Below are 288358 nucleotides of genomic sequence, written 5' to 3' on the forward strand. Positions count from 1 at the left end.
AAAGTAAAGGATAAGCATGCTACAATCCACAGCCCCCGAGAGGCTAGGTAACAAGGAGGGTCCAAAGAGGGAGGCATAGATTTCCCTAGGAAGGGGAAATAGAAGAGATCTCCTGGGTAAACTGGGGGCAGGGTGGAGTGTTGGGGGATGGGAACATGAGGGATCTGGTTGGGCAGGTGGGGGTGGGGCGGAGGGGGAGAGTAATGAAAGAGATGTCTTGATAGAGGGGGCTATTTGGAGGTTAGGGAGAAACCTGGTGCCAGGGAAACTCCCAGGAATCCACAAGGATGATCCTAGCAGTAGTGGGGAAGGTGCCTGAACTGGCCTTCTCCTGTAATCACGTTGGTAACTACCCTAATTGTCATCATAGAACCTTCATCTAGTAACTGATGGAAGCAGATGCAGAGATCCACAGCCAAGCATTGGGCCAAGCTCTGGGAGTCCAGCTGAAGAGAGGGAGGAGGGGCCATATAAGCAAGGGGGAGGGGTCAAGATCATGACAGGGAAACCCACAGAGACAGATGACCTGAGCTCGTGGGAGCTCACAGACTCTGGATCAAGAGCTAGGGAGCCCTGCATGGGACCAACTTAGGCCCTCTGCATGTGTGTCATAGTTGTGTCGCTTGGCCTGTTTGTTGGGGCTCCTAGCAGTGGTATCAGGACCTGCCCCTGGCACTTGAGCTGGCTTTTGGGAACCTGTTCTCTGTGCTGGGTTGCCTTTCTCAGCCTTGATGCAGGCAGAGGAGCTTGGTCCTGCCTCAACTTGATGTGCCATGCTTTATTGACCCCCATGGGAGGTCTTCCCCTTTCTTTTTTTTTATTTTTTTTATTTTTATTTTTTTTTGGGTTTTTCGAGACAGGGTTTCTCTGTGTAGTTTTGCGCCTTTTCTGGAACTCACTTGGTAGTCCAGGCTGGCCTCGAACTCACAGAGATCCACCTGGTTCTGCCTCCCGAGTGCTGGGATTAAAGGCGTGCGCCACCACCGCCCGGCGGTCTTCCCCTTTCTGAACAGAGATGGAGGAGGAGTGGATGGTGGGGATAGATGGGAGGTGAGTGGGGGAGGGAACAAGAGGAGAGGAGAGAAGGAAAACTGTAGTCGGTACGTAAAATAAATGAAGAAAAAAATGACTGACCTCCCAGGCAACTGCTACAAAAGATTCCCATCCCTTCCTAGGGAGTTGGACATGAAGCCACAGTGGACTTAATAAACTTTCTGCTTCTGTCTTTTTGGTAAAGTCATTTACAGCCAGTATGTTGCCAGCCCATCACCATTCCAAGACAGGCAGGAGCCTATCCAGACTTTGTGTAGGAAGAAGCAGGATTGGGGCAGATCATGAGGTTGAGAGCGGAGGTCAGGAGCCGTAGGGAACAGTCAAGGGTGCACGGAGACGTCAGCTGTGCAGGGCTGGGGAGGTGGCATGTCTAACTGCAGCCTGTGACAAACCAAAGATCAAGAGCTGTGGAGACCGGGTACAGAGTAACCCCAAACCCAAGATCCGCTCCCCGGGCTCCTCAGAGATGGGATGCATCAGTCCAGGCAGAAAGCAACTATCTGTGCAAAGTGAGGAATTCCAGGAAGAGTAATGCAGACACTGTTCATGAAGATCTGAGCAGGGCTCTGGGCCGCCAGGAGCTGGGGTCCAACTGGCGGTGGCACCTGGAGAGCATGGCTGTCAGAAAGGCTGAACTTAAATTAGATGACCTCAGTGGAGGGGCAGAGGCAGTCAATACCAATCCCGTGTCCCCTGGCCCTCAGGAGCTCCAGGAGCCTTTGAGCCACGCTGAACTAGCACCACGGGCACTGGAGCCCAGGGGAAGAGTCTGGTAGATCTGCCTCAGACACAGCAAAGAGCAACTGTCACGCATGACAGACTCTGGTTGCCCTGCTAGGTCACTTCCCTGCACGTCTGCCTAAGAGCATCTTAAAATACACCCTTGTGTTCTTGCAAAGCCATGGCCTCATTCTGAAAGTTGGGCCACTCTTCCCAACTGTTCCTGGCTGTGGAGACTGAAGTTAAGTTCTCTTCCTCCACAAAGCCTTCCTGGAGCACTCTCCAGGAGCACTCTGGAGCACTCTCATGCTCTGCATGGTCAGTCTGCTGCATGGTGGCCCCGGAGCAGCACCTTGAGGCTTGACCAGAGCTGTATTCGGGCACAGTGCAGTACCTGCCTAGCAGAGATCCTGGATGGGCCTTTTCACATATTCCTAGCCGCATGCCTCAACACAAAGTTCAGTGTGGTACATGTCGGGCACCTGAGGGTGATGACTCTTCAGCAAATTTGCAACCACCTTCCCAGCCCTAAGGTGGAAAGACGGCTTCTAGCCCTCCTGGCACTAAAGCCACAGAAACACAATTTGGCACACACACACACACACACACACACACACACACACACACACAAAGCTCCTCGTGGAATGCACCCTTGCTTCATCACCCAGGTGACTTGCCATTGGGCTCCTGGACTGCAGTATTTCTGACCTTGGGACCTGCAATTCTGACAAAACAAATTAACTGCTAAGCATCTCTAACTACCATCGGGCTTCCCCCAGCAGAGGGGCAGTGATCAGATGAGACCTCAATTCCAAGCGCGGTTGTAATCAGAGGTAGGACCCATCTGTGCCCTGCTGCCTGAGGCACGGCAAGGCTGTGCTTAACCAGCTCACACCCGGGAAATAGCGTTTGTGAGGATTGTAAACAATATTGGATTTGCATTTTGCACGATTTTTTGAGTTTCCTCTGGAAACAACTGACAATGTGTGTTATCCTACCCCGAACACATTCTGTGTGCCATCAGAGGTTCATGAGGCGGGGAACCACACTCCCATCTGAGGGCACTGTGGGGCAGTACAGTGGACATGGCTCTCTGGGCTCCCGCTGTAGCCAGACCAGGCCACGTGGAGGCTGGGGGCCCATTGGTGGTCAGCTATAAATAGATGACTTTCTAAGCTACATACAGGTGTTGAGTACAGATGTTTCCCCATACACAGGGGTTCATACTTCAGAGCTCTGGAGGAGACTATGTCTCCTTTGCATGTTTATCAAACTTATGCAGGGTAGGCAGTTTCAAAGGTCAAGTGGCTGTGTGAGACAGCACTGGAGAGATAGCGCAGCTTGGACCTCGCCTCCAGTCCCGGTACTCGCTCTCAGAGGCAACACAGAAATGTTCCAACCGAGTTCCTTCCGTTATTGAGCCCACCTTTCTGAACAGATAGATGTGTACTGCTATGTTGTGGCATTTTGAGGTCAGGTGTTCTCCACCGACTTCCTCATTTAAGTGGAGTGTAGTTAGTGTAGTAGCAGCCGGACCGGGGCACACTGACACACTCCCTGAGGCAGCTTGCTGCCGCTTTACCCTCCCCGTGTCTAGCATCCACTTGATGATGGTGTGGCCTTAGTGTGCTAGAGTGCACTGGCCCTCTTGACCGTGCTCAGACATCCTGAAGTTAATGAAAGGCCCGCCCTGCCATTTGTTCTGTTTTCTGCACCCGTCCGGAATTCACAACTGGCTTCTCTGGAGAACACTGGACTGGATGAACTGGGACATCACTGGGTCTTCTGTGTCCTGGACTCCATGCTCCCTTCTTGGTTTATTCCTCTCTTGAAGTGCAAAGAGATCTCCAGGAATTTTAAAAAAGAAAAGAAAAAAGACAACAAAACAAAACAGGGTGTGGAACCTTGCGGGCTTCAGGGATTGACCTGACTGGGGTGGTGAGGAAAAGAATAAAGGACAAACACATGGATTCACAGAAAAGCTAAGATCAGGTGGACTGGGCTTTCTGATGGAGAAGCCATAGCCCCCCCTGAAGCTCAGCATGTTTATTAGACACAGTTGAACAGGGAGGTGGGGTTGCTGCATCCAGATAAATGAGGAATTGGGGTTATTATACAGCTCAACAAGGAGGTAGGCTTAGCTAAGACCAGTAGAGCATCTGTAGGGAAGCAATTTTCAGACTGTAGACATGGGCCAGAGTGGAGAAAGCTAGGATTGACATTTGCTGTACACTCTATCTACATCTGCACTGAACCAGTGGAATGCTTTGCTATCCATGAGTCTCACCCAGGGAAGACTTGGCCAATCTCATGACTGGGGCTTTGGGTCCTTTACATAGCTGTGCTCAGGTCAACCATATACATTCACCCAGGCCTCCACTTGCTCCCTGCAGCAGGGAACTGGAGAGATGGCTCAGAAGTCAACAGCACTTGGTGTTCTTGCAAAGGACCCAGTGTTCACATGGCCGCTCACAGCTGCGTGTCACTCTAGTTTCAGAGGACTGCAAGTACTCTTCCAGCTTCTTGCATGTCAGGCATGCAAGTGGTACACAGACATTCATGCAGGCAAAACCCATAGACACAATAATTTTAAAGAACGCTTTGCAAGTATTTCACGAGACCTTGCAAATTATAAGTATCTGTATCCTACACTCACACCCCACCTAGTGCCTCAGTCCTTTGTGGCTGCTATAGAGAACCAACACATCCCCACAGTAACCCACATAGGGATCCAACCCATCAATCTCAGTCACCAGCCTAGGAAGCTGACGCCTCTTCCTCAGTCCATCATCCCTGGTCAGCAGCTGGGGAAGCCATCCTTTTGTCTAAGACAGATTTATGGCAAATCTGACTTCCATCTCTAGCAATCAGCTCAGAGATCTTGAGTATCTTTCATTAGAACAATTCATCCCAAACCAGAAGTATTTGATTAATAACTGCCTGCTTTGCTAAATTTGGCCCTACCTCTGCTCAGGACCAACTAGAGAAAGTCTAACATGCCCCATTCTCAATCCTTGTCTGTCTGCATCTAGCTTCCCAGGTCTGAATTTGTGTCAGGGCTCTGTGAAGTCTCCTTTTTCCCATGCCAAGGCTTCTCTACCCTATTCTTGCCTCAGTGTTTCAGCCAAACTCAGAGATGCTGGCCCACTCCCTTGCATGGCAGTCAGACCTCTGCTCTCTCCCTTACTTGGTTGCAGGTCTTTGGGGTTGGAATTTGTAGTTGGACTTTCCTTTTTGGGCTGCCAGCTCACAAAAATTGACACAGAGATGTATTACTAATTATGAAAGCCTGGCCTTAGCTTAGGCTTGTTTCTAACTAGCTTTTATAACTTAAATTAACCCATATATATACATATGTATATATATATATATATATATACATACATATATTTTATTTGTTTGGTTGGTTTTTTTGTTTGTTTGTTTGTTTGTTTTTCGAGACAGAGTTTCTCTGTGTAGCTTTGGAGCCTGTACTGGATCTCACTCTGTAGACCAGGTTGGCCTCGAACTTACAGAGATTCACCTGCCTCTGCCTCCTGAGTGCTGGGATTAAAGGTGTGTGCCACCACCGCCCAGCAACCTATATCTTTTAATCTACATTTTTATGTGGCTCAGTTACCTTTATTCTGTATTGTCATCCTGCTGCCTCTCCATCTGGCTGGCGACTCTGCCTTTCTTCTTCCCAGAGCTCTCTCTGTCCAGAAGTCCCTGCTATTCCTCCTGCCTAGCTATTGACCATTTAGCTTTTTATTAAACCAATCACAGTAACACATCTTCACATGGTGTAAAGAAATATTCCACAGCATTCCCCCTTTTTTAAATAAAAAGGAAAAGTTTTAACTCTCACATAGTAAAACTATATACAGTAAGAAAAATTATCAGGTATTGTCTAAATAGAAATGAAAGGTATCAACTCTAACAAATGAAACTATGTACAATAAGAACAATCATCAAGCAAGAATCACATTCATAATGTCCAGTCCATCTGCATTTGGCATATTTCTATACTATCTTATTTTGTCTTTTTTTTTTTTCAGAGCTGAGGACCGAACCCAGGGCCCTGTGTTTGCTAGGCAAGTGCTCTACCACTGAGCTAAATCCCCAACCCCATATACTATCCTGATGAATTAAAAGTTTTGTACCTAATTTCCTTTCTATCATGACTAAGAGAAACTGTAACTATAACTATCTAGTCTTCAACTCCATCATAGACCCAAGAAGGATATAATGTTACCTAAGTAAACAGCAAGTGCAGAGCAAGCAACTTCCAAAACTATGAAATTACAGAGATATCTGGCTGCCTGGACAGTCACCCCAGGGTTCCTCTGTAATGTTGGGGCATCCATCTTCAGCCTATGAGCATAGAATATCTGACAGACTTTTCTGTGAAGCAGGAAAATTTGAAGGACTGTCCTACCTTGTCTTGGCAAAGTTTGGCAGTAGCTTTTTTTTGTGTGTGTTCTGCTTGTCCAATTTGGACAGCATACTGTCAGCAGTCAAGGCAAGGGCAGTCTCTTTGCCTAGTAGCTAGCTTTTGTCACAGAGAAAGCAAACTCCATATGGAGGTTCTTCAAGGCCCATCATCCTTTTTTGAAGTAAATTGGTACTGCCAGGAGCAGACTGTCTCACTGTCATGAAAAGCTCTATGATATTAAAATATTAAAATGCCATAGGTCTGTAAGTGTTTGAAGACCATCTATCTATTTAAAATACACCTCTGATTTGTAGCATGAATTTTAACTGGTCTTATCAATAAAATCAAACCTGAGGCCAGTTATTGGGGTGAATGCTGGAAGATCAGAGAAGCAGAACAAGCCACAGCTACCTCACCTCGCCGGATCCTCAGCTGATCCTGTTTCCTCAGACTGGAAGCCTCTAAGTCCTCATCCATAATGAATCTCAGATGAACTGCTGCTAGAAGCCTGAAAGCTTAACCAGCCAAATGCTTCTAGTTCCTGGTCTTCATGCCTTATATACCTTTCTGCTATCTGCCATCACTCCCTGGGATTAAAGGCTCACTTTCTGGGATTAAAGGTGTGAGTCACCATGCCTGGCTATTTTCAGTGTGGCCTTGAACTCACAGAGATCCAGACAAATTTCTGCCTCTGGAATGCTAGGATTAAAGGTGTGAGTGCCACCATTTTCTAGCCTCTGCATCTAGTGGCTGTTCCGTTCTCTGACCCCAGATAAATTTATTAGGGTGCACAATATTTTGGGGAACACAATACCACCACACTGATTGGCTTTGAAAATATACCTAACATAATTATAACTTTGATTGTTATAGATGACTAACTACTAACTTGTATTTCTTTACTGTCCTAAATAGATTTCAAGGACTAGAACTTTACATTACATTTTTAAATAAAATTTTTTTTTTTTCCGGTTTTTCGAGGCAGGGTTTCTCTGTGTAGTTTTGCGCCTTTCCTGGAACTCACTTGGTAGCCCAGGCTGGCCTCGAACTCACAGAGATTCGCCTGGCTCTGCCTCCCGAGTGCTGGGATTAAAGGCGTGCGCCACCACCGCCCGGCTAAATAAAATTTTAAAAGAAACAGAAACATATATACAGTATAACAAAAATAACATTAAATTTATATCAGTATACAAAAATCCATACCAATGTAAAATACTGACACTAGTGGTTGTTTAAAAGTAGACTCAACAATTTACCCTTTAATCCCATCATTTCCATACTACATCTCCCTTTTTCTCTCCAGAATGAGATCCTTGAATCTAATCTCCTTTGTTTAGCTTTCTCCCTGACCATGACCAGTAACAATTTGTAACCAACCCCCCTAAGTAATGACAAACATCTATTGAATGGCCAAAAACCACCCACTCCACCTCTTGGGAATGTGAATGTCATGTTCTCTAGACTGCTTCCTGTTGTCTGGGGGTAATGACATCTTTGGGGACCCTGAGAAAATTGGGATAATGGTCAAGTCCTGGAAAAACTAGCCATAGCATTTGCTGTCCAGTCTCTGTGCAATGGGAAAGCACAAGGCTTAGCTGTAGTCCTGACTAGAATAGTCTGTGAGACTGGACCATCTTAGCCAGCAGCCTTGAAACTGTTCTAAATGCAGAACTCTGAGAAAATTGCAACAGAGGCACTCTGAGATGCTGGATCACCTGAGCCCCCTGTTTTCAGGTGTCTGGTCACCCTGTTCTGAAAACACATAAACTTTCAAAGGTAACATACATGTCTGCATTAACACAGGTATGGACTGTGCATTGTACACAAGCCAGTCAAAGATGATTTTTTTTATGTTTGAGCAGGTGAAATATATGTCATATGTCTTGTAGTTTTTCTAGGTTTATTTTTTTAATTTTTTACTTAGGATTTTCAAGGGGTCTTCCCCAATCAAATCTGATCTCAATCAACCTTGAACAAATCTACAGACTTTTGTTTTCTATGGAAATAAAAGCATAAACTCTTTCCCAAAGCAATATATTTTCTGACTTACATTTTAAAGTTAAGGCACTCATAAAGTGTCTAGGCTGGTTAAATTCATCAGTCTCTTCCACAATCCAGTGTCTCTCAGCAGCTGTCATTCTCTGTTCATTAGTGTTCAAAAAATTCAGAATCAACAAGACACCATATAGGATCCAGATTCTCTGTGTAATTTCCATCTTTATATGGCTTATCTTTCTTATATTATTTTATTCTCTCTTTAAAGTCTTTATTTTATTATTTACAAACTACTTAATTTTTTCTGTGACTGTCTATATCTAATTTTCTTTTCTTTCTTAAGCCTATGCACATTTTTTAAAACACTGTAACCTGTTTAGAGGTTTTTTTTTCTGTCTGAATCTGTCTTTACTGAGCATCTGCAGCATTTTATGATTGCATGAGACAAATCTTAACTGCTATGTCAGCTGCCACATGGCTCAGCTTAGTGCATGGTGCTGGTGGCTGGCTCCAACCAGCAGGCTCCAGCCGGTATCCGTGTCTCTGACACCACTAAGTCTACCCAAGAGACTGTGATCAACAGGAAGACATGTTTGACTCCATGTTCCAACTCTTTTTTAAAGCTTTTTCAGGCCTTATGTGGATACATGTTGCCCCATGTTGGGTGCCATGTGGAATCAGACTTTCCTTTTTGGGCCTCTAGTTCACAAAAAAATGACACAGAGACATATTATTAATTATGAAAATGTGGCCTTAGCTTAGGCTGGTTTCTAACTAGCTCTTATGACTTAAATTAACCCGTATCTTTTAATCTATGTTCTTTTATGTGGCTCGGTTACCTTTACTCTGTTTTGCCCATTCTGCTACCTCTCCATCTGGCTGGCAACTCTGCCTTTCTTCTTTCCAGAGTTCTCTCTGTCTAGAAGTTCCTTCTATACCTCCTGCCTAGCTATTGACCATTTAGCTTTTTATTAAATCAATCACAGCAACACATCTTCACATAGTGTAAAGGAATGTTCTACATCAGGAGTCATGCTGCTCAGAAAAAACCATGGATGGGCTCTCCAAATACAGCATGACTGCTATTTGTCAGTTCAACATCTGCACTGGTGCATCTAGGTCTAGCCAACATCTGTGACCATATTCTTCTCAACATTCATCCTGGGCTAAGAACCATGTCCCGCCTCATACCTGGCCTGCGTGAGGGTTTGTCCTATCTTGGTCTCCCTGCATGCACAGAGTCCCAGTTCTCTTGCATTGGCAATGGAATCCCAGCCCTTTCTGGGATTTAACTAAATATGTGTATCTAAAATGAAGAGTCGACCTGGGAGCCTGCAGGTTCCTAAACCAAGGGAAGCAGGTAAGCTAAATGCAGAACTTCCCTTCTCCATTCCTCCAAATCCAGCCCCTCAGTATCATCCCCAGCTCTGTAGCAGACCACCTGCTGCAACCTCTCACCCCCTCACCCTCATCTCCAGGTTCACACAGATCTTCCCCTCCAAACTTGCTTCCCCCCACTCATTGCTTTATTGTAGCCCCCACCTCTAAAAGGTATTCCCTGGGAACACACAGGCCACTCCAGCCAAGGAAGCAGGCAGCCTAACTGTGGATATTTACTGCTCCCTTCTCTCCTCCAAATCCAATCTCCCAATCTTATCCCCATCTCTATAGCAGGCTCACCCCCATTCTGTAGCATACCACCTGCTGAGGCCTCTTCCTCCTCCTCTCTGCCCCCATTTCCAGTGGACCACACAGATCTCCTCCAACCTTCCTCCCCACTCATCCTGTTATCCCAGCTCCCAACACCAGCAGGCATTCCCTGGGACCTGCCAGCTCAGCCTGCCACAGAAGCAAGGAGGCCAGTGAGCAGGTAGACAAGCTTCAGATCTTCACTCTCCCTCCTCTCCTCCAATCCAGGTCTCCAGTCTCATGTCCAGCTCTGTAACAGTCACCTGTTGTGGCCTCTCCTCACTCTCTGCCCTCATCCTCAGTGGACTAAGCAGGTCCTAGTGGAACATCATGTTTTCCTCCCTCCTGTGGATCCCCTTACCCCCTCCCAGTCCATCTCCATTCCTAAGTGTCAGTTCCCAATACCTAGGAACTCATCTTGCCCATAATCCACAGTAGTCATTCCTATCGAGATCCTAATTTCCTACCAGGCAACACAGAGTCACCACCACACTTTCCTAAGAACCAGAGAGGGCAACAGAAAACGAGGAACAAAACACCCATCCTGCAATGACAAGACCAGATATCAACACCTAAAATTATAATCTTCCCAAACCCAGATGCCTAGATGCCAGCATAAAAACACAATCAATAACAGCCAAGACAATATGTCTCCACAAAAGCCCAGCAACCCTACCACAGCAGGCCCTGAGTATTGCAACAAAGCAGAAGTCAAGACAAAGACCTGAAAATGCCTTTATGATAAAAGTCCTTAAAGAGGAAATCAATAAATCCCTTAAAGAAATCTATGAAACCACAAACAAACATGGAGTAAAAATGAGTAAAACAGTTCAAGATCTGAAAGCAGAAATAGAAACAATAAAGAACACCCAAACTGAGGGAAATCTGGAAATGAAAAATATAGAACAGGAACCTCAGAGGCAAGCCTCAGCAGCAGAGTACAAGAGATGGAAGAAAGAATCTCAGGCACTGAAGACATAATAGAAGAAATGGATACCTCTGTCAATGGAAATGTTAAATCTAAAAAATCCTGGCATAAAACATCCAGAAAATCTGGGATACTATGAAAAGACCAAATCTAAGAATAGTAGGAATAGAGGAAGGAGAAGAAATCCAGATCAAAGGCACAGAAAATGTCCTCAACAAAATCATAGAAAAAAAAATTCCCTAACCTAAAGAATGAGACACCTATCAAGGCACAAGAAGCATGCAGAACACCAAATAGATTGAGCCAAAATGAAATTCCTCTGAGTATATAATAATCAAAACACTTAACCTACCGAACAAAGAGAGAATATCAAAAGCTGCAAGAGTTTAAAAAGCCCAAATAACATGAAGGCAATTCTACTAGAATAACACCTGACTGCTCAGTGGAGACTATGAAAGCCAGAAAGGCTGGGACAGACGTTCTCCAGACTCTAAGAGAACAGAGATGCCAGGACAAAATACTATATCCAGAAAAACTTTTGTGTGTGTGTGTGTGTGTGTGTGTGTGTGTGTGTGTGTGTGTGTGTGTTTCAAGACAGGGTTTCTCTGTGTAGTTTTGGTGTCTGTTTTGACTCTCACTCTGTAGACTAGGCTGGTCTTAAACTCACAGAGATCCACCTGGTTCTGCCTCCCAAATGATTAAAGGCGTGCGCCGCTGCTGCTGCTGCTGCTGCTGCTGCTGCTGCTGCTGCCGCCGCCGCCGCCGCCGCCGCCGCCGCCGCCGCCGCCGCCGCCGCCTCCGCCGCCACTGCCGCCACCACCACCCAGCTTAGAAAAACTTTTAATAGACAGAGAAAATAAGACATTCCATGATAAAACCAAATTCAAGCAGTATCTACAAATCCAGCCCTACAGAAGGTGATAGAAAGAAAATTCCAAACTAAAAAGGTTAACTACACCCATGAGGACACAGGGAATAAAGAATCTCAGAGCAGCAAAATCAAAAGAAGGGAAGTATATACACCACCAACATCAACAACAACAGGAATCAACAAACACTGCCCATTGATAACTCTCAACATCAATAATCTCATTTCCCCCAATAAAAAGACAGACTAATAGAATGGATGTGAAAACAGGTTCCATCCTTCTGCTGCATCCAAGAAACACGTTAACACCAAGGATCAGCATCGCCTCAGGGCAAAAGGACGGAAAAAGATATTCCAAGCAAATGGATGTAAGAAGCAAGCTGGTGTTGCCACTTTAATGTCTGGAAAAATAGACTTCAAATCAAAACTAATCAGATGAGACAGGGAAGGAATCTATGTACTCATTCAAGAAAAACTTCACCAAGAGTGTATTGCAGTGCTTAACATCTATGCACCAAACACAAGGGCACCCAAGTTCATAAAAGAAACACTACTGCAGCTTAAATCACACATTGACCCTTACATACTGATAGTGCGAGACTTCAATACCCCACTCTCACCAATACACAGGTCATTCAGACAAACGAAACAGAGAAATGCTGGAGCTAACAGATGTTATAAACCAAATGGACCTAATGGATATTTACAGAACATTTCACTCGAACATAAAAGAATATACCTTCTTCGCAGCACCTCATGGAACTTTCTCCAAAACCGATCACATACTAGGAGACAAAACAAATCTCAACAGATACAATAAAATTTAAATAACATCCTGCATCCTATCTGACCACCATGGATTAAAGATACTAACAACAACAGAAAGATTACAAACTCATAGAAACTGAACAACTCAATATCAAATGAAAAATAGGTCAAGGCCAAAATTAAGAAATAAATTAAAGACTTTCTAGAATTGAATGAAAATGAATATACAACATACCCCAACTTACAGGACACATTGAAAGTTCATAGCACTAAGTGCCTACAAAAAAAATTGGAGAGAGTTCATACTAATAACTTAACAGCACACCTGAAAGCTCTAGAACATAAAGAAAAAAATAACATCCAAAAGGAGTAGACAGCAAGAATAATCAAACTCAGGGCTGAAATCACTTAAAATAGAAACAAACAAACAAAACAAAGAATCAACAAAACAAAGTTGTTTCTTTGAGAAAATCAATAAGATTGACAAATCCTTATCCAAACTAACTAAAAGGTGAAGAGAGAATACCAAATTAAGAAAATGAGAAATGAAAAAGGAGACACCAAGAAAATCGAGAGAATCGTAAGGATATACTTTAAAAACCTATATACAACTGAATTGGAAAATCTAAAAGAAATGGATAGTTTTCTTGATATGTACTATTTACCAAAGTTAAATCAAGCTCAGATAAGCAATTTAAACATACCTATTACCCTAGAAGCTGTCATTAGAAATCTCCCAACCAAAAAATGCCCAGGGCCAGATTGTTTTTAATGCAGAATTCTGCCTGACTTTCAAAGAAGAATCAATGCCAATACTTCTCAAATTATTCCACAAAACAGAAACAGAAGGAATATTGCCCAATTCATTTCATAAGGCCACTGTTCCCCTGATACCCAACCCACATAAAGATTCAACAAAGAAAGAGAATTATAGACAAATTTCCCTTATGAACATAGATGCAAAAATACTAAATAAAATACTTGCAAACTGAATCAAAGAACACATCAAAAAGATCATCCACCATGATCAGGTAGGCTTCTTCCCAGAGATGCAGGAATGGCTCAACATACATAAATCAATAAATATAATGCACCATATAAAAAAACTGAAAGAAAAAACTCACATGATTATCTCATTAGACAAAGTTCAACACCCCTTCGTGATAAAGGGCCTGGAGAGGTTAGGGATACAAGGGATATACCTCAATGTAATAAAGGCAATTTATAGCAAGCCCAAATATAACAGCAATTTAAATGGGGAGAAACTAAAAGCAATTCTACTAAAATCAAGAAGATAAGGTTGCCCACTCTCTCCATACCTACTCAATATAGTACTTAAAGTCTTAGCTGAGCAATAAGACAACTGAAGGAGATCAAGGAGATACAAATTGGAAAGGAAGTTAAAGTATCTTTATTTGTAGATGATATGATTGTATACCTAAGTGACCCTAAAAATTCCACCATGGAATGCCCAAAGCTGATAAATACTTTCAGCAAAGTAACTGGATACTGTAAGAGAGTGTTACAACTCTAGAGGGAAAGGCATCCTAACTGCTCGGGGAATCAGGCGATACCTTGAGCTGCTAGAACAGCTATGGCAGCTAGAGCTGCAATGGAACAGCTCAGCCCTGGAGGGGAAAGTATCCTGACTCTTTGCGGAGTCAGGCTACACCTTGAGTTGTGGTGAGGTGGGGAATGGTCTCCCCGCAGGACATAGCAATCCTGCTCCTCTCCTGGAGAGCCACTACAACTAAGCTTTGCTCAGCCCCTGCTTAAGGGGCTTCCCAGCAAAGCTGTGTTTCTTCTCAGGCCCAAGATGTTGCTTCTTTTGTGTCAAAAATGTAAAAACTCCTCCAGCTCCTGTGAAAAATTTTTACTTTTTCTGCTGCGCCTTTGCTCAGTCCCCTAAGGGACATCTCAGCAAGGTTCTTCTGTTTAGCTCCCCCTTGCTCAGCCCTCTAAGGGGTGTCTCAGCAAGGTTCTTCTGTTTAGCTCCCCCTTGCTCAGCCCTCTAAGGGATGTCTCAGCAAGGTTCTTCTGTTTAGCTCCCCCTTGCTCAGCCCTCTAAGGGATGTCTCAGCAAGGTTCTTCTGTTCTGCTCTGCCTTGCTCAGCGCTGTTCCCCTCCCCGGAAAGGGAATGTCTCTGCATCGTTTTTTCTGCTCAGTCCTCTAAGGGATGTCTTAGCAAGGTTCTTCTTCTCTGCACCAGCGAATGAAGACCTTCACACCCAAAACTCTTTAGAGAAAGAGATTTATTTGGGAAGGAGGAGTCCAGGAGAGTGGCTGCCTCTGCCGGGTGGGAAAGAACAGCTGACAATTGAACAGGCAGGTGGTTTATATAGGATTTCTTAGGGGTGGAGTTTCTCCAGGGAGAAGATTTTCTGTCCAGGGATTGGTTAGTTTTTCTGCTCAGGGATTGGTTAGTTTTGTTGGTCAGGGGCAGAGATGACTGTGATTTCAGAGTCAAACTGTGTTTCTTTCACTGGCCTTTCTTAGCTTTTTGGCTCTAATTCTAAGGCCAAGTTATATTTCTTTCACTGGCTCTGATTCTAGGGACAAATTGTGTTTCTTTAGTTCTGGTTTCAGAGTCAGGGCATGTTTCTTTGGTTCTTGGTTCAGGATAGGGTGTTTCTTTCTCTGGCTCAAGTCCCAGAGCTAGGCTGTGTTTCTTTCACTGAGTCTGGGCTCCAGAGTCAGGGTGGGTTCTTTCGGCTGGCCTTTTTCCCCCTACAGATACAAAATTAACTCACAAAAATTAGTAGCTTTTCATCATAGAAATGACAAATGGACTGAGAAAGAAATCAGGGAAACAACACCTTTTACAATAGCCTCAAATAATATAAATTATCTTAGGATCACTCTAACCAAACAAGTGAAAGACTTGAATGATTAAAAACCTTAAGACATTAAAGAAAGAAACTGAAGAAGATATCAGAAGATGGAAAGATCTCCTATGCTCATGGATTGGCAGGATTAAAAATATAGTAAAATTGGCCATCCTACTAAAAGCAAATCTACAGATTCAATGAAATTGCCATCAAAATTTCAACACAATTCTTCACAGATCTCGAAAGGACAACTTTCAACTTCATATAGAAACACACACACACACACACACTGATTGCTAAAATAATCCTGAATAATAAATAATCTGCTGGAGGTATCACCATCCCTGATTTCAAATTGTATTATAGAGCTATAGTAATAAAAAAGCATTTTATTGTCACAAAAATAGACATGTTGATCAATGGAATTGAACTGAAAACCCAGACATAAATCCACACACCTATTGACGCATGATCTTTGATAAAGAAGCCAAAAATACACACTGGAAAAAAAGACAGCATCTTCAATAAACGGTGCTGGTCACACTGGATGGCTGTATGTAGAAAAATGCAAATAGATCCATATCTATCATCCTGCATAAAACTCAACTCTAAATGGATCAAAGACCTTAATATAAGGCCAGATACACTGAATCTGCTAGAAAAGAAAGTGGGCAATAGTCTTAAACTCATTGGCACAGGAAAAAATTCCTAAACAGAACACTGCTGTTAGCACAAACACTAAGATCAACAACTAATAAAAGGCATCTCATGAAACTGAAAAGTTTTTGTACAGCAAAGGACATATCATTCAGACAACACGGCAGCCTACAGAAAGGGGAAAAAAATTTACCAACTACACGTCTGATAGAGAGCTGATGTCCAAAGTAAATATAAAGAACTCAAGAAACTAGATGTCAAGAAATCAAATGACCCCATTAAAAAGGGGGTACAGAAATAAACAGAATTCTCAAAAGAGGAAACACAAATGGCTGAGAAACACTTAAAGAAACATTCAACATCTGTCCTCATCAGGGAAATGCAAATCAAAACTATTTTGAGATTTTATTTACACTCATAAGAATGGCTAAGATCAATAACACAAGTGACAGCTCATGCTGATGAGGATGTGGAGCAAGAACACACCTCCATTGCTGGTGAGAGTAAAAACTTGTACAGCTGCCACAGAAATGAGTGTAGTGATCTTCAGGAAGACAGAAATAGATCTACCTCAAGATCCAGCTCTACCACTCTTGGACACATACCCAAAGGATGCTTCAACCTACCACAAAAATACTTGTTCAATCATGTTCCTTGCTGCCCTATTCATAATAGCTAGAAATTAGAAACAATCTAGATGTCCCTCAACAGAAGAATGGGTAAATAAAATGTGGTACATTTACACAATAGAGTACTTTTCAGCTGTTAGAAGATGAAATTTGCTGGGTGGTAGTGGTGCACACCTTTAATCCCAGCACTTAGGAGGCAGAGGCAAGAGGATCTCTGCGAGTTTGAGGCCAACCTGGGCTACAAAGCGAGTTCCAGGACAGCCAGGACTGTTACACAGAGAATCTATCTTGAAAAACAAAAACAAATGAAATTCACAAGCAAATGGATGGAACCAGAAAAAAAAAAATCATCCTGAGTGAGGTAATCCAGACCCAGAAAGAGAAATATTTATTTGCTTATATGTGAATATTAGCTGTTAAGTCAATAATAACCAAGCTACAATCTGTAGAACCACAGAGCTTAGGCAGAAAATAAGGAACAGGGGTGGGGCACATAGATCTGCATGGGAAAGGTAAATAGAATAGATACTTATGGTTGGATGGTGTTGTGGTGGGGGACTGAAATCAGAGGATCAAGTGAAGAGGGAATATGGGGGGAGACAGCTAAAATTAAAAGGCATTTGAGGGGCATTATGAAAACCTAACACAGCAGAAACTTCCTAAAATGTGTACATATTTGAAGGCTATCTCAATGAAATCACCAAATAATGCAGGAAACAGAGTCCCAACGGGCAGTCTTTTGTCACCAAATGAAGCTTCCAGTACCAGGATTGAATTGCATCTAATTGAGTTGTTAGCCAAAGGGCTCCCATGGGAATCCCCAAAGAACCCAGACTGTTGCCAAGACTGTAGGCTGCTCTCCCCAAACTGACAGCAAGGCCCCATTGCTGAAGACAACACCTATATAATTCATCAAACATGGAGATGTTGAGCTGGTGTCCAAGCAGAGCCTTCACCCCTATGTTCTAGCACCTTGGGTACAGGAAGGTATTCTGCATGCTACCAAAAGAGAAACCTACATACCGAGTCAGTCACAAACCCTTTGATCTACAATGGTGGTACAAAGTTTGTGGGAGTAACCAACCAGCATCTGATTTGACGTAAGGCCCACTCCATGAGACTGGAACCCATTCCCAACACTGCTTGAGTGACCAAGAACCAGAGACTAGCTAGCCCAGGGACCTAGGGTAGAACCAAATATACTGTTCTAAAGACAAAACAAAAAAGTAGCAATAAAATGACTCCTAATGGCATTCTGCTGTACTCATAGATCAGTGCACAGTTCAGAGAAGCTTTCTCTTGTAGCAGATGGGAAAAAAAATACAGAAACCCACAGCCAGACATTATGTAGAGTGAGAGACCTTGGAACACTCAGCCCTAAATGGGATATCTCCATCAGACCCTCTCCTCAGGGCTCAGGGAGCCCTGTGGATGAAGAAGTGGAGTGTCCTTTGCCTATATTTTATGGCTTCAAGTTTAGTGTTTTTATGGAATTCCTGAGTGTGTAAATAAGCAGGTCTCTTTCTTAGTCTCTCTCTTGGGCTCTTTTCCCTCTGTTTTGTCCAATTCTGATGTATTAGTTCTTAACTATATTTTATTATTATCCCTAAGAAGCCTGTTTGTTCCCTAATGAAAGAGAGAAAGGGGGTGGATCCTGATGGGAGGGGAGGTGGAGAGGAGTGGGAGGAGTAGGGGGAGGGGAAACCTAATCAGGATATATTATATGAGAAAAAGGTATTTTTTCAATAAAAGGAAAAATGTAAACAAACAAATAAATAAATAAAATGAAGGATCACTTCCCTTTCCATCTCCAGTGGAGAAATTGTCTGGTTCCCAGGTGAGGCTCTGATATCTACAGAGTTTTTGTGATACAGTTGGGTGTCTCCATGTGGGAGTATGCGATTTAACTTATCAAAGATGCTGTTGATGAGTATTTTCTCCATGACCCATACAATGACAAGGGAAAGCATTATTGATTCTGTTACATGCTGACTTGAAACGTGACACATCATTCTAAGGATAAAATTTTGCTGGATTTAAAATAGATTCCACTGTAAGTTTTAGACATTTATTATTTTGTATGTCTATCTGTATATATGTGGTGGGTATATTTATGCCATGGCATGTGTGTAGAGGTCAGAAGAGAATTTAGAGTAATCCATTCTCTCCTTCCACCATGTGGGTTTCAAGTTCAAACTGAGGTTGTCATCCATTGAACTATCCCACCACCTCCCAAGAGAAGGTTTTAGAGAAATGTGGTTTGAAGTCCTGAGGTTAAACTCCTAAAAAGCAATTGTTGAGAAGCCGAAGCCAGGGCACTCTAGCCTGAAGGCTGTGCATACCCTTCCTTTATCCTATCATGAAAAGAGCAGCCGAAAACATGTTTGCAAAATGCTTTGTAAAGGGTACCATCCCTGCTCCTCAGGCAGCACTGGAGTTCTGTAGCCCACAGAAGCCCCAACCTCTGTATTCCCACAGGAGGGCAGCCAGGGAGGGCAAGCAGCAAACTTTAAAAATAGCCACTCATTCACATCAGGAGCCCGGCAGAGAGCATTCCCCATCCTTCAAAGTGCTGATCACATCATGGGACATGCCCTCCTAAGTCCAGCTAACCTTCAGCAGGAAGTCTCTTTAAGGCAAATCAAATCCCTGATGTCAGCTTAAAAAGGAAACCAAAGATGATTAGGTGATGGTCCAGCTCGATGATTCAGTCAGTAGAGGCGCTTGCCACCAAGCCTGACTACCTGAGTTGTTAAATCCCCAGAACCTACATAGTGGGAAGAGAGAATCACTCTTACAGTTGTCCTCTGACTGCTGAGGCACAAGCAGCTACATCCATATAATGCACGTGCATGCACGCGCATGCAAAACACTAATACATATAACAAAAATAGACAAACAAAGGTGCTAGTTGAAAGAGGAGATGCTGAAAGCAGACTGTCCACTCTGAGGGTTCCACTTGCAGCCTCCCCTACTTTTATTGCTTCAGTGTTTGTGGCCCCAGAACCCCCACATTGACTTCCCTCCCTTCAAGGTTTGCTGTGAGGAGCTGATGTGTTCAGAAGATGATTAGTCATGACAAAAGGGCTTCCAGAGAGTTGACTTTTCCCAGCCACATGTGAGAACACGGCTAGCAGTAGCATCTCCGAAGCAGGAAGTGTCCCTTGCCAGATCCCACCATGCTGATCTCGTGCTCCCATCCTCTAGAATTGAGTGGATGGAGGTCTGTGGCTTTCTCACAGCAGCAGCAAAGACCCCACTGCTTCCCCCTCCCCTCTCCGTGGTCCTGAGGAATTGTGGGATATTTGATCACATTGTGACGCCCTGGTTTTGCCTTAGTCACAGTTCCTAAAAGATCAAGGGAACTACTTGGGCTGCTAAAGGCGACAGTGTGGAGTTATGCCTCCATCCCCTCACTGCTGACAGTCTCACTGTTCCCTGGCTACTCACAATCTGAGTGATGCTCCTAGATTGTTGGGAGGCTGGGGACCCCAGGAGCAACCTGTGCTTGGTTGGGTCCTAGGAGGAAGGGCACATTAAAACAGTAGTTACTAGTTGGATCTGATGGTACACACTGTCATCCTGGCCCTTGGGCAGCTGGAGAAGAAGGACAAGTTCAAGTTCAAGTTCAAGTTCAGCCTGGGCAACATACTGAGACTCTGTTTTGAAACAAAACAAAAAGTCTTGATTACTAAAAGACAGAGAAAGAAAATCCAGTCAAAACCTCAGGCTTAAGATTTGCAAAGAGTTTTCTTTGAGACCTCTGTGCTTGCAAACTGAGGCCTGTAAAGAAAGCCTTGGCGCGGCTCTTCTCACGGGATTCCCACACCCTGTACTACCACCAAACCCACAGCTCTTTTATGTGTTCAAAAGCGCGATATCGGACTTTAAAGATAGTCTGTTGCCTGCAGAGAAAAGGAATTCTTTTGCAGCATCGTTTCACAGCTCTGTTCTTTGCTCCAAGCAGATCGATAAGCTAAGGGGTGTTTAGGGAAACAGGCGCAGCTCATTCTATGAGCAGGAGCTTCTGAAAGCAGCGAGGTGCAAAGCTGGTTAGAATTGTCCCAACGTTCTTTTGCATCCAAACACAAGTACAGGTTCATTTACTCCATGTCCTGGTTTGCTTCCAATTGCTGTGATAAAACACAAACTAAGAACAGCTTGGGGAAGGAAAGTGTTATTTGGCTTACATGTCTCAATCACAGTCCATCACTGAGGGAAGTCAGGGAAAGGACTTGAGGCAGGAACTGAAGCAGAGGCCACGGAGGAGCGCTGCTTACTGGCTTGCTCCCCATGGCTTGCTCAGCCTGCCTTCTTACACAACCCAGGACCCCTTGCCCAGGGTTGGCACCACCCACAGTGAACTGGTCCCTTTCATGTTAATCATTAATCAGGAAAATTAAAGGTGTTTTCTCATTTGAGGTCCCTCTTCCCAGATGACTCTAACTTGTGTCAAGTTGACATAAAACTAACCAGGATAGCTTAGATCCCTGAAATGATGCCTCTGTGGTTGGCGTGGCTTTCTGATTCTTTACTCCAGGAGATGGGGCATAGTCTTTGTGCTGACCAAAGCAGATGAGATGCCTGAGATCACTCATCTGTCATGTATAGCCCTTGACTGCCAACCTGTCTTCTCTTCCAGGTCACCGTATGTTTTAGGTTTCCTTCTCTGTCCCTACATGGACCACATACAGTTGTAGAATTAGGGCCCATGTGGAATCACACGGGGAGGCAGAGGCTTTGAGTATGTGCAGTGTGTCTTTGCTGGGCCTCAGTGCACAGCTCAGGTTAACTTGGGGGTGGGGGTGGGGCGGGGGGCAGGGTCTTGTGAGAATGACTCCTCCTGTACTGGAAACTCCTAAACATCGCAAGTGAGATCACACAGCGAATGCCAAGCTCCTGCTGAGTCTGTGGTTCCAAAGCTCACTGTAGTATTTGTTTGTTTATTTATTTATTTATTTATTTATTTATGGTTGCAATGGAATTGTTGTAGGAATTCTTGCCATCCATCTCCTCCTTATAAGAGTCCAAACATACCAGAGTATCATTCACCGAAGTCCAACTTGGGGACCAATCTGTTTATTGGGCTGGTTTACAGAACATGGGTAAGGGGTGACTTACAGGAGTGTGGGTAAATCTTAGCGGCTGCCCCACCAGAAAGTCTCACCAGCATTGAAGACTACTTCCTCACAGCTGCATGGAAAGCACCCCACCCCCACCCCGGTGTCTCAGTCCACCTTCCAGCCTCTGTGTACTCTAGCACCTCCTGGGACCAGAAGGCCACATGCAATTAGGGCAGAATTACATGTAAAAGGCAGAGAGGTCCAGCTGGGATCTCAGCTGAGGGTCCAGTGATCCTTCCCCACCTCCTATGAGGGACCATAAGCAAGTTCAAGTTCTTGGGGCCCTTGCACAAGTCACTAGGCTGTCCCAGTGACTATGGTGGCTGTTATGGTCAGAGAACGGTGCTATATGGCAGGGACCCAGAACCTTGTCAAGCTGGGCAGGTGTCTTGTGCTGAGCTATTTTCTGTGAATGGAAGTTTCTGGAGAGAACTGCACTTCACACTGAACCGTCTGCAAAACAGATCCAAACTTCAATGCTGTGGAGAAGCTGAGATGTTGCAGGTCCAGAGCCTATTTACAACCCATCTTGGGCTATCGTTAGCCCCTTCATAGGCATTCCTCGCCCACCTCTGAGTCTGACTTAACATATCTGGGACTCACAAGTGAAAGGTTTTGGGATGTACCAACAGATACAACAGCTTGCGTAAACCAAAGGGTCTCCTCTACTAGCACCTGAGTCCTACAGTGGTGCTGCTGTTAGTCTGCTTTGCATTATTCTGCCCACCTGATGTTCCCACTGATACATCTGAGGATTGCCTTTTTTTCTGTCACCATAAAAAATACTTCATGAAACTGTTACCATGTTGGAACATGGAATTTGGGGTATCCTGAATCTGTGTTCCCAGGCCGCGGTCACGTATACTGAATTCCAGAATGAACTAGCTCTTCCCACTTGAGGTGAGTGGTGGTCTTGCCCTGACATTTTCCTTTTCAACACTCACTTGATGGATTGAGAACTTCTGTTGAGAACGGCAGTCTTCGATTCACCGTCAGGTTGGGATCGCAGCTGTCCAAACAGATGTGTCGTTCTCCGCTGCAAACCATGGGCTGGCTTGCTCTGCCAGGCGTATTGCATAAAGTGGCCCAAGTGGATTCGCCCTGCTCTGACAGGTCAGCTCTCGGGCCCTTCCAGCATGAAACCATTGGGAAATACTATTCTGACCCAGAGAGAAAACCGAGGAATGGACACGTCCTACCAGAACTGAGAGGTGAGTAGCTGAGAGCTGGTCTCAGGCAGAAACTAACATGCCTCCTCTGGCTTGGCTTTCCCCCTGTTTAAGCCAAGCAAAATCTGCACGTAAGAATCAAAGAGGACACAGGATAGGTGAGGTTTTGCATTTCAAACTAGTTTTAAAATACTGGGAATGCACCGGAGAAATGGATGATGTGAGTTATGGAAATCCTGTCAGCCAGGCTCTTTTAAATGAAGAAAAAGCTGAGGATATACACAAGAAATAAAAAGCACTCCAAAAAATCCTTGAGAGGTGATCAATCAAATTTTTTGTTGTTGTTAAAACAAAATTGATTTTCTTCGTATGAGGTTGGGGCACATGTGCTCCAAGGTGAGCATTTGGAGGTCAGAACACCTTGTATGAGTTGGTTCTCTACTTCCACCACATGGGTTCTGGGGCTTGGCAGGAAACAAGTGCCTTAACCTGATGAATTGTCTTAATGGTCCTTCCATAAATTTTAATTTTAAATTATCCCCTTATAAGATTGGGTTTTGAAAATCTTATATTGGGGGGGGGGGTGCTGATGAGACGTTCAGCTGGTAAAAGCTCTGGCCGCCCATGCCAGACGACCTGAGTTTGATTTCTGAACTCATGGTAGAAGGTGAGAACTGACTTCTGAAATTTGTCCTTTGGAGCATTTATTGAACTGTTAATCCAAAGAGCAGGTTGTATGTAATTTATGTTTAAAAAAATATAAAACAGGTGGGGTGTGGTGACAGATGCCTATAATCACATCACTTGGGAGGTTGAGGCAAGTGGATCATACACTGAAGGATGTCTCAAGCTACAAGGTTTGTCACAAACAAGGCAGTTATGATGAAACAGGCTCATCCCCAAACACAATTTCATTTCCGCCCATATTCCCAAACTGGTTCTTTCTCCAGGGCTGCTCACATGCAATGCCAATAATTGCCAGCAGGTGGCGCCATGAAGGCTCAAGCAGGCCAGTAAGTAGATAAGGAAGCCAAGAAAGTGGTGTTCCTGCTCTTACCATGATACATACAGTAAGGACACCTACGAAAGGCAAGCTACGTTCTCCTTATTTCTTTCTATTTAAATATATTTGACATTCCATCTTCGATTAACATGTTTGTATCTGAGACATTTCTTTGTACACCGCCACACTGCCTCAGCACAGGGTATCAATCACAGGCTAAGAAGATCCTATAGACGCATTATGTATGTCTTAATTGTCTTGGGAGCTTGGCAGGATAATTGAAGAATTCAAAGGTCAAAAAAAAATCTACTTTGTCTTTCTTATTTTTCGAAAAACGGGAGTCCAGCAACACAAAGATTGATAGGAATACATTTTCCTTGTCTCTTCTACATGTTGTAATACGCAGTAGAGATGTCAAGCTGACATGACTTCGTTATGTCTTCTGTCTGATGGAAAACATGCCTTAGTATGCCTACTAATAGAGATGCTAACTTATAAAGAAAAACAATGACTGGAGAAGCTATGAGAGAGACAAAAAGTCAACACTGGAGAAAGCATTTCTCCCGAATGGTAAAAGCCAATCCCAAGATGCCATGCCACACTGAAATAATCATCCATCTGAGTGCCTGCCTGCAAAGGGTCATGTGAGAGAAGACCAATGGGACACTTTCTCTAGAGGAGAAAAGTGTCTAGAAGCTGAGTTCCTAGAGCATCAATACTGTTCATCACCGTGGATTCATTATCCCTTTTTTTGAATCTAACTTTAGGAACGCAAGTGTAAAATCTAGAGACACAGGGACAGTTGTTTACCACTGGCAGTGGTATGTAGCCCAGGTTGGCCAAACCTCATTCCTCTGCTTCCTGAGCGCTAGGATTACATGTGTGAATCAGTAAGCTCAGCTAACCCAACTGTAACATAGTTCTTTTAAGACAGGGTCTCACTGTGTAGACCCCCCCCTCTCTCACACACACACCCCAGAAGACATCCAGGATTGTACATTTGGTAAGTCAGATAAAGCCTCTGCCTTTCCTTGGAGGTATGCATCTGAGAGCACACAGGCAAGTTGTCTCCAGGTCTGAGTGCAGGAGGTTTCCATGCTGTTCTCCTACTTATCTGGGTTAACTACTTCTAGGCATTGCATATGTTTGTTTTAGTAAGAAAAACCATCTGGGAACTTCATTTAAGCCTGGTTTACATAGTCAGTTCCAGGCCAGGGCCACATAGTGAGACCCTGTCTTAAAAGAAAAGAAACATGTTCAGCTGGGCTTGGTGCTTACACCTGTAACCCCAGCACTTGGGAGGCAGATGAAGGAGGGGACCAGTAGTTTGGCCAACCTGGGCTACATAGTGAGTTCTAGGTTAGTCTGAGTTATAACATGAAAGCCAATCTCAAAAAATTTTACTGAGGGGCTGGAGAAATGACTCAGGTTAAGAGTACTATCTGTTCTTCCAAAGGACCTGGCTTCTATTGCCAGCATCCACATGGCAGCTCACAGCCGTCTGTCACTCCAGTTCCAGGAGATCCTGACACTTTCTCTGGCCTACAGGGGCACCAGATACTCATGCAGTACATAGACAAATACATTAAAAAAAATTACTGAGTGTTTGATGCATGTGTGGTAATATATTGTGTACCCTAATAACACTTGCCTGAGGATCAGAGGACAGAGTCAGTCACTAGATTAGACATAGAAGCCAGACAGTGGTGGCACACACCCTTAATCCTATCACTTGGGAGGCAGAGATCCATCTGGATCTCTGTGAGTTCAAGGCCACACTGGAAACAGAGCCAGGCAGTGGTGGCACACACCTTTAATCCCAGTACTGGGAAGCACACACGACTTTAAGCCCAGGAAATGACGGCAGAGTGAAGAAAGGTATATAAGGCATGAGGAAACAGGAACTAAAGCAGTTCAGCTGAGACCCTTTTGGGTGAGGACTCAGAGGCTTTCAATCTGAGGATTTGTGGAAACAGGATTGGCTGAGGAGTTGGCGAGGTGAGGTTGACTGTGGCTTGTTCTGCTTCTCTGATCTTTCAGCTTTCACCCTGATATCTGGTTCCAGGTTTTTTATTATAATACCAATTAGATTTTGTGCTACTCATGTGCTCATTGATTTTTGCCAACTTGACACAAACTTAAACATATCTGAGAAGAGGAAATCTTAATCGAGGAAATGCTTCCATGAGACTGGACTGTAGGCAAGTCTGGAGGGCATTTTCCTGATTGATGATTTATGTAGAAGGACCCAGCTCACTGGGTGGTGCCATCCCTGGGTAGATGATCCTTGATGGTACAAGTGATCTGAGAAAGTCTTGGGAACAATTGAGTAAACAGCACTTCTCCATGGTCTCTGCTTCAGTTCCTGCTTCCAGGTTCCTGCCTTGAGTTCCTGACTTCCCTCAGTGACAGAGCGAGTGTAACCTGAGAGTTGTAAACTGAAAACCCTTTTCCTCCCCTAGTTGCTTTTGGCCATGGTGTTTTATCGCAGCAATACAAACCCTACAAAAGACAACTGTTGTGGGGTAATCGTTTTGTACACTGTGAAGATGTGTCTTGGCCAAGACACCTTCTGATTTATTTAATAAAGAGCTAAATGTGTTAGCTGATGAGTGATGCCATTCTGTACGCTGTGAACACATGTTGCTCTGATTGGTTGATAAATAAAGCTGTTTGGCCAATGGTGAGGCGGAATAAGGTTAGGCAGGACATTTTAGTGAGAGAGAGAGAGAAAGGAGAAAACAGAACAGAGGAGATGTTGCCAGTGCCACCAAGAGAAGCAAGATGTAAAGTACTGGTAAGCCACGAGCCACATGGCAAAATATAGATTTATAGAAATGGATTAATTTAAGTTATAAAAGCTGGCTAGCAAGAAGCCTACCATGGGCATAGTTTAAAAATAATATAAGCCTCTTTGTGTTTACTTGGGTCTGAACAGCTGCAACACTGAGGGGCTGTGGACCAGGCAGGACACAGGAAAACTTTTAGCTACAGTTAGCATTCAGGCATTTACACTGGCCTGCTGTTGGGGGCCTAGCAGGACATAGCAGCAGCAGCAGCCAGGACACATCATTAGCTACAGCCACTCCCAGTTTGCATGCACTACATCTCCTTATAAAAGGCAAGCCCCTCGTGTGTGTGTGTGTGTGTGTGTGTGTGTGTGTGTGTCTGTCTGTCTGTCTGTGTCTGTCTATCTCTCTCTCCCCACTCCCGCTGCTCTTACCCCCAGAGGCTGGTCTTTGTGCCTCTGTACCTCCCCCCAATAAATCTCCCACATGAGCTCTGCTGCATGGTGTGACTTTCTGGTGCCCCTTGGCTCCAACCCGCCAAGGTCACTTTCCATTGCTAAACTAAACAACAAAATGGCCAATAGCTAGACAGGAGAGAACAGGCAGGACTTCTGAGGAGAGAGAGGAACTGGGGATGAATTTAAGCTCATGAGAGATGCCAGCAAGACACGGAGTAAATTGGACATACAAAATGGAAGAGAGGTAAAAAGCCATGTGACAGAACGTAGATTAGTAGAAGCAGGTTCTTTAAGTTATAAGAGCTGTTGGGAACAAGCCTAAGCTAAAGGCCAAGTTTTCATAATTAATGATACATTTCCGTGTCATTATTTAGGGGCTTGTGGTCCCACGAAAAAGTACTACTACACACAACCATGCAGCTATAATAAGAGACTAAATGTATAAAAGGAAGATAAGCATTTTATATACAGTATGAGCAAAATTAAATAAAGTGATACATGTACTGGCTAGTTTTGTGTGTCAACTTGACACATGCTAGAATCGTCAGAGAGGAAGGAGCCTCAGTTGAGGAAATGCCTCCATGAGATCCAGTGGTAAGGCATTTTCTCAATTAGTGATCAATGGGGGGAGGGCCCAGCCCATTGTGAGTGTTGCCATCCCTGGGCTGGTGGTCCTGGGTTTTATAAGAAGGCAGGCTGAGTAAAGCAGGGGAAGCAAGATAGTAAGCAGCTCCCCTCCATGGCCTCTGCATCAGCTCCTGCCTCCAAATTCCAGCCCTGCTTGAATTCCTGTCCTGGCTTCCTCCAGTGATGGACTATGATCTGGAAGCCAAATAAACCATTTCCCCCCCCCCCAACTTTCTTTTTGGTCATGGTGTTTCATCACAGCAATAGAAACCATAACTAAGACAACACACATTAATAAAGGAGATGTCTAGGTGACAGGTAACTGAATCTCTGGGCAGTGGCTTCTGTGGTTTGAATTATTCCCTCCTAAATTTAGGTGTTCAAAAGGAATGGACAATGTGGAAGAATTAAGAGGCATGCCTTAATAGAGATTAGGTCTCAAGGGCTCCTCCCTTTGTGAATGGCCCTGTTCTTCTCCCCATGATGTGAGGACAGAATATTCCCTCCCTCCCAGGGATGTAGCCACACAGTACCACTTGGAAGTGTGGTCCTCATCAGACCCTGAACCTACTGGTGCCTTTATCTTGGGCTTTGAGCTTCCAGTGCTATAAGAAATAAACTTCTGCTCTTTATAAATTAGCCAATCAATGGTACTTGGTTACAGTAGCACAAAGGGACCAAGATAAAGGTTAGCTTTATTCTTCTCACTATTTTGTATTTTCTACAATGAGCCTGTGTTACCTTCAGTATCAGAAAACAATATTTTCACTGAAAAAAAAAATGAACTAGGACTCTTGTTATAATCAAAATGAACTCAAAGTGGATTAGAGACTTAGATGTAAAAACTAAATTATAAAATTTATAGAAGAAATCTTTGCCTTGCATTAACCAAAGATTATTTAGCAGACCAAAATTACAAGTCAAGGAGGAAAACTGGTAGACACACTTCATCTTAACTACAGACTTATTCTCTCTTTGAAAGATGGTTACAAATTTGAAGAGAAGCTGGGCATGGTGGTGCATGCCTTTAATCCCAGAATTCCAGAGGCAGAGGCAGGTGGATCTCTGAGCTTGAGACTAGCCTGGTCTATAGAGCAAGTTCCATAACAGCCAGAGCTACACTGAGATATCCTGTCTTGAAAAAAGTGAATACATGCGTGTGCGTATGTGTAAATGCGCACACGCACGGATGCATGCACACAATGAAGAGATATTTCTGTTGTGGAATATTTAAAACTAGGCAAAGATGTGCTAAATTTGTTTATGCTGTATTTGTTTAGTTATGTAAAGATGTGTTGCTGTTTCACCTTGCCTGCCTAAGGCACCTGATTGGTCTAATAAAAAGCTGAACAGCCAATAGCTAGGCAGTACACGGATAGGCAGGGCTGGTGGGGTGGGCAGAAAGAGTAAGTAGGAAAAGAAGAGAGAATGAGGGAGAAAGCGAGGGAAACACCTGGGGCCAGTCAGCCAGGCAGCCACCAGCCAGCCAGGCACAGAGGAAATGGAAAAGTAAGACATACACAATGAAAGAAAGGTAAAAAGCCCCGAGGCAAAACTTACATGAAGAGAAACAGGTTAAGTTACAAGAGCTAGCAAGGAACGAGCCTCAGCTAAGGCGGAGCATTCATAACTAATAATAGGTCTCCGTGTTATGATTTTGGGGCTGGTGGTCCGAGAAAGCCTACTACACATGTCATCAACTGGAGAAAGTATTTTCAAAACACAAGCCTGTGTCCATCATGGGCAAAGGGTTAGAACAGGTGTTGCCAACAAAGGTATGTAGAAAGCAGAGCAGAGCAAAAACCCAGTGTCCTTAATTGTCACTAGGAAAAGTCAAGTTAAAGCCACAGTGCAACACCAACCACATCTGTTTCAATGGCCAAAATCAGTTGTTTTGACAGACCAAACTGAAGGTTCTAAGTGCTGATAAGGACTGGGGCACTAGTGTCTCCCATGAGCTGCTAGTGCCCATGGGGGATATGGACTCACTTTGAAAACCAGCAGGCAGTTCCTTGTGGGTAAACCCAGGTTTCTCACGTTACCCAAAAATGTCACTTCTAAGTGTCTGCTTATCTGCTTGAGAGAAACAAAAACATGACTGTCTGAGACTATTTGTCTTTCTTCCCCCTCCTTCCCTCCTTTCTTCCCTCCCTCCCTCTCTCCCTCCCCTCTCTCTCTCTCTCTCTCTCTCTCTCTCTCTCTCTCTCTCTCTCTCTCTCTCTCTCTCTCTCTCTTCCCCCTCCTCTGCTTCATTTTTTAAAAAGACAGGGTCTCACACTGTATCCCACACTGGCCTTGAATTCACTATGTAGCTCAGGCTGGCTCACACTCAAGCCAATCCTGTTCTAGCCTGCTGAGTGCTGGGACGACAGGCATGGGCTTCCATGCCTTTTGTATACCACTTTCTTATCTCCCAAAGGGAGAAACAGACCCAGCCAGCTGGTGAGCAGATAAGGAGAGCAGGGTTCATGGCTGCAAAGGATCACTGCTTGGCAAGAAGGGGAGAATACAGACACACCCCAGTGGAGAAGTCCCAGATACACTAGGCTGAGGAAGAGTGCACTGGACAAGATCACTTGTAAGACATTCTAGAAAAGGCAACCAAAATGCACACAGTGGGCCAGAAGGGGTGACCACTGAGGAACAGGAAGGTATAAACCGCAGCTATTGGTACATCCTAGCTGAGGTGGGTTGTACCACTTACACTTTAACAGGACTTAGACCCAAACTTAAGCAATGCTGGGTTCCTCTTTCATTGAGTTTCACAGTGGTTGTAAAGATGACGGGATTCTGGAGCTGGGGTGTGGACTGACTGTTCACCAATACGGCTATTCTGGATGCCACTGCACTACACACTTAGAAAGGGTCAACGGATGCATTTCATGCTGTGTGTCCCACCTCAAGGACACAACTCCTTGACTGCTATTCTGGGATTTACGAGTGCAGAGCAGTTGCTGGTAAAGCTGGTTTGTCTGACACACCATGTGTACCCTCCCAGCCTGACTCACTTTCTTGTCAGTCATCAGGAGGCCTAGGAGGGAAGCCCTGCTTCATGCCCTTGGCCTGACTCATCCCTTACTATTTCTGCTGTTGCTGTAAAAGGAGGCACCTAGTCATAGCTGTAGAAGTTGTGTCTTCTTGTCGGAGACACTGACCTAAGGGACTGTGGACACAGTGATGGGATTAAATGACACAAAACAGAGATTTTTCATTAGCCAAATCTATGACACTTTGAACATAATAAACCATGAGAAGAAGAAAAGTTAGAACCCGTAGAACTGAAAAAAGAAGCCATGGTTCCATGCTGACAAAAAGCAATTACTGAAGACATGAATTAATAGACAAGAGAAAAACCCCTCCCAGCAGCATCGTTAGCCATAAACACAGGATCACGGGCCTAGGCAGCACTGTTTGATGCTTGTTATAGGAACTATCGATTCAGACAGGAATCACTAGTGTTAATAAACCTCTTCAGGACATTCATGTGGTCTCAGTGACTCTCCACAAGATGTGTGTTACATACAGAGTGAGAACTTCCAGTTGAGAAACAGGCCAATGTCACCTCACCACGGAATCTAAGCCACTGTCCCTATGAGTGTGCCCCTCCCCCCACTGGTGATCAGTGAGGACGCAGCTCAGCCTGTGGTGTCCCTACCAGCCTAAACCTGGACCAAGCCAGATACACTGAGGAACACCCTGCCAAGTCCTTTGTCAGTATTCTCTGAAGGAGTCGGGGACGTCAACAACAGAGCTGGATGGAAGATGTCTCAGCTTAAATGAGATGCGGGAAGTTGACTTTTTATTTTTGGTCTTTAACGGCTGAGCCATCTCTCCAGCCCAGGAACTTGACTTTAAATGCAGCCTGTGACCTTGGGCCAGAAAAGCACGTGGATTTTTGCACATTGGTATGTTGGGTTCTAGTCTGCCACTTTCATTTCTGTGAACATATCACAGTCTGTTTCTCCCTCCTCCTCCTCTCCCCTCTTCCCTCCTGCTTTCCCTCCCTTCTTCCCTCTCCTCCCCCTCCTGTTTTTGTTCCTTCTCCTCTTCCTCCCTCCTCTTTCTCTCCCCTTCCCTCTCTTCTTTCTCCTTCTAATTTGGTTTTGTATGTGCTTTTGTTTGGAAATTTTGTTGATTTTGCTCCTGTGCTGCAAAAATAACTAGTTCGTATCTAACACATGTGCACGCCTCTCCAGGTGATGTGGTTGTATGGAGGGTCCTCGTTTGATGTTGCCAAGCCTCTCTCCACAATGGCTCCTCTACAGTGTTGCCAGCACCATGAACACCCTCACTGGCGCTGGTTGAATGTCTCCACTCTGGCCAGTGTGAAATGTGATTAATTTGACCTCTTCTGGAGTATGAGCTTCAGCAGCTTCTCATATTGCTGCTAGCCACTGAGTTTCTTCGTTTGTAATCTGTGTCTTCCTCTGCCTACTTTCCTGTTGGCCTATTTGTATGTTTTTAGTGAGAGATTTGTAATGTGCGGGGCACAAATTATTTGTTGAGTGAGCTGCAAATATCTTTTCTTGGTGCGTGGCTTGTATTTTCACATTTAAAAATATATGTATATGTGTAGGTCTTTGTGTGCCTGTGAGTACAGGTGTCCAAAGAAGCCCGAGGTGTCAGATCCCTGAGGAGCTGGAGTTACAGACAGTTGTGAGCCACCCAGCATGGGTGCTGGGGATAAAACCATGTCCCCTGTGAGAACAGCACATGTTCTTGGCTGTGGGCCATCTCTCCAGCCTCATGTCTTCACACTTTAAATGTCTACAGGGACAGAGAAATTTCTGTGTGTGCTTGTGTAGACATGTATGGGTACATGTGGAGGCCAGAGGACAACTTCCAGAATGTCCAGTATCATTCCTTGGGAGCTATCCACATTGTGTTTTGAGACAGGGTCTCTCTCTGAGATCTGGGACTCACTAAGTAAGCTAGGCCAGCTGGCCAGCAAGTCCCAGTATCTGTCTTCTTTCTCTTCGCTGCTGGGATTACACGAACATGCCACAAACCCAGTCTTTCTACATTAGCTCCCCACACTTGCAAGGCAAGCTCTTTAATGAGTGAACTATCTCCCCAGCCCTCTCCCCACTTTTAATTTTAACCCATTAGGGTTTGTTTTGAGAGAGTATCGTGTATATCAGGCTGGCCTCAAACTCACTATGTAGCTAAGGGTATCCTTGAACTGCTGCTCTTCTCATCTTAAGGTTGAGTGTTAGGTTCCAGTTGTGAACCAGGATGCCCGTTTTATGCAGCCCTGAGGGTAGAACCCAGGGCTTCACTCACGTGTGTTCATGCACTCTACAAAGCACCACATCCCCAGGCCAGATTCAACTTCAAATCAACTCAATCATTCCACCATTCTCTCTGCCTTTGTTCTGGCTTTATCTATCTGTCTGTCTATCTATCTATCTATCTATCTATCTATCTATCTATCTATCTATCTATCTATTTACTTACTTACTTACTTACTTACTTACTTACTTACTTACTTACTTACTTATTTTTCTTGCTGGGCATGGTGGCGTGGCACACACTTTTAATTCCAGCACTTGGGAGACAGAGGCTGGCAGATCTCTGTGACTTTGAAACTGGCCTGGTCTACATAGTGAGTTCCAGAACAGCCAGGGCTACAGAGAGACCCCATCTCAAAAAGCCAAAATAAATAAAATTTAAAAAACGTTTCCTTCCTTCCTTCTTTGAAATAGGGTCTCCCTTGTGTCACTGGTTACATGGAATTTGCTATGTCGATCAAGCTGGCCCCAAGCTTCCAGCTACCCTTCTGTCTTAACCTCCCAAGTGCTGTGATTACAGGCATGTGCCGTCACACTAAGCTTTTCATATCTTGATTTTTATTCAATATTTATTTTACATTTATTTATTTTGCATGTGATGGGGTGCACAGGCAAGGATAACTTGCAGGTATGGTTATCTTCTTCCACCATGGAGGTCCAGGACATAAAACTTAGGTCACCAGTTTCAGCAGCAAGTGCCTTTACAAGCTGAGCCATTTCCTCAACCTCCTCATCTTGATTTAGAATAGTCCTTCCCTATCCACTGAGCTGATATAATTCTACTAATAGGCAGCTGTTTATTTATTGATATTTCCCCCTATGTTCCAAAGATCAGGAGCATGTTACCTTTTATTAACAAAGTCTGCTAATTGTCTAAAATGTTGTCACTGGCATCTCTTTCTATGCCTCACTTGTAAAATAAACTTTATCATAGGCATTTATACCGAGGAAGAGCATAAGACATAGAAGGGTCATTAGCCTGCCATTTCATCTACCCACTGGTTGTCAGAAAATGAGGGAACTACTGGATATATTATCTTCAAAGATAGTGGATAGATCTTCAAATTACAACAGAGTTAAAAATTGACAAAGCAAAAAACCAGCCAGACGTGGTAGTGCATGCCTGTAATCTAACAACCGAGCGAGAGAATCAGGAGTTCAAGGTCATCCTCAACTACATGGTTTGGGGCCAGCCTGAGTTACATAAGATCCTGTCTCAAAAAACAAAACAAGTCGGGTGGTGGTGATGCACGCCTTCAATCCTAGCACTCAGGAAGCAGAGGCAGGTGGATCTCTGTGAGTTCGAGGCCAGCCTGTCTACAAAGCGAGTTCCAGGACAGGCTCCAAAGCTACACAGAGAAACTCTGTCTCGAAAAACCAACAAAACAACAACAACAAGAAACAAAACAAGCACTGACACAGGCCATGTGCCCTTTGAGCCTGGCTCAGTGTGTGCACACAGCCCCACTTCTTCAGTCCCCCTGCTGTCCACAGTTCTTGCTGCTGTGTTTGTGCTGCCCATCTCTCCAACCGCTCTCAAACTCCTTCTAGGCAGAGATAACTCCAGCTGCTGTTAACCATGCTGTGGAGAATGCTATAACCGGCAGCTGGCAAGTGGGATGCAAACAAGAGTTGGCAAATGATTTTTGCACAGGGTTGTTTAGACTTCATGCCATGGGCAAATATTTATCCATAGCTCAGAAGCCAGAAGTCTGCCGTCCTTCCTTTTCTGCTGGTGGAAATCCCACTGTTTGGCTTGTACTTTAGGAAACTGAATTTGAGGTTGCAAGATGTCTCTGGCCCCAGATCTCATTTCTGGCTGCTGCTTCTCTTCCTTTGAGCCCCGGTGGTGTTCTGAGGGAAGGGCACAGCTACTGGCAGTGCTCAGGCATTGCCTTCCCAACTCCAGGCTGTGAGAAGATGGACTCCCACCACAGCTGTGGAGGCGAGGGTTCTGTGAAGGGTCCTCACTGGATCCATGCCACCTTTGAAGACACTGGAGAGGTGAAGACAGGATTCTACCCAGGCTTCAGCTGCCAGAATTCTGCCCATTCTTCAACTAGGCTTTTTGGCTCAAGGCACAGCCTCCCAGCTGTCCCTGCCGGTCACAAATTGGGTGGGGAGTTAAGGAGATAGCAATTACCCCAGAGAAGGGGATGATCTCCCTTCACAGAGAGAATGATAACTACGGGATAGATAGAATATTTTCTTTAACTTTGCCAAATACAAATAGACTAGATAGTACAACTCTAATTCCTGCTTGATAACAGTTCTATTATAGGTAATTTTACTATGTTAAAGTTAAAACCTTCCTTTTTGATTAGACACGAAAGGGGAAGTGCTGTGGGATGTCTTTCTGTATGCTGTGAATATGTGTTGCTCTGATTGGTTCATAAATAAAGCTGCATTGGCCCATGGCAAGGCAGCTTAGAGGCAGGTGGGAAATCTAAGCAGATATATGGAGAGAAGAAAGGAGAGGGGAGGGAGATGCCAGCCGCCACCAAAGGAGCAGCAAGATGCCAGCAGACCGGCAATGCCACAGCCATGTGGCAACTTAGAGATTATAAGAATAGGTTGTAATCTTGTAGAAATGGGTAAGTTATAAGAGCTAACTAGCAAGAAGCCTGACATAGGCCATACAAAAAGCCTCTGAATGATTATTTTATAAGTGCCTCAGGACCACAGGGCTGGGCGGGACCAGAGAAACCTTCCGGCTACAGATAACATGGTCACCACATAGAATGATACACAGTCACCACACAGGATACGGATCCTGGTCTAGATAGCTTATGGGGCCTTGGCCAAACCCTTTATCCTCTATGATGTCAATTTACTTTTAAGCTACCAGGTTACAAAAATCCCATTATTTCATAACAAATGGGGGTCATGTATTTCTTCCATTCTTAAAACCTTTGCCAGTATATTCATCTGTCCTAAACTTTAGAAGCTACCAGAACTCTACACACACTCATTGTGTAGCTATGTATGATTACACCTTAGGAAATTTCAGTCACTTTCTCTAGACTTGTTGAATGACCCCTGTGAGGTCATTTAGTGATTCCAGGATTCTTGAGTATAAAGGGTCCTCTCTCTACTGTTGTTCTTGATCCAAAGATCTAGGGTTTCAGGTGCTCATAGTCACCAAAGATGTAACTGGGTCAGGACTCTAGTTCATTGACTTACACCGATGAATATTAAAGTTGAACTCTTACGGGACTAAACAAAGTGAAATACAAGCTTTACTAAGGTATATTAAGGAACAGTGAGGAATTAAGGAAAAATGAAACTCTGGAAAGTGAGAGGAGTTCCTAAGAGAGAGAAAAGCCACTGAGCTTCCCTGTTTAGGGGTTTTTATAGAACCATTAGCAAGAGGTGGACTAAAGCTGAGGTAATCTTTATTCAGTTTGATTGGTTCTCTGGGCTCTCATGGGCCAAACCAATGGAGAGCACACACCCTCTATGCATGACCTCCTGGACTAACCAGAAATGATTATCATGCTCTGTTCCGACACTACCAACCCAGTTAAGGGTGGTGGAAGCACTCCTCTAGCCTTATCTGACTTGTGCTTTGTTAGCTATTGACTTTGCTACCTAAGACCTGGCAGGTGTCTTAAGTCCTTTTTTCTTACAGCTACAAGAAGTAGTTATAGTCATTCTTTGTCAACTTCATGTCTGTAGGATGGTCTGGTCTCTTACCTGAGTAGGTGGAGACCTCTTGTTAGAAGCCAGTCTTACTTAGAATTTAATTAGTTACAGTTAGCTGCATTAGAAACAGGGATATATAAAAGAGCAACGGTGCCTAGTTCCCTAAGTGTGCATGTGTTGCCTGAGTGTGGTGGTTTGAATGAAAATGGCCTCCATAGGCTCATAGGGAGAGGCATTATTAAGAGATGTGGCCTTGTTGGAAGTATGTCACTGGGGGTGGGTTTTGGGGTTTCAAATGCTCAAGCCATGTCAAATGTCTCTCTCTCTTCCTGCTGTCTGCAGATCCAGATGTAGAAACTCTCAGTTACCTCTCCAGCACCATGTCTCCCTGCATGCTGCCATGCTTCCTGCCACGATGATAATGGATTAAACTTCTGAACTATAAGCCAGCCCCAACTAAATGTTTTCCTTTATGAGTTGCTGTGGTCAGGGTGTCTCTTCACAGCAATAGAACTCTAACTAAGACACTGAGGGTAAGGAGTATCTCACGGAAGCTAGCCAGCCATTCCCTGAGCATTGGCCTTGTCCCTTAAGAGTTTTCGACAGCCTGTCATGAGGTCCACTTGGCTATCTTGTAACCATCTTCAAGCTTCTCTGCTTTTCCTGTCTAGTGCTCCTGGCCTCACCATTTTAATCCTAAGTTCCTTTTTAATCTTGTTGTCTGTTCTCACTGTAATGTGTGAGCAATTTGTGGTTTTCACCATGGCCTCTGTTCTCTGACTGCCTAATGTCAACTGTCTCCTACCTCATCAGCATCATAAAATGCACCTAAGGAAAGCTCAGGGATGTCATGGGAGGTGACTTCATTAACAAAAGTGCAGACTAATTTTTTTCTCTTGAGACAGGGTCTTAATACACCATGCCTGGCTCAATCTAACTTTTTAGTTGGAGTAATCAATGGCCAGGCTTATGTATCTAGCCAGTATCGGAGATGATCAAGTTATAGCTATTAAAAGATGGTGCCAGTTTTTGAGTGGAGCATATCGATTTTTTTTTAATCATTAGCTTCTTTCAGTAAGAATGTTTCAAAACATGACCTTGCGGTTCACCAAGGACCCAGTTATTTTGGTATCAGCCCAGATCTTCAGGCAGATGCGAGGCTGGGACTCCCGTGTGGAGAGAGTCAATCTTTTTTTCTTCTATGGGTTGGTCTGCTGCACAGCTGCAGGCCTAGGCTGTCTCAGGGTCAGAAGAGACATTTCATTTGCTTTTACACAATCCCTAACGTTAGTGTTAATGCCATTCAGTAATTTTATACTGCTTTCCACAATATGAAAAAATATCAGCACTAGCTGGGCAGTGGTGGCAGTATGTGCTTTTAATCCCCGCACTTGGGAGGCAGAGGCAGGTAGATCTGAGTTTGAGGGCAGTCGGGCCTATAGAGCAAGTTCCAGGACAGTCAGGGCTATGCAGAGAACACTTGTTTCAAAAAAAAACAAAAAAACAAAACAAAACCCAAAAACAAACAAACAAAACAAATCAGATCTAAGAGCAGAGGGTGAACTAGTGTCATTGTCCCCAGCACCTCTATGGAACTTTGTCTCCTGGATCTCCCATGTGAGTAACAACAGAGGAATAGTAAAGGCTTGGGGGGTGGGTAGCCAGGCTGTGCACAGTGCCCACAATATACCATATCCAGATTAGTGCTCTGTTCTTTCATGCTAGAAAAAAAAATCTTACCAGAGTAGTGCCAAATAACGTGTCACATGGTAAGTCATCACTGACAGAGAAACTCGTTCCTGTTTCACAAACAAATACCATTTGATTAGTGTTCTTGTCTTGGTTGTACTTTATCTCCTGTCATCTGGATGGGACTCTGGTGAGGTATGCTGTTTGTGTGCTAGAAGAACTGGAATCGGGGTCTGGAGAGGTGGTGCAGTGGTGAAGAGTACTTGCTGCTTTTGCAGAGGGCCCAGGTTCAGTTCCCAGCACCAACATGGTGGCTCACAACTCTCTATGACTCCGTTCCAGGGGATTCAACATTATCTTCAGGTCATTTTGGGAACTGGTCAACTGTGGTGTACAGATATACATGTAGGTAATAAGCTTATACCCACAATAGAAATAAATATCTCTTTTTAAAAAAGAACTAGAATTGTCATTTCTCTGTAATTAATGTACCCATTCTCATACTCTGCTTACAATTAGATGCATTGCTGTGTCAGGAGCTATGAAGCTCATGGCCTTGGGCTTGTATTAGCTTCCACAGTGGACTGAACTTAGCAGGTGGTTCAGAAGTGAGTCTGTCATTTCTGTGAGGATTTCAGTTTCCATTTCTAAATGCATTATTTAACTGACATGTTTTAGAAATCATCCAATTCATATGGAGTATTTCAGTCTTATCAGTACACATTAGGATGATGTGGTTTTAATGGCTTTATAATGACTTGTTCTTAAAGTGAGAGGACAAAACCAAGCTAAGAAAAAAGCAGCATAATAAGAGAATTCATTATGATTGAAAGTAATAACTGAGAAGTAAAAAGGAAGATAGATGGTGTATTAGGTAGGGTTTTCTACAGAACCAATTAAGTGTGTGTGTGTGTGTGTGTGTGTGTGTGTGTGTGCGCATGCATGTGATCCTCTTTTCTATCTCCTTAGAGACATGTGCCACCACGCTCAGGTGAAGGGATTTTATTAGATCAATTTACACAATGGGCTGGGTACTCCGACAATGACTGTATTCTGGAGTGTCTGAGAGCCTAGTAGCTTCTTGCACAAAGTTGGATTCTTCGGCAGTCTCAGTTCATCTCTGAAGGCCTGGATGCTCCCTGAGAACGTCTGGCACTCAGTCCACAGTGGGAGGCTGAATGAGCTGGAGCATCATGTCAGCAGCAGCGACAGGCATGCTTTTTGAGGAAGAAGCCAGACTCCTGAAATACTACAGAGACCACAGAGGTATCCTAGTGAGAACTTACTCAGGTTCTGAGAATCTGAGCTTGCTTTACCCAGCAGGGCTGCATAAGGGGATGATTTGACCATGGGCCTGGTCACCAGGTGTTTGGAAGGGTCTACACTTGGCTGTGTGGTATGCTTTGATATAGTAAGGGGGAGGTCTTTTGCCCCAACCCTGGGCATTGTCATAAAAAGCCCTTTTGAACAAACAGAAAAGGCCATTGGGTATTGACCCAGATCCTCCTGATGCTACCCAGGTCCTCCTGAAACTATCCTATGTTTCTGTCTTTCTCTTCTTTGCTATCTTTCTATCTAATATTTTCTTATCCCTCTGTCCTCCTCAAAGGAACCCTTGAAAAAGTAAGAGCTAGTTTCCCACAAAATACTGCTTTTCCTCATTATATATGCACTGTCCTCTGGACAGTGTTACCCACTTTGAGGGCAGTTCTCTCTCCCTCAGTTAATACTCTCTGATCTGCCCCCAAGGAATGCCTCCTAGGTAATTCCAAATCCTGTCAAGTTGTGCCAGCAAGATGGCTCGGTAGATAAAAAGGCTTTGCTGTCCAAGCCTGGCAACCTCTCTTCTGTCTCCTAGAACCCACAGTGGAAGGAAAGAATTGACTCCCCTAATTGTCCTTCTTCTGGCTTCCATATTTGTCCCACCAATAATAATAAATACTACTACTACTACTACTACATTAACCATTGAGGATGAATGAACATGAGATTCTTTGCAATGACTGCCTTTGGGAGGATTGCACATCTGGTGCTTTATGTATACAAGAACACAATTGTGGAAATACTTGTGAGGGTTTCTCAGGCCACTTTTTTTTTTGGTTTTTCGAGACAGGGTTTATCTGTGCAGCTTTGCGCCTTTTCCTGGAACTCACTTGGTAGCCCAGGCTGGCCTCGAACTTACAGAGATCCGCCTGGCTCTGCCTCCCAAGTGCTGGGATTAAAGGCTGTGCCACCACCGCCCGGCCCCTCAGGCCACTTTTAGGAACAGGGATCATGTTAGGGTTTCCCACGACCCCTTGGGTTTGATAATTCCCTGGAATAACTCCTAGAACTCAAGAGAACACTATACTTATGATTGGAGTTTAATTACAGCAGGAAAAACAACAACAAAAAAGTTAGGCTAGCCACGGCAGAGATCTAGGTAGCCACAAGCTACCCAGACACAAAGCCTCTGCTTTCTCTGAGGAAGCTTCATTGTCCTTCCTTGACGCACACAATCAAAGGGCTTTGTGAGCACTGCATCTGCTTTGTGATCTGCTCTCTTTCATTCATCCCTGCTTTGGGCTTTGTCATCTCCTTCTGCTTTTCCATGGTAATTCAGTTGTGCTGGTTATACACAGGTATGCACCAATATCCTCCATTTATGTGGTTCTGGGGCTTAATGCGTATTTAGGCAAGCAATCTATCTACCAACTGAATTACATCTCTAGCCCCTAATTACTATTGTTGTTGTTGTTAGTGACATAGTCTTCCTGTGTAGCCTTAGCCGGCTTGCTGCTCATGGTCATTCTCCTGCCTCAGACTTTCTAATGCTGGAATTATAGGCTTGTGCCACCACAACTGGCTTTGAAAGTGGGTTCCAAATAACAACTTGATAGCAATCTTTTTATTAGAAGGCAATTTACATTATGACTGTTAATAACCTGTTAATAGCTAGTTTCTATCATTTTAGTATTAATCCAGTTTCTTTCTTTTCATAGTGTTTCCCTTCCATTGATTTCTACTTTTGGTGGTTGTCACTTTTTTGTTGTTTAATTTTCCTCCCTCCCCCACTTCGATGAGAAAAATTCGAAGTGTGTTCAGCATAACTCTTGTTTATTACAATTAATTGTGCATATGAAAGAAAAGGTGAAAGTGTTTATGCTGAATTCATCCTTATGAGCAACATAAGGTCTTTAGTAGAATTACTCTGTCACAGCCTCCTACCTTCCACTTGCTGTTTACTTGGTACTTTATACTTAGCCGTTCCACAAATGGGACAAAAACAAAACTCCACACTAGCTGTAACCTGTTTTTGTGCGTGAATACCACGCACATTTGCGTCCCTTGGCATTCATGCTATCAGGTCTTGTACTGGGGCCACTTTCCTCCTTCGGAAGTACCTTCCTTTGGAGCCTCTTCTTCCGGGCTTGTGGCTGGAACACTAGTTTTGTTCCTCGGAGTGTGTCTTTATTGTTCCCTCATGACTGAAGACTGCACTGGGTGTTTGCAGTTCTCATCAAGAGCTCTAAAGATCCTCCTTCTGTTCTGGTTTCTATTTTTGTTACTACTAAAAGGTCTTTTCTTAGCTTGCCTTCACTGGGTAGATTTCAGTAGTTCTTCCTACTGAAAATTTGTTATACTTAAATCTGTTGAGGAACAATTCATATAGAATGAGATGTGCATTTATGTGTATGTGATCAGGGTTTCACCATGTAGCTCAGGCTAGCCTTGAACTTGAAATACTCCTGCCATAGGCTCCTAAGTGTGAGGTTACAGTCATGCACCACTACATCTGGCTGAACATTTCCATTATAATTATGATTGGAAGAGCTTGATAGTTATATATGTACTTGTGACTGATGACACCTCCCCCTTTATTCCTTTACATCGACCTTCCTCACTTGCAACCCTAGCAACCAGAGATCTGCTTCCTGTTTGTGGTGATATTTTGTTTGTGATCTAACAAATAAAGCTTGCCTGAAGATCAGAGTAGGGAGCTAAGCCACTAGTTAGCAGTAGTAGCACACACTTTTAATCCCAGGACTTGAGAGGCAGAGGCAGATGGATCTCTGTGAGTTCAAGACCACCCTCAGCTACACAAGACTGATCCAGTCTAAAAGAGAAAAAGAGTCAGACAGTGATGGCACACTCCTTTAATCCCAGCACTTGGGATCTCATGCCTTTGCTCCCAGTTCTTGGGAGGTACACACTCCTTTAATCCCAGCACTAGGGAGGTTGAGATGGAAAGTGATATGGCTGGGCAGAGAAAAGGAATATAAGGCGGGAGACAGGAGCTCAGGCCCTTTTTCAGCTGAGGAGTTGGTGGGGTGAGAGGTGGCTGTAGCTTGTTCCTTTGTCTCTCTAATCTTTCAGCATTTGCCAGATATCTGGCTCTGGGTTTTTATTAAGACCAATGCTACACCTGTCACCAGGGGATAACTTAAATAAATGGACGTGTGGTATGTACTCTTGATATTTGGCTGCCTCTGTTGTAACTGTGAGCTCCGCCTATGCTGTGTGCATTGGTTGTTTCGTCTGCTGATTGCTAAGTGATGCTCCATTATGCATACATATCACTGTTTGTTGATGCACTGATACTGGATAGAAGCCATTGCACATGGCAGTGTTGGAATTGTCAAAAACTATTTCTTGTGCATCTTTTTATTTCTCTTGTTCAAAGAATTGGTAAATCACGAGTTTAGTCCTCTCATCACCTTATTGGAAATGTAACCTAGTGTCACATACATGCCAAGCAACTGTTTTACAACTGAGCTGTGTATCTCTAAGCAAGTCTGTTTTTACTTTAGAAAAATGCTAAACTCTTTCACAAAGTAGCCATACCACTTTAAAATCCTGCTAGCAATGCATGAGTTACAGTTGGCTACACTCAAAAAGCTTATTTTGTCTTCCTAGTGTTATATATACATCCTTGTGGATGCATATTAGAATTTAAATGTGATATTAATTGGTCTTCTTTGAGGTGTCTATATTTTTTTTTTCTTTCTCTGTGTAGACCAGGCTGGCCTTAAATTTAGAGTTCCCTCTGCCTTGATTCCTAAGTGCTGGAATAAAAGGTGTCCACCATCACGCCCTGCTGTTTATCTTTTGTCCATCTGAAAGAGTGCATTGTTTGTAACATTCTTTCTTCTTGTAAAATATTTTAAGCCGGGCAGTGGTGGCGCATATTTTTAATCCCAGCACTTGGGAGGCAGAGCCAGGCGGATCTCTGTGAGTTTGAGGCCAGCCTGGTCTACAGATCCAGGACAGGTACCAAAGTTACACAGAGAAACCCTGTCTCGAAACCCCTCCCCCCCCAAAAAAAAATTTTGAAAGTGTGTGTGTGTGTGTGTGTGTGTGTGTGTGTGTGTGTGTGTGTGTGTATCTCTGTGTGGGTATGTGCATGAGTACAGATGCCTGCAGAGGCCAAAAGAGGGTGTCAAAATATCCTGAAACTGGAGTTAGGGGCAGCTGTAGGCCACCAACATGGGTGCTGGTAACCAAACTTGGGTCCTTTGCAAGAGCGGTCAGTATCTGCTCAAAACCATTTAGCCTTCTCTCCAGCTCCCAGCTTCATTTCTTGCCTTCATTCCTGTGCTTCGTAGCAGGTTCTTAGTTATGTGTGTGTGTCACACATATTTCTTCCTTTGTTTGGCTTGCTTTTTCTTTAGTTCATGGTGCTCTTTTCAGAGTGGAAGTTGAAGTTTTTAGGAAACCTACTTTTCAATTTTATTCTGTAGTTTACTTTCTATTCCATTAAAAAACTTTGTCAAACCAAATGCCATGAATATTTGTTTTCTCCTAGAACAGTGGTTCTCAACCTTCCTAATGCTGCAACCCTTTAATATAATTCTTCATGTTTTGGTGACTCCCAACCATAAAATTATTTTTGTTGCTACTTCATAACTGTAATTTTGCTATTAGAATCATGACATAATTATCTGTGTTTTCTGATGGTCTTAGGCAACCCCTGTGAAAAGGCTGTTTGAATTTTCAAAGAGGTCCCGACCCACAGGCTGAGAAACCCTTCTAGAATATTATCACCTCAGTTTTCATGCACAGGTATATAATACATAGGTTGTTGATTCCTGCGTGGGGGTATAGTCAGGGATGAGGTGGGGCTTTTCAGGATGGCTATGCAGTCATTTCAGACCATCTGCTAGATGAGACTAAACTATATTTCTGTTGATACTGAGGATTGAACCCAGGTTCTTACATGTGCTGATTAAGTGATCTACTGCTGAGCTATGTCCCCAACCTTTACCCAGTTGCACAGGCTTTGAGACATGCACAGTCATGTATGGGATGCCACAGAGCTATATCGGATAGGCAATCATCCTCACTCCCCGTGTGCCAGTTCTTTATAATCTGCTCCTCATCACCTCACCACCTGACAACCACTAACTGGCTTCCTATTTCTACAATTTTACCTTTTCCAGAACATATATGAACTATGAAGTGCTCAGCCTTCTGAACGTATAGCAAAATCCATCCACATTGCTGTGTGAATCAACAGCTCACTAATTATTCGTGAGTTGTAGTCTATTGCATGACCATACCAATTTATCCAGTCACCTACTGGATGATGATTATTATTTCTGATACAGATAAGCATGCTACAAGTACTCACATGCAAGTTATAAACACTCACAGGCTTTTCTGTGAACACAAGTCTTTAGTTCACCTGAGTAAATACCTAGGAGAGGTATTGCTGGATTGTATAATAAGTGTACTTCAAAATATTATGTTGTGTGCTCTGTGCATGAAGGACAGAGAATAAGCTGTGGAAGTCAGTTCTTTCTTTCTTTTTACTATATGGGTTATGGAAATTAAACTCAGGTTGTCAGGTTCAGTGCATTTACCTGCTGGGCCATCTCACTGGTCAGATAAATATACTTTTATTTTTTAAAGAAACTGCTAGGTTTTCCCAAAAAACTTCACGTATTTTGCATGTTCATTAGCAACTTTAAGGATGGTTTATTTTGGGTTCAGGTTTCAGGAGGTACAGTCCAACCTGGTGGAGGGGCATCATGGCCAGAGTGGTTTAGTGGAAGCTTGCTGCATAGCTTACTCATACCTTGGCTGATTAGAAAGTAGAGATTGGTCTGAATGGGGGTGGGCTATAACCTTCAAAGGCCTTCCCCTAGTGTCCTACTTCTGCCAGCCAGGCTTCAACTTTAAAGGTTTCACAGCCTTGAAATAGCACCTTCAGAGCAGAGGGGATCAAGTGTTCAGACACATGGAGTGATGGGGGCACATTTCAGATGCACAGGTGGTTCCCAATTCCTCTAGTGGTACCCTATCTGTGACATGTGCTGTGGTCCATTGGTAGTTATTTCCATTGTCCACTCTTTACCTGGTTTTTTGTTTTGTTTTTGTTTTTTTGTTTTTTCGAGACAGGGTTTCTCTGTGTAGCTTTGCACCTTTCCTGGAACTCGCTTTGTAGACCAGGCTGGCCTCAAATTCACAGAGCTCCACCTGCCTCTGCTTCCTGAGTGCTGGGATTAAAGGCGTGCGCCACCACCGGCTGGCCTTTACCTGGGTTTTGGCTTCTCTCCCTGCTGCATTCTTAACAGAATCAGCCTCTCATGACTCCCACCTGAATCAACCAGGTACTTGCACTGGACTTTTAATTGTCTTTCTATTTTCTTGAGGTAGGGTTTAACTGTGAATTCCTGGCTGGCCTGGAACTTGCTATATAGACCAGGCTGGCCATTCACTTGAAGCAATCAGCAATCCTTCTGTCTTTGCCTCTCAAGTGCTGGTGTTATAGGTATGTGTCACCCTGCCCACATGCACAGTCTTTGAGACTTGTTTAAAAATGGTTTCTGAGCCAGACAGCGGTGGCGCACGCCTTTAATCCCAGCACTCAGGAGGCAGAGGCAGATTGTTCTCTTTGAGTTCAAGGCCAGCCTGGTCTAGAGAGTGAGATCCAAGACAGGCACCAAAACTATACAGAGAAAACCTGTCTTGAAAAACAAAGAAAAAAAAAATCGTTTCTTTCTCCTTTTCGGTGTTATGGATGAAGCCATGGCCTCATACATTCCAGATCAGTACTTTATCACTGAGTCACACCCCCTAGCTCTTTAACACGGTAGGAGAGGGGAGAAGGGCAGTCTACTGATAATGATCAGACCTCTATGTTAGGCAGGCAGCCCCTGAATCTTGGGGTGTGGTGGGCTTTCTAGTACTCCTACTTCAGCCACTGTGCTCGACAAGCATGTGCTTCTGTTTGTCTTTTCTCTGTGCTCTTCCCACAGTGGAACTGGTTTTCCTCGCTGCCCTATGGCTTGATTTTTTTTTTTTTTATTCTTGTCACACATCTGCTTTTATTGAAAACAGCAGGTGGGAAACTTGTAGCAATGGTAAAAATTTAATTTACAAAAGCAGGGACTTGGTGAAGCTGCCTGGTGGGAACCCTTGGGGACTCATACGTAGATGCCAACCCAGAGCAGGAGGAAGAGGACTCTGAAGCCCGTGAAGAGTGAGGCCACCAAGGAGATGAGGAGCTCTTTCTAAGTATCACGTGTGTACTTGGTAGAGGTGACCCTGTAAACCAAGAATCAGGAGGGGAAGAACATGCCGATGGCAAGAAGTACCACAGCCAGGTGTGGGAAGACAGCCCGGTTGACTGGGCTGGTGTACCTACTCATGGCCTCGAGCTCCATTTTGCTCCATACACAATAAACCACTGACTGGTCCACCACCAGAAGATGTGGCTTCGCTTTTTGTTGCTCTTCTCCATGAAGATTCAGAAGCTTTTCATAAGGATAAAAAGGGAGATGTGTGTGGGTGGAATTTCTTAAGTGGCCACCGTGCCCTTCTTCAGCCATCACAGTGATGGGCAGTCTCAGGATTCTCCCTACCTTTCATGAGTACATGATATAGTTCATGGAGAAGCCTGCAAGGGAGGCAGTAATTCTACTCTATGGCTAGTCCACACATGGCATTTACAAGTTCATTAACTATTTTGGTTGACTGTTATTTCCAGTTTATATGGAATTGGCTATGTCTGTCACAGGCAAGAGAATACCCTCAACAAAGTCTTAACCCTTTACAGGTGTTTGTCTACCTCAGACTTTCAGTTACTTGGTTGCTTTGAAAGCTTGATTTTCTTGGATCAAGGGAACTGCACTTTTTCCGAATTGTAAACTTGGGAGTGATGCTCTTCTGAGCTCTGTACATCTCTGAGATAGAACTAGGAATTTCTGATCTTTTATTCCTATCCACTAAGTACTTTATTTCAAGCATAGCTCTAGAAATTTTACTTCATATCATCTGTTTATTTCCTTATTTGGACCTTATTTCCCTCTTATTCCTTGAAGATACTTATAATTGTTTGAAATTCTTTGTAATTCCATTGATTATCTTTCTTCTAGAATTGATCATATATGCTGCTTCTCTTTTTAATAAAAGTTTTAATTTTTTTCTTATGTGTATATATGTGTAATGTTTTTTTAACTAAGTCTCTATTGTTCTATTTTTTCGATAAAGACTCAGGAGCCAGATGCTAGGGTGAAAACCTGCTGGCTCAGAGAGGCAGAGAAAACACCCAGCTGCTTTCTCCTTTGCCATTGTTCCAGAAAGAGATTTTTCCTACATCATCTCAAGCCAAAACTCCTCCAACCAGATGTCCCACCCTTCTATTTCCTCTGCATCTATCAGTCTTCCTAACTCCCTCTTTCTATGGTTTTTTTCCTGTCAACTGGTTGCTTGCTCTGCCTCTTGACCTATGGTTGACTTTATTTAATCCTGTTTACAATATTCAAGAATAAAGCTTTTGCATTAAAGGTGTGTGCTAGGGCTGAGCCACACCACAGCTAGGAACAGGTTTCTCCTGTAAATAATGCAATCTCGGGGTCCACAGTGTGATCAAATATCTTGCAACATGTGTGTGGGCACACACAAGTGTACAGGTACATTTGGGAGTCCAGGAAAGGGTGTCAGATCCCCTGGAGCTGGAGTTATAGGTGGTTGTGAGCTGCCTGACAGGGGTACTAGGAACTGAACACTGGTCCTCTGCAAATGCAGTATATGCCTTTAACCACTGAGCCATCTCTCTAGCTCCATGTTTGGCTTCTTCACTAATCATTTTGGGTTAAATGCATGACTTTGTGAATTTTGAGTAGATACCCATCCCCACCCCTGTGTATATTATGCAAAAGCATTCTTCTTACATATCAATCACAACAATCAAAACCAGGAAATTAACTGTCATATTCCACCTCTCTAATCTTGAGGCCTTCCTATTTTCACGAGTTGTCCCACTAATGCACCTCACTCTGGGAGACCCATTTCAGAGTCATGAGCTGCACTTGGTTGTCATGACTTTTTTTTTTTTTTTTTTTTTTTTTTTTTTTTTTTGGTTTTTCGAGACAGGGTTTCTCTGTGTAGCTTTGCGCCTTTCCTGGAACTCACTGGGTAGCCCAGGCTGGCCTCGAACTCACAGAGATCCGCCTGGCTCTGCCTCCCGAGTGCTGGGATTAAAGGCGTGCGCTACCACCGCCCGGTTGTCATGACTTCTTTATCCTGCAACTCCACCTCAGTTTTTCCCTGACCTTCATAAATTTGATGCTTTTGAAGATTACAAACCTGCATAGAAGAACATCTTTCAGTAGGACCTTGTCGTGGTTTCTCAACAACTGACTCAGGTAGACATCATTAATGAGATTGCCATGAAAGACATACTGTTCTCCTACTGCATTCTGTAGGTACACATCATTTTTATTCATTCATGATTGAAGTGTTTAATCAATTCAGGTGGAGTTTTCTGAGTTTTTCCCAACAGAAATTATTCTTTTAGAGTATAGGATTGAAAAGCCAAGATTTGAGTGCTAGGTGTTGCTGTGTTCTTGGGCTGGTCTCCTGTAGGCTCTCACGGTAGACTTCTGAAGTAGATTCCCATGGAGGAAGGGAGGGAGGGGGAGAGAGAAAGAGAGAGAGAGAGAGAGAGAGAGAGAGAGAGAGAGAGAGAGAGAGAGACTGACTTACATAGCCATCTTCCACGAAGGCACGATGTCTCAAAGTCCACTTAGGTACTCACTGAGGGTAGGAAGCCTTCTTGGCTTAGAAGCTTCCGACATATCCAAGCCAGCATATCTCATAACAGCTCTTGTTATGGGGGCTATTGTTAAACCCTCACATTTAGGTAGTATCTTCAAGTAGGAGAGCATGCAGGAATGGCTTCCCGCTAGGTGTTTGAGGATTGTTCAGTGCTCTGAGGCCAGAAGCATTGTACTACTCAGGGATCACTTTCACAAGCAATGCAGTTTGGAATCCTAATTGACACCGAACCTCAACAGGTTTCTAGAGAGTTGGCCGGGAGTGGTATGATGTGGTGATGAGGAAAAGGGAGTTTAAATCTGTACACAGTAAGTGATCAAATCTCTAAATACTGAATGCTCATATTTTAATGTTTTTCTATTGAATGTTTGAGTAAAAAAAAAGTTTAGAGCTTCTTGTCCTGGAGAATTTCAGTTTTAGGTGTTTCATAATTGAGATACATGTCCTTTTTCATATGTAATATGGCTATAAAGTATTATGAGGTAATTTTATCATTGTGAATCTTTTTAAAATGTTTTTCTCAAGATCACCACTGCAATCATCTTGAAAAATCTCTGAGTTGGGCATTCCATCTTCCACAGTGCAATTAGTGAAAGGTAACAAGAGGTTCAAGCAGTTTAGATAAGAATTTATTAATGTGCCAGGCTTACTTTTATTGGGCAATGACTTCATGAGTTAAATGAAAGTGGCTTTTTAAAAAAAAAAAAAAAGAAATTGTTTTTTTTCCTGTTTCTTAAATGCACATTATTTATTCATTACTTATAATCAGAAATGTTTATCTTCTCCAACATTTTATGAAGAAAAATTTCAATGAAACAAAAGTTGAAGTTTATAGGAGACATTCTTTCAGCCCCCATGACTTCCCGTGAACGTCGACGAATACTTGCCCCTCTGTCTGGAATGCTCACTGAGCAGTGACCAGCCTCCATCCTGGCCTCTCCAGGAGCCCACCTGCGCTGCCCCTTAGCCTTCCCAGCTCACTTCTGCCCTGAAACCTCCCTCCTAAGGCGTCAGGCCTGGACGCTTCTTGGGATGCTCAGGAGTCTGTGAGGCTATGGTTCCTAGTCCCGCCTCATCCCAGCGCCCAGGACCACTGCAACACACCTCCGCTCCTTTCGCTGGACTCCACAGGTTTACCGTCTCATCCAGCTGGCGCCAAGGCGCGTGCGCGTGCGCGTGCGCGGCGTTCCCGCGCACCATCCCTGGTCGCGCGGAAGCCAGACTGGGCCGTTACCACCGCGGGCCGCGCTTCAGCTCCTCCACCTGCGACGGCGGCGAGGCCGTCGTAAAGCGCAGCCGTGCCGACTGCTGCAAGGCGACTTATGACAGCCTCCGGTTTGACTTACGGCGGGCGGCCGGCCACATTCCTCCCGTTTGGATCCTCGGCCTTCTCGCCCGGCGGAAGCCGTGTCTGTGCGCCGGTCCCCTCAGCGCGCGCCGCCGGGCACGGTCGGGCTCCGGGGACTTCGGGCGCCCGCCTGCCGCCGGCCAGCTCTTCCGCCCCCCTTCCTCCCGGCGTGCACTGCGGCGCGGCCATGTTGCCGTAGTGTTGTTTTCTTCCTGCGGAGGCGAGAGGCCGCTGCGGACCGCGACGCGCGGGCCTCGCCTCTGCTCGCTCGCGGGCTCCGGCCCTCGCCGCTCCCCCGCCTCCCCGGCCCGCACCAGCGCCGTCGGCCGCCAGAGGCTCGGGGGACGGCTGAAGGCCGGGCCCGGGGACCACCATGGCGGCCGCTCTGGGCGCGGGCGGAGGAGCAGGCGCTGGAGGTACGTGGGCCGCGGTTGGCGCCGTGGGCCGGGCAGCCTTTGTGTAGGGCCTTCGTGTCGCCCCGCCACAGCCGGAGCCGTCCGTCCTGGGCCTGCCTGTGCCGACCAGGCCCGGAGCGCGGAGCGTTAGGCTCGTGGCGGCGGCGGCGCGAGGTCTGCGGCGAGCCCGTGGCGGGGTCGGGGGTCGGGCGGCCCTGGCGATTTCTGGCCCCCCTGGAAGATTCTCCCTGGGTAGCGGCGAGTCGCCCAGTCAGAATGCAAGAGAAATTTCGCGGCGTATTAGAGTGCTTTAAATAAACCCATTATCGTCCGAGGAAAACCTGTGAGTGGCCGTATGCTTGCAAGGATGAAGATAGATAGGGTACAAAGGTTTAGTGACGGAACCAGTTTCTAGGGTGTTTGTTTCACCATTGTAAACGGTATGGAAAGACTAACCAGTTTTAAATAAAACCACATTTTGTTGAATGAGAGTGTTTTTGAAAAAAATGTGAAGCAGTACTTTAAAATGACGTTTCAGGACTTGGATAAAAGGAGACCCTTGGTAAAGTGTGGACAACAAAAGCCTTTGCCACCAGCTTGCTATAGACACTTGAACTTAGACACTGCATCTTCCAGAGGCGGTTTTGTGATGCTTCCAGATGGGCGGGCATATTAAAACAACCCTGCTTAGGGATTCTGGCCCAAATATCAAAGTATTTGTATGATAAACGCAAAAATAAAACGGCAGAGGCTACATGCCAGAATGTCGTTTCTGGAGAGGATGTGGTATGGTCTATGTCATTGCCAGTTTACATAGATGATTTTTTTTTAAACATATGAATCTGAGGCTTTCTAGTTAAATGTTTAAAATACATTTTATCTGCCTTGAATAGAGAAGGTAAAAATTAAAGTTTATATGTGAGTCCCAATGTTATGGAAACCCTTAGATCAAAGCTGTCTTAAGTGAAAGATGAAGATATTATTTTAATTTTCCATTTGTTTTTCACTAGTGTGCATTGAGGCCTTCTAGAGTCTTTGTGGCATATGAAGACATGACATTGATGGCTTAGGGACTGTGTGCTTGTGTGTTCTTTTAAGTTTCTCGTTAAATTTTAAAATAGTAAATGCTTGTAAATAACCACATAAACAAGATTTGGAAGCTATGTATTAATTTTTAGGTCCGAAAGTTTGAGGGTTGTAGTTTTAGAGGGCTAGATAGGTTTTCTGGAAGTTTGGAATTTTTCTTTCATTTTATTACCCTGCCAGCGTTCACATTTCTTAGACTCAAGCCCAACAGTTCTGTATGAATTGGTCCCTGGTACTCACCATCCCTGCACCCCTACCTAGAACTGCCTGCGCTCCTCACTCCCATTTGTGCTGCACTCTTCCTGTCCTCTCTTGTAGGGCTGTCTCCTGATTCAGCAGGTTCAGGAGGCCTCACCAGAGAAATCATTGGCTTATATGTGTTTCCCTTCTGTGCTTCCCTTTCCATCTAGTGGCACTCCTGTTTTCCCTTGAACGTTTATCTGTTACCCTTAATATGTAATTTTTTGCCTTTTTTTTATGCCCTTTGAGTAACTTGTAAGACCTGTGAGAACAAGCATGTCTGCCTGCATTACCATGCACCCCAAGTTCCTGGTCCATAGCATGTGTTCAACAAATATTTGACAAATGAATTAGAGATTGAAATGTTTCCTTAGTAAATCTGGACAAAAAAATACTGTGTCTTATTTTTGTCCACTAGATCCGTATGTTTGCTGTATAACCAACAAAACCATTACATTGGAAATATTTACATTGTAGGTAATACCTTCTTTGTATCTAGGTTACTTACTTGGTCCTCAGTTTAGCATATTACCTAGCACAGTGGCTTTCAGACTTTATAGTTACAGCTCACATTCACATTGACATCATGATAAAGTACTTGCACAGATTTCATGGCTAGTTCTAGTGGGGACTATGTGCGAAGCTTTCAGATTTCTGTTTCATTACATTAAAAGGGTGTTGTGTATCTGGTATGAGCTTGTAATACCAGCATTTGGGAAATGGAGGTGGAAGGGTTGTGAGTTTGAGGCCACCCTGGGTTGGATAGTGAGCACCTGTCTTTACTCCCTCCCTCAACAAAACGTGATTGTGGCCTAATCTAACTTGGTTATTGAACTAAATCCATTAAATATCCCAGAATTGTCAGTTTAAAATCATCTCATGTATTGTAAGTGGTTAATGTTTTCAAGGGTCAGGTGGTGGGATGGTGATGATGGTGGTATTTCAGTGTCTAGAATGGAGCCAGAAACTAATAGAATCTCTAGGTGGCCAAAATAGATAATTACAGAAGTACAGTTATGTCAGTGTGAAACTTGGTGCTTATAGGAATGCAGCATGCCTTTAACTTTAGATGGCAGTTCTGTAAAGATATTTGCTGTTGCAAGTAAGGGTGGGAGAAGCATGAGGGTCTTGATGGTTAAGAGAATATTGGACATTGGTGATTAGCATAAATGTAGAAGTAGGCCTTTAAGGACATATTGTAGAGCAAATAATAAATTTCAAGATTTAGTGCTTGCTTTGTAGTATAAAATACAAAGTCAAAATGAAAAGTCGGAACATAAATTTTAACAAAAATCCTCCAAGCTGATTTGTACATTAAGACTTAACAGTTCATAAAACAGTTCATGAACTGGGTTAGGATGAGTGCCTTGTCTCATAATTTAACAGTATTCTTTAAATACACTGATTTTTATAGGTGAGGAAAATAAAATGTACTTGTAAAATTTTGTTTCTTGGGTAGATCTTACTGAAGAAAAAGATTGAATCAAGAATTTTCAGATATACCTAATACAATAAGCCCAGCATCAACATTTATCCACATTTTGATGTTCCTTGACTCACACAACTTACTTTTATTGTTTTTTGAGGCAGTGTTTCTTGGTGTAGTCCTGGCTGTCCTAGAACTCATTATGTAGAGCAAGCTGACCTTGAACTCAGAGAGAGTCTGTCTACCTCTGTTTTTAAGTTGTGGGATTAAAGGGGTATACCACTACACACAGCCAGTTTATGACTTACATATGTCCCAATATCAAATATGACTCAAAATTGAATTTAATGGGTTATCAAGATGGTTCATTGGGCAAAGGCACTTGATGCCAACTCTGACACCATGAGTTCCATCCCTGGAACTCAACTGGTGGAAGGAGAGAACTGACTCCAAGTTGTTCTGTGATCTCATGTGAGTGGTGACATGTACCCACAATAAATAGGTAAACTTAAAAAATGAATTTAAGCATTTAACCTCTGAAACAGCCTAGCTAACTGTAAATGTGCTTAGAAAGCAGTATTGACAGTGCATGTTGTTAGTCTGAGAGGCACTGAGAATTCATAGTTCCTGATCATGTTCCCTTTGGGTAGGAAGTCTGGAATACATTAATTTCTGTGTGCTGATTGTTAGGTGGTGTGTGACAGCTTAATGCTCAACATTTTTTAAACCTTTTTAAAAGATTTTTATTTTATGTGTATGGATGTTTTGCCTACATTGGTGAGGAGTCTAGAAGGCCCAGGGTATCAGACTCCCTAGAACTGGAGTTATGGACAGATTTATGTGAGCCACCATGCAAGTCATGGGAACCGAACCAGGGTCTTCTGGAAGAGCAGCCTTTTACTGCTGAGCAATCTCTAGCTCCTCCTTTAAAATTTTAGTTTCATCAAAAAGAAATTGGGGAGTGGAGAAGACTTTGAGATAGTGTATTGTGTAGTTTTGGCTAGCCTCTTGAATTCAGAGGTCTGCCTGCCTCTGTCTTCTAGTGCTGGGATTAAAGGCATGTGTGTCACCATGCCTAGTTATTTTTAAGATTGATTTTTTTTTTTTTTTTTTTTTGGTTTTTTGAGACAGGGTTTCTCTGTGTAGCTTTGCGCCTTTCCTGGAACTCGCTTTGGAGACCAGGCTGGCCTCGAACTCACAGAGATCCGCCTGCCTCTGCCTCCCGAGTGCTGGGATTAAAGGCGTGTGCCACCACTGCCCGGCAAGATTGATTTTTTAATTATGTGTGAGTGTGTGTGTGTGTGTGTGTGTGTGTGTGTGTATATATATACACACATATGCGTACATGTAACTGAAGGTGCCTGTGAAGGCCAGAGGTGTTTGATGCCCCTGGAACGAGAGTGGTTGCAGGCTGCCCAGTGTGGGTGCTGAGAATCAAACTCCAGTCCTCTGCAAGAGCAATAAAGTCTTAACTGCTGAAGCCGTTTCTTCAACCTCTCCAGCCTCATTAATTTTTGAAGGATAGTTTATCAGATACAGAATTTTTGGCTTAGTCTTTCTTTTTCTTTCTGCATGTTAAGTATTTTATTTTACTGAATTCTGGACTCTTGATTAGAAATAGAATTAAGGCTGGGCGGTGGTGGCGCACGCCTTTAATCCCAGCACTCGGGAGGCAGAGGCAGGCGGATCTCTGTGAGTTCGAGGCCAGCCTGGGCTACAGAGTGAGTTCCAGGAAAAAGGCACAAAGCTACATAGAGAAACCCTGTCTCGAAAAACCAAAAAAAAAAAAAAAAAAAAGAAATAGAATTAAATATAACCAAGGTCCCTTTGTATGTGAGAGGTCACTTGGGGATTTCTAAACCTTCTTTGGCTTTGGTTTTGAGAGCGTTTGGTCTTATATGTATACCATTGTTGGTATGGATCTCTTGAGTTCGTCCTGCTGGAGTTAATGGAGTTCCTAGGGTCTGTAGGCTCATCTAATTTGGAAATTTGGGGCCATTTCTTCCGCCTTGCTTGCTTTATCTTCTCAGTCACTCTTCAGTGCATGTTCTGATACTCTGGATGGTGTTGTTAGCTTCCCTAAGTCTTTGTTCATTTTTTTTTTTTAAATATTTTTTCCTTTAGCTACTTAGAGTGTATAATGTCAGTACTTTTTTTTTTTTTTTTAAATAACTCAGTTTGGGGACTGAAAACAGGTCATTTTGAATGTTATAATGAATTAATTTGGGAAATTTTATGATGTATCTACTCCCCTGGCTGCTTATTACTTGTGATTTGTCTGTTTTTTAAAATAACTTTTCCAAACTGATTTCACAGAGACTGATGTTTTTGTGTAGTTAGTTATGTCTCCACCTGTCATCTTAGTGCTCAACCAATGAACTGACATATTTTCTTACATTTCTGGAACCAAATAATAAAAAGCACACCCTGCTTTTGAAAATTGGCAGTAGCTGAAATACTTCAGTGTTCATTAGGCCATCTGTAACTCTGCCTTACTCTACCTCCTGCTTACCAGAGCCCCATCAGCAGCCAGAGATGTAACTCTTCTAAGAGTGTATCTAGACCTGGACATACAGAAGGTGCTCTTGATTCCCAATTATACATCAGTGCTCTTCAAAATCTTTTCCTCACCCACAGCCTCCTCTTTTCCAGGCTTTTTGGTAGGTGTATTGTTTCCTCTGTCTACAGTTGGTCACAGTTGCTTTGGACCACTCTGCCTGGATTGCTACTTTAGCTCTGAGCTCCAAGAGGGTAAAATAAAGGCAGCCTCTCAGTTTACCTCAGAGATCCAAGGGCAGGTCTCAGTGCATAGTCAGGTGCTTTGAGGGTGTGGACAGCAGCACTGTTAGTCTCAGGAAGCCCTTGGAACATTGCGTGCATACCCTGTTGCTGCTGGGCTGGGGAATGGGTTTGCGGTTCTGGTAAGGGAGTTCACAGCACTGCATGCTGCAGTTTAGTAGCTATTTTCTTTTTGAAGCTCCAAGTTTTTGCAAGGTTTTGTTTTGTTTTGTTTTTAAGATTCCAAGGTTCAAGGAAAATTAATTCTGGCAGTTGGTGGGTTTTGGCAATTTAATGTTGCCTCAGTGGCCAGACAGGTTCTGTTCCACTGTCTCTAGCAAGTGAAAAGAATTTGACAGTGACAGTAAGGGTGTTTGTCACTCCCCATGTGTGTTATGTATGTGTTCATGTGAGTGTGTACACCTGTGTGTGTGTGTGTGTGTGTGTGTGTGTGTGTGGAGGACAGTGGTTTATGTATCACTTCACCACCTTTTTTGGGAAATGATCTCACTGAACATGGAACTCATCCATTTGATTGAGCTAGGCTGGCTGGCCAGTGAACTCAAGGGATTTGCCCTTCTCTGTCCCCTCCCATCCCCTAGCACTGGGGTTACAGATTCAAAACCTTCTGGTCCAGTTTTATGTGGGTGTTGGGGATCTGAACAAAGTCTTTATGCTTGTGTGGCAGACACTTCATCAACTAAGACATCTTCCCAGTCCTTGAGTATAGTTTTTCATATATGGAAATACCTCGTTTACATGACCACCTTGGAAGGTAATCCTGTGAATATGTAAGTTACTTTAAAGGGTGCTTTCTGGATTGTGTGATTACAGATCAGCTCTGGCCTTGTAACCGGACTGCTGTCCTGGATAGTAGTGCTTTATTCCAGTAAATGTTTGCTTACCTGAATGGGCTGTTGCTAAATTTAAATAAACATGTATCACTGCTACTTATCCCATGGCCAAAGTTTGCTGACTCATAGATTGACAGTTACTAGACCCCGGCCTTAAGGTAACCCAAGGGTCTGGAAGATGATTTGATGAGAAAAGTAAGTAAAAGTTGTTTGTGCTCATTGTAGGCGCCATTTATCATGTGCTAGAAACCTGCATCACCCAGCAAGAGGCCTTTAGGTTTGCTTGTTAGAATGAGCTAGCTAGTGCGGGATTTCGACTTAGAGCATTGAAGCAGGGATGTCCCTTTTGTTTTATTGGGCGCTCCCTGTTCTTGTAACATCTGGACTAAGGCAAATTGTCTTCCCTTATTTGTGTTGTTCATGACTGGTATAAACTGGCATACAAACTGGAATTTTAAAAATAATTTATCTCTAACCTGAAGACATGGAAGATGAGTGGAGAAAATATAAGAACAGAAACAGGTTTCGGGCCACTTAGTTTGCTTCTAAAGATTTTGAGCCAGAACTATTCCACTGAATACAATGCCTTCAAGGTGTCCATGTTATAGCACACGACAGAGTTGCTCCCACCCTCCATTGTGTACATGTATACATGTGTGTGGAGGCTAGAGGTCGATATTGATGCCTTAGTCACTCCTCACTTTGTTTGTTTGTTTGTTTGTTTGGGACAGAGCCTCTCACCGAACTCGGAGCTCTTTGATTGGCTAGATTGGCTGACTATCAAGCTCTAGGCATCTAACAGGATGGACGCTGCTGGGTCTAGCTTTTTATATTGGAAGCTGGGGATTCAAAATCAGGTCCTCATGCTTGCATGGCAAGTACGTTAGCCACTGAGCCATCTCTGCAGTTGCAGAATTTCCCTCCTTTTAAACAATTATACGATCCTCTGTTGTGTGTATAAAACACGTTTTCTCTGACTGTACTTGAATTTCCACCTTTTGTTTACTATAGAGACACTGTTGTGAGCACTGATACACAAACAACTTCAAGTTCTGTATTGTTTGTTTCAGGTGTATAAGAATGGGTTGTCTGGTTTTGGAGCCCACTCTAATAAAAATGACTTTATCTGAATGAATTATATTTGCAAATTCTTTGCTATTTCTAAATAAGGGCACATTCTGAGGTTCTAGTAGTCAAGATTTTTGATGGGCACTAATTGTAGTATGATGAAAGGAAGTCTTGGGCTTTGTTTATGGTTCCTATGCACAGAGTTCTTAAAACTCTTGGAGTTTATTATCTTTTTATGATAATGAAATGAGTGGAGAGGGGTTTCCATAGCTGTGGGAATGGAGGCTGGTTATTTGAAAAACCAACCATGTGTGTTTAAGGAGTCAGAACTTTCAACTTCAACTTCTAACCTCCCAGGAATGCAATCACAGTCATGCACTTATGGTGGACACATCGGTGAGCTGAGAGGGTGGCATACATATCCTGGCTCTTCACTAGCTCCTCATTCAATTGTCTTTGTAAAATTCAAAAATAGTTTGACTTGTAGATTGTACTGATTTAAACTGATGTCACTCTGTAACATCAGTACTTCCTTTTAATTCTGACAACCCCAGAGTTAGGGCTCCATCCCACACACAGTACTGTTCCTGCTGAACATGGTGAATGAGGTCCAGGCTACGCACTGTTATGCTTGGGCATACTCAGGTTCTACAGTTTAGTGGAATAGTGCACAGGGAAAAAAAGAGCTCTATCTGGCTTGTTTTCATTTGCTGTATTGTGCCTTTAGGGGAGTAGATGCTGTAGGTTCTGATGGTGTCCAGTTTGTCAGATCTTCCATTGGTTTTGGTTTTGCTGTTACATGAAAGAATGTTTGCCTAGCCCAGGAATAAAGACTTTCTTTTTGTGCTTTTGTGGAGTATTGATTCAGATTCACTTTATTTCATTTTTATCATGGCCATGCAATGTTGGTGAATTTTCCCTTCCCTTGTATTGAGGTATTTAAAGATAACTCTGTTGGGTCACTGAGTGGGTAGGGATTTCAGTACACACATTAAAAAAGGGGTAGAATAATCTTTGCAGAAATGGTTTGGAAGTCATTTAATGGATACAGCCTTCATGAGTAATAGCAGCAACCATGGCCATGGGAGAGATTAATTGTTACTCTGTTGCAGTATTTAAGATACATAGTTTTAAATGAAAAAAATCAGTTTGTACAAAGAACCCAGGAAAGTATGACCTATTTCCAGGAGGAAAAGAAATAGAAACCACCCACTAGAAGGCCCAGAAACACTTTGAAGTAACTGTCTTAAACACTCAAATTGCTTTAAGAAATCCTAGGCCACAAAAGAAGAAACCAAAACAAATGAACAAGCATCCACTGAAAGAATTCTAGAGAACAGTGTGCTCAGAAATGGGACAGAGCGATAAAGATAAATTACAAAGAGGAAGCAAGGGACAGTTCTAGAGCTAAAAAGTACAATCTCTGAATAATCTCTGGGCAGTTCAGTAGGAGATTGAACAAATGTAGAGGTCTGTGAGAGTATCCATTTAATAGAGAAGGGGGAAAAGCCTGTAGGATCTGTGGGATACCATGAAGTGTATGTACTGAAACACGTGCACATCCAGGAAGAGAGCTCAGGGAATGGCAGACAAAGGACAAGCACCCCCCTGATTCAGGTGAAAGGCATAAATCTGCATATTTAAATAGCACAAGTGAGTAGCCTGATGGAAACAGATTTACAGTGAGGAGACTGGAAGGTCCCTACTCTGGATACCATACTCTTCCAGTTCTGGTGGTACTTGTCTAGAAGCCTCACTGTTTGGCCTTACATGGTCCTTTCTCCTGTGTATGTCTTATGTCCAAATCTCCTTTTCCTCACAAGGACACCAGCCATTGATTTAGTGTCCTCTTAATGTCCAGTATTACCTCAACTTGAAATCATTTCCATCTTATTTCAAAAAAACGGTAACGGAGTTATTTTCACATATTGTTTTGTAGCCCATAATTCAATTACTGTGGATCTGCTAGCCACAGAGATCTTGTTTGTGGTTTTTTGTGCATACTATTTTCATCTCTGTATAGGATAGTTTTCCAGGATTAAAGGCACTCCGAGTTCTGTTATCCTAATGCAACCCCAGCTCCTTGTTCTGATGATGAGCCACATTGTGGTTACCTTGTAGTGATGAGGCCTCCTCTGCTTTCCAGATTTTCTCTTTGCCTTTGGGTACATTTTAATTGGTATGTGTGTCTCTTTTTATTGTGTTGTAAATTAGTTGTACTTTTCTAGATATGAAGGCCAATTTTAAAAAATTGGGGGGAAGTTTTTAGTTATGTCTTCAGGTATTTTTCCTGCTCCTTTGTACCCTCTTTCTGTTATTTCTTTTGTGTTTATATTCATGGGATAGTGATGGTCCAAATTTTCTGCAGTAGTCGTTTTGATGTTACTTTCTATTTTGCCAGCTTGAATCTGCTTTTATGACCCCTGTAAATGAATATTGTTTATTTGTTTGAGACAGAGTCTCACACTGTAACCCTGGCTGTCCTAGAACTTACTTCATATCTTTGGCTGGCCTCAAACTTTGGCAATTGACCTGCCCCTCCACCTTTCTGTGGCTTCTGGGGATTGAACTTTGATCTTCAGGCCCAATGACACGCACCTTTATCCCTGCTGAGCCATCTTTCCTGTCCTCCTGTTAGTTTTAATTTCAAGATTTATTTGGTTTTGTACTGGTTTGCTTCTTTATCTGTCCTTTGCTGTGGCATTGCTACCTTACTTTTTGATTCTTCTGGTTTCATTTAGTTCTTTGAACATAAATAATCTGTGATGGCTACTTAAATGTTTTTATGAACTTCTCACAAGTAGTTTCTGCTGCCTGCTTCCTCCCATCCCATGTATGAAGGATTATACCTGTTTCTTTGTCTGCTGTGTCATAAGACTTTTCCTGGGAAGAGGGAAAATTTATTCTCTCTCTCTCTCTCTCTCTCTCTCTCTCTCTCTCTCTCTCCCTCTCCCTCTCCCTCTCCCTCTCCCCCTCTCTCCCTCTCTCCTTCTCTCCCTCTCTCCCTCTCTCCCTCTCTCCCTCCCTCTCTTTCTCTCTCTCTCTCTCTCTCTCTCTCTCTCTCTCTCTCTCTCTCTCTCTCTCTGTCTGTCTCTCGCCTACTCACCCCAGATAAACTCACAACAGACCAAAGTCCAGCTTGGCGAACCATTGAGTTCTATGGGGGTTACTTAACAGGAATATGGGTAAGAGGTTTCTTACAGGAGCAGAAATAATTCAAAGACAGCTGCATCACTAAAACCCACCCCAGCCTGGGTGACAGCCCTCAAAAGCTGAGAACCTGGAGCTCACTACACAGTTTGCAGGCAGCTCAATATGTTGTAAAGTGTCTTCCAAGTGTCTCAGTTGACCCAAATCTTTTCAGGGTAACTGGTCTGGTCTGATTTCAAGATTTGCAGTTTGACTTGTCTGAATGACTCTCAGCAGTCTTTATTGTTTACTCTTGGAGGGGGGGGGGGTTAGTGAATCTGGTCAGTTTTAGGGACTTTCTGAAGCTATTTTGAGTTGTATACCTTTGACTTAAGAATTTTCCCCGCAGGATGGACTATTTCAATCTCAAGGAAACTTCTACCCACTCCCTTTTCCCCCTGGAAATGGGCATTTGAGATGCCAAGAACACCTTGGAGTGGCTGTGGGTGCTGGCTTGCCTACTCCTTCTCCCTGGGTTTCTCACTGTTCTTTGCTTGTTGGTTCCTTTGCTGACTGCTTGTCACCTACAAGTTGGGAAGCTTCTGTTTCCCTCTTCAGCAGGGACATCTGGGTTGAGTGTCCCACTTGGTGTGGGAGAAGGGTTCCTTCTCCACTGATATCCCCCTATAGCTGAGCATCAGTAGCAGGTAGGTTGGTGGTGGGATGAAAGATACCAGAGGTTCTAGCCCTCATTGAGGAAGCAAGGAGCTCTGTGATTTTGAAGGAACAGGAGGACCCTTGCTGCCACAGCTTTGAACAGACATGTAGTCAATTTCTGTAATATGTGTCTTTCATTTGGTACTTGTCCTTAGAATCATCTCAGAGACTTTACATAGTCATTTTTTAAAAACAGGTTTTATTTGTTTTGGTTTTTTCAAGACAATGTCTCACTATGTAGCCTTGGCTGTCCTGGAACTCACACTGTGTAGACCGGGCTGACCTCACAGAGATCCACCTGCCTCTGCCTCCCAAATGCTGGGATTAAAAGTGTGCACCACTACACTAAAAACAGTTTTTATCAGGTTCTCTCAGGAGTCTAATCTGGGTAAGGGTTGATATTATTGATGGTTTTGTTAGAACCTTAGTGGTTAATTTTCCAGTCTGAGCTAGAGAGATGCCCTAGGCAATAGGAATTTGTGTCACCCAAGTGTTCTGGGCCCCTTTCTTTGCAACAACTGCTGCCTCTTTCTTTGCAATTGCTGCCGCGCCCCCCCCCCCCCCCCGTATGTCTCACATGAAAACTTTAATTTCAGTTCTTACTGTTTCCTAACATTAAAAATAACCATCAAGTGCCTTTCCTATTATAAAAATACAAATTTAAACTTCCAGCAAATTTGTGAGGTAAATAATAGATTGATTTTTTTTTTAAATAAAATAAAAATAAGGGCTCTGTTTCTGATGTTCTGAGCTATCTTAGTGGTCTCTTGCCATGTTGAGATGTGAGCGGTGCTTGGAGTGTAAATGCACTTAGGACTTCATATGAAGCAAAACACTCACTGCTGACTTCTGTTCTGATTCCTGGGCCTTAGTGGTCAAACTTTGGATATACCAAGTTAATACAGTTAAAATTTTGTCCCTTAAGGTTTGACAGTTTTTACTTTTTATAAAATGTGGCCAATAAATAGAAAACTTTTACATAGCTTGCATTCTATTTCTGTTATTTAGAAAAGTGTGAAAGCTGAAAAATTAATATTATAGGAGTCTCTAATTTTTAAAAAATCACTTAGCCCCTTTTGTGCAGTAAAAAGTTATAATTTAAAAAATGCTGCTTTCACTGAATTTTCATACCTAGTATTCAATAAATTTTTGGATTGCTTTTATTTTATTAAATAAAATATTTTACTAATGCTTCAGGATGGTTTAAGATTTCTGATTGCTATATAGGGAACTTTGTATCTGGAGGGTGAAGCTGGACTCTTAAGGAAGCTGGTATCCTAGTTGATTAATTGCCTTTTGTCTGCCTTGATTTAACAAAACTGACTTGAGTGGACTCTTCTTCACAGATGATGATTTTGACCAGTTTGACAAGCCTGGTGCAGAACGGTCCTGGAGGAGAAGAGCTGCCGATGAGGACTGGGACAGGTGTGTGCACACTTGGGCTTCCCTAGGGTGTCAGTGTGATGTCTGCGATCATCTGATGGATACAGAGATCTTTACCAAAGATAGTGTGCTGGCCCTTTGGTGCCCTGTCCTACATCAGCCTCCCTGCTGGGCTGATGGGAGGTCTCTTCAGGCCTCACCAGGGCCCAGTCCAAGCTTGTGTTGTAGGTAGCTATGCGGAGCATGAACTTGCTTTCTCTCTGTTTATAGAACAACACAACCATTTGGATGACACGGTACCTTTTGCTGTGTATCCTGCCCTGTAGTTGTTGAGATTTGAAATTTTTGCAATTTTAATATGTATTGATTTTTAACTTCATTTCCCTAACTAGTAATGTAGGTGAACATAACTGCTTAATAGTCCACACTTGCACACACATTGGAAAACAGTTGGTGATGGCTGATGTCAGCTCAGTGTGCCTCTGGGGGGATCTCTACTTTTAGAGGAGGAGTGCTGGAGGTGTACAGGCTGGCTGTGTTAGGTGCTGAGGCAAGTGAACAAGAAATATGCTATGATTATGTACTGATTTTGTTTAAGAACAAGTGCCTATAGAAGTTTACAGAATGGTTTACAGTAGAATCTTGGATGATCAACATAAGGTTGACTATCCTTTCCTGACTCATTCAGTGTATCAGTCAGGATTCTAGAGAAAGGACTGTTAGGGTGTGGAAGAAATGTATCTTATTTGTGTGGGTGGATGGGAGAGGTATGTATGTATGTATTGTATGGTTCTGACAGAGTTAAGTTTTTAACAGGGTATAGTTGCCTGAAATTGATTATACCAATTGATATTTAACTTATTCAGACTTTTAGGCACATGTGAATGTATAGTATAGCACATTGAACCCAATGTACTGTCACCCAACTTGAGTGATGATCAGTTTTTATCTGTACAGTCTGCAAACCCCTGAAATCAGACGTCATTTCACCTGGAAGCATTTGAGACTATTTCTTAAAATACAATGCTTACACATACAGCCACATTGAGTCCAAGAGAAATCCCTGACTATTTATACAGTTCTAGCTAGTGTTCATTTTTGCTCTTTTACCTCTTAGGTTTGCATTTGTGCCTGTGTCAGTGTGTTCTCATACAGTGCAGGTACATGACTGCTTTTCTATGGTTTGAAATTATATCCAGATAAAGGTCCTTCCCGTTGGTGTTTTCTATTACTACAGTGAAGTGCTTGGACAGTCAACATAGGAAGTTGTGTTTTTTTTAGCTCATAGTTTTAGAGGCTCCAGTTCATGATGGAGTGGCCCATTAGCTTTGGGCCTCTGATGAGGAAGCACATCATGTTAGAGGCACATCCAGGTAAAACCACTCGTATCATGAGCCAAGATTGTACTCATGTCCCACTATCCCCTGTGAACTTTCCTGGGACCTCTCACTAGGCCCTGTCTCCTCAGAGTCTCATTACTTTCACCAGCACCACCCTGGAAGAGACCATGTTTTTAACTGAATCATGACATTTGGAGGCCATTTATCAAAACTGAAGCCTTGAGTTCTTTTTGAGAGGAACAAAACGATATATTTTCTAGGATTTCTGCTTGACTGCTTAGTTTTAGATAGTCTAACCCCTTGTGTTTTATGTAAATGAATATAGGTGTAGAGGTTGTTCACATTGAAGTCTTAGCATAGGGAGTAAAGGTATGTGGAAGTCTCTTGTATCTATCCTGTACCTCCACTTCTGGAGAACTTAAAGTAGTCACAGAGGTTTGTTTCCTGTAATGTGTCTATTAACTAGGAAGTCTTCCAAGGCACAGATTAGACAGGAAATTTTCCAAATTTGCCCATTTCCAAAGTAATTACCTGCAGCAACTTCCGCTCCTGAGCATTGTTTTAGAATAATTTTAAGTCATAGACTCTTAGGTCAGTTGTGTTTAATCTGCCATAGTTATTCTCTTAGTGGTGGTCAGATTGTCCTAATAGTCCCTCAGTTGGAATTTATCCTGGTTGGCTCCTAAGTCTGTCTGATGTTAGGATTTGTAGTTTTGGGCACCTACCTTCCTTCCTTCCTTCCTTCCTTCCTTCCTTCCTTCCTTCCTTCCTTCCTTCCTTCCTTCCTTCCTTCCTGCTATGCTGATGTGAGGCAGCCTGGTTTTATTACTCTCCTCAGTATGGGTAGCAGTTGTCTTTGTTTGTGAACCAGCTTCTGTTCCCACATGGTCTTCAGTAAGATGTTTGCACATTCAAGATTCAGTGTTATGCATGTTTTTGATATTGTTTAAGCATAAAATACCTTCTGCCTGCTTGCATAATGGAGAAGTTTAAAAGTTTGGAAGAGTGATTGTTATGAAAACCTGCTCTGGTGTTGTATCAGTGGAGATTTGCAAGAGAATACCATGATGCTGGCTCAGCACCTGAAAAAATTTAAGTTCAAGCAAGACAGAAGCATATTGAGAAGGTCTTAACTGAAAATCATTTAATGAATGCTTATTTAGGGAGCAGGCTTAAAGAATGAGGAGGATACCCAGAACATAGTAGTTCCTACCCAGGCCCCATAGGAAGGCAGGTCTGGGGAGCCAGGAAAGTTGTAGTGGTGGTGGTGGTGGTGGTGCTATCCTTATACTGCCTTAGATTGGTGGTGATGGGGGGAGGGCTGATTTCTATCCTCCTGCTTGGTAATATTTCCCTAGGTGCTTTCCATTAGTTTGATTGAAGCCAGAGGTGGGACAGCTCTTGTGAACCGTTCCTGGAGGACATAGTCCAGAATGGGTTGAAAGGGTCTAGAGTGGACAGGAGCCAGAAGGGCAGGAGACTGGGCTTTCAAGCAATGGCCATGCTGTCATACATAGACCAGTAACTGACAACTAAACTCATGGTCATTAAGAATTGGTTTCCTATTTTTAAATGCTTTTGCTTATTAGCAAAAGTTGCATATTCTTTGTGTTTTTTTTGGGGGGGTAATTTTGAACACCTCTCTAATTACTATCCCAGTTAGTGTTTCCTGGGAACGTGGTATCACCTTCTATTTTCCTTTACTTAAGGCTGTGGCATGGAGGTATGCTTATTTTCAAAGAGGTACTAGCATATTTTTGGTCATGTAGAATCAGGTTCTTAAATAGGGCATTGGCTAGCAGCCTATTTTCCTGCCTTCATAGGAGGAGTGTAACAGAAAATCAAATGCCAGATGTTACTGGCTTTAAAATATTGGAAGGAACTGTGAAGAAGTCAGAAAGGTGGGTTTTTGTTTGTTTCTTTGTTTTTGAGACAGTGTTTCTCTGTGTAGTTCTGGCTGCCCTGGAACTCTCTTTGTAGACCAGGCTGGTCTTGAACTCACAGAGATCTACCTGCCTCTGCTTCCTGAGTGCCGGGATTAAAACTGTGTGCCACCACTGCCAGAAAGGTGGTTTTTAAAGTCCTTGCCTTGCATCTCTTTCTTTTGTGTGACCTTTGGCAGGTTATTTAAGATCTTGTCCATATTTCTATTTGTGAAGTGAGGGTATAAGATTAACTACAGGGTAACTTACAGTAACCAGAGCCTACCATGTGAACTGAATGATTTGCCAGGTTTCTAGTTCTGAAAGGCCTTTTATGGGAGTGTGCTTTTCTCTTAAAACTCCATCTCTGCATTCTTAGAGCTCCTAGTATTGTGTTCAGCAATGTGCTAAAATAATTAGTGCTGGTGTTAATCTCAAAACCTATAGACTTTGTTAACCAGAGCCCAATCTAGTGGTAGCCATTTTCACTTATCAAAAATAATGTTTTGATGTGTTTTCTCTGCCTTGGGGGCCAAAATGTTACATACTATTACAATATGTACTGGGGCTAAGAATGGAGAAACAGACTGCTTTGGGAACAAAGGGAACAAAATGGGAATGGAGAGAAGAGGGAATACCTTATATACATGAATGGAAATGGCCTTACATAACCCTGAATAATAAAAAAGATTTAAAAAATGCAGTAGAAGGTATTTCAAGCTTCTTGATGTGTTATAGATTCCCTCTGGAGCCTGGAGAAAACCTGCTCCTAGTCACTTCAGCACAAAAACATGCTGGGAGACCTGGCAGGTGACCACTGTGATTTCCACGCCACATTCCTTAGTTACTGCATATAATTTTATAGCATAATTTTAAATTTCATTCTGTAAAAGATTTTTTTAAAAATTTATGTTCGTGTGTGTGTGTGTGTGTGTGTGTATGTGTGTGTGCATGTGCACCATGTGAGTGTAGTGCCCTTGGAGGCCAGAAGGGAGTGTTTGATCTCCTAGAGCTGGAATTGAAGGTGATTGTGAGTTGCCTGATATGGGTGCAGGGAACTGAACTCTGCAAAAGCAGGAAGTGCTCTTAACTGATGAGCTACTGCTTCACTCAATTATTTTAAATTCTTTTGGTTTCTGCTACTTTAACGAGTATCAGATGATTTCTTATGGGTTTTTTTCTTCTGATTAATGATATTGAGCAATTACATCCTAAGTTTTTAAAGATAGGAGAAAGCTTAGGTGTTCCTTTGTATATATTTCATATTTTGCTGATTTTTAATCAGGTGCAAAGGGATTAAAGTACTCTACTGTGTTGCTAAGCTTCAGCTTAAATCTAATAAGCTACCTTCTGTATTGAGCCTGACTTTAGCTGACAAAGACTTGTCCATGTGACCTTGAAAATATCTTTATTCTTCATGTAGAGGAAGGAAAATGTAGTATAGCTACCTGAAAGTTCCCACACCCTGGAACCCCTACTGGATTTCTGAGTGACTTCTCATTTTCTATTCTAATAGGAGTGACACTTTGCATTTCTCTTTCCCCAGTGAACTGGAAGATGACTTGCTTGGAGAAGATTTACTGTCTGGCAAAAAGGTAAGAAATAAGGTCACTTAGAAGAATTATTTAATTGTACCTAAAACACTTGCACATAGGATGAAGTGATAGAAAGCTGAGCATAGACCAGAAGTTTGTAAATGGAGTGATTGTTACATTGCTCTAGTGCCTCCCAGATGCTCAGCATGTGTTTAGTCCTGTAGTTACTCCTCCAGCTCAGCAGAATGGCTGCTCATTAGTAGATGCTGTCGAAATTATTGTGACGAGCAAGCATTTTAGTTCCTACTGTGTCTAGTGTACTCTAGCAGGTATCAGAATTGGGATAACAGTCGCATAAAACATGTGCTTAAAGGAATATAACATTTATAGTTTTGATACTTTACATTGTAATTCTAGAATGCACTTCCCGGGAATATTCACTGATAACTTAAACGTAAATTTGCCAATTTATACTATATACTATATAATAGATCTGCATATAAATACGGCTAGACATTCTCATAGAAACTTTTCTGGACCTTTTTGGTTAAATACTTTGAAGCATTATCTTTAATATGTGTGTATCTGCCTAAAATACACATCTAATCTGTTTCATAAATCATGTGAAAAGTAGAAATGTGAAGCAAGAGATGAAAGTGAGAATTTTATTTTCCTTTTTTGTGTGAGTGCTTGCATGTTTGGGTATGCTTGTCTGTGAATGTCTGTGTGGAGATCAGAGGTTGACATTCTGCGTCTCTCGCAGTCACTCTTCTCCTTAGTTATTGAAGCAAGGTCTCTTGCTGAACCCGAAGCTAGCTGATCCAGCTAGTCTAGCTAGTCAGCTTGCCCCATCTGCGAGCCCTTGGATTACAGTTGACCATTGTGCCCACTCAGTTTTTGCTTGTGTGCTGGGAATCTGAACTATAGCCCTTACACTTGATTGGCAAGTGCTTTATTCACCAAGGCACCTCCCCAGATCCTCTAAAGTGAATTAACATTGTTTGGTTCACTAAATAGTTTAGAAACATTTTCTGTTTTCACTTAGTATTAACATAATTATTTTAAAATGGTATTTGTGAGTGTATACAAGTGTTTGTAAGAAAGAGATTATGCATATACATGTATGTACTTCTGTATGTTCATGTGTGCATGTAGAGGCCAAAGGTTGCTGCTGTTTATCTTGTTCAATTGTTTGCCACCTTGTTTTTTGAGACAGGTTTCCTCACTGAACCTGGAGCTTACCATTTTGGCTAGATTGGCTGGCTAGTCAGGGAGCCCACGGGGATCTTCTGTCTTGACCTCTCTAGTGGTAGAATTCTAGGTTCATGCTGCTGCTACTACACCCGACCTTCACATGGTGCTGGGAATTAAACTCAGGTCTTTATGCCTGTGTGGAAAGCACTTCATTAAGCTTTCTCCTGAGGGCACCCAGGCAGGGGGATCGGGATCTGTCCCTGGTCTATGGATAGGCTTCTGGAACCCGGTGCCTGTGGTGTGACACCTTGCACAGCCTTGGTGCAGTGGAAAGGGGCTTGGACCTGCCTAGGCTCAGTGTGCTGGGCTTTGCTGACTCCCCATGGGAGACCTCGATTTGGGGGATGTGGGGATGTGGGGTGGCTTGGGAAAGAGGGCTGGGGGGTGGGAGGAGGGTAGAGGGGGGTGTCTGTGGATAGCATGTGGAGTGAGTAGAAAATTTCTTAATAAAGAAAAAAAAAGCTTTCTCCCGAGGTCCTCAACATAATTCTTTATACTTCATTTTCAAGTCTTAAAATTATTAGGGCAGTATAGGTCAAGAACTATACTGGAGCTCATTACACTTGGAGTTAAGACTATTTCAGAAAGTATAGTAGACTTGGGCTGTGGGTCTATCCCCGTCCTGCTCTCTGGCTATCTGTTAAATCTTAGGCCTCATCAACATTTTCTCTAGTAACTGAATGTAACTTAAGGTTCTTCCTGCTTCTATTGATCATTAGCCTGTGTCCCCCCTGGTTTTGGGCTGATGCAATCTTCCCCATTTTAACACATGAATCCTGGGCAATAGTTAAGCAGTGTCTTAAGTCATAGCAACTTTAAAAACACCAACAAATGTTCTTTTAAATTTTTTTTGAGATTTTATAGATGAGTACTATATATACAGTATTCCCACTTCACCCTTTTCCCCCTTCCAGCTTCTCTGGTATCTCCCTCACTGAGATCCTTTCTTTAGTTATTATTGATAAATACAAACACACATATGTACGATCTGCTGAGTCCATATAGCTTATATGTATATGTGTTTAAAGCTGACCACTTGGGATTAGATAACCTGTCAGGAGAGCTTGTCCTGTGATTCTTTCTCTAGCAGCCATTGCACTTGTTTGTTTTTCTAGGATGGGGCCTTGTGAGAGTTCCCCCATCCATGTTGGAATGTCAGCTGGTTATCATTGTACGGTTCTTATTTAGATGACCATATTGTTCATGAGTGCATCTCCCTGACATGTATAGAAGACACTGTCTGATTGGTAATGTCCTGGTCCTCTGGCTCTTACAGTCTTTTTACTTTCTTCCTAGATGTTCCCTGAGCCTTCAGTCTAGGGGGATCATTTGGGGATGGGTAATCCACTGTCAGTTGTTTTCTGAATTTTGACCAGTTGTAGGTTTTTGTATTGGTCTTTGTCAGCTGCTAAAAGAATCATTCTTAATGAGGGGTCAGAGCTACATTTACTTGTGAATATCAGGATAGGTTTTTAGAATGAAGTTGGGAATTCCACTGTGTGCTGGCTGGTCTTGTGTCAACTTGACATAAGCTAGTTATCTGAAAGGAGGGAAACTCAGTTGAGACTATGCCTCCATAAGATCCAGTTGTAAGACATTTTCTTAATTAGTGATTGATGGGGGATGGCCCAGCCCATTGTGGGTGTATCCCTGGGCTGGTGGTCCTGGGTTCTATAAGAAAGCAGACTAGCAAGCCATGGGGAGCAAACTAGTAAGCAGCTTGCCTCCATGGCCTCTGCATCTGCTACTGCCTCCAGGTTCCTGCCCTGTGTGAGTTCCTGTGATTCCCTTTGATGATGGACTATGATGTGAAAGTGTAAACCAAATTAAACCCTTTCCTCTCCAACTTGCTTTTTGGTCATGATGTTTTCATTACATCAATAGAAGCCCTAACTAAGACACACTGGTTTAGGAAAGTGGAAGTAGTAGGTCCTCCTCTAGGGTCCATGACCTCTCCAGGTACAGATTAGTTGTCTAGTTGTACAGTTTTCATGCTCGAGTTTCCTCCTATTGAGTAGGCCTTAAGTCTAATTAGGTAGTTGTTGGTTACCCGTGAGGTATAAGTGCTACTATTGTACCCTTGGGTATATTTTGCCATGCTGGTCATTGTTGTAATTTGTAGGTTTTACAGCTGGGTAGAATTTTTAACTACTTTTCTCCATTGACAGTTTATATGGCACCTATAGATACCGGGAGAGCTATTCCTCAGAGAGGGGGCTTCCTGGTCAGTCCTATCTTGATTCTTTCAAGTTTTCTCTTGGAAGTATATGATGTTTTCAGCAATAGGGTCTTACCTTTAAGTCTCTTTGGATTTCCCTGCCCAACAGATCGAAGGGAGGTTTCCCATGATTGACACACTGTTAGATAGTTCATGGTTCTTGGAGGAGCATTATCACCCCTAGTGGAGTAATTTCATTCCAATTATGTATATATGCATATGCATACTTGCTATATATGTATGTTTTTTTGCTTTTATTGTTTTTTGAGACAGAGTCTCTCTATATAGCCCTGACTGTCTTGGAACTCACTATGTAGATCAGGCTGGCTTCTAACTCAAAGAGCCTGTCTCTGCTCCCACCACACCCAGCAATATATGTGTGTTTTTAGGTAAGCATAAAATAATGTGTTTCTCTTTGGCTTTTTCAGTCATCTCTCTCTTTCCTTCCTCTTTAGTATCATCCTCTTTTCCCCTTCCTCGATAAAGTCATCTCCCCATTTCCATTTTCCCCTTCATAGGACCTGTGCTGTACTATCCCTCTCTCTAGCACTCTTCCCTCACCTGACCCTATTACTTTGCTGGTTTCTGTGATTACTCCAGGTTGTTTGCTCATGTTAAACTCTTCAGTGGAAACTCGAGTGCATGAGGAAGAAGAGAGAATGGTATATCATTCTGATGGGGCTTTTTCCAGTGTCATCAGTGTTTAGTTAGAGGTGGTCTTGCTTCAACATTACTCTCTTACTCCTTCCTGAGTTATTTTGAAGGGTACTTCAGATATGCTGTTTTAATGCATAAATCTTAATGTGCTTTAGGGATCTTCTTTGGAAGTCAGTCAGGGGGTAGTTCTGGTCTCAGGGTGTGGGCATTTCAAGATTTTTTTATATTGCCAAATTGCTGCCTAGAAATGTTTGATTAGCTTTTGTTCCTAATAACAGTATGTGGCTTGGTATGTCTCACCTTCCTTTCCCACAGGTCTGATGCTGCTTTTAAAAAAGAATCTTTGTCAGTGTGACTGATCTTAATGATTGCTGGTGGTTTAATTCATAATTATTTGATTTCTAGTAAGATTTAGCAAGTTTATTGCTCTTGTCTGTGACTGCACTGGGTGCTAGCACTCTGCTTTCCACTGGAACAGGTGGAAAGAGGTATGTATGTTTTTGTAGTGGCATGTAGGCCCTCATGACAGTGCAGACCATCTAGGGCTGAGTTTTAATTGTGTTGAAAAGGCAAGGTTGCAAACTAAGGAAGACAATGGCTGAGGTGGAGCTGGGTCGCTAGTTTGTAAGTCCTTTCATTTGTTTTACTCTGGCATCACCTCATGTCTGGACAGATATTCTGATACACCAAGGAGTCTCTGTCTTAAGTACCAATGTCGGAAGAATGGTAGAAGACCTTTTTGTCTCCATCTTTAAACCCCTGGTACCCTGTGGAAAGTTCTTATTCTTAGGCGTTTTGGAGGGAACTTTTTTCTGTCTTCTTGGGAAGATGAGGCAAAGGATATCACAAGCACTCACTGCCATTCTGTATACCTTGCTTGGAACCTACAAGCTTTGTTTGAGTAGAGTTCTCCCAACCTTTCTGCTTGCCTGAAAAATGGTTCACACCAGTTCAGTGGGATGTGCTGAAACCCATCTCTGGCTTCTCTGCTTTAGTCTAGTTTCCCTTTGAGGAGTAAAGCTTTTCCAGAGGAGTGGGTGTTGGTTCACTGCCTCCACTGCTTTTGCGTAGTAGGCTCACAATTGATAGAAAGACTCAATCCTGAGAACTGAGGTTTGACGACCACTGGGACCTACCCCAACATATATTTTATTTAATTTTTTTGTTGTTTGTTTGTTTGATAAATTACTACTGGGATGATTTTAGAACCGGTAGTTGGGAGTTTAAACACACAAGTGCATGCATACCCACAGAATCCCCTTGAAGTTTAAATACATGTGCACCTTCGTGCACGTGCACACACGCGTGTACAGAAGTGGCCCCTGAAGTTTAAACATACAGTACACACAATGCATGCACACACATGTTTCACACACGGTAAAGTAGCCCTCCTTGAAGTTCATTGAATTACCAATTTTTAAGCATTTCCTGAGGTTTTATTTGCTGAATTAGAGAGTAAGCTTAGGCTTGTCCATAGCAGGCATGGCTACTGGGTAGTATCTGCTTCACTGTCAGAACTGGCCCTTTTGGATAGCTGGTTGTATCACTAACAGCAAATTTATTTTGGGTCTGTGAATTGCTGTGCTTTGTTCTCATACAGATCCATCCTGCTGTGTTGGAAGCATGGCTTTAGGTAGCTTACTTGATTTCAGAGATAGATGAGGTCTCATGAGCTAATAAATTTTCCTAGAATTATTTTTGACTATCAGCAGTTCTGTAATAAAAGATACACAGTGAAGTTTAACCTATTCTGCAAGCTGTAGATGTCAGACTGATTATTCATTTAAGGAGTAGAAAATCAAGTCAGTTTTTCTTTCAGAGAGAGAGAGAGAGAGAGAGAGAGAGTGAAAGAGAGAGATTGAGAGATTGACTACCCTTTGGAAGGGTATGCCCCATTTGGACTTCAGAATGCCTTTAGCAGAAGAGGAACATTGAACCACTCCTCAGTCTTTACTATTGAGACATGTTTAGCCAAACCTAGAATTTAGAACTCTAGCAAGTCACTCTGCTGCCTTTGTGTACTAGTTAGGTGGTGACAGCACTGAAAGAGCTGGGCTGTTGTTTGTGTTTTCCTGTCATCTGTATGGGGAAGCCAAAGGTATTTCCCTAATTGGTCTAATTTCCGATCTAGTGACCTTACAAACAGCTTGTACTGGATTTGTATCTCTTGCATTTTTTTTTTTTAAAAACTTCAGATTTTTGTTTCTGTCACTGTTCGTCCTTTTAAGGCCATTCTTCTTTGAGTATTTTGGTGGAGAAATTGTTTAACAGATACCCTTCCAAGGATGTTTTACCTAATTCTTTTATCCTAGAATTAGAAGTAAGTTTGACCATTATACTTGTTGCTTGATACTTACTTGTCTGTGGCATTTAAAAATTTCTCAGGGGTTAGCCAGTAGGCTGTCCATGGGCTCACTGGATTCTCTGTGGCAATGCCAGACTGAGCAAACCTGAATGACAAGAGGTCAAGTAGCAAGAGGGTTAGAAACAACCCTCTCAGGGTAACCTTGTGCTTGGTAACAAGTCTTTTTATGGGAGTGACACACATTAATTCGATTTCTTGTTTTAATTAGAATCAGTCGGATTTGTCAGATGAAGAACTGAATGATGATCTTCTACAGAGTGATAATGAAGATGAAGAAAATTTCAGGTACTCAATATTAAATCATTAAAACTAGGCCATAGCTGGGCAGTGGTGGCACACGCCTTTAATCCCAGCACTCTCGAGGCAGAGCCAGGGGGGATCTCTGTGAGTTCGAGGCCAGCCTGGTCTACAAAGTGAGTTCCAGGAAAGGCGCAAAGCTACACAGAGAAACCCTGTCTTGAAAAACAAAAACAAAAACAAAAAAACTGGGCCATATTTAAATCAAATGGGAACTATTTATATACTTTGTAATTATAATGAGTAATTGAATAATGTGGTATTGGATTTCTAACATACATTACATTCTGAGTGAGATATTGGTATATTCTGATATGGAAGCCATATAGAGTGTTCCTATAAATAGATCAGTGGCTTAAACTTATGTTATTCAGAGCAGTTTGTGAAGGCTTAGTGTTTTGTCTGCTTGGAGTTAGTGGTCTCTGACATGATGCAGGTGACTGCAGTTTGATGTTGCTCTCCTTGTTTTCCTTTCAGACAGTTTTTATTGATGCCACTCTGGAGAGGTACTTTGGAGATACTCAGAAAAATTTCCAGTTTTAGGAAGAACCATGGGGAAAATACCCACATATCTCTGGGTTATAAATATGATTACAAATACATCATATAAAGGCCATAGATTTGAAACTTGTTTTCCCACATAGTTTGTGGCTAAAAGTAGAGTTTTAAATTATTTTACCAGTGAGATTCTCTTCTTTGATATAATGAATTGTATTTTGATCTTTTGAATAAAGTTGGCCTTGAAATACATCTTTGGAGGTTGGCCAGATGCTTGAAGTCTATGGTGTGCTCAGTTTTGCTGTTTAGGCTACTTGATTGAAGTCTATGGTGTGCTCAGTTTTGCTGTATAGGCTGCTTGCTGTGAGCACAGATTTATTCTGTGGTCTTTGATTTAAACTTTTTTTTTTAATTAAAAAATTTTATATATAATATTTTGCCGGAATGCATGTCTGTGTGCCACTTGTGTGTCCTCTGAGGTCAGAAGGGGCCATCAGATCCTCTGAAACTGGAGGTACAGATGGTTGTGAGCGACATGAGGGTGCTGGAAATAGAACCTGGGTCCTCTGGAAGAACAAGCCAGTGTTCTTAACAGCTGAGCCATATCTCCAGCCCCTGTATTTGAACTCTTACCTTGAAATGTTTGCCCTTTAGGACTTAGTGATATAATAGGTATAATAGGGGTTTTGTGACGTTAAGGCCTTTTGCTGTCTTATGAAGAATTTGCCAGTTTGTTTGGTTTAGTTTTTGAGATGGATTGTATTGTAGTGTAGACTGTTCTGTAACTCATGCCAATCCTCTTTCCTGAGCACCTGAGTGCTGGGATTATAGACATGAGCCACCACAGCTAGTGATGTATCAATTATTTTTTGTTAATGTATTTGTGATTAGCATACATTTATTTGAACATTGAGATGTACTTTGACACAGATTTTTGTTTTGATTTTCTTAGAGAAGAGCTTACAATTTGCATCATACGTTTTAAAAAAGAAACTACATTGTTCTCAACATTCTAATTGTGGGGGCTAGAGAAATGGCTCAGCAGTTAAGAGCACTTATTGATCCTGCAGAGGACTCTTGATTTATTTATTTTCCAGCACCTATATCAGGCTACCTACAATCATCTGTAATTCCAGTCCAGGGGATCCTATGTTCTCTTCTGGCCTGTGGGCACCAGGCTACATGTAATGCACATACTACATGCAGGCAATCAAAATTTAAATAAGTCTTAAAAACAATCCTAACTATGATTTTCTGATTGAGTAGTACTCTTGCTTTCTGTAAACAGTCATACTATCCAGGTTTCGTCTGTTTCATTGTATAAAAGTAGGTGCTGGACATGGTGGCACACGCCTTTAATACCAGCACTCCAATGGCAGAGGCAGGCAGATCTCTGAGTTTGAGGCCAACCTGATCTACAGAGTGAGTTCCTGGATAGCCAGGGCTACACAAGGAAACCCTGTCTCAAAAAATAGAAAACAAAACAAACAAAATAGTAGATGAAGATTTAAAGTGTTTAGGTTCAAGTCTTGGATGTTTGACAGCTAGACCAGCTACTTCATTGGGCTGACTTCATTCTTTTGGTCAGATAACAGAGCTGACAAGTGGAGATACTGTCTGCATTGTGGGTCAGTGGCCTTGGGCCATTTGGAATCTATTGCAGCTATATTTTCATGGATTGTTAAGAGTGTACTCACCCAGTGGGATGACTTGTAACCAGTGGTTACAACTCAATTATGTAATGATGCAGCTTTGTGCTTCCTCTCAGTATATCTTTTGTTTTTTCTTCTAGTTCTCAGGGTGTCACCATCAGTCTGAATACCACTTCTGGCATAGTTACATCATTTGAGCTGTCTGACAATACCAACGACCAATCTGGGGAACAGGAATCTGAATATGAACAAGGAGAAGATGAGCTAGCCTACCACAAACCCGAGGAACAAGAACTGTATACTCAAGAGTACCCAGAGGAAGGACAGTATGAAAGCCATGATGCAGAGTTGACAGAAGACCAAATAGAATATGGGGATGAGCCAGAGGAGGAGCAGCTGTACAATGATGAAGTGCTAGACATCGAAATCAATGAACCTTTAGATGAATTTACAGTGAGTCTTTCTCTTTTGAATGGCCAAAGATAACATGGCTTCCTGCGCATAGGTTTCTAGACTGATTTGAAGTCTGTTTACCTCCCATGGGAAGGGGAGAAATTAGACCTTATTATCACTGTCTGCCAGTTTCTTTATCAGAGCTATGACAAAGTTTGTGTTGACAGCTTGTTTGGCCAGAGTTAATGCTCCTTTGTCATTCTGGAAGGCTGCAAAGAATCGTGACCTTGAGGATTGCACCCTAAGGAAGAAAACAGCTTTGTGTGGTGGAGGCACACTGTCAATGTTAGAAGTACTTAATGCAGAGCTTTTATCCAGGCTTTAGACAAGATCTGATAAAGTCCTTCTAAGGTGAAAAGATTATTGACCTGCTAAAGACATCTTTAAGGTGCTAATATTCCACAGTGATTGATGTCCTGTTTTCATTCATCCCTTTCTTACTGAGAACTGTCTAAACCTGAATAAAGAGGTTGAGGTTAGTTTAGAAAATGTCACACATAATTTGTTATCTATAATCAGCAAGCTAAGATGGTGGTGGTCTTTATTTCAGAAAGATGGCTTTGGTAGGTAGTGTTTATTTTTATTAAACACCAGGAAAGAAAGAGGTATTGGTGTAAGATTGGTCATCTGTCATAATGTATCAGAAGAGGTTTGTGTTTTATAAAAAGCACCTAATGACATTTATGCTGGAAAGACGTTATTGCTGCATTGTGTAATGCCTAAGGGTTTCATTTCATTGGGGTCCCATGAAAGCAGAGTGGAGGTGAGGCTGCTGAGATGGGCTGGAGGTGTGTAGCATCAGGACTTGTAGAACCTTGTTGGTAGGAGTAGCAGTCTCACTTGTGTCATCGTTAGTGTGTGCCTGCATTTGAGGACAGCAGCCAACAGTTGATAAATCTTGGTCACTTATGCGTGAAGCAGCATGCTTCACAAGGGGTTGGTGATAAAGAGCCTGAAAATATTTAGTTCAGTCATGACTGTGCTTTGATGTCTCAGGAGGTAGAGACTTATTCTTCAGAAAATATGTGTAGTTTGTGGTCAGTAGAGTCATGAAACAGCATTATGAAGCCTGCTGTCTGTGGTCCTATAATGATGTATTTTAGTAATCAGCCCTTTAGTAGATGGGCAGTGTCTTCTGATCAGGGTGTGCTTGCTTGTGAGACACTATAATTTAAAAAGTTTGTTGATTTAACCCAAGGTCTTTGAAAATGTGCCTGTTTTCTTGTAGTATTTGACTGTTAGTATTAATTTGTAACATTAGCTGTTTACTTCTTGGATCCTTTACTCTTTAAATAATCAGCACATCTTTACTAATGGATAGCCATATTAATATTGTTGAACCATAAAAAGCATGGAAAGTGTGTGCAGGGTGAGTTTCCTCAGCCACTTACTTGGTTCTTGTGGTCTTGTGAAGAGAGAACTTACAATCAGTGAGAAATTTTCCTCTTAAATATTTTGTTGTCCAACTTAGGGCTGCATAAAGTCCCAGGAGTAATACAAAATCCATTTAAATAATTCAGCATCCTGTGGTCCAAGATTAAGGTACTGAAAAGAATAAAATATTTCAATTGAAACATTTATAGAACTCTTTTACATTAAAATGAAATTTTTTCAGAATTAAAAAAAACTCAAAAACTTTGAAATTTTATTTAGAAATTCTGAGTGTGCTAGTGTTTCACAGCTGAATGTTCTGTGAACAGTGGCTGCCTACCTTACTATTTGGTGTTAGAGCCACAGCTATCCTTTTCTTTCTTCATGGATACCACAGTGGTAGTGTCTGAAGTGACTGCCCTGGGTGGGAAAAGAGCAGAGTTAAGCTGTGGAATGCTTTGCTCTTGTCCAGCAGCCAGGCCTTGTCTCAGACTACTGTTCCTGATGTGCATATTGTCATTATACTAGTAAACACATGAATAGGTGGTGTCCCATGTACCCTGGGGGTGTGTAGTTAGTTTATTGAGTGATTTAAACTGGTTCCTTGTCCTAGTCCGAATTTGTTAACCTGCTCTCTAAAGCCAGACTTAACTCTGAAATGTGGATTCACAAGCATAGGCTTTCTTTTGAGAGCCCACCTATAAAAACATACATTTGGTGCATAACTGGCCATAGAATCTTTAAGACCACAGAGTTTGTAACCAGAAGGGTTTCTGTTACCTGTGAAGAAAGGGAGATCAGAGGAAGTGTTGAGAGACTGGTCAGCAGAGCTCTGGAGGTCTGTTCTATTGTGTTAAGTGAATTTTGCAAGCATCATTGTTGATGAGCATGATTTCATTTTATAATCTACTCTGGTAGCCCCAAGAACTGTATTGCTCAGTAGCCAACAGAATAGTGTTTGTTGATGACATTGGAGTGTATTCACTGTGAAGTTAGCACCAAATGAGATTTTTTGTAAAGCATTGTTTTGTAAAATTGAGTTCAAATTTACCATTTGTGTAGAGAGTAGCAGACTATTCCATTGTGTTATTGTTATTCCATTGGCTATGTTAATTAGCATCTCTACTTCTTTTTGATGGGATGCTAATGATTTTTGGGCAAAGTGGAATGCAGTGTTAGGATCATCTTTAGAAACAGGTGGGTCAGCTCTCCCTACCTCATTACTTGTTAGTAATGCCAGCAGCAGTCTTTCTTTGCCAGTGTGGTGATCTCCAGTCGCCTTGCCTGCTACCTTGTCTAAGCCTAGAAGAGACAAGCTTGCCTACTGATAAGCCCTTTCCATGTATGGAAAAACTTGGAATCATCCTTTCACCCAAGAGAAAGAAAGGCCTGATGAAGAATCCACTGTATGTAGTGTAGTGTCTGAAAAGCACTTTGCTGTATTAAATTGTCCACTCCTGTTGTCTCTGTTGGCCCTAGGATGTTGTGGGGCATGAAAGTCCAGCTTCTGCTGCTTCCAAGCTCCTCAGTGAGGACACAAGCCTGGCTTTTGAAAGGCCTTTTTCCTTTGGGTGTGGATGTAAAGGCTGCTCACCAGGGGCTTGGTTCTGCAGCTGAGCCATTGTCACTCTCCTCATTTCTGGACCACCATGTACGCTTGATTTGTCTGACCATGCAGAGGAAGCTCCTATGCTGTGTGCTCAGTCAGGGCATCACCACAGTAGAATGTGTTACAATAACTCCGCATGAATCGTACATGAAAAGTGGTTGAAAACACCCAAAAGCTTTGTGAGAAAAATGTTTCTTCTCTTTAATGGCCGTTAGGATGAAGAATACTTGCAGGCTTATGGTGGGCAACAAGGGCTGCAAGTGCGGGAAGACTGTGAGGCTGAAGATGACTTAGATGAGATTACTGATTCCCAGGTTGCTTCTGAGACCCACGAGGTACTTGTTCAACTTCTACAGTTTACTGAGTTTCTTTCCTTCAAGATTTAAAATGAGCACTTTTTTATTTTTTTAAAGTATTAGTGAAAAGTTGATGAGTCTGTGAACTGGGCATTATGGTAGAAACCCAAGCCTGTGCCTAGAGAAGTGAGATGTGGTGCCTGGTGCCTGTATGTGCCCTGGATCAGTAATGCTTGTCTTTTTTAAATGTTTCTTTTTATTATTGCATGTTTATGGGGTGTGTGTATGTGTGTGTGTGTGTGTGTGTGTGTGTGTGTGTGTGTGTGTGTGTGTGTATTTGTCTACGAGTGTCTCTGCATGCCACACTCATTGTCAGTCACGGCAGCCTGTAGAGTCTCTTCTCTCCTACCGTTTTGTGGGTTCTGAATGGTCAAACTCAATTCACCAGGCTTGTGTAAGTGCTTCGCCTGCTGAATATAGCAGCTGGCCCCGAGTGGTAGTATTGAAAGTGATTTTTAGAGCTGACTTTCAAGAAAGTGTGATTTCAGTGCCTTGAAATCAGTGCTGTAATTATCTTAATTAGTTAATATTAGCTAATTTGGACCATTATTCAAGAAACACTGCAAGGTTTTCTGTTTTAGGTTCTGTCTTAGGTGTTGGAGAAACAGTGATGACCTTGGTTTCGGCCTCCAAGGGACTTGCAGTCTAACATAGGAGGAAGTTGCTAAAAACTACCGTTAAACACAGCAGAAAGTGACAGCTCCCATATTGGGGAGGGTCCATGTCTAAGGCTATATGGAAGAAATGACCTCTGAAGTCCTCTTGAAAGAACAGTGGGCCTCTGCTAATGCTCTCACTGAGAACTTGTAGGCACTGTGGCTAGGTCTATAATAGGCAATAAAATCTTCTTAGCCCTGGGAACTTTCTTAAAACTTAACATTTTTTTCCTCCAATAGTTTCCTTAATGTTCTTTGTTGCCTGCCAGAGAAGAGTTACACAAAAGCCAGTATTTCCTGGCTTAAGCCATTTTATTACATTGGGTGTTAATATCAGGACTTTAGAACTAGACTACATTTTTTTTTCTGGGTGTAAAACAGAAGCCTTTCCCTTAAGCTGAATTTGGACTTTTTCTTTTGTACTTTGTGTCTCACTCTCACTCTGAAAAATAAATGAAAACTTAGCGGAAAAAAAAAAATAGTATAAGAGACTTATTCACCCTGATTGTGCAGTTGTAGAAGAAGGTGTCTAATCCAAGGATCATGGCAAAGTTGAAGGAGACCCAGGACAGGAAGCCTGGTTGCCCATAGCTTTCAGTATCATTCTGCCCAGGACACTGCTCACCCAACTTGCTCGAGCCTGCAAGGATGCTTGAGATAGAAATCAAGAAGACCTGAAAGCAGGGAGTAGAGCGGCTGGAAGGTTACCAAGGAAGTCTTTGGGTGGTCAAAGATTGGAAAGGAAAAATTTGGTGCATATGTCACATATCCTCATGGGATAAACAGATGAGCTATAAATAGCACATGAAAATATATTCAATAAGGTAAAGATTAAACCTATTTTAATACTGGCAAAACCTGAGCTCATTGGAAGATGTAGTCTTACTTTGTTGGGGAGTATGTACTAGAAATGTTACAAAACCACTTCTCTGGGTTCTGCATATTCTGTGAGCACATAACTACTTGTTCTTTGTTGTAGAATTTCTGTCCAGGTGTGCTTGTGTACCCAGTGACCTTGTTGAAAGAAAGGGTCTGCTTCAGGGCAGGTCTGTTTAGATTAGAACAGAGGTCCCACAGGTAAGGATCCATCCTTAAGCACAGATCCCTCTGGACATGATCACAGGGCCCTGGGTGAGTGGGGCCTCAGGGAATTACTGCTACTGGGGAGGTGACTCATGACTCAGCCCACTTCCACCACGTCCTGGTCTTCTCACATCTTCCATGAGTCTGTGTCAGACCACTTTGCTAGCTTTTAACACCCTCACTGTCCTTTACAGGCTCAACAACCCTGAAGCATGTTATTTTTTGATTCAATACTTCTACTTTAATGAGTTTATTTAAAGGGAAACTCTAAGATGGATTCAAAGCCCTAGTGCTTGTGTGTGTTGGCAGTGTAAACATTCCATTAAGTCACCGTAGTGGCCCCATAGGAAAGGAACCCATGTCTTCCTTTTGCTGTCCAGCATAGGAAGTTATGTCTAATTAAGTGAAAAGTGCTAGGTGATGTGTTTTGCTCTCAGCTCCTCCATGCTCTGTATCTAAATTGTTTGTAAATCTAAAAACAAACAGTCAAAAGTCTAAAGTAGCCATAGTGATTGCTTTTAGACTGTAGGGTTGTTTAGTCATGACTAGAGTTTTATGTTAATCCCAGTATTGGAGTGTTATAGACAAGTGGATCCTGGGAGTTCACCAACCAGATAGTCTAGCAGAAATAGTGATTTTTGGATTTGGTGAAAGACCCTGTCTAAGCCTGCACACAGTGTAATAGTTTATATTCAGTGAATCAGTCATTTAGATATCAAATGATTAAATTTTTATTCATGCATAACCCAACTTACCATCTTGTCAGCAGCTGTGGAGTGCAAGCCAGAGACACAGCTCTGCACAGCCACCTACAGCAGCCTGATTTCTTTTCAGAGACCTCCAGTCAGGTGAAGCTGGGCTTCTTGACTTTACCACAAGAAAGAATTTCAGGATAAGCCAGTATAAAGCAGAGTTGGAGATCATTGAGAGACAGATTGCACAGTTAAAAGAAAGACTCCCAGGGAAAAGATTAAGAACCCCTCCCAGCATTAGTCACACTGTATTATATGTCTTTATAGGAGCCACATACCCTTACATTGGTGGGTTCTTCAGGGTTTCAAGTGATGAAGTCATAGGAATTGCTGATTGAGTTAGAATGTTTTCATTGTAAACTAAAATTAATAGTGGTTTTTTATGAGATCTTCATAAAATATCTGGGAAAGGAATAGGACAAACTCAGGGCCTTCAGAGTGATTTATGTTATTTTAACATTCCTTTTTGAAAATAGCTCTATATAAAAGGAATATTATGATTCTGTTGGCAGCCTTCACAGTAAATCTTGGTAATTATGCTAGAATCCTTGATTTGCCACTAGTGAGATATTTCTCCCAAACTCCAGAATGGGGCTCTTTTCCTGTCTCAGTGTTTCCATAATTTCCCCTGCCTTCTGTCCTACCTTTACTGTCGTTGATGAGGAACAATCCCATTACTCTCCAAAAAAGTCAAATTCAACTTAAGGGAAAGTCTCTTGTTTTACATCCAGTACTCACAGAAAAAAGATTGGAGTAGTCTTTTAAAGCCCTGGTACTAACACCCAATTAGACACCTTCTACAACTGCACCATTGGGGTGAAGAGTCTCTTACACTAACTTATTTTCCTCTAAGTTTTCATTTATTTCATAGAGTGAGAGTGAGACACAAAGGATAAAAAGTCACATTCAGCTTAGAGGAAAGGCTCCTGCTTTACACCCAGCACTCACAAAGGTAAGATTGGAGTAGTCTTTTAAAGGCCTGATATTAGCACCCAATGCAGACAAATGGCTTAAGCCAGGAAACACTGGCTTTTCCCTTAAAGTCCTGGCTTTACAGAGGCTAACACTATTGTTTCTCCCACCCTACTTGATTGGACTATACTAGAAGTTCATCTTCGTGACTAGCTGCTCCCCCTTTGTTGGTTTTTGTGGTGTTGGAGATTGAAAGTAGAATCTCAAGTGTGTTACACAAGTTTGAGCTACTACACCCATAATCTTATGTTCACTTATTTTTGCTTAACGTAATTTTGAATTAATTCAAGTACTTACATGTAGCAATAGTTATTCTGTTTATTGATACACCTTATTGTTTTTTTTTTTCTCTTGTTAAATATTGGGTTGTTTCTAGTGTTTGTTGTTGTTGTTGTGTTATGGATGAATGTTCAACATTTTGTGGATATACAGTTTTGTTTTGTTGTTAGATATTGGTAGAATTACTGAACTAGAATAGCATGGTGCTGATTTATTCATTCATGCATTTATTTATTTTTTATTTTAAGGTAATTACCAAATGTTTTTCCAAAAGTGATTACCATTTTATACCCTTCATCTAGTTGAGAGTCTTCATTGTTCCCCCTTGTTTGGTATCAGTTTTTTTATTCAGCCCTTCAATTGCTGTATCATTGTGGGTTTTGTTTGCATTTCTTTGATGGGTAGGATACTGAGTACTGTTCATATATTCTTTTGGACTTTATACAGCCCATGGGTTTGGTTTTAGCTGCCTTTTCTTTAAAGTGAGTTGTCTTGTTCATATAAGCTATAGAATGTATAAGGTCTTCATTGAGATTATTGTTTATACATTTGTACTCTACATAGTATAGTTGGTGTGTATGTTCTTAGTTTCTGTAATTGAGAGAGGTTGCTGGATAAGTGTTTATATAGTCTAGATATCAACTCCATTGGTAGATACATGGTTTGTGAAAAATTTTTCTGAACCTCTGAATTATATCTTCATTTTCTTATATTTAAGTTTTTTAAATGAGATCAGGCGTGTTCAGGGTGTAAACAAATTTAAATTTTTAATAATGTCTTTATTATATCTTCCCAGCTCCCAAATTTAATTTTTTTTAAGTAGAACATAATTTGAATGAAGACCAAGTAGTTTTGTGACCTAAGAAAATTTTGACTACCCCACGATTGTAAAATTAGCTCCCTCTTTCCTTGTGGAAGCTTTGTGTCATATTAGCTCATGTTAGTTTAGAGTTAGAGGCTGCCTTGTCTAATAGCATCTGAGATATGAGAGTAATCCATTGTTTTTAAATAAAAATGTTTTTCCAGCTGTTCCACTGGTTTGCTGTGAAGGCTTTCCTGCCCATCAAATCAATGTAGTTTTTGTGTTGTCAGCTGACTTTTTTTTGACCCTCAGGCTCTTCTCCATTAATTTGTTTTTATAAAGTCCGTATGTTAGCACTACAGCAGTTGGAATAATGGAACATGAAACCAGGTAGTGTAAACCCACCAAGTTTATTCTTTTCTAAGATTCTTTTGTGTAATGGATTTGTTGATGTCTACTAGAAGTCTGGCTAGGGTTTTAATAGAGATGACCATGTATCTCTAGATCAAAATAGACAAGTTTATTATTTTAAGTTTTAAAGGTTTTATTTTTATATAGCTTTGCGCACACACACACATACACACACACACGTGTGTGTATGTGTGTGTGTATGTGTGTGTATGTGTGTGTGTGTTAGGTACACAAGAGTGTGTATGTGTTTAGTTATGTACACAAGAGTGTGTGTGTGTGTTATGTACATGAGAGTGTGTGTGTGTTTAGTTATATATACGAGTGTGTGTGTGTGTGTGTGTGTGTGTGTGTGTGTGTGTTTGGTTATGTACAGGAGTGCAGGTGCCCATGCATACCAGAAGAGGTGTATGATCTGCCAGTGCTGGAATTACTGGTGGCTGTAAATCACCTGATTTGAGTGCTGCAAACTCGGTTTAGATCCTTTGATAGAACAGTCTGTACTTTTAACCACTGAGTCATTTCTCCAGCACCCAGGGTAACATTTTTAAAAATTATCTGTTAATGAAAGCATTTTCCTTCTTTCTCTGTAATCAGAATCCTTTTATTTCCTTTGCCTTATTGACTTCCAGCAAGTGTACAGCAGAAGACTAGCTCCAGAGCAGACTTTCTTGCCTTACTTGTAGTGCTAGGAGCAAGGCACTAAGTGCTAGCTAAAGTTTTGCTTTCAGATTGAAGATGTTCTTTTTGATTCTAGTTTGCTGGTGGTGATTTTCTAATGAATACCAAATTTTACTAACCCTTCTTTGTATCTATTGTAATTTTATGGTTGTTAGAACTGCTGCAGTAAAGTTTTTGCTTTGGTGGACATGATTGCTTCTCTGTGGCCATATGTGGTCTGTGGATCCAAGAGTTGGCTTCTCTGGGAGCTTGTGAGGAATGTGGACTCTCAGGTGCCACTCTAGACCTCCCGGGTCAGAATCTGCTTCTGAACAGGATTTCCAGTCACTGGTGTAGATGTTAACACAGAGCAGTCCTGCCTGTGCATGTAGAGATATAGTAGGGACATTGTGGCATTGGTACCTTGAGGGCTCATCATAGATACCACTCACTCTATTTTCAGGTTTGTATACAATGATACAGGAAAGGTAATGTTACACTAACAAGAATGTGAAATTCTAGGGCTGCAGAATTCTCCAGCATGCTGAACCTCACAGCACTGAAAAGCCATAGTCATTAGACTGAAAGTGAACTGTTAATCTCCATGTTCGGCATTTGGATTCCTGGAGCTGTGCTCTGTTTGTACTACTTGTTATAGATTCTGACTTACAATTAGCTTTGCACATTGAAGATGTTTAAGAAGGAAATTCACAGTGATTGTCTGTGGGTTTAGCTTCTTGTGTATTTTCTAACAGTGTGTCTTTGTTTCTTTTAAGAATAAAGAATCGTTCATGATAATGGAGAGGCAAGCTGCATTTTTTTATTACACTGGTAGAAAGTGTTTAAATGAACCCTATACTCAGTGCATGCCAGTCTTCATCTGCCAGTGTGCTACTGAGACTGACCTAAGAGGGCCATAGGAGCTCAAAAGGAAGAATTGTATGAAAAAATGTGTGTTAGTTTGGGTTGGCGCTAGAGGGAATTTTGTAAGGGACTCTGCTAAAATAAAACTTGGTTTTATTTGGTATGAAGAAGTGGCAGAAGAAATGGTTTGTCTTTTACTGGCCTCAGCACTAAGTATGTGGTAAGTTATCGGTAGACAACAAGAGTGAAGTAAATAGGAAGGGGAGGGATAGTGATGAAGAAGTGTTGTGAAGACTAGAATAGTAGCAAGCAGCCACAAACCTCAGAACTGACAGGGACAGCTGACAGAGGTCAAAGTGTGTGGTTAGGGACTGTGAACTCTTTAGCTTACAGGGTTGAAGTAACCATTGTAGCTACCAGATGGATTCTGCACTGTTAACTCTAGTGTTACCTCAGTGGTGTGGATTTACAGATGGTAGCTTACATTGTAGTCATATACAAATTAAGTTGTGTGGGAACTTTGTTGTTGTGTTCTGGATTAGATGTAAGGCAGCAGGGATGTTAGCTGATGTCTGTGTTCTAGCAAGTGTGAGTACCAGCGGTGTGGAGGTCCTCATATGTTAACTACAGGCAAGAATTTGAGGGTTTCTTTTTAATATTTGAAGTTTTCCTCCACTAGAGTTGGCTTCATGGTTCCTATGGCCTTTTCCTAGGATCTAGACGTCTCCTCACATTTTAAGTGACTATAGACTGACCTCTCCCTGTTTGTCTCTGTCTGCTTGTAGGGAGGGATGGAAACCCTGGAACTTCAGAAAGACATGAAAGAAGAATCAGATGAAGAAGATGACGATGACGAAGAATCAGGAAGATTACGTTTCAAAACTGAAAGGAAAGAAGGAACAATTATTAGGCTCTCAGATGTAACTAGAGAGAGAAGGAACATTCCAGAAACTTTGGGTAATTTTTATTTTTGGCCTGTGGGTAAATTTTTTTTTTACCTGTTTCCCCAGTCTTCATTTCGTCTTCAGATCTTTCCAGATCTTACTATGATTGACTGTTGGTGAGGATGTGTGATATATGGGAGGCTGGTGCTCACCTGTGCTGTGCTCATCATTCTGCCAAACAGCCAATTCTGGGTTACAAGTGTTTGAGTGAAATATTTAAAAGTATTTTATTTTTTTAGTAGTTTTCTTTGCGAGTATATGGCCTAAAGCTATTCTCTTTGATGCCCTATGTTTCTCACTATACTGAGGTGGTGGCATGGGGATGCTTGGCAAGGATACTGGCTCTTCTCTACTAGACTGCCCCTTGGGAAGCATTAAATCTGGGCCAAACTGGTTTTATTTTACATCTTTGTAGTCATCCTTTTGGGTTCTCTGTCTGTTCCTAAGTGTTCAGTGACTAGCTTATAGAGCTCATTAACTGGATGTCGAGAGTCTACTGTTGAAGACCTTCCTCAGACTGTTGCTGGGTGACAGCAGTGACCCTACCCCTGTCTACAGTTTATGTCCCTTTCCACTGATTATTGGGTTTAATTGGAGTGTCACAATCATCCCAGGGGCTGGGAGTATTGCTTAATGGTAGAGGCATTTGTGTAGAACAACCCTGGGGCTTTTGAAAATAATGTTGGGGCCACTCCCAGCCATTCTGAGTCTTTAGACCCAGACAGCTCCCAGGAAGATTGTATTTTCAGTGTGCTGCTTGGGCTTTAGAAGAACAGGACCACCAGGGTATGGCTTTCTGAGAAGGAAGGCAAGGCTCACTCGACATCAGGGTCTATCTGCTTTTCTATTTGGGTCAAGATAAAAATCAAGATCAAGGCCTCATCATTACCTTGGTGATTGTGTGTGTGTGTGTGTTTGTGTGTGTGTGTGGTGGTACTCAGTTTGGCAGCCACATTCTTAGCCCCTTTATTTTTAAACACCATTATTTGTGGTTTGTATTAGTTATTTTCTATTTCTGTGACACAATGCCATGGCCAAAACAACTTAGAAAAAAGTGTTGTTGAGCTTTTCGTTCTAGAGGCTTTGAGTCCATGATGGGAAAGCAAAGATATGGTGACAGGTATAGCTGAGAGCTCAAGTCTTGATCCACAGATAGGAGGCAGAGAGAGCAACATAGACACAGTGTGAGTCATCTGAAACCTCTAGTCATGCCCCCAGTGCACACCTTTCCAACAAGGCCGTATCTCCTAATCAGTTCCACTAACTTGGACCAAGCATTCAAATATATGATCCTATGTACCTTGTCATTCAAAGCTTGGGACCTAGAACCCTGGCTAGGAACAGTGAGGGAATGAAGAAAAGATAGACACACATACAGTGGAGCTGGAATCAGGTGAGGTTCTCTAACATTATCTTGAGCTACTTCCAGCTACTTAGAACCTCAGGTTTTTCATTATGTACAGCACAGGGGAAGGGGCTAGCTAATCGTGGTAGGAAGTCTGTATAGGGAAGCAATCTCAGGCTATAAACATCCGGGAGGAGGAAGCTGATAGTCTTTGCCCATGTAGATCAGTTGTTCATACTTGGACTCTGACTCCAATGAAAGCTTTGTTATTCCTCTAGAGCCTAGCCCACATGGGTGTAATAATTTTTGCCAATTTCCCTTGGGTCAGTGAGTCCTCAAAATGGTTGTGTACATCTCAAAATACATTTCTCTCAGGACTTTACTCACTTGGGGCTTCTCCACTTCTCTACCCCTCACCCCTGCTCCCTAATCTATAAGGGCCATTTTCATTCAAACCACAACATAGTTGTTTTTACTATTAAACAGGAGCAAGCAGCATGCAGCATGTATATTTCAGGGGCACATACAAATTCTCTGGGTGAACACTAAGTTGCCCTTATCCACTAATTCAAATTCAGCTCATTGTTGTTGTTAATAATTATTTTATCTCCCTCTGAGGATGTGAGGATGGTTGTTTTTGAACGTTCCACTTGTCTGTATTCGTACTTTTCATTTGGTACATCCTTTTTTCAGAATCTTTGCCTTCTTCCCTTCTTTTCTGAGTCATTTATACTTTCCTTTATTCCGAAAGCTGTCAAGTCTGCTTTCTTTTCAAGGTACCTGACAGCTGTAATCAGTGTCTCCAGAGACAAAAGGAGTGTTGTTTTGTTGTAGACGAGTTGCGTCCCTCTAACTGGAGAAGGGAGAGGGCTTGGAACCCTTAGAAACAGTACTTACTGTAAGGGTAAACAATTTGATTATTTACTGTTCTTCTAAAAAGGACTAAGAGTATTTTTGTAGAATATGGTAATTTGGCTAGGTAATTGGACAAAGGAAAATGTTAAAAGTTTTGTCTCCCTGAGCAGTGGTGGCTCACGCCTTTAATTCCAGCACTTCAGAGGCAGAGACAGGTAGATCTCTGAGTTTGAGGCCAGCCTGGTCTACAGAGTGAGTTCCAGGATAGCCAGGGCTAACACAGTGAGAACCTGTCTCAAAAAATAAAACACCACCCCCAAGGTCTTTTCTTTCTATTTAGAGTTCTAATTTAAGGAAGCTTAATGTTTGCAAAGTTTACCAGTAACTTCAAAGTTAGGGTCATTCTCAGTATGTAAAGGATGTCACCACCCATCAGAAGACTGATTTCATGAGAGAAGGAGCTTTCTGCTAGGGCCACACCTTCCCAGACAGAGTGGGTGTATAAAAGGCTTGGTGAGAAAGAGGGAGGTGCCATAGCCTCTGAGAGCTGGAAGTTTACATGAGTGTCACTATTAGCTTGTGTCCCCAGTCCCAAGATGGAGTTTATTGGATTATAAAGCAGTTTGCTTGCTTTTATACTGAGATAAAAGTGTTTCTAATAGAGTCCCTGTGGTTTTTGGACAGTTTTTTTTTTTTTTTTTTTTTTTTTGGTCATTTTGTTTACAAATAAAAACTTTTAAAAATTAGATTTATTTATTTTATTTTGTGTGTTTTCAGTGTTTGCCTGAATGTATGTATGTATGTGTATCATGTGTATGTGTTAGTGCCTGTGGAGCTTAGAAAAGGGAACAGGATCCCTTGGAACTGGAATTAAGGGTGATTATGAGTGGCCATGTGGGTGCTGAGAATTGAACCCAGGTCCTCTTGAAGAGCAGCCAGTGCTCTTAACTCCTGAGCCGTCTTTCCAGCCCACAACTCACAGCTTACTACCTTAGTGATAGATAGCCTTAATTAATGTTGAGAATCCTTTGTTCTTTAAAGAATAATCAAATGCTGCTGTGGTACCTCCCGTTCCTGACTCTGAAAGCATGTGTGTGAAGTGATGAGTTCTTTTTGAAAGCATCTGTGTGTGAAGTGATGAGTTCTTTTTGAGATCTAGAAGAGTTTGATTGCTTTCAAACACATAGTGTTGCCTTGTGTGAAGAGCACTAGTTCACACACATGACCCTCTCCACTGTTAAAGAGCTAAATCTCAGTTGTTAATTGGGGCATTCATATCAGTCTGGGTTAAAATTGGGGGTTATAATTTGGGGCTTTCATTTAAGTTAGTCTTACTTAATTAGTTAGCCTTTTTCTCAGTCAGGATTCTTCTACAAGTTAGCCTTACAGACAACTAGTTAAGTGATGGTTTTCTCTATTTTCCCAAGGATGACACACAACTGTGAATTCAGAACAAAATCATTCTGTGCAGATGATGTCACTGGCGTAGGTAGTAATGCTCTGGTAGAGGCCAGTAGAGCAAGATTGCTAGACCATGTGCGTAAAGGGTTGCTTCATTGTGTATGAAAAGGCCAGAGTGTGCTTTACACATGGACACTCTGACCATTTGTTTCTAGGTTGAGCCTGGAAGTGAAGAGCAGTGGCTTCTCTTGCTCTAGGAAGCAGACTTGGACTTGGGTGGTCTTTGAAAGCAGAATGGGCTATGAAGGAAAGTGCTTTTTATTTTCTGAAGCTAAGATTTTTGTTCACTCTCTGAATTTTTGTTCAGTCTCACTGGCACATGTATCATATTAAGTTACTTTTTATTGCTTTGACTCAACTGCCCAGCAATTATTACATCTTGTTTTGTTGAAGTAGCTACTTGCATAGAAGACCAAAGACCTATGGGAAGAACCTTTCACCTAGTGACAATGGACAGTTGTTAATGCCAGTTGTCACATACTCACCTGTTTATACTATGATCCTTGTTTTTGTTTTTAAATTTTTTTTAGGTTCAGTTAACCTTTTGTGGTTTGGCATTTTTATTTTTGCCAAACTGTATTCCATAAGTATGTATTTATTTCTAACTACTCTATAATTATTTGGAAGCAAATATGTTGTTACTAGTTAAGAAGGAATAAGGTAGTATAATTATAGTTGCTTTATGATATATCTCTTTACTTTAGGATCTGGACATAGTTCAGAAAACACTTATGGGGAAATTAACATTTCAGTTGAAGTTACAAATGTAATTTCTATCCTGTCATATTTTGGTGACCTTTTGTGACAGCTTGTCTCAATTGGAGGAGAGCATTTTTTCTTGCTGATTAAAGATGTCATTTGAAACCATTTTATTACTGAGGATAGTAAAATTAATCTTGACACTCAGAACCACTAGAAAAATAATTGCTGATTCACTGCATAAAATGTGTGTGTGAAGCAATCATGTAGTCAAGATTAAAATAAAAATCTGTGCTGGTTAAAAGGAGATTATTACGTTTTCTTTCCAGTGGGTCCATATTCATTTGAAGGAGAGGGGATACCATATCAACATTTTCAAGAAAATGAATCATAGCTTACAGATGATTAGTCTGAGGTAGCAAAGTAGATTCTGGTGATACTTAAAATCTAGCCCCAGTGGAGAAGAAAGGCTTCCAGTAGTGTTTAGTGATGTTTTAACAAAATACACGTTTACTAATAAAAGATGTATTACCACATTTAGACACTACTGTAAAAGAAAGGGAACCTATTTGGATGAAAGGGCTCTTTCCCCTTAGGGGCTTAAATAATGTGCCCATGTTCATTGTACCCTAAAGCATGGGAGAGATAAGTGGCTATGTGAAGTTCCTGCAGTGTTTAAAGTAGCCAACTTTTCTTTGCATGGTTTTTCCTTTCTTTTGACAAGGTGTCTGTATTTGGCTTCGTGGACACACAATGTCTTTATAGCATGGCATGTATACTAATGAATGTAAAAGTTTCAAGTGAAATGCAATTAATGAGTGTTCCATTCTTTAGGAATTATCCTTAATAATTTTACTTGAGAAGGAGGTCAGTAGTGGCTTTGATTTACACCAGAACACTTAGGGTATTTCTTTTTGATTCTGTGCCACTGTTAATTAGTGGCATTTTCTTTTCTTTTTTGTTTCTTTTTTTTTTTTTTTTTTTTTGTTTTTTGTTTTTGTTTTTGTAGACAGAGTTTCTCTGTGTAGTCTTGGCTGTCCTGGAACTCACTCTGTAGACCAGGCTGTCCTCGAACTCATGTAGATCTTTCTGCCTCCGCCTCCCAAGTGCTGTGACTAAAGAATGGTATGTGCTACCATGCCAGGGTAGTGACATTTTCTTACTGGCCTAATTGGATCCTAGCAGCAGAGGAGGAGAGTTTCCAACTCTAATGGTCTGTAAGCATTGATTGCTTTTTAGATTCACTTGGCACACTCTGGGAAAGTGAAAGCATTTCAGGTTGATAGATGATACTTGTATAAAGAGATTGCTACTTGGTTCTTACTGTCCTCTGTCCACAGATGTATGTAGTAGGGACTGTATTTAATACCTGTACCTCTTTTTATGTAGAGCTTTCGGCAGAAGCCAAAGCTGCATTGCTTGAATTTGAAGAAAGAGAACGACAGCATAAGCAGGGACGCTATGGTTCCCGGCGGGGAGGAAGGCGAGGAGGCTCTCTGATGTGCCGTGGAATGGGAGACCAGAGACGAGAGAACAGTGAGAGGGGAAGGATGAAGGAGCACAGGCCCGCCCTGCTTCCTACACAGCCTCCTGTCGTGGTGAGTGTGGTGTTTCATTGCTGTACCTAACGGTTTTGGGAGTCATGTAGTTCACACTTACCTTTTCTGAAATGACACTGAAGCAGTAGAAGCAATGGCTGGAGTTTCTTTGGTCTGTGGTACAATTTCATTTGTAGTCTGAGAATTGGGTCCTTGCATTATTGGGTAGTTAAAAAATCCACCTCAGCTTCCATTGAACAGCTGGTGGCTTGTGTGGCTACAAACGAGCCCTGCTTTTCTCTCCTACCTACATCAATGAAGCCCTCTCAAGTGCACTACTTTTGATATGCTGATGTTAATACAGATGAAGTTTAGGCCATAGTTGATTATTTTATATAGTATTTTTCTATAGGTTTTCCCTTCAATATCAGTTTTTCTTAATTATTATATCTTATAAAGCTGTTCATGACTTGAGACTGAATTATGTGGATAAGCCTGGGTAAGTTTCTCCGGGATGTCTTGGAAGCAGAGATAGGAGTCATGCTGTTTATTGTCCTATTGTCAGCTAGAGGTAAACTTCATGGCTTTCTCCTTTGGAAGTCAGTGTTAAGAAACATAATGCAAGATGTGTCCCTAGTGTATACCACATACTCCTCTAAGGTTTGCAGCCTACACTTGGCCTTTGTTAACAATGTTTCAGGTAGCATCCATTGTTGAGATGATGAAGTAGAAAGGGTGATTGTTGGTCTTGTGTATGAATCTAGTTTTAATGTACCCCAAGGAAAGAAGAAAATGATAGCATATGAAAGTTTGGTGACATCAGTGCATAGCTCTTTTACACACAACTGGATGGTTCTCCATCAGGGTAAACAAGTTATGCCCCAGCTTGGTTTTGCATGATTGTGAGTGCCACAGAACTCCTTTATTTATTTACAGGTGGGGAAGGTGAATGCAGAGAGGGTTGGGGATACCATTAACAGCCAGTCAGAAAGCAGAGGTAACCATCCTGACAGAGTAGCTGTGCCCTTGGATCCTGGTGTGACTGACCACCTGGTGGATTGCATTGCCACCAAATAGCTGGTAGACTGACTGACCAGCAGCCATGCATTTAAATCGGGCTCACAGCATCCAGCAGAAACCAACTGAGGCAGTTGAGACAGTTAACCTGGTGTTTCCGATTTAGTTTTTTCCTCATTGATGAGCTTCCTATGGCTAAAATTCCTGTTTGTCTTTCACACTGTAGGTATTTTAGGCATTTTTGTATCATGGGATAACAATAATAAGATGCGTTAGAAATGGTTTACCTGATAGCTATTCTCAATGACATGATGTTTTTATACTCTTGGGCATTTTGTTATTCTCTTCCTTCCTTGTCAGAAAGTTAGGGGGCACTCCATCCCGAGACAAACATGCTAAAGTCTGAAGTGGGGAGGGGAAACCCCCCAGTTTCAGTGCTAGCCTCTTTCAGTGAGCTCAGACAACACATGACAATTTCCCAATTTTGTATATTACATACTTGAGTGCATAAAGGCAATGAGCAGAAGGGCATGCCCTGGATTCTGGGAATAGGGAAGTTTAGATTTATTGGTTCTTGAATCTTTGGAAATGTCTTTTCTGAGGAAAGCCAGCCAGCCAATGCCATATACAATTTAACTTTATAATCTTCTTGTTCCTCCCAATCTCTCATTGTCCTTCATCAGCCTGGATGTTTCTTGTATTTGCCTTTTGCTGTGACCTGTCTGCCAAGCCTGTGTTCATCTCTTTCATCTCCCATGATGAGCAGTCACTTTCCTAGAGAAGGCCGATATCATTGGGGGTTCCTCGCCATGCATGCTGTATCTTTCACTTGGAATGCAGAGGCCCTCTGTAATTGGGCAGACTAATTAGACAGCTGAATTATGAGTGTTTTGACTACTAATCGGCAATATAGCTGATTTGATTTCTGGATAAAAGCAAAACTTGTGGAATCAGATCGTCTGAATCCAACTCACTTTCTGGCATTGTCAGGAGTAGGCCTGCTGCTTCCGGTACAGCCTTCCAATGGGGACTTGAGATAAGGGCTGCAGTGGGTTGCAGGGCCGCTTTGGGTTGTGTTTTCATTTATTTGTTTTTGTTATTTTTGGTCCCTGTCCTCTTACCTTCTCTTTTTATATTCTGTACCTCTCCTTCTTCTTGACCAAACAGGAAGTCCTTTCTCCTGGTTTTCTCCATTCATGGTTTGTTTTTCTCTTCTGTTGATGCATCCCTTTTCTGCATTGGAGGCTTGGCCCAGATACCACTTTCTCAAAGCAACTTCTTAGAACAGCTCTCTGTAGCCCTGACCCTTTCTTAATGGCAGACTTCTAGTGTTTTCTCCTGTCTCCTCGAGGAGAGGCAGGGTTAGCTGTGCGTAGAAGCTGTGGGTAGCTTTGCTTGTTAATGGGCAGTTTTGTTTCTTGGGCTGAACTTCATTTTTCAGAATTCATGCTTTGTGGTTTGGGCTGTCATTTTTTTCTCCTTGCCATGGACTGGTTGGGTTGTGTGCCATCTTGTGAGTCTGTGGCACAGCTTATTTATCCTGTGTACAAAATTTATGTACAAGTTGTGACTATAAGCTTACATCTAATAAGTTAAATGGTATAAGCTTGGTAGCACATCAACATTACTTTAATTTTCTTCTAAATGTTGATTTGTTAATTTTTCTCTTTTGGTGATTTTCAGGCTCATTCTCCAAGATTAATCCCTCCTCCACAGCCGCAGCCTCCTCCACCACCGCCACCACCTCAGCAGCAGCCAATCAGAAGTCTTTTCCAGCAGCAGCAGCTGCAGCCTCTACTCCCCTTACAGCACCCACATCACCCCTCCCCACCTCAGGGAGTGCACATGCCCCCCCAGATTGAGACTCCAAGAATGATGCTGACTCCTCCCCCAGTGACTCCTCAGCAGCCTAAGAACATCCACATCAATCCACACTTCAAGGGGACTGTGGTGACCCCTGTTCAAGGTGCGTGTTCTTACCTGGTATGTGTTGAAGGATTCTGGTGCAGATTCACAAAGCTACCACAGTAGTAGCTAGATTCACCTTCAGTTCTGTGAGGATTCACAGACACAATTTAGCTTGGCTTATAAGTTCCTTTCTTCAAAGTATCTCTCTCTTACTTGGTGATTGAACAGAAAATACTGTGCCATTGTCACACAGTATTTTTTCACATTGTCAGTGTGAGGCACAACTGGAGGTGTTAAAATGTCTGAGTGCTTACTTTATATGTCTCATGGCAAGAGTGTTGGAAGTGATGAGATTCTTATGTGTATGTCTCTTTAGTTTATGTTACCTGGCAAGGAAGGGCCAGCCTCTCTTTCATTTGTTAACTGTGTTGCTGTGACAGAAGAGGTCCTGGAGCCGGGAGCTGCCCTGAGCACCTTCTTTGAAACACTTGATCATCCTGTGTTTGTCCCACTTGCCTCAGGCAGCTTGGCTCTTTTGGAAAGCAGAGCAGACAAGAGTTCTGTTTGTGCTCTTGCTCCTTCATAGGCAGAGGCAGTCCATCAGCACAGAGGATTGGGAAATGGAGCTTGTGTGGCAGGCTAGGTCCAGATGAAGAGTAGAGCAGAGTTCCCAGAGGGAGTGGATACAGCTGTCTGGGGGCTCACTGAGCAGGTTAGTTCTGAGGGTGTTGAGAAAGAGAAGGAGTGGCTCATCCGGGAAGATGGTCACAAGTCTTGGAGAGAGATACAGCTAGGGGGCTATTGATAGTGAGCCCAAGTCTTGGCTTGGAAGTGATTAAGAGATGACCAACACTTTGTGGGGTGACAAAAGGAGGGAAGTGACATAGGATCCTGCTTGTCCTGGCCACTGTAAGGACTCAGTTTTTTACTGGGAGGAGTGCCTGGGTTATAGGATATTAAGATGGAGCAAAAAAGAATTTTGGTTCTCATGTAGCCTAAACTGGCCATTTGATAGTAGAATGCATTTTTGTGTGCTTCTGTTTATTCATCGTTTTAATGCACTTTTTTTCTTTGCTAATGACTTCTTACTACTTAGTTGATCCTTATACTATGGAAATGATTTTAGACCAAAAAAACTTGTAGTGATTCTGTTGCCCAAGTTAAAAATAGGCCACTGTAGAGACAATTGTAAACAACACCACATTTGGCTCAGAAGCCACCAGTGACTACAAAGTATAGTGGTGATCAAGAAAGGGCAAGGCATCAGACCTCAGAAGTTACAGTGACGACAGAGCAATTGTTGAAGTGCAGAAGCTTAGAGTTCATTGTGGCTGCTCAACAGTCATTTAGCATTTGACTCAATTGGAACGGTGAAAAGGCTCGATAGGTGGGTGCCTCATGAGCTGACTGAAAATCAAAAAAGCATCACTTTGTCTCAACTCTATTCAACAGCAACAAACTTTTTTTTTTTTTTTTTTGGTTTTTGGAGACAGGGTTTCTCTGTGTAGCTTTGCGCCTTTCCTGAAACTCACTCTGTAGCCCAGGCTGGCCTCAAACTTAGAGATCTGTCCGCCTCTGCCTCCCGAGTGCTGGGATTAAAGGCATGCACTACCACTGCCCAGCAACAAACTGTTTCTTGATTAGAGTATGATGTGGTGAAATGACAGCTCGTGAAGACCAGCTCAGTGGTTGGACCAGGAAGGCAGCAAAGGTTATAATCACTGTTTGCTGTCTGTCTGTGTCCATCTGCTCCATTACAGTTTCGGAGCCTCAGTGAAGCCATTTCCCCTGAGACATGTGCCAGCAAATAATGAGATACACTGAAAATGCAGTGCCTACAGTGTATCTCCAGTGGGAAAGGCCCACTTATTACCATAATGATTTTATTTTATACTGCACAGCCAGTGGTTCCAAAGTTGAATACAGTAACCTATGAAGTTTTGAGTCCTCTGCCATGTTCTCCTGACTTCACCCCAACATGAGTTCAAGCATCTCAATGACTTTTTGCAGGGAAATTTTTCTATAATCTGCAAGATGCAGAAAGTGTTTCTGAAAGTTTTTGAATCCTGAAGCATGGATAGAGACATGCAAAAGTGTGTTGATTATGATAGTCCCCATTTCGATGAATAAGGATGTGTGTGAGCCTATTTATGATTACTTAAAATTCATGGTCAAGATCTACGGGACCTTTGGTTCAATATGGTCAAGGATCATCTTGCTGCTGTGTCTGGGGGAAGGCTGTGGGATATGCTGGAGATGATGTAGGTAGATTGGATGAATAGGGGAGAGAGGCTGGGTGTCTGGAGACTAGTCAGCAATTGAGCAAGTTCAAATGATCTGGGCTAATGGTTCAAGTTGGGCATTGCTGGTGTATAGAGGGTCTTGAACAGTGGTTCTCAACCTGTGGGTCCAGACCCCTTTGAGGGTGTCAAACAGCCCTTTCACAGGGGTTGCCTAAGACCAGATATTTACATTAAGATTCGTAACAGTAGCAAAATTATAGTTATGAAGTAGCAACAAAAACAATTTTATGGTTGGGGGGTCACCACAGCACAAGGAGCTGTGTTATAGGATCACATTAGGAAAGTCTAGAGCATTAGCAGAGGTATAGGTGTAGAGAGAGAAGACCTGGGGTACTGGAGTTGTGAATGGGAGCAAGAGAATTTGGTAGAGCTGCTAGGGGCAGATTGGGGAGCTGAGGAAGCACTGCTGGGTAGGCTGTTGATTGCCATGGGCTGAGGGAAGACCTCAGTTCTGTTAGTGGCTTGTGAAATGAAAGTGGTAGGAAGGAGCCTGACTAAACTGTGCTCAGAAGGGGAGGTCCTGATGTGTGGACAAGCTTTCTTCCCATAGTGTTCTCTGAAGTTAAGTTGTTGTTGGGGAAGGGGAAGCAGGCTTGAGAAAGGTTAAAGTAGGGAGAGTCACATCCCACACTTAGAGGGAAGAGCTAGCTGCACAGGGAGGAACATCATTGATCTAGGTGCGAGGGAACTTTATCCTGCAGGACCCTGTGTGCCAGGGCCAGGGATGGGGAACTTAGAGGCATGGGGCCAGGGACAGCAGTGTGAGTGCAGAAGGTGGCCCTGCATGTATGGGGGTAAGAAGCAGAATCTTGGATAAGTTCTTGTGATGGCCAAAGTTTTCTTAGTGAACACGTTAGGGGTAGAATATGTGGGAAAGTGAGGAGAGAAGTCTTGAAGCCATGTTCTGGGAACAGAACAGGGATAAGACCCAAATTTGGAAGAAATGACTAGAGGTGAGAGTTGGCACAATGTTGTGAGTAACTGGCTACGCATGCCTCTTATTCTGGGTGTAGCATGGACAGACCTGTGTTCAGAGTAGTGGATAAGCCAGGCCTGAAACTGATGGGTTCTGTGGAGAGAAAACACCAGAGGAGGAGATAATTATTGAAATTGGTCCTGGAGGGAGAGTGATGATGGAGTGCTGAGTGCTACATGGAAAGGAAGGTGCCTTCTTGCAGAAGTGGCAATGGGATTGGGACAGTAAGTTATGAAGATGGTGGCAATGACTTGGTAACTGATTTTACAAAGTAGAGAAGGAGCTTTAGGTGGCCTGAGGTTTCGGTCTGTGTTTGGGACAATAGTAGGATTGGGAAGGAGCCTACCTGTCAGGAAGAATGGGAGGAATCCTTGTAAGTTTGGGGCTCCTGAGAAAGGAACAGTGTTAGTGATTCTTTATGGTGAGCTCAGGAGGTAGAGAAATTTCACAAGTTGAGAGAGAAAGCGCAGGGTCCCTTGCCACACCTGGTCAGTTGCTAGCTTATTCTGGGCATTCTCCATCTTTGCCTTCCAGTGCTGCCATTGCAGCTGGGTTTTCATACCCATGTGACATTCTGCAGGTTCTAGGGGACTAAACTCTAGTTCCCACACTTTCACCTCTGAGACATCCCTCCAGTCCTAACGTAAGTCTTCTCCGTTTCCCTAAATTGAATTTCTCAATAGTTGTCCTATACCAGCCACAGTTAATTAGGTATTTCATTGTAAATTTCAATGACAAACTGGCGGCTGGTAAGATACGTAATTTTCTTCAGCCTAACAGAAATAAGATAGTATTGGAAAATAATAAAGCTGTAAAGAGGTCCTTCAGTGTTCTCTAGGCCAAATGGTGTCACTTGCTAGAAGTCATCAGACTGGGAAAGTACTAAATGCAGATCCTGCATCCAGGAGCTTGAGTGACTCAGTAAATGTTGAGTCCATTTGAAGCTCCTTAAGGTCACCATGAATCCAGGAGCTTTGCTGCTACTCTCTCCTTGCCTTTCATGCACCTGATGCTGGAGAGAAGAAAACCTTATTCTTGCTGGGCACATATGAGGTCCTAGCAGTATTTGATCATTTAGTACTTTGTAAATAAGCTTAAATTGAAGCCCTATTGGCAGAGGCTGAGTGCCTGTACATGCAAAGTACAGATTAAACTAGCACTTTTGAGTCTTAACAGCTAAGTACACTTAAAAGTCTTTTTAAAGTGTATGCCTTTAATCCAGCACTTGGGAGGTAGAGGTAGGCGGATCTCTGAGTTTGGGGCCAGCCTGGTCTATATAGTTTTAGGACAGCCAGAGCTACATAGTAATACCCCGTTTCAAGACAAAACAATAAAAAAGATTATGTCTATCCATTCATCCATCCATCCATCCATCCATCCATCATCCATGCAGAGTCTCAGTATGTAGCCTTGGTTGGCCTGGAACTAACTATGTAGACTAGGCTAGCCTCAAATTCACAGAGATCTGCTTGCCTCTACTTTATGGGTGCTAGAGTTAAAGGCATTTATCTCTATGCCTAGATAAATTTATTTTTAGTTATATATGTATCTATGTAGGGGTGTGTGCATGTGTATGTAGGTTCCCATGGAGGCCAAAAGGTGTTTGATCCCTTGAGCTGGAATTATAGGTGGTTGTGAGCTGTTCAACATGGGGCTATGAATTTGAGTCCTCTGTAAGAACAGAATGTACTCTTAACCACTGAATTATCTCTACATTCCCCCTGAAAATCTTTTCATAATTAGCATATAAACAATTTAAAGAGTAATTGTATAAATATGTTTGCATGGTGCTGGAACTCAGAGCTAGGTTCTAGGTAAATGCTTTTCCACTGAGATAGAGTCCCCAGCCCTACACATCTTTTTTAGATTAGTGTCTTTTCTTTCTGAGGGTGAAAGACTACTCCACTCACTGTAATATAATTAAATGAGTTTGATGGAAGCTTAAGTTGTTCTCCAGATGTCCATCTTTACAATTGTAATAAATTGAAAATGTCTTCTGTTAGATAGATATACAGGATGCTAAGAGTCTACATAAATAGTAAATACCAAATTTTCAGGTTCAAGGTTTAACTAGACTGGTGGGAACATCCAAAGTTTTAAGTTTCCTTCTGCTCCATGTGATGCATTCAAGGGGTTGGGTCTTGATCCTACTGCTCTCTGGATTGGGCTGGAACACACCTGCTCCCATGCTCTGCTCTGCCACTGTGAGCTCTGTATATCATTTATTTCTTGAAGAAAGAGGGCTGAGACTTTGTCAATGTTGCCAGTTCCTCAGAGGTCATGTTAACAAACCCATTCATTAGAATCAGCTCTCATCATGGACTATGTTGGAATTGTTTAGTTCCTATAAATGGTTGGTTTGGTAGAGGAGCTAGGTGTTTTATATTTGGTACTTGATTTAAAAATATTGTCCATCTGTTGTTAAATGTGCTATTCTTTTCTTTACCTTCATTATAATCTTCTGAGATGAGAATACTTTTTTTTTCCCTCCCCCCCACCCCCCACCTCCTCGAATATAGCTTGTTCTTTCCCTTTAGATGCCTGGTTGCTTTGTGTCTTCTTACAGGGAGTCTTATGTTGGAATAGACTCAGAGGGGTTTGGACTTCTGCTAGTTTGACATTCTGTGAGAGAAAGTTTCAGTTACGTTTGCTTTTGATCAAATAGTGAGATGGTCCACACGATCAGTTAACATTGAGCCTGTAAAGTGTGATGTTAATTATACTAACCATGATACCATTTAATGTATGGGATTCATTTTGTAACATACAGAAAATAAAAGTTTAGTGACTCATTATTTTAAAGTGATTGGATTGTTTCTTCAGGTACATTTTTTTTGTGTCTATATTTCTCATATCCCAGAGTCCTCTTAAAGTTGTGCTGTATTAAAACTTTGAAGCTGAGGCTTCTGTAACAAGCACTGTTGGACAGGCTGATTCCCCTCGGCTCATTTCTTGGATTGCAGATGGCTTCCCCATGTTCTCACATGGTCTCTCTGTGAGCATGTGTTTGCATTTCTCCTTTTCTCCAGGATGCTGGTTAGGTTGGATTAGTGCTCACCATTGGGACATCTTTAAAGACCTCTCCAAATGCATCACATTTAAGGTGCTCCATATGGGAGTTTTCCTGGGTGCATCTAGCACCATGTTTGACTGCAAGCTCCCACAACACAACAGTGATGTGTTTTTCCAAATCCAGGTCAGTGAGATCAATATATAATGTGTGGCACATTTCAAAGGGGGCAGCACATGCTTTAGCCCTAAGGGCTTAGCCCTCACTTCTTTGCTACCATGAGATAGCCTCTTAAAACAAATGGACTTCTTGATACAGTAGACTGGTGAGAATTTGACCTCTTTGAAAACAAAACCAGCCTACAAGTGTCAGCACAGTAGTTTGCTTCCTTGTCATTCTCTGTAAGGCTACATGAGCATCATTCCACCCTTCCTCTTCCTGCTTCTTTTTCTTCCTCTTTTTCTCTCTCTCCCTCTTGTGATTCTATAGGATTCACATTTCAATTTGTGTGCAACTGGGCAGGGTCAAACTATGTAATCTAGACTGGTCTTAAGCTCACTGTGTAGCCTAGACTGGCCTCAAACTTGCAACAGTCTTCCTTCTTCAGACTTCCTGAACGGTGGGGTTAGAAGTGTACCCTATCATGTCACATCCCAAACTGAAACTAGGTCTTTTTTATTTCAAAAGAAAATTACCTTCTTTTGTTGTAAAAATATTTTAATTCTAAATAATAATTCTCTGTTAGAACTTAAGCTTCATATTGTACAGTTTTATTCTGGGGCCAAAAATACCTTCCCCTCTCCTTTTATAAGATTCTTAAAAGTACCAAGTGTGTATAGGTAAAGTCTAAACTTAATGTTACTGTGTGCCCAGTATATGTACTGTATGCTTTGTGTGAGACCTCATGTGTTGTCTTCTTCCCAGGCGGTCTGATGCCAAGTGATTGTAATGCAAGGTGTTTTCTTACAGTGCCCTTGCTGCCAGTTCCGAGCCAGCCGAGGCCTGCTGTGGGACCCCAGAGATTCCCAGTGAGTAGCAGCTGTTCTTCTTTTGGGCAGGAGGAAGCACATGTTGACTGAGAGAGATTGGTACTGCACTTGCCTGGCCAGATACAGAGTGGGCATTAGTAAATGTTGACTGCAGTCTCTGTGGTGAAAAAAATGTTTATTAAAACCTTAAGGTTAGTGGATATTTGAGCAAAAATAATTTTAACTATAAAATAGCTGAATCAAGACCATCAGCAGAATTTCTCTCATCTTAAAGAATATGAATTCTGATTTTGTCATGGTTGTGTTGAGGTAACATTTTACAGACATGTGACATCTGTGAGTCTGGATGTCAAATTCCAGTCAATAAGAATGAAGTGCTTGGTTATTAAAGAGCTGCGAGTATTCCTGAGCAACCCTAAAGGGGGGTCAAAAGCTCCTTTTAAGCAGAAGTAAGGGAATTCCAGGGAGGAGGGATTAATCTGGTGCTGATTGGTGGATGAAAGATTAGTCTGGGAGCTGATTGGTGGGAGGCTGTAGTGGTTAGGGGCCCATTGGTGGTGGTGGTGGGGGTCTAGTGTCTAGGGGCTTGTTGATGAGAGGGTAGGGACAGCTATCTTTAGCTAGCAGAAGTCTGGGGGCATCTGAGCCAGTAGAAGGGGCTTTGGGGTACCTGCTGAGCCAAGAAGAGGCTGGGGTGGGGCACCTGTTGATTGGTTGCCCCTAAGTTGTGGTTTTCCTGAGAATTAATTTCTCAGTTCCAGCCGGTTCTAGTGAACCGAAGCTAAGGCCTGGTTCAGGGCTGCCAGGGGAGCCTGTTATGGCTCTGGTTTGGCCCTCCGGTCCTCTCATTTATCTGATGTTAGAAGGAAAAAAAAAAAAAACTAATGATGTTTTAAGGATATTATTACTAGAGGAAATGAAAGCTTAGCACCTGGAGATCAGAGGACAACTTGAAGAAAAATTGGTTCTCTCCTACCATGTGGGTTCCAGGAATGGAACTCAGGTTGCAAGGCTTGGTAAGGCCAGCGTCTTCACTCTCTACCTTAGTTACTGTTCTACTGCTGTGAAGAGACACCATGACCAAGGAAACTCTTACAAAAGAAAACATAATTAGGGGCTTGCCCACAGTTTTAGAGGGTAAGTCCCTGATCATCATGATGGGAAACATACAGGCATGGCACTGGAGCTGGAGCTGAGAGCTTTACATCCTGATGAGAGAGAGACAGACAGACAGAGACTTGGCCTGGCCTAGGGTGGGCTTCTGAAACCTCAAAGCCCACCCAAAAGACATGCTTCCACCAACAAGGCTACACCTCCTAGTCCTTTTCATACAGTTCCACTCATTGGTCACTAGGCATTCAAATATATGAGCCTATGGGGTCAATTCTCATATAAACCATCACATCCTCTGAACCTTCTCCCTGGCCCCTTAATTAATTAATTAGTTAATTAAATAGTATTAACCATTCACTCTTTTTAAATTTATTTATATTTTTTATTGGCAATTTGCCTGTGTGTATGTCTGTGTGAGGGTGTTGGATCCTGGAGTTAAAGACAGTTGTGAGCTGCCATGTGGGTGCTGGGAATTGAATCCAGGTCCTCTAGAAAAACAGTCAGTGTGCCATCCCTGAGCCGTCTCTCCAACACTACCACCCCAAATTTATTTCTTAAAGTCTAAAGACTACTCTGAAGATGGCATTAATATTCCTGAACCTTCCATTGGAGAAGCTTTTTCAGAGCACAAAGCTATATTCTGTTTACAAGTGGCAGCCTGTGCTGGGAAGTAGTTGGGCTAGATGTTGGCTGTGTGTATAACTGAACAAACCCTGCAGGTCTTTGTTGGCCACTGTCTAATAATGTTGCTTTATGTGACACGTCCTAGCTTCTAAATAAAAAAGCTAAGTCATGGTGAGCTCACTGAAAATATGCAGGGCTTCTTCTACTCCTGTAGTCTTTCAGAGAAATCAATGTGGGGCTTGTTTTTTCCAGTACAGTAGAGATGTTGGTTTTTTTTTTTTTTTTTTTTTTTTTATCCTTCAGAATATGTTTGGGAGATAAACTCAAGGCTGTCTTTTGATATTTATTTAAGCTGGGACTTTAAAACAACAACCACAAAAGGCCTTTTTTTCTACTACTATTTTAAGCATGGCTGCCATGAATATAAACTTGATATTATAAATGTTTAATAAGGATCTGTTTTATGGCAGTTCACAACTACTACACGGACCAAGCAGAATTAAATGATGCCCAAGTTGGGTCTTTACTTAATACCTGAGTATAATGATAAAAGCAGCAAAAACAATATTGTGGTCTAATTAAGCCTTTGACCATTTATCTCTGCTGGTCATATGCACTGCAGACCCTATCTCAGCCCTTCTCAACAGTTGAGAGAGTTATTTATTACACAGACTTTTGCTTTATAAATTGACCCATAATCCCTACACAGTGGCATATACCTGTAATCCTAGCACTTGGGAGGCTGAGGCAAGAAGATCCTGAGGTAGATGCCAGCCTGGGCTGGATAGCAAGACCTTGCCTCAGAAAAAGGGAGGAGTGGGGTCTGGAGATAACAGTTTAGTGGTAGAATGCTTGACAAGCATGTTCAAAGTTCTGACTTCCATCTTTAGCATCAAGTCACACACACATGCACACAAAGACTATACACAGAAATGAAGTATTTAGTTAAGAAACCCAACTTGAGATTTTCTAGGTATAGTGGATTCATTGTATTTCTTTGGTGCATAAAATTAGATTTGAATCTGAAAGTCTTTGTACCAGTTTAAATAGAATTGGAAATTGAGCAAAGTGAAGTTTGTTTTGTTCATCTTGTGGAGCTCCTTTAAATATGCATTCTCATCACCCTGAGCATAGTACTGACAAATTTTGGACTTCCAAGTTACTGGATATCCTCCACTGCCAATGTAATAAGCCAGTCAAGGCAAATTAATAAATCCGGGTTTAATCCGAGCAGAGCAAAGCGTCTCCCAGATGGCTCTTAGGAAGGCAGGGGAGAGCGCACAGCAGTTATGGTGGCCAGGTCTTAAGTAGCCTGTAGGTGTGGTCTTGAGCAGCCCCAAGGAGGGGCTGACATTTGGGTGGGCTTTCTGAGGGGAGGGGCCACTGCTTGGTGTGGGGGGGGAGGGTCTGAAATGGGAGGAGTGAGACTGGAACATGGAATCACTCCCCCCCCCCCCCCCCCGAGCTCCCCAGCATCCCAACTTTTGGGGTATATATGGACGCCGTTTGGGTTTTCACCGAAACAGATACTATTCTGGGCAGTGCTGCACACGCAGTACACAGCAGGTTCTCCTGTTAGTAGAAGTTGTGTGACGAAATTTCCTGGGGAGATGCAGTATATCCATCTACTCACCCCAAATAGGAATTCCACAACAGACGAAGGTACAGATACCACTATAAAGTCCAGCTTTGGTGAACCAATGAATTTATTGGGGTTACTTACAGAATATGGGTGAGGGGTTACTTACAGGAGCAGAAATGACTCAAAGCTGCATGACCAAAGCCTACCTCATCATGGGTGTCAGCTCACAAAAATCTGGGAACCTGGAGCTCACTGCATAGCCTGCAGGCAGCTCAACAGATTGGAGAGTGCCTTTTCCAGGTGCCTCAGTTAGTCTAAACCTCTTCTAGGCAGCTCTGCTGCTATATGCTTCTTCCAGGTAGCTGTTCTGGTCCAGAGTCATCTTTGAAGCTTTTCTCCTCTGAGTCTTTCTTGTAGCTCAGCTCCTTGTGAGGGGGATTCTCAGTGTTTATTGTTTACTCTGGCAGGGAGGGGCCTACTGAATCTGGTCAGTTTCAGGGATTTCCTGAAGCTATTTTGAGTTGTTTCCTTTGGCTTAAGGAGCTTCCTGCAGGATGGAATGTTTCAACTTGAGGAAGCTGTTGCATAATATTTGAGTTGAGAGTTTACTGCTACTTGTGAAAGTGAGTAGTGTAGAGAAGAAAGAATGTTTAAATTTTTATATTTCTTGCTTTGTAAACTTCAAGGATACACTGAACTTGTATCAGAGGATTCCGCTTTGCCTCCCTGACTGGGAAGCAGACGGGGCAGACATGGCTAAGGATGGCCCTGGCTCCAGGTCTGGAAAGGGCCATGGTGCATTTGCCCACTCAGTATGAGCAGGTTTTCTCTTCCGGACCAGAGGTAACTTAAAAGTCCATTTTATTGGCTATTTTATGAAAACTTCAGAAATAATTAAGAACTAATATGTTGTAGGATATTTGATCACACTGTGAACCCCTAGATTTCGTTATTTACTGGAAAAACCTGTTTCTAGTTGTGTGGCTCGGCTCTAGCACACACTTTTAATCCAAGAGTGTTTTTAACAGGGTTAAATAAAGTCAACCACAGGTCAAGAGGCAGGGCAAGCAACCAGTTGACAGGAAGTGAACATAAAATTATTATTAAGAAAAAACCATGGAAAGGAGGACAGATGGAGAGGCACACAGGAAGTAGAAGGGAGGGACATTGGATTTGAGGAGATTTGTTTGAGATGGTAGGAGAAGAGAGGCTTTTGGGACAAGGGCAGAGGAGGAAAATCAGTTGGGTGCTTTCTCGTCCTCTCTAAGCTAGCAGACTTTCATCCCACAGCATCTGGCTCCAGTTCTTATTGGTAAAATCAAATGATTGAGCTTTTGGTAAAAACAACACTAGTATGTGAAAAATTCTCTTAGTAACAGTTTCCTCTAGATTTGTTGGTGTGATAAAGTTTTTGTTGTATTTTGAGTGGTGCTGGGACTTGAGCCCAGAGTCCTCCCAGCCTTGCCTCCATTACATCAAATACAGAGACTGCTAGTCACCCTAACAGCAAACAGTTTGCCATGTGATGACTTAGCATTATTTTAGATATTGACTCTTAATGTATTGTAGACTGTTGGTGTAAGACTGACAATGACTATTAGATAATTGAATATCACCTTTTAGAACAGAGACTTAAATATCAAGGTGAGAAAATGCTCTAAGAAGGGCTTGTGTTAAGTACTCGGTTTTTGAAGAAACTGCTGTAGAGGCACCTGGATCATGGTCTTTGTGTCATGTTAGTCTTCTCACATGGATGTGTTTCTAACCCTTTCCACCCATGTGCAGTATTCCTTAGTACTTTGTGATTTAAACTTCAGGCTAAAAATTAAGTCTATGCAATGGATTTCCTTTTTTAATTTAATGAAATAGCTCTTTTATATTTTCAGACCAGACTAATGAATTTCTTGCAAATATAAATTATATCTCAGTTGGTACTGATCAGAGAATGGCTATGTTTCCCCTTTATCTTGAGTCACTGTTAGTCTTCTGAATGGAAAGTACACCTGTTATTTAAGTAATAGATGCCCACAGGAGCTAATAGAAAAACAAGCAGCATCCAAGGCCAGGGTCATAGGGTCTCCTTTCTGGCCCCTTGACTATTAGTAACCAACACTGCACTCACTGCTCACTGTGTGGACCAGAGCTTGCCAATGCCAGTTCACAGCACATTTATGTCTTGTTTTTACAAGAGGAAGAGCTAGTTTACCTTATAGACGGGTCTTGTCTGTTTCTGTTTGAGTTCTTCTTTCAACTTAAGTGTTCCTGTTTTCATGTTGAAAATCTTTTTGGTTTCATTGCACAGAGACAGTCCCTACTTTGTGTGCCATTTCTGTGGCTGGTTGTGAATCTTTTTCTTCAAGTATATTTTTTAGTTGTTTGTTCAAGAAAAGACATTGCTTACTCACAGCAATGCTAAAATGTCACTTGTTGCAATAAACTTACTTTGAAGTTTTGTCAAGATAGTTTCCATTTCAGTCCCATTGATGTTTTATATATAAAATTTCGATTTAAAGTAGTTATTCTCAACTTGTGGCTCACAAGTCCTGGGGGGTGTCAAATGAGCCTTTCACAGGGGTCGTCTAAGACTATCAGAAAATACAGATATTTACATTGTGATTCATAACAGTAACAAAACTACAGTTATGAGGTAGCAACAAGATAATTTTATGGTTGGGGGTCACCACATCATTAGGAAGGTTGAGAACCACTGATTTAAAGCTTCTGACATAGGGTAATAAAGCTGTTTCAGTCTTTTGATTTCACATCGTTGTATTAGGCTGATGATGTTTCTGATGACCAACAGCATATGGGTAGACTGTGGAAATGTTTTTCTTCAATTTTTTTTGCCTACAATATATTTAGATAGTCTTTCCCTTCCCCTAGATCCTCCCCACTTCCCTACCCACTCAACTTCATGTTCTCTCTCTCAGACCACACACACACACATCCCTACCCACTCAACTTCATGTTCTCTCTCTCAGACCACACACACACACACACACACACACACACACACACACATACACACACACACCAATAAAACCAGATGACAAATAAAAACCCAGTAAGACAAAACCAAAAACCCAGTAAAACACCCCCCCAAGAAAAGCACAGCAACCCCCCCCCCCTTTACAAACCCATAGAGTCTCCTAGGCATGAGGTCTGACCTGGAGTGTGGTTGATATACCCAGTTACACTTCATTGGAGAAAATTGATTTTTCCCTTTCCCAGCAGGTATCAATTGCAAATAGCTTCTTGGTTAGGGGTGAGACTTTGTGTCCACTTTCCTTTCTCTATACTGGTATGGAATGATTTCTTGTTTTTTGTTTAAATTAAGGATGAAAATGTGTGTACTTTTAAGTTGGAATTAGTCTTTAGCAGTGGCTGTATTGTTTGGCTTGACCTGGTGAATGAGCCTGATGATGTGCAGCAGGGCTCTGGGCATGCTGTGGTTCGTGGTATCAGGTGCTGATTGGGGCTTGCTGGCTGGGTCCTGAGTACTATTTCATGCAAATCATGTCTGAGGGACTGCTGCAGCAAATCCCATTTCTTTTCTGATTATAGCCTCACTGATGAGAATCAAGACTCTGCTCTCCAGGAAGGAAAGTCTTGCTTTTGAGTGCTTACAGTTTTTACAACATGGCTGCAATGCCTTATAATTATTACCACTTAAGATAGGGAAGGGATGATGGACATTTCCTCTTATCAGATCTTTGAGTAGTAGCAGGAGAATATGGTAGGAGATCCTTACAGCTGTCAGATATTGTCAGGCTTGCAAGCAGAGAATGCAGTTTAAAATGCAGGTGACATAATACCCAGCATCCTCCACTTGCTTCTGGGTTTCTGATTAATCATGATTACCATACATTATCATACCATCAAATTTAATCATATCAATGAATGCCCATCTGCAGCAGTAACAGGAACAGCTAAACACAGTGGAAACAGCCATTAAAGGAAGAGGTGGTTTATCAGATTCAGTAACCCATTAACTTGACTCTGCTATGTCAGCATGCCTTATGCACAGGACTGGAGGTGGGACTGGGTTAAAGGCCACACTAATAACCCAAAGTCTAGGAAATAGCCATTGAAATTGTTTCATATTGATTTTTTGTGCAGTAATCAGAATCATTGCACTATTCTGTAAAAACTATATTATAAAATAAGCTGTTTGTCTGCTTTCTGGGTAAGAGTATTAAATTGGCAACAGCATATCATCCTGAGATGTGCAGTGCCATGTAAATAGATTTGTATCTTTTTTACATTCGGGGTGTGTGTGTGTGTGTGTGTGTGTGTGCGTGCGCGCGCGCGCTTCTGTGTGTACATCCATATGTACCTTGGCATTCTTTTTTTTTTTTGGTTTTTTCGAGACAGGGTTTCTCTGTGTAGCTTTGCGCCTTTCCTGGGGCTCACTTGGTAGCCCAGGCTGGCCTCGAACTCACAGAGATCCGCCTGGCTCTGCCTCCCGAGTGCTGGGATTAAAGGCGTGCGCCACCACCGCCCGGCGTACCTTGGCATTCTTAAGGAGGTCAGAGGACAGCATTTGAGAGTTGATTCTCTCCTACCATGTGGATTCTCAGGTATTCAGGCTTGGCAGCAAGAGCCTTTACACAGCTTTCTTGTCCCTAGACCTAACTCATGGGTACAATTTTCCCATCTACAATATAGTAATGCAGCCACCAGTGTCACAGTTTATTCATGCAGCCACCGATGCTGGACAGTGATAAAGTTAAAACCATGGAATTGCTCTCTACACTACAAAAATCTCCGTGTTTTGTTTTGTTTTTGATTGTGGTGTGCTCTACAGAGAATACAACACACCAGTTATTTTTCTTTTATATTTATTAGGTTTTTGAGAGAGAGCATATGCACACATACCTAGGTTATTAGCGATTATTCCTCAGGATCACTTTATTTATTTTGCAGGATTAATCACTGGGACCTGGGGTTTGTGGTTTTTTTATGCTAGGTTGGCTGTCCATTGAGCCATTGGATCTATTCCTGTATTCACTTCCCCAGGACTAGGATTACACATGTGCTGCCATACCTGGTTTTTTACCTGGGTGCCCATCAAACTCTGGTTCTCATCCTTGCCTAGCAGGCACTTTCCAACCGACCCATCTCCTCAGTCCTTACCATTTATTTTCTCAGGAGTTTTTAAGAACCTCATAAATCAGTTTAGATACATTTTTTTAAAAGAAATTATCAGTGTGAGGGGTGGGGCTCAAGTGCCACAACGTGTGTAGAGGTCAGAAGAAAAGATGATTTTCTCTTATCATCTGGAGGTGGAACTTTTCCCCCTGAGCCATCCTGCCAATCCTAGGTACATTTTAAAGATAAACTTTGAAAGATGTCCTAGACACATTGAAATGCATTTCTTCCCAATGGTTAGACTGTTTTTTTCCCCCCAGTTAAAATAGTATTTTTGTTATAATGGTCTGTGAGCTCTTCATCATGGTGATAGTAAAGGACAGTGCCTGCCATCACACAAGGTCTGTGTTGTCCCTGCCGGCCCTTAATGTCTGTTTGAGGCATAAGGCACTTGAGCTTCACTGGCATTGTTGAATCTCTAGTAACTTGTCCTTGCTTGTTACTATGTAGTATTCCAGTACTGCAGTTTGTTTATTCACTACAGTATTGCTGGATGCGTGCGCTCATCTTTAGGTTGTCAGGGGGTCATGTGGAAAATGTGTTCACAGGTGGGAATTTACAGGCTATTTATTTTTCCTTCATATAACTAGAACATGGCTTTGGGGTTTGTCGTTGTTGTTTGTTTTTTGTTGTTGTCGTTTTTTGAAACAGGGTTTCTTTCTTAGCCTGGCTGCCCTGGAACAGAGTGTCCTCACTACAGACTGTCCTAAACCAATTCTACAAGATTGTCTGCAGACTGTATTGTCCTTGGTATGCTCATAGAGGATTTGCTAGAGGGGCCTGTTGGTGGGCATGGTTGTGGCGGGCGTGTGTGCAGGAGTAGTACACTGCTTCATTCTGTGACAGAATGCAGGATTTTTTCCCCCCAAAGGTGGTATTTTAGATAGGTTTTTAGCTTACAGTCACTGTTCTAGTTACTTGAACCAAAAGTGCCTTGTATAAATTCACTCAGTGTTCCTGAACATAAAACTAATACTTCCTTCTTTGGAATAGTCAACTTGAATCTATAAATATAAAAATACCTTCTAGGAAAATCAATATATTTAGACAAGGCACAACCTTAAAGAAAAAAAAAAAGCTATGGAGAATGCTCGGATAAGAGGATTAACACATTGTGATAGAAGGCTGTAATTTTAATTATGTCAGAGGTCACTGGTGGTCTTTATTCTTTGCTTTTAACCTATTTAATCAGAATTAACTGAGAGGTGTTCTTAAGTGTCAATTGGTTTCTTATACAGTTCTTTGCATTTTAAGTGAGATTAATAAATGAAAACATGTTACACTGGAAGGTTGTAATTTGTTGAAAGATTCATGAAATTTCAATGACATTGTTAAAGTATTTAATTAGTCTTATTAAAACATACCAACTGACCCTTTTAGAGAAGCTGATAAGTGGCATAATAGCGATTGAAGCCTTTTTATTCTTGCCTTTATACGATTAAGTTTTTGCTAAGCAATTTATGCAAAGTTTCCATCTATTCTTTTTGTAACTGAAGTTATCAGTTCTTTCTGAATAGGATTAATATAGATAATGTCATGTAATTAACAAGAGATGCAAAAAAAGTGAAAGCACAATCTGTATAGGAATTATGAGAGGATGATAATCTCTTATCTTGGATTTTTAAAGGGATATAAAGAAAAGCAAAACAGCAGTTTGAACGGATTAAATTAGTCTTTCTTTCCAATGGTAGAAGCACTTTAGCACTGAAAGTTCCATGACATCACAGTTGTAAAAGAATTCCGAATTTGGTTGCAGGAACTAGTAATTTGCCAGCCTTTATACCCCTGCAGTGGTAGGAGTCACTGCAGGAATGACATGATGAGTCAGAACTCAGAACTGTGTCTTCTGTGGCTTAAGCATTGAGCTGAGGTCGATGGGAAGAATCTCAAGTGTGGGTCTTGTTCTGAGCTGCCATTCATCTATAGTAGAACTCTAACCCTGAGTTTTTTCATCCTTTTAAGGAGTAGTGGCTTCTTTCCTTGGATTGTCTGTATGCTAGGTGCAATATTGTACCTGACTTGTGTGGCTCAGGGTGTGAGCAAGGGTCATACAGCAGAACTCAGTTAGTAATTTTTTTTTTTCAATTAATAATTCTAAGGGGTAAGAAAGGGAGAAAAAGTTTGGGTTAATGGCAGCACTATGATGTTTTGGGGACCCATATTACTTTTCTGCTCTGAATATGTGTGCATGCGTTCCAGACTAAGGCTCGGTAGATGGTGCGGTGCATACCAGGTGAAGCACCCCAGGATTAAAGGAAATAAATAGCATTGTTGCCGTGTCCTTCTGGGATCTTGGGCTGGAGTGATGGCAATGGGGGCTGAATCTGAGGGTAACAGCAACACAGCCTGGCTGGGCAGAGGGAAACAGGAAAGAAAGGCTATGAATCAAGGCTGAGTCTTGAGCCCCAACCTGTTACTTAGTTCAGGATCCTGACTCCTAGCTGTAACCAGCATGTGTGGGTCAGAGTTCTCTCTCTTTCTGTTAGGTAGGTCTCAGAAAAGCTGTGACAGTGAGTCTGGGTGCTGTTTGAGACATCTGCAGATGTGGTTTGGATATCTAGAGGGCTTCAGAGTGCTCATCTCAGGACTACACATTGGAGTGGACTGATCTCACTTGTGGAAGTATAACATGTGCTTACCGTGTGGTTTGTCCAGCTCCATGTATATTGACTCTGCCTCTGATCCTGATGTGGCCTCTGCATTTGCAGGCATCTGGGGAAAGAATGTTGATAATTCATGGGAAGTTTAAGCTTTGTAGGTTAGATTTCACTCATTGTGTATGTTCTCTGGCCACATGGCCTTCAGGGAAGGCTGCATGCCAGAGCCTTGCTGGTTCTCAAAAGATGACAGACACTTGGGGAACTCTAGCAGCCAGCTGTCTTTAGAGGAGTGAGACTCAGATTTGTGTAAAGCAAATGGCACTGGAATGCATTGGTATTTTATTAGCACTCATGTTCTTGCAGTAACAACAGGATACTTTTCTTTTTTTTCTATTAACTGCCATCTACAGACAAAAATTGTTGTCTAGCACTTGGACTAATTCAGGAAATTACTTATATAAATACTGTAATGGATGGGTAATTCTGCCATGGAGCAGACTCCTTCCTTCTATCTTCTTATTCTTTGATAAATTTCTGTCTTAGGGTATTTCTAGTTTATTGATCTGCTTTTGTGTTTGGATCTAACCCTGAAAAATGCTTGTTAATACTTATGTGGCGAATGATTAGGGCTGGACTTTGTATATCTTATAGGTGTTTAAGTCTCAATTCAATCTATAACAGAGCAAGGGAGGCTGGCAGGAGTCTTGGAAGTAGACACCAGACTGTTTAGATAGCTCTGACTCTTCAAAGAAAAAATGTTGCCTCTAAGACAATAACTGGGGAGACAGATTCCATGCTCATCTTAGAGAATCTTAGTGTACTATTCTTAATAGTCTTTTGTCTTTAAACCTGTGGTCATCTGCTCTTGGCAGCAGCTGGGAAGTGGCTGGGGAGAAGGGCACAGTCAAGGGAACTGCCAGTCGGCACTGGGTTCTTCTACTCTATACCCTGGAGCAAGTGCTGCAGTCAGTTTTGATTGTGAACATCCAATCTCAGCTGGGTAGTTATAGGTTCATCTTGAAGCCAGAATACTTAAGCTTTACTCTGAGTCTTAAGAAGCTCTTATGTTCTGCTGAACCAGAGAACTATCATGTGAGAATCTGGAGACTTTGCTGCGTACCCCACACATTGTAATGCTTGTGAATATGCATTTAAGCAGCATATGGGTACCTAGAAAAGAAAACTTAACAGTGTTAAATTAACTTTCCAGAGGGGCAAGATTTGAGATTCCAGTATATTTTCAGTTTAATATAAAAAGACATCTTTAGAAGTTACAAAGATTTAGAAGATTCTTTTGTGGACTCTTGATAGTGCTTAGAGATACCTGGGACCAAGAGCATAGCTCAGTTGGCAAAATTCTTGCCATGCAAGGATAAAGACCTGAGTTCAATACCAAGCACACATCACAAAGCTGGATATGGTAGTTTATGTTTGTAATCCCAACTTTGGTGAAGCTGAGTCAAGAGGATCCCTGGAACTTGCTGAGCAACCAGCCTGGCCTGCTTGGTGAGAGACTTGTCTCAGAGAATAGGTGGACACTACCTGAAGAGGGGAACGAGAGCTGGAGTTGGACTCCAGCCACCACATGCACCTTCTCACACATGCATGGTCACTGAGAAGCAATGTACCTAGTTTGTCATAGCTTGAAGTTCTTATTGGAAACAGTATGTTTGTCTCCTTGGAGTCCTGACTCTGACCACTAGTTGGGACAAGGATATGGGTTAAGGAGAGAGCAATGCCCTGGTCTCTTCATGACAGCAGAACTCAGGATACCTTCACTCCTGGCAATGTGGGAGCCAGTCTGCTCTTCCAGTTATATTGGCCTTACCTATAAGATAACCTCTCCTTGGGTGACTCAAAATTAACTGTTTGGTGAAGAGAGGGGAAGGAAGAGGGTTATGAAAAGCCCTTGCTGCCCTATGACTTATCCTGTCGAGCCTAGACTCAGTGCATGTGTGACTGCAGATTCCAAATGGAAGCATCACAATTTCTATTCTGTGAATCTAGTAACAGAAACAGACAGGAATGCTGGGCTTAATTATGCTCAGTTGTAAAGTCTGTATGAAGAAATCAGAATGAAGGGGACCTGGAGCTTGCTTGTCTTCCTGAGATCTGAACAGAAAGGGCAACTGCAGAGGGTTTATGTCTTACACTTCCTGATACTGCAGGAGGTATGTCTAGAAAGCCAGGTGTACCCTGCAGCAAGTCACTCTGGTTCTGGAAGGAGATGGTTGAGGCTGAGTGGGGTGGGGAGAGCAGCAGGGCATTGGTGGCAGCTGCAGCATGTGATGATGAATGGTAAATTAGGCTTGCTGCACTCTTCATTGAAAGTTGTAAGTTGATAAAAGTTTTCATGCTGAGTGTTGCTGCTTTCCAGCTATCAGTACAAGTATTGTGTGTTATTAAGTGGTAAATTCTCCCTTCTTTGGTTCTTCCTGCGTCTGCTTTTTGTCAACTTGTTAACATAGCTAAACATTTATGCTTTTGGTGTTTGTTGTAATTTAGTATACTGTTTGTTTTTATTAAAAATATGACTAAATGCTGTAATAGAGTGAAAACTTGGATTATCTTAAATAGGCTGCTGCTAAAAATTAGCACACATGTTGCTGATGACTGTAGATGATACTTGGATGTGGTGAGGCTGCTCAGACTGTTGCAGACATAGGAGCAGCTGTGTTGTAGATCAGAACCAGAAGATGATCAGATGGAAAGTGACCAGGGTAGTGGGAGGAGGAGCTGACTAGGGATAGGAGAAAGACTACCCAGTGATGATGGACCTGTTAAAATTAAATACACACTTGGTGATTCTAATCTGCTATAACGAGCTTTCCTATTGCAGTCCTCAGTAGGCTGGGAAGTGGGAATGTGGGCCATCTGTGGTCTGCACCAGGGGGAGTCTCTGAAACAAGTCAAAGAGCAGAGTTAGTCAGGGACTGTCTGGATTGAGGAGGGATGGTAGAAAGTTCCGTTTCTACCAGAGAAGCTGTTCCCAGGGGGGATTTTATATTTTTGTCTAAAACAAAAACATGAAAGTTTCTAGAAAATTAGATGCAGTGTAGAAGTTTATATACAGTGTGGCATAGTTCCCAGAGTTCATAGTGGCCATGCACGATACAGGCACTGATGTTCTAAGGGGAAAGTTGATTGTTGTTTGAAATCTCCAATTCAGCAATCTTTGTAGGGTTTTTCATGGCTGGGCTTAAACTCCATTCTGCCTTTTCAATTTTTCCTGACTATGATGACCTGTGGGAGCTCCCACTGAGTTTTTTAAGTGAAATCTTTTGGTGTGGTTTAGTGACTATGATATGGTTTAAAATGACCAAGACAGGGGTATGGCTTTGACTTTAGGCAATGATTTGACACCATTTTTTCCAGGCTGTAATTGATGAGGTAATATGATTGACGATGCCTTGTTTGGGCAGTAATAATGGCACTGTCTTTGAACTAGAGCAACTTTGGCCCTCTGCAGATGATTATGAAATAGATGATAATGAAGTGTGGATTCTGACTAGTTCTTGTTGGATTCACATGGTAGTTATTAAAATTTTGTGAGACTCACTGTAAGGTAGTGAGTGTGATCCTTCATTCAGACCCATTTTCTCAGCTCCCCCAACCTCAAGACTAACCATATAATCAAAGACAATCAACAGTGGATTCACGTAACCTCTTGTAAGCATGCCCAGTGCCTGATGTTGGAGTTGGGGCTACACCTTATCCACACATACTGAGTTGTATCTCCTAAGCTGTTACACGAGATGGCCCACTGTTTCTGATTGTCCGTTTCAGACTGCCCCTGAGGTGGCAGTTCTACACAACTTTTGAGGACAATTGGAAGGGGTCAGGATTGCTAGTTTGCTTGGTGTACTGGCTAGTTTTATGTCAGCTTGGCATAAGCTGGAATCATTTTGGAAGAGTCAGCCCTAACTGAGAAAATAGTCCTACCAGACTGGCCTGTGGATAAGCCTCCAGGTCATTTTCTTCATTGATGATTGATGTGAAAGGGCCCAGCACATTGTGGGGTGGTGCTACTCTGGTGATGATCCTGGATGGTATACGAAAACAGGCTGAGATGAAATGAGCCCATTCCTCCCTGAAGTTTCTTTTGGTCATGTTGTTTTATCACAGCAATACAAACCTTACGACACTTCTGTTAGAAGCCACATGATCAGTTAGACTTATTCATATACCAGAGGTATGTAAATTGGTTCCCATTCATTCATTCATTCATTCCTTCTCCCTCCCTTTTCTTTCCCCCTTCCTTTTTCTTCTCTACCCCCTGTCAGATGCTACATAAACATGATTGCTAGTTTATCATCCAGGGAGTTTTGAAGATCACTTAGAAATGTATTTGGATATACTTATAGATGTTGAGTCTGTCTGAAATGGTTAGGTCCAGAGTATTTCAGGTTTCAGAGTTGTCTAGTTTGGGGTATGCATACCCTGGATTTTACCCATTGAGTACCCTTAAGCCAAAATTTGAAATCTGCAGTATGAAACTTTGAGTGAATGACTTAGAGAGTTACTGATTTTTCACACTATGGATGCTCAAGTTGTATATGCCAGAATGTGCTGACATGTGAGACCAAAGCTAGAGTGCTCATACTACGCTTTTACACATAAAGAACATGAGGTACAGTGCACATGATATGTGCCATTGACTTCATGGCAGAATAAGCATGTCCATTAAAACTCCTCTTGCAGGTTTATTAAGTATAAGCATGGTAACCTGTTTTGATAGAAAAAGGTTTTCTGCATGTTATCAAAGTGAAGATGTTAAAGACTCCTCTCGAAGCATCAGAGTAGTGATGTCTCTAGCTAGTATCTTGCGTGCTTGTTCAGTCAGGGAGAAAGCCTTTCTGAGGATGGGCAGATGTGCTACATGTTCTCAGGATCCTCCTTGTTGGCTGTGCTTTGAGGGGAAGGGATCTTACTTGATGTGTTTTAAGGTAGCAAGAAGCAGTGCTCTTTAGACTTCAATATGGTAAAGGTTGCCTCAGTATCACTTGAAGTAGCAAGTAACAGCTAAAAGAATGTAAGCTTTAGGATTTCTGTTTTGTCTGTTTGAATAAATCATAATGCTTTGTTTTTAGAAAGATGTAATATTTGCATTTCAAACCTCATTTTATTGCCATTTTTAGCTAACAGGTAAATGGGAGCATTTCTTTGGCAGTTTTGTTCTGTTTTTTTTCAAGGCAGGGTTTCTCTGTGTAGCTCGCTCTGTCCTGTAACTCACACTGTAGACCAGGCTGCTTCAAACTCTCAGAGATCCACCTGCCTCTGCCTCTGCCTCCCAAGTGCTGGGATTAAAGGTGTGCGCCGCCACTGCCCAGCTGGCAGTATTCTTATTGTGCTCCTAGGTTTGTGTTCCCTCTGTCTCTCTGTCCGTCCGTCCGTCCGCCTCTCTCTCTCTCTCTCTCTTTCTCTCTCTCTCTCTCTCTCTCTCTCTCTCTCTCTCTCTCTCTCTCTCTCTCTCTCTTATACACACTCACTCTGTGTCTGGATGTGTTTGTGTAGGTGTGTGGTTGAACATGTAGAGGCCAGAGATTGTTGCTGGATGTCTTCCTCAGTCAGTTTTCCACCTTATTTTCTGAGTTTGTCACTAAATCTGGAGCCATTTTAGCTAGGCTGACTCGTCATTGAGCCCTAGGAATCCTCCAGCTGCTTTTCCCCAGTGCCGGGCTACGAGGTCTGTGCTGCCACATCCTGTGTTTATATGAATGCAGAGGATCAGAACTCAGATCTTGTTGCTTATACAAGTACCATTGAGACATCTCCCCAGCCCTAAAGTAGACTTTTATATTTGTTTATTGTTTCTGTGTGCTTGTGTGTATGGGTGCATGTGTAGAGAGAGGTCAGAGGACAGTTTGCAGTTTTTTCTCCATGATGTGGGTTCTAGTAATCAAACTCAGGTCACCAGATTTGGTGTGAGGCACTTTTCATTCACTGTGTTATCTTGCTGGCCCCGGAACAGACTTTTAAAGGCAACAGAAAAAGTATTTCTGATGTTATAAAATGGGGTCACATTTAGGGAGAATAGCTAAAATTAGTATTTAAACAATAAATAAGGCATTAGAGTTTTGTGTTTATGAGGAAGAAGATTCCATTTTTCTAAATTTTATTTTTAATTATATATCCCTGTGTTGGAATGTACATGGGAGTGCTGTGCTGGCATGGGTCAGAAGAGGATTTTGGATCTGCTGGAGCTGGAGTTACAAGAGGTTATGAGCTGCCTTCAATGGTGCTAACCAAATTCAAGTCCTCTGTGAAAACAGCAAGCATTCTTAATTGCTGTACCATCTCTCTAGCCCTAGAAGCTCCATTTTTAAGAGTTGAGAAATACTGGGATAGTTCCCATGGATGAGGTGATACTAAAAGAAAAGAATTTGAATTGGTGGCCTCTTCTCTTTTGAGTAGCAGTTTCTTTCTCAGTGAGCACACTAAGGGACAATGAAATGAAGCTTTTTTCCTTTACCTTTTTCAGCTCTACTAGTAAAATATAGTTACTGAGAAATGCTTGAATGTTGCTTAGTTTGTTTTTTTTTGTGGTGCTGGATATTGAACCTGGGACCTCACATTGGTTGGCAGAGGAACACTCCACCACTGAGCTGTCACCTATCCCAAATTTAAGAAAGTCAGCTGCATATTATTTCTTTTTTGGTAGTTTGATTTCTTTATTTTTTTTAAACATTTTATTTTCTTTATTTTATGAGCTTTGGTGTTTTACCTGCATGTATGTACTTGTGAGAGTATCAGGTCCCCTGAAACTGAGGTTACAGACAGCTGTGAGCCGCCATGTGGGTGCTGGGGACTGAACCCTGGTCCTCTGGAAGATCAGCCAGTGTTCTTAACCACAGAACCATCTCTATAGCTCCATAATTTAATTTCTTAAAAAGTCGCATTTTTCTGTTATCTCAGAGTATGCTAATTTTTGTTAAGGTACAAATTGAAATTTTTCTTCTTCTTTTGAAGTAAATTTGCTTCATGGCTTTAGCCTAGGGTTATATTGAGTAAATAACAAAGAATAGCATCTTTGACAAACAATTGCAATGAATGTCCAAAATAGACGTTTAGTTTTTTGGATTCCTGGAAATGAGGGTCAACAGTTGTGTTGTTTCGTAGTTTTTAGTAAACCTCGAGGCAATGTTGTGGCTCTCTGTAACATATTTTCTTTTTGGCCACCAACCAGCTCCCAAATCAAGACAGAGACATTTTATTAGTTATGAAATGCTTGCCCTTATGTTATGTTTGTCCCACTAGTTCTTCTAACTTAACCTGTTTCTCTTCATTTATGTTTGCCTCAGGGCTTTTTAACTTCCTTTCTCTCTCTCTTTCTGTCTGTCTGTTTCTGTCTCTGTCTCTGTTCTACTTTCCTGCTTCTTGTATCTGGCTGGCTGGTGTCTTCTGCTCTCTCTTTCTCCCTTGTTCTCCCCCCTCCCCTTCTCTTGCCTAGATTTCTCCTCCTACATATTCTCTCTTCCCGCCAGCCCTGCCTGTCCCTCTCCTGCCTAGCTGTTGGCTGTTGAGCTTTTTATTAGACCAATCAGGTGCCTTAGGAGGGAAGGTGAAACAAATGTAACACACCTTTACACAGTTAAAGTAATATTCCAGGACAGCTTTCTAGTAATGTTAAAATCCTGAATTAATTCTTGATGTTGTAGTTTGATTTTTGACTGTTTCTTGACTGTTTTATTATGGCAAAATCAGTTTTTATGTAACGTCATTTAAATTTGCACATAGGTATTTGTCTTCATTTATGTGCATACATAGAGAGATAACAGAAAGAAGTAGGCTGACCATAAGAAATGAGTTACGATATTGTTAAGCTTGGGATTATGTGTATATTCTGAAAACTGCATAGTATTTTTTTCATCTTGTTTTTCATTGTTCTTTAGGGCCCTCCAGAATTTCCACAGCATACACCTGGACCTGTTCCCAACAGTTTTAACCAGCCACCTCGACTTCCTCTCCAGGACCAGTGGAGAGCCCCACCACCACCTCAGGAACGAGACCCTTTCTTCTTGGGAGGTACATGAAGGGGTGTGATGGGCACAAGAAGTGACAGAAGCTGCATTGAATGGTGGACCTGTGTGGTTACTGCTGAAACAGAATTTACTGCCCACTAGGAGATGTGTCATAATAATTCTACCCATCATTTCAGTGGCTAAAATTAGACAATAGTTGGATCTGAAATGTGACATTCTGGTACAAAGAAGGAAATGTTTATAGAAAATGACCCATAAAACCATTCCAAGATAGCTAAAATTTAGGATTCTTTATAAAATACAATCCTAACATTTGGAAATAGTGAGGTGGCTCTTTAAAAGGCTTGTCTGCAAAGTGTGCTGTCTTTCTATCTTGAAGGTAATGTTGTGTTACTATTCAGTTTCAGGTGAACCAAGGTTCCCCAGTCATCTTTTCTTGGAACAGCGAAGTCCTCCACCGCCTCCTCCTCCCACACTCCTGAACAGCAGCCATCCTGTCCCTACTCAGAGTCCCTTACCATTCACTCAGCCTGGACCAGCATTTAATCAGCAAGGACAGCAGCCGGTGTTCCCTAGAGAGAGGCCTGTAAGACCAGCCCTGCAGCCCCCAGGCCCAGTGGGGATCCTGCACTTTAGCCAGCCAGGGTCAGCAACTGCCAGGCCTTTCATTCCTCCTAGACAGCCTTTCCTACCCAGCCCAGGACAGCCGTTCCTGCCTTCACATGCACAGCCTAACCTTCAGGTATGCACATGAACCAGCCTTGAGGGAAACTTATCTGTGTGGTGCTGATCCTTTGTGTTTTGTGAAAGGGAAGCTTCAGCTTTTAATTGTTTCTGCTAACTTATGGTTATGTGAAGGGTATGAGTAGTAGTCTTAATATACTGATTGTTACAGCCAGCTTTCTTGATAGTATTGTTTATTTCCTAAACACTAGGGAATATGAAAAAAGTGGTTCTCATTTTCCTGGAGCTGAACTTTGTCACTTTTGGAATTTTAAAGGGTAACTTTAACACTAGAGTACTGCACCTAACACTAAAGTAAGTCCTGATGGTGTATTTGCTTGTCTTGTGTAGTGCAGTCCGCCACATCATGTTCCTGCTAGGGAGGGGAAAGGCCTTGGTGGGGAGAAACACTACAGCTTCTCACTCTGTATGTGACAGGCTTGTGCGCCCTCTGCTGGAGGTATTTACTGGCCAGTACAAGTATTTGTGACATTTTTTCCTACCTGGTATATTTTCTTCGTTTTTTAACTTTACTATCAAGTATCAAGGTACATAGCAATCCAGCAAAGTGCAGTGTCATTCCTTAATCCCAGCATTTGGGAGATGTTGTCTACCGGAAAGGGGCGGGGAGAGAGAGAGTTGGTAATAGTACACTTTGACTCAACTGTTTAGATACATAGGGAATATAAGAATGCATACCTAGGGGCTGGAGAGATGGCTCAGTCGTAAAGAGCACTTGCTATTTTTCCAGAGGATGGGATTCAGTCCTCAGCACCCACATGGTGGCTCACAACCATCTGTAACTCCAGTCCCAGGAGATCCAAAGTCTTCCTTTGGCCATGGTGGGCACCAGACATGCCCATGGTACATAGACATTCATTCACCTGAAATATCCATACACATAATCAATTACTAAATAGCATATCTAGGCTTGCAAACATAACTTAGCAGGTAATAGCTCTTGCTACCATGCCTGAGTACCTTAGTTTGACCCCTGGAACTCGCATGATAGAAGGTAAGAACTGACTCTAGTAAGTTGTCCTCTGACTGCCAGTGTGTATTGTGGCACATGTTTGTATTGGTACACATGTACTCACATATACACACAGCCAGTCGAGCAGTAAGCAAATGAAATAAAAATTTTAAGAGTATGTATTTAAGTTAAAAAGAGAAGATAACTATTTTCAGTGTTCAAAAAGGGATATTTTGAAATTTTTCTAAAAATAGAAATACTTTCCCCTCTGTTGTATAAATATTAGAATATAGGTGAGTTTAAAGAAATTAAATAATTCTGTTACCAAGCAGCAGTTGCCATAACCATGTAGTTGTATCTTTTTAGTAGGATAGCAGTCCTTGTCTACGTACTTCTTTCCTCAGGTAATATAGTCCCTATGGTCTTTCTAGTCTAGTGGACTGTCTTCACTGTACCATCTGAGCATGCTGTAGGAGGTTACCTACTATGATGGTGCATAGTTTTAGGCATACAAAGGTAGTGCCACCAGCCAATTGCTGCATTTATGATTCTATTCTCCACATGAAGCTGCTTCTCAATGCTGGGGATTTTTAAGGAAACCGTTGGGATGAAATCTGCCTAGCACATCTGTTTGTAAGCTATTGTTTCTCTTTCTTTTGGAATGGAAGGGACCCTTGCATCCTCCGTTGCCGCCACCTCATCAACCACAGCCCCAGCCTCAGCAGCCCCAGCAGCAGCCCCAGCATCACCAGCACCAGCCACCCCTTCAGCCTCCCCTCCAGCCTCCACACCAGCCTCCCCCACAGCATCAGCCGCCCCCTCAGCATCAGCCACAGCAGCACCAGCATCACCACCACCTTTCCGCTCCTCCCCCTCCTCTGATGCCCATGTCTCAGCCACAGTTCAGGCCGCATGTGCAGACTGCTCAGCCTCAGCCCAACAGCAGTCGGATGCAGTGCACCCCACGTCAGGGGCTACGACATGTGAGTACCACATGTGGCTTAACTTACAATTCCTGAGGTAAATCATTTTCCAGCTGTTTTTTTTTTTATTTTAATAAATACGCAATATAGTTTCCAAAGTAAAACTATAATTGGTTTTTAAATCACTTTGGAAAACATTTTGAACTATAGATATTAACTTATCCTTTTTTGAGCCTTAAAGGCTATGCTGATATTTACTTCCTTCATGTATTTGGGGTTTCTGTAGTGATTAGACAGTACTGTTGGTTGATGGTCATTCCACCAGTGCACGCAGCTTAGCCTTTGATCCAGGATATCTGCCTCTGGGTTCTGAACAAGAGCTTACCGTCAGTTGTGGAAGTTAACTTGCATTTGTTTGTGGTGGGCCATTTGACATACTGTCAGCAGATGTGGGTCTTGTCATGGATTGAAAGGAACTGGGAGGTGATAGGTCGCTGTGAGAGTAAAATGTAGCTGCCATCGCCTTTTCCTCTATTAGTAACTGACATTACTTTCTCTTTCAGGACAAAACATAATATTGCTAACAGTTCCTGTCTATAAGTCTTCTTTTTAGTCCTATACTTTTATTCTCATTGTTTGAGCAGGTCATTGGGCTGCTTTGAACCTGTCTTCCTTACCCTGCCTCTTTATATCTTAATATGACTTGGATGAAAGCATTAAGGGGATTTCTAGGTAGAGGAGAGGCATGTGTGACTAGGCTTCCTTGTTAGGGTAATGGCAGCAACTCAGTCCTTCCTGATTCAGCCACCTCTATCTCTTGATGTATGGGTTCTTTCCCAGCCATGTCTAGGGAAAAGTAACTGAGACTCTTCTTGTCCAGAAAGCTTTTCATAAGATTGAAACATGGTATTAGGGTCTCCTGTTCATTTTAAACTTAGATGAAGTAGAAACAGTGTGCAATTGATACATTTGAGTCCTTGTTTTGTTGTTGTTTTGGCCTAAAGTTCTGTTAAAAATGTTGGTCCGTACACTGAAAAATCACTGGGTTTGACTTTTATATGAAAGCTGTGTCTTTATGAAACCGAGTCCTAAACATCAGGGCATCTAGCAACATTTGTGTTTGCCAGAGTAAGGGATCTACCTCTCAGAAGAGAAGGCAGTTTTGATGACAGTGATCCTTCATGTTTTGACTCACTAATAAACTTGTGTTTCTTTTTCTGACAGAATTCAGCATCTCAGAGTATAAGCAAACGGCCCATGCAGCAGATGCAACCCACTGCTCCCAGAAACAGTAATCTTCGTGAGCTCCCCATAGCACCTTCACATGTATTGGAAATGAGTGGTAATCGTTGCTCCTCCACACCTGCAGCTCAGGTGAAGCCCATTGTCAACACATCCCCACCCTGCAGGGCTGTGGTGGCTTCTAGGAGCTCACAGGGGAAAACTGATGCAAAAGTCAAGCCGCTTAGCCCTGGGGCTCAACCTAAGGAAGACACAAAAGCAGAGCCAGAGGTAGGACCTCTTTCCTGGGACGTGTTTGTTCTGGAATAGGGAGTCTGACTGTCATTATGTTCTGCTTAATTCAGTCATCCAGAAACTCTGCCCACTTATTCCTCCCAAGTAGATTCTTCTTTTAGCCTAGACATGTTCATAAAAGATACTCTTACTGCTGGGGGATGTAGCTCTGTGGCAGAGCACCTTAAGCAGCTTATATTTTCATTCCCTGGAGTATGCATGGGTACTCTTGACATTCTCACTGGTTTATGATATTAAACTTTTATATTTGTACAGTTATTCCTGTATTATATAGAATCAATGTATACCCAGGTTTAGCAGATATTTTCTTTAAAGGACCCCAAATTTTAAAAATGTTCCAGACCAGCATAATCACTTACCCCTGCCATTGTGGCTCAAGGCAGTTTGTAAATAATAGTTCTTATAGGAACAGGTATGTTCTATACCAGTAAACCTTACTCACAAAACTAGGTGGTTCTGTGGCCTTACTTATATTTGGTAATTTAAAATAGGTGTAGAATAATAATCATGGATCAATATTTTACGTGGTTTTCAATTTTGAGGTCCTTGGCCTCTCACAAGTCTCAACTTTCTTACCTGTAAAATGAGGATGAAATAAGATAGGGTATATCTGGGAGCTGGGCACAGACAAGTACAGAGAGTTACGTGAGCACCAGTAAAATCCATGCTGAATGTAACAAAGCCCTTGACCAGTTAGCTGATTATTATAGTGTTCAGTGTAATGATAGCCTGGAGCATTTCCTTAAGTAAGAATTTAAGGAATTCATTCTTTCTTTCTAAAAACCAGTTATACTATTTTAATCTTTTAATTAGGATTTCATCATTCAGGTTTTCTTCTGATAAATGATTGTGATGGTTTTAATTGTATCGCATCAAAATTATGAAGTCAGACTGTTGGATGTCATTTAATAAACTCATTAAAAGGGTGATTGTGGATTTCATAATCAGTGTATGAAAGGAAACTGTGGAGCTACAGACTGGAATGGAGTGGTTTATAAAGAGTTCTTTGTGAGCTGGGTCTTGGATTGTACTCTTGTAATCTTAGCTACTCTAAGGGCTGAGGCAGGGAAGTTGCTAGTTCAAGGCCAGTCTGGGCAACTTAGATCCTTCTCAAACTTATAAAAAGTAATAAAGAGATATATAATTTCAGTGGTAGAGCATTTGCCCAGCATTCTCAAGGCCCTGTGTTCAATCTTGGCGTGCGCGCGCGCGCACTCTCACACACACACACACACACACACACACACACACACACACACACACACACCCCAAATGATAAAAAAGGTTCTTTGTCAAAAATTTGATAGTACCTTTGGTTTATATAGCTAGCTTAGAACTTGTATATATGTTCAGTCTAGTTCACACGCAAATTTCTTACATAATAATAGTGACTAAATAACACAAGGAGAGGAACAATCAGCTATGTTTATTCGTTTCATTTTAGACTTACCATGAATTCTTCTGTAAATTTACCACATGCAGAAAAATTTTGAAAGTAAAATAGAAAGTTGACAGGTTGCAGTGGTATAGGTTGAATGTCTTAATTTGTTTTAGTTTAGTTTTTTGTATACAGTAAGTCTAACCAGGCTTATATTTTCTCCTTTTAGAGAAATACATTTATTTTTCTTAGCTAAAGGTGGCTAAATGATTTGGATTCATTTAGTTGGTATTGGTTCAGAGAGGAATAAATCTAAAGTATTTTTATCTATATCTTTGAACCTACTTTAACCCTTTCTTGACTGGTTGGGAAACAAATGCTGACGAATTACACCTGTGTTAGGAAATGGTGCATCTGGATCTTGCTACTGCATTCTTTGCTGTTGAATTGCAGGGTTTCTTACTCAGGCCTGCTGAGTAAGAGTCTCTCACTCACCTACCTTTAGTTTTTATTTGAAATATACCCAAGACTTTGACCTTAGACAAGAAGGAGGTCAGCCCATGCCAAGAAGTCCATGGGGTGGGTACCCACTCAACTCTCCAGCTCTGTGCTTGTCTTACATTTCTAATTCTTGAGATTTATGCAAGATAGGCAAGATTTGTAATTAGTTGAATTCCAGATAGATTGAATCTTATTCTTCTGTAAAGACTATGGATAGGTGATTTTAAAGAACATTATTTTTAAGTTATAAGCTTTCTTCATTGGATTCTTTAGTAAAAAATTTACTGGACTTTTGAAAGGAATTCTCTGTATAGACTTTTAGTGTAGTTTGGGTCTGGGATATTCAGGGCATCCACTGACCATTAATATTCCAATACTGCGATTGGCAGCATTTTGATTCTGAGGAGGGTGTGGGAGTTCAAGGTCAGAAAGATTGACTTGTGCTGTTCATTATAACCAATTATTCTGTGACAAATGAGTTTGAGATCAGGCTGAAAATTCTGTACGAAAAATCAATAGTTGTAATCAGGGCCTTTCAGGTCATTTACACCCCACCTTTTGTTGGTATGTCAGGGAAGAGCCAGATAAAAACCCCTCTGACAGCAGGGACTCGTGGCTGTTGCCATTCCCATTCGAAATATATTTTGATATCTTAAATGAATAGTTTAATTGGTTTCAAACTTGTAAATGAGTGGAAATTTACATTATTTCATTTTTAATATTCTGATAAGATTTTTTTCCAAATTAGGTTTAGCTGTATAATTTTCCTCCCTCCCTAGAGGAAAGAGTTACACTTCTTGTTAAGCAGATTTTCAAATGCCTTCTTTCAAATACTGAATTGAAAGGTTTAGGGGAAATTGCTTGTTCAAAGTGGCCACCCTGCACTGTAAAGTGAAGTGAACTGTGTTTCCATTTTAGTTCCCTGATGAAGATGAAGAGACAAGGTTATATCGACTAAAGATAGAGGAGCAGAAGCGTCTGAGAGAAGAAATCCTCAAGCAGAAGGAGTTACGAAGGCAACAGCAGGCTGGTGCCAGGAAGAAGGAGTTACTGGAAAGACTTGCACAGCAGCAGCAGCAGCAGCAGCAGCAGCAACAGCAGCAGCAGCAACAGCAACAACAGCAACAGCAGCAGCAACAGCAGATCTATGGCCCACAGACCCCTGTGGAGCAAGAGGAGCTGGCAGCTACACCATCGCCCACAAATGGTAACCCACTGTTGCCCTTTCCAGGGGCACAGTGCCGGCAGAATGTGAAAACCAGACTTCTTGTTAAAAACCAAGATGTTACCATTGCTAATGTTCAACCCAAGGCAGTAAACTTTGTCCCGCCTGGTGCTAACATGCAGCATCAAGGGCAGCATGTGAGACCGCTGAAGCATCTGAGACAGCTGCCACACAAAGTCCTCCAGGTCAAGCCTATGGACATAGAGGAGCCCCCCAACTCCCCACAGGCAGCTAGAGTGACGTCCCTCCAGGGCCGACCTCAGGACACCAAGCCAGGGGTGAAGAGGACTGTCATGCACAGGGCCAACAGTGGAGGTGGTGGAGATGGGCCTCATGTCAGCTCCAAGGTCAGGGTGATTAAGTTGTCTGGAGGGGTAAGTTGATACATTTTATACATTCTTTGTAAATTTGTCTGCCTTAGAGGGTTTTAGTTTCCACAAAAGAATTGAACCTGGCCTCTGATAGAGTCATGTAGATTAGCCAAACCTTAAGGTTGGTAAGAGAATTGCTATTCAAAATCTGCTTCTGTCTGGACCTGTATTGTCTCAGCTATCTTGAGTCTAGTGATTGACCATGGTGACATCCTGCAGCTATACCTTTCTCAGTTTTTAGCTTCTTTTGTAAATAACAGTGTAATCAATTTCTCATAATCCAACAAACATGAACTTCAAGTTTGTCGTAGAAGTAAACTTTCTTATACACATGATCATTGTTTATAGCTGTGGAGTCAGTAAGCATGTGTGGTCAGGGGAATGGACCCACTTTCAAGCAGCATGGACTGTTGAACCTGTTCTCAAGACCCTTTTCTCTGTTGTGTTTTAAAGAGAAGTTCTACTTTGAAAACATGTCATCTTACGATGTTATTTTAAAAGTGGAGCACTCCTTTATGATGATTTTCAGTGAGACACAGGAAGTGCAGTTTACACTGTAGTAAGGATAAGTTCAGCACTCTAGAATAGCAAGTTCTTGCACTCAGTCTTCATGAAGAGGTGCTGGATAATTGCTTTCTTCTAGTTGTATGAGTTTTGTTACAGTGCGTAATTCATATCTGTTGCCTTAATTACAGTGAATGCTAAAGCAAATGCCGTTGTCCATATGTTTGCTGTGCTCTGTGGCAGTGATACCTGTTATATATATTTACATTGTAAATTGGGGAAATGGGAACCCTGTGAGCAGGAACTTGTAGAGTAAACTAACTATAATGGTTGACTAAAGACACAAAATGTGTATACCAGAAAGGAAAAAATCTCAAACTTCACCCGTAGAGGAAAGCAGTGCCCTGAGGAATGTGAAGTGCCATGTGGTTTACTTGTCAGTTAGCTGAGTGCTTGGAGACAGAAAACAGAATTTCTTCCATGTGGTAGAAGGATACTTCTATAGAATAATATCGAGTAAAATTACATATGTAGAATACTCAGTGAGCATCTATAATTCTATTTTATCCGATTGTTTTCCACGTGTTTTTCTGATTCAGATGCTGATCAGCAGATGAGCTGTCACATTTAACATACAAAGCTGCTGTGTTCAGTGGCACAGTAAATGCTTATGTGTTTGTACAATGGCTTCTTAGCTTTGGGCCTTATTTAATACTTGAGGTGTTAGTCTGTCTCATTGAGTTAAAAGCTCAAGATAAGATGGCTACTGGTGGAAATAGAACTTTCCCCACTGGTGGGAAGAGCTGTGTAGACCCTCTGCACCTTGAAGGTTGACAGTAGAGGTTAAGTATCTACCCACAAAGAGCAGCATTTAAACTAGAAAATGTACTTCTTTTCAAAGAAAAACTGTATTTACTTAAAATTATCTGTCTGCTCAGATGTAAAAAACAAAAAAAAAACCCAAATCATATTTAATATGAAATTTGATGTATGATCTTACTCTAATCATGCTGCCTAATTTTACAACAAATAGAAAAAACGGTCTTTGGAAATGTCCACTTTCTAGCCACCAGTCAAGTGCTTTGGAACAGGTTCTAACCTGTCTTTTTGACTCTTAAGTACTAACAAACATTTCTAACAGTGTAGATGGAGTTTTCCTGTCCTGACTGCCGTTTCCAAATAACTGACTCAGGCTGAATATGAATTATAAATGCTTGGCAGGTTGCTCAGGCTTGTTACTAGCTAACTCTTGTGTTTTTGTTTTTTTCCCCCCCGAGACAGGGTTTCTCTGTGTAGCTTTGGAGCCTGTCCTGGATCTCACTTTGTAGACCAGGCTGTCCTCGAACTCACAGAGATTCACCTGGCTCTGCCTCCCGAGTGCTGGGATTAAAGGCTTATGCCACCACCGCCTGGCATACTAGCTGACTCTTACACTTAAATTAATCCATATTTCTTATCTATGCTTTGCCGTGTGGCTTGGTACCTTTTCTCAGTACGGCATGCCCATCTTGTTCTCTCTGCCTCTGCTGGGGACTCCTGACTCCACCCTTCTTCATCCCAGCATCCTTAGTTTGATTGCCCTGCCTATACTTCCTGTCTGGCTATCGGCCAATCAGCTTTTTATTAAACCAGTCCAAGTGACAAATATTCACACAGTGTACAGAAGGAGTATTCCACAGCACAACAGATCTTCTAATTCTATGTTGTCTAACCTGATGAATCTCTGATGGGGTTCGCTTTTATCTTGGGTAAATAGTATTTTCCTAATGCCATGAGCATGCGCGCGCGCGCGCACACACACACACACACACACACACACACACACACACAGTGGCTAGGAACTATTTTTAAGAGAACACATAATTGTGAGTTAGTTGGAAAAATGTGCCTAATTAGGATAGTGCAAAAAGTAAGCAGCCACGTTTCCCAGCATCAAGTGCCGTCAGATTTATTTGACTTTTATCATTGTCCTTAGTTGCTACTAGGTATCAGTCACAGTTGTCCTCTTTTCTACACTGGCATTATCCTATGGCTCAAGCCTATGCTTGTGCTCTGCTGCTAAGAATCTTGTTACAAGTCTGCACAGAGCCAGGCAGTTGGGCTACCTGGGAATATGGGGAGGACAAGCTTGTGATATGGCATCTGTTGTAGTTTGGGTTTCTATTGCCGTGAAGAGACACCATGACCATGGTAACACCTATAAAGGGAAACATTTAATTGTGGTGGCTCGCTTACTGCTCAGGTTTATTCCATTATCCTCATGGTGGGAAGCAAGGCAGAATTCAGGCAGACTGGTGCTAGAAAAGGAGCTGAGAGTTCTTACATCTTGACTCACAGGCATCAGGAAGTAGTCTGAAACACAGGGTGTGGCTTGAGCATATATGAGACCTCAAATCCTGCCCCCACAGTAAAACACTTCCTCCAACAAGGCCATACCTTCTCCAACAAAGCCACACCTGATAGCATCACTTCCTTTGGGGTCCATTTTCTTTCAAGCCACCACAGCATCTGTGTGGAATGTTAGCTGTATGTTTTAGTTTTCCAGTTCACTGTTTGAATTATGACATTTCATTGTTGGTTGAATTCCATTTTGATAGGAGCTATGACTTCTAATAGGGTAAAAGTATAATATATAACTTAAAGTTTCTTTAGAAGACCCTAAGTATATTCCTTTTTGATTCCTTTTTTGTTGTTGTTGTTGTTTAAGATACTTTCTTACTGTTTCCCAGGGTAGCCTCAAACTTGTTATTCTTTTGCCTCTGCCTCCTTCATTCTTGGATTGCAGACATGCACCACTTATCCCATTGGAAAGATTTATCTATATCTATACATACATACTATATATGTGTATATATATTTCATGGTTTGAGATTAATATAATTATATAATTTCCCCCTTCCATTTGCTCCTTCCAAACTCTCCCTTGTAGTACCCCCAACTTGCTGTCTTTCAAATTTATGGCCTCTTTTTCTTTAGTTCAGTATTTCTCAACCTTCCTAGCCCTTTAGTGCATTTCCTAATGTTGTGGTATCGTGCCCCCCCCCATTGTTTTTGTTGCTACTTCATAACCATAATTTTGCTACTGTTATGGATCATAATGTCTCTGTGTTTTCTTTTAGTCTTAGGCGACTCCTATGAAAAGGTCTTTTGGCCTCCCACCAAGGAGTCGGGACACACAGGTTGAGAACCACTGCTTTAGTTTTTGTGTATATTCTTAAATAAATAACTGCAATCTGCTCAGCCTGTATAATGTTACTTGTATTTTTTAGGGTTGACCATTGGAGAAAGTTTTATTATAGGGCAGAAGTAAGCACAGGCTTCCTTCAAGCTACTTCCTTTACTACTGTCTAACCCAGAATTTACATGACTAAATCTAAGGTGTCCAGTAGTCTCTTCCTTCTGGTGGTCATTCTCTAGCCAGGATATGGGCTCCCTGACTAGCCTGGCTCAAGAACTTGTCTCTGTGCTTGGCTATAGCCAGCTGTTTTTGTACCTCATACCACCTGGGAATGTCTCAACTTCCTTGGGCTTCTGTGAGTAACTTATCACCTATGAGGCTACTGTGAATCACAGTAGGTGTCTGATGTCTTCCATAACTCATTTAAAAATCAAATCATTGATCTTCACATGTTTTATTTTGTCTTTTGAGACAGTCTCGTGTATCCCTGAACTTGCTATGTAGTTTGAATTCCTGATGTTCTTGCCTGTACCACCAGATGTTAGAATTAAAGGGTGATGCCACCATACCTGGCTTTCTTAGGATTTCTTTTTAAAAAATGGATTTTGTGAAAGATGGAGAGCCCGCGTCTAAGACAGTAGGTTTTAGGCTTGGCTTTTCTTTAGTTGTGTTGCTTTTAAGGCCTGTTTTCATTCATCTTAAGGTAATTTCTAGTTGTTATAGTGGTCGTATAAATTGGAACTATTTGGGTCCTCTTTATTAAAACTATTACATTGTGGTAACAGGAAACAATCCTAAAGATTTCATAAGAATGATTTCTTGATACTATTTCTTGTGTAGTTGTGATGTCTGGATCACTGTTCAGTTATTTCTGGAAGAAGATGGTGCATTTTGTACAGGACTTGTCGTTGGCATTGTATCTGGCATTGGCTGCTCTGAAACTCATTTTCATAGCACACAGAGCTTGACGCTCTCCTTCTTCGGGGTCACAGGCTAACTTTCTTGTGTGGCCATGTGACACATCAAAGCTTTCCAGCGTTGGGTGCAGAAAACCCATGTTTGGATAGTTGTCTATTTTGGCTGCTTCTGGGACACTAAACAATCTTTTTTTCCCCTCTGAATCTCAATTTTCTACCTGTAAATGGGCTTAATCCAGTTGCTGGGAGGAGTTCTAGATGAAAACTGCTGGCAGATGGAGGTGTTCTTGAGGCCCTGAAGAGGTCTGTGCTTCCTGCTGGCATTTGCAATGGCTACTGTTTGTCCAGGGTGAGCATGTGCCATAGCTCATGAGACAGGCAGAGTTGCATTCTCATTTCACAGGGAAGCAAACTGAGTCTCAGGGATGTCATGTGACCCACCTGGTGCCATACAACAAAGCAGTAGGCCCAGACATCTAGCCGGGTTTAATTCTGAGTCTTGGCCTATTTAATAATACAAGCTAAGGTAGAAGATATAAAAAGTTTATTTACTGTGAACTACTGGAGTCATCAATCATTCTCTCTGATTAACCACAGAAACAAATAATTAAAACAAGTATGTGCCTAGGAAAAAGTCCTGCAGCCTCATCTGGCTCATGGGAGATAGCATCCAGTTCACCTCTGAGTGACCTTGGTGACTTGGGTTGATTGAGCTCCTTTGCCAAGCGGTAAAATGAGGGCATGGTCTCCTTTCGGGATCTTGGAAGAGAATGAAGTGTGTTCCTTAGGACATGGTCATTGCTTAGGAAACGTCACAACACCGTACTTTGGTTGAAGGAAGAAAGAACAGTTTAGTGTCAAGAAGCAGGCAGATTTTATCCTGACCCACGTTATAAAAATTTTAGAAATTTGGCAGCAAATGAGGTAAACAGTTGTTGGTTCTGTGGGCACACAGAGGCATGGGAGAAATGCAGGACCCCCAGCAGGAAAGCCAGCTGTTCGGCTGTGGCTCTTTTGTATTTATGTTTAAAGGATGTCAGAAACTGCTTTTGGAAGGTCCCAGTTTATCTGTGGACACTTGCTTTGGAAATTTGGGTGAATTTGTCCATCTCTTTCCTCAATCCTTGTTGTCATCACTAGGCCTCCTTTAGAGAGGCAGTGCATGGGTCCCTCTCTCTGTGGGCCATTGGATGAACTTTGTTTTGTTACATCTTCCATGAAAGAGAAGTTCTGAGGCCTTGCCCCTTTACCACATCCACCAAGTACTTACATCATACTGCATTTGCTCCTGCACCCCACCCTGTCTCTCTGTGTTTCAATGTCCGTTCATCATCAATCACTTTCTCTTCCTCAGATGGTTTAGGAGAAAGTTGGAGGCCCAGTGTGTTGACTTAGGCCAGAGACACTAGAGACTGCAGCTGTGTGCTGTAGTACATCAGCCTGACCTGGGTTCTCACCCAGAGTCATGCATTTGGTTTCTGGTCTCCTTTTAGTCTGAAGCAGTCCCTTGACCCTTGTGTTCCTTGTCCTTGACATTTAAAGAGCAAAGCCAGTGATTTTGTGGCCTGTGCTGTAATTTACATTTATCTTTTGCTTCCTCCTTATAAGCTTCAGGTTGTATTTGGCAGGCTGCCCACAGAATGTAACCTGTCCTTGGTGGGACTGTAGAAGACTTGTGCTATATTGCTGAGCTTAGCTTTGATGACTTGGATGAGATGATGTTTACCAAGTCTTTCCTTCAGCTGGCCTCCCCCACTGTGTCTGTAAGTTACAGTTGGGAAGGAGCTCTGTGTAAGTGCTCCATTTCTCACACTTGCTGCTCCCCACCAGCCAGCATTGATGTGGCCAATTCCAGCAGCATTGTGTGTCTCTCAGCTGTCATAGTCTCACAGTGGTTGCTTTGTCTTTACCTTCATTTACTTGTTCATTTACCCCAGTTTAGGGGTGTGGCATTTTGATTTTTCAATGAACTGTTAATGGGTAAAGATAATGCTAGCAATCCGCAGAGTCTGCTTAAAGGGCAGAGGAATTCATTAGAGAAAGAAAACTCACTATACAGAACAGAGGAATTATTTCAGGGTCCTGGAAGGCTGACGCACAGTCCCATGCTGTTCTTTCTCCTGGTCTGTCTCCAGCATGCAAAACCATGCGGGAGCAAAGAGCACGCCATAAGTGCATCCCAAGTCTTAAGGGTCCCCAGCGGACACACCCCAGGGGCATGTACTTCAAGGTCATAGGCAGGTATAACAGTTACCTGCTACCTCACTAGAGGCGGTGCTTCCAGGTCATAGCTAGAACAGCTACTCACTATAAACTGTCACTACTGTTACTTACTTTGATGCTAGGTCTGGCCCTGATTCGCCAGAGAGTGCCTCTTCTTGCAGACTTCTGTGTCCATTGAGAACTCTCCATTGTTTTTTAAATGTATGCTTCCTGTACTCAAGCTTGTTTGATGTGTCTTGGCCTATTTCTGTGTGATTCTGGGGTGGGTCCTATCTTTATAAGGCTTCAGCTCCTTGGAGCACAAGTGTCAGAGGCTGCTGTGATCATCAGCTTCCCATTGCTGTGATAAGGTGAGGTAATTGGTTTGAAAGAGGAAAATGTTTACATTGTCTCACCAGGTCAGAGGTTTTTGTCCACAGTTTCTAAGCTTCACCTCTTCAAGGTTATTTGACACAGTACATCATGGCAGAAAAGGCCTGCTTGTCTCCTAGCAGCTGGACAGAGAAAGGAGCAGAGGTCCCTAAAATCTCTTGGACTGTTGCATTGACTTTTCCTGGGGAGGCATGAAAAAATATTTGTTGCATGGACCCCAGTGGCAGACCAAAGTAGCTTTCCACCAGAGTCCAGCTTGGTGAACCAGTGAATTTACAGAGCACAGAGGAAGGATAACTTACAAGGATGTGAGTGACCCCCCAAACGGTTATATCACTGCTAAGTCCCACTCCATCATAGACAGTGACCTTATGGAACTCTAGCATCTAGCTAGAGTTTTGTATCTCTAGCATCTCCCAAAATCACTTGCAGCTTCAGGAGAGCAGGAAGGATTCATGACAAGAATTCTAGATGAGCCTCTTGTCACTCTCTCCTCCATTACCATTGTGTTTACCTGGCTACCACTGTGTCGTTTTGCTGTTAGTGGCCCTAACTACTGGGCCACAGTATTCTCTACTCCTAAGATAGCTTCATATTATACTTGGAAGGAAAAGTGCTATATAACTGGGGCACTTTCCAATGACCTGTCACCTTACAGGAACACCACAGATTGGGAACTAAGCATTCCTTTAACCATGGCCTTTGGAGGACATGTAAGATTGTAGTCTTCAGTGGTTAGTATATCATTGCCCTTAATACATATCTGGGCCTTCCTCTGGGAGCTGCAAAGAGAACAGTCATCAAGGCACTGCTGCACCTGATAGGTTTTACTAAGGGTGCATATTTCTTGAAAGATTATTGGCAGGCAATATATAGATATGCATGTTTTGTTTATTACGTTTTGTTATAGTTATTTGGTAGTCAAAAGAGAAATTGAATATATTCAAGGGTTTTTATTTATTTGGTTTTTCGAGACAGGGTTTTTCTGTGTAGCCCTGGCTGTCCTGGAACTCACTCTGTAAACCAGGCTGGGCTGGAATTCAGAGATCTGCCTGCCTCTGTCTCCCAAGTGTTGGGATTAAAGGCACACACCACCATCGTCTAGCATATTTAAAGTGAGTCCCTTCTGTACCTCAGGGGGCTGGCCAAGACATGCTCTTGTGGTACTAGCCAGGACACTTGATGGGAGGGAGGCTATCTGGGGCTTGCCTTTCATGGCAAGGTCTCTGAATTTTGGTGTTCGTGTGTATTGGTGAGGCCTCTGGCTTCCCCAGTTACTCAGGGAGGATGGACATGGTATTGGTGTCAGCAGTTAGGTCTGATCAGAGTCTGCAGAGCAGCTGTAGTCTCAGTTGTTACCACAGATGTGACATGAACTAGGGCACTAGACATTAGTGGTATTTGAGCTTCATACAGAAGCAGGCCTGCCTTTGTGAAGCTTTACTGTGGACTGAGTACTCTGGACTCCGTGTATAATATCAGGAACAACAGAAGTGAAGTGGGATAGTACCATAGCAGGGAAACCTGAAGCAATGGCTTCTGAGTGGAGAAGAAAGCAGTGTAAAGGTATGTGTGTGGGGAGGGGGCAGTATGTGTAACAGTGGCAGTTCCTAGCTGAAGGAAGGGCCTTCACTGGGTTGAGTTTGGAGATGGGCCATGCATAGGCTCTTCGGGTCTTAATTCTTAGAGCAGCGGGAGCCACTTGAAAGTTCTGGTGAGCGGATATTCTCACTTTGTTTTGCTGGTTTAAGGAAAAAAAAAAAACTAGAAAACTATGAAACTGGCAGTTTCTCAATCATTCATTCATTATCTATTCATTTATTTTTTACAGATTTAGAGTTGAGTTCTGTCTTAAAGTTAATACACAGAAGGATATAAGACATAATTAATCATCTGAGTGTTAGGGTTGAGATAAACAGAGACATTCGTTTTATCCCTCGAATCTTCTGTCACTTTGGGAAGTACCAGTCTGACAGAAAGTTGAACACATATCCTTAGTCACAGGCTCATGTCGAATTTGCCACATCCCCTTCTTGTTCTCTGGAGGTGCCATGTCTCAACCCTCTGACTCCATTGCTCAGAACTTCTGCTGTTCTGGGACCCTGCCAATGCTTCTGCATGTGCTCTGTCCTGTCTGCTACCCAGAGCTTCCCATGCCTTAGAGCTCTAGCTCCAGTTGCTGGTCCCTCCTCCTCCTTGAGCGGCTTTCTGCATTCTGTTCCATGTTTGTCCCTAGAACCTAGGACAGTTTCAAGGGTGTCTTAGGGTTTCTGTCACTGCAACGAAACATGACCAAAAAGCACATCGGGGAGGAAGAGGTTTATTTGGCTTACACTTGCTGTTCATCACTGAAGGAAGTCAGGACAGGAACTCAAACAGGGCAGGATCCCAGAGACAGGAGCTGATGCAGAGGCCATGGAGGGGAGCTGCTTACTGCATTGCTTCCCATGCTTGCTCAGCCCATGTTTTTATAGAACCCAGGACCAGCAGCCCAGGGGTGGCACCACCCACCATGGGCTGGGCCCTCCCCTATTGATCACTAAATGAGAAAATGCCTTACCGCTGGATCTCAAGGGGGCATTTCCTCAACTGAGACTCTTCTCTGAGGACTCTAGCTTGTGTCAGGTTGACACACAAAACCAGTTAATATTGAGAGTATTATGAATACTTAAGAAACTTAAATATGAAGCTGAAGACATCTGCATAGTTGAGTTTCTTGTTTCACAACAGAAGTGGAGTGGATGTAGTACCTCTCTGGAGTGTCTGAGAATGAGCAGGGCAGTTGTTCCCTAGCCTTGTTGGTAATACCAGGAAGTGAGCAAAACAGGAGCAGCCCCAGGATAACATTGATCTTTACTAATTCTTTCCCCTACCTTCTGCTTTTTCCCCCAAATCCCTTTTTCATTTGGTTTGCAGAATAGGATTGTGTTGTAAGGTTTATTTGCTGCTTTTGAACTTTAAAAATGCTCACAATTATTTATTCTGGTGATAAGGTGTGCTACTGTTTATGTGTGAAGGTCAGAAGACTTGTGGGAGTTGGCTCTTTCCATCTTGTGGTTCCCAGGCATAGAATTTAGGTAGTCAGGCTTGGCATCAAACACTCCTACCCACTGAACCATCTTGTCGGCCTGCTGTTTTGAACTTTGAAGTGGTAGGTCTGTCACACTTGCTAGTTTGACATTGTTATTCAGTGGACACAGCTCTGCCCTACCTGGTTCTGGAAGAAGCTACCTTTGTAGGGCAGTGTGGTTGTGCATAGGTCGCTCAGGTGGAGGGAGGTACAGGTCCAGTCCAGGTAGAACTGACCGAGACAGTGGTCTTTGCAGGTCTAAAGGACAGGACCATGGATAGAGTTCCGGGGAGATTGTTGTTGACGCGGGTGGGACAGCGGGTAACAGGTTTGTATTAGGAAGGCACCTGCAGGGACAGAGCTGCCTGGTGGAGGCCTCTGAAGCCTCACCTCTGAGTTGGAAGAGCCAGTTCACAGCTCCACTGCCTAGGAAGCTTCCGTATTGGAGAGGGCCCAGAGCCTGCCTTCTGGTACATTTCATCTTCACCTGGTAGATTTGTTCATCTGCCCTGGACCTTGTTGTTTTGTTTTGTTTTTTCCTTTAAAGACAAGCTAATTCTTCTCTTTAAAGATTTATTCGTACATAACTCGTCTCAGAATGGAAGATTATTACACAGGTCAGCACTTATAAATAACTGCCACATTCTCATATGGTAAAGTGGAACACATTCACATCCCTCATGAAGTGAAGCCCACTAGTTAGATCTGGCTACTCAAGTGGCTTTAGCCTTTTAGATTTGGTTTGTAGTTGCTCTCTGGACCCATTACCTGAAGTAATATTCCAGATTTCTGTCCCCAGTCTGCTTGCTTGCTGGTGTGTAAGCATGCCTGATGACAGAAAAGAACACTGCAAATATAAGGTGTTCTCACACCCCACACAGCACCCGGTACCAGGGTTAGGGCTGGCCTGTTTCTGGCTTGTCTGTCCTATAGTCCAGCAGTCTACAGAAAGAAAATAGAGTTCTATACATATTTGTACTTGGAAACTTCACCTAGCTTGCATATCATTTATTGTGCTGATCCTGAGCAAGCCTCCCAGAGATTGCTGGGATAGGCTTGTATTGTTGTCCTTAATAGAAACCTGTGCAGCAAGGGCTGTGGCTGCATCATCATCTACATTGCTGGTGACAGTGAAGTGTGGCCTTATCAGAAGGAGAATTCATAAGAGGCTGCCCTGGGACACCACGCCACTGTCCTTCTGTGTGTCCTGACAATGTTATCTGTCCTTTCAGTGCCGAGTATCAAATGTCTGTCAAGAGTACAGAAATTAATTTAATGTCACCTGAAGACATGCAATTAATCTTTTAGAGGTTTTCATAATACCTTTACAGAAAGAGTTGCCAGTTTGGCGGATTTGGATTTTGGGGTTTAGAAGAAGATAAGGAAAATTAATTTTTCATCAGGGTTAATACAAGCTAGCAGGGCCACAAAGGCTGAGGAAAATGATTGGGGAATTTGTCAAGTGTTGTCACTCCAGAATAATGCTGCTTAACGCCTGATAGGTATAATCAAGGGCTGAGGTTCTATGGAGAGGGATTAATCAATTTGCCTGCTAGTGAATGCAACTCAGCGATACCACTTCTTCATGGGCTTTAAAGAATGAAAATAAGATTTGATCTGTCAAATTGCAAGAAGCCCTGACAGTATCGGTGGGCATTTTTATCTGTACATTTAAACCATTTGTTATAAATAAATTTGTCCTGCTAATGTTGATGGCCACAAACCTCATTTTTTTTTTTTTTTTGGTAAGATTAAGCTGATAAAAAGTATTCCCTGGGCTTACTTAATTCAAATAGGTATTTTAAAAACCAAATGCTAGTCTAAAGAGACATTTTTATTGTATTCCTTAAAGGGCAATCATTTTAGAGCAATTCTACAGTATGTTTCTACATGGGGTTAAGATGGACACAACTTCTTCCTCCTCATCTGCTTTAGAGAAACTACTGTGCCAGAAGTTACAGCATGCCCCATGCTGCTTGGGGAGACTGCTCTTCCTGCAGGCCTGCTTTTACATGGGAATGTAATCTGCTAACCGCTCCAGGATACTGGTTTGCTTACATCTCAGCAACAGATTTCTAAGATGCCTAATTTGAAGCAGCAATATTTTAAACCTTGTGTAACTTCGGACTAATAATTACAGGTCTGTTTTCCGTGCTAGAACTGGGTGTATAGGTCACAGCAAGCTTATGGATATAGGGTTGATTTAGTTTGGCTTGACACTCACCATGTTTATGTGCATTACTGTGGATATAAAACTGTGTTCCTGGCAATGGCCTGTTAGCGTGCCTAGTGGCCATTTTCTAAAGTTAATCCAGAGTAAAAAACAAAAAAAAAAAACAAAAAACAAAAAAACTCCCTAGAATTAGCTTTTCATTGTACAAATATAGTATTTGTTCTCTCAATTGGGAAAAAAAATGTTTGTTTCTTTTCAAAAGGAAATAACTCGTTTGTTTATATTTAAGCCTTGAGTGCTTAGAATGAGTTTCATAAAAAGTTAAAGCACAGCATTATGGTAGCTTAATTAAAACAATCTAGTTGAGAGCAAACTATGTGATCTTAGCAGTGGGAAGACTGACACAGGAGGATCACCACAGGTTCCAGGCCAGCCTGAGCCACAAAAGGAGATGTCACAAGCAGTGAGGTGGAACTGCATGAGGCTTGGTCACCTCTGGGTGGTGCTTTGGTGGTGTGCATGTGTGGCCAAAGGCTTCTGTCCTATGTGCAAAACAAAGATTTTACTATCCAGCTTATGAGGAGGGTGAAAGAAAACTTGCCACAGACCCTGGCACGTTCCTGGTCACAGTCACAGGGTGAAGGATAGGTAGAAAGTGTGGAGTGGTGTGCAGTGTTCTTGATGGTTAAGACCCTGCCATGCCTCAAACTTAGGTGGTACTCACAGTTGGAGAGGGCACACACGTTTGTCCAGAATTAACCTTCCACTCAGTGGGAGCTTGTGGAAATGCTTGCAGACTCTTTATTAGGACCATGGTCCTCAGAAAGTCGGGCTGTTGCCCTCTGCCTTACAAGAGCCCTGAGAAGCTTTTGTCCGTAGGGTTAGCAGATGCGTCCAGGCAGGAAAGGCCTGTTCTAAGTGCTTCTATTTTTCAAAATATTTTAAAAGTGACTGGGTTATCTCCTTTTGTACATACTGAAGAATTTCCATGGTAAAATGTTTGAAATGACCTGCCTGCCCCCACTAGGGGGAAAGAGTAGACTGTTGTAAGGCCAGTGCCCCTCAGGCTGGGGTCTAGCTGTCCACAGCTAGATCATGTTATGGTACACTAGTTATTTAAGAGTTGAATTTTATGGTTGGCCATCATGTGAGATGCCTTTTCTGTCTTGCTAGAGTGAATCAGCTAACATCTTGATGAAAGTGTTTTTGGTTTGTTTGTTTTTTATGTGTATGTTTTTGAGGGATGTTCTTTAGTTGGTGTCTTTTCTTTTTGATATTGGTGGCTTTGTGGTCAGCTTGGAGAATGAGCCAGAACATGGGCCTCCCATCCCCCCTTTTACTTTAGCTCTATGGTAAAAATCCCCTGGGAGGAGTTTGGAGTCTTTCTTTGTGAGAAACGTCTCTTCATTAATTCTGTGTCCTTGCTCCTTAGAGCTCTAGTCAGTTTGGGTTTTGTATGATGGGCCCACTTCGTTGATTAATGTGATGACATAGTATTCATACATCCCTTTCACAGCTTCGGGAGTCCATTGTTATGGTCCCTCTTTGTTTTCTAATTTGGAGCATTTGTGCTCTGCCCATTCTTCTTGTTCAGGATGGTTAAAGGAGTGTGGTGTTTGTTCTCAGAATAGCCTGTGGGACTGATGGAAAAGAGGCTTCTCTGTCCCTACTCTTGAGTGTGGTCTTCATTGTCTCCTTCTTGCTTTGTTTGGAAGTGGGGCTGGTTCCTCTTAAGATCTCAACTTGGTGTTAGGTCTTTTCCCCTCCTTTTTGCTATAACTAGCATTTAAATCCCTACGTTTTGATGTATTATATATTTGCTTTAAATGTTTTCTCTTCTTTTTAATCATTAGTTCTTAATATGACTTTCTTAGTGCTAGACTGGTACTGCATAGCTTAGCCCAGCCCTTCAGGTCATATTTCTCCCCTAGCCTGAAGGCACCCTGGAAAGTGCCTGGACTCTCTGTGGCTCTTTCAGTCTTCAGACAGAGCTACAGCCCCAGAAACTTGTGGGTCCATGGGACGATCCAGTTCTGTACAGTGCATATACACTCAGTCCTGGCGAGCAGTATTCAGTCTCCTGTTTTTTCACTGTGTGTGCTGATATATTGTGTACCCTGTTGAACTTTGCCTGAAGTTCAGATAAAGGACTCCTCAGCCTGAAAAGCCTCAACCAAAAAGGCTTTAGTTCCTGTCTCCTCACGCCTTATATATCTTTCTCCACCCTCACTTCCTTCTTAGTGCTGGGATTAAAGGCATGTGACTTCCCAAGCACAGGCATGAGATTTCAAGTGCTGGGATTAAAGGCGTGTGACTCCTAAGTATTGGGATTAAAGGTGTGTGCTACCACTGCTCTGGCTCTGTTTCTCTCCTAGTGTGAGTCAATCTCATGTAGCCCAGGGTGGCTTTGAACTCACAGAGATCCAGACGAATCTCTGCCTTCCGAGTGCTAGGATTAAAGGTGCGTGCCACCACTGTCTGGCCTCTATGTTTATTCCAGTGACTTATTCTTGTCCTCTGATCGTCAGGTAAATTTTATTAGGGTGATATAAAAAATGTATCATCACAACTGTGTTGATTGCACTGCCCCGAAATGGTTGTTTAGCAAGTCTGTAAAGTTTTGGAGAGACAGCTGCAGTGGGTCAAAGCTCTGTCTCCTTGTAACAGTTTTAAGCCTATCTTTTCTTGGGTCATAGTTACATTGGTTGCGATAACTAGTGGCATAACTAACCCATTCTCCAGAACCACATTAATCACTTCTGAGGGTGCAGCCCCTCTAACCAAAACACCTCTAAGGGCTTCATGGCCTTTCACAGGATTGCACTAACAGTTAAACTTCAGCATGGCTTCAGTGGGGATAAACTACAATCCAGCTACAGCAGAGTGGGAATTGGAGGTGCATATGAACACGTACCTCTTTGGAAATCATTTGCTAGGTCGTCACCCATTACTCTCAAGTTTGTGCAGCCTGTGTGGAAAGGTTACCAACCATCACCTGATGTATGCCTCTTCAGGTCAGAAGGAGTACAAGTTTAGTGCCACTTCTCAAGGCCCAGCGATCATTTCTACTAAGATTACATGATATAGCGGAGCAGGATTCTTCTTATCTGATCTTTTGGTTCCACTCACCAGTCATTCTTTGAAACACTGTGCTGAAAACTGCAGATTGCCCATAGGCCTCACCCACAGACTGTCTTTATGCTGCTGCTTGGTAGTACAGTAGACTCAGATGCCTGCTTGACGTGGGCATGCCTCATGGTCCTTGTGGTCAGGAGCAATTGAGATGGAGAACAGGAAGGACCAGAAAAAAGGTTATGGATGTTTCCAAAGCTCTTAGCCAAGCATATGTACTCCTTCTCTGGCATTCACTCACTGTGAAACCGTCCGGTGGTACATATCCTCAGATGGGGGAAGCTGCCTGGCTCCAGTTGACTCCTGCAACAGACGCCGGAGCCAGGCAGCTTCCCCATTTGTGGTGGGTTTGAGCAGCAACTGCAGAGTTTCATGACTACTGCTTGTGCACACTGTCAGTTTTCAACAGAAGTGTTCTTGACAATAAAAATGAAGTCGTTTTACAATTTAACCATACAAATTAAACAGTACTTGTGTTCATTGCAGCCCTTTAAATGATGTATTCATTAAAAGAAAATGTAATGATTTAAATTTCAAAAATACTATATTTAAAACCTTAACCACTGCCCAATGAGAAGTTTCCCTACTGGCTCCAGGAAAGAGGCAGATTTGGTATTATTTATGTCTGAAAGGTTCTGCCTCGAGGTCAGCACTGGCTGTGGGTGCCAGTGCTTGGCCAGAATGGTGGGCAGACACTGATCCGCCTGCTCCCTTGTTGATTTCAGCAGGGAGGAGAGAGTGATGGCTTTTCTCACTCAGAGAGCCAGCCCCAGCGGCTTCCCCAGCCTCCGGACATGAGACAGCAGTCTACTCGCAAGGTGACGCTGACCAAGGGGGGCCCTCAACAGCCCCAGCACCTGCCTGTGGGGCCCCACATGTACCCGGCTATTCCTCCAGGGATCAAAAGCATCCAAGGGATTCACCCAGCCAAGAAGGTACTGAGGTGGAAGGGCCCTGTCCCCTGTAGTTTCCTGGCCACTGATGGAGAGAAGTTGGCATTAGGTGGTTTTTCTGGTACTTGTTAATATTCGCATTAGTAAACGAGCCATTGTTTTCTTAGTCCTGGTGTAGAAAGCCTTTCCCTCTAGTCATTTACTCGGTGGTACAACTGGAGAGTGTGGCTGTCTTGGACCTCTGAACACCACTGCACTGCACAGGTAGCACTGGGACCCGTGTTCCTTCCCACTTGACACCAGGGCTGTCCCTAATGGAGAACTAGGACTCTGTTCTTCCTGTCAGTGACTACTCCTCAGCTCAAGGAATGGAGAGAGACAAAGCCCTGTGGAGGTGTGGAAGTGAATGAAGGTCGTCTCTCAGCCCAGCCTGCCAGGTGGGAGGGCCTGGAGCCCACAGGCTCCCTGTTGCTTCTCAAGGAAGCCAGTCTAGTCATGTTGTGGGCAGAGAAGTGACAGTGTACTATTCCTCAGCTTCTGGGGGAAAGGCAGCCTTCTGGATGAACAGACATGTGCTGTAGCAGTAGCACATGACTGAGGTGCAGGTGAGGCCAGGCAGAAGGAGACTGGTGCCTGTTCTTCAGAGGTGGGGTCTGCTCAGGCAGTGTTCCATTTACCTTGTGTGTGCTGTCTGTCTGAATGTCTATCTCTTCATGAGATAGGAGCCAATAGATGACTGCTGCTGCAGCAGGCAGATGGGCACACTTTAGTGATAAATACAGCAATAAAGTGGTTGGTCTCACAGACTGTTCGAGGCTGCATTTCCTTTCAGACCTCACCCCTGGCTGTATAAAGAACATAACTTTAGAAAATTACATGCAGGCGTGCTAGAAGTGCTTCACCCCCCCACCCCAACCCCCTTAGATCTCCTTCAAGAGGCCGATGGTATTTCTCACTTGTTAGAGCTGTTGTGAGGCTTTTATAAGACAGTTATGGTAAAACCTAGTATCTGGCTGAAATTTGCACTCGAGTGTTTATATTGTGACTTTCTGTAATGAAAGCGAAGACTGGTAGATTCACTTTTGACTTGTCTCTGGTGTGAATCCTGGAACTGCTGTCCCTTCACTTCCCCATAACTTGTCTCACAGCAGTAGTTAGTGGTGGCTTTTTGTAGATGAACCTCTAGTTGTGTTCCTCTAGGTTTCCATACGTGTGGTGCCCACGCATAGCCTAGGCATCAACTCTGGCTTTCTGCCTTTTCTTATGAGGTGGTAGGGTATGATGGATTGCTCCTTTTAACCAAACGCTGGGACAGAATTAGGGTAGGACATGGGGTGAGGTCCAGCGTACCTCTAATCAGACAGCTGCCTCTAGCTGACTCCGTTGGTGAGGTCCAGTGTGCTTCTCTTCCAATGTCTCTACACTCCTAGCTAGAAAACTGCAGACTTAGGCAGTCTCTCTTTAATTGTCTTACTAGTTGAAAATGCTGGAAATGACAACTATCTCTTCTTTTTTAAAGGCTCTTCATTGTAGTTCTGACACTTGGGTAGCTTTGAAAGATGGTGTTTTGGGGGTCCTTTTACTGACAAATTGGTGTGTGATTGTATAAAAGTTCTGGAGGTGATTGTCACACATGGCTATGAAGTCCTGTTTCAGAGGCTTGAGGAGGGTGAATATAAGCCTTGCCCATTTGAGTTGGATCTCGGAAGCTGTATATGACTCATTGTTAATGTTGGAGATTTAGCACTATGTACACCATGTGTTTACTGGCTTATGCCATGATGGAAGAAGTGTGTGTTTGGTGCAGTTAGAATGGGTTCTGATCCCTCCCTGTGCTAATTGCAGGCAGTGTCTGTATCCTTGCAGTGTTTGTATCATGAATAAAAATAACACCAGAATCCTTCCCAAATGATAGCTGCAGAACTCTGGGACTTCCATCTTAGCCCTATTCCACTTGCTCATGTTTCGCCAGTTAGCTATTAGGCCACCCTCTAATGTCTGATTAACACACAGAAGATTCTGTGGCTCACAGCATGTCCTCATGGGTCCTGGGCACATGCTTACTTTGTACTTTATTAGCTACTACAGGAAAAATCCACTCAGATATCAGAATGCATCTTCTTTGTCATTGCCAGGCCATCATGCATGGACGAGGCCGAGGAGTGGCAGGTCCCATGGGCCGGGGGCGCCTAATGCCAAATAAGCAGAACCTTCGAGTGGTGGAATGCAAGCCACAGCCCTGTGTGGTGTCTGTGGAAGGGCTGTCCTCATCCACCACTGATGCCCAGCTGAAGAGCCTGCTGATGTCTGTGGGGCCAATCCAGGTGGGTTACCTGAAGGTGGTGACGATGCCAGTGAGTCTTCTCTTGAGGTGGACATTGTGGGTTACACTGTATTGAGATGGTATTTGAGAAGAAAGGTGCTGATGCCTGCCTCAGACAGTTAAGATTCTCGTTCACAAAGTTTAAGAAGTAAATACTCTAGTAGAACGTATTATCCCTTGAAATCTGTCCTGAAGTTCACATGTGTACGCATACCTATATGTTTTGTATCGAATCACATTTTAGTTGTGATAATTTCTCAAAATTTCAAGTAGTTAGCCACCTTGTCTGGTTTTCTGAAGCTGTCTCACGTATTTGCAACTCTGGTGCTCATTTTCACAGTACAGATGCAGCAATAACTTGCACTTTGTCATCATGTCCTTTAAAGTGGCAGAGTCTAATGCCTAAGGTCTGAGCCTGTTACCAGTGACATGAAGGGTGGGGACGGACAGCATTCCATGGCTGCTGTAAGCAAGTTTGCCCTGCATTCTGCCCCTGCAGGTGGTCTTCAGAGTCAGGCATGGCCAGTGGAAAATGCAGGTTACCCAGAGACTGTTACAGTTCTGAGCAGAACAAAGGGCCTTCTTTTACTTTCGTTCTTGACTAAGGTGTTTCAGATCTCCATTTATAACTGGATGTAGTGGCTCAGGTCTTTAATTCCAGCATTGGAAGGCAGATGCAGAAGGACCCCTATGAGTTTGAGGCCAGCCTAGTCTACGTAGCAAGCTCTGGGCCAGCCAGGGTTATACAGCAAGAAAGATTCTGCCTCAAACAGACATGTCTATTTACTAGTAAGAGGTCTTAAAGTGAGTAGAAGAGAAAGCCTTCTAAAACTGAGCCTAGTGTTTAGGTATTTGAGTTTAATGATAGCCACCTTCATTATGAAATTCTTAGAGAGGCTGTAAAATTTAATTTAGTATTTATTATTGAGAGGTTAACCTCCAGACTTTGGCTCCCACTTTTGCCAGATGTTGATAACACTCTGTCTTTAAGAATAGATAGTTTAAGCTACTGTTATGGTGCACCCCTATAATCTCTGCACTAAGAAGCTCACACAGAAGGAGCACGAGTTTGAGGCCACCTGGGGTACATATTGAGGCTGTCTAAAAAGGAGATCGATGCTTTCTGAGTAGTTGATTGTAGTATGGGTTATTTGCAGGAACAGAATTAATAATAGAGGATTATAGATGCATTAACACGTAGTAACCAGAGAGTCAAAATAACTAATAGTTGAAAATTTTGGGTCACATAATGGCCCAATAGGCCAGATTCCAACACCAGAGCCTGGTCTACCGTTATGCACCATGGCATCGGGTGCCTGCTGAATGAATGCTCTTGTTTATAATGGGGTCTTGTGAGGATTCTCACTTTCCAGGATTTCTGCACTGAGAATGAGGGCAGCTGTAGCTCTTGCCATGTGCCCTGGCTTCAGCATAAGCAATCCCAGGTATTCTCTTGACTCGGAAGATCCCCAGCAGACATGTTGAGTGGGACTCACAGACTGCCGGGAGATAATTAGTTGAGACAATGTTACCTCTGTCTTACCTGTGTCATACACTGAATTTTGTACTTTGTGATTAATACAGACCTCTTCAGTGGCTTTCCTCTCCTTTTGCTACTTTTTTGTGTTCTGACAACAATAAGAATAATTGTGTTTTAAATAAAGTTTATTGTGGCCATCTAAAATCCCCAGCAGAAGAAATGTTGCTGTTGATAAATGGCATGTGTTGGAGAAGAAGATCTGAAAGCCAATGGAGAATTTCCCAGGTTATGCCAGTAACATGCCTATCCTTTAGATGAATTAGAAGATTCAGTGCTGTGTGTGCCATCCTGGGAGTCCCTGAGGGACTGATGGGCCAAGGCCTATTCACCTTGGAAGAGAGCAATTGGTTCCTACTGGTCTTAGGTCAGTGGGATGGTTTTGAGTAGGATTGTGTGGATTTTTAAGCCCAGCATTTATGAAATTATTGCATTTCTTTTTCTTTCTTTCATTCTCTCCCCCCTCTCCCCCCCTCTCTCCCCCCTCTCCCCCCCTCTCCCCCTCTCTCCCCCCTTTCCCCCTTTCCCTCTCTCTCTCTTCTCTCTCTCTCTCTCCCCCCTCTCTCTCCCCCTCTCTCTCCCCCCTCTCTCCCCCTCTCCCCCCCTTTTCCCCCCTCTCTCTCTTCTCTCTCTCCCCCTCTCTCCCCCTCTCTCTCTCTCTCTCTCTCTCTCTCTCTCTCTCTCTCTCTCTCTCTCTCTCGTTTGTTTGTTTTTAGGACAGGGTTTTTCTGTATAGCCCTGGCTGTCCTGGAACTCACTCTGTAGACCAGCCTGGTCTGGTCTTGAATTCAGAGATCCTACTGCCTCTGCACCCTGAGTGCTGGGATTAAAGGCGTGCACCAAACAAAACAAGGTCTGCTAGTATTTGATGGGTAAAGAAGTGACTCAGGGCTGGAGTGATGGCTCAGCAGCTAAGAGTGTGTATTGCTCTTCAGGAGGACTAGAGTTCAATTCCCAGCACCCACATGAGGTGACTCACAGCTGCCTGTAAACATTTGACACATCTAGCCTTCTTGGCGTGCGTGCACACACACTTCAATTTTTATTTTTTTTTTTAAGTGATAGAAATGTGGTTTCAAGAGTCTTTGTTTACTTTGACTGGTTTAAATACAGATATCAAAGAAATGGTGTTAAGTGGATGAACTAGCTCTCCAGCACTGCTGTCCTGCTTTGAGAAGAAATTGTGTGTTTGGGGAATTATACCTTGGTGTTTAGAATGAAATGTAGGGTTGATGTGCTTTGGGTATGGCACCACCTAGTGCTCACTCGCTTAGTACTGGTGTTGGCCAAGAGGATACCTGTTCTTTCAAGCCTTTTACTTGAGAGAGTGATGGTAAACCATACTTTAGTACCTCAGACCTGAGAATTGTGTGTGGTGGGGCAGTGAGCCCATAGAAACTGCTGGTCTCAGTTAGCATGCTACTGCCTAACACTCTACAAGCTCTTCTAGACCAAAGGAGACTGGGGAAAGGTGGAGCAAGAGATACATGAGGTGTATGTCTCCTGGTGTCTAAGTTTCAAATGGAGAGCGCCAGCTAGTTGAGACCCTTGAGTCAGAAACTCACTGTGCCGAGAGCAGAGCTAGGTTAAAGCTTAGAGCGAAGAAAGGAAGGTCAGTGTAACTTCAAGCCCCCTCTCTTGAACAAATCTGTTTGCTAGGCTTTGCCTGAAATTAAGTTTTTACCCCAGGAACCTCCAGTATCTGAGGACAAAAAGCCACTCCTCCCCTTGTGGCTCAGTGACTCTGACTTCAAGGCCAGTACTGGGTGCGAGCCATAGTGTAGTGATAACTAGCATCTGATTCCTGCCTCCGGCCAGGTTTTCGTTTTCTGTGTTAGCATACTTGTTTGTTTAGTAAGTCTGTGGACTAGATTGAAATGCCCAGCTATTGTGAGTTTGTTTCTCACTGCCACGTTGACTCTTGGAAAGGCAGCTGGCCAAAGCAGTGAGTTAACAGGCCATGGGGCCTGCCTTGAATTAAGATCCCTGCTTTGCCATTTCTCAGTGTGCAGCTTTTGTCAGAGTTCTCACTTGAGAGCCAGGTTTGCTACATTTGTAGAAATGTAGAACTGAAAAAAATCCAAAGCTCTAGGGGCTCAGTGTGCCATCCATGCATAGGGCCCCTCACCCAGAGTGGACACTTGGTGGATGTGTTATGTGTCCCACACCACCCCCACCCTATCATGCCATGTGGCCAAAACCCATTTACCCAGTGGTAAACCAAGGATGAGTGCCATTTTTTAGATGGGTGAGGACACCATCAAAAGGCATAGGGAAAGAGTTTTTACCATGGGTACCCGTGTTAGTCTCAGAGTGTGAGAGGCTGGTGTGGCTAGGTGGGGGAGGGCTGAGTATCATACTAGAGGGTAGACCCATCACTCCCCAGCGAATCAGCAGCATGGCTTTGCCCAGGTGCCTAGGGAGGCAAAGGACACGTGGCTTGTTTTCATGTTCCAAGTGACAGCCTCGTCTGCTATTCTGTGTAGAAGCTTGTAACATGTAATTGCTCATATTTTATGTCACAGTAGGCATTAATTAAATGTCTTTGTTTTCTTCCCCTAGAGTTTACAGATGCTTCCCCAGCAACGGAAAGCCATAGCAAAGTTCAAGGAGCCAGCCCACGCGCTAGCATTTCAGCAGAAATTCCACAGGTAGCCTCTGTGTTCTGTAGTTGGTGACTGGGGGGAGAGGGGAGGAGGGTGCTGTGCTGTGCTGTACAGAGGTGCAGAACACGGCTCCACATCTTTTCTATAATCTTTTGCTGTCAGGAGAAGGCCTCTTCTGCTTCCATATACCTTAGGTTTTGCTCATCAAGTTCTACTTCACTTTTGTGCACCTTGGTGAATTGCTATCATAAAGAGTTTGTGTTAACTGTCTGTTCAAATTTCCACAGGCACATGATTGATCTGTCCCACATAAATGTGGCCCTGATAGTGGAGTGATCTTGAATGGGAAAATCTGACCTCATGCTGCACACACTGTGGAATTTCTTCAAGGAAGCTATAGGTCGGCGCAGGATCCCCAGAAGTGTAGGTCTCTCCGGTCTGCGGTTGCCAACTTGTCTGCGCGCCAGCCAGCCACAGGGTGATTCCAGAAGAAAGTTAAACTGGTGGACATGGGATTGGAGTCTGGTGTTAGAGTGCTTTGAATTTGTTGTCCACAAGAACTCTGTTCTCGTGTTCTTTTGTTTCCAAGTGCTTACAGTGCATGTAGACCTTGTTCTTTGTGATCCTACTATGTGATTGGTCACAGTCTTAGATTCAGGAAAGAATGTTACCAGCTCAAATTCCAAGGATTTTTCCACAGCAAAGAATATTTGATAATGGTTGCACTTATCTTCAGTACAGGCTAGAAAAGAATTCTCAACCAGGCTTAACTGGAGTGGTCTCAGAAAGCCCTCACAGGCTCTGGTAAAGCATAGGTAAAAATTCGGGTGATTATGATTGACACTCACCTGCCCTGGAAAGCCAGGGTGTGAGATGGGTGACTGGGATTGGTGCCATGGAAGTGGCGATTCTGCTTCTTGTAAATGCCTCCAAAGTGCTGCCTGTTTGAGCAGAAACTCTCAGGTGGGCACAGTGCTAGCTAAGCAAGCACAGGGAGCTCCAGGGCCGGTGGCTCTGTCACCCCACAGGCAGCCTCTTGGCCTAGTTTCCTGGCACAGGTTGAGGCACTGCTTGAAGGGTAGTCAGACCTACTTGGGCCCTCTGCTTTTTCAACGCCCTAGCTCTGTGGTGTGCGCTGTCATTGCTTTGATTACCTCACTGTCCTTCAGGGCTCTGAGTTTCTTTGGGTTGCCCTTCTGTCTCACATGTGTGAGGGATGGATTTATTTCTCAGCAGGGCTGATGTTGCTCAAAATAAGTGTATCTGTCCACATAAGTCATTTTGGTCAATTCCAGCAGGTGAGACTCGCTTTCTACAAAGTATCCCATGGAAGTCCATGCTGTGCAGACACTGAACACAGTGCCTTATTATGTTTCCCCCATGAGCGCTTCAGTGTTTGGGACACACTCTAAACTGGGCAATGACACTAGGACGCACTCAGGACTTTTTAGTTGTATTTATACCTGTAATTTTATTTTACATATCTTAACAAGGACTGAGGGAGACAGAAATCTGTTGTCACTTACTGTCACTGGGTAATGAGTAGGTGCAGGATTTGAAGCAGCTGGCTTCCACACAGTTTTACGCACAGTTTTACATTGTGTTTTCAATGAAGTTGCCAGTGTTAACAACTGGAGAATGGTATTCCAGGCCCTGTGAAACTGCATGGGACCAATTCAGAGATGATATTATGTGCTGGCAAGGAGCGCTGGGGCAATATAGTGGTTGTTTGGGTTCCAGGCAATTGAGGCGAGGCATTCATAGGATATCTTAGAAGACCTTGTGGCTATGGTACCACCTCCGACCACAAAGCCTCTGCCTCGCCCCTGGCGGGTGCATTGAGAGTCAGCCTTTACCAAGCTTGGCCCTACCCACCCAAGTGCTACCAGCTGGTCACCCCACTGTCACTCCCACTCATTTCTCTTAGACATGGGGGTGTTGACAGATAATTCACTAAATTGGTGAGTTTGGTAATATGTTAGCTCTAGTTAGACGAGATAGAGGCCATGTAGGAAGTTGAGGATTAGGACACAGTAAAAGGAGTTTAACAGGTGCTTCTTAAATAGTTTTGAGTGCTGGGCCTTTAAAACCCAAATCTGCATTTTTGTCTGAAAAGTAGGCACTGGCGCATTGAAGTCACTTAAGGAAACATCCTCATCAACACCACTGTTCACCTCAGGCCTCAGGGCCACTTTGAGTGTGATGAGGTACCCAGGAGCATGTGTGTCCCTTAACAGTATGCACACATGAGCTAGCTTTCTCTTATTGCAGTGTCCAGAGAGACCAGCTCCAAACACTGCTTAGAACAGCCACTCGCTCTGGCCTTGGTGCACGTCCACCTGGAGTGGACTGTCAGAGCAGGTAGGCCAGTCTTCAAGGCTTAGCTTCTGTGAAGGAAACCACAGAAAGATAAAGAAGCAGAATTAGAAGGAACGCTCCCCACTTGCAGTGCACTTCTCACAGTGACGTCACACCACCACCCGAACTCCAACCGTGGAAGATCTGCTGCAACCATTATCTCTGTTCTTTCTTTATCATGCATTTCAAATGAGAAGAAAAGCATTAGCATACTGTGTAAATATGGACCTTTTGAGATTAAAACGTTATTGGAAATGCTTTCAACTCAAACAGCAACATCTTAGCTATTTGTTAGTTCTTTTTTTTGTTGTTGTCTTATCAAAGTTTAATGGAGACACTTTCGTAATTGTTGTTGTGTGTACATTCGATTTTCATAAAGATGGTAGTAAGTCAATACATTAACCCTCATCTGTGTATTATTTGTTCACAAGTTCCAGAAGGTTGAAGGAATGACTCTCGTATCTGTCCTGAGGTGGAGAGTAGGGGAGGGGATAGGTAACTTTCCCTCTCTGCCTTGTTTATTTTGTGCTGTAATGATTGTGAGTTCACTTAGCTGCTTACCTCAACATAACCTTGTGTTGCCCTTGGCTTGGCCACATTTGTTAAATCCTTATATTGATAATCTTCTTGAGGGGGAAATCTCACCTTTTCTTTTCCAAAAGAGATTCTGAGGTAAACTCCCACCTTGGCCCCCACCCAACCCAAATAGGCAGCTTCTTGTGCAGGTCCTGCGCCCATGCCTTGTCCTGGAGGAGTGTGGCTGGATGGGGTGGGAGGTGGGTTTTCCATAACCATTTTCATCTGGGTAGTTCTCATATGATGTGCAAAGGTCCGGCCGGGATGGTTGTCTGAATCAAGATGGAGCTTAGGTCTTGCACCTAGGGGTTATTTTTCCCCCAAGCAGCATTCTGTCTGCGGGAGGTAGAAGAGGGCTTTGCTGCTCACAGAAGCTGGCAGGGAACCTAAAAGGCATGGGAGGGGGGACTGGACAGTGGTCCGGTGGGTGAGGAGAGAGAGTCTTAAGGATGGGAATGTCAGTGATACACACCTCTGATGGGTCCCCAAGGGTGGTCTTTCATTCAAGTGTAGAGCCCCACAGATGGGTACGTAAGGGAATTCTTAGACATAGGCTAGGTGAAGGGTCTTTCTTGGAGGACTAGGCTTAAGGACTATACCTGTCTTCTGTCTTGGTTTTTGTTTTGTTTGTCTTTTATTTCCTTATAGCAATATTGGGAAGGTAAGCTTCAAGTAGACCATTGGCTGATGCTAGTCAAAGATAGTGATGTAAAGGCACTAGCCCAAGAGTTCTGTGCATTAGCTACGTATTATTCTTGGTCGTCATTGGATGCTCTGAGGCTCTTCTCTGTGTCCTCTGACCCAAGACCAAACGAACAAGTCAGGAAGCATGTCCCTGTGCCAGAGCTCTGAGCTCCAAGGGGCGGCTCTGTTGCTTGCTGTTTTCCTTGCTGGGAATCAGCTTGAATTCCTGCCTCCCCCTTGTTGGCCCCAACTTTGGCCTTGCATCTTCACTCTCATGCCCATTTGTTTTTGTTTCTCAGAGAGGGAGAAGAGGCCTGGGAGAGCTAGTGGGAAAGGTGTTGGCCATGCGAGACTGTACCTTGAGGTGCTCTGCAAAGGAACTGACTAATGGGCACAGGGTGGACAAGAACAAGACCCCTCCCCACAGAGGAAGCCGTTAGAAGCTTAGCTCAGTTATGGGAGAGCCTTAGATACTTGACCGTGTCCAATAATACTGCAACGGTGGCTTGGGGATTTTCAATTTTGTGAAGTGTTATTTTTACATTAAATATAAAACTTGGAAAGGCAGTTAGCCTTGACTTATTAAATCCTAAGGATTTTCTGTAAGGTTTTTTGCAACCTATTTAGTTTTTGTCATTGAAAATGCCTAACTTCTTAGGTACACAAACCCATGGCTTTGTGTACTGGAACCAGAGTAATCCACTGATTCATATTGGATCCCAGGTATACCTCCTGCTGGTATCAGGGGTCAGGAAAGGGCACTTGTTAACGTACCTCACCTGACTTTCCTAGAAACTGCTGCTCATCTAACTCTTTCTGTTAGTGTGTTGGTAGGATAGGCTGAAAGGACAGGCACTTTCACTGAGAAGCTCTCTCCTTGTCCCTTAGACCTACCGTAGGGAGAGATAAGTGTTCTTCCTGGTTCAGTTTACTGATTTGAAAAGGTTTGTGGGGAAATGCAGATGATTTAGAGAGAACTTTGTGTAATTTTTGTCTCACAAGTCTCACAGGTGGGATGGGCAGGTGCATGTTACTGTGTTCTGTGTTTGGAAGTTTAATGTGCTCTAGACAGTAGACCTCTTGACCTTCTTAGATGAATGACTCTCTGCTAAACTACTTTTCATTTTAAGGACACGTGCAGCGGAGGCTGGTTTGGGGACTAACACCTTTTGCATTCTGCACTGTTGTCTTAGAACACACACTTTGTAGACAGCATGTTGCACCCAGCCTCGCTGACTGGCCCTGAGGAGCAGATAACCGCTTGTTCTACATTTCACAGGTGTGGGATCCAGAGCTGTGTCCTCTGTGAGGATTTCCCTCCTAGGCATTAATGTCACTGTTTAATTTGCAGGTGCAGCGGTAATGGAGTGTGGTTTCCTTTATGAGTCTCTGATGTTCTGTTCTCTTTTCCCACTCTTGGGTCCACTCCCCAGGCCTGGCTGGGCTCTGGCTCGGCTCTGGCTCCCTCCTTCCCTTCTGCTTCCTTCCCTCTTGTTCACACCTGAGCTATTGTCACTGTCCCCTCCTGGTAATCCTCCTGTGTGCATGCTCTCTGCCTCTACTTCCATGGTTTCCACACTTGCAGTGGCCACTGATACACTTGAGTCAGGCTCCCTCTGGCAGGAGGGAACATTGTGGATGTCTGCACCAGGGCCACATCTCCAGTCTCTCTAACCCTTTTGCCTCGACAGGTCTTTCCTGGGATTTGCTCCTCCAGAACCTGAATTGGAAAGCCTGACCTTTTGCTTGTTATTTTGCAGTTTGACTCTGGGCCTAAAGATGCCAGTGCCTCTCAGCTGTGGTCTGCATGTCATTAACCACCCCTCTCTGTTTTTACCCCTCTACCTTTGCAGGACCCAGGGCGTGGGTCAGTGTTAGTGGTAGCGTGCTTTCATTCGCTTGGAAGTGGTGGCCGTGTGGCCGTTATACTGCCCCTGCTGATATGGCCTCGTCGTCGTGTATGTGTGTGCGCCTCCCTGCTGTGCAGGCAGCTGGGAGTGCGACTATGTTGCTGGAAGTGCGCTGGCTGCTTAGAAACCACGAGACACCACCTTGCTTTCTTCTGGCCTCACTGTTCTGCCGGTCTTCGTGTTTCTGCCAGTCACGTGCTCTTCCCATATGAGTGACACTGCCGTGCTTTACTCCAGTTTTCCTTGGCATTAACCACTTGGGAACTCTTTCAGGCTGTATATGTGAAAAATAGTAGTGACGTAGGAGCAAAGAAAATGTATTGTTGTGTGTATCATTTGTGTGGTTTCATAGCAAATAATGTGTTTGAGCTGTACTGTAACCAAAAATTCTGTCAATAAAATATTAGAGGTTCTCCTGGCTCCAAGAGTTCACTTCCTCTTGCGTCTGTCCGCCCCATACAGTGCTGTGGGCAGTGGCTGGTCCTGGATGGGTGGGATTGGGGAGAGCTCCCCACCCCACCCCCACCCCCGCCCCCAGCACAACCCAAAGCTTCAGCACAGGTGTTTCCTTAGTGGAACCGGAGTCAGGTAACTGTTCCCCGCTGTCTTTGGGTTGTAGGACTTGGAAGTGACCAAACAATGACATGGGGTTGCTGGGGTCAGGGAGTTCTCTCGTTAGAACTACAAATGCATTCACAGGTAATGGTTACAACTTGCAAGAAATGCATATTCTGCCACTGTGCTCTCAGGGGCCTAGACATGGAGGCATCAGCCATAGCACCATCTTGTCCCACCCCTCCTTGCAGCTGCTGGCTTTGTTCCAGATCTTGTATTCTCGGTCTGCTTTGGGAATGAGGCATCATACAGCTGCCCTGCTTCTGAGTACTGTTTAAAGAGAGAAGCCAGTGTTGTGCCCCATGAGCCAGGCTTTATCCTGGGCTGGGTCATCTCCCTTCTCCCACCCATTACCCTGTGTAGCTCTCCCCTTGCCTGGGCCAACTACTATTCTGCACAGTAGTGCTCTTACCTGCTCCTAGCTTTCTTGAGAAGGGAGTGCATGTCACACCTGACCCAGACCTTCATCATCCAGTGTCTGAGTGAGGATAAGGCAGGTGCATATGCAGCCATGCCTTGTCAGCCCTGCACCTTGTCCATCAGGCCAAGGTTCTGTGTTGACAGTCAATAGGAAGGGACTTGGGGAAGCTCTAGTTACTTGGGTCGGAAAGAGACACTGTTCAGCATTACGTCCCACACAGCCCAGTTGTAAGTCATTCTTCACATTTTGGCCATTGGCCCAGCCTAGGGCACCTAAAGGGCTGTGTATCCAAGTATTGGCTGGAGGATAGGGGACCAGAGACCCATTCCAAATATGTTCTTGGAGTGTGGCCGTAGTCCTGCTGGTGGGCCAGCTGTAAAAACATAACTCCTTTTGCCTGCAAGGTAGACCCCTCAAAGGAGGCACTGAGTGGAGATCCACCCTGCTCTGGGGAGAACCTGGGTGTTCTCAGCTTCTAGTCATGGCTAGCTAAGGAATGGGACTTCACTTTTACCACGTTTTCTTCGACTCCTAGCAAGTGCAGAAACCCTTGGACTTAAGAAAATTTTAATAAAGTAAAATTAAAATCTTGTTTTTCAAAAATCAAAATAGACCGTATGCTGCTTAAGGAAAAAAAGGGGAAGCACATATGCACGACAGGAGGTTACTGATGGAGCAGTAGAAAAATCTCATGAGCTTTGGGCGTGGTGTGGTCACCTGTTCTCTAAGGTATTGCTTCACACCTGTGCAGCCCTTACATGGTGCAGAACCCTCTTCATCCTGGGCAGCTTGGACTCTGTCCCCATTGAGCACCTGACTCCCAGCAGCTGCCTACCATTCTGCTCCGTATGGCTTTCGTGACTAAGGAATCATGCAGGAGTTTGCTTTTGTGACATTTTTTTCTTCAAGGTCTTCATGCAACTCATTTCAGAAATTCCTTTGTAGTCTGCTGGTGGGCCACACTTTGCTTCTCTGTCCATGTGTTGAGCATCTGGTAACTTATACCTTGTTACTGTGAAGACGTGAACAGGAGCATTTAAATGTCCTGCATTCAGTGATTTTGGCTGTATATCCAGAAATGAATCCTGGATGGCATAATAACTCTGTTTAGTTTTGAGGAGCCACCATCTTGATCTCTAGAGGCTGCACCGTTTTACAGTCTCATCAGTCCAGGGCTCCCACCTTCTGGTTCTCGACAGCATGGGTTATATATTTTTGTGACAACTATCCTATCAGGTATGCAGGGATGTTGCTAGTTTTAATTTGCATTCTGATGAAGCTGAATGCCCTTTTGTACTCATGGCCATTTGTGTTATCTTCGGAATAAAGTCACCAAAGCCAAGCTTTGCAGATCTGTGCAAATAATATGGATGATACAATTTCGTTTATTAAGAGACCACAGTGGGCATCTAGCTTAACCTGTTCTCTGTGGGAGCAGCAACACAATGAACTCATTGCAACTGAGATGCAGCCATGCTACATTCTGTGTCCACACAAAGCAACGTCATCATTACTATTCTGATTATCAGTGCAACAGATAAAGAAAAATACCTGAGACCAAATAGTACACTGAGAAATACAAAATTGGGCAGGAGAGATGTCTGAGTTAGTAAAGTGCTTTTTGTGCAGGCATGAGGACCTGAGTTTGGGTCCTCAGCATGTACATAAGAAGCTGAATGTGAAGGCATACATCTGTAATCCCAGTGGTGGGGGAGGTAGAGATAGGTGAGTTTGTGGGGCGCTCTGGCTGGCTAGACTGAGACATTCTCAAAACAAAGACATCTGATTTTGACCTCTCTGAGGCTCCCAAATGGACCATAAACAACTGTACCTATCAGCACTACAGGAAAGAAATATGACATTCCAGGTTTATACCATAAATGCCAAGTGTTTCTATATTAGGAAGTCTATTAAATACTCATGAAATATTTGAAAAACTGCCATCTTTCAGTATCCATTCCTTCATTGCACTCAGACAGGAGTGGAGAAATCCTTAACATGGTAAAATGTGTGTCTTCAATCCTAAAGATCAGACGTGTCTTGTCCCTGAGTGGATGTCTTTGCCAAGCCAGAACAGCTAGGACAGTTGCTCTGCTACTTAATAGTCCTGTATATATTAACACAAGAAGTAACTTTGAGAACACTGAACGTAATAAAAGCTTCTATTTGCAAGTCACGTGATAATGTACCAAGATCCCCTAGAAATCAATCACAAATTTATTTTGGAAAACAATCCAAGGTAGCTATAGATCCAACTAAGATGAAGAAAAAAAATCTGTGGCCCATACCTGTAAAAAATTTCAAGTTGCTAATGGTAGCATGAAAGAGAAAATTATCACTTAAAAGACAAAAAGAATAAAATTAGTATGAAATTTACAGAACAGCCAAAAACCTGAAACAGGTGAGGGCAAATGAGTAGGGTAGATACTTCAGGTACCCGATTAGTGTTCCTAATGATCTTGTCAGTTCTCAAGTTGGTATATGACATAAATGTGACATAATTACCCCAAAATTGGGCTTTGATGCCAGACAGATGTATTCTCTCCTCCATATCTGTGATCACAGGACTTGGTGGAAGCAACTTTTAAGTTGGAATTGTTTCTCCTGGCTAGAGGTTTCCTGGGTCCCTCTGTCCTGGCAGGAGGGAGTCAAAGCTCGTTAGCTCATGGCAGCCAGGAAACAGAGGAAAGGATTACAGGGAGGAACCAGGACAAGAAGAGCCTCATGGACATGCTTCCAGTGACTTGCTTCTTGCTAGGTCATTCCTCCTGCTTGTGAGCCTCTTAAAATTGTGCCATCATGTCATGAGTCCAGCAGGATAGGTCAGGTCAGTGTTTGAACAAGCAAGGATCTGAAACATGGACACACTCCAGAGTATGCTTTGCTAAAGCTGGGCAACTCTCCATCCAGTCACAAGTCCACACCCTATCAACTAGATACCCAAACACATCTTAAACTATAACCTTCCACCTCTGGCACCTTGAAAGGCCCATATCACCTTCTAAGGCAAAATGTGTGCATCCATCACCTTGAGTCCCCATGTTATAGCTCCAACATTGAAAGCTCAAGTTCAAAGTCCCTTGGGTCTCTTCTGAGACCCAAGGCAAAGTCAGCTGTGAACCTCTGTAAAGAAAAAAAAAAGTTACATACTCGCAACATACAAGAACAGAAAACAGAACCAGAGCAAAACTAAATGGACCCAACATTCAAGCACCAATGCTCTGTGTTGAACGTGCAGGGCAAGTAGTGTCATGATCGCTGGGGCAACCCCTGCCCCTGTGGCTTTAATACTCACAGCCTAGTTGGTCACTCAGGCCATTTCTGCTCAATGCCTATTTTCAAAGCAGATCTTACACAGTTCTGGAATCTTCTGATATTCTGGATTGGGCATCACAGCCTCACAGTTTGATGCATTAGTCCCCGAAGGAGCTTTTGGTAGGGACACTGACCTTCCACGCATTGCCTGGCCTCCAAAGCCTTCCTCTGGAGACTAGTTGAAGCCTCCAACAGATAAACTGGCATGCCTGCACAAGTGACAGCATGTGAGTGTCACCAAACTCTGTCATCTGGAGCAGTAGCCACTTCCTTGGCACCTTAGCTATAGTGACTCTGAGTGGCTACGTGGCTGAACTCAGGAAAATCCTGTGCAGACCTTAAAATGTTTTATGTCCTTGAACCATTGATGGTGAAGCTGTTGGAGTTTCTGCTGGTTCCTGAGACATTGCCAGGATTAAATGTTAAAGACTAGACTTCATGTTGAAAACAAAACTCAAGGATATGGGGAAAAAAATGTGATGAGGAGCCGCTAAGAGAGGACCCTAGACTCTGGTTATCAGAATTCGCAGAAATGCCTGTGGGTAGGACCTTGTGTTGAGTGCAGGGAGAGGCATTTCTACAAGAGAAAGTTGGAGCATACCCAGCCATGTGTGGAGGCCTGCATGAATAAGGATAGCAGCTTTCAGATCCCTGGGCCCCATCACCAACCCATGTGTCAGAGTAACTGTAACTGTGCAGGAAACAAATGATAGGAAGTTCATTGCTCACACTGGGGAAACAACACATTTGGAGACCAGAGATCAGAGACCCTTGGTCCTCGTGGGCCTGTGAGTGCTGGTGATCAAACAAAGAGGGTCCTTTGTAGCTCCCGAAGCCACTTAGATTACTCCTATAGTTTCTTCCTGGTGGGGGAGGGGTCCACTCTGAGGTCACAGAATGCCCTCATGGTAGCAGATGGCATGACAGTTGTAGCCAAAGCCCAGAGAGAGGGCAGTGCATGCCATGCAGGGATGGGGCACGCTAGGGAGGGGCGTCCACTGCACGGGTGGTGGGGCCAGCTGTGTTCCTTGTGTCGTCTTCCTAATTGCTGTGGTGCAGTAGCTAATAAAAGTAATGAGGTAAGAAGAGGCTCCCAGTTTGAGAGTGTGGTCCATTAGGAGGACCATGCTGGCAAGAGCTGAGCTAGCTGGGCAATGGGAGCATGAGGCCAGTCACAGGCTACCTCCCTCCTGCATTCGGGAAGCCAAGAGAAAGCTTCTGCCCTTACTGTCTGGGGTTGGCATCCAGGAACAGTGCTACCCACCTTTAGGGTGGGCCTTCTCTCCTCAATTAAGCTTGTCTGGGGACATTGTCACAGACATGACTCTAGATGTGTCTCAATCCAGTCAAGTTGACAGTGCATATGAATCACCACAGCATCCTAGAGTTGTTAAAACGAAGCAAGGTAGCCTGTGGCTTAACCAGAAACTAACTGTCTTCTAATCCTGAAGACTGGACATCTGGGATCAAGGTGTCAGCAGGGTTAGCTCTTAGGACTATGAGAGAGGGTGTTGAGTGACACTGTTCCAGAGAGACAAGAATAAACATCTACTCACCCCAGATAGGTTAGCAAAAACAGCAAAATACTGATTCCACCTGTCCTGGCTAGTGGGTGTTTTTTTGTTTTGTTTTTTGTTTTTGTTTTTGTTTTTTTTAGTCAACTCAACACAAGCTAGAGTTATCTGGGAAGAAGAACCTCAATAGAGAAAATGCCTGCATCAGCTTGTCTGTAGGCAAGTGTGTGGGACATTTTCTTGATTAATGGTTGATGAAGGAGAACCCAGCCACTGGGTGGTGCTACCCCTGGGCTGGTAGTCCTGGGTTGTATAAGAAAGCAAGCTGGTAAGCAGCACTTTTCCATGGTCTCTGCTTCAATTCCTGCCTCCAGGTTCCTGCTATGGGATGGTCTGTATGTCAAATGTGTTGCTCTGATTGGTCAATAAATAAAACACTGATTGGCCAGTGGCCAGGCAGGAAGTATAGGCGGGACTAACAGAGAGGAGAACTGAGAGAACAGGAAGGCGGAGTGAGAGATTGCCAGCCGCTGCCATGACAAGCAGCATGTGAAGATGCCAGTAAGCCACAAGCCACATGGCAAGGTATAGATTTATAAAAATGGATTAATTTAAGATGTAAAAACTAGATAGCTAAACCGAGCCATTAGGCCAAACAGTTTAAATAATATAAGCGTCTGTGTTTATTTTATAAGTGGGCTGTCAGACTGCCATGGCTTGGCAGGACCCAGAGAGAAAACTCTCCAGCTACAGGTTCCTGTCCTGGCTTCCCCTGATGATGGGTCTGAAAGCCAAATAAACCCTTTGCTTCTCAAGTTGCTTTGGATTGTGGTGTTTTTTTCAATACAGTAGAAAGCAAATGAAGAAGATACTACCGAAGTCCAGCTGACAAATCAGTGAGTTTTAATGGGTCACTTACAGGAATATGGGTGGGTAAAGTGTTACCCACAGGGGCAGAAATGACTCAGAGCGGCATCAGCAGAAGCCCACCCCAGCATGGGTGGGTGACAGCTCACAAAACCTGGGAACCTCAGGTTCACTGCACAGCCTGCAGGTAGCTCGACAGGCTGGAGAGTGCGCCTTCCAGGTGACTCAGTTGGTTTGAGCGTCTTCCAGTCAGCTCACCTGGCCTCTGCTTCTCCCAAGGGAGCTCAGCTGGGCTGAGTCTCACTCTCCTTACTGCTTATATATACTTGGGGAGGGAGAGAGAAAGAGGAGATGGGGTAGCAGGGATGGGAAATACCCTTCCCAGGCGCTTCCCTAGTGACGTATTTCCTGAAAGCGTTTCCCACCTCCTGCTCAGTATTCATTCATTATTGGAGTAACTCATTAACACAGTCAGTGCCCTTAGCTCATCTGTCTCTTCCGTTGTGACAAATTCCCAGAATAAGCCATCTAAAGGAGGTGGGGTTGATGTGGGCTCATGGTCTCAGAGTTGTAACCCATGGCTGGCAGCCTGTGAGGCAGAGCATCATGGCTGAAGGCTGTGGTCAGGGAAAGAGCCACCTCCCTTGTGACAGCCAGGAAGTGGCTCCAAGGACAGCACCCCGTAAACCTCTCCCTTCATCTAGGTCCCATGTCCTCGTTCCTGCCACTCCTCAAGAATGCTATCTGATTAGGATAATCCATTGTGGAAGGCAGCTCCCTCCAGAGGGCAATTACTTACCAAATTTGTGAGCCTTAGATGGGGGGCTTTCAAAGTCAAAGCATAGTGGCCTCAGATCTGATCTGTCAGCATCAACCCCAGCTGACCACCAAGCCTTCGCCGCTTTGGGGAGACACTTTATATCCAGATCATGACATTCTAGAGCAGTGGTTCTCAACCTTCCTGGTGCTGTGGCCCTTTAATACAGCTCCTCATGTTGTGGGGACCCCAGCCCTAACATTATTTCATTGCTACTTCAGAACTGTAATTTGCTGCTGTTATAAATCATAATGTAAATATCGGATACTCAGGATATCTGATATGTGACCCCTGTGAAAGTGTCGTTCAACTGCCAAGAGGGACGTGACCCAAAGGTTGAGAACCACTGCCCTTGAACATTCATATCCAGGCTCCTTTCTGCCTGTGCCCACTCCTGGGTCACTCTGGCCAAGGGCTCTGGTGATTGCTTGTAGGGCCAGCAGCTTGTACAAGGTCTTTTTCTAGTGATGGGGCTGAAAGGCCCAAAGGAGAAATGGCCTCTTTCCTGCTTGCTGTGTGACCACCTGGAAAGCTTGAGGGGAGAGTGTGAACTACTGAAGGGCCCTTCTGGCAGAGGGGAGAGGGAATGCTCACTGCAGCTGGTGTTATGTGTTATTGATTCACCCCCTGACTGACTAGGCTTCACACCCTCTGGTGTCCCAGTGCTGTCCAGAACAGGGACCCTCCACAGAAAGCACCACGCAGAGCCACTCCCTAGTGGTAGCCTCTGCTGGCACACTCATCCCTTGCTCCACCTCTGTCTAGTATATGCATGTGAGCTCACGGTGGCACATAGCACATACACAGAACCACATACAAATAGCACACACACACACACACACACACACACACACACACACACACAGTTACACTTATACACACACATCCACATGCAAGTACTCTCACACACCAGGTGATAGGTATGTACATACTTACACTGCCCTCCCCTCTCACATCGCCCCGAGCCCATGTGGTCACTGTCTCTGTAATAGGGAGAAGGCAGCCTAGCTGAGGTCACTGCTGGAGAACCTCCAAGGGCTTGCTGGCCCTCATGAGTATAGAGGTCATAGGCCACAGGAGGTAACAGAAGACTTCCGGGGACTCTGCCCCAGACTATAGGAGCTGTGGTGGTTTTGAAAACAGTGGATACAAGCTAGTAGATACATTGTGGTAGGGACGGTCTGGGTTGCGTGCAGGTGCCAGGGGCTGGCTCTGGCAAGTCCACGTAGGTGAAGTCACCAGAGCTGCTCCTGACAGAGTCTCCCCCTCCCCCACCTCCATCTAACATATTTGTAGACAGGGCCATAGTATTTTAAAACTCATTTCCCTGACCTAAAAAGGGTCTTTTTTGATTGAATATGTTGTCTTAGAAGACTGACTAGGGACCATTGTCTATAAATATCTCAGGATGGAGATGGAGAGATCCCAAGGCTGCTGCAGCCTACGGACCAGAGCCACCACCTGCCTTGAACTTCAGAACTGGGCAAAGTGAGATCGATGGGTCTGCGTCATTAGGAACTGGCATTCTGTTGAGCAAGCCCAGAGGTGTATCCAAGACACACTTCACAGTGCAGGGACTTTCACGGAGTCTGGGGGCTTCAAAATGGGGTGTGGTCAGGACCCAGAGCTACCATGACGTGAGATGATTTGGGTGCTGAACTCTGCGGACTTTAAAGTAAGTCGTGTGTGTGTGTGTGTGTGTGTGTGTGTGTGTGTGTGTGTGTGTGAATGCCCATGCCATCACATGCCTGTGGAGGTCAGAGGGCAACTTGGAGGAGCCTATGATCTCCTTCTACCATGTGGTTCCTGGTAGTTGAATTCAGACCATCCAGCTTGGTGGGAAAGCTAAGCTACCTTTCTGGCCTTGACCTTCTGAGACAACAATATTGAAATTTGACCAATTAATAACTGTGTGTTTATTAGCTTCTAAATGTCCAAGTGCAAGGATGAGCCTTTCAGGTTAAATAGAAAGTTGAAATGGTTGGGCTTAGCTAAGGAGGCTAAGGTCAGCCTAAAGCCAGGCCTCTTGCACTGAGTGGATAACCAAGCTCTGAGTGCTGAGGAAACTTTCTGGAAGGAAATTGAAAGTCCCACTCCATTGAGCACATTAGCGATAAGAAAGTGAAACAGCCATGTTGCCGATGTGAAGTCACATCGGAGAGATCAAACCAGCCTCAGCTTTCCCTCCAGGCCACCGCCTGACCCAGAGAGGGTTCCTACACTCCCTTTCTAGATCAGAGGGGTGGTGAAGAGGTGACACTCAGTGACATGCTTCCAGTGTAGAGTAAACCGTTTCTCCTTGGATGAAGACTTTCCTGAGGACATTCATAGCTGGAGATCTCCAGCCAATTTCTGGAGAAGGAGAGATGGACACTTGTCAGGAGCCACCATGGATCTTAGGAGTCATGGATCCACTGCCTGTTCTCTGCTACAGCAAAAGAACAGCAAATCCCAGAGGACCACACCCACCTCTGCTTACCATGTGACTAATATGGCTCTTGCACAGACAAAAGGTCCCCTTGGACCTTTTGTATACAGTGTTCTGCCTGCAGGCCAGATGGGGATGCCAGATCTCATTGCAGAAGTCCTTCAAAAAGTTGCTGTGGCACGTTGATATTTGTTGAAATACCACTCACAACAGCTAAACTGCAGAATAAAGCGACGTGTCCAACAACAGAGAAATGGAAATGTGTTACTGTAAGGACCAGCTAGATGGCTCCACAGATGAGGTGCCAGTGGACAAGTCTGATGATCTGAATTTAATCCCTGGACCCCACACGGTGGAACGAGAGAACCAACTCCCAAAAGTCACCTCTGCTTTTCACACATGCACCTTGGCAAGCAGGTGCCCCCCAAAACAAACTAAATGAATAAGTAAATAAAATTTAAAATATGTAAAAAGAATGTAACACACACACACACATGCGCGTGCACGCACAATGGATTTTTCTCTTTTACAAAGAAGAATGAAGGCATGTCACCTGCAGGAAAATGGACACAACTGGAGACTATCAAGTTAAGTGAGAAGTAAGTCAGCCACAGAAAGACAAATACCATGTTTCACTCCTAGATGATCTATACGTCATGTATGTCTCTATGACGGGAAAGTAGAAGTAAACCTGTCTAGGGTGACAAACGGGAGGGGTGACAGAGGAGAGGGTGGAGGAGAATGGGGGGAGTATGTTTATCCTACAATATATTCCTGAGGAAGTGTCTTCAGGTAAAACAAAATTCAAAATCCATAAATAATAAAATACCGACAATACCGTAGTTGGAGGCACACGAGGTCATGTCTTCATGCCTGTGGCTACAGTGCAGCCCATGGAGCAGGGAGGAATCCCCACTCTTTGGTCTGATGAAAAAGTCTATTTGTAGGGCTGTCGCTGCGGTGGGCAGAGGCCCCTCTGGTAGAACTGAGCAAAGTGAGTTGACAATGTTCTGGAAAGGACCTGCCATTGTAGATGCCATTCAGAACATTTCTGATTCACAGGAAGGCCGGAGTCTGCACTAGCAGATGTTTGGAAGGCAGTTACAGCCCTCAGGTGAGGAGGAGGCTGCAGTTATTGAAACAGCAGGCGCTGGGCGGTGGTGGCGCACGCCTTTAATCCCAGCACTCGGGAGGCAGAGGCAGGCGGATCTCTGTGAGTTCGAGGCCAGCCTGGTCTACAGAGCGAGATTCAGGAAAGGCGCGCAAAGCTACACAGAGAAACCTTGTCTCGGAAAAAAAAAAAAAAAGAAACAGCAGGCAAGCTTGACTTGACCTGGGGCCAAAAGACTAGTGGGTCACTGCTGTCTGGATTGCCTGTGGACAGCTGAGGAGCTGGGGTGAGGGATGACCGCAGGAGGGCATTTCTTCCATTTAAAAATTTAAATCCTGTATATAGTTTACTTCTAAAAATATCTTCTAAAAATTATGTGTTGGGGCTGGAGAGATGGCTCAGTGGTTAGGAGTACTGGCTGCTCTTCTTAGAGGTCCTGAGTTCAATTCCCAGCAACCACATGATGACTCACAACCATCTGTAATGAGATCTGAACTCCCCTTCTGGCCTGCAGGCAGAAGACTGTATACATAGTAAATAAATTAATTAATTAAAAAATTATGTGTGCCTATTTATGTGTGTATACAGATGTGTGTGTGGGGGTCTCATTATGATGTCATGAGAGGCATCAGACTCCCTTGGAGCTTTAGTTACAGGTGGCTCTGAGTTTCTGAACACGGGTCCTGGGATCTGAACTCAGGTTCTTGCAAGAGCAAGATGCACTTTTTAAAGAATGTGTGTCTGCATGTGGATATGTGCACATGAGTGCAGGTGACCACAGAGACCAGAGACTTCAGATTCCCTGGAGCTGGAGTTACAGATGGTTGTAAGCTGCCTGATACGGGTGCTGGGAACTGAACTTGGGTCCCCTGGAAGAGGATAAAGTACTCTTAACCACTGAGCCATCTCTACAGGGCCTGTACTTGACTTTTGTAGTTAACTTTGCAGTTAGTATACAATAATGGGTTTCACACACTCACATCATTTGAAAGGGTAAGTCCTTTCCCACTCTCTTCTCTACCTCTGCTGGCCCTTGTCAACAAGGATGTGTCTCTGTGGGAGGTTAGTTGCTTTGATTCATTCGTCAACTTGACACAAACTAGAGTCACTTGGAAGAGGGAACTTCAACTGAGGAACTGCCTCTATCAGATTGGCCGATAGGCAAGTCTGTGGAGGCATTTTCTTCATCAATGATTGGTGTGTGTGTGTGTGGGGGGTCTGACCCACTATGGGTGGTGCCACCCTGGGCAGGTAATCTCAGGTAGTGTAAACAAGCAGGCTGTGCAAGCCGTAGAGAGCAAGCCAGGAAGCAGCGTTCCTCCATGCCCTCTGTGTCAGTTCCTGCCTCCAGGTTCCTGCCCCGAGTTCCTGCCCTGGCTTCCTTCAGCAATGGACTGTGATGTAGAAGCGTTAACCACATAAACCCTTTCGACCCAAGTTGCTTTTGGTCATAACGTTTTATTAGCAACAGAAGGCAAGCTAGGTCATGGAACAGTTGCATGTATGTGTGCCTATGGAGGGCAGAGGACAACCTCAGGCATCCTTCCTCAGGGTCCTTTTGTCTTTTGCTTGAGACAGGGTTTCTCAATGGCCTGGTGTCGTCGTTGTTGTCATCACACACACACACACACACACACACACACACACATGCACACACACACACCCCGCCACCCCTCTCCCCGCCCGCATGCTTGGCTGGCTGGCTCTTCACGGCAGGGATCCACTGTTTTGGCCACATAGCTTGCCATCACTGAGGTCAAGTGCACCCCATTATGCAAGCTCATTTTTTTTCATGTGTATGGATATTTATTGGTGTTCGTGTGTGTGTGTGTGTGTGTGTGTGTGTGTGTGTGTGTGTGTGTGTGTAAGTTGACACTGGGTATCTTCCTCGAGCATTCTCCAGTTTTTATTGAGGCAGGGCCTCTGGCTGAACCTGGAGCTTGTTCATGTGGGCCAGTGTAGTTAGTGTGCCCAGGGGATCTCCTGTCTCTGCCTCCTGGGGATTATAGGTAGTTTTTGCCCCTGTCTGTTTTTATGTGAGTGCTGGGGATTTGAACTCTCACCATCAAGCTTTCATGTTTTATCCACTCAACTGTCTCCCCAGCCCGGGCTTGACTTTTTACATGGTTTCTGGAAATTCAGACTTGGGACTTCATACTTTTGTGGCAACTGCCTTACCGACTTAGCCGTCTCCTCAACCTCCAGGAAGGAGGTTTCTTGCTAAGGAATCCAGCCCTGTGACAAAGTGACAATAGATGAATCACAATATCATATAAATTTAGTTGAGAAGCGGCCACAGGGCTGGAGAGGATTATTCCAGCTTTGAGAAAAATGTGTCACAAACTTCAGGGAATGTCCATGAAGGGAGGGTGGACAGGGCACAGTCCACTGTCTTATTAGGATTAAAAAGTCACCTTGAACACTGCAGCCTTTCACGGCCACCACACTGATCAGTCAGCAGTCACCTATGTCAGTGACACCGAGGAGTGACCTCCAGAAGCAGATACAGCTCAACAGAGGCCCAGATGGTTCCTGGCACTAAATCCCTTATTGCTAAATATATATTTTATGCTACAAAATATCTATATCTCTCTCTCCACACATGCATGCACACGTGCACACACATGTAAAATAAATGTGACTACATAATGCACTACACATTTAATAGACCCTGGTGAATCGGGCCTAGCAGCACAAGCCTGTAAACCCAGCTGAAGAGGCTGAGTCAGGAAGATTGCCACGTTCAAGGCCTACCTGGGTTACAGAGTGAATTTAAGGCCCAAGGAGGTCCCTGAAAGAAATCCTATTTCAAAACAAAAAAGTGTAAAGAAGGCTGTTCCCACAAGACACCAGTAGGTCCTGAAGTATTTTGTCACCCAAGGTGAAAACAGAATGTCAGAGCTAGGGAAGCTGTGGATGTGCATACTTGGTCTCTGATTGCGTGTGCAGGTGCCAGTCTGGAAGGATGGAGCTGTATGAGGCTTGGTGGTAACAGTTGTTTCAGATCCCAGCATCAAGCGGGCATCCATGACCTGTTATATTTCCCCCCTTCAATAAAAGTTCATTAAAAAGAAAGGGAGGAAGGCTTGAGACCATTAAGAGCACGAACTGCTCTTCCAGAGGGCTCAAGTTCAATTCCCAGCACCCACAAGAGGGCTCACAATTGTCTGTAATTCAAGTTCTAGGGAATCTGGCATCCTCTTCTGGTCTGCAGTGCACAGACGTACAAGCAGGTACAACACTCAGACACATAAAAACAGAGAAGGAAAGGAGGCTGGTTCTTGCTTTCAGGACACGAGAGCTGGGTTGGCATGCTGGTGTCACAGAGAGCATCTGCCACTGTGGAATGCTGACTATCCCAGGACAGAAATTCCTACTGTCTAGGCAGCCTTATCCCGACACTAGGTCTTTCCTGGGGTGGATACCAGGTTGCTACCCAAGCAAGGCTGGGCCTCCTCAAGGGACCGTGATAGGAGAGCATTCTGGATCCAGCAGCCCAGGCTCCCGGCTTTTCTTCATTTCTTCATCTGGACTCTCCTGACTGCTTTCTGCAGGAGCTAGAGAGATGATAGCAGTCTCTCCCTTCCTCTCTTCCTCCTACCTCTGTTGAGAGCACTTGCTACCCACACAAATGACTGTTCTTACTTGATGGGACCTGAGTGCTCTTAGCTCAACTCTGGTGACTTGATGCTGAAGGTAGATGCTGGTTCTGATGTGGCTGGGATACTGCCAGTGGGCAGGTAGAGGTGTGGGCTTCACCCATGGTGTCTGGGCATATCTTCTCTGTGCCCTCTGGGTAACTCTGCCACTTGTATCCATCTGTTTCTCTATTGGTATAACAGCAAGGGGCAGGGACTCACTGTCTTGGGGAGGAGCTGTAGCAGCAGGTGAGGGTTGACAGATGCACAGGTGGGGTAGCTTCGGCCCTCCATGAATGCCTGTAAATGTTACAGTTGTGTGGGCATCTCTGCCCTCCACCCTTAGTCAGCAGGCTACTTCCGTTTCTAGAGTACACCTTTTCTCCTTGTTTGTCTTCATGGCTAGTATGACCTTGTGCCTCTACATGTTCCTTCCTCAGTGGCCCAGTGGCCCTGGATGCACATGAAAGCTAGAGAAGCCTAGGCCAGTGAGCAAGCCAGCAAGCAGCATTCTCTATGGGTTTTGCTCCAAACTCCTGCTCTGACTTCCCTCAATAATGGACTATAACCCGTGAGCTGAAATAAACACCTTTCTCCCCTAAGTTGCTTTTGGTCAGATCTTTTTTTATCACAGTTACAGAATGAAACTAAGATAGTGCAAGCGCCTTCCAGACATTCAAGGGAGGAAGGGTGTGTCTTTCACTCTCCTACCTGGCCTGAAGTCACTTGCAGCCCAACTTATCTCAGTCAGACCCAAACCCACCAAGCACTCAGATGGCTGGACAGACAACAGTGGCCGTATGTCCACTGTTACAGAGCAGGGTCAGTACAGTGCTCTTAATTTGGCCTTTTCTTTTTACATTTTTATCTATGTGTAAGCATGTCTGGGCAGTTGCCTGCTCCTAGGCCATTCGGTTGTCCACAAGACTTTCTCCTAACTTGGCCACCAGAGGGCGCGCGGCCTCCACGCAGGGAAGAGTGCCGGCACAGCTTGGGTCTCCTTTCCCACCTAGCTACCAGGCAATGCAGGACCACAGGGAATTCGCAGTGCCTAGAAAATGAAGAGCACACCCTCACCCACGCCTCAGGTCCTGGGACAAATGAGAGTCAGAAAAAGGAGAGGATCTGGATATGTGTGAGTAAAAGGCCCAGGGCGGATTCTTCCGCAACCAGCATCTTTACACTTATGTCCAGGGGACAGCTGGGGTCGCCCAGCATCTGCTGGAGGACCCCAGAAAGTCAGCTTCATGAACTTACAAAGAGAAACAGAACCATCTGCATCCCTCCAGAGCTGCCTTTGGACAGCCTATCTCTGTAGGCGCTGATGGTGCCAGAGGGGCTAATGGCAGCTGACCACGGACTCTGACCTCGTAGACTGGGGGGTTCCTAGAAAGCACAGACGAAGCACCAGTAGAATGAGATCCCTGATGTTGACCTTGGCCTCGACATGCACACCCATACACAGTGAACACAAAACAAACCTATGCATATGCATATGCCACACACAAAATACATCATCAATTAACTAAAAACCAAAATTGGTTTGGGAGCTGGAGACAGGGACTGGACTTTTGCTAGAATTCGCAGGGCTGCACGCAATGCTTTCTTCCCTGAGAGGGTTTTGTTTTGTTTTGTTTTGTTTTTGTCAAGAGTAGTGGACAGTGATGTGTATGTGTGCATGTGCATGGGGAGGTCACTGTCAATGCCAGGTATCTTCCTCTGTTTATTCTTACTCTCCATTGACACCTTCTAGGAACCTCTGAGTCTATGTCTTCTAGTGACGTGACTGCTCAGGTGATTGCTGTCATTCTCTGGGTCCCATTTCCCTGCCTAGCTGCTGGATCTGACCTCTTAGCCAGAGATGGGTGGCGTCCAGACAGCTGTCAGCTGGAACCCCATGGACTTGGTAGACAGACATCAACATGGGCCTTGAGGCTCCTCTCAAGGATGTGGGTTAGCCTTCAGGCTGTGGGGATCTAAAAGCCAGCCCTCCGACTGTGCTTAGGCCCCCTGGAAGCAGTGTTCCAGCTGGAATGAGGCTGAGTCAAGGGAAAAAGTGTAATTTCTCCGGAGAAGCTACACACGGGTCCTCACCTTGCACACAAGACTCCGTTGAGAAATCGGTTTGGGGTAGGGGCAGTTTTTCCTTTGATTTGTGTTGAATTATCATTTCTTCTGCTATGAACTCCTCGGCCTGCTGAAGTTAAACCAGCTTCCCATCGGGAGATGTGGCTGCTCTGCTAAACACCAGAGTGGATAATGGCAGTGAACTCCATGCCAAAGACATGCCTCCTTCCAATGGGCCCAGCACTTTTAATGTGGTAAAATGTGTGTTGGTGATGCATTTTCTTAACTTGAGAATCAAGCTCTAGGCGAAACAGCCATTTTTTCCCTAATCAGGCTCCCATTTTGGGGTGATTTGGGAAGTTTCTTTTGGGAGGTGATGGCTCTGGGCCTGGGCTATTCTCTCTGACCAAGCACCATCTTTGATTGGCATTTAGCTTTGCTGTTTCACCACCAGGTGGGGTGGCTGCCCTGGACCCAAACCCTCTGAGGTCCTCTCTTGCTCTCAGGGAGGAAGGCATTGTGTACAGCCCTGTGAATTCTAGTGAATGACACCCCTATTTCTGATGGTAGCAAGCCTCGGCAGCTACCTGCCCCCTACCCCTAAGCCAATTTTTTTTAAAGTAATTTACTTAATCTTATTTCATGTGCATTGATGTGAAGGTGTCAGATCCCCTGGAACTGGAATTATAGACAGTTATGAGCTACCGTGTAGGTGCTGGGAATTGAACTCAGGTCCTCTGGGAGGGCAGCCAGTGCTCTTAACCACTGAGCCATCTCTCCAGCCCCAGTTTTGGTTTGTAATTAAGCCTGAAGCTCACTGACTGGCCATGCCAGCTGGCAAGCCAGCCCCTGGATTCCCCTGTCTTCACCGCCTGGTGCTGGGATCGCAGGAGAGCACCACTGCACCAGCCTTTTACTGGGATCATAGGAAAGCTGGGATCACGCTTGCATCCTCAAGTTTGTGTCATAAGCACTTTGCTGACCAAACCACCTCCTCAGCCCCTGGTTTGGATCCTACAAAGAGGACCAGAAGCAGCCTTGTCCAGGGCTCCACAGGCCCCATGATCTCTGCTGTATACAGAAACTCTGTCACACCAGCCAGAAGGAGGCCGTGGGCAACATGCTGTGAGCATGCCCGGTGTGCCCCAGTGACACTTTACCGATGGCCACTGAGCTGTGAGCTTCGTGTAGTTTTCAGGTGCCATGAAATACCATCCTTTAGAGCCTTGGTTTCAGACATTCAAAGGTGCTAAAAAACCATTTCAACTCATGAACTATGCGGAAGTAGGCCTTGGACTAGATTTGTCCCAGGGCCATAGCTTGCTACCTGTCTTTGAATGTATTCCCAGCAGAGTGCTTGAACAAAGCTGAGACCTGAGAAGTCAGCTTGTGATTTGTTCCTATGGAGTCGTGTGCAGGCCACATCCCTGGGCCCCCACAGAGAAGGCTGGCCTAGCTTTCCTGGGTAACAGGGAGCCCCAAAGGCTGAGTACAAGCCAGCTTCCTTGTGCCAGCTTGAGTCCCTGGCTGGGACTTTGGTGCTTTCTGGCCAAACCTTGCAGCCACCCGGCATTCTTTGCATGTGTGCCCGGCATTTCCCATTTGAGTGTGACGCTAACAACAGAGGGTTCCACCAGGAGAGGACCACTCTGCCATCCTATCAGCAGCTGAGTCACGTGCCTTCCTGCACAGGAGAAATTCCCACAGCTTGACTCAATCCACCCATTGAGAGAGTGACACCCACCCTCTCAATGGGATTTTTCTTTCACACTTGCAGCTTGCTCTCGTGGAGAGACATGAAGAATGCGTGTGACAGTATGGGATAGGAATTCTGCCACTTAAACGACATTGCAGGAAGTCTGTGATTGCTCCAATTATTCAAACCAGAGAGCGCGAAGATAGCAGTTTTGAGAACATCCTGATGCAGTTTTTTTTGTAAGAACGAACAAGCACTTGCATACGAAGGGGTGGCAATAAGTGCCACAATACATTTTGCACAAATTCTTGACACCATCAATCCTGAAGAGAGACATAGTGCCCTGCTAGGGCAGGACGGCCTATACTTCCTTCATGACCTCTATTTATCACCTCCGGGTAATGCCTTTCTTTCATGCCTATAGAAAGATCTTTCCAAGGACTGAGGGAGCCTGGGAGGTGGGCAGCAGGACTGTGCCACCTGGCCCTCCAGGAGCGGGCACTGGCTGACGTTTAGTGTTCCGTGGTGCCTTTGTTTCTGGAACTCCTCTTAGGCCATGGCAAACTGTCGGGCTGGGTGGACGTCCAGCTCCTGCCTCTGATGGACTGCTGCACGGGCAGTTGGTCAGGGTGCTAGGCACAGTCAGGGTTGTTGGTGTGCACAGGCATTCTGGTTTGCCTTTGATGGATTGATCAGAAAGGACAACAGAGGAGCCACGGCCAATCCCAAGAGGCACCGGCAACACCAGCTTTGACACTGTTTACCACCTAGGAGACCAAAGAAAACTCTTTTGTGGAGAGAAACCAAGGTCTGCTGCTACCTAGAGGGTTGGCCTTGGGGAAGCAGGTAGAGGACAAATCCCTAGTCTGAGGCTGCCATAGTGGACACAGCCTCAGAGGCTAGGCTCTCACAACAAAGCTCTCAGGGCCGTAGGCACCCACAAAGGCCTTTCCTTGGGAGTCAGACCTGCCAGGCTGTTGGAAGCTTCACTCAGTAGAGCTTCTAAAACCAGGGCCAGCCTCTGCCCTGGCTCCATCTGCCAAAGACCCGCTCTCTCTGGTCAGAGCTTGCTCAGACGCTCCTCCTCAAGTCACAGAGTAGGACTTACTTTGGTACACTAAAGAACCAGGAGTGAGTCTAGGCCTGATCCCTGGCCAGGGTCCAGGGTAGAGTCCTCTTGAACACACTACCAGGCATCAGTAAACTGGAAGGGATCCTCAACCAGACCTAGCTAACACTGGCACTGACTGAGCCCTGGGGATAAACTACAGGAGTTGCCATTGTTCCAGATAGACATGGGCCAAGAGATACTAAAGTGGCCAGAGGACCCTGGCAACATCCGCCCTCTAGCAGACAACTCACCAGGCCCAGATGGACAAATTATTCCAAGGACCATGGTAGGAAGGTTGAGAGAGCTAAGCTCCTTTGGGACCCTGTCTCAAAGGACACAGCATCTTAAGCTATGGAGCCTGTTCCTCACACATCAGAGACCACAAGGTCAGAGAAAGGCACCGGGTTACCATGCAAAGGGGTCTGTACACCCCGGGCCTTTCCTCTCTGCCTACAAAGAAGGCTTTGCCGGTGAAGAGATGGGGCTGGGGGAAGACTGTTCCCCCAAACACCACCAACTCTGGGGAGTGTGGACAGAGCCTTGCATAGCAAGCACAGGACTGAGGTCTCGCCAGAGAGGGGAGCAGATGGTAGATTTGTTCTGTTGACTTTGGTTTCCTAAGCCAGGGTCTGAATTCACAAGTAGAAGCATTACAATTCAAAAGAATTCTGGGGCTCCAGATTTCCCAGAAAATGAAGCCCCCCCAAAAAAAGAAAATAAAAAGGGCCGCAACAGGAATTCTCAGGAAATATCTACTAACCACTGGGTGCGTGGCACACTTTATTTCTATAAAACTATTACAAAATATTCAAAAATACATTTTAGTAAATTTACAGCAGTTATTTCTCAGTTTATTAATGCAAAAACATCCTTTTTTTTTTCTCTGTACAAACTACAGGCTCCATCCTCGTGGGCTCACCGCTATGTGCGCTTTTCAAAAATATTATTTTCTAATAAATTCTTTGAAGTTAAAAATAACAGAGTTCTTCCAGTTTGTCAAAAAAAAAAAAAAGTGTGTATGTGTGCATTAACAGTCTTGGTTTCCAAGAACATGACCAAAGTGGCAGGTTCAAAGCAAATACAAACCATGAAGGCAGTACAGAAGACAGCTGTTACATTGGAAAATAGTTAAATTAAAATAATATATTTTCATATTTTACACTATTTCAAAAAAATGAAATGTCATTCAGTTAAGTATTGATCTCTCAAAAATCTAATTTACAATTCTGTGTATAAAAATATAATTTGTGGACCCCCATGGAGCATGTTTTAGTTTACACTTGCCGAAAAGCAGGAGCATAGCAGACGAGGAACGCCGAGTTTTGCCTTCTGATGCGCAGGACGAGGGAGTGTAGAAAAATAGACTCTCAGCAGGTTGCTTGGCCTCACAAAATAATCTTTCCCCCCATTGTGAGTACAGTTCACACGATAATAAATTATCCAAGACACAAACTAGTTAAGGCTCTTGAAGGTCCGTTCATATTATTTAAAACATCTATTCATACCAAACAAATAAATAGCCAGGAGAGGAGAAAAAAAATAACCCAAATAAGACAATAACGAAAAAAATTTAAAAATATATATAAACTAAACACAACAACAGAACTCCCCGGGGTCTTTGCTTCCTTATAGTCTACTTTGGACTGTCCTACTTATTATTATTATTATTAATTATTCTTATAATTAAAAGTCTCCTTCCGTGCGCTTTCCCGCGTCGGTTGCTTATTTCGCAGTCGCTCCCCGCCCCGCCCGCCCCTACACCCCCTGCCCAGTCCCCTCCGACTTCAGCTGGACTTGACCGCCATTCCCAAGGGATGCAAGGTCTCGCTGTCCAACAGCCAGGTGCCAATTTGGTAGAGCAGCTGCGAGTACCAGTGGATGCCCGAGGCCGGCCCTGAGCCCCTCGCCTCCGCTGCGGGTTGGGGTGCGGGGACGCTGCCCCCACCCCCGGCGTCCGTGCGGGCGGGCGCCAGCGCGGCCAGGAGCGCGTGCGCCAAGCGGAAGGGCGCGAAGGCCCGGTGCGCCCAGCCGTGCTCCTCGATGACGGCGTAGCACGAGGCCAGCACCCGGTTGATGAGGATGGTGCCGTGCGCCGTGAGCGGCGCGTACGCGCCCGCGGCCTCCTCACGCAGCGTCACGCTGTGCACCGCAGCTGGCAGCAGCCGGCGGTCCCCGCCGCGTTCGGCCACCACGTACACACGCTGGCCGGGGCGCACGCGGCTGGCGAAGAGCGCGCTCGGTCCGGGTGCGGGCCCCGCGGCTCCCGAGTCGTTGTGCGGCGCCACGAAGAGCAGGTGCGCGGCGGTGAGCAGCAGGCGTTCGCGCGGCTCCCGCGTCTCGATCACGTAAAAGACCTTCTTGGCGCCTTCGTCGCGGTCCAGGAAGGTGAGGAAGTCGCTGTACAGCAGCCGGCCCTGGTCGTCAGCGGCTAACACGCGGTCTCCCGGACGCAGGTCCTTCACCAGCTTGGTGCCACCCTGCTCCAGGTGCACTGTGGCGGATCCCGGGAAGCAGCCCCCGGATTTGGCTGCCACCGAGTTCTCTGCGAGGAAGAGAGAAGAGAGAGAGGGTGTTGAGTGCCAAAGGAGACAGGTACGCCCGGTGTGTTTACGTGCGTGTGTGTGTTTGTGTGTGTGTGTGTGGCGGTGCACGTTCGTGCCCCACTCGGCTGGACCAGGGGCGCGCGTGGTGGTGGGAAGGGGGGCGGGGCAGGGGGTGTTGTCGAGCCAGACTGATCTAGCGCAGACCGCCCTGAACCAGCAATCTCAGCGCCCCAGTGGCTAAATTCAGACGCAGGCGCATTCCTAAACGACCCTTCAAGATTGCACCCGCACCGGGGAAAAGTTAGCTGGCATCTCCAGCAGGAGGCGGGGAACACTCCTAACCTTCCTCCTGCCTCCGGTCCCATCCCCCTCTCTTGCACCCAGCCTCGCCGCGAACCCAGAAGGATATTTACTCTCCACTTGGATTCCTCAGGAAGCCTCCTTGAGCTCGCGCGGGCGCCGGGCACACCCTCCTCTCTCGCGCCCGGACAGCAGGGCGCGGCGCCTCCCAGTGCGCGGTGCGAGGAGGCTGCACCCGGGGAACCCGGGCCGCCCCCGCCTCCGGCTTCCCCAGTGAGGGCCTTGGTGTTGGCCAGTGGATAGCCAGGGGGTGGGGAGCGAAAAATAGCTGTAGTCGTTGTAGCAACTGGACAAACATTCCAGAGGTTTGCCCGAGGTGTGAAAGCCCAAGACTTGTGTGGATTTTCTAATTAAAATCCAATAAAGAGCCTGGTATTGTCATTGTGATTTGTGGGATAAATAGGAGACAGCCTTGGAAGAGGGGACACTTCCATTTTTCCCTCCTCCCCATTCTCAGCTCCCTCTCCAGCTCGCTGGCCGCCCCCTCCCTATTTGCTCAGGTGCAACCCCCCTCCTTCTCGTGGAGTTCACACACAGGGACTCTCCAGAAGCCGGGGCCTCCAAAGGCACTATTTGCACAGCCCAGCCTCTCTTCCAAGCACTCGAGATGTGTATTTGAATTTTAAATGGCCAGGCCTGCTCAGAGCGCTGGAAGCGCGGGTTCTCAAGGCCCCTTGACTACCCGCTTTACCCAGCCCTCAGTAGCTCTTGGAGGCTCACTGTCCGGGAGGACAATAATTGAGGATGGGGCGGAGCGCAGGGGGCCGGGGAGGAGGGGTGGGGAGGTCCCAGTCTTCTTTGCATTCCAATCTCCAGGATCATGCTTTTGGCAAATAGAGATTGCCAGAAAGAATCTTCCTGCTGGAATTACAGAAGGCCTTTAATCTTCTCATCGGTTTCTCCAGCATGAAGTGCGGGGCTGGCGGTTGGAAGCACTCCATAGCCCCCCGGAATGCGACCCGGGGCTCTAGTGAGCCGGAGTCGTCGAGTCGCACGACCCCGCTTGACACACACGGCGCGGCGTCCCAGCCCGCGTGCGCAGAATGCCAATGAGCTGCCCTCCACGGCCGGGGTCTGCACTGCCTGCGGGACCCTCGGGGCCGGATTACCGCTGCTCATTTGGGAGGAGATCCCCTAGGGACTCCCGCCAGAGGGACTACGAGAACCGGGGTAACAGGGAGGCCTTGTGTGTCCAGGGCAGACTTGAGGTCCAGGGAAGAGCTTACTCAGAGCCTGGGCCACTCTGCCACCTGTATTTCTCACCCTGGCCTGAGAGGAGCGCCCGCCCCGCGGGGTGGGGGGAAGGGAGAGGTGAGGGGCTCCTGGAGCTAACATCTTCCTACAGGCCTTCCCGTCACCGCTCCTGCGCATCCTAGCCAGCTGTTATTCTGAGAGCCACACTTTTCATTACTTACTCCGTGTTTTCTTGATGTTTAAATTATTTCCAACTAACACGTGTCCTTAAAATACATTTTAGGAAACTTGGGAAGCTGAGGAGCAACGGGGTTTGGGGGTGGAGGGTGGGGGTGGGGGTGGGGATAAAACTCTACGGAAAGTCACTGCGACCTGCCCTGCCAGAGCACACAATCCCTAGAGGCTACTGCACGTTTGCTGACTTCCTGCCTCCCTAGCTGTTCCTCCCCGCAACGGAGTGTGGCGTTGCAGGCCCAGGGAACTCCGCCTCGCACCGGCTGGGGGCAGCCGCTCCAGCGGGAATTGCCTTCCGCTGTCTAGCCAGGGGCTTTCTGCATCCCAGCTGGGCTCCTAATAAGAACGGATGCTTCTGGGCTTGCGGCCTCCCGAAGTTGGAAGTACACAGTTTATTACCTCCCACCAGGCCTTTCCCCCACAGGCTTAGCGAGTGAGTTAAGTTAGTTTTGAATCCACAGGAGCCCGGGGAGGAGCCAGTACCTGGGTTTATGCCCTGGACAGACCCTTCTGCCCGTGGTGTGTGTGTGTGTGTGTGTGTGTGTGTGTGTGTGTGTGTGTGTGTGTGTGCTGGCAGTAGGTTAAGCCCTGAATGAAAGGGAAGATCAAGGCAAGCTCTGGCTAAGCCAGGAATCACCAGGGTTATCTCAGGACCCCCTTCCACAATGCTCACTGACACCTTGTTCTCTACTGCCTGAAGCGGGAGTTCTGGAAACCAAGGAATCTGGGCATATAGAGATGCTGGCCAGTGATCTAAAAGGTTGCAGAGGTACCTGGCTGGGGTAGGGTAGTGGGGGTGCCATAGGATATTTCCCCACAACTGAAATCTACTCATTTTCAAGAGCATTCCCCTCTTTTCATGGCTTTCCTCCCCCCTTCCCCCCAGACCTCCTGGTGGGAAGGGTTGGAGGAAGAGAGAGGCCGTAGGGAGGCTTGCTTACCCGCTTTCACAGAGCAGTGGATGTGTGCTTTAGATTCATAGTAGACCCAGTCGAAGCCGGCCTCCACAGCCAGGCGAGCCAGCATGCCGTACTTGCTGCGGTCGCGGTCAGATGTGGTGATGTCCACTGCTCGGCCCTCGTAGTGTAGAGACTCCTCTGAATGATGGCCATCCTCATCCCAGCCCTCAGTCACACGGAGTTTCACTCCCGGCCACTGGTTCATCACAGAGATGGCCAAGGCATTCAGCTTGTCTTTGCACCTCTGTAGGGAGAAGGGAGAACCCTTAAGTGACAGACACCTTGGTCGGTGGTTTCTCTACCAACCACAGGCCCAGGCCCCGGGGACTGTGTGAATGAGATGTGGGTGGAGGCATGGCAGTTCCTGAAGGGGCGGGTTCTCCAGGGACCCAGCTGCGGGCCAGTCTTCAACCCAGAAACTTAGATGCAGCTACAATGGTCTGAGGGATAGGAGCAGTTTCTCCTGGGGTGAGGTTCCAGGAGCATCTCTTGGGGGGACAGAACTTCTGATGCACGTTAAGGATTGGCAGCCCTGCATTGTCCATGGAGGCCGCCGGGCCTGTCCTTTATCAGCCCGGCCTGAGGAAACCCACAGCATCGCTGAGGGGTGAGAAGCAGCCCCAGGACAAGCAGGCAGGTGAATGCTGATGTCCAGCCCAGGCAGGGCCAGAGGACAAACATTCTTGGTCCAGGCAGCCACATTCTTTCCCCCAAGGAGCTCCTCTCTGCTAGGCTTGTCTGGGGCCTGATTGTATTCATGTTTTCTTTGACCGTTTCTCTTCCTCCCCTCTTGTTTTCTTGGCCCTGCACAGAATGGTGTCCGGCAAGTTTGAAGAGCAAACTTAAGAAGTGGGTGGGGGTGGGGTGGGAAAGGTTGGGGGATGGGGAGCCAGAAAGGCCCAAGGCTTCTGAGCCCTGCCCAAGAGGGGGTCTACTGTGAAACTCTGGCCGCTCAACCTCCTCCCTTGCAGGGCAAAGTGGAACTTGGGATAGTGGGGGCATTCTTGGCCCACATTAAGAAAAAGATGTAATAAAAGTGTGTGTGTCGGGGGAGGGGAGCTGAGTCAAGTGTGTGTGGTGGGGCACTAACTCACTGCTTGGAAGTTTATGTTGTTGATTATGTGGCATGCTGATTGGGGGGGTTTGTGGCTGGAGACAAAATGGTAAGGGCGCGTCACCCAGAGAACTGGACCCCAGTGGAGGCAGTAGTAATTTCAAATTGACTTCTGCAGAGGGTAGGGCTAATGGCCAGCCTGAGGGATTTCGGGCAGGTTACAGGGACGGGAGAATGGTCCCCGGATGACAGGTTCTAACTGTAGCCAGGACGACTCTTGCAAAGGACTGTTGCCCAGGCCTTCAGGGACAGACAAAAGGAAAAGTCATGTATATCTGGCAGCAATAAAGCCCAGGAATATGATTGTAGAGTTACACACACAACAAATAGGAAGGGTGTAGTAACAACAGGTCCGCTCTGGCAGGTTTCTGGGCCTGCCAGAGGTTTTCTTAGGAGAAAAGTCCAAAGGACAGAGTTGGAGTGAGGTCATCTTAGGGACTGAACGCGTTTTACACGAAAATCAATAAGTAAACCAGGGTCAGTTTAGAACTGAGATTCGAAGTCAGTGCGCGCAGGCGCACACCACGGTATCTTATCTCCTCCTTCATTCCAGCCTGAACTCCACCCGGCTCCCTTCTCTCAGGAGGGGGAAGTTAGCGATCTGTGGCTTGAACAAGCTTCCCATCCCGCAGCAGGGGCGAGCTAGGGTAGGTTGGAGAGGGCTACCGAACCGGATACCCTGAGCTGCGCCACTAGGGCAGACACGGAGGACCCCAGGCAAAGAACTCTGGGCTGAGATAGGCCCTTGACCCGGACAGGCCAACGCCGACTGTCGCCTGAGTTGGCACCCGGTGCCCCAGAGCCCTCCCCAGCACCAGGTTCAGCGCAGCTCTGCAGGCAGATGCAGGCTACTCCCCCGCCCGCGCTGGAAGGAGAATGTCGCAGGCAAAGCCGGGAAGCTCAGCCCGGTTATTAATTCATTGGGTCGTGTGCCGCTAATCAAGCCCGACTCTGTGCAGCCACCGTGAAGCCCGGCAGGGTCACTGGGGCCCGGCTTTGTGTCTGCGGAGGCCAAGTTGTTCCTGGGCCTCCAGCCCACCTCCCGGATCTGCACACCGGCGCAGTCCATGAGCGCAGAGCAGGCAGGGACTGTCACCTCCAAAAGTGGGCTTCCCACATTGTGAGGGAGGCTCTGCTCTCTAAACACATCTCACTCCATTCTTCCCCTAACTGGGGCGGGAACAGACCCCACTCTTGAAAGCAAAAAACCACGCTTCAAACCCACACCTGGGCTCCTTTTCCCCCGGCTAGCCCCTAAGCACGCAGGAAATCTATTCAGCCAGGTTCCTCAGGTGGTCCCCCGCCCTTCACCCTGCAGAGCCTGCAGATCAGGCCCCTCGTGGCCGGCCTCCCACCCCAGCCCCCTGGCCGCGGGCACAACAGCCTGGCACTCTCTGGGGCCTGGCCTGCGCTAGGAGAGTGTCTGTCGGCGCTTCCCTCTCCGGAGTTAATATTAACCAGGAGCTCCTGCGATCCAGAACTGCTCTGAAAGTTCCACTGGGGACGATCCTGCCATGGTTGAGGGACTTGGGCTCAGTCACCTTAGAGAGACAGACTGGGAGGCAGGCGAGACTGAAGAGAGGGGCACCGAATCAGGTGGTTGGTTAAAGAGGGGCTGGCCGATGGCAGGTTCCCAGGAGAATGCTCAAATCCTGAGCCCATGATTCTCAGGCTTCACTCCTTCACCTCTAGCCTAGGCATTTCGCCGCCTCCTTCCTTCCCGTTCCCTCTTAACTCAGCCAACCCGGAATAAGAAGCTGGCGAGGGTTGTACCAAGGGGAACTTCCAGACTGCCACCTTTACAGCCATCCTCATTTTGGGGGGATCTTTGCGGGATGGGTGAGAAGATCCTGGCCTGGCCTTCCCCACCCCCCACTTTTGCTGTCTCTACCCCCTTCTTTTTGTGTGGGGAACCAGAATAGCCACTGCCCAAGGGAAAAAAGTATTTGCTTTCGTTTCGTTCGTCTGAAGGAACTTGACAGAAGGTCAGAAGTTCAAATGCTGCTCGCGCGCACGCGGCCGCGGCGGCGGCGGCGGCGAGAGTGGCCCGGTGTAGGGCTGCTGGGCCTTGGGTCCTGGGCCGGGAGGACCAGAGTGAGGGAAAGGATGTAGTTGGGGGTCTCCCTTTAGGGCGCTGAGGCCCGAGGGACCCAGAAGGCAGCCAAGGGGTTGCAGTGCAGGTCAGGCCCGCGGATCTCCCTGCTTTGCGACTCCTCCCAGCTCAGCCCCTGCCTGCGCGCCCAAGGGAATGAGCGCGCTCGGAGCCCTGCGCTCCGCGCGTGCAGAGGCAGGGACCAGCCGCCAGAGCCCAGCCCCGCGCGCGCTGAAACCCTAGCCGCGGGATCGATAACGCAGGAGTAAGTGGAGCTGAAAGGCGTCTGCCACGCCGCATGGCTCGGCGCTCTCGCCCCTCTGCAGCACGCAGAGGCCCGGCTAGCTGGGCAACGGAGCCGGCCTGGGACCCCCTCGCAGACCCACCCGGACTGGGGGACCTTGCGTGTCCTCGCCAGGCCTCTTTGCATGGTCTCCCTTCTCACGAGTTCCCAAGGATCTCCTCACCCTGAGACGCACCCCCCCGGGGGGGGGCAGGGTAACCAGGGGATAAACGCCCGGGGCTGGCGGGAGAACTCGCTCCAGCTAGCAGCACCAGCCCGGCACCCCGCGGCCCGCGCAGAGTTAACTGTGGCTCGCGCAGCTTCCCGGCTCCCGCGCGCGCGCGCCCACACTCGCGGTCCAGATTTAAGGTGGTCGGGAGCAGATGAGGGAGATGGGGGAAAGAATGGCCCTGTCCTCAGCCTCCAAGACTCCCCTTTGCTCCAGCTCTGGCCCGCCACCCTAAGGCTAGTCTCCTAGGCTCCTCAGCCAGCAGGTACCCGGTGGCGAGCCGCGCGACGCGTCGCAGGCAGCTCCACGCTCGCTCGCTCCAGCCCCCGCCCCCCTGCTCTTGCGCCCCGCCAGCGCCGCTCAGCCAGCCGCTTGGCGCACCTAGCCTTAAAGGTAGGACTTGAATATTTTAATAGGGCAGTAAAAAGGATGCTGACCTATATTTGCAAGGAAACCCATTTCCAGCTTCAGTCATACGTGCATGGAGTTTCAGAAAGTCTCGATTTTGCTGGGAGATTGGCAGCCCAGAAATCTCAAAGGAGGTGGGATGGGAGAGAGGATCGTGTTTTGCTTTGCCCTCTGTCCATCCACCCTCGCCGCTACTAATATTTTTTCGCTTCTAATTCTTATGCAAGCAGGTTGAAAATTAAAGCGATTGCAAAGCCAGCAAGTTCCAAGTCCCTCCCCTAAGGTACCGCGGGCTCTGGAGAACAGAGGAGCATCCTTAAAGAAATATCAATACATTCCCTCTGACCGGCACAATTGGTGACCATGGGATCGCAGTCAGGCTACGTGATACAGTGGGGACAAGACAAGCGCCTCTGGAGCGCCTGCCTTTTGTCAGAACTACCCCCTGGCTTTCCCAGTTAGAGTTCTTTGGTGGTGGCAGGGTAAAGGGTGGGGGTGGTCTTGGGAGAAAAAAAAAAAAACACAGAAAAGGGAAAGGTAGGAGTTAGGAGCTGGAATGCTCCAGGCTATGTTTGCAATGACCTGAAGGCCCCTTGAAGTGTATAGGGCATCCCCACTCCCTCCATTTTCTGTCCCCGCTTAGAAAGGGCAGACACCCCCAGAGTGAAGGTCTCTCCAAGTTACAAGCTAGAATAGAGACAGATAGAGGAGGCCATCCCGGGAGACTAATTAAATGAGGGACATAGCGAACCCCATCTCTGGTGTCCCCACTCCACCCAAACCCTAAACTTCCTGCTGGACCCTTCACCTCCTTTCTCCTCCCGGAAGAGGAGTGCTAGGTGGGCAGGTGGGTGGGGAAGGAGAGGGCCAAGCAGCCTTCCTACCTGCCCAAAGAGCAAACAGAGCAGGGCTGATTGCTTGGTCACACGCAAACCCCCAGGGGAAGGAGCCTGTTTCCCACCCGCAATGGGTCTCTACCTGAGTCATCAGCCGGTCTGCTCCCGTGTTTTCCTCATCCTTAAATATGATGTCGGGGTTATAATTGGGGGTGAGTTCCTTAAATCGCTCGGAGTTTCTTGTGATCTTCCCTTCGTATCTGCCGCTGGCCCCTAGGGTCTTCTCGGCTACGTTGGGGATAAACTGCTTGTAGGCTAAAGGGGTCAGCTTTTTGGGGTGCCGCCTCTTTCCAAACCCCCTGCCGGGCCCGCACGCCAGCCCGGGGCACACCAGCAGCGAGGAAGCGAGGACCACCAGAAGACATCTCGCTAGCAGCAGCATCTCGTCCGCGGAACCCGAGGACTTGCGAGCTGTCCCCGCGCGGTCTGTGCGCGAGCGGGTACGCGCGGGTGTGTGCGTGTGCGCTCCTCCTTGCGCTCGGCTCTCCCTTCCTCGCTCGGCTCGTTCGTTCCCTCTGGCGCTGCCTGGCTCTTTCTCTTCCTATATAACCTTGCCTGCCGCTGCTGCAGGGGACTTGTCTCCGATCGCCACCCAGACAGGGGCTGCGATGGCAGGCTGCCGGTCGCTGGTAACGGAACACATCGGAGTTGGGTCTCGAGACAGCAATTAAAAGACAAAAAGAGCCTGATTTTAAATGGTAGCAAGGCTGGAGAGCTTGTGAGACAGGCTGCCTTTCGCACTATATTATAGCTGGCAGGGGCGCATCTGATTGGCCAAGCCGCACAAGCTTGTCTTCTGATGTTAACCCTGAGAAAGACTACATTCCGCCCCCCCTCTTGCTGCTGTGGCTTTATTTTCACCTGAAGGCTTCCAGTTTAAAAAAAAGAAAAAAGGTCTTTACTAAGGTAAAGGTGGGCGGGAGGAGGAGGCCTGTTTATTGTAATAATACCCCGCACTGCCGGCTTTGTGTGCGTGGTTGCTTCCCCCTTACTTCCTCTAGAATGGTAGATGCTTTGGTTTGAGCCAACATAAGTTTTTAAAGGACAGTCCAGATGCCCCCCCTCCAAGCTTCAACCATCAAACATCCTCTCAATTGTTGGAGGGCAAAGCGACCGCACTTACTTACCTTATTTACACCCCCACCCCCAGACGAGAGTGTACAGGCTATATGTCACTGGGTTGTGAAAAAAAAGCTCACCCAGAGTGTCTCCTGAATATTTAGCATCTTTGGGCAGAGGGTAATCACAAGTGTCGTTGTTTTAAGTGCCTTAGGGAAACTTGAAAATACTGTCCTCCATTGTGTTCCAATGACTGCATCATAGGCGAGCCTCTGCAGATGCATGCATCTGAGCAGAGGGGCAGGTACAGTGTGGACTGCAGGATGGGGCAGGGTGCAGAGGCCCAGTGGGTCTGGGTGCTGCACCTCAGCCTAGGCATGGGAGGAGGCCAGGCTGGTGTGTGCTTGGTGGGTGGAGGCCATTGTGCCCCGGGGCAGCTGAGAGTGGGCAAGGCTGCATACATGCACCACCCCCACAATCGATCCCAGCAGAGCGCAGGGCTGGGATAAGTTGAATGTGGAAGTCAGGTTCCTCACTACGGCTGGCCTTACGCTGGAGCTTTGCAATCCAGTCTTCAAGGGCAGAAGCTGGCCAGGTGTAGAGGCTGCGGACTGAGGGTGTTAGGGACCTAGGGGGACAGTGTTCTGACCATAGAGAGGTATCTGAGGAGAGGACAGGCTGTCTAGAGGTCAGTATTGTTTGAGTATCCGCCCCCCCCTCCCCCTTTTCAGAGAAAGGAAACTGTCAAGAAAAGTCTTAGTTAAAGCAGAGAAATAAAATATGGAACTCCTTGTTTTAATGGCTCATAGGCTTCTGCTCTGGCCCTTCCCCCATCCTACTCACAGGCGATGATTCCTCTAGAATGGGCAATGGGGGTGAGCTATTCATGTGGAATGGAATACCCGCCCGCTTGAGGACTGAGTCCTCCCATGTTACCCAGTGGGACCAGCCTCTCTCTCTTGATCCTGACCCAGTGCGGGGCTGGGGGTGGGAGGAGAGGTCCAAAAAGCCTGAAGCTCAGCCCTCAAACAATGGGATCTCCCAGCAGTTCCTTTTGCTTAGAAACTTGGTTACTTTGGGGTTGGTGGTGATGAAGGAGAGAGGTGCTTGCCACTGTCTACTGTGCGTCTCAGCAAGCAGCATGGGTGGGTAGGGGTTGGACCCAAGCTCTCCCACCCCGCCGCTCTGGGTTTCCTATCCTTCGGTGTGTGAAGAACAAGTACAGATTCCTGGTGGGAAGTGGTCCCAGCCTCCTGCAGGCCAAATGAAGAGCCAGGCTCTCAGCCTGTGTCCTGTGTGTGCGTACTCCCAGAAAAAAGAGATACAAAAGGGAGCCGCTGTTCTTGACCCAGGAGGGTAGGCCTGCATGGCATGTGACTGTCATATCTCTGAGAGGTGTGGGGCCCGACAAGACCTGAGCATCTTGGAGCCTCATCTTGCTTTAGTCTTTTCTCACTCTCTGTGCGTGCTGGCCAGCACTCTTTTCTTGATGTCTTTGAGTGTAGACGGGTGAGTGGATCCTGCACCTGTAGACAACTCCTCAGAATCATATGGGGTGGGTGACTGTGCTTTGGAAACAAACCCTTAAGCTGCCAGAGTTCCCTGTGGGCACAGCTGACTTTGGAGGGCCCAGACGTGATCAGCTCCCCCTTGGCTGTGGGGAAGGAGAACGGCTTGGTTCTGCACTGGCCTATTGCCCACCTCCACTCCGTCTCTAGGGACGAGGGATGGTAGTTCCAGAGAAAGCCTAGTAAGGGCTGGTCTTCCTGGAGACAGGGAGGGTCTTTATAAGAAAATAAAGATTCATTGTAAACTCTGTTGTTTTTTACCTTGTACCTACGGGCAGCTTGCTTTCTGCTCTGGGCTGCAGAACTGCTTGGATAAAAAGCAATCACCGTTCATCTTTGTTGTCTTGAAAACAACATTATGAGCCTAGCTATGGGGGTTGGGGGATAAATGCGGCTGCTGTCCTCTGCCCTCTTCCTGGTGCATCCCACCCACTCCCCACTTCCCAGACACCAGACACCCGCGGCCTTCCACCTCCAGACACCAGATGGCTCCCTCTCTTTGCCTTTCCCCTCCAGACCATTGGGGCCCCTCCCTGTGTCTGCAGGAGGTTCCAAAGCCCAGCCTCTGCCTGGCGGGGCCAGCCATCCCCTTAACTCTCAGGGGCGACTTCTTATTTGTCTAGGCTCAGTTATTCTTCTTGTTGGGCATTCACATCCTTCTCACACTTCTTCCATCTTCCCACCCACCTTTCTTTTCTTCACTCTGAGGAGGACTGGCCAGTCTTTATGTCTGCCCCACCCCCCAGGAGGCGCAGTTCTGGGCATGGCCCCTTCCCTCTTCCGGCCCCTGCCGCTAGATGGCGTCCTCACTCTGCCTTCAGCCTTGGCCTGCCAGGTTTGGGAAATTCCGCAGTCTCGGGTTGGAAGGACCTGGATGCAGGGCTAGGCTCTTTAGTTCATCCTCCTCTTGACTCTGCCACCTGTCTTTCCTTTCCAACCCTTCCCCCCCCCCCACCCCCCACCCCCCGTTTGAGCCAGGGATCCCAGTTCAGCCCCGGCCTGCACTTCCAGTGTTTGGCAGGGCTGGCCTCTTTTTTTTTTTTTTTTTTTTTTTCCTGGTTTCTCTCCCAGTTGATTTCTCTTCCTTCCAACAGCTCCGCACCATCTCGTTCGGTCCAATCACCCAGTTAGTTCCATTTTTCTTCCTGAATTTTTTCAATTTTGGCAAATAGAGTTTCAGCTGCTCCCTTTTGTTCTCGGAGGTGACAGTTAGGGAAGGGGAGACCCCCCACAGTCCAAGAGATATGCTACGGCTAGGCTAGGAACCAGCTTCTGGGTTAACTGTCAGAGAGTCACATGGCTGAGTGACACTGTGGCCATGCCCTCTTGGTCCTTCAGTGGCGTCTGCTGGTCCCCACACCGCAGTGTAAGCCATGGGTGTTTCCTCTTAGGTCCAAATAGGCCTCAGCTCTGTGGATCCTTATAGTCTCTAAGTGTTTTCCGATCCACTGTAGGCCCACCAACTACATTTGTGACTTGGAAAGGGGAACTCAATGTGGGCAGGTGGCCTCAAGACCCAGAGGACCAAGGGATGATTTTGGATGTATGACCCAGTTCTTTTTTTTTGTTTTTTTGTTTTTTTGTTTTTCGAGACAGGGTTTCTCTGTGTAGCTTTGCGCCTTTTCTGGAACTTACTTGGTAGCCCAGGCTGGCCTTGAACTCACAGAGATCCTCCTGGCTCTGCCTCCCGAGTGCTGGGATTAAAGGTGTGCGCCACCAACGCCCGGCTAATGACCCAGTTCTTTTGACCCTGGTCTGAGCATTTCTCTACCACAGCTGCTCTACCACCATGCCACTGCCACTCCTCCAGTCTCAGAGCTACTGAAGCGCAGATGCCCTTGGGAAAGGTAATACATTAAGCCTGCACATTAGAATCACCTGGGGAGATTTGAAAAAAAATATGCCAGCCAACAGCCATGGGGCCTTGCTCCCAAACAATCAAATCAGAGTTTCTGCTTTGCTGACTCTCTTGATGGGAATCCCCAAGACCTGGGGCAGGGGAGGGGAAGCCACCTGGCTGCAGGTTTCAGCTGGACTGGGGATGTTCCCCAGTCCCATGAGGATGCTCCTGGGTCCTCTGGAGACCCTCTTCTATGGCTGCTCCTGGCATGGAACAACACACATGGCTTCCTAGGACAGAGAAAAAGACTGGAACTAAGCTTAATGCATTTATTTTTTCTAGAGAGCAGTGTTGAGGTGCAGTGAGGGGTCAGTGTGTGGGTAAGGGGGTACATGAGACCAGGAGGTTTGGAGTGCTACAGCAGAAGCCAGGGGTTGAGGTAGGGGGAGAAGGCAGGAAGCTGTCCAGAGTAACCACAGGTCAAGATGCTTAAATGCTGTGGGTGGTGGTGGTGGGGGATGGAATGGGGTCCCTGTCTTTGGATGTCCTTCAACACCTCCAAATTGAGGAATGGAGAAACAGACCATTTTTTACCTTCTTTCTGATTCTGGGGAGTCTCATTACCTGCTTTGACCCTCTTTGGCCAGAGCCTCTTGCCGGATGGGGCATGCAGTAGAGCATTACATCATCTGGGTGCCTTTTGTCCAGAAAGAAGAGAGCAAGAGGGCTGGATACCGCTGCACCAGGTGTGGGGCCAACTGTATGGGAGGGCGCACCCCGATTCATCTAGCCTGAGAGCGGGTGTTATGGTGTGTCCACAGCCATCCATCCTGTTGAGGCTCCAGGCTGTTGAGTTCCCACACTGGCCCCAGAGTCACTGTTTGGAACCTGTGTAGTTAGAATGTAGGATTCCTAGTTTTCTGGTTGAATTCTTGTCAACTTGACACACACCTAGATGCATCTGCGAAGAGAGAGTCTCAAGTGAAGAACTGCCTCCTTCAGGTTACCCGTGGACAAGAAAGGCTGTGGTATATTTTCTTGAATGATGACCGATGTGGGAAAGCCCACCCTATTGTGGACAGTCTCAGCTCTGGGCTGGTGGTCATGGATGGTACAAGAAAACGGGCTGAGCAAGCCATGGGGAGCAAGCCAATAGGCAGCACTCCTCCATGGCCTCTGCTTCAGTTCCTGCCTTTAGGTTCCTGCCTTGACTTCCCCTCTGAGGCACTGTCGTGTGGAAGTGTAAACCAAATGAGCCCTTTCATCCTCCAAGCAGAATTTGGTCATGGCTGTTTATCACAGCAGTAGAAAGCTAACTAGTCTTTCTGGAAAGTCTTGGAACTTTGGGTAAGGTAAGAGATTCCCTGGAGATTTCTGACATGGTGCTGTGGAGAGAGAGGACTGGATCTGTGTGTGAGAAGAAGGGGCTCCTGCTAGTCCTTTATATCCAGTCTCTTTGAAGTTCTCACTTGTAAAATGAGGGTCTGAAGCTGAGATCTCCCTACTGGTAACCCTTCTAGTGCTCAGTCCAGGAAGCCGTGATCTTAACCTCAGGAGAACTGCTGGCCCAGGCCACAGCCACATTTTAGAGGAGGAGATTGAGAACCAACCTCTGGACACAGAGGACCATGCAGTACCCTTCTGACCTCCTCACAGGCTGGGTCCTGAGCAGCCTGATCTCCCCACACCAGGACCAGCTGCTGTCCAGGAGTGACCATATCCCCTGTGGCCTGGGTATGGACTGTGTTCCAGTTGCAGGGTACAGCTCGAGCCCAAGGCAGAAACAGCTGCTCCAGGAGCTCAAGTGGCATCAACGTTTCTCCCGCTTGTGAAGGACAAGCTTTCTGTTGTCGCTCTCTTGAGAGAGACCCTACCTTCCTTCTTCTTCACAGTGAAGCTGAGAGCCAGAGGCAGCAGAGGCTGGTGGTTCAGGCCTGCTGTGGGCCTGAGAGGGGCAGAAAGAGGGCTGGTAGGAGGGAACCAGGTGGGTATGGAGGGTGAGAAGGTGAGGGGAAGGGGATGGTTGTGTCAAGAGGTGGGAAACTGCCCCAAACGGGAAACCAAGGATGCTCCACAAACACTTGAGCTGTCCAGTGTTAGCCAAGCTGCGAGAACCCGACTCACTCAACAGGCTTCTTGCCCTGTGATGTTCCCATGCCCTAACATCTAGGGGGCTTTTGTAGCACAAATCTTAAATGGTCCTATTAATAAAACCAAACCCAAGGTCAGTTATTGGGGTGAATGCTGGAAGATCAGAGAAGCAGAACAAGCCACAGCTTCCTCACCTTGCCAGTTCCTCAGCTGATCCTGTTTCCTCAGACTGGAAGCTTCTGAGTCCTCATCCAGATGGATCTCAGCTGAACTATGCTGCTCAAATCCTAAAAGCTTAACCAGCCTCTACTTCCTGGTCCTCACACCTTATATAACTTTCTGATTCCTGCCATCACTTCCTGAGATTAAAGGCATGAGTCACCATGCCAGGCTGTTTCCAGTGTGGCTTTGAACTCACAGAGATCTGGATGGATCTCTGCCTCCAGAAGGCTAGGATTAAAGGTGTGAGTGCCACCATTTTCTGGCCTCTATGTCTGTCTAGTGGCTGTTCTGTTCTCTGACCCCAGATTAATTTATTAGGGTGCATGACATATTGGGGAGCACAATATCACCACAGGCTTTGGGCAACTAGAAAACCAGGTGGGCTATCTCTGGCCCCCTTCTTCCCCTGAGGCAAGGGGATTTTGCAGAGGATCCTGCGGGCTGAAAGTGCTTGCTCACTCCATATAGAGCCGCTTTCAGCGGAGGCTGTGTGAGTGGTGTACCTTCTGAGTGGTGTGCCAACCCCAGGAGGCATGTCTGAGTGAGCACCCAAAGCCCAGGGCCGGGCCTGGTGGCTGGTAATGGGTGGAATGCTGCAGAAGTCAGCTTGGGCTCAGGGGCAGGAGTTTTCTCCAAGGAGAGGGGTTCCCCTCCCCTCTTTGTCATGCACCCACAGTCCCCTCCTTCAGTGGCCATGAGATTCCATTTCTCTGGGGGCTGGGCTCTTTATTTTTGTCAGTCTTACCCAGGGAGGGTCTCCAGGCCTGAAGTCCCATGTCGCCTAGAACTCAGGTTAGTAGAATTTTCTTGCTCAGCGTTGCACATCTCTTTCAGTTGTACTTGGATGGAATGTCAGTTTACCAACACAAACAATCCTATCTTATCAAGGAAACGGAGGCACGGAGTTTGTATATCCAGTCCGACCCCACAGGGAATCCATGGCAGGAGCATCAGCAAGCGTGGTCCCCTGGCCTCAGAGCCTGCCTGTAGATCTTCTGATCTGTGGGGCTTATAGCTGCATCAGCAGAGGGGAAGTAGATGGAATGAAGGTCCTGGGTACCAGGAACAGAGGAGGAAGCTTGAGTGTACACTTGGAGCGATAAGCCAGAGGGATGGACGAGTCTTGGGGCTCAAGCAGAAAGTGGACCAGAGATTCTGAGGCAAGAACTAGGGGTGTCAGAGAGCGGTTCCCTCTGCTGCTCGGTCCTGTATAGGGCACACAGGATCCCTGGGAGAGATGGGACTGTCCATTCTCAGAGAAGCCTCCATCCTCACCCTTGCCCTGGAGGGGCATGCCTCTTCAATAAGGACAGGGGACCTCACCCCAAAGCACCAAGGCATGAGTGGTCTGTGTGGCCCTGACCCTCAGCTTCCTCCCTTCCCAGTCTGATGTAGGAGTGTTTCCAAGAAAAATACTGTGTACCCAAGAGTGGGCAGACACCCAGGGTTCAGGTCTAGACATGTTCAAATTTTGTGATTCTTTAACCACGGATGGAGCCATCTCCCTGCTGTTCTCAGAGGCCATCTCATTTCCAGGGCTCCAGCTTCTCTGCAGTGGCTCAGATGGGCACGGTGGCTTATAAAGGGGAGGTTTGTTTTTTTAGACATGGCTTCTAGTTTATTTTCCTGTTGCTGGCATAAAATATCGTGACAAAAGCAGCTTCAAGGAGAGCTTTTCTTGATTCAGTTTGAGGCCCTGCCCATGACGACAGGGAAGTCCTGACGGCAAGAACACGAGGTGACTGGTCACTGCATTTTCAACCAGGAAGGAGAGAGAGATGAAAGCTGATGTAAGGCTCACTTTCTCCCTTTTATGCAGGACCCAAGCCCAGGGGATCGTCCACCTACAGTGGGAGGATCTTCTCGCCTCAGTTAACCTAGTAATCAAACTAATTCCTTATAGGCATGCCCAGAGACCCATCTTCCATGTGATTCTAGATCTCATTACGTTGACAACTGAGATTTACCATCATAGCTTCCTGCTTCGGTCTCATGGACAGGCCCCTGTTTAGGGTTCCTCTGTGGCCTGCACACCAGGACTGTGAGTGTCAGATCCCATTGCCTTCGGTTGGTACCTCTTAGAAGGGGGCATGGCCAGGCTTCCACGTGTCAAATACCTGCTAGTATAGAGAATGGACAGTGACCACGGAGACTGTCCCTGTGGCCAAAGTGATTCTTCTTTCTCCATCGTCATGTTGTAGCTTTGGCAGAGTTCAGTTCTATTTTCAGATTATTGGTGTATGAGGTTCAGGTGACACGTATATCCAAGCAGATGTCATGACTGTTCAGGGCCGAGTCTTTGTGTCATCTCCCCTTGAGGCAAGTTGCTTCTATCTGTGAGTCTGTTGGCTGGTCTCCTACATGCTGGGCACTAAGTGCTTAGCTAGCCTGGCTACATGCTCAGTCTTGGCCTGTGTGTTTGGTCTATGTGCTACACACAGTAGGCAGCTTAAAACAAGAGTCTCATAGAGTGGAGGCTAAAAGTATGTGGCTTGGTGGTGGTGTTTGTTTTGTTTGAAGGACTAAGCTGTGACCTAGCTTTCTCTTGGTAGATGGGATGGCACTCAACCACAAGAAATACCAGAGACCTTGGCCCTACTTGACAGTGTGCAGGGCATCTTTCCACTTGGATCTCACTGGGCCTCCAGCATCCCTAGTATAGGGCAAGGTGGGAAACCATGTACATTTCATAGCTGATGTTGAGTGATTTCCAGAAAGATTCCCAATCAGAGGATCAGGATCAGACCTGGAAGGCTTTTGTTTGGCTCCACGTTGATATAGCAGAGATGCTGGGAACTTTATTCAAAGCTTTTGAGTAACTTCAAGAGGGAAGATTCTAGATGCATTGTCTTCTATCCATATCCTGCCTGCTGCCCTGAAGGTCGCTTCCAGCCCTCCCAAAGCCTGTTCATCTCTAGCTGTCATTACCTATGGTCCCCAGACTTCTAGCTTATTGTGTTGTGGGAAGTTAACCAATGGCCTGTGTTGTTTCTTCTATCCATATTTTATGCGGGGGCAGTCAGTACTTGCATTCAGTTGTCTAGGCTGCTCTCAACACATCTACTCACTTCTAGAAGAGTCTTTAGGGTATTGGTCTCATTCATCTTCGTAGGTCCCTCAGCTAAGATGATGTTCAATAAATATTGATCACTTGATGAAAGTTTCTTATCAGTGCAACGCACATCAGTAGTTTCTATTTAGAAAAGAATCCAACAAAGATAAAGCAAGGAAACCAGTGCGTAATAACAACCCTAGACACCACCGCTGGCATTTGGCTTCACTGGGGAAACAAACGTGTGTGAAGCCAAAGGCAACTCAACATAGGAGAAGCCAGTTGATTTTCAAGAGGTCATTTCTTTGGCATGTCTAAAAAGGACATTCAACCAAATCGAGTTACTTAAAAAAAAAAATCTCCCTCCTGTATTTCCTGTACTCTTTAGAGTAACAAACAGGATAAGCCATTGGGATGTTACCAGATAGCTTAGTGGGTCTGACCCTTACAAAGAGGCTGCCCTTTAGAAAGCAGCCTCTTTTCATTTATTTATTTATTTATTTATTTATTTATTTATTTATTTATTTATTTATTTATTTATTTTCTGAGACAGGAACTTACTAGGTAGACCTGACTGTCCTGGAACTATGTAGATCAGGTTGACCTAAAATTCCTCTTACTTTTTTATTTGACATATGACTCCTTTATACATAGGAGCCCCATGATGACCGCAGAATAACTAATAGCCACTTGTTTCCAGAGGGCATTGAGTCCTCTAGGTAATACTGCCAAGTGGGCACACCTCAGCCATCATGATATTCAAGTGACGGGAAATTGAATGTGGCTGGATTCTTAGTTCAGTCTCTGCCATAGGGGTCCAATGAGATCCATAGTTCATTCCCTTTCTCTGCCTTGGATGGCAGGACCTCAGTGAACTGTGTTCACTGACTTTAGACTTAACTCTCCACACCTGAGGCTTGGACTTCCAGGACGCTCAAGTATCCAGGCACTGTCCGGCACTCACTCCAAGCTGTTTCCTTCCCCAATAAACTTACAACATCGGAGGGAGCTGGCTGTTTCTACCGGTAACCTGTCCTCAGAGAGGAGAGACTCCTCACTGGCCTGTTCCCTGGAAAGTGCCACTTTTCCACAGATGGGGGGTGGTGCTGAGGAGGAGCCTGGAGAGTGTCTTGCTGGGGGAGGGCAGGATGTCAAGAGAGACCCAAAAGTATGAGAGGGAGCCAAACTCCACACTTCTCCCCTGGCCTTTTCAGTGTGAGGTGACTTGCCCCAAAGTACACAGACCCTCAGACTGAATCCAGCTCTCTGTTTGAGTAGCACCCAGACAAAGCCTGCCCTCGGGGATGCTCCCCTGCTCCCTCCCACCATGGTAACCCCGGCATTCACTGGACCATGGGAGCAGGCCAAGTATGCATGTGATTGTCTAGGATTCTCTTGTTTCTTCACATTGGCAGACCGTGTTTGAATGTTGCGTACATGTTTTTCTTTCTCATCCTGACATATTTATACCCTAGTTTTGTTTTGTTTTATTTGGCCCGGTGGAGAAGGGATGTGTGTGGGAGGTGACGGAGTGGCCAGGACACCCTTTGTATTAGATTGGTTGTGAATGCCCATCTATGGGTCTTAGAATTTGACCACGGAAGGAAGGGACTTGGAAGCAGTCTTAAAACTGCATGCCAACGTGATCGCGCGGCGTTTTGATTCAGCCATTAGTGAATCAAATGAAGCAGGTATAAAGGCTTCACATACCTCAGGCAACAGTTCCATAAAGAAGGCAGTAAAACACGTAATTAGGCAAATCAAATAAGGCACGGCAAGAGCTTTCAGATATTTAGTCACATGCCATTTCCCATTAGTTTACTGTGTGCTTAAATGAGCCTGTGGTTTTATGGCCTGGTTAAAAGGCGAAGCAACTGCAGAAGCGTGGCTGTTGAAGGTTGCTTCTTCACACCTCAGGGTGTTGAACGGGGCCAGTTACACCTAATGGAAGGGGAGAATAGGACTTCCCAAAGACGGCCCCGGAGAATGCCAGGGTCGCATCAACATCAAGTTCATGAGGCTGCAGCCAGAGGGGTCCTTGGGGCCCCGTGCTCTATTTCCATTTCTGTGAGGTAGATGGTCTCTTGAACAATTACATTACTTTTGTCCAAATCTGCTGCAATGTGACAACTATTGGTCAACCCATCGGTCGCCTTTCTTTGTATAAATAATCAATTCTAATCAGTAATTGCATCTGGGCAACAGTTCAACTCTGCTGTCATCTTTTGGCTCCCAGCATCATGACTCCAAGGGCAGCAATACACTTTACTATCGCAGTACTCAGGGCCAGACAGCATTCCCTCTTATGCTTAACCATCTGGTTAATAGACTGTGTTAATAATATAATTCTATGTTTCAACTCCGTCTCCATCATACAGAAAAGAGAGACATGGGAGAGGCAGAATCTTTGGAATGGTGACCATCTGAGCTCCTAGAGAGGATGGACCACCTCTCTTAGTTTTATAGCTGTAGCCTGGGATTGTTGAAGAGATTTCCTGGGCAATTTTCTCTTTTCTTTTCTTTTTTTTTTTTTTTTTACTAAGGTGCTGGATACTGAACAGGAGGAAGGACTGAGGAGAAAAGTAGGTGTTAGGTCAAAGATAAACCAAAGCTCTTATGCCAAGAGCTTGCAAACCCAACCTCTATCTGCATGAGTGAGTGGCACATGGGAAGGGAAACGGGCCAAGGCAAACAGGTGTGGATACAAGGCTAGCATCAACAAAGACGGCACTGCGCCTCACTCACCTGCGTCCCTGCTTCCATTCTTGAGACTGCGCCACAGTGAGTCTCTTCTCTCGCTCTGGTGTGGCCTACCAATGGGCTTGGGGTATTCTAGACTTAACCGTGGCTTTGCTGTCTAATTTGGCCTTATATCTTCTCAAATCAGATGGTTTAATGTCCAATCATCTGATTTATTGAGTAAGACATCCCTTAAGAACCTTAGTTAGATTGAGGCTTATAGTACACACTGCTAATCCCAGCTACTGGGGAGGTTGAGGTAGGAGGATGACAAATTCAAGGCCAGCCTGAGCTACAAAGTGAGTCCAAGGCCAGTGTGGACAACTTAGTAAGATTATGTCTCAGAAAATACTAGCAACAGCCAGAGCTATGGCTCAGTGGCGGAACACCCACCTAGCATGCGTGTGGCCCTAGGTTCAACCCAAGTAGCAGAGAAAAGAAAAATAAGCTCAATTAAAATAAAAGATGTCCGTTCTTAACTATTACCTTAGGGTTGGGTAGGAACAGGGGTCTGCAGGGACTGATGGAGTGTTCCTGACATCAGAGCATCAGGGGGCTGCTTTAAATCAGATGTGACTATGACATGCTTTTAGGGGTATTTAAAGTGTGACAAGTTCCCCTCTTTTCTATTCTCTCTCTCTTAAGATGGAGAAGGGAAAAAAATTCCATTGTTTCATTAGAAGAAAACGTGACATTTGCTCCTGGTACAAAGGTTTGTGGGAGATGTGCTGCGAAGGAATAAGAATCCTATTAAAATATTTATAAATCGAAACAGCCCCAGAAGCCACATGCTCTATTAGGCCTTTCAGTGTTCTGTTCTGAAAGCCAGATAAATCATCATTTGGAGAGCGAAGATGAGAAGTCCAAACAGACACAAAGAACTCAGAGGGCTGCTGTAAGACGAGGCCATCCAGGCTGGGAACTCAGCATGGCCGCAGACGGCCCAGGAAGCCTGGGCATTTCTGACTCCTCCAAAGGGAAAAGGAGGAGAAGTGTGTGTTTGGTGCCTCCAGAGAACACCAGGAGCAACCCATTGTCTTGCCGTGGGCTGCTGATCCTTTCTTTACAGGAGAGTGAAGTTTGTCTGACCTGAGCCTGGAGAGGGTAGAGGTGGGGCAGGCTAAGACCCCGCCCACCCAGACCCAAGACCCCACTCTGGCCTTGGAGAATGACTCCTGGACCAGGGACACATTTCTGGGTGTCCAGAGCCTGTTTGCTCACCGGCACAGCTGCATCACTTCTTCCTACAACCATTTCGTCCACTGCACTCCTGGTGCAGGCTGAGGCTATACCAGCTCCGTTCTTTGGTGTAAACTCCAGGCCCATCCTGTGCCGGGAGAAATAGCTGAGGTGACCAAGGAAAGAGGTCATGTTTGCTTCTTTATGCCAGGGAGCCATGGATTTCTCAGCTGGGCATCATGTACCATACAGCTGGTATAAATTTGAGAGGCCACATCCACACAGCACCACTGGGTTCTACAGTGTAGTTTCTATGCGCAAATGTGTGGTGTTTTTGTTGTTGTTGTTTGTTTGTTTTTTGCTTTTTTCTGATGTGGGTGGAGTAGAACCCTTTGCTGTGCTTGGAGTCAGTACTAGGACTTTCCTGTCCCCTTCTCAGCACAGCACCCATGTTCACCTGAGGGCTTCATCCCCCTCCATGGCACAGGCTAGTGCCCACTGTTGCAGTTGCTACCCAGCTAAGGCCCTGTTTATGTGTTTGGCTGAAAGTTCTACCTCCTTTCGGGGCATCTGAGGTTTGGTTTTCTTCCAGAAATATGTCAGACCTTCAGTGAACGATAAGCTACTGTCGAGTATATGTGCAGCCTTGGTGTGTGGCCCCAGCTCATGTCATGGTGATCAGGTCTCTATCTGGTCCTTTCTCTGGGCAGAGTGCTGATCCAAGATCCAGAGGCACTTGCTAACTGGGGGGTGATGGTGGACAACAGGCTACTACATTTCCCCGTTTCATCAGTATGATGGGTGTTTGAACTTACTGAGAAGAATGTCATCTGTGCAGCCATGATGGAAACTTCTCAGAGACCCAAACTAAAGATTTAGCAACCCCACTACTGTGAAATGAAGTCAATATGTTGAAGGGATATAGGTCCTGACAGGCTTAATCCCCACACTGTGCAGCAAAGATACAGGGAAGCAACTGGATGTTCATAAAGGAATAACTAGATAAAATTTGGTATATATATACACACAGAGGGATATTACTCAACCTTTAAAAAGGAGAGAAGTTCTGCCGTTTTCAAGAACACAGCCTAGAAGAAACTATGCGAAGGGAAGGAGACCAGACACTGAAGGACACTGAGGTCCCATTTAGACGCGGTGGTTTGAATGAGAATGTCCCCCAGAGGCTTGACACTTGAATACTTGGTCCCCAGTTTGTTGCACTATCTGGGGAGGCTTCGGAGGTGTGGCCTGATTGGAGGAAGTGTCACTGGAGGCTGGCTCTGAGAGCTTTAAGACTGGAGCCATTTCTAATTAGATCTCTCTCTGCTTCCTGCTTGGGGAGAGAGCTAATTATATATATAGCTAATCAGCTATTCCTGCTTCTGTGACTATAGTCTCCTGCCACAATTCCCTGCCATGATGGGTACCATGATTCCAAATAAAACCTTTCTCCTCTAAGTTGCTTTGGTCATGGTGTACTGCACCCCTACTACATACCAGGGACTCTACCGTCAGGAGTCATGTTACAGGCTTAAAATTGGCTTAGGGAGTCAATCTCAAGTGATCTGAAGACAAGAAATGCAACCAGGTGAGGGGGTACACATGTAAATTAATGCAGCAGCCATTTCACCTGAGTGAGCAATCCAGGAAGGTGCTTGCTGTGTACCCACGAAGACTCAAGTTTGGGTCCCCAGCACCCATGTAGAAGCCAGGCGAAGCTGTACTCATTGCTGGCAGGCGAGGAGGGAGGAGATGGGAGATCGGTGGCTCCCTGGAGCTTGCTGGCCAGTCAGTCTAGCTGAACCAGTGAGCACCAAGGTCTTGCCTCAAAAAGTAAGGAGGAGAGCAACGGAGGAAGATGGTTGATGCTGGTCTCTGGCCTCTGCGTACATGTGTGCCCATGCACGCCCCCACATACAAATCACACAGAATGACTGAATTAGGCATCATTTATTTGCCATTCATACTTGGAACAAGAAAGGGTGTTTGGAGGCCTGGCACCCAGGGTCCTGTAACCTCTTCTTTGAAGGCGCTTGCCTCAGCGATGCCTTGTGCCCATCCTTTCTTGAGGAGAGAGGGCATTCTTCTTCCTCTTTTGCTGTCTCACTCCTGATGCCTCTTGCTGACTGGATACCCCAGGGACAGCTGCAGGTAACTCTTTCCCAGAAGAGCTGATTGCTGGAATAGCCGTCCAGCTCGGTGCTCTGCCCCCCCCTCCCCCCCACCCCCGTGATGACCTAAGTCGAGCCACTGGGGAATGGAGCTTTTATAGAGCCTCCATGCATGGTCAGCAGCAGCTCTTGGCACATCCTATGGGGATACAGCGCTTGGAGGGACTGTGCCACAGGAAGATGGAGAGGAACACAGTCCACTGGTGAGTGGCCGGTGGGCAAGTGACCAGGAGCAGCCTGGCTTTAGACATGGCTCCACCCTTCTTTCAGAATGGCTGGCTGTATCTTGGATGAGAATCTGAGTGTTTTGTCTCCTGTGGTGTCAACAGCCCTGGAATAACTTGTTGCTGTCCGCTTAGCCCAGGACCACTGGCCCTGATGTGTGGCAGTGTGGGTCTCTGTTGATGGTAAGTGGGAAGCCAGACCCGGTGAGGCACTGTTTGCCAAACACAAGTGGGAAGCTGTGAGCAGGACCTTGGTGTAAGAGACCTGCAGAGGGAGAGTTGGGATGAGCAGCAGGTGGTAGAGGGAGCTGGATAGCAAGTGCAGGGAGGTAAGTCCTGGGTCGCAGAGCCTGGCCCTGCGGCTGGGTCAGGATCTTTCTTTTGCAGCCTCCATTTTGCAGGCAACAGGAGGGAAATGCTGCATGGTGGCTGGGCTGTGAGGGGCACTGATCTCCACACTAGGTTTGGTGCCTGGCTATGGCTGAGTAGTTGCCAAACAGCGCTCCACTGAGGAGATGGTGTGTCTCTGAGAACCCTCTGGAACACTCCCTCTGACTCTTCCTGAGGCCCTTTCTGTCCTACTATGTGTCCTACCCCAACACCTTCCCATGTGGGGCTCCTGCTTTGGTGCTCTGTGTAACTGACCACGTAACTGGGCATACCTGGCCGAGGATTAACGCTACCAGCCATTGAACCACTGAATGGTAGTCCAGCTGGTAGTTTGTCTGTGACTTCCCTGTGGTCAGCATGGAGCATCTGTGGACCAACAGTGCTCTGGTTTTGGGTTCACTTGTTCTTGGGGTAGAGAATCTTCCCAAATGGTAAACAAGTACCAAAAGATGTCAGATCTATGAGGTATCAACGTCCCATCCCCAGGCCACAGGGTTCTTCACTTTGGTTGCACATTAAAGCCATCTGGAATATTCCAGAAAATTGCCTCTGCCAACCTTACTTCTGGAAATGATGATTTGGTTTTTCTGGGGTGGGGCTTATTCGTCATTTTCTAGGTGCTTCTGATGGGTCACCAGGAGGAAGACTCACTGTCCCAGCATTAAGGAGCTCAGGAGTCTGGGAAGGAAATGACCAGCGGTGGAGGGGTTGGCCAGGAGCTGCTGGTGGCAGCGTCATATCCTGTCTCTATCAGGGCTCACTGCTTATAGTTAGGGCTTCTTTTGCTGTGATAAAACAAAGCAGCTCGGGGAGGAAAAGAATAATTTCAGCCTACAGCTTATAGTCCATCATCCAGGAACGGCAGGGCAGGAACTCAAGAAGGAACTTGGTGGCAGGAAATGGTACAGAGGCCGTGGAGAGGTGTCATTTACCAGCTTGCTCCCCATGGATTGCTTCTGCTTTGTTATAGCATCCAAGACCACCAGCCCAGGCGTTGTACCACACACAGTGAGTTGGGCCCTCCCACATCAACCATCAATTAAGATTTTTTTTTTGAGGGGGGAGCCTCTGGAGTAACTTAAAAATACCTAAGCCCGTGCTAGGGAGATGGCTCAGTGGTTAAGAGTGCTTGCTGTTCTTGTAGAAGACCAATTCAGTTCCCAGCATTCATCCCTACGGTAGCTAACAGACATCTGGGGGTCCTTCTTCTTCTTCTGGCCTCTCTGGGCACTGCACACATATAATGCACATCCATCCATCCAAACAAACATTCATACACACGAAATAAAAATAGTAAAATCACTATGGGCTGGCGAGACTGTTCAGTGGTTAAGAGCGCATACTGCTCTTGCCGAGGACCCAAGTTTGATTCCCCACTTTCCTATCAGGTGGCTCACAACTGCCTGTAACTCTGGTTCCAGGGAGAACTGACTCCTTTGGTTTCCATGGGTACCTGCTCACACATGCACACAACACACAACTTAAAAAAAAAACCAATAAAACAATAACAACAAAATCTTAAAAAAAAAATACTGAAGCTGAAATTTGCAGGTTCTTGGAGAACATCCTCGATGGAACCTCAGAGTGGCCTTTCGCTCAGTTTCTGTGCAAACATCCAACTCACAGACCATAGGATTTCTCTTATTTTCATCTCCAGCTCCTTCTTGCCTCGTCCTGAGTGCTGGGGGTGACAGGTGGGTACCACTGTGCCAGGCATTTTTTTAAGGTTTTGAAGCGCTTGCAATCTTTGCTAATTGATCACCCCACCCCCACCCCCAGAGTGGCTTACAGTATGTTAGTACTGTGGTCAGTCCTGGGAGCCTGGGAGGGCATAGCAGTCCTGATTCTGTCCTTTGGAGGCCTCTTTGACTCACTGCCTGTGGACCAGAGTCCACGTTCCCAGGGCAGAATTCCTTGGCAGTGTCTTGGGAACGTGGTGGCCCCTGGGCTGCATGGTGACAGCTGGTGGGCTGGCCCTCCTGTCACGGAATATTCTTCCTGAGACAGCCTGAGACCGCAGAGAAGCAATAGTGTTTCTGACAGAGGAAGCTGGAGGTATGGCTACCTGCTTCCCTTGGAGGACCACCCAGCTGGTGTTCAGAAAGTCCCGTTTGGCCCTGTCCTCGTTGGAGAGCCCTTGTACAGGGAGGTCCAGCAGGAGACAAGGGCCCCTGGGAGTACCATCCTGATGCTGGAGAGTGCAGGTGTACTCTGGGTTCTGTACTCCGTAAGAAGGACTAGATTTCAAGGAAAGATGACCCTGTGTGTGAGGAAGGAGCACTTCCCAGGGCCAGGGGCTACCTGTTAGGGGATGGTGGCAGGGAGCTTGCTTTCCCTACCTGGATTGTGCTAGCTTGGATTCTCTAAGTCCAGGATAGGAGCCAGTTGCAAGTTTTCTGACTCCTCAAGAGAAAAAAAAAATCAGTCATTAAGGTATAATTCACTAACTATATGTTTTCTTATTTAAAGTATAGAATTCAACAGTGCTTATCATCTTCAGAGTAAGTACAGCTGTCACAGCTGTAGAAAATTTAGAAAATTATTTTTGCGCGCGCGCGCGCAAGTGTGTGTGTGTGTGTGTGTGTGTGTGTGTATGTGTGTGTGTTCATTTTGTGTACAGGTGCACTTGTGTGTGCACTCAGGTGTGTGCATGTGGAGGCCAGAGGAAACTCAAATGTTCTTCTTCCCCAGCATCCTCCCTCCCCCTTTTTTTGAGATAACTTGGTCTCTCATTGGCTTGGAGTTCACTGATTAGGCAAGGCTGGCCGGCCAGCAAGCCCCAGGGATCTGCTTGTCTTTCCCTCCACAGAACTGGGGTCACAAGCACATCTCATCATGCCAGGGCGTTTTAACGTGGAGCCTGGGGATAGCACTCAGGTCCTTACGCTTGCGTGGCGAGCGCTTTACTGACTGAGCTGTCTCTCAGTCCTTGGCAGATTACGTTTAGCTCTAACTCTTCTCGCGACCGCCCTGACCCTGGGCGAGCACAGATCTCTTCTGTCCACCCCAACTTGCTGCTCTGCACAGACCACAAATGAAGCAGTGCCCCGTGTGGGCTTGGGCTTGCCTCCTTTCAAGTAGTGTGCTGTACTCTAGGACACCCATCACTGTGGCATCACTTTCTGTAGCCGAGCAAGGTCCTGTTGCACAGACAGGCCACCTTGTATCCACTCCCCAGTCAGAATCAACTGAGTGTGTGTTGGTGACAGTTTTGGCTATTGTGACCTTTGTATTCAGGTTTCTGTGAGGACCTGAGTTCAGTTCTTGAGACCGTTTCTAGATGGCTTTTCAGGAGCCAGGCCAAAAGTGAGAGGCAGTGTGAGAGACACCAGGAAAGGACAAGGACACATGCTCCTCGGTGGTGGCTTTGGACCAGGTGGCACTATGCAGAACTACCCTCAGGAGACCTAGCCTTTCAGTGTTCAGTACCTGTGAAGTCTGGTGAGACTGTCTTGGTCCCTGCCCTCAGAAGTGATCTGCGTTCTCTCTATAATTCTTGAGATTTTCACGTATAATAAAAGTTACCGTGAAAACTATGTGTGTGGACATATGCATGGGCACTCAGTTTGCAAAGTGTCCTGAAGTCCTCCCTCTGTTCTCTGGTCTTGAGGAATGGGCACAGCCACATGGTTAAGATGGATTTGTGAGTCATGAGAGGGAGTTGGCATATGCAGGTGGAGAATACAGACCTTGGGGAGAGGAACAGGGACTCTAGCTTGGCAGCTTTCCTTGGCCTTATTTCCTTTAGACTGGGACCCCTTGCCTGGGCTCCTAGGGTACTTGCTTGCATTCACGCCATTGGACCTCAGTTGCCCGATCATTGAGACAAGGTGGCATTGGCTGAGGCCATCGCTCTGAGATTGCATTTGAAATTGAAGACTTCTTGGAGACGCCTTACAGGCATCCTCACACAGCCCACCTCAATCCACATGACTCCCACCCAGGAGCTCTGGGATGTTTTCCTCGCTTGTGGACAGGTTGGCCAGGGGTTCATTTCCAGAGCAGCCCTGGCTAAGGGCAAGGACAGGTGAGTGTGGGCACAGAAGCCATTCAGCTTCCTCTCCCTTGGGGCAACTGGTCACCTCCAGCATGTCATCCTTTGTTGATGTCCTATGGTCACCTTCTCCAGTGCTCAAGTCCTGGTCAGGGCCCTGTCCCAGAACAGAAGTTCTCTATAAACCCATTTGTGCTTTTCCTTGTTTCTGGGCAGCAGATTTTGGGGTGCTTGGCCCTGAGGAATATTTGTTGTTTGCTGTCTTCTGCCTGAGCCCAGGTGTTTTCTAGCTATGGTATCTCTGAGCCAGGTAAGGGAACTCTACTAATCTGTGCAGAGCACACGCCTAATGCTTGGAATTAATCATCACTGTATGCAAACAGGCGTGAGCTGGATCACGTCAGCTGGCATCATCGTGCCTGTTCTTAGCTGAGAGCTGCAGGAGAGAGGCCCAGGGAACTCGGTGGCTGATCATGATGAGTGTGGATGGCCGATCATCTAAGCAGAACTTCCAGCACATGAACTTTGATGGAAGTGTGTGGTCCTTCAGGGCAGGGGCCCTTGAGCTGGGTATCCCATGTCTCGGCTGGGCCTGAGTTTCCTCCCATGAAAATGAAAGCCTTGAATTTGATCGTTTACCCGGGGTCCTAGCATGGAGCCCCCTGCCTGGCTGATAACCAGGGGCATATGGTCTTGGAGACAGAGGAAGGGATTGTGCTAGTATCTAGAGGAGAGAGGTTTGCAGAGGAGCAGATGCTGGCCGTTGGTAGCCACTGACTTCCTGCAGTGTGGGAAGCTCTCTGTCTTCAGTCAGGTTTTGTTCCCATGTGAGGACCTGCAGACTGAGGCTTCCACAGGCTGCATTGGAAAGGGGCAGTCTCCCTGAAACTTAGGCTTGGAAGGTGCCTGTGCTTTGTTCTCCCAGAGGAGGAGCTTACGTGTCATTTACATTCTAGCCCCCTTCCTCTCTGTCCCTGTAGGCACAGGAAAGGTTTAAAGATGTTCGTAAAGTGTTTGGAGAGTTTGCCAGTGATGATTCCAAAGCCTCACCAATAAGGGTGCAATGGAAGATGATCACCCCATTTTTCTATATGGTGTTGGCCTGAACAAGGGGCTGCTTTGCAGCTTAGACCTGAGGAAGATGAATCTTTCTTCATGTTGGCTACCTGGGCCTTGGCTGGCAGAGATGGGCTGTGGGTTAGGGCATGCATGTGGCAATGCCTATTCCAACTGCGAGAAACCCAAGGCTCCCAGCTCTTCTGGGGTTTCAGAAGCTAGTTATCCACATAGCTTCTTTATTTGGTAAAGGGAATGGAGCCAAAGGTTTTTAAGACATGCTTACTAGGACTGTCTTGTGGCTTTTGGTGACCCTCACATCCCATTTCTAGGAACACTGATCTGGAGTCAGAATAAAGACTGACCTGCTTTCCCTGGTCTCTGGAACCTGGGCAGCCATTCTTAACTCCTGTTCTTGTCCTCAGCAACAAGTGGGGGCGGGCAGGAGCCTTTGTACCCTACGTTTACTTGTGGCTTGAGCCCCACATGGTGGTGGGAATATGTGAGTTAATAAAGATAAATATAAGTCTTGTGTGTTGGCACACGCCTTTAATCTCATCACTGGGGAGGCAGAGGCAGAGGCCGGTGAGTCTCTGTGAGTTTGAGGCCTGCCTGGTTTACATAGTGAGTTCCCAGACAGCCAGGGCTACATAGTGAGACCCTGTCTTGAAAAAAGCAAACAGACAATTAAATGAGCACATTAAAGCTTTGACAAAGGCAGAGAATCAGACAGAACTGACAGCCTGGTCACTCTTCCGATTGTATTTACATATCCCCGCCTCTTACAGCCATTGGCTCATACTCCCACAGCAATATGACCTTCTGTCTGAAGATGTGGCCGAGCAGATGTCACTGCTGTGACTAGTACTTCCTATGGCAGGAGGTGGAACTGCAAGGATGTCACCGAACACTGTGCTTCAGTGAGCTGATCCAAGGGACCCTAGACTTGAAAATAAAGTAACTTTGGTTGATTTCTGGACTGTTGATTATCATAAAGACTTGAAGCTAGAGGACCTGAATTAGAGAAAAGTGGGTTAACCAAATACATTGCTCTCCATGCTAGGCTCTGACCTATGAACTTATATTACCCTGTGGCAGCCCTTGGCAAATGCTGGGAAAATAAAGAAATAGATGACAGGTAGGGAGGTGCCTCAGCAGTTAGGAGGGCTTGTTGCTCTTTTTTTTTTTTTTTTTTTTTGAGACAGGGTTTCTCTGTGTAACAGTCTTGGCTGTCCTGGAACTCACTCTGTAGAGCAGGCTGGCCTCAAACTCACAGAGATCTACTTGCCTCTGCCTCCCAAGTGTTGGGATTAAAGGTGTGTGCCACCACCGCCTGCCCGGCTGAGCTTGTTGCTCTTGCAGAAGATCTGGGTTCTGTTCCAAGCACCCATGTGGCAGCTCAGAGCCATCTTTAACTCCAGTTCCACAGGATATGTCACCCCCTTCTGGCCATTGTGGGCACTGCACACATACAGTGCATGTACATACCTGCGGGCAAACACACATAGATAATAAAATAAAACAAAAGTCTTAAAAAAATAAGTAGGTGATAGTAAAATTTAAAATCAACCTATAGCATAAGCACCAAGTAAGAATCTTTCCAAGAATACTGATTTGGTTCCCGGACTTCTTTCCATAGTGTTTCTGTAAGCTTATAGAGTCAGTCCTTTAGCAAGTGAGCCTTCTGATTCTCAAGATTGCATTTGATAGATGTTTGCCAAGATTGGTCCAGTAAACTGCTGTATCCATAGAGAAAGTCCTGAGACCAAGGTCTTTTGGGTTGAGAGCACCAAACTGGGAGGACTTGGCTTTGAACCCCAATGTCACCAGGAAGACAAGTGAATCTACCTTTTATCCCGTGGCTTAAGATGTGGAGTCCAGCATAGGGACTCGTCACTCTGTAACACTGGAGTCTGCTCTCAGAGATGCCCTGGCTGGTCCATCCATTCCAGCTGCAGCACAGGCGCAATAAAGTGCTGTGTACTTAGCCTTCTTCGAAGGCAGCGGGTCTTGCTTCCTGTCTCCAGATAACAGATGTCTGCACAAGGCTCAGAAAACAGGTTCAGCAGGTTGTGTGTTCCAAACAGGGAGGCTCTGGCAGTCTCAGTCCCCCAGTGCTGACCTCACTGGTGGGAGAAAGGGGCTCTGGCTGCCAAGGGGTCCTGCTGCTCTAGGGAGGTTGGACCTTGTTCAGGTGTGGTTCTAGCATCAGATTTTCTCTTTAGGGACACTCTCCCTCTAGAGAAGCCTGTTGATGTGACTGAATCTGCCCTGCTGTCAAAGAGGAAATCTTACCTCTGCTCATGACTAAATATACAAAGGGCAGGAACTCCACTTGGCAAACGGCCCTGTTTACTTGGGGCTGCCTACCCTGAACTCAGGCAAAGTTCATGTGCAGTTGCTTGCAGATATGGGGGGCTTTGAGTCCCCAGAGCACATCACAGCCTGTGGGTTCAGCTCTGATGTGCACCCACAGGGGTTCCCAGACACCAGCAACTCAGTTGAAAACTGGAGGGCTCCTGGTAGAGGTTCCTTCCTCCCAGGAGTAAGCCCCATGTCGACTCTGTGGCCCTGCAGCTTCTCTTGCCTCTGTCCCTTTTCTTATCAAACAAATTGAGTTTATGGGAGGTTGTGAGCAGCTATCCATGGGGAGATCTTGGACTTTATCTTACCTGCAAGTGTGTTTCAGCCAGGTTCAGGCAGGTCCAAACAGGGATGACACATGGCATGGTGATATGACAAAGAGCTTCTTCTATCTGGAGGAGTATTTGTTCCTTACCATGGTTGGTTATGGAGTACTTGGGTTAGTCAGCTTTCGATCCTTGTGCCAAAACGCTGAGGGAGATGCTTTAAAGGTGGGAAACTTGGCTCTGGCTCATGTTTCAGGTGTCTCAGTTCGTGGAGCCTGTGGCAGCATAGTGCCAGTGTACATGGCAAAGGGGGGAGAGAGAGAGAGAGAGAGAGAGAGAGAGAGAGAGAGAGAGAGAGAGAGAGAGAGCGCACTAGTGCAGCCAGGCTCCCAATGATTTAACTTCTTCTCACTAGGTCCTATCTCCTGAAGATCCCACCACTTGGGAGCCCTGTTATTTGAGGATCCAGCTTACATTACATGGCCTTTGAGGATATTTCAGATTTGAAGCCAAACAACACTTGTACTATTTTATTCATTTATTATTGGCATATATTAGCTAATGATGTTCACACTTTGTAACTCATAGCATGCATTATGACATTTTCATGTCATATAATGTACTTACCCCTGTTATCATCTCCTGACCTCCCACCACCACCCGATACTTCCCTTCTTCTTCCCAAGTAGATCTTTTTGAACTTGCATGTCTTAATATGTATATATGTATATATATATGTCATCTATCTGTCTATCTATTTATTTACACAATAGTGAAACTGTAAAGTCTAATGGGATACTTCACAGCTTCAGAATGGCTATTCTAACTATATAGAAGTTCATTGAGATGTATAGACTTTGGGAATGGTTAATTTCACTGCATGATGTTTTTATTGACAAGTTCTTTATAATAAAGTTTCAATAAATTTGAAAAATATGCAATATGACATAATTTCAGTCTTTATGTCTGAACATTGTGTGTATATCCCCCCTCTCTCTCTCTCTCTCTCTCTCTCTCTCTCTCTCTCTCTCTCTCTATATATATATATATATATATATATATATATACATACATACATGTATCACATTTTCTTTACCCATTTGTCTATTGCTGGGCACTGAGGCTGATTCTGCGCTAGGCTACTGTCACTAGTGCCACAATCAATGGGGAAAAGAGGTCTCTGTGGTATGCTCACCTGGAGTCCTTCAGGGTTATCCCCAGGCATGGTATAGCTGGGTCACATGATAGTTCTCTGTTTGGTGTTTTGAAGATCCTCTGCGCTGCTTTCCATAGAGATTGCATTAGTTTACATTCCCACCAGCAGTGAATAGGCTTCCTCTTTTCCCACATTCTCACGTTCGTTGTTTGTCTTCTCCATGATAGCCAATCTGCCTGGGGTCAGATGGAATCGCAGTGTGATTCTGGTTTGCATTTCCTTGATGGCTGAGGATGTTGAACACTTCCTCATACGTTTTTTGCTCATTTGTACTTTGGTTAAGAGCTGTCTGTGCAGTTCCTTTGTGCATTTGCTAACTGGATGTTTGGTCTTTAGGTGGTTTTGTTTTTTGTTTTTTTTTGAGTTCTTTGTAGATTCCACAGCAGTAGCTTAGGCAGTAGGATCCCCTAGGCATTCATGTGTGGGTCTGTTTGGAAACATGCTATGCTGTACACCGAAACTCTTAGCAAGAGAAAAGGCAACTTTCTGTTCTTGGCACACTACTGCACCCATCTGGACCCTGGGATATCAAGCTCCCATTGTACTCAGATGCAGCTAGACACCCTCCCTCTTTCTGGAGTTGGTGGCTGTCATTCCTGGTTGTTTGAACATACAAAGTTCACCATTGCAGACTAATGTTTCAGATAGATCAGAGGGCTTCTGGGTGCTTGATTCAGGGTGTAGATTGATAGAAGGGTGACCTCATCTGTAGGAACACACTCATCGTGGGTGCACTTGTTGAATTCTATACCTCTTAGCTCTGGGAATATGTTCCACTTGGGACCCCAGTGAGATGAGGCACTGGACCTCAGCCGCCTGGTCACTGAGGGCCAAGTGTCAGTCTCACAGCCTGCCCTCTGGAGGCATCATTCTGCTCCTTCCCACCAGCTTTGCTTTTAGAAATGCCTTCCTTGTTCCTTTCTTACTGACCTAGCATGCTGGCTTTGACTTTGGAGTTTTGCCTGCCTGGTCTTGCTTCATTTGGGACCAGTTCCCGACTTTGTAGACTTGGCTCTTTTTCACTTGTAAGATTAGTGACATCCTCTCTCCTCCCTGTCCCCTGCCTTGTCAAAGAGAAGGAGGGAACCACTAGGTCACAGATGTCTTAGAACAGCAGTTCTTAACCTGTAGGCCACAACCCCTTTGGGAGTCGAACGACCCTTTCATAAGGGTTGCCTAAGACCATCGGAAAACGCAGATATTTATATTGTGATCCATAATAGTATCAAAATTACAGTTATGAAGTAGCAACAAAAATAATTTTATGGTTGGGAGTCACCACGACGTGATGAAACTATATTAAAGGAGGGTTGCAGCGTTAGGAAGGTTTAGAACCACTGTCTTAGAGCTGGCATTACCTCATGAGCCAACATCTGCCCCTCATGACTGTACCAATGCTGAGCTGTTTATGCCAAAATGATGGTTGTGTGTGCTTATATGTACCTGGACACCTCTTTGTAAGGGTTTAGGCTGTCATCCAGTGGCACTTGTTTTGTTGGACAAGGCATCCAGCTGTGCTGATGTTTTCTCTGTTGTCCTCTGTGGTTCAGCACTGTCCCAGGAACATCAACTGCCTGTATGAGGACGAGGAGGAAGTTGAGTATCCCTCTATCACCTGCTTAAGGAGACAGAAGTGAACAGAAATGCCCCTTCGGATGCATCCTCCCCCCATGCCTTCCCGACTCCCTTCAGTTTTGACATGCATTGTTTATTTTTATTCTCTGGATGCTTCGCCTTGACAGTGGCTCAGTGAGCTCTGACCCCCGCTCACAGATCCCAGCTACCTTTTCCTCACCATGCTCTATCTAGGGAATGATTATGGCAGGGCCAGGAATAACCCCACCCCATTCCACCCCCCACCTTGGTATTGAATCATTTGCAACAAAGAATGGCCATAATGGTACCTGGGGCCTTTCTTGGGTCCTTTATCTGTGTGAACACGAACTCCTCAGAGGAGCACCCTTGCTCCGCTTTCTGACAAGGCATATGAGGAAACCAAGCAGAACCATTACCTTCTACAGAGATACATATTTGAGGAACAGGTGTTTCTGTCTGTACCATGGTGGAGTGGGGCAGGTGTGAGGCGGCTATATAAAAGTCCACACTAGTTCCTTCATTTTGGTCCCAGGGATCTCATCTGTGCTTCACAAGTGGGATAGAATACACTCAGTGCTGCCCTGTGCATCCCCACAGTCTTTTGGGAAATAGAAGAGGTGTCCTGAGGTGGCCCAGAAAGGAACTTCCCTTGAAGACTGGCCAACCCTGAGATGGAAGAGGCTAATGTGTGAAGTTGCTGGAAGAGGGGGCACAAGAAGAAAGCTGAGAATTCTGGGCTTGGGTTCTCTCTCATGTTCAGTAGGCCAAGCAAACTCCAGACCACTAACCAGGGAAGGCTGAGGACTATAGGCCAGGGCTGCCTTCTCCCTTCACCAAGACTGGAGGTCCCTCTGCCCGTGGGATTTCCTTGGATGTAGAAACATTTCAGTACATCTGAAAGCCAAGAAGTGCCCCTCCTTCCAGTTGCATCTGAGGGCTGCTCAGACGGCTGGGTAATGCAGGATGGGGATGGAACCCTGAGCCTTCAGAAGTCCACGACTCTTGCGTGCTGTTTTGATTTTTGCATGCGGGCTCTGCTTTATGCACAAGTAGGATGGGAGTCTACCTGGCCTTCTCCTCTCAAGGGCAAAGTCAAGTGTGCCTCATTCAAGGCTAGTCCTCATTTGGTCCTTGGTAACGTTGTGCAGACTGAGCGCTTGTGTTTCCTGGGTACATGAGAAGGCGGCAGGAGGAGCCCTGCTTCCTTCACCATGGTCATTGTAGGCACAGGCTCCACGGTGTCTGGTGTCTGGGATGGGGAGATACCTGTCAGGACTGAATGCAATCAGGATAGGGCTCAGCTGTGCTGGGCAGCATGGCCACTGGAGAAACAACCAGTCAGGAGACTGTCCCAGGCTGCTGCATGCACACTCTTCTGCTTCACTGTTACCCTGCTGGGCTCAGGGAGCAAAGAAAGTGCATAGGTCTGGCTGTTCCCTGGAGAAGCTTTTCTGCAGTGACCGCTGGGGCTGGGGCTCCCCCTTGCTACTTCCTTAAAAGCTCTGGGCCCGCAGGTCTGTGGCTCTCCTTGGGCCCAGAAGCTGTTAATGATTAACTTGTGAGCCTCTGGTGCTTGGTGTCCCCTCTATGCTTGCACATCAGCAGCTCTTGCTCTTGAACTGGAGCCAAGGGGTGTTGGGGAAAGGCAGCAGTGTGAGAGCAGGAGGAGGGTGGAACCCTAGGCCATCCCTATAACTATAGAAAGAGGCCAGACTGGATTTTCCTTAACACAACTCCGTCTCTGAATTTGGCACCCCGGTAGCACCCTGGAAACCAAAAGACATTGCCAGCCTTCAAAAGAGTCCATGCGGAGGACTCTGGGCCCCTAGTTCTGAACTGTGTGAGGGTGCAGGTGTCCCAGTGGCTGCCCTGTGGAAGCAGCTGCTCTGCTTTTTGTGACAGCTGCCTACCCTCTCTGGGTTGCATCCCCACCATCTCCTGTCCCCTCTGCTCACCCCCAGGGAGTGGAACGCTTAGGTGCCTGGAGCCCATTGAACCTGACAGAACACTCTGGTTTGGGGGCACTCCATACCAGGAACCCTCTCCAGCTGAAATCAGGCTTCTCCTTGGGTGGAAGCCTTTCCTTCTTCCCCTGTCCCCCGAAGGGTTTCCTCGAGGCTAGCCAGATCTGGAAGCCCTTGGTGTTGTCTCCACTTTCATTGACTGAGGTCACTTGCTGTGTGGCCTGAAAGATCAGGGATCCAGCAAGAGTCGTTCCTGCATCTCCCACAGCTGCCTCTGCCTACCTGTCAGGTCCGTTGGTGACAGGCTCCAATGAGACTACTGCCCTGGCTCCATGGGGGGGTGACAAGCTTGCTCAGCAGGCTGCACTTCCTCCCTCCTTAGCTCCCTATCCAGCTCCTCACCGCTCACTCAGTGGGCATATGAGGTGTGGGTGAGGACTGCTAGTATGAGGAGGGTGTAACTAAAGGGGAGTAAGTTACATCAACAAGTTACCATGGTGCTTTGGGGTTTAGCTGGGCCCTGACCAAGTTCCTTTACAGGGCATAAAGCTCAGGCTTCACTCTCATTGATTGTAAACAATAGTTCTCTTCTTACGCGGACTCACATAGCCCTCCACTCACTGCTCCTGTCTCTCAGGTTAGATGGATTTTCCTGGTCGTCTCCAGCAAAGCCAGTGCCACGAGTGTACAGAGGTTTCCCAGTGAGCTGATATGAGGCTCTCCATCTCTGTGTGGTCCTGGCAGTCACCAAGGGCAGATCCAGACATGGTGGGTACTTGGTTGCCCTTTACCCCTTCTTGCAAAGACAACCTCACAGAAAGGATTAAGCTCTAGCTGCAGATGGAGAAGGCACTCACGGGGAAGCCATAGAGGAGTGAGGGTTCTGACGTCGCATCTTTACATCTAGCAGCTCCCTTCCAGATGCTGGTCTGACCCTTCTGAGCAGCATGGCTAAGCTGAGGTTGAGATGTGCCATTAATGCCCTGTGGAAGTCGTGTGCTCATGTGAGCCTGAGACCAGCTGTTGACAGCTCAACCTGTAGCAACCTCACCCCTACTCTGCCCTGTCATCTACAGCCATGTTTCCTTATGGCTGTGCTCACCCCAGGGGCAAGTCACAGCTATTCAATGCCATCCATGGGTCCTTACTCTCACTGCCTGGCCCTGAGATGCCGCAGACCTAACTATGGAAAGAACTAGAGTCACCTTTGTGGGGTGTCCTTATCCCCTGGCCCCAGTTACTGCTGTACCCTGTCATCTCTGGGGCCTTGTTTCAAGGCACAATGACATATCTTTCTGTGACATGAAGGCTCTTGTCCTATGCATCCAAGGCCTGCACCTCAATACTGATGTTACACTGTAAGGACCTTAGATAATATTCTGCTGTTTCCTACCTTTAGGCTCTGAGTGACAATTGTGTACCAACATTCTCAGGACCCATGTTTCCATGGTGACTCATGTTTCATAGTGGCATCTTAATTGTGGGAAGGATCATTCCTTGGGCAAGGGGTCCTGGATTGTATGAAATGGAGAAAATGTGATGAGTATTATTATGCACTCATCTCTCTCAGCATCTTCACTGAAGATGCACTGTGACCAGCTTCTTCGAGCTACTGACACTATGACTTCCTATAGTGACAGACTTGGGACTGGGAACCAGCATAGACCCTTCCTCCCTTAAGTTGCTTTTGTCAGGGGTTTTATCACAGCAACAGGGAAAGAAACTAAGACAATAGCTGTAGCTTCAGTATTTTCTTTGAAGGATATACTGTATTGATTCATTTTCTGCTACTGAGATGAAACACCATGGCCAAGGCAACGTATAGAAGAAAGTGTTTATTTAGATGTATGGTTCTAGAGGGTTAGATGCTTGATGACAGAGCAGAGGCAGCTGGAGCAGAAGCTCAGGACTCATAACTTGAACTGCAAACACAAAGCAGAGAGAGAAAATTTGAAATCATGCATGACTTTGAAAGCTCGAAGCTTGCCCCAAGTGACAAACTGCACTCAACAAAGTCATACCTCTTAAACCTACCTAACAGCACCAACTGGGAGCCAACTATTCAAACATTTGAGCCTAAGGGGAATGTTCTCATTCAAACCACATCTGCATATACATATAAAATTTTAAACTTTGAAAATTGTGACCTCAGAAGAATTGAGTGTTTGGGACAAACAAAAGTATAATTTTTGTATGTGATTGAGAACAAGTTCATTAGTTAGAAATAAATCGGTTTAGTTTTAAAATGTTTTTTAAATAGTTCTCACAATAACCATGGAAGATTAAAAAGTAGCCAGAAAAGAAACATAAGACAAAGACTTCAAATATATTACTATACAACATTTGTCAAGTATCAAAGAAACACACACACACACACACACACACACACACACACACAGAGAGAGAGAGAGAGAGAGAGAGAGAGAGAGAGAGAGGAACAAAGGAAAACAAACTACAAAACAGCCAGAGAACAACATGATTTCATTAGTAAGCTCTTAACTGTCAAGTCATTAGACTTTCAACCTAAATGCATTAAGTTTTCCTGCAATAGTAGCTGTATGGCTAAGAATGCATATCCAACTATATGCTGACTACAAGAAACTCACCCAGCTTTAAAGACAGAGGTAGGCTGGAAGTGAAAGGATGGAAAATATATTCCTTACAAATAGTAACTAAAAGAGAAATGAAAAACTATTTAATAATAAAAGAGAAAATTCATGAAAATATAAGAATAATAAATATTTATATGCTTAACTTCTGAGTACCTAAATATTAAAGTCAATATTGGCATAATTGAAAGGAAGAAACAAATGTAATAATAATAATAATAATAATAATAATAATAATAATTTTAATATTCTACTTTCAACATGATATCTCCTATTGAATCATCAAGATAGAACTGATTTCAATAACAGCATAGACCAAATGGCCCAAACAGACATGTACAGAAGATACTGTCAAACAGCAGCAAGAACACACATTCTTCTCAAATCTATACAGAATAGTCACCAGGGCAGATTATAGCATGCTGATGAAATACATCTCAACACAAAGTACCATAAAAATGCTATTATATACAGTTATGTGCTCATGAGTTGAATAACATAGAATAAATGGCCAGATTCTTAGACACATATCATTCACAAAAACTAAATCAGAATGAAACATACTACGAGTAATTAAAGAGGGTTAATCAGAAATCAAACACCTCCCAACAAGAAAATCGAGGGAGTTGATAAGTTTGCGGGTGAATTTGACTAAGCACTCTGAGGAGAATGACTATTAATCCTTCATTAAACTCTTTAAAAAATGGAAGAAGGAATACTAAATTCATTTTACAAGGCCAGCATTACCCCAGTACCAAAGCTAGACAAGGACACCACATGAAAGACAGCTACAAGTGATTATGATACAAAATTATTCATTAAAATAGCAAGTTGAGGAGTTATAAAGGATCATACACTAAGATAAACTGGGATTTATCCTTGGAATGAAAGGACGGTTCAACATTCATTAATAAACCATATGATAAACTCAATAGAGCTAGAAAAAGCATTCGACAAAATTCAGCATCCTTTTATGGTGAAAACTGAGGTATAATAGAAATACACCTCAACACAAGAAAGGCTGTGCATGGCAAGCTCACAGCTGGGCAGATGAAAATATCCTATTTATTGGTTAAAGTGAAAAGGTTTTCTCTTAAGATCAGGAATGAGACAAGGATACTTACTCTCCTCACTTCTATTTGACATTGTACTAGCAGTCTTAGCCAGATGAAATAGGCAAAACAAAACAATTGAAATTATTCAGATTGTAAACAAAGTTATGTCTGTTCTAGAATGTTGTCTGTTATGCTCTTATGTACAGAAAACTCCAAAGACTAGGACAAAGTCTGTTGTAAATTAATTCAGTAAAGTTGCAAGGTACAAAATATAGTTGCATTTCTATATGTTAAAAAGGAGCCACCTGAAAATAAAGTTAATAGTGACATTACATAGCATCAAAATAATAAAATAGTAGAAATCAATTCACAGAGATCTGCTCCCGAGTCCTGGGATTAAAGGCGTGCAACACCATTGGCTGGCTAGATAAAAGAACTTTTAAGAGGTAAATAAATGGGAAGATATTCCATGTGTCAGGACTTTAAGGTTTAATGTTTTTAAAAGCCCCCTCCTTAGTCTCACCCCTTTCCTCTCCTCAAATAGTCCCTTTAACTCTCACATATGCCTTAAAAAAATCTTGATTCTGAAAATGTGATACTTATGTTTAGGGCTTATTTCATTTAACATCATGACCTTCAGTTCCATCCGTTTTCTTGCATATGACATAATTTGCTCTTTTCTCTTTATTTTTTATTTTAATTCTTCTTCTTATTGTTATTATTATGAGTGTACATGCACATGCCCTATGGTGTGCGCACGGAGGTCAGAGGAAAACATTAGGGAACTGGTTCTCTTCTTTCACATGGGTCATAGAAGTCAAGCTCATCAGGCTTGGCAGCAGTTATCTTTATCAACAAGTCATCTTGCTAGCCCAGTTTTGCTTTTCTTTGTGGGCAAATAAAACTCCATTGAGCTCGTACATGTGAGCACACATACATAACATACATATGTACATACCTCACATTTTCTTTATCCATTCATCCACTGATGGGCACCTAGGCCAGTTCCACAACTTCACTATTGTGGATGCTGCATCAGTGAACATGTGGGTGTGCAGGCATCCCTCTTGTGTTCTGATTTGTTTACTCAGGGTGTATAACCAGGAGTGCTATAGCAAGAGCCCTAGCAGGTCACTCTAGTTTAAGTAATTCTGAAGAATCTCCATGTTCATTTCCATGGCCGTTGGACTAATTTTTATTCCTGCCAACAGTACACAATGCTTCCTCCCCACATCCGGCTATCCTTGCCAGCACTTGCTGTTTGCTTTCTTGAGGATAGGCATTTTGGCTGTGCTGAGGTGGGAATCTCAAAGATTTGATTGTCATTCTTCAGTGCCTGAAGATGGTGCATAGTTTTTGTGTGTGTTTATTGGCCATTTGTACTTCTGAGAACTATTTGTCCAGTTCATTTGCCAAAAGCATGCAAGTGTGGAAGTGCCATGAAACCAATTATTTTGCATAATTAATATAATTAATAAAAAGTTTATTAATTAACAAGGTTATTATTACTTAGAGTAATTTGCAGATTCAATACAATCTCTCTTAAAATACCACTAAGAATTTCCAGAGAAATGGAGGGAAAGATCTTAAAATTCATAAGGAACCACAAGAGACCTACAAGAAGCAAGGCTGTTGTGAGCAGGAAACTCATAGCTGGAGTCATTACACATTCTGATTTCAAAGTATGTCACAAGGCTATAGTAACCAGAGCGGCATGGTGCTATCACAAGGACTGAGGTGCTTATTGTTTGTCTCAGAACCAAGAGTTCAGGATACACCCATGCCTAGGTGACTAGTGCTAAGAACACACAAGGAGAGGGCAGATCCAGTAAACAGGGATGGGGAAAGTTGGTACCCACTTGCAAAAGAATGAATTTAAATTCCTATCTTACACTATACACAAAAGTCAACTCACTCTAGGCCTGGTGGTGTGGGCTTATAAGACCTGCTACTTGAGAGGCAGGAGGATCATGAGTTTAAGGCCTGACTGGGATATAGCTCAGTGAAAGAGTGCTTGCCCAGCACATACAAGGCTCTTTGTTCAAGTCGCAGCACCACACAACAAAACCAACTCAAAATGGATAGAGGATGACACATAACAACCCAAACCCACAAAACAAGAAGAGAACAAGGATCGAGTTTCCCTAACCCTGGTCCTGGGGTCTTTAGGAATACTACTCCTTAAACACAGGTAACAAAAAACGAAAATACATCAGATTAGCAAGCAACTGCATAGAAAGGGGACCCTTACAACCCAATGGCAAGGTGGCTCTCAACTGAAGAGGGCAAAGGACCTAACAGATGCATAGTTTTCCTAGAGAAGACATGGCCAACAGCCTATGAAAAAATGCACAACAGCACATGTTATCATAGAATCTCATAGGAAGACCACAGTGAGACAGCCAAGTGATGAAAGTGGTAAGGAGATGAGGGACAGGAGACTCTTGCTCCCTGTTGGAGGTACTGGAAGCTGGTGTAGTTGTTACAGGAAACAGCATAGACATTCCTCAAAAACTAAAGAGAGGAATACAGTATCCCACAATCCCACTATGTCTTGAAGGAATTGGACTCGATATTCAGAAGAGAAATCCAACAAGTCTCATTCACTGTAGCCAGGGGAGGTAAACAGCCTGAGGGTGTGGATGGATGGATGGAAAGGAGAAGAGATGTCTAATCATATTTATTTGCCTATCAAAAGGACATTCTGCCAGTTTGAACAAGGGAGATACGGCAGACTGGGAAATCAATGGCTGCATGATTCCATGTGTACTGAACCTAAAGGAGTGGAATTCAGAGCAGCAGAATGAATAGCATGCTGCCAGGGACTGGGGATTGGTGGAAGGAACAGGATTTTGCTCCAAGGATAAACTTCAGTCCAGAGGAAGTTATGGCATGGTGATAATCAATCAGGTTAACTTTTTTTTTGAATGCTACAGTAAATTCAGTTGTTTTCTTAATTTATTTCTGGATAGTTTCATGGCAGTGAAACTGCTATGTGCATGTTGATTTTGTATCTTGCAACTTTGTTTTCTCTTATTAGTTCTAGCAGTTGTTTTATAGAGCCTTTGGGTTTATTATATATGTATAAATTATATATATATGTTTTTAAATAGGGACAGTGTATCATCTTTTACAGTATGTGCCTCTTTAAAAAATTTGAGCCAAGGTCTTTCTGTGTTAGCCCAGGCTACCCTTGAATTTGTGATCCCTTTGATTCAGTCTTCCAAATGCTGGGAATACTCAGCTCTGAGTGCCTCTTTTTTTTTCTTGTCTAATTGCTTTGGGTAAAACTTCTAGTGCCATGCCAGCAGAAGAGGAAAGGGTAGGCATCCCGTCCTGAGGAAAGGCCTTTAACTTTTTGACACAGCATGATGTTAGCTTCTGGCATGTCATGGGTGTGTCACCACACACAGAGTGGTAATTATATATATTATAATTGATGGTCATGTTAATTGTGGTATCACTTCAGTGTGTGCATGCATTATCAAAATACCTTATTGAACATCACATGCCCCTTAACTATGTAGTTTTTAATTTGTCAATTATACCTCAATAAAGCTGAAAAAAAAATAAAAACCACTCCTAAATGTATACTCTACATAAATTCTAGTTGCAACATGGGGTACATTTAAATTTATATATTAGCTACATTGCCCGTGAAAATGACCCTCCTGGGCATGTCTTGGGTAAGAACACAATTTGCATTCATTTTGTTGGCTCTCATGGATCTCCCCTCCCCTGCTTGTAGGTCTCTGTGACTCATCTTGCATGTGAAGATACACAGAATCCCACCCAGATGCCCAACACTCAGGGCAGCTGACCAAGTCCTGCCCTTCTCATAGCCTTCAGCACAACCGGCACAGTGTGGGCCGAGGACAGGCATGCCTTGGGCTCATGCCAAGGACTGTGCCATACTAGCAACCATGGACTCCCCGGAGCCGGCACTGGGGTGACAAAGGGAAGGGAGTGATCCCTGCTCCTGGTAATCTCTGCTTGCTTCCTTCTGCGGGGCAGAGGTCCCTCGTTTGTGTTTACAGAGCCCTCTCAATGCATTCCTCCTCCCCACTCCCACCTGGGTCCCCACTGACCACTCTGAGGTAGCTCTCACTCACCTGTGTTCCAATAGAAGCCCCGCATGAACACACTAAAGCAGCAAGTCCACAGTGCCTCAGAAATGCGTAACACTAGTAACACTAGTTTATGCCTTCAGGGGGCAGTTCAGTTTGGTCTGAAATGTTTCTACTACAGGAGGAGTATGTGTGCATGATGCTCAACTGTGGATTCCTCTCTTGATCAGCGTTCCACAATCCCAGGGCTAACATCTTGAGGAAAAGGAAGAAGACGGTCAGCTGGAAGAAGCTGTGGAAACCTCAATGGTTCACACCAGGTCCCTGAACTGCCCACTATGCCTGCCTCGATAATCACAGCAGGGCTGAGCATTCCTGCCTCAGTGGCCATCAGTGGAGACTAGCTCACCTGCACTGTGCAACTTGAGGAAGCTTTGCAGCCTTCTGGGGCCTCCACCATCTGCCCAACAAGGACAAGACTCTCTCCTTGCTGTAGTGTGTGTGATGGGCTTTCTACACTTTGCCGTGATGCATCATACCATGTACACTGACAGTGTGTTAACTTAAAAAATGTGGATTTGGGATCCAGTACCCACAAGTGTACCAACATGTCTGTTCTTTGATCAGAATCAAACCCATGAATATTCTGGAACTTGCTCCTCACAGTGTCACCCAAAGTCTGACAATATTCCAGCAATTTGTCTGGAATGTTGGCTCTGGGCACACCCTGGCTCTGCTGCCTTAGCGTGTGTACTGAGCACCATGGGGTGGGAGTGAACAGCCCATAGGAGGACCCAGGGGAGAGCTTTCTTTTTAGTCTGTCATTGATTTGACTTCCATCTTGGATGTTCCCGTTGCTGAGGTCTTGGTCCAAAGCTGCATGCGGGTTGAAAGGCAGGACAGCGGCTCCAGTCTGTGGGAGAAGAGGCATTCACTCCATTGCTGTGTGTAATCAGGGCCAGTAGTACATGTGAACATGGAGGGCAGACTGGGGCAAATGATGGGAAGCAAGTTGCCTCCCAAATGCGCTGTGACTTCTGACCATTTGTGAGTCTGAATCTGTGTCAGTGTGTGCGGATGTGAGCATACATATATGAGCGTGTCCATGAATATGCATTTGTGTAAATGTGCACATATGTGTCTAGGCATGTGTGAGTGCACACATGACTGTGTGAACATATTAGTGTGCATATTTGAGTATGCTAGCATAGTGCATGCATGTGTGACTATAAGCACGTATAAGTGTAAGATGTGAGTGGACATTCATGTCTACAACACATATGTGGCCATGGTAGTTTCGTAGTCTCTCTCTTATCCATAAGTAGTCTGTCTATCTGTCTATCTATCTATCTATCTATCTATCTATCTATCTATCTATCTATCTATCTATCTATCTATCATCTATCCTATTTATTATCTACTTACTTACCTGTCTACCTATCTCATCTGTCTGTCCGCATATTAGTCATCTTGGTCTGCCTATTCATGATCTTCATGTCCATCTTGCTACCCACATCTGTCTGTGTTCCTACTTCTTTCTAGTACAAGCAGCAGGATCCCCTGCCCACTTGCCCTCACTGCCTGAAGCTTTGTCCTCCTGGATGCTCCCTAGTGTGACATCTTTGCTGTTGACTCTGTGTAGGCCCCTTCTTCTGCTCCTGACTAAGCTTCCTCAGGGGGCGGGCGATCTGGGGCTGCTCCCAGGGTCTGCTTCCTGGGTTACCAATGGCTCTGGTCAGTATCCCATGAATCACTGTTAGATGAGCAACATGGGTTGAGCCCTGGTCAGGACAGTAGCGGGGCTGCAGGTGGCTCCTGGCAGCCTCTGTGTGTCCGGAAAGTGTCTGGCTCTAGGAAGCACTGCTGCTTTGTAGCTACTATTTTTAGACAGCCCACTGCAGCGAGGTCTCAAATGGCCAGCTCTTGCAGAGGGCAGTAGAGGGTCCCAGCGACTGAGGTCCGGAGGGCCCTGGGCACTGCTGTGTGCATGGATATGTCACACAGGTGCACCCTGGATTCAGGGCTGCCCGCTCCAAACGAATGAGAAGACTCCAGCAAGGGGAGCGCATGCTTCGAATGACCTCATCCTGCTGCTGCGGAGAGAAAGCTGACGTCTGCTCTTATTTGCAGTCATTTTTCCTCCTTCCTGCTGCCGGGAGAGCACTTGGCAGGCGGCCCCACCGTGGGCTTGCCAAGGCAGCGTTCATCACTGAGCACTGCTCAGAGCCCTCTGAGGGACAGGCGGGGAGGGGTCTCCCAAGGGTGAGTCTAGTGGACACCAGGTACCTCTTGAAGTGCCTGGCCCAGCTGTAACTCTACATAAAGAGGCAGTGTGTCAGGTCAGGACAGGAGGGGCTGCTTCCCGGCTGCCTTGGAGAGTCAGTGGTGAGTTGGCCCTTGGCCAGCCTAGGAAGGGGCTCTCAGGCCTCATCACCAGGCTGGGCTCTATAGATGAACCTGAATCATGGTCTTTGACATTGAGCCAATGCACCTCAGCACAGAACTTAGGTGTAGGTGGAGCTGAGATGGTAGGAGGGGCCCGAGGCCAGCCCAGGTGCCGTATGCCAGAGCTCTAGAGTTCAGGTGCAGGACAGAGGGACGGCTCTTCCGACTAGGAGGGGCAGACAGGAGCCACCGAAAAGTGGGGACCTTGCCTAGAGTCCTGGAGGCTTTTTGAGGCCATGAGGCAAGTTGCAAGTGGCAGTTCTCTGGGGAATTGCTCCAGGTTCCCCTGTTGGTCAGTAGCCTACCCTGGCCTGCTGCATGGCCTTGCAGTCCCTTAACTGTGCCATTCGGCCACTCCTGTGCATAGCACAAAGCATGAGGCCAAGAGACCTCAACCACCTACCTTCCAGACTCCACCGTCACCATACAGAAATGACATTGGTGGCCATCTTTCTCCAAGGTACTGAGGTGCTGTTCTTCTGAGTCCAGGGGAAGGGTTCACCCTAGACTTTCCTCCCTGTTTCACTTAAAAATAGGTGTGCACGGGCCACCAAGTTTTAGTCTACACACTTAAGTTAGTGGATTTTTAAGGACAGATGATGATCAACTAACCAATGTAGTTCTTGACTGTTAGGTCAGGATATACTTAAGATGTGGGGCTAACCAGTGAGGCACATTATTCCCACATGCTTGCAACTGTACATTTCATCTTCATCCACAATCTCTCTCTCTCTCTCTCTCTCTCTCTCTCTCTCTCTCTCTCTCTCTCTCTCTCTCTCTCTTTCTCTCTCTCTCTCTCTGTCTCTCTCTCTTAAAAGTACTGCTATTCTAAAAGTAAGAAAGCATACAGAACATTCTTATCTGGCCACCTGTCATAAGGCTGGGAGAATACACTCCACCCTGCTGCTGCTGCTCAATTTCAGCAGTATTGATTTTATTACTCATACTTTATAAATGAGATGCTATTCTTAAAGAATGCAAACATTTGCTTGGTCGTGCTGCTGTCTCGGCCCAGCACAAACCTTTCCTTGATACATGCCCATTGATGATTAGTCTTGTCACTCTTCCACGGCAGGCTGCATTTTAATGATTGTCGCCTGCTGGACTACATACAGACGTTCTGTTTGCCGTTGGAAAATTCAGCGCGGACTTGAACTTGAAAATGACTTGTGATAACATGTAAAGGAGGCTGCAAGTCTCTGGAGACCTGGGGCTTCCCCCAGGCAATGGCTTGCTGGAGGCTCTGCCTATCCTGAGGACCACCTCTGACCCTGAGATCCTAGCCGTATCTAATAGAGGATTTGCCACCCTTGACGTCTGAACCTCCATCTGCAGGGCCAGCGAGCTGCAGAGATGTAAGGACATGGTGCTTACCAGTTCATATCCTAGGGATGCATTGTGCTGTGATTGTTCACCCCCCCGCACAGGACTTTCCATATCTTTGCCCTTAGAAAACACAGGAGAATCCAGAGGGAAGTGAGATGTGACCAAAAATAACCTGCTAGTTTCTAGCCCGGACAGTCTCTTCCTCAGGTATGCAGTGGGTGTCCAGCCTTGCCTTGAAGGTTGCCCTAGTGCTCATGTGGACCACATGGGGGAGACTATAGCCGTGCAGGGTCATCACTGTGGCCTGTGCTTGGTTTGGCAGTCTGCTGTCTTTTCACACCCATGGCACTTCTCTCCTTTCCACTGCTGTGCCCAGGGCCTCCCTCGTCCACTCAATAGGGAATCCACTCCTCAGTTGAGAATCTACAGAGTTCATAAACACCCAGCAGGCCGATGGGGCCTGGTTCCCCACATCCAGTGCTCCCCTGACATCCCGTGGTTTAAGCTCTGACCACACCCAGGGAGGATTAAGGACTTTCTGCGAGCTGTTCTGTTGCTGATCTCCCCGACTTCTCCAGATCGAAAGCCAGGTTGATGGTCTCTGGAGCCAGGATGGCTACCCCTGTCCACATCCCTGCCCATCTCACATCCCCCTTGTGCCCCCTCATGTCTAGGCCTGTTTTGCTTACTATCAGGGAGGGAGCTTGGGCCTCTGAGCTGATGACCTCAGAGGTGTGTCTGTCTGCTTCTCTCTCTGAGGGGTCTGTTCTAAGAAGGCAGATCTTCTGGGCTGCAAACCCCAGATCCCTCAGACCACTTTCCTTCCTTCCTTTGTTGCCCTGTTCCAAGGTGGAATTTCCCTATGAAAATCCTGAACCTGGGTATCATCTCACCTATACCTTCTCCGTCTCCTCTTCTAAGTCTAGCCTGTTGAGAATGATGCTCACCTGTCTGGCCTTCTATCTGCTCAGGGGAATGCTGGTGCTGTGTGGAAGCTTCCAGCTATGCTTCTCCAGTTAAAGCCAAAGCCATTCTCTTACTGTAAGACTTCAGAGGCTCTGCTCCATGAGGTCATGAAAGGCACCAGGATCATCACCATGCAGCTGTTCTATGATGCCCTTCCTGTGGCCATTTCCCAGCTATAGAAAGGGGCCAGAGGAGGAGAGAACAGTGGCCACTACTCAGCACTGCCGATGGCGTGGTGTTGCTTCTTTAGTCCCCATGGCATTGGTCACAATGCTCAGACCCAGCTTCAAAGGAGGCTGATGGATGCCCTCCCTGGGTTTGAGGCTCATTAGCCCACTTTCCATCACTGTGACACGTTACCAAAGCTGGGCGACTCTGTCGGGAAAAGAGGCTCCTTAGCTCTCAGTTATACAGGCTCAAGGACCACATGACCTTCTTGCTGGAAGAGTCCTGAGGTGGTACAGTGCTGTGGGATGGTCTGTATGTCAAGTGTGTTGCTGATTGGTCAATAAATAAAACACTGATTGGCCAGTGGCTAGGCAGGAAGTATAGGCGGGACTAACAGAGAGGAGAAAAGAAAGAACAAGAAGGCAGAAAGAGACACTGCCAGCCGCCACGATGACAAACAGCATGTGAAGATGCCAGTAAGCCACGAGCCACATGGCAAGGTATAGATTTATAGAAATGGATTAATTTAAGCTGTAAGAACAGTTAGCAAGAAGCCTGCCACGGCCATACAGTTTGTAACCAATATAAGTCTCTGTGTTTACTTGGTCGGGTCTGAGCGGCTGTGGGACTGGCAGGTGAGAGAGATTTGTCCTGACTGTGGGCCAGGCAGGAAAACTCAAGCTACAGTGCGGGGTGTTGGATGTTGGGTGACAGGCACTGTATGATAGAGTGTTCTACTCTTATAAAGCCACTAGGATTCAACCATGAGGCTCTATCCTGATCACTTTCGCAAATCCCACCTACTTTTAAACACCACACTGGAGTAGGATTCCCCCTTTACTATTCACAGAGGGATTCAACTCCAACACCGGAAGCCCCAGAGGCTCAGAGCCTCTGCCAAGCACCCTGCTGATGCTGTGGGGTGAGGGGTCTTGCTGGCAAAGAGAAAGGAGGTGGGCATTGAGGAACACATAGCCAAGCTGTAAAAATTTAGGTCCCCATTCCCATGCCCGCCACGTCCCATTTGATGCTCAGCTTGCCATGCTCTTTCCCCCTCCTTTGGGCTCCAATTCTTTGAGAATGGGATCTGGTCTGATCTCAGAAGCCCACATCTGGTCAGTCAGTTAGTGCTAACCGACTGAGCAGTTGTGGGCTTCTATGTCCTGGGATCCTGGGTGGGAAGGCCTACCCACACCTTGCACTTGGACTAATATGACTCATTGGCTGCTGATCTCATTTAGATCACAAGGACTCTGAACTGGGTGCAGCTTAGGTCTCAACAGACCCTCCTCCAGAGGTCTTCTCACTGGCCATTCCATCACTGTACCCTTTCCACTTCTCCTAGAGTATATCCTAGGCCGCCCTAACAAATTTCCTGGACACCTCTGGCTTGGACCTCTTCACTAAAACCAGCATCTTTGACGGCTTGACTTCTGTCCCCATCTTCCAAACATGCTAGCACTTTCAGTACCCAAATTCAGTTCCTTGGAGAACATGTTACATAGAGAATATGCTGCACACAGAATGTGCTACATGGACTACATGTCAAGACTCACTGAAAGCAGAGCCTGGGACAAGACTTTGGAGAAAATCCTTCACCTGGGAGGTAATCCCAGAAGTCAGGACTGAGAGAGGAGGAACAGAGAGATGATGATGGAAATTCTTTCCATAGGGGTTCCTGAGGGCTCATTGAAGGGATGGGGTGCTCTCAGAACAATAGGATATTTCTAGAATTGCCTCCATCAGGAAGGAGGGTTGGTGAGCTGCCTTCCCCTTTAGGTGGAGGTTGCTTGTGGGAAGGGATCTGCTTCCCTGCAGAGGGTTGCTTCAGGTAGTCAGGGAGGAGCTCTCCAGCCTGCCCATGGGTCAGAGACAAAAAGACTTGCAAGTCCACACTGGGAAGGGATATCTGTCAGGTTCAGTTCTCTATAATTTACATCATGGGGAGGGGTTCACGTCCATTTTCTATATGAAATATAACTTCATACAATTCTAGTGTAGTAACTAAGTAGACTGTTACTCATTTAATAGAAGAAGCTGATATCTGAAAGTGGTCAGATTGTGTTTGTGTCTCCCCTTTCTCTAGCATCAGATTCTGCTGAGAGAATGGTCACGAAGGGACTAGAAAGCATAAAGGGATGAACTGCAGGGGGATGATGGGAAGGAAGGTGGGCCATCCAGAGCAGTAGTAGACAGAACTCCCCTGGATGGACAGCCTGGGGATCTGAACTCATGGACTTTACCTCTGTAAAAGCCAGGTATGGCGGCACACATCTGTAACCCCAGTGGCAGGTTGAACAAGGCAGATTCCTGGAGCTAATTGCTAACCAGCTGAGACCTAGTCTTAAAATGACAGTGAAGATACCTGACATCGACCTCTGACCTCCATACCCACACTCACATGTATGCATGCACATGTGTAGCTGTGAAGATGAACCCCCATGCCTAAAGGTATATCTTGAGAGGAAATTGATTAAGAAGTAATATATGGAAATCGAAAGATGAGACACGAATTTCAAGTAACGGACTCAGTGAGTGTTCAGCAAGACACATGGAAACAGTTCTAGACATGTTCTGAAACTTCAGAATACTAAGGATAAAACAGCTTGGAATTTGCCAAATTGGGCAAATTGGGCCACCTCAAATGGGTGGAATTCAGATCAGTATCGACGTTGACATGAGCACTTACAGCCAAGGTCAAAGACAATGGGCACAGGGAGAAGGCAGACAGTCTGTTTCCTATGGGCCTTCTCTGAGAATGTTGTGTGAGGATGTATTTCAGAAAACTAATAAATAAGAGAAACAAGACAGAGAGACTAAGCTGGAAAGAAGTAGCTCAGTGAAAACAAGAAGCCAGAGGACTTTGAGAAGATCTTTTTTTTTTCCTTTTCATGTTTCTTTTATTAAGAAATTTTCTACTCGCTCTACATATCACCCACAGATGCCCTCTCCTCCCTCCTCCTACCCTCCAGCCCTCCCTCCCAAGCCACCCCACATCCCCATATCTTTCAAGGTCTCCCATGCGGAGCCAGCAGAGTCCCGCACACTGAGCCTAAGCAAGTCCAAGCCCCTCCCCACTGCACCAGGCTGCTCAAGGCATCACATCATAGGCACCAGGCTCCCCAAACCCTGCCCATGCACCAGGGACAGATCCTGATCTCCCTGCCTGGGTGCCCCCCAAACAGTTCGAGCCAAACAACCGTCTTCCATATCCAGAAGGCCTAGTCCAGTCCCATGGGGGCTCCACGGCCACTAGCCTACAGTTCATGGGCTTCTGCTAGTGTGGCCGGTCATCTCTGCATGTCTTCCCATCATGATCTCGACATTCCCCGCCTGCAGAATCTCTCCTCTTTCTCATTGATTGGATGACTTTGAGAAGATCTTATACATCAAAACTGGATTTTGGCACAGACTCAAAGAAGAAAGCAATGGCATAGAGGAGAAATGCCCTTTTTTCTAATTAAAAAGTCTGCTAGTAGGAGAACTTGAAAGTCACAAATACTTGGTTCCAAAGTGTACTTGTTGTCCACTTGTGTGTTGACTTAGAAGCCCAGGACATCACTGTGTGCTCTCTCTACTTCCATGCCTCTGTACTGTCACTCTCAGCCTCAGGGCTTTTGGGTTGCCAATCTGTCATCCCATGACTGTTCCAGGTATAATGTGGTTTGATCAGAACAGGTGGAAGGTCTCTCCATTTATCCTGAGGAAAAGACATTCCCATAACTTACCTCTTACTACAAGACAGACGATGAGAAGGCGTGTCAGGCAGGAGACGGAATGGCACGTGTCAACATGCTTTTCCTAGTTAAAAAACTTAGCAGAAATGGATGTCAAGATCACAACCAAGGGCTCGCGTCCAGTTGGCAGGGGTTGGTGGCTGGGTATCTGTGGCGTCAGAAAATTTCGTGGGTGATTCTACTTACTGAATTTGAGATCCTCTGACCAGGACTTATGGCTTATCTTCTGAGGCTAGGCATAGTGTCACCTGTCCCAAGTCACCATCCTGTTTAGCCAGAAAGAAAAGGCATGGCATTTGGACAGGACCAAGAACACCCTGGAAAAGCAGACAGGCATAAAAAAGCCTTGTGGCAGTGGGGAGGACAGACAGAACACTGGTGGGGGTGTGAGAAGAGAAGGTCCACTTAACATCGGTGCTGGCAGTCTCCTCCCAGGAAGACAGAAGACTTTAACATGGGACCCATGGAGGGTGAAATGACATCACACTGCTGGGCCCTGATCAGGGACCTCTTTATATACCCACAATAACATAAATGTATTTGTTATTTAAGAGCATTACTTTTCTTTTAAAAATCAGCCAGCCTAGGAGAAAAGCCCAGAATACTTGATTATGGCTCCAAGATAGAAATGCCAAAGCTGTTATTCCTGACAATGTGGATTCAAATGCTAATTGATGAAAGTGAGTGGGTAGGGGAGAGCAGAGGAAGGGGGGAAAGACAGATCTGCTGCCGCCCTGAGCTGCATAGCTGGAAGTCAAGGTCCCCCTTCAAAGTGGAAAAAACAGTTTGTAAGGTGGGCATCAGAAGAACAGAACACAATAGCCCCTTGTCACTCATTGTTCATATTTACCAACTGAGCTGTGCCCTAGGCCTTGGCCACTTGTGTTTACATGGCCATTGACTTTGGAATTGTTTTACATTTTTTAAAAATCAAAGGGAGAATGACATTCCAGGACACATGAAAATTATGTGTAATCTAAGTTTCTACAACCATAAACAAGCTTTATTGGAGCCTAGCTATATTCATTGGCAGCTGGGACAGCGGCCAGAAGCCCTTAGAGCCTAGTTTCTTGCTCACCCTCACAGCACAGGTTTGCTGTCCAGTTGGCCACCATGATTCATTAAAAATTTCCTTAAATGAATTAATTTGTGTCATGTGTGAGTGTTTTGTCTGCATGCATGTCTGTGTACCACATGTGTACACTGCTGTAAGAGGCAGGAAGAGGACATTGGAACAAGATGGTTGTGAGCCATCACGTGGGTGCTGGGAATCAAACTCGGATCCCCTGGAGGAGCTGCCAGTGCCCTTAACCGTTAAGCCCTGTCTCCAGCTCCCAAGATGCATTCGCTAGTTATAATCTGCTTCCTGGTCCCCATTCACACTGGGTTCACATCTTGTTCACATGTCTAACTAGCATCTTCCAGGTGAGGGAGCAGGCTCCTGGGCTGCCGAGGAGACCCAGAAAAGATGGGTGTGTCTTCCATGCTTTCTATAGCACCTCGGTCTGCCAGGTGGAAGGCAAAAAGAGCAGAGGCTGTCCTTATCTACAGAGTTAAGTGTGGTTGGATGTGAGACTTCTCTTTGTTCACAGGAAAGCATGAGGGCTGGGTGCTGGGTGGGTTCTCCCAGGGTCCAGGCTCTGCTGGGTGGGTCTCTTAGTTGAAGAGGTGCTTTTACACTCACTCGTGGGGATGGGTGAGCAGTGCAAGGCCCCAGGCCCAGCCTCCCTTTAGGGCTTAGCACTAACCCGGTTTATAAATATTACATGGAACTGCTCATGCACAACTGGGGAGAATGACCCCATTGTGGGCCATGCAGGCCTCGCATTCATTAACTTGGTGTTTCACAGGGAGCAGTCCTGGGTCCTGGCACGGCCACCTGAGGGCTGTGATCTTATCGGGACAGGCTGAGCTCATGGCCTGGTAGCAGGATGGAGGGGTGGGACCAGTTATCAGCTGGTTGTGGCAGCAGGTTCTCTGAGGTCCACCAGGGCCAGGATACACATTGGGGAGGGATCTTAGGGACTCATTGCCCATGCTGCAAGTGGTCCATTTTCTAGAAGGCCTGGGTCATGGGGCAGGGACATCTACCTTCCCAGTATATAATACCCCCCAGCCCTCTCCTTTCCTTGCGAGAACTTTGAGGATTCATATTCTTCCCCCCCACTCTGTGTGTGTGTGTGTGTGTGTGTGTGTACAAGTGCATGTACACATACATACGTGTGTGTGTGTGTGTACAAGTGCATGTGGAGGTCAGAGGACAACCTTGGGTACTGTCCTCCTTTTTTTTTTTTTTTTGAGACAGAGTCTCTCATAGGCCTAGGGCTTGCCAAATAGACTGGACTAGCCAGCTGGTGAGTCCTAGAGACCTACTTGTCTCTGTCTGCCTAGTGCTGGACTTACATGAGGTCACCATCATATCTGGCTTTTTACATGAATTCTGGGGCTAGAACTCAGGTTCTTCCCAGCCCAACATTTGTAATTATTATATATAAACGTTACATAACACAAGGTATGTCGTGTTCTTCATGGCCGGTGTCTCAGGGCAATCATGGCTTTCTCTGCTACTCTGTTGTTTTTGTCAACGTGACACAACCTGGAGTCACCTGGGAAGATGGAGCTTCAACTGAGGAATTGCTTCTGTTAGTTTGGCCTGCGGGCATGTGCATGGAACATTTTTCTTGTTTAATCATATGGAAGGACATAGCCCACTGTGAGTGGTGCATCCCCTGGACAGGTAGTCCTGGCCTGTATAAGCAAAAAGATTGAACAAGCCACAGAGAGCAAGCTAGTAAACAGCACTCCTCCATGGTCTCTGCTTCAATTCCTGTTTCTCAGTTCCTGTTTTGGATTCCTGCCCTGACTTCCCTTCATGATGGACTGAGAGCTACAGGGCATTTTCTTGATTAATGACTAGTGTGGGAGGGCTCTGCTCAATGTGGGCAGTACTACTCCTGAGCTGGTGGTCCTGGGTGCTATAAGAAGGTAAACTGAACAAGCCACGAGGAGAAAGCCAGTAAGTAGCATTCTTCTATGGCCTCTGCATCAGTTCCTGCCTTACTTGAGTTCCTGCCCTGACTTTCTTTAGTGATGGACTGTTGCCTGGAAGTGTAACACAAAATAAGCCCTTTCCTCCCCAAGATAATTTTTGATATGGTATTTTATCACAGCATTAGAGACCCTAACTAGGTAAAATACCATGTCATGGGGCATTGTCTTGATTGGTGATTGATGTGGGAGGGTCCAGAACACTGTGGGTTGCATCATCCCTAGGCAGGTGGTCCTGGTCTGTATGAAAAAGCAGCTGAGATGAGACAGAGAGCTAGCCAGTAAGTAATGTTTCTCCATGGTTTTTGCCCCAGGTTGCTACACTGAGTTCCTGCCCTGACTTCCCTTCATGGTGGACTGTGACCTGGAAATGTAAGAGGAAATAAACCCCTCCCTAAGCTAGTTTTGGTCGTAGTGTTGATCACAACAACAGAATTAAACTAGAAAACCTCATGTCCTCTCAGGTCATTGTCCCTTTATGTGCCCGTGTCCTGATGTCGTCTTATGAGGAAGCAGTTGGATTGGATTAGGTTCACTTTGATGATTTTATTTTTGCTTAATTAATTCTTGAAAGACCGTGTGTCCCAGTACAGCTACACTCTGAGGTTCTGTTGGTTGGGAATTCAATATAGGCACTTGAGGGTCACAATACAGTGTTATACCCCCCAAATAATTAGTATTGGGGTTTTGGGAGGTGGCTTGGTTGGTGGGGTGCTTTCTGTAGGCACACAATAATCTGAATTCAATTTCCAGTACCTAGTCAAAGAAGCCACAGTGATGGTGAATGATGGAGACAGGAGGAATCCTGGGACTCAGCTGGTCTAGCCAAACAGGTGAGCTCCAGGTTCAGTGAGGGACCTTGCCTCAAAAAAAATGGTGGATAGTGACTGAGGAAGATACCCAGTGTTGACTTCTGGCTTCCACACCAACATTTGCATACATGCACGTCTACAAGTGTGTGCACATGTGGACACACACACACACACACACACACACACACACAAGTAAATAAAATAGAAACCATTGCTTAAAGAAAGCCTTTTTTTTTTTTTAAAGGACCAGATGGGCTGTGGCCTGAAGGTCACCACAGCCACCAATGCAGCAGGACCTCTCTCTGCCACAGGAAGGAAGGAGGCAGGCTCAGAGAAGGAAACTCTTCCCTCAGAGTATGGGTAATAGTCTGTGAGCTGGGCCTGGAACATGGCTCACCACTGTCCTCATTCCGTCCCAACCACTTCAGCTGCTGACAGCAGCATTGATGGCTTTGGGAATCATATTTTCCCTAGTACTGAAGAGTTCCAAGGCCTGGTTGTGCTGCCTCTGGTTTCCCCTCAGCTGCTGTCACTCTGCTGTGCTGGCAGGGTGTCCTAGTGGGCTGTTTGCCACTTTTTAGAGCATGTGCACCTTTAGACCACACATCCATGGTACCCCACCATCAGCAGCTCTAGACAGTGAGCCCAGGAGTCTCGGATGGTCCATGACCCCAGCCCCATCCTTTTCTTTCTAGATAAGCTGAGTCCTGAGGAGCCAGGCATTTTTCAGGGTCACAGCAGATATACCTTGCTCTTAACTAGCAACTGCATACATTGTATTTACAGATTTCCATTTCCCAAGTTGAGAGGATAATGTTATTTTTGTCCTGAAAACTTCAGCCTTCCTATTAATAACAAATGCAGACCCATGGCCATGTCCTGCCTCTGTTCCGCGCATGGATCGATGGCAGGATATAGCTTGTGCTATATGTGGGTTTTCTTTACTGATAACACATTCCATTTAGGTGAGTTTAACGCTGTTTGGTTCTAATTGTTCAGGGTATCTGAGAAATGACTTGGTGTCTTTGAATCCCCCTGGTTCCATCATGTGAAAAATGACTTGCTGTAATTTTAGCTCAATTTTGGCTAAATAAGTCTCTCTGCCTCTCCATTCCTCCCTGCCTCCCTCCCTCCCTATCTCTTTCTCTCTTGCGCTCTCTCTCTCTCCTCCTCCTCCTCCTCCTCCTTCTCTCTCTCTCTCTCTCTCTCTCTCTCTCTCTCTCTCTCTCTCTCTCGTGTGTGTGTGTGTGTGTGTGTGTGTGTGTGTGTGTGTGTGTGTGTGCATGCGCCGCGTGCGCTTGTGTGTGCACCCACACCTATGCAGTTGCACAGAGACCAGAGGTGTGCATCAGGGGTCCTGTTCTGTCACCCTCTGCTGTATTCCCCTGAGACAGGGTCTCTCACTGAAGCTGGAACTTGCTGTTTTCAGCCAGGCTGGCAGACAGCAAGCTCCAGAGGTCGCCTTGTCTCGGCTTCCCACAGCACTGGGTGTGAGATGTCTATCCCCAGCTTTTCTGGTAGCTGCTGGGACTTCAAACTCAAGTTCTCTGCTACTGAGCCTTTTCTCTTCTTCCCAAAGAATGAAATTTTAGAAGTTAAAAACATTAAGGTCGTCTGCTCCCAAGGCGTCATGGTGGAAGAGGAAAAGAAGGGGTGTGGAGGGATTAAAGAGCTCAGCAAAGTCAGCACCAGAACTCAGGCACTTTGCTTAACCAGGGGTCTCTTCTTTGAAACCCAGCTTTGCAGAGTGCACTCTGTCGTACAGGGGAATCTGTCAGGGGCCTCCTGGTCCACCGTCAGTTCAGTGATTTAGTCACAGCCTGGAGCGAGATCCTTTGGGTGACCTGGATTTCCTGCATGAGGCTGTCCCAGCGGTTCCTTCATAGTCCTGTTGGTTAACACAGAGTAACCTCTGCTGGCACTTACCCAGCTGTCCATGCTGTGATCTGCACTGGCATCTCCTCTGTGCACGGGGCTGGAACAGATCGACTCTGCTGTTGGATCAAGGGAAAAAAGAAAACCACACTTGAGGAATCTAATTAGACATTTAAGGAAACAGCAGCCCCTGCATACTGTCCCCCAGGTCTGTCTTTGTACAGCCTCAATAGGAAAGGACCCTGGAGCAATCTGAAAATCTGCACAGCCAAGGGCTGTCACCAGGCAGTGGTATATTGATCCTGCATGGCTTCTATCGATTTTGAGTCACCTCTATGATTTAGTCGTGTTTTCTTTCCTAACTGTTCGCAGTCTTTCCTGCTATTGTATGCCACGAGCCAGATGCAGCCTTGTGGCCTCTGAGCTGGCCAAACCAACCATGTTTCCCAGTGTCATTGTTTCAAAGAAATTATTAGGCTGCCAGTGTGGTGCATGGGTGGACAGCATCACACAGATTGTCTAATATCATGTGAGAGTGTAGGGTATCAGCCCCCAGCATTAGTTAAGAGTGGCATGGGCCAGCAAGGGCTCTTAGGGGACATGTGCTTCTGTTGTGATGCTTTTGGTCTCATGCTCCTCATTCTTCCTCCCACAGATGCATGTGACAATTCTTAGGTCGGAATGGTCAGAGGAAGAAGTAGTACCATGAGGTCAGTCATATTGTGTTCGTGAGGGGATCAAAATGGTGCTTACTGTTTCATGTCATTGGAACCATGTGACAGGAAACAATAAGTGGTCTTGATGGGAGTGGTCAAGACAGTCGTGAAAATTCAGGGCTGAACTGGTAGGCAGGGAGGGGACTGTGGGGCTCGCACAGAAGTTTCAGAAAGGACATCAAAGAGGCCAGTTAGATGGTACAGTGGGTAAAGGCACTTGCTACCAAGCTTGACAGTCTAAGTTGGATTTCTGGGACCCACATGATGGAAGGAGAGAACTGACTTCACCAAGTTGTCCTCTGACCTCAACATGTGCACCATGGCACATGTGAACAGGAGCACACGCATGGGCGCACGCGCGCACACGCACACACACACACACACACACACACTTTTTTTTTAAAAAGGACATCAAGGTGCACTTCACTTAGATACAGGACTAAGTTTCTAAGAAGATATGTAGTAGTGACATGTCAGCTGTGAATGATGGCAAGCACTTAGCAGGGCCTGGCAGATCTGGGAACAATGGCTATTGGTGGTTAAGCGGTTGGGCTTCTGGTGGCAACCAGAAGTTGGTGGCCATGTCCTAACATGGATCTGCCTGTGCGGTTGGTGATGAGACCAGAGTCTGGGAATTGACAATTTAAGAGGACTGCATTTAGAGTCTAAAACTGGGCCTTCTTGAGAAGGAAGTTCTGGTTTTGCTTGACTTTAGTTTGTCAAGATAAAGATAGGTCGAAGGTGATGAAGAGGAGAGAGAGGTGGAGGAGAAAGAAGAAGAAGGAGGGGAAGAGGAAGGGAAGGAGGGAGGGAGAGAGAGAAGGAGAGAGAGAGACAGAGATAGAGAGAACCAACATTCATCTGGCACTGGCCATTGCCCCCTGTGAGTGTCAGGAAGGACTGGCCTTCGAGTCAAAACTTCCCACAGTTAACTTGCTGCCCTATCCTGACATTCCTGTGGCTGATGCCTCAGACACAGCAGTGCAGTGTACCCCTAACTGCTCATCTCTGTTTTTTTTTCTCTTTGGTTCCCTCTATTTCTCCTTCAGTCCTTGGTCAGACATTATAATCTGGCTCCAATGCTGCACCCACCTTGACTAGGACCTTTGGCCTCTATTCCAAGCATCTTGGAAATAAGAATCATGGAACAAGGAAGTTGCGTTCACCAGGGGATCAAAGCATTTTTTATTTATTTACTTTTATGCCACTGGGACACCAGCTCTTTTTTTTTTTTAATTTTTATTTTGCAATACAATTAAGTTCTACATACAGGCACAGATTCCCTTGTTCTCCCCCCTCCAGCCCCCCTCACCTTCCCCCCAGCCTGCCCCCCATTCCAATCTCCTCCAGGGCAAAGCCTTCCCCACAGACTGAGATCAACCTGGTGGACTCAGTCCAGGTAGGTCCAGTCCCCTCCTCCCAGGCCGAGCCAAGCGACCCTGCATAGGCCCCAGGTTTCAAACAGCCGACTCATGCAATGAGCACAGGACCCAGTGCCACTGCCTGGATGCCTCCCAAACAGATCAGGCCAATCAACTGTCTCACCCACTCAGAGGGCCTGATCCAGTTGGTGACCCCTCAGCCATTGGTTCATAGTTCATGTGTTTCCATTTGTTTGGCTATTTGTCTCTGTGCTTTATCCGACCTTGGTCTCAACAATTCTCTCTCATATAAACCCTCCTCATTCTCGCTAATTGGACTCCCAGAGATCCACCCGGGGCCTAGTCATGGATCTCTGCATCCAGATCCCTCAGTAGTTGGATGAGGTTTCTAGCACGACAATTAGGGTGTTTGGCCATCCCATCACCAGAGTAGGTCAATTCGGACTGTCTCTCGACCATTGCCAGCAGTCTGTTGTGGGGGTATCTTTGTGGATTTCTGTGGGCCTCTCTAGCACTTTGTTTCTTCCTATTCTCATGTGGTCTTCATTTACCATGGTCTCCTATTCCTTGTTCTCCCTCTCTGTTGTTGATCTAGCTGGGATCTCCCACTCACCCAAGCTCTCTCTCCCTCGACCCTCGCCCTTCACTACCCCCACTCATGTCCAGGCTGTTCATGTAGATCTCATTCCATTTCTCTGTCATTGGGCGATCCCTGGGGACACTAGCTCTTACGGGAGTGATCGTGACGGAGTCATGAAAGTCATAGTGTGAAGACTCGTCATCACTGTACTAGGAATGCTTAAAAGGTTAAGAGGGGAGTTGACTGGAGAGATAGCCCAGAGGTTAACAGCATGTGTTGCTCTTGCCAAGGATCTGGGTTCTATTCTCAGCACTCACATGGTGGTTTACAACCATCTGTAACTCCAATTACAAGGGCTCTGACATCCTCTCTGTCCTCTGTGGGCTCTTGCGTAGACATGGTACACACGTACATACTCAAGCACACATACAAACACATAAGACACATACAAAGTGAGACAACATCTGAAAGTAAAACATGTTGTGCAGAAATCAGTATGTTGGAAACCAGAAGAATGTCCAGATGCATCCACATATTGCTTGGAAAAAAATAAAAATACCCCAAAAGTTTAATAATGAAGAGAAAATAGAAGTGGTAAAGAATATTTAAGGACAGATACCAAGTAACTAAACTACATGAGGAGAGTGAATACGATCATAATAGACTTTGGTAAGATTTGGCTAGTCCTTGGGAAAACGAAGACTGGCAAAAACTACACTGTACACACATGTATTGAAATGCCACACTGTACTCCATAGATATGTATCATCACCATGTTAATTTAAAACACATTATTTGGGGCTGGAGAGATGGCTCAGCATTAAGAGAGCTGGCTGCTTTAGCAGATGACTAGAGTTCGATTCCCAGCACCTACATTGGATGGCTCTCGACTGTTTGTGACTCCAGCTTCAGGGGAGCAAACAACCCCTTCTGGATTTGGGGGACCTCTTGCACTCAGCTGCACAAACCTATACCTACATACACAATTAAAATAAAAATATCAATTTATTAATTTAAAAGAAAGAATATACAAAACTGGCTCAGGAAGGTATCTAAAGTGTGGATAGATAAACGTCATTGAACAAAGCTGCAACACTGTCAACAGCTATCTCTAAAAAAAGAAAAACGTGGGTCTAGGACACAGGTAATTTTAATGAATCAACCTCTTACAATCCCAGAACAATCTTTATAGTATTTAAATACTCAAGTACAACATAAAACTCTTTCCAGTTCATTTTTCAAAGTTATGATAATTCTTCCATGAATCAAAAGCAAGCAGGATGAAAACAGCAGCCTCGGATGCACATACAGGTGCTTTAAGCTGGAAACACAATGCCAGATAATCAAATCCAGCAGGACAAAGAACACCGTGCCTCAGTGGCAGCCAGCGTTTCTGTCCCATATGAGAAGCTGCTTTAGAACAGACATGTCATATGATGTATCTCAGCTATAAGGATAATGGCCCCACTGTTCATTTTGACAAATGTCCTTTTTCAAAAAATTGTCATTGTGTATATTAGTTGTTCTCAGCACTGTGCTGCATGATCCCAGTTTCATGAGTATATATTGGTGTATGTTGCATATTGAGCCTGTTCCCTCATGTTCCTCTGCTTCCCCCACCTCCTGTTGGTTCCTTTCATCTTGGCCAGTGTCACCTTTACCTTCATTTATATAAACACATGTGATTGTATGGATCTATATAAAATCTAGGAACTACAAATGAGACAGAAATATGATGTTTATCGTCTGAGACCAGCTTAATCTGCTTAATACGACAACCTTTAGCTGCGTCCATTTTCCTGCAAACAACATTTCTTCTCGATGGCTGAAAAATTCCATTGTCTACGTAAACCCCATTTTCTTCATCTGTTCCTCTGATGTTGGTTCCATAACTTAGCCCTTGTGACCACCACTGCTGCGATAAATGTGCAGGAATCTCTGTTACTGCTGTAATAACCGTGGGTGTGCAGGTGTCCCCATGACATATTGACTTGAGTCCTTTGGTGAGTACTCGGGAGTGGTACAGATGGGCCACATTTAGGATTCATTTTTAGATTTTTGAAAAAATATTAGAAATTTAAAATAATTATTCTTTGACGAGTTTGTACTTGTATACAATGTATTTTGATCATATACTCCTTCCCACCCTTTCTTTTTTCCACTCTCTGTCCTTCGGAACCCCTTCATCCACCTCTTCCTTCATGTCTTCTGTGATCCACTGAGTGGCTGGAATTAGGGTTGCTTGCATGAACACAGGTGTGTAGACTTTAGGTTTCCTGGTGGCTGGACTAACTTACGTTCCTACCAGCACTGTATAAGGACTCCCTTTTTGTCCATGTCCTCACCAGCATTTGTTGTTCCTTGTTTTTCTTAATGACTGCTGTTCTGGCTGGGGCAAGACGGACACTCAATGCAGTTTTGATTTGTATTTCTGAGATGGTTGGTGAGCTTGGACATTTTCCACTCATTTATTGGCCATTCGTGATTCATTTTTTGAGAGTTGTTCATCTCATTAGCCTGTTCATTAAATTTGTTACAGGGTCTCACTGTGTAGGGATAGCTGGCTGGAACTCACTATATAGGATACATGGTCTGGAATTGTTTTTAGGTTTTTTAGGCTACATTTTGACCAATTTTGAACAGCTAACCTAAGCATCATCATGAAGTAAGAAAAACAATGAAATTAAGATAACATGTACAGAAGAATGTCCAGATGGATCATTAATCCATAGATCCATTGTTTGGAAAAAAATTGAAGACATTTGTCTTAGTTAGGGTTACTGTTGCTGTGATGAAACACCATGACCAAAAGCAACTCTGGGAGGGAAGGGTTCATGTGGTTTATGCTTCCACATCACTGTTCACCATCAAAGGAAGTCAGGACAGAAACTCAAACGGGGCAGGAACCTGGAGGCAGGAACTGATGCAGAGGCTGTGGAGGGTGCTGCTTACTGGCTTGTTCCTCATGGCTTGCTCACGGTAGCACCCAGGACTACCAGCCCGGGGTGGCACTGCCCACAATTGGCTGGGCCCTTCCACATCAATCACTAATTAAGAAAATTCCTTACAGGTCTGTCTGCAGCTGTTTCTTAGGGAAGCATTTTCTCAGTTGAGACTCTCTCTTCTCTAGTGACTTTAGCCTTTGTCAAGTGAACATAAAACTAGCCAGCACAATCAGTGATTTTAAAAAGTTTTAGCAAATTAGGAATGAGTTTTGATTCAACTTGATAAATATCCACCTTAAACTAAAACCTTTCATCAAACATTAAGGTAAAAGAGTTCAGAGATCTCTCAATGACTTCTGTTTTAGGGTCTTATTGCTGTGAAGAGACACCATGACCAAGGCAACTCTCATAAAGGAAAACATTTAATTGGTGCTCACTTACAGTTCAGGGGTTCAGTCCATTATCATCACGGTGTGACATGGTAGCATGCATGCAGACATGGTGCTGGAGAAGGAGCTGAGAGTTCTATATCTTGATCCACAGGCATCAGGAAAAGAACTGTGTGCCATTGAGCCTGGGCTTGAGCTTTTGAAGTCTTAAAGCCTGTCCCCACAGTGACACACTTCCTCCAACAAGATCATACCTATTTCAACAAGGCTACACCTCTTAATAGTGCCACTCTCTATGGGCCAAGCAATCAAACACATGAATTTATGGGGGCCATTCCTATTCAAACCACCACAATTGGGCAAGAAAGGCCTTCTCTAACCTGAAACACTGTTATCAGTTTTAGAAAATGTAATATGACAAAAAAAATACAACAAAAGTATATAATGAAAAAGACATATTTGTAGATGTTTTAGTTTGCTACTGAAAAGAACTCAAGAGAATAGGTTGAAAATACTTCTGATTACATTATAGGAGTTCGTATTAAACTGATAAGTCACAACCTAAAAACACTAACCAGTAAGTATTTTGAATATTGGCAGTTACTGACTTAGCAACAAGGGGAGAGTTAGGTGTGGTGCCTCACACCTCTAATCCCAACACTCAGGGGGATTACCATGCTATTGAAATCAGCAAGGACTACATAGTCAATTTCAAACATGCTTGGGCAACAGAGTGAGAAATTGTACCAAAAAAACCATCTGACTAACCAACCAATCAATCAATCAATCAACCAACTAACAAAGCCAAGGGGAGGAAAGATGGTATTCACTCAGTTGTACAAAATATTTTGGACTAAATTGAAGAAATATGCAAAGCTGGTCTCATATTTTTAAATAAATGGGAAGATAGACCAGGTTTTCAAAGGGAAAGATTTAATGTCATAAAGGTATACTTTTTCTGTAATTAGTTAAAAACATAATTTAGTGCCAACCAAAACAATATCTAGATATATTTCAAGCTCAACCAAGTGGTTTTAAATTAGAGAAATATTTTAAAAGTGTGTTAATAACATTTAAAAAAAAAGAAAATTCATGATTTGCTCTATTGGATTAAAATCAAGGAAATATTAGTTCAAACCACACACACACACACATACGGTTTATGTGTGTGTATGTGTGAGTGTGTGTATGTGTATATGTGTATATGTGTGTATGTGCGTGTGTGTATGTGTATGTTTGTGTGTGTGCATGTGTGTATGTGTGTGTATGTGTATGTATGTGTGTGTGTGTATGTGTATGTGTGTGTATGTGTATGTATGTGTGTATATGTGTGTGTGTATGTGTGTGTATGTGTGAGTGTGTGTATGTGTATGGTTTATTAAACATATGTATGTAATGAAATGAAAAGTGAAGAACAGACTCACTGCTTCATAATAACAGTGACAGAAGGAACCCTTCGTATGAGAGGGAGAAGAGTGGGTTGTTCTTGAGATGGAGCCTGGGCACCAAGTTACTGTTTGGAGAGATGTTAGACCTCTTCTTAGGACATCACAGCACAATTAATCTCATGTTGATTAAATAATTCCACAGGGGGAAAATATCAAAGGGGAAAACTCAAACTTGCTTATCTGATCTCAGTCCTGAAAGGCTTTTTTTTTTTTTTTTTTTTTTTTTGTCTCTATCAAAGAGAACCAGAGAGGCAAACTTGGTAAACCTATTTTAAAATGAAAATACTTGAAAAACAAAACAGTATTTTAAGTTAAGATAGAAATATAATGTATTGGACAAATATTCACAAATGGTAGACAAAAATTAAAAATTCTTAAGAGCTCTCACAAGCCAATAAGAAAATGTTGGCTATCCAAGGAGAAAAAGGAACCCTGCTATCAGACATTTACCAGAAATCAAACAAGTGGGTAATAAAACAAAATGTTCACCTTTCAATCATAAAAAGACATTTTTTTCCAGCAATCAAACTGGCAGACATCAGACAATGAGATCACACTAGTGTGTCTGGCAGAAGCAGAGAGATGTGGACATTCCCATTTAACTATGAGCAAGCTGGTGCCACTTTCTGGAAGTAATTTTACTACTTTTCATCAAGATTCTTAATGTTTAAATTATTTGACCTGGCAATAAGCTTGTCATAGAATCTTATCCTAAGGAAATAATTAAATGTTACATACTGAACTTTTTTTCAATATCATTTATAACTTGGCAGATTGGAGAAAGCACAAACAGCTAAGTAGGGACCATTGAAGTGTGCCCTGTCCATGCTGTGGGAAAACACAACCACAACACTGATGAACAATGAATGAACTGTGAAACTCACATAATGTGACCATAAGTGACAGAGATGTCACCACTTGTCCTTGTTGGCTTTAATTGTCAACTTAACAGCCTAGAGTCATTAGAGAAGAGAAGCTTCAATTGAGGGTCTGCGAGCATGTCTGTGGGGGATTGGACTGATTGTTAATAGATGTAAAAGAGCCCAGCCCTCTGTGGGCAGTGCCATTTCCTGAGTAGGTGGTCCTGAGCTGATCAAGAAGCTGGCTAAATATCACCCAGAGGGTGTGGGGGGGGCGAGAGAGGGAGGGAGAGAGAGAGAGTAACAGCAAACTGGCCGGCTTTCAGATTCCTGCTTCAACCTCCCTTAGTGATGGGCAGTGATCTGGAAGTATAAGCTAAGAGAAACCTTTTCCTCACCAAGCTGCTTTTGGTTAGAACGCCCTTATCGTAGCAAAGAAAAGCAAACTAGAACACTGCTTAAAAGCAGTCTTAAGAACCCAGTGTTCTGAAATGAGCATTTTCTATGGAGTAAGAACATAAAATTGTCACTGTTTATCAAGAACGACGGACTTGAGGACAACCAAAAGCTGCTTCTTTGTAGCTTCCAACTTGTTCAGATTGTGATATTTTTACAAATGAGGTGAGTGAGGCAAACGAGTTATTGAAGATAAAATGTGGCATGTTCTGAAACGGACTACAAAGCCCACAGCCCAGGCCACTTGCTGTGCCAATTAATTAATGGGGTTTTAAATTTTTTTTTCTGTTTCTTCTACACATTCTTTGTGGCACTAGCTGAGCCTCAGAGTTGATCTTCAAAGTGTATGGGTCTGGACCCCTAGTGCGGAATTTGGTTTGACCAGTTACAGTTTAACTATCATTTACAACTTATTTGTTTTCCATCTTCTCATGTTGATAAAGTATCAAGGAGTGAGGCTCTGAGGATACGTACCAGTGACCCCAGAGGTCTCCCACATGGGAAATAAGGCTCCTTCCAAAGCTTAGTTCTATCCCAGGGCTCTCCAGTCCGTGGTTCCCTGGAGCACCACCAGACAGATTTCACTGCATGGTGGTTCTCTGTATGGACGAGGAAAGGGTTCTAGCTAAGTCCCTAGGCAGAGAGCTTGGTGGCCTCAGATATAAGGACCTTCTGAATGGAGGTCTCCCGAGGGACTCACAACACTTCCTCACTCGTCGCCGGTCTGGACGTTCTACTGGCTTTGTCTACTCGCTTGCCATCCTGGAGGCATCTCTTTCCTCTGAGCGCTCTCCACACGTCTCTGATGGCTCCTGGAGGTGATGTCCAGTCCAACCATGGAGTGTATCAAGATCATGTTTCCCTGGCCCGTCACACTAGCAGCCCTGTGTACCCTGTGATGGCTGTACCCTGTAAGCCATGCCTAGGGTGGACTCTGGGGCTGTACACTAAACCAGCCCTGTAATTCAGTAGTCACGTCTCATGGGCACTTGAATCTGACCCTCAGCAAAAGCTGTACACTAGGGCAATTTTTAGAGTGGCCTAGAAATAATGTTTATGTTTTAAGTACCCCATAAAAAATAGTGCCCAGAACCCATCCCCTATCTCTGAGATTTTTAGACGCTCAGTCGTCACCTCCAGGGCAGAGCAGCAAGAGGACAAATTCATGACCTTTTGGGAGCCAGGTCCCCTGAGGTTTCAGTTCTTTTTGTGCTGGTCACTACCCCTCACCCTCCGCTTTTCAGGTTGCCAAACGAGTAACGTGGTCCCAGTGAGGTCACAGGCAAGTAGCAGGTGGGGTGTCAGTGAGTTCCAAGGAGTGAGGCAGCCAACCCCAAGGAGGCACAAGGTGAGCATCTTACTGGCTCTGTCCTCCCACTGCAGAGTAGAACTGACCTTTATCCCATCTGAGCTGTGAGGTCAGGTGGGAAGGAGTCCCTCCCTGTGCTTTGCCTGAGGAGACTGTCTGTGGACTGCAGGGTCTCTCAGGTCCCAAGGGACCCTCAGTTCAGCTGAACTGTGCACATGGGTGCCACCACAGAGCACATAAACTAGTTCCTCCCAAGAGTGTGCAGTCCAAGACCACCTACCCAGGAAATGGCTCTGCCCACAGTGGGCTGGGCTTTCTTGCATCTATTAACAATCAACCCAGTCCCCCACAGACATGCTCACAGACCCTCGCATTCACCACAATGTCCTCAGCTCTGAAGCAAGGAGAGGCTTTACAGAAAGAAACCCTCTACTGTTGTGTGATTCCTGGCTCCCTGGAGCACTGCTCACAGAGGCTCCTGCTTGTCTGCGCAGCTGCATAGCGGAAGCTACCCTTGCTCTCAAACCCCACAGAGCCTATGTGATGTAGCACAACTTTGTGAACTCTCTTCTTCGGCAAGCCACACTCTCCCATCTCTAAGAAGGCATCGGTGTGGTGACCACAGATTTGTTTAAAGTCAGATCAAATTTCTTGAATGTCACGGTCACGATGTCCTCCCCAGTACCCTGGAGCAAGGCCAAATCCTCCTCCCTGGCCATGTCACTGATGTTGGCTTGGACATCGAGGGCAAGTAAAGCTTTTTGAGCCCTTCCTGAGCTGTTGACATGTCCGCATATGTGGTGGTAGTGTCCCTTCCTGATTCAGTTGGGAGGATGAGACAGGTGGCAGATAACAGCCCTGAGCCATGAGTGTCAGTCTCAGGTGAGAGGGGGAGGGGCCAGAGCTGGGGAGCTCAACTGAGGGAAGCTGGTGTCAGCGGGGGTCCTTGGGAGTCAGGTGTCCTGCGTGTGTCCCAGCCATGGGTGTGGGTGGGAGGTAGGGAACACACTCAGGGCATTCTGAATTAGGAAGCAAGATTGCCTCCAGTGACTGCCCCTCTCAAGCTTTCCTGTCTGTTCCCAGGTGGGGGTAGGGTGGGGGTGGGGTGGGGGTGGGGGCGGGGAGGGCAATGCAGTGAGGACAAGGGAGAAAAGAGAATCTACTCAGCGAAAGTGACTCCCTGCTCTTGGTCTGGTTGATGTCTAGATGGGCACCTCTGTCCTGCTCCACATACACCATGTGGCAGCCTTCAGAGTGAGCTGGTACTGAGAGCCTGGAGTGAAGCATCTACCTCTCTCTATAAGGGCTGGGGCCCTGGGATCCTTTCTAGGCCTGCCCAGTCAGGATCTGCTTGTTCAAGGAGGGTTTCCAAATGGGGGTTGTATTTGCCAGGGTTCTCTAGAGAACAGAACCAATCAGATGTATTTAAATGACAAAAGGGGACTCTTAGGCAGTTTCTATGGTAGGGGTACACAGTCTGACAATGGCTGTCTGTACACTGGAGAGGCCGAGAATTTGGTAGCTGCCCAGTCTACAAAGCAGGATGCCTGGGCAGTCCTAATCTGATGCTGAAGGCCTAGAGCTACCTGGAGAATTGGAACATTGACTTCACACTGGAAGGCCGAAGAAGCCGGAGTCTGATGGCAACAAAGTGAAGCCACAGCGGATGGATACACTCGCCCAGAAGAGAGGCAGGTAGTGCTTGCTGCTTCTCCTGAGGCCTCTTTGTATCTGGGTGGCTGTTGGGAGATACTGCCCCATTCAGGGTAGGTCTTCCCTCTTCCATTAATCCTCCCTGGAAACAACCTCATAGACACTCCCCAAAGTGTGTGTCTTAGGTGATTCTAAATCCAGTCCTGTTAACAACAAAGAGTGACCATTTCAGGGTTACAATCCAATCAGAAAGACCTCCCACTTATTAGCAAAAGGATGCAAAGGTTTGGTCTCATTCCTGAAACCTGCTTGAGTCATAGGTCAGGCTGGCTGCTCGGCCTGGAAGCTGGCATAGTGCAGGAGACACTGTCCCAGGCAGAAATCTGCTCTGGACTGTGTGGCCTCAGAAGCTTCTGGACACTTGCTCCATCAGGGCCACTGGACTATCAGGGATGGCAGGGACTTTGTTGGGTGGACTTGGAAGTACAGCATTGATGGTAGAGGGTGGGGCTTCACAGATGTCTGGGTCTCAGACCATCGTCTGGAAAGCGGCTAGATATCTTCTCTCCTTCGTGCCTGTGGGGATAGTGTCTTAGGATGGGTGCAGAGGGAAGAGCAGGCTGACCTAACATGAAGCTGGCCAGTGATGGAGGGCAGTGTCCTAGAGAGGTTCCCAGCAGTCCCTAGGCCAGAATGTAAGGCAGGACTGGAGAGTGGTGTTGGGCAGGATGTGGAGCCTATGAACCTCCTGGAAGGTGGTAGGTTGAAGGTGCTTCTCAACTCCAAATGCCTTCCCCTTAGAAGGTTTGGCAGATGGTCACGTGGCCTCCTGTCCTTGCATGGATCCGAGTCTCCCCCTTTGTTTGTGTCGCACTATGAGCATGTGCTGTAATGACCCCGCACTTCTGCCTGCTCCCCAGCCCCCATTTGAGGATTTTCCCTTCTGTTCTGAGTACACTGTTCTCAGCTCAACCCTCTGCTTGGTAGCTGCTCCACAGAACCGCTTTGTTCTGTCTTGAGCCACACATTGGCCTACCGTTAGAGACAAATAACAAAGAACTTGGTTGGCCTGACTCACTGCTGACCACCCTGCCCTTCCAAGGCTGTGAGCTCACCCAGCTTCCTCTCAGTGACGCTGCTCAGAGCATGGTGAGGTTTGTGTTTGCCTTCTGGTTCCCTCCTCCGCCTCTTCCTCTTCCTCCTCCTCTCTTTGGTAGAAGGGAGATGATTACTGGAGTCAGAAATCTTTTCTAAATGAGCACTCTTGAAAGCATGCCTTTGCCTCTATAGCAGAGAGAGACCATGTCAGATGCCACTGTGAGAAAGAGATGGGTATTTTAGGAGACAGTGCCTGTTTCTGAACCTAGCTTATCCACACACCTCCCCACACCTGGATCTGTGGCAACTAACCAGTTAGTGTGGAACCTGGAAGGCAGTGGGATTTTCTATATTCAGTTACTCCTAACCTTCATTTCTGACCTGGGATGTGAGAGTCATGATGAAGTTCTCTGGGGGAAAAGTAACATGGGTTCCTCATTTCCACTAATCCCTCCATCTACTCACCTACCTACCCACCCATTCATCCATCTACTCACCTACCTACCCACCCATTTATCCACCCTCCATCCACCCAACATATCCATCTACTCACCTACCTACCCACCCATTTATCCACCCTCCATCCACCCAACATATCCATCTACTCACCTACCTACCCACCCATTTATCCACCCTCCATCCACCCAACATATCCATCTACTCACCTACCTACCCACCCATTCATCCATCCTCCATCCACCCAACATATCTATCTACTCACCTACTCACCCACCCATTCATCCACCCTCCATCCACCCAACATATCCATCTACTCACCCACCCACCCACCCATTTATCCACCCTCCATTCACCCAACATATCCATCTACTCACCCACCTACCCATTTATCCACCCTTCATCCACCCAACATATCCATCTACTCACTTACCTACCCACCCATTTATCCATCCTCCATCTGCCCAACATATCCATTGCTCACTCACCCACCCATCCATCCATCTACTCACCTATCCATCCATTTGTCCACCTGTCCATCCACTGACTCTCCTATCCATCAACTCATCTATCCACCTGTCTATCTACCTATCCATCCATCCATCATCCATCCATCCATCCATCCATCCATCCATCCTTCTATCTACATATCCACTCATCCATCCAGTGACCAATCAGTTCATCTACCCGCACATATATCTCTCCATGTATTCATGCATCCATTCACCCATTCACCTACTAACCCACATCCCCACTCATCAGCCACCTTCCACTCACCTATCCATCCCTTCACCCACCTACCTACATATCCAGCCATATTCTTATCAACCATTTATCCATCAGTCTACCCATGCACCCATCTACCCATTCCTACATCTACCTGCCCACTCACTTATCCATCCACTGATGTGGCCAGGGTGTACTGAGCAAGCATGACCTGAGGGATCTGATAGACACAGCATGAGAAAATAGCCATGCCAGATAGCCTAGAGCTCCAAGCCTGTAGGGAAACAGACACAAAAGAAACATGTACATATCAACAGATGGTGGAAAGAGCTGTGCAGGAAGCTAATTTTACAGCCAGGTAACTAGAAGAACCTTCCAGACTGAAGGTTATACTCTGACTTGAAATTGCTTTGGCCCTTATAGATATATTAGTGAATGAATTAATGAGTTAATTAATATTCACATGTGGGGGTGCATCTGTGTATGCAGGTGCACATGCTTGTTTGTGTGTGTATGTGGAGTGTCAGTCTCAAGTTGTTCCAGGTGTTATCCACCTTGTTTTGTGAGGCAGGGTCTCTCATGGGCCTGGAGCTCACCAATTAGGCTAGGGTGACTGTCTATTGGACCCCAGGGATCTTCCTGTGTGCTTCTCCAGCGCTGGGATTACAAGTGGGTGCCACCACACCTGGCTCTTCTGTGTGGCTTCTGGGATCAAACTCAAGTCTTTGAGCTTGCTGAGCGGGCGCTTTACTGACTGAGCCGCCTCCCCAATGCCTGGTTTATTTAGGTTTTTCAATGGAGATACAGTTCATGTACCATTTTCCAGGGTGTGATTTGGGGGGCTCTTTGTGTTGTCTCCAGAGGGATGAGCCATCATCACCACCCATTCTTACATGTTTCCATCACCTCTAAGGAAACCCCACAGCCACTAGTCATTCTTCTCCATGAGGGGTGGGTGTAGCATCAGTTCCAACAGCAACCTGAGTGATGTCCCTGCTCATTGGGGAAGTTCTTGCTTAGTGAGGAGAGACACTCACAAATGCTTGCCTCATCACCTGTGCGCCCTGTGGGAGGTGGCTCTCTCCTTCCTTGAGCCTAGATGAGGCCATCTTTTCCCTACAGGACAAAATAGAATTTTGGAAGCTTAAATAGCAAGTGGAGCAGCCCCCTCACCTCAGTTTTCCTGGACTTGGGGCTTTCAGCAGGAAGGTCTTGAATCTTGGGATGTCTTACAATCCTGTGCTCTTGGACTCAAGCTACTAAATGACAGGTTGGGATTTGAAACCAAGCTCTTGACTGTTTTCACTAGAAAGCCTTTGGCCGTGTTGAAGATTTCTTGGGAGCCCCTTCCAGGGCTAAGAGCTTCATATATATATATATATATATATATATATATATATGTATGTATGTAGTCTCATTTTAGGTCTTCTGATGTTCATATTCCCATCTCTGCTGCACTGCAGAGGACCTGAGACTCAGAAGCAAAGTAGTCAGCAGGGGTGAGAGTTGGACCCAACTCTGGTTCCAAAGTCCCTGTTGTCTGTTTACTGCCTACTGCCCAGGGTGCCTGGTGGGAGGTGGCTCCCAGTAGGGTGGCACCATAGACTCTCTCCTCCCTTGAGCCAATGCTGGCCAGAGAAAAAGTGATTGCCCCCACCTGCTGTTCTGAGGAATGCGGCACCGGCCTGCCTGCCCAGGCCTTGCCTTGCCTTCCTCTGTGGAGATAAGAAGGAAGTAAATCCCCCTGTAAAATTCTCAAAGCTGCACATTCATGAGTGGTTTACTTTTGGGGGCTGAGCGACATTTTTTTCCAGTCTTTAATACAACCTTGGACCTCTATAAAGGGGCCTTCCTGGGGCCAGCTGTGAGATACAAAGAGCCCCATGCAGGATGGGGAAGTCCTGCAGTAGCCGGGACCCCACTGCCTTATCTCTCCTTCTCACGGAGTGGCTGGGAGCCTGGAAGGTCTCTGGCCCCTGAAGGTCTTTAGTGCAGAGTTTGCTCACTGGAGTTGTTTGGGTGGCTAAGCCTCTGCTTTTTGCCCCTGGAGCTGTGCTAACACAGGAGGATGTGTTATCAGTGAGGCTGTGCCTACCTTCCACCGGAGAGGTGGGGGAGGGCAGGGGAAGTTGACCTTCTGGGAACCCTTAAGACAAAGCCAAGAGGGGAGGGAGGGAGGCCTTGGAGTTAGTCAAACATGGGAGTGCATGGGGCGAAGACTGAGGAATGCACAAGGCTGAGAGGGGGGGCTGGCCCAAGGACACCCTGCAGAAATAGGCTGCAGCATGGAGTTGTCCCCGTGTGGCACACCAGGTTCTCAGAAAAAGCTGCTGGGCTTGTGAGACCTGAGTATTTTCCAGTGGCATGGCACATGGTCCTTCCAGATGGTTCCTGGAATGGAGATGTGCTTGATCTAGACCCTTCCCCACTATGTGGAAACGTCCTACAGCCTCCATGTGGGCACAATGGCTATCTAACTCATTCTCTACCCAAGAACACATTCCAGAAGGGCAAGAGACACCCACATTTAGGCCACATTCAGGGTTCCCTGGAAGAGGCACTGCCCGTAGGAAGGTGGTGGTGGAGGGGGAGGAGGTGAAGGTGGTGGTGGAGATGGAGGTGGCGTTTCCAGTATAGATGAGGTCATGGAGACAATGGTGGAGATGAATGTGCTCGTTGTGGTGGTGGCAATGAGGGTGGTTTGCTTCTATTATTTTTATTTCATTATTTTATAACAATTGTATGTACTTAAATGGTAAACATGATATTTTGGTGCATGAATACATTTGAGAATGAAATCAAGATAATAAGCATTTCCATAACCTTTAGTCGTTGCCTCTCCACCCTCTGTTCTACCTGTTCTGCCGTGTTCTACACACTGTTATCAATGGTAGTCATGCCTGTGCACTGATGCACAGCAGATCTTACTCTTCTCATCTAAATAAACCTAGTCCTCGTTGGCTGAGTTCTCCCTCTCTCCTCTCTGTCTTAGACTCTGGTAAGCACCATTCTGCTTTCAACTTCATAAGACCCACTTTCATAGCGTCCACACATCACATGAACACAGAAGGTGCATTTCTGAGCTTTGCATGTTGCATTTAGCATTGTGTTCCTCACTTCCACCAGTGTTGCTGCCGATGACAGGATTTCACTCACTAACTGGTGAGTAATCTATTGTGTGTAAGTTCCACATTTTTATTTTTCCACTCCTCTGTCAACAGACACTTGTTTCTATTTCTTGGAATGAGTGAATAATGCCACAGGGAGCACAGGTGGACGGCTGTCTCCTAAACATGCCAAGGAGAAGGACTGAAGGATTACAGCATGCACTTCTGTACTCTTCCACACTGGTTGAGTTGGTTTCACTCCTGCCAATAGCAGGAGAGCTTCGTCTTTGTCACATCCTTGCCAACACTTGTCACCATCCATCTTTGATAGAGCTGTTGTAATGGTGTGGTGGCATCTGCTGTGGTTTTGATTTTGATTTCTACGATGGCCTTCTCTATTTTTGCTGTAGAATCTCTGCTTCATGGCCAAGTTGTTTCCAGAGAGTTCAAAGGGACAGTCACTGGTATGTAACAATGGAACACAAACCTTCTGCTCTCCTCAACAGCATTTTCTAGTATGTCACCCTACCCAGAGGGCTAGAAGAGGCTAACGAGTTTCCTCTGTCTGGCTCCCCTCGACCTGTGCCATCTAGAGATGGACCAGTCTAGTCTCTCAGAGTCTAGGGACCCAGCACAGGTGGCTTGTGGCTGAGCTGGGTCCCCAGCCTCTCACTGCTTTGCTGTCTGTGCCTAGCCAGTCCCATCCTGTGCTTGGCCACACTGTCTCCCTGACTGACAAATGCCTGCTGAGCTGTTTCGTGGGGGAAATTGAGAAGTGTAGTTTGAAAGGGAGAGCCCTGTCTTGTGCTGTGCAGGGATACTGTTGTTTACCAAATGCAGAAACCCCCGAGGTGGTGCAGACTGGGTTTTTTGATGGCAGTGCGGGCTCTGGCTACTAGTAGTCATCCCACCAACTTTATCATCTGCCATTTACATGTTCACTTGGCACTGAGAAAGTTTATGCTTTGGAGGCCATTTTCTACTCAGTGTAGGAGTCAGGCACCATGTTCTCCCTGAAAGGTTGCCTCTCTTTACACAGTGGTTTGGATGTGGTATACCTCTGTTGGAACTCTACGTTTCTAGCTGGGTGTTGGCCTTAATGTGGGGCTTAGCTGGAGGACCTGAGCCATTGAGTTTGGGCATTCTCCTGGCTCCACTTCCGCCTCTCACTCTGATTCCTGACTGTGGATGCCTTGTGATCGCCTGCCTCATGCTCTTGCCTGTATGTCTTCCCCGCCATCATGGACCCTATGCCTTTCAACTGTGAGCCAAAATAAATGCTTCCTCCCTGGAACTGCTTCTGCCAGGTGTTTAGTCACAGCGACGAGACAAGCGACCAACCCACAGAGCACGCAGAAGGCGAGTCAGTTGGAAGACATTTCTTGCAGAATTGTTTGTTTTCCCACACATGACTGTTAGCATCTGAGAGTTAGCAGAGGCAGTCTGCTTGTGAGGTGTTGTGTGTGAGGGAGATTCAAATGCCTTCCCAGAACCCAAATGTCACAGTAACGGAGACATTGGCTGCATGCTGCTCCAGTCTAGACTTTTCTCCATGGGACTTGGCTGGCTTACCTACAGGTTTCACAGTACTGGAAGCCTTTTGTGTCTGATTTCTGGATTGTCTCTGCCTTCAGAGCAGAAGTTTGCCAACGCGTCCGCATCCGTAGAGATGGGGCATGCCTTCTCAGCCTGCCAGGCAGACGGGGAACACCAAGATGTGGCTCCTCTGTTCAGTAGGTTTGACAGAACACCTGCTCAGCCTGTGGTATGGTTTGATTCAAGTTTCCATCCATCTCAGTGAGCAAGCCTCCTCATCTAAATAGTGGGCCTTTGCCAGGCCAAGGCCACACAGATCAGCAGAAGTCTTGGTTCTAGGTGATATAAGTTCTTTTTGAGCAAAAAAGGGCAATTTGTTAGCATTGGGTAACTGCCCCATCCAAAGCAGTATTTTTTTTTCAGTATTGCTGACCCAGGTTTGCAAACAAAAGTCTGCCTTGCTCCCCCACAACTTCCCCCAAACATGTGGGCAGGACCACACCACCTGCTTTTGTGTTGCTACACCCCATGATTCCAGAGGGGCAGAAGGGCTCTTCCTCTACATTTGGAATATCATGAAGGACTCATATGACCAAGCAGAGTCACACTTTCATCCCAAGGCCAAGGAGTCAAGGTCCTAGGCGAATGTACCTACTTACTCAAATATATTTTCAGTTCATAAACCAGCCCTTGGGGTACCTTTGAAGTCATTTCCAGGTGCAGAGTGCTGGAAAATTCCAGTCACAGATATATGTGTTCCTGGCTGTGGTGGGACAAAGTAACAGATCCCTGACTCCTTGTCTTTACTCACACTGTAGACATACCAGTTGAGGTCTGTGTAGTGCCATTATTAATGCATTCTGCCCTTTATTCAATGATTTTGCTGTTGGTGGCCCTGACAGAGTTGAAGTATCTCTAAGCACAAGAAGGCCATGATGTGTCACAGACAGAATATGAATTAGATTTGCCTTGTTTGGGCTAGGTGACTGGGCTGCAACAATATGCATCCAATAAGGTGTTTGTAAACAGATGTTTCTGTCTCTGTCTCTCTGCCTCTTTGTCTCTCTCTCTCTTTGTCTTTCTGTCTCTGTCTCTCTGTCTGTCTCTGTCTCTGTCTGTGTCTCTCTCTGAGGGACATGCAGTGATCAGTCTTCTGGAACATGGCCTACATGTGCCTGTTTGTCAAGTCAGTGTGCACAGCTGCAGTAGAACACTCGTGTCTTGCACAAGGAGACTTGCTACATCTTACCCACCATAGGGAAGTTGAAGAGGGTCAGTAGCCCTGCGAAGTTAGGGCCTGGTACTCTGCTGGGCCCTAACTTCTCCTTCCAGGCCCGCTTGGTTAGTGGCCTTTCAAACAAGCACCTCTTTATTGTAGGCCATTGTGATCACAATGGCATTTGTCTGTGATCGGATGCTGCCTTTGCTCAATGCTGCATTCTTGATGGATGCCGGCCATGCTGACTTAGGTCCCTGATGCTGTCACCTTTGTGGGGGCGGATACTTTGCTTGTCTAGGCAATCTCAAATGGCAGCGTGTGACCTTCCAGGCTGGACAACAAAGGGATTTTCATTTCCCGGAGACTTATAGCTCACCCATGCTTGCCTTGGCTTAGTCACACTGCTGGGGTGACCTTCAGACTGAGGACTGCTTGGAAGGTCCGAGCATGGAAGCCTACTTTTCCCCAAGACAATGCGAGTCCCATGTGCCAGCTTTTCTCAATACCCGGCTTTGCTGTCTGTCCCATTCAAAGCCTGTAGGAGTCTGAAATACAATGCACGACGGGCAGGCCTCTAAACTGCTGTTGGGAATGTGCGCCGGATGAGCCAGCACATAGCACAGTGGATGGCTTCTGTCCATTGGCTGATCCTAGGCTGTGCTAGCTGACTGGCTCCCACACTGTGGACCCTGAACCACCACCACCACCTGCTTCCTTTCTCGGATGCATCAGGAGTAGAGAGGGTAAGGGTGTGGGGACTGAGTGAGGTGGTAGCCGTTCACCCCACTCTTGTGTCTGGAAGTGGGTGGCAGTTTCCCCAAGGAAGTCCTCCTCCATCTGGCCTTTCCTAGTGCAGCTCCTGAGGCTGTTTGTGGAAGTCCCCAAGGAGGCAGCAGAAGAGTGAGTAAAGTCACACTCCCATGCAACACGGCAGCATGACTGCCCTGCAGGAATGTCATAAGGTAAGGGAGACTGTGGTGGACTCCTACACACAGACGGGGCATTGCAGCTGAGACAGGAAGCACAGCCTTTAGGGGAACAGCCAGACTGGAAGGGTGATAACCAAGGACTCGTTTCCCTTAAAAGAAACGATGAATTTTTCTGCTTCTGTTATCTGAGAGTGCATTTCCCAGCCGTCACCTTAGTAACCATCAGGAAGGTGATGGATGTGGAGAGTGGCCTTCCTTCACAAGTTACCTAGGTAACTGCTGCCCTCTCAGGAGCCTGGGGACACAGCAGCACAGGGACACTTAGATTGGAGCTCCACTTCTCTTGTGGTTTCATCTCTGATCCTAACCACACAGGCTCATGGAGGCAGTGTGAACCGATTTCCTACACTTGGCAGTCTCCTTCATTTTCACCACACCTTTGTCTCTGGGTTTGTGCTTGGCTGACATTCAGAATTAGTTGGGAGGAGTGGGCCCAGAGAGCAAGCCAGTAATGCATGGACCACACTGATCCTGTTTGCCACTCCCTCTCTGCCCACAGTGGCAGTTACCATTTTCCTGAGTTGCAAGGGTGGAAACCCGCTACTGTGGACCTTATCTTGGGCTCCTGCTGTGAGCTGTCCTGAACAGGCTCTAAGGAGGCAGAAGAAGACAGAGCTCTGGAAGCAGGTGGCCTTGGGGGTGTCAGAGTAGCAGAATGTGGCATTATAGCTGGAAGAGGCTGGAGAAAGGGCCAGCTGGACAAGCATGTGGCTTGTGCTGTTTTCAGGGAAGCAGAACTTAGCAGCATGGTCTATGTGGTACTAGTTGTGAAGGTATGAAAGATGTAAGAATGAGGAAGTCATGGAGTCCTACACCAAGATTCTAGACAGCCACTGAGGCCACGTTACATTCCAGTGGAGGAGGCTGATGTTGAGCCTGATTTTCTATGTTAGACTGTGTGACAAAGAGGAGTTAGGGTTACTCACCAGGTAATCCTTTGCAGGCAGGGTGGGGTGAGGCGGGAGAGGGGCATCCTGGTAATGAGCATGGACTGAAAGCCAAATGTCTCTCAGAAAAAAAAGAGAAAACAAAACAAAACAGGGTGAGCATCAGAGGGATTTCACTGCTTTGAAGGCAGAAGAGATCAGAAAATGTAAAGAGCAGCCAGCAGGTGACTTTGGGGTGGGGAGAAAAGATGTCCTCTTGCAGCCTGTAGGAGGAAACAGCCCTTGACCTTGGTCCATGGAGGACTTAATGATTGTGGAGCTGCATGACAATTAATTTGTACTCTAGGCTTGTGTGTTCCTACTGGCACCTTACAGAAGCAATAATAAATGAATGTACGAGCCAATCCAGGAGTAGTTACACTGATTCCTCGCTCCACAGGGTCTTCCTGTAGTGGTGCCTTGAGATCTGCTGGGGGATTGGTCCCAGGATCCCCATGAACACCAGAGTCTGCAGATCTCCTCAAGTAGCCCATTGTCTGCTTACAATCTACACACACCCTCATCATATACTAACATCATCTTTAACTTTCCTGTGACACTTGGTATACTCTAAGCATTGCATAAATTACAGTTGAACTGGTTTTTTAGGGAACAATGACAAGATAAACAGCCTATTTGTGATCAGCACAGAGCTTTTCCCAATGTCTTCAAGTCCAGTCAAATCTGTGGATGTGGATTCTGGGATATGCAGGACTCCACACCCCTCAGCCAAAAAGAGGTGTCCTTGGCTGTTCTCTGGGTCTATTCTTGGAGTGCTCTGGGTTCTTCTCTGGGTCTACCCTTTGGGGTGCCTTGGCTCCTCTTGATTCTTTGGTTCTTAGGGTTTCACCTTTAGGGGTGGCTTAAAAATGGAACACTTTCCCTGACTGATGTGCGCGTCCCTCATCCTTCCTTTCTCTCCGTGGGGCACATCACCACTATCAGGCCTCATCTTTCTGTGCCTGCTTCTTCAATGCTTATTTTCCTCACTCCTGAGACAAAATATCTGGCAAATGAAACTTAAAAAAAGGTTAAAAAACTTAAAAAAAAACCTAAAAAAAGGTAGGCTCCTTTTGCAGAAGACTAACCCCAGCTTCTTTTGCTCATCATGGGTTACCGTAAATATAACGTGGTACCAGATATGTAGCAAGGCTCCCCATCTGACTGGTGGGTAGCCAACGAAGACTGGGGCTATGAAGTGTGGTAGCCCAATGCCAAGTTCAGGGGATTGAACCGTGTTCAGGGGAAGGACAAAAACAAACAACAACTCTTACAAAGATGTGCATTTTGGAAGCACATGGCTATTAGCATTGGCCCAGGGTTTTCTCAGGATGTGCAGGGCTCTGGGATGGCATGGCAGGCTGGATCAGGCAGATGGAGGAAGGGCCTTCTGGAGCCAGGATAAGAAACAGGAAACAGAGAGGGAAGAGAGCATGGCACATGGGCTATATTAATTGTAAACAGTTTGTGAGTAATGCAGCTGATGCTCTGGTTAGCCCCAAGTGCCACATTGCTCTGGAACTGGCAGAGGTTGACACAATATAGATTTATTTTGGAGACCACATGTGCAGTAGATGGAGGGGACCATGGGTGAGACTGATGTCTGCAGCAGGTGGGTGAATGTGCAGGAACCCTGGCAGGAGTCAGAAGCTGGGCCACCTGGCTCCACCTGGATTTCTGAGACAGACAGAGGTATGGAAGGAAAGCAGCTGCAGCCCAGGGATTTGGATTAGCACGGGTCAGGTGTCCTGGGCAAGGTGTTCTATATATTCAGAGCCCAAGTCCACATGGTGTCACTTCAGATGCAAACTCATGGATCCCAGGATGGGGGTCACAGCGTTGGAGTGACGGGGTGCCTTGTGCTAGTGAATGGGTGGATGTAAGTGCATGGTCTCAGATGTGGCAGAACTGGGGCAGGCTGTCATCCTACCTGGAGACCTAAGGTACTAGTGATGATAATAACATCACTCCTCACAAGATCCTCTGAGAGCTTGGCCAGGAAGGTGCATTTAAGTCTGACCCACAGAGTAGGAGACTGAGGCTCAAGGGAGCATAATGAGGCATCATAGGAAGAGTCAAGAATGGAGCAGGGCTGGGAGCTTGGCTCATCCAAGGATTCTGGGCTCTTCTGCACATGCCTGTGCCTTTTAATGGGAGTCTGTGGCTCTCCTTAGGGCTCATGCAGCCCTTTCCCCATTAGCCTCACATCGTTCTGCCTGTGTTTGGTGGATTCCCATGTGCACACACTGGGCTCTGCTAGCAAAGGCCCTGCTTCTGCAGCGTTGCCGCTGGGGTTTGCACTCCCTGCTTCTGGGCCTGTAGATGAGGGCAGGAATCACAGCTCCAGCACCTCAGGATTTGGTCAGTTATAAAAATATCCAGCATCAGCCGGGAGCGGATTCAGGAACCGAAACTTCTTCTTGCTCTGTTCTTCTGGTATTGGATTGTACAATTATAGTGCCTCAGAAGTTTCCTAATGCGCCACAAGATGTCAAGCTGCGGCATCAAGATTAATTCCTTCTTTAATGACCAACCCTGACTTTGACCTTGGAGGGTGTGTTGTGTTTCCAGAGCATGCCGCTCTCTCGTCAGCCTTGCTTCTGGGCTTTGAAAATTAACTCTTTGTTCTCAGTCAGATAGTTTTCCAAAGGTGTTTTTTGAAATCTCTTTATCTTCAGGTGGTATATTTTAGAGAGCAATAGAAACAGGGATGAGTGGGGGAGGGGGCAGGGAAGAGGCTGGAGCAACTGGTGAGGACTGGTATTCACTGAATGTCTATCTGCCTCAGCACCCTTCTCATGGGCATCTCTGTTGCTGCCTGTGGGTAGGTGTCCGGGCTCTGATTCTAGGGGGAGGGCGGGCAGGGTTGGGAGGGATGGATGGGTAAGGCGTCTGGCTCACTTCTGCTAGTGTGGCTCACATTGCTTTAGGACAGCAGAGTTCTTAACCTGTGGGTCTTGACCCCTGGGATCAAATGACCCTTTTACAGGGGTCACCGAGGACCATTGGAAAACACAGATATTTGCATCATGATTCATAACAGCAGCAAAATTGCAGCTATGAAGTAACAGTGAAAATGATTTTGTGGTTGGGGGTCACCACAACATGAGGAACTGTATTAAAGGGTGGCAGCATTAGGAAGGTTGAGAACCACTGCTTTAGGATAACATCCAGTATCCATCAGGAAGTGAACAGTTCCCAGGGTTCTGGAAGCTTTAAAGATGAGAGAATCTCTCTGGAGGATAGGGAGTGGCCTCGGAGTTGGGCCTTGGAGGATGGGAATAAGGCAGAAGAATGGAGAGGACAAGGGTGAAGAGTGTACATAACAGGTTGGGGGTGCAGTGGGGAGAGTAGGTCCATTAAGGGATGTGAGCATCTCTCAGTGTGCTCTGCATGGCTTGTGGATGAAGCTGTGTGTGCTCATCTGCCACCTGGGCTGTATCACTTGTAAAATGGTTTCTCTCCTTTGAGTTACCTCAAGTCTTTACTCCTCCACTGACTCCCTGCTGAGGCTGTTCAGAGTGCAGCCCACCCCTGTCGCTCATGGATTCCAGCTTGGTGGATTTGCCTATATGCCAAAACATATCTGTAGCCCACAGTTGTTGCTGTGCCCTTTTATGGTCACCACAGACACACACAGTGGTGTGGCCTGTGACCCCTCTCCTGTGCTAATTCCTTCTTTCATGGCCACGGCAGGACCTCTGATGTAATCAATGTAAGAGGAGGATAAACTTAGCTCGCTCATGGTTTCAGAGGATCACATCATGATGGGCAGGAAGCAGAGGGAGCTTGACAGGAAGTCAAGAGGGCAAGATCTGCCTCCAAGGATATGTCTTGAGAGCTAACTGGTCTGGAAACACACTCACAGACACACCCTGGGATGTGCACTTCTCAGGCTCAATGTGGATAACTAAGGCTGACCTTCATCCCTGGCTGTGTCTTTTTATCTGAGGGAAACAAGGCCCTGCTCTCTCCTGGATCCCTATGACATGGCAAGCCAAGGGCTTTTGTGTGGCGTAATTAGTGCTACTGCCATTTACATTCATGTGCTCTTTGTAGTGATTGATGTTATTGTTTAAAATGGCCCCACGAGCAGTGTTGAGCTCTGGAAGGCCCCATGTATCCTGTGGAGAATCTGTGAACGTGTTTCACAGTGCTCTGTCAGTGAGAACTGACTGTTCCTTTGCACCAGCTTTTTTTTCCCTCTCCACACTCTGGAATTCTGACGATGGAATTGTTTATTCTTATCTCTCTGGTAGCTGGTGAATTCTTGAGTTTAGGCACTGTGAATAAGAGTGAATAGAGACTAGAAACATCTGAGACTCCATCATAGTCCAGTAGTTCCTACATGGCATGCTGAGCCTAGAGAAGAAGGATTAGGACTCAGACACACTGTGAGGGACTGACTGACTGGTCATGGTGTTGGAGTAAAGGGCTGGGTGACATGAGTGACATGGCCAGCTCCCTGGGGCTTAGGAGCCTGTTCTGATCAACACCAGAGAGTGTCTGCTCTCAGGAGAGGTCTGTCCTCAAGCATTTGAGGCATAGTGTGGAAACCTAGTGTAGTAGAGACATCCTAAAATACACGAAAATAATCCTAATGAAGTCTCCAAACAATGAGGAAGACATCTTCTCAATGGGCCATCCTTTGTCACCAAAGGAAGCTTCCAGTATTGGGACTGGGTTACAGCTAGTTGAGTTGTTGGTCAAAGGGATCCCAAGGAAATCCCCAAAGAGCACATGAATGTAAATGGCAGTAGCACTAATTAGGCCACACAAAAGGGGAACAGGCTTGGAACAGGCTGTTCCAAGACAACAGGTTGTTCTTCACAAATTGACAGTAAGTTCCCATTGTCCACACAACTCATTGAACATGGAGAGGTAGAGCTGGTGCCTACATAGAACCTTCGCCCCTACATTCTGCTGTCTTTAGTATGGGAAGGTACTCTGCTGCCTACCAAAAGAGAAATGTAAACACCAACCCAGCCACAAACCCTTCAATCTACGATGCTGTCCTGCCTGCAAAATATGCTTAAGGCTCACTCCACCAGATGGAACCCATGCTTGACACTTGTTGGGTAACTAAGAACCAGAAATTAGATAGCCCAGAGATCTAGGGTAAAATCAAATACTACTTGCTTAAAAAAAAGTAGTGATAAAATGACTCCTAACAACATTCTCCTATACTCATAGATCAGTACCTTGCTCAGCCATCATTAGAGAACCTTCCTCCTGCAGCAGATGGGAACTCATACAGAGACCCACAGCCAGACATTATGCAGAGAGGGAGAGAGAGAGAGAGAGAGAGAGAGAGAGAGAGAGAGAGAGAGAGAGAGAGAGACTTTGGAACACACAGCTCTAAATTGAATGTCTCCATCAATTTAGAGTTCAGGGAACCTGACAGAAGAGGAAGCAGAAGAAGTGTGGGAGCCAGAGGGGATGGAGGACACCAGGAGAACAAAGCCCTCTAAATTGACTGAGTAAAGCTCATATGAACTCACAGAGACTGAAGCAGCAAGCACAGGGCCTGTACAGGTCTGCACCAGGTCCTCTGCATATATATTATAGTTTTCAGCTTAGTATTTTTTGTGGGACTCATGAGTGTGTGAAAGAGCGGGTCTTTGATTCTTGTGCTTTCTCTTGGGGCTCTTTTCCTCCTGTTGTTTTGCCTTGTCCAACTTTGATGTGATGATTTTTGTTTTATTTTATTACATTTTATTTTGTTAATAATTTTTAATAGTTTAACATTTTTATGCATATGCATGTTCATGTGTGTGTATGTGTGTGTACATGTTCAAGTGTGTACATGAGTGTATGCATGGTGTGTGTGTGTGTGTGTGTGTGTGTGTGTGTGTGTGTGTGCATGTATGTGGGAGACCAAGGAACAACCTCAAGTGTCATCTTCAGAGACACTGTCCAGTTTCCTTGAAACAGGAATCTCACTGGCCTGGAGACCATGAATTAGGCCCTAGGGATCCATCCTCCTCTCTCTGTCTCCATGTCCCAAGCATTGGGATTTACAAGTGCATGCTACCAAACCTGATGTTTTCACCTGGGTTCAGGGAATCAAACTCAGGTCCTTGTTTGCAAGACAAGTACTGATAGCCATCTTCCCAGCCCTTTGTCTTCAGGTCTCTTGTGCACAGATGGGGACACCCAAGAGCACCATCCTTCATGACTGCTTTACTGTGTAAAACACTGGAAACCTTGTAGCTGGAGTTTTCCTGCCTGGCCCACAGTCAGGGCAAATCTCTCTCACCTGCCAGTCCCACAGCTGCTCAGACCCGACCAAGTAAACACAGAGACTTATGTTGCTTTCAAACTGTATGGCCGTGGCAGGCTTCTTGCTAACTGTTCTTACAGCTTAAATTAATCCATTTCCATTAATCTATACCTTGCCACATGGCTCGTGGCTTACTGGCATCTTCACAAGCTGTTTCTCATCGTGGCGGCTGGCAGTGTCTCTCTGACTCAGCCTTCCACTTCCCAGCTTTATTCTCCTCCTTGCCCCACCTATACTTCCTGCCTAGCCAACGGCCAATCAGTGTTTTATTGATTAATCAGCAACACATTTGCCATACATCCCACAGCAAAGCCTGCTATGGAAAGAGCTAGCCAAAGCCAGCTATTGCTCTATGGAGGTGGCACATGAGGAAATGCAGAGCTGTGTCCTCAGCCAGAGGCCAGAAATGCCTTTGTGGGCTATTAAATGGGAGGACACAGGGATACGAAACACCTCATCCCCTGCCCAGTAAGTTTTTGACTTTTATCAACCAGAATTCCTTTTTGTGTATTTTAGGCTGAAGTGTCATTTCTGGACATCATGCGATAGCACATTGGTATATTTTCTTACAGAGTGATACATGTATGCAATTTCCATCTTGGATGGGCTTAGGAGCTGGGAAGGGTCTCCTTTGGAGACAAGGCAGAATAAAGCAGTCTATTTCCAGGGCCGCGCACACATCTGAGGGTTTGGAGGTGACTCCATGGTAAATGGTAGGAGGCAGGCAGAACTCACATGGGGGACTCAGATCTTTTCAGACTATCATAGAGGTCTTCCCTGTCTGCAGCCTAGAGAGAGAAGCTTTAGACATTGCAAGCTGCTGCCAAGCTCATCCCAGTACACTGCCCCATGGGTTTCTTCCCCTGTGTGCTCTGCTGTTGGGAAACCAAGACTGAGAGAGGCCGCCCTGACTTAGTTATGCAGGCTAGGGCCTGGGCTCCATCTACGTATTCGCTGTATTACATTTGCCTCTGTCCTGAGTGATGGGGAGGCTCTGCAAACCCTTTCCCTCTGGACACTCCATATGAAGTCGGGAGAGTGGCACAGAGGGAGTACCACATATGCAGAGGCAAGAGCTAGTCACTCAGAGGAGCCTCCCACAGGTGGTTGCACTGTGTTGTTCAGCCCTATCACAAACCGGCAGTCACTGGAAATGGACTCTGGATTGGGGCTTCTCCGCCCTACTTCCCTCCCTCCACTGGGTATGTGTTCACAAGCACAAGAGGGTAGAAGAGGCAAATGATGGAGTTCTGGGGGCCCAGGTTTCCCTCATCCCCTGGGAAGCCCATGGTTCTCGAACTTCTGCCTGAGCAAGAAACAGCATGTATTGCTGGTGGCCAGTTAAGCCCTAGGGTCTGTTTGCTACTGAATCTGACCTGCATGAATTGATGGACTAATTGATAGTTAGTTATTTGTCAATTTGACACAATCTAGGGTCATCTGAGAAGCAGAAACCTCAATTAAGAAAATGCCTCCATCAGATTAGCCTGTAGGCAAGTCTGTAGGGCTTTTTCTCGATTAGTGACTGATGTGGGAGCTCCCAGCTTCCTATGTGCTGTGCCAGCCCTGGGCAGATGGTCCTAGGGTGTATAAGAAAGCAGGCTGAGCAGACTATGAGCAACGAACCAGTAAGTAGTGTTCCTCCATAGTCTCTGTTTCCATTCCCACCTCCGGGTTTTTGCCTTGAGCTCCTGTCCTGATTTCCTCAAAGAGGTGCTATAACCTGCAAGCTGAAAGGGGCCCTCTCCTCCCCATGTGGCTTTTGGTTGTGGAATTTACCACAGAAACAGAAAGCAAACTAGGACAAATTCACTGAAAGTGACTGAACCCTCTGGGTCCACAGACACAGATGCCCAGCTTTAGGGATCTTCCCACTGGGGCTCTGGAGTAGATTGTGCTGGAGAATCTGTCCTTCTCAGTCTGTCAGGTGGCAGACTTCCGGAAGCTTCCTGAGCATTTCTTAATCCACTGTTCTGCATCCTGGGGCTTCCAGATAGCACTCCTCAGGGTCAGTTAACTAATGAATTAATGACCATGGTAATTACCACCATTAGCATATCCATTAACACTGTAGGTCTAATGGCTCACATTGCTGGGCTAGGCTGTCTCAGGAGTGTTAGAAGCAGAAGCCCCGGTTTCCAGTGGACACTAGAGCCCTGCTATGTTCAGGAACAGAAAGACCGAGAGAGCAGTGGCGAGGAGGAGTTCTCATTCTTAGGCCTGGCATTCTGGAGCATGCTAGCTGGTTATCCTTGGCACACACCTGGAACGTGCACCTGTGTGGAGGCCTAGAGTTACACAGGGCTGCAGCTTCCGGGGAGCTCCGCATTCTACTCCAGGCTGTTCTTAGTGTCATGTCCTGTCTTCGGTGCCAGTGCTGCTGAGCCAGAAAGGTCATGGCCTGCATTTGGGTACCCAGCCTCCATCCCTGAGCCAGCCCTAATAGCACCTACCAGAAGTGACACACCAAGACGATGTGCCAGCATTTAGTCCCACCTCTGCTGCTGGGCTTCCTGGGAGCCCTTCCCTCAGGGAGGTGGGTGAGTAGGAAGACGTAGTTCACACCACACAGCTCCCAAGGGACGGCACTGCTCCTTCATTCTTCACTTGGCTAGCATGTGCTGAGGCCACTGATCAACTGGCCCCATGCACCAGTCACTCAGCAGTGACACAGCCCCTCCCCCTTCCAAGGGGAAAATTGACAAGGGAATGAACAGACAGCTGTAGCTGCTAGAGAGAGAGATTGAAGAGATGGGGGAGGGGAGACAAGCACCAGAGCCTGGAGGTAAGTGGGCAGCCCAGAGGATGTTCAGGGACATTTCAGCAGATGAGGTGGACAGTGCAGGGTCTCTGCTGTGGACAGAGAGCACTGATTGGTTTCTAGTGGGTAGAGAGGAGGCGAGTCTGGTGGTTCCTGTGTCCATGTGTTAGCGTCTCCTCACAGCCCAAGTTTGAAGTGTATATCAGGCTGAATCCTCCTTGGACTGTAGGTAGCGTGTTTCCTGAGTTCTCCTATAGTCTGCACCCTGTGTCTGCGTGCGAACCTCTTCCCAGAAGGACACCAGCTGTATTGGAGAAGGTCCACTCAGATGCCCCTGTTCTGACTTAGTTGTGTCTGTGAAGAGCCTGTTTCTTCACACAGTGATGTGCAGTGCTTAACGACAGGGGATAGTTCCGGTGACCACTCACGAGTGTGTTCTTCTCTTTGTGTTTAGTGACAGTGAGAATGTGCCTTAGGAGACCATCTTGTGCTGGAGGTGAGGCCTGGTGCACTCACTGGCTAGGAGGGAGCTTCTTCCCCAGCTCTTTTTTCCTGCCCAAACACCTGCTTTCCGAATTTGAGCCACACCCCTTCAGAATACAATAGCAGTTTACTCTTAAAAACCAAAATTCAGAGAATGAGCAACTGTCATTTATATCATACCCCTCTGCTATGGTTCAGGGACTATTTCAGAAAGGGTAAAAGGTGAGAATGGGGAGGGCTACAGTGAAACATGACAAGGCCATTGCACCATGAACTCACAGTGGCCATGGTTGCCTGCACAAGACCAGCACAAGATCAAGCCAGTCAATGTTCTAGCATGGTTAGGGGAGGGTCTTATGAAGCCCCACCCGTAATGTAGGAGCTTTGGCAATTGATGGAAGAGGGAGTCAGCTATCTTCAGAGTAGTGGGAGGTTGCCCATATCCAGTGGATGACCCCAACTCCATGCACATAAGGACAGCAGTGATTGGACCCAGTGGGCTACAGAAGGAAAATATGAAGTTGGGAGTGGAATGTAACAGAGGCAGTCTGGGAGGAGTTGGAGAGGGAATGAGGGGTTGATATGATCAAAACATATTGCATACCAACAGCCAACATCAAATTAAATGGAAAGAAACTCAAAGCGATTCCAGTAAAATCAGGAACAAGACAAGGCTGTCTGCTCTCCTCATATTTATTCAATATAGTGCTCGAGGTTCTAGCTAGAGCAGTAAGACAACAAAAGGAGATCAAAGGGATAGAAATTGGAAAGGAAGAAGTCAAACTTTCACTATTTGCAGACGATATGATAGTGTACATAAGTGACCCCAAAAATTCTACCAGGGAACTCTTACAGCTGATAAACTCCTTCAGTAATGTGGCAGGATACAAGATTAACTCAAAAAAAAAATCAGTAGCAAATGATAAAAGAGCTGAGAAAGAAATCAGAGAAACACCACCCTTTAAAATAGCCACAAATATAAAATACCTTGGGGTAACTCTAACTAAGCAAGTGAAGGACCTGTATGATAAGAACTTTAAGTCTCTGAAGAAATAAATTGAAGAAGATATCAGAAAATGGAAAGATCTCCCATGCTCATGGATAGGCAGGATTAACGTAGTAAAAATGGCAATCTTACCAAAAGCAATCTACAGATTCAATGCAATCTCCATCAAAAATCCCAACACAATTCTTCACAGACTTGGAAAGCACAATAGTCAACTTCATATGGAAAAACAAAAATCCAAGAATCCTGTACAATAAAACAACATCACAATGCCTGACTTCAAGCTCTACTATAGAGCTATAGTATTAAAAACAGTACTGGCATAAAAACTGACATGTGGACCAATGGAATCAAATCGAAGATCCTGACATTAATCCACACACCTAGGAACACCTGATTTTTGACAAAGAAGCCAAAACTGTACAATGGAAAAAAGAAACTATCTTCAACAAATGGTGCTGGCATAACTGGATGTCAACATGTAGAAGACTGCAAATAGATCCATATCTGTCACCATGCACAAAACTCAAGTCCAAGTGGATCAAAGACCTCAACATAAATCCAGTTACACTGAACCTGAGAGAAGAGAAAGTAGGAAGTAGTCTTGAATGAGTTGGCACAGGAGATCACTTCCTAAATATAACACCAGTAGCACAGACACTGAGAACAACAATTAATAAATGGGACCTCTTAAAACTGAGAAGCTTTTGTAGGGCAAAGGACACGACCAAAAAGACAAAATGACAGCCTACGGAATGGGAAAAGCTCTTCATCAACCCCACGTCTGACAGAGGGATGATCTCCAAAATATATAAAGAATTCAAGAAACTAGACATCAAAATATCTAACAATCCAATTAAAAAATGGGCTACAGAGCTAAACAGAGGATTCTCAACAGAAGAATCTCAAATGGCCAAAAGACATTTAAGGAATTGCTCAACATTCTTAGTCATCAGGGAAATGCAAATCAAAATGACTCTGAGATACCATCTCACACCTGTCAGAATGGCTAAGATCAAAAACACTGAAGATAGCTTTTGTTGGAGAGGATGTGAAGCAAGGGGAGCACTCCTCCACTGTTGGTGGGAATGCAAACTTGTACAGCCACTTTGGAAATCAGTATGGAGGTTTTTCATAAAATTGGTAATCAATCTTCCTCAAGACCCAGCTATACTACTCTTCGGCATATACCCAAGGAATACTCAATCATACCACAAGGACACATGCTCAACTATGTTCATAGCAGCATTATTTGTAATAGCCAGAACCTGGAAACAACCTAGATGCCCCTCAACTGAAGAATGGATAAAGAAAATGTGGCATGTATACACAATGGAGTACTACTTAGCAGAGAAAAACAATGACATCATGAAATTTGCAGGCAAATGGATGGAACTAGAAAATATCATCCTGAGTGAGGTAAGCCAGACTCAGAAGGACAAACATGGTATGTACTCACTCATAAGTAGATACTAGATGTAAAGCAAAGGATAACTAGACTGCAACCCACAGCTCCAGGGAGGCTAGCTAGCAGGGAGGACCCTAGGAAGGACACATGGATCGCCCAGCAAAGGAGAAATAGATGAGGTCTACATGAGCAAACTGGGGACGAGGGGGATAATGGAGGGCAAGGGACCGGGAACATAGGGGAATGGGAGGTTTGAGCTGGAACAGGGACAGAGTGGGAGAGCAAGGAAAGAGATACCATGATAAATGAAGACATCATGGGAATAGGGAGAAACAGAGTGCTAGGGAAGTTCCCAGTAATCCACAAGGATGACCCCATCTTAGACTACTGGCAATAGTCAAGAGGGTGCCTGAACTGGCCTACTCCGGTGATCAGATGGCCGAATACCCTAACTGTTATCATAGAGCCCTCATCCAGTGACTGATGGAAGCAGATGCAGAGATCCACTGCTGGGTGCCACGCCGAGCTCCAGGAGTCCAATTGATGAGAGAGAGGAGGGATTCTATGAGCAAGGAACAGCGAGATCATGATGGGAAAATGTACAGAGATGACCAGCCAAACTAGTGGAAATGCATGAACTGTGGACCAATAGCTGAGGAGCCCCCAGGGTACTGGACTAGACCCTCTGGACAAGTGAGACAGTTGTTTAGCTTGAACTGTTTAAGGGGTCCCCAGGCAGTGGGATTCGGATCTGTCCCTGGTGCGTGAGCCGGCTGTTTGGAGCCCAGTGCCTATGATGAGACACTTTGCGCAGCCCTGGTGCAGGGAGGGGGGCCCTGGACCTGCCTCAGCTGAATGTACCAGGCTCTGCTGACTCCCCATGGGAGACCTTGCCTTGGAGGAGGTGGGAATTGGGGGGAGATGGGGGGAAAGCTGGGGGGTGGGAGGAGGGAGGAGAGGGAAATCTGTGGTTGGTATGTAAAATGAATAGAAAATCTCTTAATAATAAAAAAAATGAAAAAAAAAGAAATTCTCAAAGAATGAATAACACAATATATTTGAAAAAACTTTACTTGTAGATAATGGTGGTCCTGGTGGGAGGTGCTAGTGGATTTGAGCTGCATGGTGGGAGCATTTTCAGCCAGAGTAGTTTCTGCTTTATGTTTCCAGTTCTCAGCGCCAACCTAGTCAGTGAGGGAGTGGCTTTGCTGCCACTTACACTATGCATACCAGAGACAACGGAGTTGGAAGATGTGCAGTGGCGGTTTCCTGTTACCTGGGTTTTTCCTGGGTCTCACTTTGGGACCTAAGGTCTGTTGGAGGAGTTAGAGCCAGGAGCCCACCAGGCTTCCTGGTCTCCAGGTTAGCCTCTGTCTGCTGTGACTCAGAAGTGACCAAACCGGTTCCTCTCTCAGAGCCTGCGTTAACTTTCTGCATTCCCTTGCTGTTGTGGGGCTGCCCTCCCTGTACAGACCACTCTGGGTTGGGGGCTCCTCCCTGCCCTCACTGTGTGAACTTACTGTTTCAGGAACATTTGGAAGGTCCTCCTTCCCCCAGCCCTGGCCAAAATTGCCAGTTGTGCTGGTTTTGCCAAGCTGCCCCTGAGCGACTAGGAGGGAGTCACTGCGCACGCGGTTCAGCATGTAATTGTGTACCCTCTCCTGCACATAATTGTGTACCCTCTCCTGCACATAATTGTGTACCATCTCCTGCAGTCCTTATCTCTCCAGTGTGGGTCAGAGCTGCTAAGACGGGGACACACCTCCCTCATTTCTGATGGCCTAGCAGGTGCTTGTTGGGAGTGGGTGGGGAGGGCTGGGCAAGCAGATAGGATACTGCTTTCTTCACAGACCTGTGTGACTTATTACCTCACCAGTGCACTTGTTGGGAAGCATCTGTAGCACAAAACAAGAAGCTTTGCTTTTTAATGGGACATGATTAAATGTTAATGACCAGTGACCTCACAGAGTGACTGCCATGCTTGCCGCCTACTCATCTACGCCTGTGTGCACCTTCCGGGCATCAGAAAATTACATAATTAAGTATAGATTACCAGAGGCACGTCACCACACATTGTTATTCCCGGGAGACTTAATTGGCATGTTTTGTGTTCGTGTGTGCGTCTCATCAGAGCACCTCAGGTCGCTTTGCGAATCGCATCTCCTTAAGCCTTTGCGACAGCCCTACGCGCAGCCCGATTTGATGGATTCGAAACCAGAACCTGAAGCTATTCTGTGCCAAGAATGAGCACTCCCTCCTCCCTGTGCCACGAAGGCCAGAGGCAGGTGTCCCCTCCACTGTCTCCCCTAGAAGTGCTTCAGGAGCTCATTTTCAAAGTGAAGTGAGCAGAGGCAGGTGGAGTAGCTATGGTTGCTGACACATAGGTTCTCAACCGGGCCACTCCTGTGGTGACTGAGTTCTAAGAGACTGCATCAACAGTGGCTCCTGGAAAGAAACAGCTGATTGTTCGTTGTTTGTTTTTTAATTTTTGTGCAGGGATGGGATGTGGCATTGACTGGGATGCTGTGAGGGATGCGTGCACCAGTATGTCGGGTGTTGATGCTCAGTATGGCCTTCTCTGATGTCAAGGTCAGTGGCAGGTGAGGCTGTGGATTGACCTGTACCAGGGTCCAGAGCCAATGTCTGAAGGCCTTTGAAAGGTGCATTCGGCTAGGGTATTTGGGCATCATTTCTGGCTTCCATGTTTCATGTTTGTGACCATTATTCTTTATAACACTCCTATAGGATGCCTAGTGTCACCTAGTCTTATAAAATGGACACTAGGCTGGAGACATGAGGTGGATTCTAGATGTCACAGGACCTATAGATATCAGAATGGTGAATATCAGGACAGATCCTGAAGATTCCAGGTTCAACCCAGCTCCCTAAGAGCATCTAGCATCCAAATTTAAAAACACCTCAACAAGAGACTGCAGCTAATCCTTCTGAAGAAAAGGCCTCCTCTTTGAGGTTAATAAGAGGAAGTGTGACTCAGAATTACAATCCCCAAGGTTTAAATAAGCATGGTGATACCCACACCCTGTCCTAGCCTTGCAGTTCTATCCACCTTAAAATGGTCCTTGTAGGGTACTCACATCATAGAGTCAGAAGGGTGATGGGCTGCTGGCAACCAATGAGAACATTTCCACAACCATCTTCCTCTCTGTCCCCTCGTCTGTAAACCCAGCACTGAGGATGATGGCAATGAAGAAATCACAGTACCTGCTGGTCAGTGGTGCCCCACAAAGCAGATTTATAGTTCCTGTTTATTTTCCTCAGCTTCCTCATCAGCAGAGTGGGCGGGAGTCAAGCCTGTGACCTTGCACAGTTATCATGCATTTGCCTTGTCAGCTGGATGCCACCGGAAGACATTAAATGCATCACGTGTTTATCTAATGGGTAACTCATGGTGGGGGCTCTTGAAGAAACAAATTACCTAATTAACTGGGGAAATTTAACTTTGTGGGTTTAAGAAATTAGAGTAGTTACCCACAGTAGAACTTCCATAGACTCTTCTAGAATGGAGGTGAGGGGTGCCTGGAAGGAGTGGCCTCAGCCAGGGCCATCTGTGATTGAAGAGGTGCTTGGATTCATGCTTTGGGCACCAGACAATTTTGGTAAGACTGCTGTCCTGGTCTTTCAGGTCTTAGGAGGACCTGTGTGATGCTGTGGGGGCGGGAGAGAGCTGGGAGGGGCTCAGGCTTGGAGATGATGGAGATTGGGAGGACCTGCCTGCACTGTGCGTGCATGCTTGTGTGTGTGTGTGTGTGTGTGTGTGTGTGTGTGTGTGTGTGTGTGTGTGTGTGTGTATGTCTCCCAGGACTTGGTTTCCTCATCCACACTCCCAGTGACTGGTCCTGTTGGTGGTTCCCAGGCTTGGGTTATAGACTGGAACATTTAGCACACCAAGGAAATGTGTCTGCTAGCCAAGGCTACCTTCCGTGTTTCTGCATCTTTTTCTATTCAGAGTTTGGCAGAATTATAGAGACCTATTATTTTCTAGAAGTATCATGTTATAAATGGCAAATGGTCCAAAACCCAAAAGGCAAACTTACCACTTCAGGAAGTTCTTAAAATCTGATAAATTGGGCTTTATAGAAAGGTCATCTCGGGGCACTTTCTGCTCTTACAAAGGACCTGGATTCTGTTCCCAGCGTCCACATAGCAGCCCGCAACTATCCATAACTCTAGTTCTAGGGGATCTGATGCCCTTTCCTGAAGTACACGGACACTAGGCATGCATGTGCACATGCATGCAGGCGCCCCCAACACTCATAAAATAAATCTAAAATAAGAAAAGTCATCTTGTTTTTCCTACTTAAGACAGTGTCTCACTTGGTAGCCCAGGCTGATCTGGAGCTCACTATGAAACTCAGGATGCCCTTGAGCTCATGGCAACCCCTCTACCTCAGCCTCCCAAGTGCTGGGGTTATGAGTGCGAGTCACCATGCCTAGTTATAAAAATTCACTTATGCCTGAGTGCGAGTCACCATGCCTAGTTATAAAAATTCACTTATGCCATGCTTCCTGCTCCTTTTATATCTGTGAAGTCTTGCTAGGATCCAAGGATGAATATTTGGGGATCTGGGGACCTCTGGTTTGCACCCTCTTGCTGAGACCCCAGCTCCCTACCTCAGAAGGCTCTGGTTTTCTAGAAGTCAGTCATGGGCAGCCCTAGCCTACAATGGTCCATGTTTGTGACTGGAGATCCCTCCCTCTACCATGTATGGGCAAGACATCACCACCATGGGAGCAAGAGTGTAGGTACATGTTCCGAGCCATCAGTGGCACCTTCCTGTCCTCTCATTGCTGACTAACTTCCTGTGGCTTTTCTCATGACCTATCCCTTAGCCCTGGTGGCATGCTGCTTGGGCTTTGTGGAGGAACTCGTCCTCCCTGGCTACTATGTGGGCAATGAGTCAGCCCTGTTGGTAGTGGGGGTGGGGTTGGGGGTGTGTAGACTCCTCCTGCAGGGTCTTTGGATGCTCCTGTAGCTAGGTCCTGGGTCTCCTTCTATCCTGTCCTTCTGGGGCACGTCTGTTGGTATTTTCCTGTGAAATCCTCCTCTTTTTGTTTCCACCAAGAAAGCTGATCCGGGTGCTTGCAACTGTAGAGTGGCCCTGCTTACCCTGGCTCCCCGTCTTGCCACGGGGTAGCACTGCTGCCCTCGCCTCCCCTTATGATCTGTGCTCTGCCTCATGAATGGTTTGTGGAAACCACTGCTGGCACTCAGGCCACGGCACTTACTTGTGCCTTGAGGAAAAAAAGAATCATCTCTTCAGCTCTGCCCTATTTCAGGTGATGACTTTCTGATCAGCCTGGACACCTTGGCTCCTCCTGACCTCTCTGATTGACAGAAGATGAATGTTTCACACCAGGGATAGTTAGGCTTGCTTGTTACTACAACTTACCATGCACATTTCTGACTACACAGAGCTCAGCACGCATGCTTCTTATTTTCTTTATGTGCTCATAGAGTCTAGGCTGGCATCAAACTTATTATGCAGCCCAGGATGGTCCTTCTGCTTCTATTTCCTGGGTGCTAAGATTGTAGGTGTGTACCACCATGTCTAGTTATATATGGTGCTGGAGATTGAACCTAGCTAGGGCTTCATGCATCCTGGGAAAGTGCTATACTGAAACTGAGATACATCTCTTACCCTAATGAGTTTATTTTTATTTTGTATTACTTTACTATATATTCATATTAGAATACTTTTATTAATTATTTGAGAAGTTCATGCAAAGTATTTTGATCATATCCACCCATCTCCCAACTTTTCTCAGATTAATCCCCACCTCCCTACCCGTCCATTCCTCTCCCAAGGCCTCCTAGATTAACCCCTACTTCCCTACCAACCTAAGTCTATGTTCTTTCTCTCTTTTTAGCCTATTGAGTCCAATTGTGCTGCCCAAATACTCCTCAGCCTAGGACCTGCTCTGGCCCAAAGCTGACCTACCAGGGGCCATACTTTTAAAGAAAACTGACTCCTCCAATGGCAGCTATCAATCGTCAATATCTCCTCAGCTGTGGCACACAGTGCCCACCTCCCTACCCCCATGCTAGGATTTTGTCTGGCTTGAGCTCGCACAGGCCTTGTGCATGCCGTCACAACTTCTGTATGTTTAGGTGCACAACTGCCCTGGTGTATCTGAAAACAGTTGCCTTCTAATCACCCACTGCCTGTGACTCTTACAGTCTTCCCTCTTCTTTTGCAATGACCCCTGAGAATTAAGAGGAGGTTGTGATAGAGACATCCCATTTAGAGTCTGTCACTTCATAGTCTCTTATTCTCTGTATGAGTCTTGGGTCTCCATGTTAATTGCAACAAGAAGCTTCTCTGATGAGGGCTGAGAGACACACTAATCTATGGATAGAATGGTAAGTTATTAGGAGTTGGTTTAATACTATAGCCATTCATCAGAACAATAGCATTAGGTCTTCCCTTAGAGTCTATGACATGTCTAACCATGGGTTCTTGGCCTCAGTAACAGTGCCAGGTGTGGATTCTATCTCAGGAAGTGGGTCTTAAATCCAATCAGAAAGTGGTTTGGTTACTCTCATAACATCCATGCCACTCTTGTACCTGTGAGATAGCATGCCAGGACACTTGAACCTTGTGAGCTACAGTAATGATTGTCCTTGTGTGATATTACTTTTAAATTTGTATTGAGATGGTGTATATGCTTATGATATGCTAGGTGGTTGACATGGGTATGCACTGTGGAATGGTTTTATTAATCCAACTAATATATCTATCAGCTCACACTCTTATTAGTTTTTGTTATAAGGGCATTGGAAATCTATTTTCTTTGTGATTGTCAGTCATACAATAATACTTGACAGCTGTGTCTCAGGCTGCAGAGTGGGGCTCTAGCACCTATTTCTCTTTGACTAGCACCTTGTGTGGCTTGTCACATGCCCTTCTTAACTCTCATAGCAAATCCATTGGTCAACCCAAGCATCTTCCCTCAAACCTTGTTCTCATGATGTAGAAGGCATACAGAGATAGCTCCTCACTTACTGTGGTTGTGAGGTTTGATGAACTAGGCATCAGCACAACTCTTTATGAGGGCTGGGTATATCTTCCTGGTCACTCTTACAGATGTGTCTTTAATGTGACTTGAAAGCTTGTCCCCAAGTCATCAATGCCCACATTCCCACAGTTCCTCACACCAGCCCATTGGTTCCTGAGGGCTCCTTCTTCACTGTGGTCTCTTTCCCCTGTTGTGCAGTTTTATTGGTTTGGAGACAGAATCTTATGTAGCTCAGGCTAGCCTCAAACTCACTATATAGTAGAGGATGCCCTTGTACTCAGTCTTCCTGCTTCTACCTTCCAATTGCTAGGATTACAGGTGTGTAACACAGTGCATGCTAGTCAAACACTTTGCCAACTGAGCTGTATCCCAGCCCCTGTGATCATTTTTTTTCATTTTCTTCTGACAATTATGTCCTCTACCAACAGAGCTATATTTCCAGTCCCTTCTAGACTCTTCTAATCTGCCAACAAATTAGATCCCAGGCAACATTCTGCTCAGTGACTATTTTTTTCTCATAACAATGTAGTGTTCTCGGAGATGTCTTTTCCTACCTTACAGTAGGGTGGTTGTGGAGCTCTGTAGACTATCTTGTAGTGAGTTAATTATTTATGCTTCTTCACAGCTGCAGGACATCATTAGGATGGACACTGGAAGAAGTCTTTGTACATATTTGTCATAGTTTTCCTAGGTTCCATAATTCAGAGTGGATATACTGTGTGCTGTACTGAGGATTGACACATGGTGTGTGACTCTCCTCCAGAAGCTGGTCAGCTCATTTATCCTGCAGGCATGAAGCCTTGAGCATTAGGGCTTCATATTGGCAGTAGTTTCCATCAAAAGCTTTTGTGCCTCACTTCCAGTTTCCTAGAGGTGTGTTTCTTATGGTGCATCTCCACCATGACATGTGAGTCCATTTCCATCAAAGATATACAGCTAAATTAGAACCTCAGATATACAACTATTTTTTGCAGTATAAAGGTGACCTAAATATTACACTGGACATGCTCATGCAAAAAAAATGTTTCTCTGAAATAGCCTGACATCCAGAATTTGATCTGGCATCCCTAATAAGAGGGAAGACTTATTTCCAAACAGAAATGTGAAGTATGTTTTAATCAATTGCTTGGACTGTCCCTGGGACACTCCTTGCCCATTGGTGACATTCTAGCCTTTGGAGTGACAGTTGATGCTGCTGAGCTTGTACTTCATGGCAGGTGCTGTCCCAGGACCTCTGTGTGGCACTGGCCTCATTACTTCTCCCAAGAGCTCTGTCACCATGGTCCTGTCTGGCAGCTGTGAGGGATCATTCGAAGACTCACCTGCTCATGCCATTGCTCTAATGCTCATGTCTTTGTCTGCCTTGGAGACCCTCGTTCTCTATCTGATGTTCACACTACATTTATGTATGTTCACACATACATTTTTTCAATGTACTTTCCTATTTCTTTACCATACTACCAGGAAGTTTATGGCTCATCTCTCCAATGAGACTATCTGTATCTAGTTCATTGTCCATTCCTAGGACTGGACAAATAGTTGGGCTGTACTAAGGCCATTCTGAGTGGGATTAAAGTGCATCAGTGTGGGAGTTTGCTCTCAAGGAGCACCATCTAGCCGTGAACAGCTGTGTGGACATTCTACATGCATTATTCACTTTGCTCACCATAAAACCCCTGGGATGCAGATGAGGCTCAGTGGCACCAGCTTTGCAGATACGTCCACAGAGAGCTGCCTTTCTTTTCCCATCTTCTGACCTAGGCCTGTCATTGGTACCTGGGAGACTTTGGCTGGACACATTGCAGCTAAAATGTTTCTTGGAAGTCTGACCCATCTGTCAGCCTTGGAGGCTGGCCACAAGTCCTGTGCCAGCTCTCACTTTTCTCTCTGGGTGTGAAAAGGCTGGAGCAAGATGTGCTGGGCCTGCATATGTCCTGTTTCCTAGGGAACAGATGATCTGGAAAATGACCTGATGCTGTGCACTCTGATAGCAACTAATGGGGTACGGGATGCTGGTGTCACCTCCTAAAGGATCAAGGTGGGCAGGAAGGGTGATGGATTTGGCACTGAGGCGCTGGAACTGAGTGATTTTTCCAGTCTTCCTGCAAGAAAAATGTCCGCTGAAAAGGCAGCACCGTTTGGTTCAGCTGCCCCAGAGCCTGGCAAATACCAAGTATCTTTATAATAGAGATTTTCCTCAGTGTGAAAGCCTTCTGCATGTCTGGGAAGACTTCAGGTTTGTAGGTTGTGTCTCTGGACCCTTTCCTGTGCTTCCACATGGGAGTCTCCCACTTGTTTTCAGGGCATGCTCTCATTCAAAACCCCACTCCTTAGAGGCTAGGGGGGCTCAGCCACAAAAATCTTTTTTTTTATTTAACATTTTTATTTTATAATTAACTTAATTTCACATATTCCCTGTCCTCCCTCCTCCCACTCCCCAGCCCTCCCCCCAATCCACCCCCCATTCCCACCTCCTCCAAGGCAAGGTCTCCCCTGGGGAGTCAGCCCAGCCTGGTAGACTCAGCCGAGGCAGGTCCAGTCCCCTCCTCCCTACACCAAGGCTGAGCAAAGTGTCCCAGCATAGGCCCCAGGCTCCAAAAAGCCAGCTCATGCACCAAGGACAGGTCCCGGCTCCACTGCCTAGGAGCCTCCCAAACAGTTCAAGCTAATCAACTGTCTCACTTATCCAGAGGGCCTGCTCCAGTTCCATGGGGGCTCCTCAGCCATTGGTTTACAGTTCATGCATTTCCACTAGTTTGGCTAGTTGTCCCTGTGCTTTTTCCAATCATGGTCTCAACATCTCTCACTCATACAGTCCCTTCTCTTTCTTGCCGATTGGACTCCCAGAGCTCCACCTGGGGCCTGACCATGGATCTCTGCACTTGCTTTCATCAGACACTGGATGAGAGTTCTACCACGACAGTTAGGGTGTTCAGCCATCCAATCACCAGAGCAGGTCAGCTCAGATACTCTCTCGATCATTGCCAGTAGTCTATAGTGGAGGTATCTTTGTGGATTTCTGGGGACCTCTCTAGCACTCTGCTTCTTCCTATTCCCCTGGGGTCTGCATTCATCATGGTTATCTCCCTCCTTGTTCTCCCTCTCTGTTCCTGATCAAGCTGGGCCCTCCTGCTCCCCTAAGCTCTCTTTCCCCGACCCTTGCCCTCCATTACCCTCCCACCCCTAGTTTGCCCATGTAGATCACATCCATTTCTCTGTCATTGGGTGATCCCTGTGTCTTTCTCAGAGTCCTCTTTACTAGGTAGCCTCCCTGGAATTGTGAGTTGAAATCTGGTTATCCTTTGCTTTACATCTAATATCAGAAGAAACTCAAATGGCTGAAAGACATTTAAGGAATTGCTCAACATCCTTAGTCATCAGTGAAATGCAAATCAAAACAACTCTGAGGTACCATCTTACACTCCTCAGAATGGCTAAGATCAAAAACACTGAAGACAGCTTATGCTGGAGAAGATGTGGAGCAAGGGGAACACTCCTCCACTTTGGTGGGAATGTAAACTTGTATAGCCACTTTGGAAATCAATATGACGCTTTCTTAGAAAATTGGGAATCAACCTCCCTCAAGACCCAGCTATACCACTCTTGGGCATATAACCAAGGAATGCTCAATCATACCACAAGGACACATGCTCAACTATGTTCATAGCAGCATTATTTGTAATAGCCAGAATCTGGAAACAACCTAGATGCCCCTCAACTGAAGAATGGATAAAGAAAATGTGGTACATATTCACAATGGAGTACTACTCAGCACAGAAAAACAATGACATCATGAGGTTTGTATGCAAATGGATGGAACTAGAAAATATCATCCCGAGTGAGGTAATCCAGACTCAGAAATACAAACATGGTATGTACTCACAAAAATCTTAAAAAGACAGAATAAGTACATGCACATGTATGTGTGTATGTGTATACATGTGCATGCACATGTGTGTATAGGTATCGGTACCTGCATATGTGTTTGCCTTTATATGTGAGTGCATGTGTCTATATGTGGGCAGTGTTCTCAGACTGTATTTTAGTTCTGCTTCTGCGGAGTGTGATTGAAGGCAGCGTTCTTCCTCTGGCATTGCACTCTCTAGTGACTGCATCTTTTTCTGATTCCCTGAGGTAAAATTCCCATTTGACTCTGGAGGCAGAGACAAGTAAATTGCTGAGTTTGAAGCCAGTCTGGCCTACAGAGTGAGTTCCAGGACAGCCAGGACTACACAGAGAAACCCTGTCTTCAAAAACCAACCAACCAACCAACCAACCAACCAAACAAACAAACAAACAAATTTCTGTTTGAAATTTCCCATAACACAGAAAGGGGATTTGCTATGAGAGAGGAGAAAGAGAAGGGTAGGGTTTCCATAAAGGGGATTTTTATTCATATGGATTTCAAGATCATTTGGATTTGATCTTTCTAGTTTGATTTCTATTGCTGTGATGAACACCATGGCCAAAGGTAACTTAGGGGAGTGTCTTAGTTAGGGTTTCTATTGCTGTGAAGAGACACCAGAAACATAGCAACTCATAAAGTAAAACATTTAACTAAAGTGGCAGCTTACAGTTTCAGAGGTTAAGTCCATTATCATCACAGCAGGGAGCATGGTGGTGGTATGCAGGCAGACATGGTGATGACTATATCTTTATCAGAAGGTAATAGGAAATAGACTGTGTCACTGGGCAGTATCTTGAGCATAGGAAACCTCAAACCCACCCCCACAGTGACACACTTCCTCCAACAAGGCCATATCTATTCCAACAAAGTCACATCTCCTAATAGTGTCACTCCCTTTGAGTTTATGGGGGTCAGTTACATTCAAATGAGCACATGGAGGAAAGGGTTTATTTAGCTTATATTTCCAGGTCACAGTCCCTCACTGGGGGATGTCAGGGCAGGAACTGAAGCAGAAACCATGGAGGATGTTGCATACTGGTTCACTCACTGGCTTGTGCTCAGCTCGCTTACTTATGCAGCTTACGACCATTTGCCTAGGGATGGTGCTGCCCACAGTTGGCTGGGCCCTTCAACATCAATTAGCAATCAAGACAATGTCCACAGATGCCCACAGGCCAGTCAGAGCGAGAAATTCTTCAGCTGAGGTTCTTTCTTCCTAGGTGACTTTGGGTTGTATCAAGTTGACAATAAAAACTAACCAGAACAATGGTCATTTGTTTTGCTCTTTTTGAACAATTTATTGGTGAAGAAGCCAAGGGACTGACCCAGGATGGAATCCATCCAAGGCCTCAGAATTATTGCCTTTAACATTTTCAGCCTATTAAAAAGGCAACAAGCCAAGAACAGATAGTTTCCTTTCATCAAAGTGCCCTAACAGCTCTTTTCTATGATTGATGGGGAAAACGTTGGATGAGAAGCTAAAAGGTTTGAGTAAAGCACTCAGCTTGCATAGTGGTCACCATGGTCTTTCTTCTCCTCCTCTTTCCTCACCACCATCATCATCATTGGGCAAAACTCGACATTATCATTGTCATTATCATTATTACCATTGGGTAGAACTGGCCATTGTTTTCATCATATAATCATGATCATGATCATTGGGTAGAGCTTATCATATCATTATCATCATTTTTAGCTTTGCATCATCATCCTCATCACCATCATTATTGGTAGAGCTTATCATCGCATTGGGTCACTATCGTCATTATCACCCATGTCTTAGGGTAGAGCTGGCCATTGTTTTCATCATATAATCATGATCATGATCATTGGGTAGAGCTTATCATATCATTATCATCATTTTCATCTTTGCATCATCATCCTCATCACCATCATTATTGGTAGAGCTTATCATCACATTGGGTCACTATCGTCATTATCATCCATGTCACTGAGTAGAGCTTGTCATTATCGTTGCTGTCATCATCTTAATCATCATTGTGATTATCATTGTCATCATGCAAGCGCTGTGAACACAACGGCCAAGGTGCTATTCTAAACACTTGGCATCATTAATTTGTTTAGTCTTCACTGTAACTCAGACACAAAGGACTGTATTTCCCCCACTTTCAAGGTGAGGAATGAACCTCAGAAATTAATGAACTTGTGAAGCTCTCTCTCTTGGAGTTCTGGAGCTAAGATTGGTGACCATTGGCTGAAGCAACTAAAGGAAAACAGGCTTATTTTGCATCATGGTTTCATAAGAATTTCAGTCCAGCATAACAAGGAGACATAATGGAATATGTAACAGTGGCTTCTCGAATCTTGGTGGGTCAGAAGCAAAGACCATGGCTGGGACTAGGAGTGGCCACACAAAGACTTGTCCAGCAGCAAGCAAGTGTTACTAATGGCTCATATGTGCCAGTCCACCAGGGACTGGTTTATCTTACCTCAGGTTATGCGGCTTTTGTTTTAAGGGGGATTATATTATTGTGTTATTGTTGTATTATTCAGTTTCTTCATTTTTGCAGCATGCAGACTGATCCCATCTACCCCCTTATTCCACAGCCTCATAAGCCAGGCTTCAAGAGGCTCTTTCATTGCTTAAAAGTCTTTTCTGTGGCTTAATGATTAAGAGTACTTGCTGCCCTTGCAGAATACCTGGGTTT

General features: G+C 45.2%; 2 protein-coding genes and 1 pseudogene across 5 annotated transcripts; 1 reads left to right on the plus strand and 2 right to left on the minus strand.

Annotated features, from left to right (window-relative positions):
* Positions 1-46675: 46675 nt before the first annotated feature.
* LOC131905838 (transmembrane protein 258-like) lies at positions 46676-46992 on the minus strand (annotated as a pseudogene).
* Positions 46993-51003: 4011 nt separating this feature from the next.
* Rbm33 (RNA binding motif protein 33) lies at positions 51004-160410 on the plus strand. Of its 4 annotated transcripts, none has more exons than XM_059257778.1 (19): positions 51004-51151; positions 63775-63853; positions 68620-68668; positions 75311-75387; positions 77690-78002; positions 81198-81317; positions 88600-88771; positions 94508-94716; positions 97357-97639; positions 104840-104898; positions 123822-123954; positions 124313-124653; positions 126276-126590; positions 127755-128042; positions 130864-131544; positions 147836-148045; positions 150139-150327; positions 154426-154514; positions 154757-160410. In XM_059257778.1, exons 1-19 carry the CDS (start codon positions 51109-51111, stop codon positions 154803-154805), a joined length of 3699 nt encoding a protein of 1232 aa, XP_059113761.1. In that variant the 5' UTR covers positions 51004-51108; the 3' UTR covers positions 154806-160410. The 4 variants fall into 4 exon arrangements, with proteins under 4 accessions (XP_059113761.1, XP_059113762.1, XP_059113763.1 ...); XM_059257779.1 differs by having other exon boundaries at positions 147839-148045; XM_059257780.1 differs by lacking the exon at positions 81198-81317.
* A 20969-nt stretch (positions 160411-181379) lies between these two features.
* Shh (sonic hedgehog signaling molecule) lies at positions 181380-190291 on the minus strand. The gene is made up of 3 exons (XM_059256652.1): positions 189992-190291; positions 184870-185131; positions 181380-182139 (listed from the first exon to the last, which is right to left on the minus strand). The coding sequence occupies exons 1-3, from the start codon at positions 190289-190291 to the stop codon at positions 181382-181384; spliced, it is 1320 nt and encodes a 439-aa protein (XP_059112635.1). The 3' UTR covers positions 181380-181381.
* Between the last annotated feature and the right edge of the window lie 98067 nt (positions 190292-288358).

The sequence above is a fragment of the Peromyscus eremicus genome, chromosome 3 (genome assembly GCF_949786415.1).
Source record: "Peromyscus eremicus chromosome 3, PerEre_H2_v1, whole genome shotgun sequence".
Lineage (NCBI taxonomy): Eukaryota > Metazoa > Chordata > Mammalia > Rodentia > Cricetidae > Peromyscus > Peromyscus eremicus.

Excerpts from the sequence above, each read along its gene's own strand:
- Rbm33 (XM_059257778.1), top strand. The coding sequence starts at position 51,109 with ATGGCGGCCGCTCTGGGCGCGGGCGGAGGAGCAGGCGCTGGAG. Across the intron at positions 97,640-104,839 it reads TGTGGTGACCCCTGTTCAAG|TGCCCTTGCTGCCAGTTCCG; the intron begins GTGCGTGTTCTT and ends GTTTTCTTACAG. Across the intron at positions 154,515-154,756 it reads TTTCAGCAGAAATTCCACAG|GCACATGATTGATCTGTCCC; the intron begins GTAGCCTCTGTG and ends AAATTTCCACAG.
- Shh (XM_059256652.1), bottom strand. The coding sequence starts at position 190,291 with ATGCTGCTGCTAGCGAGATGTCTTCTGGTGGTCCTCGCTTCCTCGCTG. Across the intron at positions 185,132-189,991 it reads CAGACCGGCTGATGACTCAG|AGGTGCAAAGACAAGCTGAA; the intron begins GTAGAGACCCAT and ends TTCTCCCTACAG. Across the intron at positions 182,140-184,869 it reads CCACTGCTCTGTGAAAGCGG|AGAACTCGGTGGCAGCCAAA; the intron begins GTAAGCAAGCCT and ends TCTTCCTCGCAG.